The sequence below is a fragment of the Phoca vitulina genome, unplaced genomic scaffold (genome assembly GCF_004348235.1).
Source record: "Phoca vitulina isolate PV1807 unplaced genomic scaffold, GSC_HSeal_1.0 scaffold21, whole genome shotgun sequence".
NCBI lineage: Eukaryota > Metazoa > Chordata > Mammalia > Carnivora > Phocidae > Phoca > Phoca vitulina.
In genome coordinates this window covers 495,659-740,010 of record NW_022589724.1, presented here as the reverse complement: position 1 = coordinate 740,010, position 244,352 = coordinate 495,659, and the positions used below count along the sequence as shown (strand labels likewise).

At 47.7% G+C, this 244,352-nt stretch overlaps 4 protein-coding genes and 1 non-coding gene across 5 annotated transcripts; 2 read left to right on the top strand and 3 right to left on the bottom strand.

Moving 5' to 3' along the window:
• Positions 1 to 10,703: 10,703 nt before the first annotated feature.
• CCDC180 (coiled-coil domain containing 180) lies at positions 10,704 to 74,802 on the bottom strand. Its single transcript, XM_032418971.1, is given in 39 exon segments — positions 10,704 to 13,990; positions 14,857 to 14,992; positions 15,982 to 16,087; positions 17,723 to 17,834; positions 18,358 to 18,495; positions 19,037 to 19,197; positions 22,371 to 22,512; positions 23,323 to 23,389; positions 28,548 to 28,625; positions 30,232 to 30,310; positions 30,429 to 30,484; positions 30,765 to 30,937; positions 32,495 to 32,614; positions 34,622 to 34,720; positions 39,181 to 39,297; positions 39,471 to 39,615; positions 40,262 to 40,408; positions 41,308 to 41,488; positions 42,902 to 43,077; positions 47,593 to 47,822; positions 49,054 to 49,529; positions 49,659 to 49,698; positions 51,377 to 51,503; positions 53,111 to 53,226; positions 54,072 to 54,245; positions 55,354 to 55,476; positions 57,280 to 57,368; positions 59,659 to 59,738; positions 64,351 to 64,470; positions 65,874 to 66,037; positions 67,809 to 67,904; positions 68,028 to 68,138; positions 68,238 to 68,366; positions 69,170 to 69,279; positions 70,263 to 70,351; positions 72,932 to 73,122; positions 74,523 to 74,600; positions 74,603 to 74,693; positions 74,762 to 74,802. Coding segments are annotated over 39 exon segments (5,040 nt in total). The 3' UTR covers positions 10,704 to 13,858.
• Positions 74,803 to 85,071: 10,269 nt separating this feature from the next.
• Positions 85,072 to 133,388, bottom strand: LOC116641162 (stimulated by retinoic acid gene 6 protein-like). The gene is made up of 18 exons (XM_032418703.1): positions 133,254 to 133,388; positions 122,047 to 122,122; positions 120,190 to 120,290; positions 117,381 to 117,511; positions 111,507 to 111,627; positions 109,902 to 109,947; positions 107,351 to 107,479; positions 106,963 to 107,033; positions 105,481 to 105,592; positions 99,922 to 100,075; positions 95,106 to 95,181; positions 91,658 to 91,739; positions 91,290 to 91,338; positions 90,715 to 90,832; positions 89,530 to 89,649; positions 88,141 to 88,304; positions 87,239 to 87,385; positions 85,072 to 86,547 (listed from the first exon to the last, which is right to left on the bottom strand). Exons 1-18 carry the CDS (start codon positions 133,292 to 133,294, stop codon positions 86,399 to 86,401), a joined length of 1,887 nt encoding a protein of 628 aa, XP_032274594.1. The 5' UTR covers positions 133,295 to 133,388; the 3' UTR covers positions 85,072 to 86,398.
• A 10,335-nt stretch (positions 133,389 to 143,723) lies between these two features.
• IGFBPL1 (insulin like growth factor binding protein like 1) lies at positions 143,724 to 161,304 on the top strand. The gene is made up of 5 exons (XM_032418984.1): positions 143,724 to 144,174; positions 152,943 to 153,052; positions 153,726 to 153,842; positions 156,035 to 156,193; positions 158,027 to 161,304. The coding sequence occupies exons 1-4, from the start codon at positions 143,724 to 143,726 to the stop codon at positions 156,182 to 156,184; spliced, it is 828 nt and encodes a 275-aa protein (XP_032274875.1). The 3' UTR covers positions 156,185 to 156,193; positions 158,027 to 161,304.
• On the top strand, positions 154,875 to 154,947 carry TRNAK-CUU. Its single transcript has one exon. It is a non-coding gene; the product is annotated as a tRNA-Lys (tRNA).
• A 6,542-nt stretch (positions 161,305 to 167,846) lies between the features above and the next one.
• Positions 167,847 to 172,907, bottom strand: ALDH1B1 (aldehyde dehydrogenase 1 family member B1). Its single transcript, XM_032418646.1, is given in 4 exon segments — positions 167,847 to 169,453; positions 169,456 to 170,046; positions 170,049 to 170,107; positions 172,451 to 172,907. Coding segments are annotated over 3 exon segments (1,548 nt in total). The 5' UTR covers positions 170,098 to 170,107; positions 172,451 to 172,907; the 3' UTR covers positions 167,847 to 168,545.
• Between the last annotated feature and the right edge of the window lie 71,445 nt (positions 172,908 to 244,352).

Here is a 244,352-nt window from a genome sequence, read left to right as displayed (position 1 = left end):
TAGAATGTATAATTTGATATTTTCACGTATGTCTACAGCTGTGAAACTATCACTGCCATAAAAATAACGAACACATCCATCACCCCCAAAGAGTTTCCCCAAGTCACTTTTATAATCCTCACTTCTTGTGCCTCTCTGTCCCTTGCCCCCTCAACTGCTGATCTGCTTTCTGTCACTATAGTTTGCTTTCTTCCCCAAGGATTTTATTTATCTATATTTATTTTTAGAGAGAGAGAACGAGCGTGAGTGGGGGGAGGGGCAGAGGGAGAGGAAGAGAGAATCCTGAAGCAGACTCCACACGTTGAGCACAGAGCCCAAGGCGGGACTTGATCCCAGGACCCTGAGATCACAACCTGAACTGAAACCAAGAGTCAGATACCGAACCAACTGAGCCACCCCAGTGCCCCTGGTTTGCTTCTTCTAGAGTTTTCTATAAATAGAATCGTACAGTATATGTTGTCTTTTGGTGTGTGTTGGGGGGGTGACCAGCTTTTTTCACTCAACATAAATATGTTGAGATTCATCCATGTTGTTGTGTGTACCAATAGCTCATATCTTTTTATTGCTGAGTAGTATCCCAGTGTATGGATATAATAAACCGACCATATGATCCAGCAATTCCATTCCCAGGATTTACCCAAGAGAAATGAGAGCAATGTCCACACAAAGACCTGGACGGGAATATTCATAGCAGCCTTGTTTATAATAGCCAAAAATAGAAACAACACAAATGTCTATCTCTAGGTGAATGGAAAATCAACTAGTACATATTGAACACCCACTATTATGTAACTTTCATGGAATGCCTACTATGTTAAAGCATAAGCCTACACTTGAGGAGCTTTTTTTTTTTAATTTTTAGTTTTTTTAAGTTAACTCTACATCCAACGTGGGGCTCAAACTTATGACCCCAAGATCAAGAGTCATGTGCTCTACCAACTGAGCCGGCCAGGTGCCCCTTAGGGGCTTTTGGTTCAGTGAAAAGAGATAGCAGGCAATGAAAAGGTAGACTGGAAGTAGACCACGGAAGGCCTGAGAGCCCACGTATGGGAATTTGGGCTTCTCCCCAGAGGCGGTGGGGAACTATTCAAAATCTCCTTTGGATGCTGTTCTCTTTGATACTCCCACATCTAGTCTCTAACTAGATCTGCCCAAATGTCTCTCCTTGGCGCTTCTCTCCATCCCTGCTGCTGTATTTCAATCTGTTTAGGATCTCTCTCCCTTCCAATCTGCTCCAAACGCTGCAGTGGATTTAACAGACCTAAAATATAGCCAGACCCAATTTGGACTCTGCAGTGCTAATAACCTCCTTTGGCTCTACCTTTAATATGGGAAAGATGTAAAAAGCATCTCCCCATTGAAAGAGTGCCAGTTGGAATAGAAAACTAGGAAAAACTCCAGAGTCCAATATACAAGGTACATCATAAAAGCAATGTAATTTGACCTCAAGTCTGAGATTATTTATCTTTGCAAAGGACTTCTCTGTTTGGACTGTCCTATATCTAAAGAAAAATGATGCTAGTTTTTTTTTTTAAATCGGCTTTTTCAATGAATATTTTACATATAATAATATTTTAAATGTACAGTTTAATGAATTTTGACAAATGTATTCAATCACGTGTCCACCCCCACCGTCAAGATGTAGAACAAGTTCATCATTCCAAAAAGATCCCCTGTGCCTCTTGGGGTGTCTGGGTGACTCAGTGGGTCTGACTCTTGATTTCAGCTCAGGCCATGATCTCAGAGTTGTGGGATGGAGCCCTGCGGCAGGCTCTGTGCTTAGCGGGGAGTCTGCTTCTCTCTCTCTCTCTCCCTCCCTCTCCCTTTGTCCCTCCCCCTGCTAGCACTCTCTCTCTCAAATAAATAAATCTTTAAAAAAAAGTTTCCCTTGTGCCTCTTTATAGTTAATTTCTTCCCACTATCTCCAGCCCCAGGCAGGCATTGATCTGCTTTCTGTCACTCTACCTTTGCCATATATATATATATATATATGGAATCATACAGTATGTAGACAGTATGTAGTCTTTTGTGTCCAGCTTTCTTCACTCAGCATAATGTTTTTGAGAGTCACCCACATTGTCACATATATCAGCAGTCTGCTCCTTCTCATCGCATAGTAGCACCATCACAGGTATGGATATGTCACGATTTGTTTATCCATTCACATTTCATACACATTTGTGTTATTTCCAGTTTGGGACTATTATGACCAAACTGCTGTAAACAATCACACACAGGTCTTTGTGTGGTCACACATTTTTCTTGCATAAAGACTTCGGAGTCGAATTGCTGGTTGTAGAATAAGTGTATGTCTAACTCTATAAGAAACTGACAAATTGTTTTCTAAAGTGGCTGCATCATTTTGTTCTCCCTTCCTCCCACCTGCCAGCAATGTATGAGAGTTCCGGTTGCTCCAAATCTTTCCAGTCCTTGGAATTGTCAGTCACTTTAAGTTTAGCCGTTTCAGTGGATATATATAGACATCACATTGAGGTTTTTAATTTGCATTTCCCCATGACTAATGATATTGAGCATCTTTTCATGTGTTCATTGGCCCTTCATATATGTTCCTGGATAGTGTCCATTCTGCAGGCAGATTTTTGGCTAAGACATACCAGGAGGTTCTCAGAAGTCTGTGGATAGCTAACATAGCAAGGAAAGGTTAGGAAGTTTGTTTACTTTCTTTGGAAATGGTCCAAGGCTCAGGGAGTTCAAGAATTAACTCCCATGCTCTGGATGTAATTGGATTTCAGGGGAATCAGATGACACAAACTGGTTGTTCTTCAGACACAATGGCTCTTACCTTTTGTGGGAGAAGGAGGTCAGAATATGTGAAAGCAACACATGGATACAAAATTTGGCATATGATCTCAAAAACGGTTTGGGGGCACCTGAAGTCCCACTAGGAACCTGTGTTAAAAACTGCCTTATATGAATGTATATATCCTGAGGCCAAAGAGCAGAGTTTTCAGAATGAACGAGACTGAGGTGGAAGGTATTCTCTCTCAGCAAAAGCCTAAGCTTATCTTTGGATGACAGGAGTGGGAGCCAAGAGCATCTGTGGTTCTCCTTCAGGGGAGTCAAGCACACCTCCCATCCCCAAGGGCTGTTGAGGGGTTGTGATCTGCTCAGGTGGCATTTGGATATAGGCAAGGTGGATAGGAGGGAGATCGGGAGCAGCGGGCCAGTGGGCAGCAGCCTGGCAGGTAATCTGTGCCCATCCAAATGCCTCACAGAGAGAGAGAGAGAGAGAGAGAGGTTGTCATGGAAACAGAGTGCAAATCAAGGCCCAGGTGTAAGGAAGGAAGATGGATTTGTGGCCACCTTTTCCTAGGCTGAGAAAGGTGGGAATATTTTAAGTGTGAAATGTCCACCTAAAGCCCTTCATGCATTTTTGTCTACACCTGGGAAGCCTGCTTGTTTGGAGAGAGCCACATTAGACACAAACACTGAAGTACCTGCACAAGGCAGACAAGACCAGAGCCATTGGTTGAGGCGCATCTCTGTCCTTCCCTCCTTCCCTTCTCTCAGTCCTGCAAGCCACCATGTAGAAAGAAGGGGAGACAGCAGCTGTGCTCCAAGACCATGTCTATGGCTCACTTCGTTTTTATCTCACCTGATGGAGTGTGTGGTGTGTGCGATACAGTCTAAGGAAGAGACCCTCGTAACCCTCTTCTGAGTCTCTCTGACTTTACTCTGCCTTAGGCAGCTGAGCTCTTCCACTCTCCAAAATTTAGAGTTGCAATTTTAGAGACCTCTAGTTATTCTCATCTTACTTCCCATCTGAGCTCATCTGTTTCTTCTCTATATTGTCTCCAAAGAGAAAACCCAAACCAAAACTCCCATGTCTATCACCTTGCATACAACCAAATGAGCTGTAGGGTTAATTCCTCTCCTGGGAAATCTTCCTTGTAGCCCCACCTGAAGGTGACTGCTCCATTGGTTGAGCTCCTAGAGCACCTTATTTGTCCCGCAAAAATGTTTCAGTAGGGGAGGATGTTCTATGTCTCACTATGTCTCATCTCCCTTATGAACAACTCAAAAAGACTTTAGATTGTATTCATCTTTTTTTTCTCTGAGTGATTAAATTGCAAATAATTTTAGCAATAATAATTTTAAGTCCTTCTTAAAGCTAAACAACAACATGTTCAAAGTTATATATGTAGATTAAGCGCAGCCTCACTGGTATTTTTTGCTTACATAAGGTCAGGAAAAATAGATTCATAACAAAAGGAATCTTTGGACAGATCTATGTTATTTCGATGAATCATTAACATCATGATTGCATCCTCTCCGGTCAGCTATTGCCTCACAAACAAGTGCAGAGGAATTTCTAGACAATTGCATTTGTTTTAACTGAGTAAGGAGAAACAAAACAAAACACTGAAGGGAGAGATTGCTGGGGCCCTGGTAAACCTCAGGATGTGCTGATCAAGCGAAACTCCCTAATCTGCCCACAAAGGCCTCCAAGGTGAGTCAGCTGAAAGGGGCTAATCCCCAGAAGGGACTGATCCCTAAAGCTGTAGAGGCCACACAGCCACCGAACACTGGAAAACAGGGGATAACAAGAGCTTAAAGCCATATTGTGTGGAGCAAGGTCATAGGACCTATGGGGGAGGGTCTTGGCTGTCTAAGAGATGGCTTCTGCCCCTCTGGAGCTGTGGCTCATTCACACAGCCCAGCCTTGGACATGGCCCAGGGAGAAGGAAGACCCCAAGGATGCAGATGTTAAGTTGGCAGCCTGTTAAGGGCCCACTTGTGGGGTAGGGCATGGAGGTGGGGTAACTAATACTCTAAACAAGGCCAGTAACTACAGTATTATGGATTCTGTAACAGTCAAAAAACAGACTGGTACAAAAATTATGCTGCAGTAGATGCTAGGGGTGAGGAGGGGAGGAGGCAATGAGAAGGAACCATGTAAGTATATAGGAGACGCTCAGTATTGGTTAGCTGACTCTGAAATCAAAGGTGCGGACGGTATTAAAAAACGTGGGTTCAGGGGCAACCAACTGACTCAGTCAGTAGAACATGTGCCTCTTGATCTTAGGGTCATGAGTTAGAGCCCCATGCTGGGGGGAGAGATTACATAAAAAAAATAAAATCCTTAAAAAAAATGTGGTTTCAGATTCAAAGTGTACTATTCTGGGAACATCATTGGCCCACTTAAATGTTTGACCTTAAACAAATCAAAGTCTTTTGTTGGATTAGGAGCCCTTTGGGCTCATTCTAGCCTCAGATTTGCATAAGTGGCAATGTTAACCCAGTAAGTAGCAAAGGAGCCTTCACGAGGGGCTGTTTGGTCAATTCCTATTCATCAGTGGTTCTCCATGGGAGCAACATCTCCCCCCTGCCTCCCCAGGGGCACTTTGGACATTCACGAGGTTATTTTAGGTTGTCCCGACGATGGGGGGCACCTCCTGGGATTTAGTGGTCTAGGCTGGATACTTGTTGTCCTGCTGCATAGGGAAGAGCTCCCCCATATCCGAGAAGTTTCCTTTGTCCCAACCAACATCTGAATGTCTTGCCAGTCATTCATGTAGATGAAAAACCTCTGCTTTATTTATAAACACAAATAACATTGTATAGTTTTACTATACAATGAATTTTAGAGGTTATTTTATCTGTGGATTTCATTTCAGGAGAGTAAAAGGAGGGATTACAAAATATTCATTATAGAAGAGGGTGCTGGGTCAGATAGGGATTGAGTGCTGCTTCTAGAAATCCCCCAACAGCTAGTCCTACCCAAAGAGAAGCTGAACAAGATATTCTTGTTTACTCCAACAGACTTAGGGATGAATGCATGTATTTAGCTTTATTAGAATTCTGCATCACCCCACTCCCAAATTACCTGATTCTCCCTAGCACTCACAACCAGCTGAGGAGATTAAAACCACTGTTTTGAGGGTACTTCCTGGAGTTCATTTAGCCCATAAGTAGAAGAGATGGTCTTCCAATTCTCTCTTCATCCTTTTGCACTTAATCTTTTCCATTTAAAACTGGAGCCCCTGCTCTCAGCAGCAACTTCCTTAAAACAGGGTGTTTTATATTTGCAACTAGAAAATTATAACACCTGGAGGCTAGCTATTGGCTAAGAAAGGAGCTAGCAAGCTGTTGGCCAGAGTAAGCCACTAAAGGAGATTTTTCTCTAGGTAAGTGGTTCTTAATCTGAGAGCAACACAGTTTGTCAGTACTGACATAACATTTCAACCTCCTTTTGTGCAGTACATGTTCCCAAAAAGGGGTTTGAAGGTTGATGATAGATAGATAGATAGATATTTTCCCTAATCATGGTGATTGCAGTGTTCTAGTGCTTGGCACATACAGGTTTACAATGAATATTTATTCAGTGTATGAATAAATAGGGAAGGATTTAAGTCCATCCTCTTTCTACAATGCTATGCTGCCTCTATGTGTACCTGATGAATGAAATAAGGGACTGAAGAAGTAAGCAAAGGAAAATGCATAAAAAGTATAAGGACAAAGTAAACTTTTTTTCCCTTAACAAAATCTCTAAGGAAAGCCATAGACCTGTATAATAGAGGTTAACAAATAGCTTGCACCAAATCCAGGTATCAATTTATGGGCTGCCAATTGTTCAGAAAGAGACTTGATCTTTACTTTGCCATTCTATATCCATATAATTTTTCTTTTCATGTCTCCAAATGGTTCCAATAATTTCTTCCGATTTTCTTATCTACACCCTTTTCCTTCCTGGGAAGGCACTCTGTTCACCTCCAAGCCTGGTGGATCCTGGATGGCAAAGTGGAGAACAGGCTGGAGGAGTGTAACCTGATACTTCTCCAGATGCTTGTTGACATCAACATGACTGTCAACTAGACAGACTGCCCTAATGAACTATTTCAAAACATTGTTCCTCTGCATGGACCACTTCTGTATCAGTGGGGAACTTCCCCTTGTGTATGAGCCCTGTCTTTATTGGGCAGGTGGCTCTGGAGGTCAAAGTGCCATTTTAATCTAAAAACTCTCTCTCTAGAGTGTCCACTCATGAGCTTTAGTGTTACCTATTGGCCAAAGAGAAAGAATGGAATCCTCCCTACAGAGGGGAGCTTGTTTGATATTTGGAGAAGGCTGTCACAACCTTCCTAATGTCTTCTCTTGGTTAAATGTCACACTTATCTCCTCTAAGCAAGCTTTACTTAATCCAATTTCTTGAAAGTGGTACCCAGAACAGAGTCCTAAATTCCAGTTGGTCATTTCCTTGCAAATAAACAAGACCCATTTAGAAGGTATTTATAACTCAGATAATGACCAGATGTTCTCAATAGCAGAATTTGTAACTGTTTGGTCAGAATTTTTCCTTGGGGTATTTGGAGTCTATACTGCTAAAGTTGAGAAAAACATTGCTCTGGATGATTCCAAGTCTCAATTGTGATCTTGTAATTTGTCTGGGAAGGTCAAGTGGTCTTTGTTTGAAATTCCAAGACTTGTGGCTAGGGATTATGACATGTTGCATAAACCCTATTGCTGGAAAGCTGATTTTATAACTTATGTGCAATGTTTGCAACATCATCAGCAACCTATTTAGGACTGTGGTGCTGACAAGATAGAAGTGGAGTCTAGGCCAATGTTGTGTAAACTTGTGTCCTTGGACTTATTCTTGGGGGTCTGGAGAGTTCTCAATAAGAATGTAAAATATTTGCCTTTTCATTTGGATGATTATCTAAATAAATACAACCATATTTTGCATCTTCTTGATGACTACAACAAAGCATTGCCATGCTTAGAGATATGTATAAGATCTTTACAGGAAAACTATAACTCTAATGAAAGGGACCAAAGAATTGCTAAGTGGAGAGATAGTCCATGTTCATGGATAGGAAGACCCAATATTGTCAAGATGTCAGTTTTTCCCAACTTGATCTATAGAGACAATGTAATCCCAATCAAAATCCCAGCAAGTCATTTTATGGACATTGACAAATTGATTCTACAATTTACATGGAAAGGTTAAAAAAAAAATAGGACAGCTAACACAGTATTGAAAGAAAAGAACAAAATCGGAGGACTGGCATTACCAGACTTCAAGACTCATTATAAAATAAAGCTACAATAATCAAGATAGTGTGGTAAAGGGGTGTCTGGGTGGTTCAGTTGGTTAAGTGTCCAACTAAGTTCGGCTCAGGTCAGTATCTCAGGGGTGTTGAGATTAAGCATCTGCATCTGGCTCCCTGCTCAGTGGGGAGTCTGCTTCCCTTCTCCCTCTCCCTCTTCCCCTCCCCACTGCTCATACATGCACTCTCTCTCTCTAAATTAAATAAATAAATCTTTAAAACAAATAGTGTGGTATGGATGAAAAAATAGATTAGTGGAACAGAATAAAGAACCCAGAAATAGGGGCGCCTGGGTGGCTCAGTCGTTAAGCGTCTGCTTCAGCTCAGGTCATGATCCCAGAGCCCTGGGATTGAGCCCCGCATCGGGGTCCCTGCTCCGCGGGGAGCCTGCTTCTCCCTCTCCCACTCCCCCTGCTTGTGTTCCCTCTCGCTGTGTCTCTGTCAAATAAATAAATAAAATCTTTAAAAACAAAAAAAGAACCCAGAAATAGACCCACACAAATATTTGCTGGTCTTTAAGGGATGAAAGGGATGAAAAGCAATTCAATGGAGAAATGATAGTTTTTACAACAAATGGTTTTGGAACAACTGGACATCCACATGCAAAAAAAAATGAACCTTGATAAAGAACTGTCACAAAAATTAACTCAGAATGTTCTGATGTAGATTGTAAAACTATAAAACTCCTAGAAGATAACATAGGAGAAAATCTAGGTGACCTTGGATTTGTCAATAACTTTTTAGATAAAATACCAAAAGTTTGATCCATGAAACAAAACATTGATAAGCTGACCTTCATTGAAATTAAAACTTCTACTCTGCAAAAGACACTGCTAAGAGAATGAAAAGACAGGCCACAGACCAGGAGAAAATATTTATAAAACACATTATCTGATAAAGGACTGATATCCAAAATGCATAAAGAACTTTTCAAACTCAACAGGAAGAAAACAAACAATTATCTAATTTAAAAATGGGCAAAAGATCTGAACAGACACCTCAGCAAAGAAGATATAAAGATGGCAAATAAGCATGTCCAAAATACACAAGGAACTTCTAAAACTCAACAATATCTCAACTTGTAAACAAAATCTCAGAAACAAACAAACTCATTAACTCAAGAAAAAATACCTCAAACAAACCATTAAAAAAAAATGGGCAATAAAAAAAAGTATGGGCAATAGATCTGAACAGATATCTCATCAAAGAATTTAAGCAGATGGCAATAAGCATATGGAAAGATGTTCAACAGCATATATCATTAGGGAGCTGCAAATAAAAGCCACAATGAGATACTACCACCCATTAGAAGGGCTAAATGCAAAACACCCCTGATCATATCAAATGCTGACAATGGTGTGGAACAACATTCCTGGAGGGAATGCAAAATAGTACAACCACTTGGGAAGACAATTTGGCAGTTTCTTAAAAAACTAAACATAGTCCTACCATATGATCCAGCAATCACGCTCCTAGATACTTACCCAACAAGAGCTGAAAACATGTCTACACAAAAACCTGCACACAAATATTTAACAATTACTAATAACTGCCCCAAACTGGAAGCAACTGAGAGGTCCTTCAATAGGTAAATGGATAAACTGTGGTACATCCAGATGATGGTATTATTCAGCAATATAAAGAAATGTGCTATCCAGCCGCAAAAAGACATGGACGAACTCTAAATACATATTGCTAAATGAAAGAAGCCAGTCTGAAAAGGCTACATATTTTTTATTCCAACTCTTTGACATTTTGGAAAGGGCAAAACTATAGAGAGGGCAAAAAGATCAGTAGTTGTCAGTGTTTGGGGGAGGAAGAGAGGAAAAGAAGAGGTGGAACATGGGATCTGAGCCTTGTACAACTATTCTGCATGATACTATAATTGTGGATACATGGCACTCTGCATTTGTCAATACTCATAAATTGTATAACAGAAAGAGTGAGACCTACTGTAAACTATGGACTTTAGTTGTTAATAATGTACCAGTATCGGTCCATAAACTTTAACAAATGAACCACATTATCACAAGATGTTAAAAATAGAGTAAACTGTGGGAGAAGGGGGTGAGATATACAGTATTTGGTGCTACTTGCTCAATTTTTCAATAAACCTAAAACTGCTCTAAAATATGAGGTCTATTAAATATTAAAAAGTGAGACAACATTTGAGAAAAAACATATAGTACAGAAAGTCAATTGTAGCTTATCTACTTTTATCATTACTTCACTGCAACTATTTATATCAGGATCCATTATTTTTTTTATGTATATTGGTTTTTGGCCCAGATCATAATTTACTGACTATAGTAAAGTCAGACTATAGATTCTGCTATTATAAATTTTAGGGATTATTATTTTTACCAAGTCATTTTTCTGGGGTGAAATTACACATATCAAAATGTTTTTCAAATATATTTTTTCTTCCATTAATTTTTAGTCAGTGATAATCTTCACCACGAGGAGTTTTAAACCACTATTAGTTTTATTCTGTGTGTATTATTTTTACTAGTATATTCACCATGAGGGTCAAACATGGTGGGGTCAACAGATTCTATTCTTTGATTTACAGAGATATAATTTTGACTCAGCTTTTTAGGTACATGTTTCTTTCTTAAAAGACTTCACCACCCCACCTCTACCCACCCCATTTATGAAATAGAAAAGGTTTTTCTCAGATCTACTTGCAAGGGACAAGCAGATGAACGCCAACACAGTGGATCCCATCATTCTGCTGGAAGCCCAAAGCAGAGGTCCCTCTCACACACTGTGGTTTAGAACCAAGACTCTGTTCTCTCTGTGAACGAGTGAACATCAAGGAAGGAGAGGCTGCAGATGCCCTACGCACCTGAAAATAACCCCCTCTCCTCCTCTTCATCTTGGAGTTCTGGGTAGCAAAGAGCACTGGTAGTTTCCACAGTTTTCATTCCTCCTTTGCTTAAAAACAGACAGTTTTAATTTAGGCAGCAATTCAACAAATGAAAAGACTAAAGTGCCTAACCTCTGTGGCAGCTAAGAGTGACCAGACGAAGTTTAGGCCAATGTCATATGATCAGAGTGTGGTGTGGGACTTCGAGGAGGCTGGCCAGATGGCACAGACACAGCTGGGAGGGCCTCTTTTGCCCTCCTCCTTCCTCTTGCCTACTGTCTCAAGTGCAGATGGGGTGGCTGGTCCAGGCTGGAGCTCCAGCAGCCACCCTGGACCAGTGACAGACTTGATGATGGAAACCACATGCTAAGATGCTGGAGAAGGACAGATGAGCTGGGGTCCTCCATGACGAGCAGTCCAGGATCAGTAAGGACTGCCTGCCTCTAGAGTTTTTGGGGGGCTTGGGAGACTTGTTTTGGTTTTTGTTTTGTTAGCAAATGTCCTCCACCACAGGGAATGTGGGCAAGTTTTATGAATACAGAAAAGGGCAGGTTGGCGAGGACAGCCCATCTCCCTGAACATAAGCCATGTTCTCTGGTTATTGTCAGTAAGTTACAAATAAGTCAGTGCCATTGTCCATTTGCTGGGGGTGGGAGGTCACTGGAGTTGTCCCACAACAGAAAAAGAGTTCTTTTATATGAGAAGGATATAAATCTCTTTCTTGTTTATGCCACATTATTTTGGGTTTTCTACTATATATAGGCAAATCCAAACCTAACCAAAATATGAGCTTTGCCACTGAATCATTGTGTGATCTTGGACAAGACAGGTCCCTTCTTTGGGGACAGCCCCTTGTAGTGGCAGAGACAGGTCGGAGGCAGCTTGCATGATTCTGAGACTTGGGGTGCTTTTGCCTGGCTGACACCCATGTCCTCTTCTGTTGGGAACAGTACATCAGTATTTCTTTGGGGAATTGCCCCTTCCCCACCCTCTGTCCTGGTTAAGTGAGGCTGACACCCCTCCCTGGGTCCAGTGGAGAACACGTGACCCAGGCCCCAGCAGCTGTGGGGTGCACAGAGCTGGCTGAAGGAGACCAACCTCACGTGTGGATCCACTGTTGCAATGCCCAGGTGTACACATCAATTTGAGGGCTCGCGCATATGCACTCTTCTCGGGTCTTCCCCAGGGCCCTTGTGTGCGCCTGGCTATGGACACAAAGCCTGGCTGCCATGTACTGGGTTCCTTTCTGTACCTGTGCTACTCCACCTTCACACCCCAACCTGCTTTGATGGAGCCTGACCTCACTGAGCATCCACGTATGTGCCTCTGTATCTGGTCTCTCATTGCACAATTAGGAAACTGAGGCCTAGAGTGAGTCAGGGACTGGTCTGGGGCTCAGGAGGTGGGCAGAGTCTAAAGGAAAAGGAAGAGCTTTAGGCCAGGGCTCAACACCTCCCGAAGGGGTTTACTTGATATTAAGAGCTTTTAAGATCCTAGGGGGACCCCTGTGTATCCCCTTTCCATATAGGGTCATTTTCTTCTCCACATACTCACATGTGCACAGACACACTCACTCACATTGACTTCTCAGGTGGGGACCATGGAGGTGTGGTCAAGAAAGAGCAGACACAGGGGAACTTACAAGAGGGAGAGTTAGAGAGAGGTTGGAGGCAGCTCTGTCATGGGGCAGGGGCATCCATTTTCCTAACGACCTGCTCAGTAGGGGAATACCTAAGGTCCCAAGGGTAGCTTTGAGGGGACAGGACTGGGGTTTTGCAGTCCACCTCTGTGGGAACCTGGAACCACAATGAGCCCACAGCCCCTAGTGTGGACAGCGGCTACAGAAGACCAGGTCAGGAGACAGGTCAGCAGCAGACCAGGGGACAGGCGATGCAGGGTGGAGGACAGGTGAGGAGGACAGGATGTGCCTGGGTGGGGGGTGGAAGGAGCTGGGAGCAAGGCCAAGGATCCCTCCAGGCTCCCCTTCCCCAGGACCTCACTCGTGCTTCTTGGGATCATCTCCAAAACAAATGACTTGTCCCCAAGTCCTTGTCCACATTTGGGGAACCAGAAACTATGCTGAGGTTCTCTACAGGCTTTGTGCCTTTGAGCAGGTTGTCTCAGCCTTTTGGACTTGAGCTTCCACACCTGTAAAACAGGGACAAAATCCTACCTCACCAAGTCATTAAAAGAGGTTAAAGCATGGGAAAACCCAAACTGATGCAAAATCAAAATGCAAACCAGGTAAAAGAAACAGGAGTTGATGAAGTCAAGGAAGGAAGGTACACAGGCTGTCCAAGTGCCACAGAAAGCTACTGGCCAATGAGACTTGGCATGGTTAGGCCACCTAATCCAGGAAGATAAACTCAACAAGGAAGATGGCACAATGGAGGCTTCCAGAGAGAAGGATCTGAGTCTCACAAGATTAAAGAGGCCCGCAGGAAAATTAAGGAGGCCTGGAAGATATTCCTCAAAATGCTCTAATTTGGTCAGGTAAATTGCCAGACAAATACCCAATCAAGACTGGACTAATTCTCTGTTGGTTTCATGGCTGCAATTATTTTACACTCTTAAATGTAAAATGTATTCATGCCCATACATTTTAATCATTTCGTTTTCCAAGATGAAGGGCCAAGCGTGCCTATTGGAATCATGTTCTCTGAAGTACTGGTCTTTATTTTAAGTGGCCCACTCCTGTGACCCACCATCGCTGCTAACCACATGGAACTCCCCTTTTCACCTCCGCGCTCCTCATTGGAAGTGATCTCCACATGGGCAGAGACCACACCATGTCCTGGTCACTGATGAGGCTACAGTGCTGGGTATAGAGCAGGGATGGATGGGTGGACAGATGGACAGATGGAGAGAGAAGGGTGTCCATTAAAAATGAGCCTTTATGTGGGGTGGGGTGAGGGTGTCACAAGTACAGGCCCTGGATGGTATGCACGGAGCGCTTCCAGCTGTCCTTCCAGCTCTGAGCCTCCTTCACCTGCACCATGTTGTCATCCTGGATCTTCTTCAACTCCTCTTCAAATAGTGCTAGATATTTCTGGGAGCAAAGCAGCAGGGGGAGGCCAGATGAGGAGGGGCTTCTGGACTCTGGGCCCTAACGGAATGCTGTAACCCACTGGCAGGTAGCTTTTAACTTACTCCAGACACTGGCAAGAGCTCCACAAATCATTCTGCATGTAATCTGCCCAAACACCCATCAGGCAGGTCTAGTTGTTTCCCTCATTTTATAGATAGGGAAACTGAGGCTCAAAACCTTGCCTAGGGTCACCCAGCTAGAAAGAAGCTGAGCAGGGACTAGGACCCATCTCCCTGACTCTGGACTCTGCACTCGTTCCTAACTGCCATCCAGTGTGGTGGCCTCCTTGGAGCTCAGGGCTCTCGGCTTCCTTGGAAGGCTGATCCCTCCAGGCCTTGAGCACTTACTGAACTCAGCAGAGTGGTCCCCTCTCCCTGGAGCTTGGCATGGTGGCCAGGGAAGGGCCTGGGCTCTCCCAGTATGGGGATCAGCCTGTCTTGTCCATGTCCACCCACTGCCGCCTACTGCTACCGGGGCCTCTGTGCCTCTGACTAGTCTGGCCCCTCGCTCTAACTCAACCTTTCCTCTGGAAGGTCCTCCTTCATCCCCCAGTCTGGGTGGGGTGTCCCTCAGCACTGGGGCTCATGCCATCAGACCCACGCCCTCACTGGGACTGGACATGACCCGCAGATCTCGTCCTTGGGCCTGAGAATATTAACTGTCTTGAGTGTTGACACCATCCTCCAGGGCACCCTGACGTGGGTCATCTGCTCCATGGGCCAAACCCCGCGGCTCCCTGTGATGGGAAGCTCCCTTCTTCCCAAGGCAGCCAAACAGCTGCCCTGCGCCCTGGGGTCTGCCCAGCCCCACCTGGTCTCTCCACTCACCAGGTAGACGGCATCTCGGGCTTCCACGGCTGCCAGGTGGCCCAGGGTCGTTTTGGTGGTGGTGATGGATGATGTTTTCCGGAGGAGAATCTTATTTTGGATGGTGACTTCGGTGGGTTTGATTCCTGGCCACTTCCTACAAATAAACATGCATGTCAAAGGCGGACAGGCTTGTCATCATCATAGTTCACAGCGCACCTTCCAATCCTGGTGGAAGAGTTTAACAGATCTTTTTTTTTTTTTTTTAAAAAGATCATGTCTGAAACATCTTCATTAAAAGGAAAACCCTACTGAGCATTTAACATTCAGCTTCTTCAAGTTCTTTTTTGTACTTTCACGCTGTTTAAATCCGTGCGCATAGACGGTCTTGGGTTCTGCATGGGGGGGAGGAATGCCACACCTCTGGTTGTCTCCCTTTGCCAGGCCTGTTTCCTCAGCAGGGGGCTGGCCAGGAGGCAGGCACCCATTCCCAGCCCATTTTTCCTACTGGGCTGGGCAAATCACTGCCTTACTTCTTCCAGAGCCACATTCTTGGAGCCCACGGAACAAGCACTTTGACAGCTCACATGCAGTGGTTCACGGTGCCACTGGCAACTTGAGAATGTGCCCCATACTGGGATGGGCCTCCCTTTCTATGCAGGCCCCCCTTTGTGGGTCCTTAGCAAGAGAACTAATAGCTGCTGAGCTCTTACTGTGTGCCAGGGGCACTCTAAGGAAGATCTCGTTAAACTTTCTCTTTATAATACCATGGAAGGTGGGCTGCCATGCCCATTTCACAGGTGAGGAAACTGAGGCTTAGAACATAATGCCTTTCCGGGACACCTGGGTGGCTCAGTCATTAAGTGTCTGCCTTCGGCTCAGGTCATGATCCCAGGGTCCTGGGATCGAGCCCCGCATCGGGCTCCCTGCCCCGTGGGAGGCCTGCTTCTCCCTCTCCCACTCCCCCTGCTTTTGTTCCCTCTCTCACTGTCTTTCTGTCAAATAAATAAATAAATAAAATCTTTAAAAAAAAAAAAAAAAGCATAATGCCTTTCCAAGGCTTCCAGGTGCCCCTAACCATTCCACTGCCCAGTGCTCCAGCAAACACAGCCATGGATGACACTCCTCAATGTTCTCGGCTCTTACCTGCTCCCCCGTTCAATCAGGGGCTTCTCACTTTCTTCCTTCAGGGAAAGCCTAGCGAGTTTCCTCCGTATGAGGATTGATGTTTTCTGTTTGGGGGACTCCATCCCTGACAGGCAAAAGACAGGTTATGACCATGGCCTCACGCACAGTCTAAGATCGAGGGGATTTCCCCCTGACCTTACGTTTGGAGGGATGAGGGCTTGCTCCCCTCCTCCCCACTTGGGAGTCTCCAGAGGGACACGGAACCCGGTCCCACAGAGAAGCTGAAAGCACCAGATCTGTAGGCCTGGGGTGGAGGGGGGGGCTGCTAGTGGCGGCGGGCAGGGGGCCTGGCTGAGTGATGGGAGGTATGGTTTAGGTGTTCTTCCCAGCTCCAAAGCCCAGGGCATGATGCTCTGACCTTCGCACAGCTTCCATGAGCCTCCAGATAACCTTTGGTTTATACTAGCTCAAATGGGTTCTGAACGAAGAACTATCCCTGGGGCAAACACATTCAAAGTCCCTCTGATGTCTGGCTCACTGACCTGTCCTTTGATGTGCTTTCCTGTGGAGTGAAAGCCAGCAGGGAAGGGCAGCCCTGATCTGCCAGGGAGGGCAGGGCCAGGCCACTTGGCTCCGAAGCCTGAGTTACAGCAGGAAAGGCCTCCCTGGGGCTGATACAGGGGGTCTCCCCAGCTCCACGGTTCCTTCCAAGGTACCAAGAGTACCTTCCCTGCTGGCTGCTCTGCCCATTCTCCCTAATCTCTAGCCCCGCTTCCCAAACAAGGCTTGCACTGGCCAGAGAGACCTCCAGTATGGGAAAATAACCAGTGCCTCAACATTCATATACATGTTGACCCAAAAAGTCCACTTCTAGGAACTTATCGCCCCAGAATAGAGATATAAGGACGCAGATGCTCCCTTCAGCACAAGCACAGGAGTGAAAAACTGGAAATGGCCCAACTTTCAACAGCAGGAGACTAATTAATAAAGTATGACACACAGCAAGAGAAAATGCTGAAGAAGATGACTGACCATCTTGGCCAACAGCCACCTGAGGGTGAATTAAGTTATAAAAGAGCACACACCCTATAACAGCCCCCCAAACATACACACACACATACTCAGGCCTGTGCCCAAAAGGAAAGGACTGGAAGGATGAAGAGCAAATAGTAAGGGCACTCTGTTCTGGGTGGAAAGACTGTGTTCTTTACTTCCTTTGTAACTGATAGTGAGTTTTTAATTTTACTATAAAAAATGTAGTGTCCTTGTAATAAAAGCTTTTTAAAATAAAAATATTTTAATTACTCACTAAGTTAGTGATAAATTGATAACATTTAATATATGATTCACATCTTTATATAGTAGCTTGTTAGGAATATCTGTCCAGTTTGTGGTTTGTCTTTCAATTTTTCGACATTTTTCTTTGTTTTTATTTTGGCCACAGAGGAGTGTCAGCCATTTCCTTAATGGCTTCTGGCTCTCATCTCATACTTAGGAAAGCTGCCTTTACCAAGATTATTAAAATATTACTATTAAGGTTTTATTTTTTTACATATAATTTTTGACCCATTTGGGGATTTGCTTAATTAAAAAAAAAAAACACCTTATTTTTAATGAAAACAAAAATCCATCAGTCCTGTCAGTGGAGAATCTGTTTTCATTCTGGTGGAACTGGGGGAAAAGCAGATGCCCCTGGCCCATCACCCTCCACCTCACCAACCCCCTGGGGCCCAGGCAGAAGGCCGGTGGTACGACTTACTTGCAACCTGGACATCGTCGATGGTGACCACTTCATCCAACTGCAGCAGGAACTTCTCAGTGAAGGTGGCCAAGCTGGCTATGAAAAACCGGCCGTACTTCCTGGTGAATTCCTGGGGGAAACATGGGCAGCCTGGTGTTGCAGGGAGAGGAGTCTGCCTCCAAAGGCAGGCTGAGGGAGGACTTGGGGAGCTAGCAGGTGAGATGAGACCAAAGCCATGTGTCGGCTATGTATGTCCAAGGTAAGTGGCATCTGGTCCTCAGCCAAGAGGCCTCTCCCAAGAGCTGACTGGGCTTGAAGATAGGAAATGATTCAGAAGTGGCAAAGGGATGCCCACAAACAATTCACTAAAGAGAAATAAACAGACATGGATGTCGAAAAAAGAAGTTCTCATTAGTAATTTTAGAGTTAATTCATTTAGAAATCAAAAGATGCACATCAAACCAGCCAATAATGATGAACCAGCCCTATAACACCTGCCGACTTTCATGCCCCCCTTCGGCCAGGGTGCCAGGTAGGGGCCATGCTCAGCACTGTTGCTGGACTGTCAGTCGCGGGTGGGGGGGAAGGAGAGGTCTCTCTGGGGGCACTGCAGCCCTCAGCACCCAGACCTGGGAGTCCATGGCACCACTGACCTCGAGCTTCTCTTTGGTTGTCACAATCATAGTGTCTAAATCATCCTGCCTTTTCTCTTCCACTTGACACAGAGACTCCATTTCTTGGAAATGTGCGGGATGTCCGAGATTTGGATGGAGCTTCTGGGCATTTTCATCCTTCAATCAAACAATCCAGAAATCAGTGGGGGTTTTGACCTGGTCTCTAGGTCAGGACCAAAATGCAATTGGCCCACGTCCTCTGCTAATAAAGGCCATGGCCAGAATGATGTGTGCTCTGACCCAGGTGTGTGAAGGGCCATGGATGGGCAGAGGAGAGGCAGAGAAGACAAGATAGGGGCATGGCTGGAGCTGACGCTGAGAGCTAGGGAATGGGAGAGCCGAGCAGCTGCCTCAGCACAACCAGGGCCTTAGTCCAATAAAATCGATGGCATCCATGTCCCATGCCTCCAAGGACCAGGTAGACCATCATTGTTGATGTCAATGACCACACTCCCACAGAAACAGCAAACCCACCAAGTAAATCCAAAAAGAAGTTTATTGAACACCTTCTATGAAAAGGTATTTCTCCAATGCCCCATGCCCCTCGGACCCTATCCAACAGTCCCAGCCTGGCCAGTTCTGCCTATGCCCTGCCTCCATTTCTGAGCTCCCAGGGCCCTTGGTCCTGGAGAGGAAGGGCTGGTCTTGGGGCCCCCACCTTCCTTTTCCCCAGCTTCTCCTGATAATTCCAGAACTGTCCCCGGATCTCTTCGGCAGAGGCGCAGAATCTTTTCCAGTGGTTGTCCTTGAAGTTCTCCATCACCAGCCAGCACACCTGGGGCAGTAGCTCCTCAAATCTCCTCATCTGGGCCCGTAATTCTATAGGAATTGGAAGTGGGGGAACCAGGGGAGGGGACAGAACAAAGCCAAGGTGCTGAAGTGATCGCTCCCAAAAAGTCCCAAAGTAGTGTCCCAAAGAGAAAGACCTGGTCTACAACATGGCAATAGCTATCTCATCAGAAGGGGTCAGGCAGTCAGAGCAGTATAGAAAATACTGGATTAAGCAAATTCAAAAGACTTCTCTTCAACACTCTGCAGGACTTCCCAGCTCATGAAAAGTGCAGTGAATCTGAGTCTGTCTCATCCGTTATCCCTTCAAAGACTGCCTTGACTCTAATCCCCTTCTGTCCCTCCGGACCCCTAAGCACCTCTATGTTAGACTTACCTTCTCATCCATATCCCTTTACCTCTCTCCCAGATTGTCATCGCTTTGTTTTTCTGCTTTGTATTTTGGATATTTTCTTGATAGTAAAGCCATTCATAATTTTAAATCTTCAACTATTTATTTTTCCAATTTAGAAGTTCTATGTGGTTCTCTTTCCTATCTACTTGGTCATTTTAATAACCTCTCACTCCTTACTCATGTTTCCAGTATCCTTTTCTAATTAATTCTAATAAATACATGATTTTATATTCTGTGTCTGATATGTTCAATATCCAAAGTCTTTACTGATCTCATTCTGCTGCCTCACGCTTAAGGGGCCCATTTCCCTTGTGTTTGTGTGTGTGTGTGTGTTGTTTGTCCGTTTTTTACTGTGAGCTTTTATTCTGGGCATTTGATTTGTGAGAATCCTTAGAGGTCTGAACTGAAGGCGGGTTTTTTGTAGAGAGGATTTGTAGTGTCTCTATTGATAAGCATCTGGGCACCACTAACTCAAGATCATTTTAAGCTAAATTATCAGCTGGAAGTCTTTTGGATGATCCACAAAAACAAAGTCAAATTCAAGCACAAAGCCTGTTTTATAGTTATGGATTCTTTTATTTTTTTAAGATAAATTTTATGTATTTATTTGTCAGAGAGAGAGAGTGCACAAGCAGGGGTGAAGGGCAGAGGGAGAAGCAGACTCCCTGCTAAGCAGGGAGTCTGACCCGGGACTCAATCCCAGAACCCTGGGATCACGACCTGAGCCAGAGGCAGCTGTTTAACCAACTGAGCCACCCAGGTGTCTCAATAGTTATGGATTCTTACTGGAGTTTTCCTTCTGCTTTACCTAGTAGCAGGGTTTTTAATAAGACCATTTCCTTCTAGTCGCTGGTGGTGGTAGTGGTGCAGGAGCAGGAAGGGGGACTTGGTTTCTGTCTCATTCGTCCTACTCTGCAGCTGGAGCCCTGTGGGGACCCAGTTTTCTGTGGCTGTGTCCTTCCAGACTTTCTACCTTGGGTGGTCTGGGGCTTTGTCTCCTGTTCCCAAGGCCCTGGAGGCCATGAAAACAAGGCTTACCTGGGAGTCAGCAAAGGCCTTCCGGCAATGTGTTACTGTTCAGTTTCTCTCTTGGAGTTCCTATTTTCACCCAATTTGGGGGCTTTGTGTGTTTCTTACTTTACAGCTAGCTCATCAATACATTTAAAAGACTTTATCACAAAAATATTATATCTGATACTTTTAAATGTTTTCAGTGGGAAGGTTGGTCAGGATACTGGACTCCCACGCTGTAGGAAATGGAAGTCTCCATGTAATGGGAACTGTGACTCTTACAGAGAAGAACATAATCTGCTGCATTTCCCAAACCCATTTGACCACAGAACATTTCTTTTGAGGAAGGTCATAGAGGATGGGATCCCAGAGTTCGTGTGGGGAAATTCTGAGCTAGAGAAACAGTTTGAAGTCCAGTCGCTCTACTGTAACGGCAGTGAGACCCACTGTGGGTGATTTTCCCTGGATGTGGCAGGTCTCTGTGACTGGCTTAATCCTCAGAAAAGCCTTATATGGTGAGTGTTGTCTTAATCTCCAGTGTACACACAAGGAAACTGAGGCTCACAGAAGTGAGGTGACTTGGTCAAGGTCATAAAGCGGGGAGATGGCAGTGCTGGGTCTTGACCCTAGGTCTGGGTGTCCCCTGATCCTCTCCCTCTTCTTCCCATGCTGCCCCTCAACCAACAAGCAGGATGGTGATGGGCCCTCAGGTGTCCTGCCTTAGAAACAGGAATAATTAGGACTTACAACTTCATACAACATGCATGGCTATAAACAAGGATGCGGAGGAATGTGGAGAGATGGGCAAAGGTAGGAGCTGGGTGTGTTTTCACAGCTTCTTTAAGGTCATTACAATAAATGTGAATGGCACGACGTATCCTACCTGCCTGTTTTCGTGTCCCTACTTTCCAGGAGGCTGTTCTGTCGGGGTCATCAGAGCCCAGCACAAGCCAGGCATACAGTAGGCACTTAACAAATACCCATGGAAAGTTTTCTTCAAACGGTCAAATACAGAGTTACCACATGACCCAGCGATTCCACTCCTAGTTATATACATCCAAGAGAAATGAAAATGTACACCCACAACAAAACTCGTGTGTGAATGTGTGTAGCAGCATTATTCACAGCAGCCAAAGGTGGAAACCACCAAATGAATGGATAGACAAACTGTGGTACGTGCACACAGTGGAATGAGAATCGGCCATAAAGAGGAATAAAATAGGTGCCACCTGATACAACGTGGATGAACCGTGAAAACATTATGCAAAATGAAAGAAGCCAGTCACAAAAGACGACACGGTACATGGTTCCATTCATATGCAAGCCCGGAATAGGAAAATCTATAGAGGGAGAAAGTAGCTGAGTGGTGCTGAGGGCTGGGGCAGTGACAGAGGGACAGGGGTTCCACACCTGACAGTGGTGATTATTGCCCAGGTCCGTGAGTATGCTAAAATCCATTGAATTGTACACTTTACATGGGCGAATAGTATGGCATGTGAGTGTCTCAATAAAGCTCTCAAAATCATCTGGGCAATGAACAAAACATTCTTAGCGATGCACATCACCAGATTTCTCAAGAAAAGTGATCTTCTTCAGCATTGTTGTTTCTCCCAGTTAAATCCGATCAACGCTTTTACCTCATGCTAAGATGTCGGCTTTTCACAGGGAGGCTCCTGTGCCTCCCCTGGTGACCTCCAGGTCAGGAAGGCGTCCTCTGGGCTTTGAGCTCCAGGCTCTGCTCAGTCGGTGGCACGTGCCACGCCCCTGACCTGCCCACCCGCCTGCCGCCCGCACCTACCTATGAGGCAGGAGTTATGGTACTCGTCTGTCTGCATGTGGTAGTCCAGGATCTTCTTGCAGATGTTCTCGGCGCACTGGTCAAAGTTTTCGTACGTGCAGTCAGGCCTGGTGATGGAGCGCTTCTCTCTGCGGTAGAACTCCTGCAGGAGAGGCTGACCATCACCACGGGGCTCTGGAGCATCACCATGCTCCTACAACCTCCACCCTGTTCTGCACGCTGCCTAGCCCTTTCTCCTGATGGCACCTCTGCCAGCCACACTCTTCCGACCCAACTGCCCTTTTCACCACTGTCATTATCCCAGTCACAAGGCATACGTGACCGAATGGCAAAACTCTATTGGTCCTTCAAGACCCAAATGGAATCTTATTTCAATGACTGGGTTGAGAACTTTCTATGATGCTTTCTATGAAGTGCCAAGCCGGGTACTAGGCCAAGGGCCACAAATATGGAAGACTCAGAGCCCCTGTTGTGAAGGATTTGCAGCCCAGTGGGAGGCTGACAGGAACATGCACAGACAGCCCTGTGTGGGGTGTGCTGGAACTGGGCACTGGGTAGCTCCCATTGGAGGCCCCCCAGGTGCCTGCTCCAGCAGCCTCACCCAGCTCCCTTGAGGCCACCATGTCTGTCACCCGTCTGCAGGACGCTGGCCTCCCAGGGACAGAGACTGGGCTTGTTGCTCTTGGCCCACCCAGTATCTGACCCACAGTGTCCAAGAAATGTGTGGTGGCTCAATAAATGGATATATGAATGAATGAGGTTTAATTTTTAGGAAAACACCACATGAGGTGACAGAAGCCGGGTAGCCGTGGCCGTGGGAGCTGGAATCCCCTTTCCTCAATTTTACCCATAAGGCCATTATCAGCAGAACAGAAGAGGCAGAGGCAGCTGCCGATGTGGGGCCAGCAGCCAGTCAAGGGACAGGCGGAGGACTGTGGCTAGCGGCCCTCACCTCTACAACGTTCAACAGATGCTCATTGCTCTCCCAGAGGAGGGTCAGGATGATCCCTTTAAAATCCCTGCAATACACAAAAGACAGATCTCTGAGGGGCCTTATCTAATCACACGAAATGGTGTGGACAAGACCAAATGGACAGAACATTCTGAGTGCACAGTGGCCCAGCCAGAATTGGACAGCTCATGTGATGCCCAGGTGTATTCTCATCCGATATTTCTATTTGTCTAGTTTAATGCCTCTCCTATGTGACAATCTGGGTGTTTGGCCCCTTCCAAGAGTCTATTCTCTCTTGGCCTCATCACTCCTTGTAGCTACTTGCTCCTGCCCCAGGACCTTTGCACACTGATTCCTCCCCCTGAGAACACTGCTAACTTTCCTGTTGGTCACATTTGCTACTGCTCTTCCTCAGATCCCAGCTTGGTGGCAATTCTCGACCATCCTATTCCCATGCTCTCAGAGTGGTTCTCAGCCCTACAACACTCCCCACAGGGGGGAATTGGGATTGACTTGTGTGACTGGCTGATTAACCTCTATCTCTCCCAGAAAAAATGGTAAAGTTCACCTGGACACAGACTGTTGTATCTATTTTTGCTTACCATGGAACCCCCAGTGCCACTGCAGTATCTGCCCCTGTCAGTGCCTCGGGATCGGTTGAAAGAAGAAAGAACAATTTCTTATAAATGTTAATCAAATGAGCAAGAAGACTTCCTGTAGGACCAAACATCCTCCTTCTGGCACCTCTGGCCAGTAGGCTGACTGTGTGCACACCAGGGGTCTATTAAACAGATCTGCACAGATGCACTGGATATTCCTGTCCAGCTAGGTCAACCTTCTCTATAGTAGGAGTGAAATAAGGGACAGGTGTCTTAGAACTGCACATAGTTGTGGGACACTTAATTTTTCACAATTTCTGTTAAGTGATTCAGCGACTGCTGTACACACATGTTGTTGGCCAATTTCTAAAATATATGCATATCGGTCACTTGATGTTTCATTTGAAAATTCACTCATCATAATTAAAGAAAATTAGAAATAGAGTGAAAAGCAAAGGAAAAAAATGAAGGCCAACATTTTATGGTATTTCCTTCTGCTGCTTTTAAAATCAGTTTGGAATTCGGTTCATGTATATTTTACATTCTGTTCACTTGTTAAGTGTTCCCCCACATTAAGATATCTTTTTAAATGGCTGTGTAACACCACTGAGTATGGAAGCACCATGGTTTGCAATCTCTTATTTTTGGAATGTTAGGTTTTCCCATTTTTAACCAGGACAAAAAGTATTGCATGGTGTAGCTTTGTGCGAGTTCTCTCTTCTTGATAGGATGGCTTCCTCGCGAGAAACACCCAAGGCGGTGCACAACAGACATAATTTTATGCCCTTTACTACCTTCCCAAACTGCCTTCTGGAAAGACCTTTTGCTGTTGGCCATGACAAAAACTCTTTTTGGCCAGCATTAGACAGACTCCTTTGTATGTTTTCACTATCCCTTCCTAAACAGTCCGCTGTGTGATTCATACCACTGGCATGATTTGACTAAGCATAACGTGGAACCTCACTGGCTTCTCTGGGAAACTTCACGTCTCCCCAGACTGGCCCATCTAAGCCCTCTGACTTCCCCTCACCTCTGCTCCTTGACTTCCTCCTCTCACCACCTCCATCTCCTCGTCAATTTCCTGGTACCCTTCGACACACCCCCCTGCAAAGCCCTACCTCCGTCCACCCTGCAGGACATTTCTCTTCCCATTCCCACCCTCAGCTCCCACAATCCCTTGAACTCTAGGCCTCCCATCCCTCTCGGGGCTCTCAGGGGAACGGGGAACCCTAAAAACAAATGCCTGAGACTGAAAAGGAAAAAGGGCTAGTTGGAAATAGGTTGAGCATTTTAGCCACTCATATACACCTCAGAATTCGAAAACTCTTATCGAGTATACCTGTTTTCATGGCAATACAACTATTCACAGTTCAGTAAGAATCCATCTTCCTTATAATGGGACATAACTGGAAGTACTGCTATATAAGCAAGGCTCTGACTGGAATATCATATGGAGAAGGACATATAGAATCAGATACGACCAGACAATTTTAAGGAACTAAGGTCAACTGCATGGAGTCAATGCTTTTTACAAAGCCCTCTTGGGAAAAGCAGCCTGTACCTGGCTTACAGGGTTCCCAGCCTTACAGGTGAGGAAGGAAGACCCCTTTCTGGCAAGCCCAGGAGCCTAGGATACTGTGGGGGCCTCAAGAAGAGAGGGTTTCACCTAAATCTAGAGGGATTGCAGGTGAACTCTGGCCTGGCTTCCTAGCCTCAAGGGGCTTTTGAAAGTCTAATCTGAAATTCTTTATGAGGAGTTCCAGCAACACAAACTTAAAGAGATCTATGCGATCAATTACCATTCTTACTGCACCTACATAAAGAATCAGGTCAAATCTAAAGAGATCAGGCTTGTTTTGTAGGCAAGCATCAGAAAGAGGGGTGATAGAAGTTTTATGCCTCAATGGAAAACTACAGCACACTCTTGTGGGTTAGAAGATTCTAGTCCTATTCACTGTCTTTGAGATTTCATTACCTACCTGTAAACTGGACTGGGATCTTGCCATCTTGCACAGTTTGTCAGTCCTCACCAAACTCTCAGTTCTTCTAGTTTCCTTCAATATCTGGCTACAACTCCTCCAGTTAATGTTTCCAAATTCTCTCCCACCCTGCTGACTTGAAGCCACTGAGAACTAAGCCTGGCTGCCTGGACCCTTATTGGGACTTTCTGTTGTTTATAGCTGGCTTTCCCTCCAAAATCTAACAAAGTCCAGCAAGCTGATGCTAGACGAGGGGCCACCGTAATGCCTGGAGCTGCTCCTGTGTGGGCCACTCAGGATGCTTCAGGCCCAACATCTAGAAAGCTTGACCGGCTACCTTACTACTGAGTCTCAACAGACGGTTCAGCTGGTCTTCAAGGAACAAAAGCTGACTGAACGAGAAATGAACTTATACTGGTCAAAGGAAAGAAGAATGTCTCTTCTTTCCTTGAATAAGAGGAGGGACTGACCATGACTCTCTGTTTGACCAAACTTTAGAGAGGCTCTTCTGAGCCTACTTCTTGACTGGGCCTCATCCTTGGGCACGGTCTTTGGCCTGCTGGGTCCTATGTGAGCAAGATACTGTTGATTCAGTTTAGACACAACCTTCCCCCGTCATGTGGATCACCTTCACTATCCGATCACCACAGCCTGCCTGCAGCAAAAAGCCTGCTAAGTAGGTTTAGCAAGAATCCCACTACCCTTGAATTTTCCGTCCACTGCTCCCTCACTCTGCACATTAGCTATAGATCTTCTCTTGTCCTGAATGTATTCTGAGTTGAGCCCCATCTCCCCCTACTGGAACAGTCTTGACGCCTATTGCAATGGTCCTGCATGAAGTCTTCCTCACTGTTTTAACAAGGATCAGAATAATTTTTCCCTTAACACCTCACACTGGCAGTGCTGGGAGGGACCATCTGCACCCTCCCATGATAAACTGGGAACTTCCTCTAAAATCTATTTACATATTGGTTAATCTTAGGCAAAATATGCAATGGGTTTCTTCCCCTTTCATTTGTTTGCATTCTAGTGAGAATTTGCGTTTTCTCCAAATGTTTGTTCCTAATTTTATTTCCTCCTTGCATGTGGTCTCTTCCAATTCTCCCCGTACCCTACTAAGTGCTGGAAAGTTCCTTAACAATTTGCTGGGGGAAGGTGGGCAGGGAGAGGAGCCAATTTTTGCTTTGTTGGCCTTATTTGCCACTATTGTGTCTTTGCTGGTTGTTACTAACTTTTAATTGCAGTTTACCTCAGAGGGGTTTAAAAATTTATTTGCCAAAATTTTCCATCTTTTTCCTTGTGATTTCATCTAGTGTTTCTTGGGGTGACAATCCTGTATACTCAAGGGAGGCCTGTGGGTGACTTGCTGGCTCCTCCCCACAGCTCCAAGAAGAGGATCCTCTTCTACCCACAGTGCAGAGAAGATGAAGGCTTGAGGAGAAGTCACTTAGCCAGAGTCCCATTGTGGGGGGCAAAACATCATCAGTCTGATTCCATTTTCTGACCAATTCACCACTGAGCTAGGCCAGGAAAGTCTCTCCCCTTTCAGAGATTTCATAAATGCTTGATCTATTCATTATTTTTTCTGTTTAGCCTGTGATTTTTTTTTCACCACAAAAATACCGTGGGGCATCCATACGGTGGCTAACTATTTAGCAATACAAAGGGATGAACTATTGATACGTGCAACAACTGGGGTGGATCTCAAGGGCATTATGTTGAGTGCAAAAAGCCATTCTGAAAAGGTCATACACTGTATAAGACCATTTATATGAAATTCTTGAAGTGACAAAATGATAGGCATAGAAAATGGATTAGTGGCTGCTCAGGGTTAGGGGTGGTGAGGGAGGGGGTAGGTATGGCTATGAAAGGATAGCATGAGTGACTGAATGGTAGGTGGTGATGGCACAGTTCTGTTTCTTGATTAGGGTGATGGTTATGTGAATATACACATGTGATAAAATGACAGAACTATACAAAATGAAAGAGACAGTCAAGGTTTTAATGATAAGGAATGTCTTTTTGTGTGGGGGACAAGGGAGCATCTAGCTGCTGACTTAGACCCAACTTCTAGGCCACCTGAAGTGAAAGCCACCCTTTTTTTGCAAAGTTCACAAAACCCCAGAGATAAGACCAGTGGGGCAAAAAAGACTGATAAGTAGGGGTGCTGTGATGGTGAGTTCCCTGATTAAGGCTGTGTGTGTGTGCATCCATTGTAGACTTCTACTTTCTCTGAGGGCCCCCAATTTTCTGAGGTTGAAATCTTGCTTGTTTGCTTGAAATGTAGCCATATTAAGTGGAACAGAGTTTGTTTTAATCAATGAAATTAAAATAAAGGGAAAGCGGAATGGGGGAGGCGAAGCATTAAAAAATTGAAAAAAAAAAACCAACACCCACAAAAAAACCCCAAACCTAAAAGGGGTATGCTGTCTGACTACCCCAAAAAGCTTAGCTTGGAAAATGAGAAATTTTGGTGAAAATGACTTGCAATGAATTTAGGTGAACTGGGATGAGACACATTGACCTTGACCTTTACCTATTCCCTTCACCCACCTCGCCTTATTTTCCCCCCAGCTGTGTCTGGTTTAGCCACCCGCTGACTGAGACAATGGGTTAAAATAGAGTTAAAGGATAAGGTACCACTTACTCAGCTGGAGGCGGTGGCTTCTCCCCGAGCACCTGGTACTTTCTGTCCATTCGGTTGGGCTTGGAGTATCGTGTGATGCTGTGAGACACAGGTGAGTCAGCACTCTGGAGGCTGGGGTAGGCGCACAGCTCTTCTGTGGCTGGAGCCTCCAGGCCCGCCTGTGGGACACCGTGACTCCCGTGTCTGGGGCGGAATCCTTCAAGACACTTCCCTACTCCCCATCTGCTATGGAGACAACCTTATTGTGGGGGTGAAGTCCTTATCGCTAAAACCCACCCCAGGACCCTGAGAGGGAGGGAAGGGCCAGAAATTGTGCATCCTTGCTTCCTTGTGGTGAGGACCCAAAGAAAAACAGGTTGAGATGCTTTTCAAATAAAAGGACACTATGCCCAGTTAAACTTGAATTTCATCAAAGCAGTGAATAATGTTTAGTGTAAGTATGTCCCATGCAACATCAGACAACCCTAAGCAACATGGACTACATTTTGTAACCACTGAGAGATTGACTATACAAATGGACAATAGCTGGACTCTACATAAATACAGAACTCTGACCCAGACCCTGTAGCAACCTGCCCAGGAAACCAACTCCTCGTCTACCATAAACAACTCAGGAAGCCAGCCTGATACAGGTCAGACTTGCAGGAAGCCATATTGTTACCTCTTGCGGCAATCCAAAATGCTAAACAATAACTCCTGTAACAATAACTCCAGCTCCAAAAGGCTAGGACTTGATTACTAACTGACAGCTTCCCTAAATTTTATCCCTGCTTCCAACTTAGGACCAACCAGAGAAAGCCAAATACGCAGCCCTAAGTGATGACATCGAATGCCTGCTGCTAGCTGGTCTGCCTCCAGCTTCCCCATGTCAACAGCCTCCGTAAAGGCACACCTAAAGCCCTCCCCTTCTCCACCATACAGCCTCTTCACTCCCTTGCCTGACTTTGAGTCTCTGCTAAAACCTAAGTGATGATGGCTGACCCCCTTGCTGTACCACGCTCCGAATAAATAGGCTTTGCTTTTCTCATTTGGTTGGTCTTAGGTTTATTTCTATGTTGCAGATGGCGTTCATGTTCAAAAGGACCTCTCAGAGGTATGCAAAGCAGGAATTTCCTCACTACCACTTCCTCAGAACCCAGAATTAAACCATATAAATGACGGCTCACAGAGAATCCAGAAGTCAGTTCAGCCACTGGCTCCGTTACCCGCCTTCTATAAAATCAGTGTCGGGGGACAGTGGGGCCCACACTCACTGAGCCATGAGTCTAATGACCCCAATGGGAGCATGGTGGGCAGAGTGCATGGCCAGGATGCAGAGGTCTAGGATTCCTCCTGCAAGGGAAGCCATCTCCAACGTCCCTCTTTTTTTACCAGGATGATGGGTATGGGAGGAGGGCTGGGATCCAGCAGTTGTCACCATGGAAAGCCACAGAACATCCAGATGGGTTCTCAAGGTGGGAGGCCCGTGTGAGCCACATCGCTCAGCAGGAAAGTGCACAGACCTGACTAGAGCCAGCTTTAGAACCAACCTCTCAGTGGGTCCCTTGGGGTCTCAGAGCTGTGAGCACAGGGGGTACATTCTGAGGGCAGTCTGGTGAAGCAACAGGGTGGTCTCTGGCCTATGTCTGGGGGGCGAGGGAAGGCATGTGGGAAGGGGAGATCCTGGGCAGCCCGGCCTCCCTACCTTCCTGTTGAAGCTGCACTGGCACTGGACAAGGCTTTCCTCACGAGGTGCTCCCCCCGGTTCTGGTGTCGCTTCAGGCCTTTGGGTGATGAGTGCCCAGGACAAGAACAGAGAATCCGAGGTGAGGATGGGCCAGGTGGTAACACCGGCCCCCCCACTGCCAGTGTCCTGAGACCCACAGGCCGGTGTGCCCCTACCTGTCTGGGAGCGGTCTTTGTCACACTGCTGGGTTGAGCATTTTTCGTCGGGAAGTCTGAAACCAAAGGAAAGGAGATGAGCTTTTCCCCCGTGACCACGAGGACAGCTCAGGCCAGGCACTCATCCCAGTTAGCCCACAATACCATGTGTATCAGTTCTATTATGAGCCCCATTTCAGAGGAGGAAACTGAGGCTCAAGAAGAAAAGCCCCTATACAAAGTCACAGGCTGTCAGGGGTGGGAACCTCATGTGTGGGACCCCACAGATGGTCCCTGAAGGCTCAGGGCCATAAGCTATGGTGGCAGGGCCCTGTTGTACACCCCATGGCCACTCACTTCAGGATCTTCTTGACCACTTCTACAGCTGGGTCTTCAATCATGGGCTTCCCCATGCGGCTCGGCTGGGCGAAGGACTCGGGGGTGACCAAGTCTATCTTGGCCTCCTCTTCAAGGGCTTCTGAAGACATCATGATGTCACTCTCCACCTCTAGGTCGGTCATGACATTGTCCTACAGGCCCAAGAGAAGGACCTGAGTTGGTGGGCCCAGCCTCAGTGCCAGGGATGCAGGTGGCCTGGGTTCATGTTCCCAGGGCCTGCTGCTGGAGGCCAGCTGCCTGATTCTCTGAGCCTCGATTTTCCTTCTAAAAAATGGTAATGGTCATATCTCCTTCAGAGTGTCATTCATGCATGCATGCATGCATTTTAGTGTGCATGTTGGCTTTCAAAATGTTTCCTGAGTACCTGCATTCAGCAAGGTGCTGGGACACAGTGTAGAGAGGTAACATGTGACCCCTGTGTTTACGGGGTGTACAGTCTGGTCAGAGAGACAAACATTTAATATGTGCTTCTACAAATAAATGTTTGGTCAAGACTGGGACCAGTGCTGTGAAGAAGTTCCAGAGTCATGGACTTACAAGACCGGCCTGTAGATATGCCCAGGCACTGTTCTCAAAAGGGAGGAGTGAATGAAAGTGTCCACAGGTGAGTGGCCAACACCCCCCACAAGTTGGATCTTAGAGAAAGGGTAGGAGCGGTGGCCCACAGTGAGTGCTTAGTTAGGCTGATTCCTGTCTTATCGAGTCTCGTCTCAACAGGGGGCTGTAAGAGGGCAGGACCCCAGCTGGACTCCTGGGTTCCGTCTGGAAGGGCTCAGTGCCAGTGGTGTGATGGAGGCTTAGTATTGGTGGTGAAGAGACTCCCCGTAGAAGGAAGCACTGGTGGCAGTAAGGTGGCCAGAACAGAACTTGTGGGGGGTCCATTTATGCCCACACTGGGTCTATGACACTCCCCCCGTGGAAGTTGGTTGAGTTCCTCAGGCATTCAAAGCCTGGTGTGAGAGGCTGAGTATGGGGTGAGGGTGACACAAGCTCTGCCCTTTTGGGGCACACAATCCAGAGAGACAGCCCTTACAATGGAGACCTCACTCTGGGGTCTGTGAGAGAAGGCTCAGGGGTAAGCCATGTCTTTGGGGTGGGAGTGAGGGCGAGAAACGAAGAGGCCATGGAGGGCGGACCGAGGAGGCTGCTGTGAAGGCCCAGTCCAAGGGTCTGGATTTCACCCTGAAGGCAGAAGAGTGACATAGTCAGACTGACCTTCTCCAATGTTCGGTCTGGCTGCAGCTCAGGGAGTAGAGCATGAGGGGCAGTGAGAGGGAAAGGGACCATAGGTGGGCAAGTAAAGGGGGTGAGGGCGGGGTGGGGAGAAGCCAGTGGTTGCTCATGGGTGTGGGTAGGAGAAGAGGCTGGAAGGTAAGGTTGCCTGAGAGCCAGCTGGTGGGGCAAGCTGAAGGTCCTGGTGGGGATGAGGAGGGGGTGTCAAGAAGTGAGGGGTCTTCTAAAGAGACCACGGCGGGGAAGTGGCCTATCTGGGATTTGAACCCAGATCTGACTGCATAGCCTATAGTCTTTCCAAGGCATCCTAGTAGGCTTGGTGTCCAATAGGAGCCTGGGAGCCTCCTATTCCCTTAGGCTCTGATGAGCCCTGTGTGTCTCCTAGGAGCCTAGACCTGATGGCTCCTCCACCCTCCCCCATTGCTCAGTCCCTTCCTTTACTGTCCGTTCCTTACGGTAAAGACCACTCGAGTCACGGACACTGTCCCCAGCCTGCAATTGAGGTACTGAATCCTCTGGCCCAGTTTTTCTTTCCAAGTCTGGACAAAGCCAAGGAGGTCTTCCGAGGTCACCATCTAGGGGAAGAAAGCCACAGGAAGTAGGCTGAACGACGGCCAGTTGCCTCATCTGAACTGCAGACCTCTTGGTGCTATGGAGGCCCCTCACTTTCAGGGAGGGCTCCGAGAGAGTGGGAGATGCTGGCCAGCTCTTCTGGGCAGTTGCACTGGGGCAGCAAATCCTTCAATGTTGGGGCATCAGGAATTCTAGTCCTGGTTTTATGGGTTCATTCTGGGCAAATGATTTAAATTTGCTCAACTTGGTTTCCTCATCTATATGGTGGGGACCCAGAATGTTCCCTGGGATCTCTTCTAGCTCTGACACTCTTAGAAGGAAATGTTTGGCCCGAGATGGCCAGGTTGTGTAGGAGTGAAATGACCACAGCCTTTCTGGAAGGTGACCTAATAAGGTCAGATACACATCGCCTTCTAGCAGCAAACCCCCACCCATGCCCTGAAGTGTGCAGGGAAGCACCTGTAAGGATGTTCAGTTTCACCGTGCATTCCACACATCACTTGGCAGTCCTCACACTTGTTCCCTTGAATCGTTCACTGACCTATGTAGACAACCCAGGCCAGGAGGTGCCTTGGCCTCTTCTGCCTTCCTTCACTTCCAGTGCACTCTGAGTCCTAACCATTCCCCTGCCACTCAACTCTGGAATCAGATGTCTCCGCTGGCAACCTGTCCAGGCCACTATTCTCTCTGCCTCAGTCACGACACCCTGCCTCCCTCCTCCCTCCTCCCCTGCCTTTCCGCACACAGCAGCCAGGAGGCCCTCTTCACGCGTGGCACGGAGCACGTGACCCCGGCCACATCCATCCCTGGTCCCCACTGCCTTCACCACGAATCCCATTGTTCCCGTCTCCTGATCACTGCTTTGCAGAAATAGCCAACCAGTCTCCTCCATCAACACACAATTGCCTGCCCAGCCAAGTTCACGCTCCCCTGCCCTGGCCAGGAGGCTCTGCAAGCCCCAGGCACCCTGTCCAACACCTTATACCACCAGGAGGGGACAGTGAGGGGGTTGGGGAGGTGAGGAAATGTGGAAGAGCAAATGTTTCTGCTCTGGAAGAGGCAGAGCTGTCCCTAGAGGGTCTGTTGAAGGGGTCACTTCAGATTAACCTACTTTCCCTGTGTTCCCAGGGATGTGCTGAAATTACTGCATGAAAATACAGAGGTCACCGGGGGCCCTGCAAAAAATGAGAATAAGATGAGGGACATGTATTCACTCTGTGCTTTGTGGATGTTTGAACTTTCTTCAAGAAGCATGTGTTACTATGCAAGAAAAAGCAATAAAGATAGAAACTAAATGTCCTCTCAGTGTTGACAAAAAAAACACCTCAACTCAGTCACTGAAATGGAAGAGAAAAGACAGAGCTGTTGAGGAAGGAGCATCCCACTCAAGAAACCTCCAGCTGAGACATCTGGTTCTCAAGTGCCTGGTTGAGCTGCTGAGAAAACACTGCTCAGGGAGGCCAGGACGAATGTTGAACAGGACACAGAGATGTGTGCTCATGGGGGAGAACAAGCAAGTAAACAACATAAACATGCAGAGACCTGCTACGCTGATCTATATTGCTCTCATTTGGACTCTTTACAGCTTATACGTAGAAAACAGAAGTCACCAGTGTATGTGCAATGATCAAAAAACCAAGCAAATGAAAAATCAAACAAAAAAGTGGTTGTTCAGAGGGTAGAGTCCTACTTCTATTTTTCATCTAGGGCTGAGTTCCAATCACAGGGAGGGATGCCTGGTGACATCAGAAGGGGAATGAGGTCAGACGGAAGCCCCACACTCACTGGACTCTACAAGCCTGCCTGGGAGGGGCTGGGGGCTGGAGGAGGTGGCTGTGTTTTCTTTTCTTCCTTAATTCCACTGAATAAAGCAGGGGTTAAGTAGGAAGGCTCAGAGGCCCCTCTGGAGCTGGAGAAATCTTGATGAGAGATGTAAGTTTACTTCCAGTTTATAATTCTTGTGTAATGCATCTTTACTATTCATAGCTTAGCAAATACCGAATACTTACTTTTTTATCTCCCTTTGAGTTTTGACACATTTCTACTTTCCTTTGGAGCTGTTCCAGAGAAGAATTTAATCCATCTGTTTGCAAATTGGATTTTGCGACCTAGAAAAACCAGAGGTTCCATGAGTTGTTTCTAGTTTCTATTTTGATCAGGAAAATGTTCAGCAAAATATATTATCTGAGAGATGAAGTCAATATTGAAAAAATGAAATGAGGGGGAATGCACAATGTTATCAGAAACTAGATCAATGCAAATGTAAAAGCATTTTTTGTTTTGTTTTGTTTTTTACTCTCAAACAGATAAGGTTTAAAAATAAAATCAACAACCCACAGTAGTGGTTGAGGGCATTGTCCCACTGGTGAGGATTGTCTGCATAAGCCACCTGGAAAACATGAGGAGCCTTAAAACATTCATGCTCTGCCCTAGTAATTTCAGCTCTGGGAGATACCCTATGGACATAATCAGAGTTTCCTGTGCAAGGGTGTTTGGTATAATAATAAGTGAAATCCACCAAATTTTCCTCCAAAAAGGAATGGCTAAGTAAAAATGGCAACACATTCAGGAGAGGGAAGCAATCACAGTAGTGTTTTTGAAAGAATCTTTAAAGATTTTATAGCTTAAAAAATTGTATAAGTAGCAAGAGGCAGTTTTGTTCTTTGTGCATATATACATATATGTATTATATATTATATATGTACACATATATAATATATATGAAATCTTTCCATACAGAAAAAAGCTTAAAAATAAGTCAAAGCCATTCCTGGCTTTATTGAGATATTATTGACATATAACATTATGTAAGTTTAAGGTATACAAATGTGTTGATTTGATACACTTATATATTGCAAAATAATTACCACCATAATGTTAACTGATACCTCCACCACATCAAATAATTACCATTTCTTTCTTGTGATGAAAACATTTAAGATCTACTCTCTTTGCAAATTTCAAGTATACAACATAGTATTAATAACTATAATACCATGCTGTACATTAGATCCCCAGGACCTATTTGTCTTATAACTGAGTTTTTACCCACTGACCCTCATCTCCGCATTTCCCATACCCCTCAGTCCGCATTTCCCATACCCCTCAGTCCGCATTTCCCATACCCCTCAGTCACCATTCTACTCTCTGTTTCTATGAGTTTGGCTTTTTTAGATTCCACAAAAAAGTGAGATTGTACGGTATTTGTCTTTCTCTCTCTGACTTATTTCACTATGCATAATGCCCTCAGGGTCCATACATGTTATCACAAATGGTAGGATTTCCTTCCTTTTCATGGTCAAATAATGTTCCGTTGCATATATATATACACCTTCCTTATCCATTTGTTGGTTGACAGACACTCTGCCTGTTTCCACATCTGTTTCCACACCTCAGCTAGTGTGAATAATGCTGCATTGAACATGGGAGTGCAGATATCTCTTCAAGACCATATTTTCCTTTCCTTTGGATATATACCCCCCAAAATGGGATTGATGGATCATATGGTGGTTCCATCTTTAGATTTTTTGAGGAAACTCCATAGTGTTTTCCACCGTGGCCGCACCAGTTTGCATTCCCCCAAACACTGCACAAGGGTTCTTTTTTCTCCACACCCTTGCCATCAGTTACTATCTCTTGTCTCTTTGATGACAGCCATTCTAACAAGTGTGAGTTGATACCTCATTGTCATCGTGATTTGTCTTTCCCTGATGATGCGTGATTTTGAGCACCTTTTCACTTACCTGTTGGCCATTTGTATGTCTTTTTTTGGAAAATGTCTATTCAGTTCCTCTGCCCATTTTTAAATCATATTGTTTGCTTCTTTTGCTATTGAGTTATATGAGTTCTTTATATATTTTGGATATTAACCTCTTATCAGATATATTATTTGCAAATATTTTCTCCTATTCCATAGGTTATCTTTTCATTTTGTTCTTTTTTTTAAAAAAGATTTTACTTATTTATTTGACAGAGAGAGAGATAGCGAGAGCAGGAACACACGCAGGGGGAGTGGGAGAGGGAGAAGCAGGCTTCCTGCCGAGCAGGGAGCCCGATGCGGGGCTCGATCCCAGGACCCTGGGATCATGACCTGAGCTGAAGGCAGATGCTGAACGAAAGAGCCACCCAGGCGCCCCTATTTTGTTCTTTCTTTTGCTGTGCAGAAGCTATTCAATGTGATGCAGCCCCACTAGTTAATTTTTGCTTTTGTTGCTTGTGCTTTTGGTGTTACATCCACAAAATCATTGCCAAGACTAATTAACGTCAAAGAGTTTTTCCCCATGTTTTCTTCCCAGAGTTTTATGGTTTGGGGTCTTACGTTTAGGACTTTAATCCATTTTGAGTTAATTTTTGTGTGTGGTGTAAGATAGGGGTTCAATTTCATTCTTCTGCATGTGGTGATGCAGTTTTCCCAACACCATTTATTCAAGAGACTATCCTTTCCCCCATTGAGTACTCTTAACTTCCTTGTCAAATATTAGTTGACTATATATGTGAGAGTTCATTTCTGAACTTTTGATTTTGTTTCATTGGTCTAGATGTCTATTTTTATACCTGTACCATACTATTTTGGTTATTATAGCTTTGTAGTATAGTTTGAAATAAGGAATTGTGATGCTTTGCTCTTCGTTTTCAGGATTGCTTTGGCTATTCATAATCTATTGCAGTTCCATAGAAGTTTTAGGATGGATTTTCCTATTCCTGTGAAAAATTCCAATGGGATTTTGATAGGGATTGCACTGAATCTATAGATAGGCTTGGGTAGTATGGACATTTTAACAATATTAATTCTTCTGATCCATTAACATGGGATATCTTTCCATTTGTTTGTCTTCTTCAATTTCTTTTATCAGATTCTCGTGTAGTTTTCAGTGTATAGAACTTTCATCCCCTCTGTTAAATTTATTCCTAAGTGTTTTATTGTTTTTGATGCTAATGTGAATGAGATTGTTTTCTTTCTTTTTTAGATGTTTTGCTGTTAGTATATGCAAATACAACTGATTTCTTGATGTTGATTTTGTATTCTACAACTTTGCTGAATTTGTTGATCAGTTCTAACAGTTTTTTGGTGGATTTTCTATATATAAGATCATATGTTCTGTAAACAGAGATGATCTTACTTATTCCTTCTCTTTTGAATGCTTTTTATTTCTTTTTCTTGCCTGATCATTCGGGCTAGGATTTCCAGTACTATGTTGAATAGGTGTGGTGAAAGGGGGCACCCTTGTCTTGTTCCTGATCTTAGATAAAACACTTCCAACCATTCATTGTTGAGTATGATATTAGCTGTGGGCTTGTCACATATGGCCTTTATTATACTTAGATATGTTCCTCCTTTATCTAATTTATTTAACAAATTTATCAAGAAAAGATGTTGTACATCATCAAATGCTTTTTTTTGCATCTATTGTGATGATTAAACGATTTTTATCTTTTATTCTATTAATATGGTGTCATATTGATTGATTTGTATATATAGAACCATCCTTGCATCCCAGAGATAAATGACACTTGATCATAGTATTATATAACGTGCTGTTGAATTTGGTGTGCTAATATTTTGTTGAGGATTTTTGCATCTATATCCATCAGGGATATTGGTCTGTAGTTTTCTTATCGTGTTATCTGTCTTTGGTATCAGGGTAATGCTGACTTTGTAAAATGAATTTGGGAGTATTCACTCCTATACTATTTTTTTGGAAGAGTTTGAGAAGAATTAGTGCTAAGGTTTCTTTAAATGTTTGGTAGAATTCACCCATGAAATCATAAGGTCCTGAGTTTTCTTTTTTGGGAGGTTTTTGATTACTGATTCTATCTCCTTACTCATTATTGGTCTCTTCAGGTTTCCTATTTGTTCATGATTCAGTCTTGGTAGCTTTGTTTCTAGAACTTTTTCCATTTCTTCTAGGTTATCCAATTTGTTGGCATATAGTTAGTCATAGTAGTCTTAAGATTCTTGTATTTCTGCAGTATCAGTTGCACTGTCTTCTCTTTCATTTCTGATTTTATTCGAGTCTTGTCTCTTTTTTCTTAGTCTAGCTAAAGGTTAGTTGATTTTGTTTATTGTTGAAAACCATCTCTAGTTTCACTGATCCTTTCTATTGTTTTTCTGGTCTCTGTTTCATTTATTTCTGATCTGATCTTTGTGATTTCCTTCATTCTGCTAACTTTGGGTTTAATTTTTTTTTTACTAGTTCCTTGAGGTGTACAGTTAGGTTGTTTATTTAAGATCATTGACTTCAGTTCACATTTTGGTTTCACATTCAAGAGTTCTGTGCTCTTGTCTAAGTCACTTAATTACTCTCTGCCTCAGTTTCTTTGTCTCTAAAATAGGGGAAAAAAACAATACTTGCTTCATACAGTTCTTCGGAGGACTAACACAGCTGATCAAAATAAGTCAGTTAGCAGGATATATGGTGCATAATAACGCAATGAATCCTAGAGGCTATTATGATTTAATATCTGTCTCCCTGGCTAGAGTTCAAGTCCCATGGGGCAGAGCCCACAGTCGTATCCCCAGCACTTGGGACAGTGTCTATCATGCAGGTGAAGAATGAATCTGTCCTACCTCACACTTGATGTTCACTTGCAGATTTGTCAGCAACCGCTGGATTTTCTCTATGAAAATAAGGTCCACAGACAGATTATGGAATTTGCTTTCAAACTTGTTGATGACATCATTGGCCTGTAAAGATATATAAAAAGTAAAGAAGGGGGATTTAGTTTGGAACTTACAGACTTTGGAACCAGAGGGGGACGGGCTCAATTTTTTGGAAAAGGGGGCTTGGCAGACCCATCAGGCAATGAGCAAGGGTGACCTGGGAACCTGGCTGGAGGTCAGGGGCAGGACTCCCTGACCTGGTCCAGGTATTCACTCTCCATCTTCTCCATGTTGATCATGATTAAACTTTCAACAAACTCTATTCGGGAAGCTTCCTTCTCCAGTCGATGACACAGTAAGTCAATCTCTTCAGAAGAAAAGTTGCCTCCCTCAGAAAACAATCTGAAAATAGTTTGAGAGAAATACAAACCACTGATCAGACCTGAAACTTCCCACCCATCCCAAAACCTGTGGTTGACAAAGCTTTAGAAACTATAAGATCACAGAAAAATGAATACAGGTGATTCAAAGATAGAAGCAGTGAAATAACCCAAATGTCCTTCAAGGGAGGAACAGAGAAACAACACGTGGTGTTTACACACAATGGAGTAGTACCCAGCCTTAAGGAGGAATGACATTCTGACATATGCTATATGATGACTCTTGAAGATATTATGTTAAGTGAAATAAGCCAGACACACAAAAGGACAAACACTGTATGATTTCACTTATATGAGGCACCTACGATAGTCAAATTCACAGAGACAAAAAATGGAATTATGACTATGAGGGGCTGGGGGAGGAGAGTGGGAGTTAGTGTTTAATGCATTCAGAGTTTCAGTTTATGAAGATGAAAAATTTTGGAGATGGATAGTGCACAACAATGTGAATGTACTTAATGCTACTGAACTAACTGTCCACCTGAAAAATGGTTAAAATGCACAGTTTTAGTCATATATTTTGTCACAATAAAAAAGTAAGGAAAACAAGACCACTTCTCGAGAGAGAAAGCCCAGTGCCCACAGGGGCCCCGGATGCGGGCTCCCACCTGCAGTGCTTGATGAACTCAATGTTGGTTAAGCGAAGCTTGCCCATGCTCTCCTCCAAGTACTGGCGGAAGCTGCGCAGGGACACCTGGATGACATCAACATAGCTAAGCAGCTCCCGGTGCAGCGTGCTGCTGAGACTAACCAGCCTGTGGGACACAGGAGGGCAGGGTGGTGACCCGGGTGTGGAAGGGCAGCCTCGGGGCTGCCTGAGCTCCACTGCTGTGCCCAGCTGTGGAGCCACAGAACCACGGCCATGTTCCTCTGGGTAGAAAAAGAGGCTAAAAGGAAATTCAAAATGCCAGTGTGTGCAGGACACAGTGTGGAACTCTCCATGTGCTGTAGCAGAGGACATCCCTCTCCTCTCTCTAGCCCTTGCCACCAAATTACTAAAGGAATCCCCAGGTCCCACTGGATCTTCAGCCTCCCTGCAGTGATCTGTCTTTCTCTAACCCCCAGCAATGTGGCTCCTGGGGCTGGTGCTCTCCCGAAGGAGCACCCTGCAAGTTTCCTCTTTACCTTTAAGTCCACCCTAACCAGCAGCCTCTTGTGTACCGGACACCTGTGAGGGCTCCTCACCTGTTACCTGAATGAGGCCTCCATCTCAAATCCCTGAATGGCCTCCTTGGAACCCCTCACTCTGCCGTGAGCACATCCTCACCTCAAGCTGGGCCAGTGCTCCTTCCTGAGGGGAAAATTCTGTCTCCTCTTCACCTTCCTCCATCCCAGGCCGGGGGGAGTGGGCGGCCTCCTGCAGGAAGCTCTTCCTGATCCCCCTTGATGGAAGTGGGCTTTCCCCACATGGACATTTCAAGGCAGGTTAGTAGCATCCCTGCATCCTGACCATGTGCGACCTTTTTTCTCTCCCTGGCTGTTCACCCGGTCCCCAGCTCCCCACCAGACGGTTCACACAGTTAAGACTCTGACTTGTGTGAAGAGGTGAGCTGAAAAGAGAAGGTTGCTGTGGGGCTTGGACAACTGACTCGTATCCACCAGGATAGAGCAGCCAAAGGCTGACATCTTGTGTCTGGGATTCCAGGCATCTCACCTCTGGCTCTTTGTGGCATTCAAGAAGATGTGCTCCATGTCGTAAATCTTGCGGCGGAAGTTTTTGCTCTTTATGTTTTGCTCTTCTTGGAACTGGCGGAACATCAGCCTCTCCTTCCTTAGCGTCTCAGTCACCCCAGCACAGTGGCTGTCCAGCCGCTCTTGATGAAGCAAGAGCTCAGCTGAAAAAGGATGAGGGGGAGCTGAGGCCCTCTGGGATCTCAGGTCACCTCAGGACGTTCCTCTCCTGGATGGTGACCGCTGTCCTCGCCAGGGCTTGGCTTGGGAATGGGTGCAGATCTGAGAGAAGCCAATCTGAGACTGCCCCAGGGTCTCTAACTGGAGAGGAGGCTGTCCAGGCTGTGAGCAGGGGGGGTCCCTGCATGTGAAGACACCCAGGAGCAGGTGGGTTGGGTGGAGGGTGTTGGGAAAGGTGGGGATTGTGGTGAGAGAGTCTGGAGAAAACAGCCAGCACAGACACTGGGCAAGGTGGTCAGAGTTTGTTCCTGTCTATCAGTGGCTACTCTTTCCAGGGAGCTTGAATTCCAAAGGACTTCTAGGGTGGAGTAAATGAAACGAGGATTTGGCTTCAAGGGCTCCATCAGAGGCCTTTAGAGCTGGCAGATAGCCCCAGGTCAGCCACCCTATCTTCCTACTGCCTGCAGGTGAAAGTGCGGTCATCCCAGCTCTGCCAAAAATGAGTGCAGGGACTCTGGGACCTTGTTTCTCTGACCTCAATCTCCCCATTGTGCGCTGGGGCAGGGAGCCAGGGAAGGGGCAGGAAATCAGCCTTCATAGAGCATCTCAATTTATATTTATATTTAATGCACACATTTTCCAGATGAACACAATGAGGTTCCAAAGCTAAGCAGGGCTCCCCAGGCCACAAGCACAGGGACTCCAGGCCAGGCTGTCTGATTCCATAACTCTGTCACTGTTCCAGGCAGGAGGAGTTTGGTTGGGACCATGTGGGGTCACTCTGGGAGCTCAAAGGGTCTATGAAAAAGTTTGAAGTGTGACCCAACTGAAAACCCAACAGGGTCATCGAGGATCCAACTAAAAGTATGACACCCTCTAATGGAGCCCTCTGCCTAAGAGAGAAATGGCACCTCTTTTTAAGTTATAAATTGTAAGCTTAAATTAATGGGTACCACTTGCTCATGATTCCTCACTGTACCCTTTCAGAAAGAGTTAATTACCACCAAACAATATCCCCTTCTACAAGTAAGGGAGGGATCAGAGAGGTCAGGTAACATGTCCAGAGTCACACAGCTAGAGAGGCCGATCCTAATAGCTCTGATTCCTGAGCTACAAGCTTGCCTCTAGAGCACCTGCTATGCAGGTATGTATCCGATAGGTGTGTGAGCAGATCTGGTATTCACACAGCTAGAACAGGACAGTACTCTTCATTCTAGTATCTAAAGTCCTGTTTAAAAAAATTTTTTTTTAATTTCAAATGTGGGTTCTGAGTACTGCCTTGTCTGCCAGCCTGAGGGGTGGAACCCTCACACAGGGGCACCTAATGAATGTAGAACCGTGGTGGCATAGACTCCAGGTGTGTGGGGCAGGGCAGCCTTCCCAGGCGGGGTCTCTACCTGCCCTGACATTATGGATGTCCTTTTCAATGCGCTTGGCTCTTGGCTCATGCAGATGCTGACGCAGCTCCAATTCTGATTCCAGCTCATTGATCTTGGTGGTCACCATGACCCGGGTTTTGAGGACACATTGGTCAAACCACTTCTCTAGGTGGTCGAAAAAGCCAGCTCGAAGTCTGAGGGAGAGACCAGTGAGGGTCAGCTCTGCCAGCTGGAGAGAGCTTTCCATATCGATACAGAAAGTTCTTCCCCCTTTCACTTCTTCCTTATTTTATTTCCCAACTATGTTATATTCCTTTGTCTGGATGGACCACCATGAATTTAACCAGACTCCTGCTGGGGACACTGGATGGTTTCCAACCATCTGTTCTTCAAAAAAGGCTGCAACGTCAAGTGTAAAATTTCTATGGGATACATTCCCTGAACTGGAATTGTTGAATCAAAGGCTAGAATACATGTGTGGTTCTTGAAGATATGACTGACCTGCTTTCATGGCAAGGCAGCCGGAACTGCCATCTGCAATAACAGTTCCCATTTCTCCACAGCCTCAGAGCAGATTGCCAAGCTTTTGAATTTGTCAATTTCATCATGGTTTGACCGAAACTGAGCATACTGGCATGTGTTTAAGCCTATTTAATTTCTTTTTCTACATACTATCCATTAATATCTTTTGCCCATTTCTCCATTGTGTAGATGCTGTTTTTCTTATCAATTTCTTTATATGGGCACTCCTTATATATTGGGAACATGAGGTCATTTGATTGTGATGTGAGCTGTAAATATTTTTCCCAACTCATCACTTCTTCCTTATCAAAATTTATGAATTGTTAAGATGGTTATGTATTGTTAAAGTGTTGGTTTTCCCCCAAATTTATCGATAGATTCAATTCAATAAAATTTATCTATAGATTCAATGCAATCAGGACACCTGGGTGGCTCAGTTGGTTAAGCATCTGACTCTTGGTTTCAGCTCAGGTCATGATCTCATGGGTCATGAGATCAAACCCCACGTTGGGCTCCAAGCTCAGTGGGGAGTCTACTTGAAAATTCTCTCCCTCTGCCCCTCCCCACCTTGCGTGCACACACACTGTCTAAAATAAATGAGTAAATCTTTTTTAAAAAACTAAATAAAAATAAAAAGCTCAGCAGATGTCTTCTTCCAGAAACTGATAAGCTGATCTCAAGTTTATGCAGAAATGCAAATGGCCAAGGATAGTTGAGGAGAAGGCCAAAGTTGGAGAACTTACACTACCAGTTATTAGGACTTACTATAAAGCTACAGTAATCAGGCAGGGTGAGGCAGCAATGCAAGCATAGATACACAGAGAAACAGAAAGGAAGTGCGGCAGAGCAGTGGGGAGAGGAGAGTCTTCTGGGGTCAAGTGGTTATCCATTTAGAAAGAAATGAATCTGACTCCTATCTCACACATAAACAAAATTAAATCCAGGTGGATTTTACATCTATATGTGGAAATTTAAAACAATAACATTTGTAGTAAATACCATAGGAGGATACTTTCACGACCTTAGGGCAAGCAAAGATTTCTTAGATAAGACAGAAAGTACACTAACCCTAATGAAAAAATGTTGATGAATAGGACCTTATTACAAATAAGAATTTCTTTTCATCAAAAGATGCCTTTAGGTGAGTAAAAAAAAAAAAGGCAAGCACAGAGAGGGATAAACATTTGCCACGTATTTACCTAACAACAACCTCATATCTAGGATAGGTAACTTACTCACATAAATTAATAAGAAAAAAGATTGACAATCCACCAGGAAAAAATGGGCAAAGGATTTGACTAGGCATTTCAGAAAAGATAACCAAATGGTCAACAAGTATATGAAAAGGTACACATCATTACTCTTCAGGAAAATGAAATTAAAACCACAATGAAACACCACTACATGTACACTGGAATGGCTAAAACAAAAACTGTTGGCAATACCAAGTGTTGATGAAGATGTGGAACAAATGGAACTCTCACACACTGTTGGAAACTGTTAAAACAAAATCACTTTTGAAAACTCTTTGGTAGTATCTTTTGGTTGTATCTTCTCAAGAGGGACATACATATAACCCTATGTCCCAACAATTCCACTCAGTTATATATCCAACAGAAATGGAGACATATGTTCACCAAAAGACTTGTACAAGAATATTTAACCCATGGAATGGGAGAAGATATTTGCAAATGACATATTAGATAAAGGGCTGGTATCCAAGATCTATAAAGAACTCATCAAACTTAACACCCAAAAAACAAATAATCCAGTCAAGAAATGGGCAGAAGACATGAACAGACACCTTCTCCAAAGACAACATAAAAATGGCTAACAGACGCATGAAAAAATGCTCCACATTACTAGCCATCAGGGAAATACAAATCAAAACCACAATGAAATACCACCTTACACCAGTTAGAATGGCTAAAATTAACAAGACAGGGAACAACAATGTTGGCGAGGATGTGGAGAAAGGGGAACCCTCTTACACTGTTGGCGGGAATGCAAACTGGTACAGCCACTCTGGAAAACAGTATAGAGGTTCCTCAAGACATTAAAAATAGAGCTACCCTATGACCCAGTAATTGCACTACTGGGTATTTACCCCAAAGATACAGATGTAGTGAAAAGAAGGGGCACATGCATCCAATGTTCATAGCAGCAATATTCACAATAGCCGAACTGGAAGGAGCCAACATGTGCTTCATCTGATGAATGGATAAAGAAGATGTGGTTCACATATACAATGGAATATTACTCAGCCATCAGAAAGGATGAATACCTATCATTTGCATCGACATGGATGGAACTGGAGGGTATTATGCTAAGTGAAATAAGTCAAGCAGAGAAGGACATTTATCATATGGTTTCACTCATATGTGGAATATAAGGAATAGCACAGAGGACTATAGGGGAAGGGAGGGAAAACTGAATGGGAAGAAATCAGTGAGGGAGACAAACCATGGGAGACTCTAGACTCCGGGAAACAACTGAGGGTTGCAGAAGGGGATTGGAGGAATGGGGTAACCAAGTGATGGGTATTAAGGAGGGCACATGATGTGATGAGCACTGGGTGTAACACGCAACTTATGAATCACTGAACACTATATCAGAAACTAATGACGTACTATATGTTGGCTGATTGAACTTAAAAAAAAAAAAAGAAGAAGAATGTTCAGGGTGGCATTGTTCCATTCCCCAATAAAAAACAATCCAAACATGCCTCAGTAGTAGAATGGATAAAGAAAATGGGTTATGTATTTTTATAATGGAATACCATACAGAAATAAAAATGAGCTGAAACCACATTCAAAAATACATATGAATCTCACAAATATAATGAAAGAATTCCAACATAAAAGAGTACATTTTCTATGATTCCATTTAAATAAAGTTCAAAAACAAGCAAAAGAAGTTAGAATATTTGCTATCCTTAAGGAAGAGAGGGCAGTGCCTAGAGATGAATACATGAAGGGGCTCCTGGAGAGTTGGTCAGGTTCTATTTGGGGGAGGGGGTACTGGTTACCAGGTGTGTTCCCTTTGGATGATTCATTAATGCATGATTTCCATACTTTTCAGTATTGTATCCTTCAACATGCAAATCCAATTAGTTTAACACAGAACTTTTTCTGGTTAATTCCAAGGCCAGATGGCAGAGTGTTTGGTTCAAGACTCTGGAATCACATGGTCTAGATTCATATCCTAGATCCAACTACTTCCTAGCTCAGAGATCTTATCCAAATTACTAACTCCCTGAGCTTCAGTTTCTTTGTAACATAGGCTAATTATAGTACCTCTTTCATAGTTATTGAGAGCATTAAATCCTCTCAATAAATATTAGCTCTTGTGGTGGTCCTTGCTTTTCTTCTTTAAGGAGAAGACAGACAATGGCCTGTGACAGAGGAAGGAGAAAGGATGAGTTTCAAGTCAAGAGACATTTTCAAGGTGAGATGATGCTGAGGTGAAAGAGAAGAGTCCAAAAGCCTGACTTAACTCCTTCTACTCCCTGCCCATGTCTACACATAGGAGGTAGACTAATCAGGTGATCTCTAGCTGGTTAGTCCTAGCTATGACATTGTAGAGTCAGGAGTGCAATGGAAACGCTATCCTAAAGCCAACTGCAAATTTCCACATTGGGTCCAAATTCAAACACAGAGGCCCAGAAACTTGGGATTTAGGGGAGATAAATTCTCAGTGGTAGAATCATGGGTCATTTTTATATTCTTCATTGTATTTTTTTCAATTTTCTAATTTTCGGCAATTAATGTGTCATATAACCAGAGCCAAACACTATGCTGATATAAACTCATACCTAGGGTCTATAGCTACATAATTATTAAAAAAAAAAAAAAAAAAAGGGAAGGAAAGAAGAAAGGGAAACCGCAAGATTCCACATGTGCCAGGGGTTCTAAAATCTTGCAGGGAAAACACTATTTCTTATGTACAAGGCCCAGGCCAGCAAGGCATCCTGGGACAGGCAGAACGGGTTACTCTCACAGAAGATATCTGTGACTACAAATAATTCCTGGAAATTTACTATTTTTTTTATTGTTTCTCACCTCAACCCTCAGTTGCCTACATATTTTCTTTTTCCAGCTGAAACTAGTCCAATCTTTTATTATAATACCTCACCTTGTTAATAAACTTAGGACAGGAGAATGAGAATAAAATGGGTTTCTACTCACCGTTTCTTAATTTGTAAAACTAGTCTGGATGGAATGATCACTTGTTCTAGGAAGTTGGCACTGGAAATGTCACTGATGAGAATGGTAGAAAGGTTGGAATGGGGCTTCTTGCAACTCTCTTCTTTTTGTTCCAGGGTTAGGAAGACAAAATAAGTGTGTCCGCTGGAGGTTGTGAAGGACTCCATGTCCTCATCGGAGATCTTCCCCAGACTCTCTTCCTGGGCTTCAGCCTATGCAGAAGAGGAGACTTTAGACTTGACGTCATCAGACAGACCTGGGGATCCAACCACAGGATCCTTGATATCAAGGTTGTAAACCTGTGGGCTGAATCTTGCCTGTAATTATTTTTTGCCCAACATAGTGCTTTCAAAATCAGGAAATTCTAAAGAATTTGGATTTTGGATTTCTCTTAAAAATCAGAAAATCTGGCAATTCTGAGTCTCCATTCCCACATGGCATTATTGGCTGGAGCTGAGTAATGAGTGCACAGGTGCCTTAGACTAAATGGTAGGTGCTCTCCGAAATTCATATCCCCAGTGTGTTGCTATTTGGAGGTGGGCTTTTAGGAGGTGATTAGGTCAGGAGGGAAAAGCCCTCATGAATGGGGTTAGTACCCTTATAAAAGAGTTGGCTCTTTCCACCATATGAAGACACAGTGAGAATATGGCTGTCTACGAACCAGGAAGTGGGACCTCACCACACACCAAATCTGCCGGCACCCTGATCTTGGGCTTCCCAGTCTCCAGAACAGTGAGAAATAAATTTCTGTTGTTTATAAGCTGCCCAGTCTATGGTATTCTGTTATAGCAGTCCCAACAGACTAAGACAATCGTCTTCACCTCTTGTCACTATTTTACAATTGGTCTCCAGACCTCTTTTCTATTACATGGCTGTGGGCATTTGAATTTGGGATCCCTGCTCAAAAACAAGTCTCCTAAGCCAATTCTTCTACAGCAATGTAGGAAGAGAGTCTTGCAATTTCATGATTATGGAATTCAAGTTACTGGTCTATGAATTGGAATGTGTTTTGAGGACAAATTTATTAATATGAGAGTAAATTCCCTGCACTCCAAGGAGAGCTCTGTCTGCCAACTTGGATATGGGTCTTTTCTACTTCACAAGAAAATAGGAAGAGAGAGGGAATGGAGAGACTAGGTTGGTCTATACAGGAAAGAAGAGCTGGGAAAGAGATGACCAGGGAAGGACAAGGAAAGCCATACAGTTAAGGGGTGACTTCAGAGTAAGTTGCAGTATAAGATGTTAGGAGAAAAAAAAGTGAATTTTAAAAAGCATTGTTGTAAGATAAGAATTGGATTCCTGTTGACAAAATAAAAGATGTGCATACATTTATAAATCCCAATGGAGACTGCACCACTGGGGACCCCAGCTTGTATTAGGGATATGCAGAGTCAGCCTAGCACGCTTTCCCCATACCCAAGAATGGATCCATTGCTGGCCTACCTCATCCATAAATAAATTCTCATGTTCTTCCTCCTCCTCCTCTTTCTCCTCCTCCTTCTTCTTCTTTTTCTTCTTCCTCTTCTCCTTCTCCTCCCTCTCCTCCACCTTTGCCTTCTCTTCCTCCTCCTCCTCCTTTTTCTCCTCCTCCATCTCCTCTTCTTGAACCATCACATTTTCCTGGTTCAGGGATGATTTTAAGGAGCTGTCTCTTTCAACTTGCATTTTTTCTGATTCCTGAACAGATTCCTCACTGGACTCATCCATCTTGTCACTCAGTACAGACTGTTCCTGCTGGCTCACTGCCATCTCTTCAGTTAAGGAAGACTCAAATTCTTGGTCATCTTCTCTCTCTTCTGCTGGCCTGGAGGGACTTGTCCCGCTACTTTCACCTTCCTCACTTTTGCTCATTTCCACTTTAGCCCTCTGCTTGCTTCTCCATTTTCTCATACTCTCCTGGAAGTGCTTTTCGTGTGCTTCTGTTGATGACCAACCCCAAAGCACAAGGAAAAACAGGTTACCAAGGTAGCCTGGATTGGGCCCACCCAGCCCACAAATGTACAAGAGTGAAGTCAGAGAGGATTAGACTTGAATTATAATAGTGTTACCTGGTTCCCTGAATTTGAAAATGACTTCCCCATCCAAGGTCTACAAAGAAAAACCACAGGGCACTGAGTGAGCAGCACCGCCTTTCTCCAGAGTGCCATATCTAAGGGCATCTCTTCTCATTTAAGTAGAAGCACCCACCCCTCCCCTTCAACATCTGATGTGGGCCTTGACTACTTATTTTCCTGGGGGTAATCAGAGTGTTCCCAAACCAGGGAATCAGTTTGCCTTAATCCCAGGCAGGCTAGCAAATCTTTCTATCACATAATAGGCATGAGTAAATAAACTCTCATTCTCACATTTTTGTAGTGATCCAGGGCAAAGAGCAAGAAAGTATAAATTGAAGGATGCAGACAAAGGGGCAGAAATCTGCTGCTCCCAATGCTGAATGTGAACATACAGAATGAACATGATTTATGTGACCTGGGAGCCCCTTCATTAACCCTACAAATTCCGTTTCACAGACTCTAGATGTAGTCATGAATATACTGTGCCATGGATAATAGTGTGGGCTGTAGAGTTTGCAGGTCTGGATTTGAATCCCAGCTCCTTTCAAGCTGCATGACCTTGGCCAAGCTCCTTAAGCCCTATGGGGCTCAATGTCCTCCCTTGTGCCATGGAGATCATAATAGCACCTCAACTTGAACCCAGGTAACCAGACGATCTCAAAGTGCAGATGGTGAGCTCCCCCTCCTATAGCTTGAGTGCCACCTCAACCTAGGTGCCAGAGGAAGCATTTATCAACAATGAAACAGAGATCCCTCCTCTCTGGGGGGATTCTCTGAGGAGCTGGGGACCCCCGTATACATGAGAAAGCCTCAGCTAGGTTCAGTGATAACCGCAAGCAGTGTCAGGTCTGGCCACGCGGGACTCTGGCTGGCTGTGTGGGAAAGAGACAAACTCTAGGAGGGTCAGACCAGGACATTCCAGGTAGTCGTGCATTTACCCAGGGAGCATTCACTGTGTCTGAATCACATGGAAGACACTGTGTGAAGGGTAAGTGAAGCTGAATCAAAATTAGTGAGACATACCTGTCCTTCAGGAAACACCTACTCTGGATGTTCTGCACTCCTGTCTTTGCCGGCAACCAACATACAAGCACACCCAGAGAGAGGAGAGTGGACAGGGGGTGAGGAACGTGAGTGGCCGGGACACTTGTCCCTGGTAGTGGAAGGCTGGCAGGCTCTGGGAGGTGTGAAGAAAGAGGAGCAGGCTGAGGGGGCAGGGGGCATAGGCAGGAAGAGTGGAGAGCTTGCTGAAGCAGGGAGGGGCAAGGTGGGAACCAGACGTGGGGGCCTCTGTGGTCATCTAGGACTGTGAGTTGGGTTTGGCAGGGGCGGCAGAGTTGGTGGGGCGGTGGGGGGGGGGGGGGGGGTACTTCTGAGCCGGAGAGAGGGCAGGTCTGAGCGGTATTTTAGGAGGGTTATGTGGCAGTGGTGGGGAGGATGAATGGAACTCAGAGTCCTAGAAAATAGTCTTTTCATCGTAATTCCATACAAGCCTGAGGCCTGAATTTGGAGCCCTTCAAACTCTTTTAATCTAAGAAGGAGATGGTCTCTTTTAGAAACGCCTTCAGCTTCTTACCCCTTGCTGTTCTCACAGAGTCTAACTCAGCAGGGGTTCGTGAAGGCTTACAAAGTGAAGGCAGATCAGAGCTAGAAGATATCCTTTCCACTTTGCTTCCCGGGGAGTGCCTGGGTGTTTGCACCGCTTTCCATACCTGTTCAAAGATCTCGCGAACGTAGAAGTGTCGGCTCAGGGTGGAGCTGTAGGAGTTCAGTTCTTTCAGTATGATCACGGGGTACTCCATCACCTCCTTTGTCAGGAGCTTGTGGAAACACTCATACCTGGGAGGGGGGGTAGGCGAGACCACTGTCTAAGCGGGGGCCGCTCCACCAAGTGTGGGAGACCCTGACCAAGAGCCCCGCCCCAGGCCGCTCGGAGATGGGCTGGGGGCCGCAGTTCGCTCCACACAGAGCCACTGTCTGTGCTTCCTTTCACTCTGGCAATCCTTGGTTTGTTTTGCTCTTTTTCTGATCCTACAAGGAATACACACTCTTCGTAGAACATTTGGAAAACACACACCAGGAGAGTTCTCTGTTGGGACATGGGTTCCCATTTCCTGTCCACAGTCCTAACCCTGTCCTTGAACTTTACCTACATCATCCCACCAAACACTCCAGTGCCCAAGGGATCAGGCCTTTATCTGTTTCCCAGGTAAGGAGACAAGCCTTGGGGGGTAGGGGGAGGAGATATTGCCTCAAGATACACTTCTGAAAACTAAGTACTGAAGCTAAGTATTGCAATCATTTGGCAGCGCAATTTCATTTCTATGAATGGTCCCTATAAAATTAGTTGTACAATGGCACAAAGATACAAGACAGTTCACAGAGTACTGTTTTTAACATTGAGAAATTGGAACCAATCCTAAAAAGCTAAACAACTGGGAGGGGCGCCTGGGTGGCTCAGTCGTTAAGCGTCTGCCTTTGGCTCAGGTCATGATCCCAGGGTCCTGGGGTCGAGCCCCGCATCGGGCTCTCTGCTCGGCCGGGAGCCTGCTTCTCCCTCTCCCACTCCCCCTGCTTGTGTTCCCTCTCTAGCTGTCTCCCTCTCTCTCTGTCAAATAAATAAAATAAAATCTTTAAAAAAAAAAAAAAAAAAGCTAAACAACTGGGAGATGGTTAGACCATTATGAAGCACCCATATTGATGAATTCTGCATGGTCATTAGAAAATGGACATCTATCTGCAGTTAGAGATCTATTTGCATTGCATTGCATAATCCAAACTTTATTTAAAAAACACTGTATATGGGGGTGCCTGGGTGGCTCAGTCGTTAAGCGTCTGCCTTCGGCTCAGGTCATGATCCCAGGGTCCTGGGATCGAGCCCCGCGTCGGGCTCTCTGCTCCGCGGGAAGCCTGCTTCTCCCTCTCCCACTCCCCCTGCTTGTGTTCCCTCTCTCACTATGTCTCTGTCTGTCAAATAAATAAATAAAATCTTTAAAAAAAAAAACCAAAAAAAAACCCAAAAAAAACCACTGTATATGTGTTTATATCCACATAAATAAAGGTATATGCCCATGAAAAGGAAGAGGTGGACAGGAATGAGGGGGAAATTTCTACATGTTTGGATTAGTTAACTTTTTTTTCTTTAACAAAGAGCACCTATGTTTTAAAATCTGAAAAGGTAGTGGGAGGGCCCATGCTCTTGACCTTTAAACTACAAGGCCTTGAAATCTCCCTCCATAAACTTTTTAGATCAAAGTTCTTCTGGAAGCTTCTGTGTTGGCTGAGAGCAGAGCTGCAAAGGACCACTAGGAATTCTCCAAAGCTAGAGGCAACATTTTAACCTTGAGCTTGCTGAGCACACCCTGGGCTCCTAAGCAGGCAACCTCTGATCTTGAATATGAATTTTAGGCCATTCCCTTCTGTCTTTTGGGATCTGGTCTGCCTACCTGTATTTCATATTCTTCAGGAAATCTTTGGCCTTTTCCAGGTGAATCTTCAGTGTTTCCTCGTGGCTTTGCTGCCTCAGTTGGTCCAAGAGCTTATCAAGGTGGGCCTCCTGGGCCTGGCAGCCACACCCAAAATAGGAGGAAGCAGATGTGAGTTACCAAACTCAAAACTCGCAGAGTGCCTGTGAGTGACATGCAGAGACCCCACCACCAGAATGGAGGGGCAGGTACCTCAGAGCAAACGCAGGACTTTTCCTACAAAAGGGGGCACCAAATGTGCCACCACACTTACCCTCAATGCCCTGGGCTCTTCTCTCTGTCGATAATGTTCTTCTCTGTCTACTTTACATCCCTGGAGACCCAGCTCAGATGGGACTCCTCAGGGACATGTCCCTTATACCCACCCCACCTGGGCAGGCCCCAGCTACACCTTCCCAAGGCGCCTGTCCCATGCTCTCCTCGACACCAATTGTATTTAAAATCACATGCTGGGTGTGCCCCTCCACTCCCTAGACTGTGTGAAGGCAGGTGGGGTTGGGGCCCAGCTCATTTCCTGTGGGCACGGCTTGACTGCCATAGGTAGATGCTCTGCACACCCCCGCCCCCCCACCTAGTCTGTCTGTCTCTCATGCACACTCTCTTACAGACACATTTGAGTCCAAGGACCCATCACTAGCCCAGACCTGACAGGCATATTTCTTCCACTCCCATCCAGCCCATGACCAAGGCGAGCCTTGATTTCTCCATCTGTGTAAGTTTTATAGCTGGAGGTTTTACATTTCAGTCTCAGATAAGTTTGGGGTTAATTTTTATTTATGATACCATAAATATGGTGGGATTTTTTTTTTTTTAATCTGAATGCCGGCTGAGGTTATAGGCCACCAAGCAGAGCAGCTGACCGTCTGGGTGTGGCCCTCTCTTCTGTCCCCGCCGGGGCTCCCCGGGGCACTCGGAGCCACACCTGCTCCTCCAGGCTGTGCTTGTGCCGCTGTTGCTCCATCCTCTTCTCCAGCTCCAGATCCCGTGCCGACAGCATGCTCTCATGTGCCTCCCACAGCTGCACGGCCTCCTGGAAGTAGCTGAAGAGATCCGAGCTCTGCCATTCTGTCTGCTTTGCCAGGCCCTCAAAGGATTTCTGCAGCGGCAGAACCCAGAGAAGGGGACTTGAAGGCCACCTGGCCCAGGGTGAGGAGAAGGCCCCCCTCACAGGGCTCCCTCGCCAGCCAGTAGAGGCCCCACCTCTCTAAGGACTGACCGTCGCTGCCTGGGCACCATCCCTCGGGGTCATCTTCCTGGGTCACACTTTGGCTCATAGCCCTCCCTCCTCTGGGACAGCTTCTGGTCTGCCCAAAGCCATGCCCTCAGTCTGGCTGACCCCGAAGTCCCATCTCTAGACCTGTCCCATATCCACTGAAGTCACTCGTGGGAAGAAGGAGAAGTGTGGGGCCTCAAAGAAAGCAGGAGCCGCCCCAGACACCAGCCTGGGCAGCTTTCCTTCTTTGGAGCTCCCTGATTCTTAGCATCTGAGCCAAACACCACACTCTGCTGTTAAATCCTCACCTCTCCCCATTTTATGGATGTATTTTATGCTCTCATTGGTGCCAGGGGTCAACAAACTTAGCCTAGGAACTAAATTTGGCCCTCTACCTTTTTTTGTGGCCCTGAGAGCTAAGCAGAGATTTTACATGTTTTAACGGCTGAAAAAAAAAAAAAAAGAATCCACGAAGATACTGAATTATATGAAATTCAAATTTCAGTGTTCACAAATAAAATTGTCTTGAAGCGCAGCCACACCCATCCGTCCCGGCGTTGCCCACTGTGGCTTTTGTGTGACAAGAGCAGAGTGAGAAGTTACTGCAGAGACCTGACAGCCCACAGAGAAATGAAGTATTTACTCTCTGGCGCCTAGCAGAAAATGTTTCTCCACCCAGCTCCAGATTCTAAGCATCTTGGGCAGGCCCTTATTGCTCCTTGTGGCCCTTGGATGCGCAGGCTCAGCAAGGGCTCCGAGGAGCACCGCTACCCCAGCCCCGGGGCGGCACGGCCGTAGGAGGGCAGCTGGGGGGTCGCGGGGCAGCCGGGGGCACTCGGTACGGAGAACCGCCCCAGGGGGCGGCCAGGACCAGGGAGATGGACTCACTGGTGACAAGAAAGCTGGGGGCCCCCAGACTCCAGTCTTCTCATAGCCTGGCACTCCAGGTGCCCCCCCCCCCCACCAGCTGTGCGGGTCCCCAGCTACGCACATCCCAGAGCTCCAGCTTCTCCTCCACCTCACTCTGCAGCACTCCCACCGTCTGGAAGAAGTACGGGCTCACCAGGCTCTCTGCCTCCTCCTCGGTGAAGGCTTTCCAGTCCAGCAGCTGCTTCTGGAGGAGAACAGGGCAGAGCCTGGCTTAGGACCGGGGAGGGCTTCACCTCGGGGCCTGGCCCTGCCTCCCTGAGGTCTGCCTCTCACCCAGCCTCAGGGGAAACCCTCACAGCAGTGGGGATGGTCCACCTTCTCGGTCCGCCCACCGAGTCCAGGCGCTGTGTACTATCCCTGCTGTCTCTCTGAATCCCCTGAAGGCATTCTCATCAGCCCTGTTTGACAGATGAGGAAACCAAGGCTCAGAGAAGTGGAGGAACTTGCTGGAGGCCACACATCTGGCAAGTGGGGGGCTGGGATCTGAACTCAGAACTGTCGTCCTGCAGACCCCAGAGACATAATCAGCCATGCTACGGCCTCAGTGTGGCTGCAAGTCAGACGGGGCTCCTACTTCCTATAACTGAATTCCTATTATGCCGACTGGAAAGCAGTCTCTTCGTATTCATAAAGCCTTGGTTTATGCACAAACTCTAATATCTCCCACAAATAAAAAGTGTCTATAGGGGCGCCTGCGTGGCTCAGTCGTTAAGCGTCTGCCTTCGGCTCAGGTCATGATCCCAGGGTCCTGGGACCGAGCCCCGCATCGGGCTCCCTGCTCCGCGGGAGGCCTGCTTCTCCCTCTCCCACTCCCCCTGCTTGTGTTCCCTCTCTCGCTGTGTCTCTCTCTGTCAAATAAATAAATAAAACCTTTAAAAAAGAAAAAAGTGTCTATAGCTGTATACTTCCAATGCTGCTGAATAGGAATACCAAGCGCCCTTCCTCTGTCAGGCCTAAGACGCTCTTGGGGCGTGTGCTGACTTCAACTTATTCCCCTGCTGTGCCTGACAAAGGGAAGTGAGAATGGGCATGAGGGTCAGCACTGAGGGCCCCTGGGCTCTTGGGAGGTCTTAGGCTGCCCCCCTGGATGAGGGGAGGAAACTGTCAGGGGCATGGTGCTGGGAAGGCTCTCCTCGGGCAAAGGCTTCCCTCCCTCCTCTCCCTCCAGGCTTTACTTCTGAGGCTTGACACCCTGAAAAAGCTGACTGAGAGGCACGTGGCTGGCCTGAAGGCCACAGAGCAAATGGGCAGCCCCTGCGCCTTTTGCAAACTTGGTCTTCTCATCATCAGACGGGGCTGGTGACGCCCACCCTGCAGGACCTCGTGGATTCAAGGTGAGCCTGTGCGAGCAGGTGGCGCAACCCCCAGGGACACAGCACCGGACCCTGCCCGGAACCCTGAAGCACTCTGCTCCCCGTGAATTCTGCTCACCTCACAGTCTCGGCGGCAGAACAAAAGCTCTACAGACTCATGAGGGGAGGAGGAGCAGGAACTTGTTGGAGCCGGGAGGCAGGGAGAGGGCATTTTAACCAAATATCTCCTTGTACCCCAGAAAAGCAGGCACTGTCATTGAAGTGCTTTGCGAGGGACCCACGGTCTCACCGTCTGACAGGGGCCAGTGGGGTGGACAGGAGGGCTGGGAGTGACAGCAGTGGCCGCACTATCTTACAAAAGCGAAGCCCTGGAAATAACCCCCCTGATCCGAGCTGCCCTGAATCAATAATGTCAAGTGCTAGAAGGGGTACAGGCTGTCAAGGCTGAAGCCTGACGTGATCAGAGAGTGTATCACTTCATCCGTGGGGTCAGGGAAGTCTTCCTGGAGAAGGAAGGGCTGGGCTCCACCTTGAGTGACAGGTGGGAAGGGCTGGGGAGGAGGGGTCCAGGCGGAGGGATGCCCAGAGGCCAGGGAAGGCCTGGGACGCGTGAGGAAGGAAAGCAGGGGATCCAGGCTGGAGGGGGGCAGGGGCGGGCCAGGAGGGGCGCCCACCTTGCACTTCTGCACATGGGCCAGGCACTCCTGCCACGTCTTCTCGTACTGCAGGCGGATCCGCATCATGCAGTCCATGTGGTAGGTATCTCCGCGGGCAGAAAGAAAACATGTCAGCTGCTCTTCCAGAAGGAAGAGAGGAGATTAGAAAGAGTTTCCCCTCCGCAAGGGAGGCAGCTTCTCTCTTTAGCGAAGATAACCGAGGTGAGATCCATGGTCCCGATTCTGAGCAGGGGCTGGGATCTCCTTCCTCACAAAGTCCCCAACACCCCAAGATAAGGGCCTTGAATGAGGAGTTGCCTTTATCTGTTCTGAATCTATTCTAACCCTGATTCTTGACTCCGTTTCAAGACTAATGGAATTCCAGATGGTTGCACCGAATCATAAAACAATAACAAGGGTGCAAATTAACGAGAGTTTACTGATTACGTCTGTGCTTAGTTCCTTAAGAAGTGAATAGGCCAGCAAAACACTCAGAAGCTGGCTGATTGGTTTTCTCTCCTCCCCGTCTACTGTTTCCCACTTTCTAATAAACTCGGTGTGACTCTTGGTGTCTGAGACAAGCAGCTGAAATTTAATGTCCCTGGCAGTTCTAGAAACTGAAACACAGCGCAAAGATTCTGCGGCAGTCGTTTTTGGATGAGGGCTGAGGAGGAGGACAGGGTGGATGGAAGCTGGGTAGATGGAGGACACAGGGGCGGGGGGCGGGGGGAGTGTGTGTGGAAGATATGCAATGGAACTGACGAGGAGCAGCTCTGAAGCTGGTTTCTCCAGCCCCAGGGCGGCTTCCTAGGCCAGCACATCCCCACCCATCCCATGAAGTCACTGTGATCTGTGCTTCCACTGCTGTACCCCTCTGATCTCTTCCCACTCTGACCTCCTCACTCCCAGCTCAGAACTTTGCCCTGGGTTCCCACTTCCACCGGAGAAAGCCCAGCCTCCCCCACATGGCCCCCCGGCCAGCACAGTCTGGCCCCCCCCCCCCCGGCATCTTCCAGCCTCCCCCACCATGTTCTCCTTTCCCCAAAGGCCCCAGCTCTGTCTTGACCCTGGGCCTCCTCACATGCTATTCTTCCTGCCGGAAAAGCTCCCCTTATCCCTGGGTTTGGCTAACTCTTGCCTTGCAGTTCTTGACTGGATGAACACTTCCCTGGCAAGGTCTCATATGACCCTTAACCAAGCTGTGTCCCCAGAAACATGCTGGTCACCTGTCTGCTCTTTGCTGTAACATCCTGCATGGCCTGACTTTTGCCCTGGATGGGAAACACCCAAGGGGCAATCACCCTACTGGGTATCAGGGCCCAGCCCCGCACCCGTCCCCAGGAGGTGCCTGGTAAATGGCAGTTATTGCTATTATTTAGGGTCTTGGAGCTCTTACCCTTGGTATTATAATTATAATACCTCTGTAGTTTTAAACCTGAGAGCCCTGGGAGCAATGATGGATACTCTTAACCAAAGTACCCAGGTCAAGTGCAGGTGTGACTTCATTAGCTGTGTGACCATGGGCGTAGAGGATACCTCTCCTCTCTATGCCTCTGAGTCCTTCTCTATCACAGGGGGACAATGACACTACTGACCTTACCAGGTTGCTGTAAGCCTCAAAGGAGATGGAAATATCCTATATCTTCTAGAGCAAGGCTTGGCAAACATTTTCTATAAAGGGCTAGATAGTAGATACTGCCAGCTTTGCCAGCCATAAAGTTTCTGTTGCAACTACTCTTTTAAAAAAAATTATTTATTTGAGAGAGAGAACAAGAGCATAAGCAGGGGAGGGACAGAAGCAGGCTCCCCGCTGGGCAGAGAGTCAACATGGGGCTTGATCCCAGGACCCTAGGGTCATGACCCGAGCCAAAGGCAGACACTTATCGACTGAGCCTCCTTTATTATTCCTCTTGGGATCCCTATTTTATTGAGGAGCAGTTTGAGGCCAAGAGAAGTCATGCCTTCCCCAAGGTCACACAGTTGGGACAGCACAGAGCTGAGGGTCAAACCCATGTCTCTCTGACTATAAGACCACCTGCTTGGCATCTCCTATGCCCAGTACCTGGCCCCCAACCTGTCCCCACAGGAGTTCATCAGAGCCATCTCTCTGGCTCCTTGCTGGGGTCAAGGTTCAGGGATCAGAGTATGTGGCTGGCATAGCTGCCAGCTGGGCAGTGACCAGGAAGCTGTGGGAGGGAGGAAAAGGGCTCTACCAGGCAAGGTATGGGGAGATCCTATATGAACCCTCAGAGCTCACTCTTCCATCTGCATTCCCTCTCTCCTCCAGGGGGACATGCCCCACTCCTGAGTTTATAATAGACTCTCACATAAATGACTGGCTACTACATGAACAGGGTTCTGAAGAGACCCAAGTGGCATCCCACAAACCTCACTTACCAAGGTGCTTATTTAGGGAGTTGAGAGAAGACTGCCATTCAGTCAGCTGAGCTTTGCTGTAATTGGGGGGCAGAAGGTCACTGGGGAAGGAAGATATGACAAGGAAGCCATGCTTGAATAAAATATTCGCTTACCAGAACAGGCAGCATCTTTAAGGCACATAGCCCCATAGTATAGTATCTATGTAAGTATCAAAGAAACAGTTGACTTGCTGGGGATTTCCTGGTGCCAAAAATATAACTCATAAGAGGTCTATTACCCAAAGATACAAAAGTAGGGATCCGAAGGGATACATGCACCCCAATGTTTATAGCAGCAATGTCCACAATAGCCTAACTGTGGAAAGAGCCAAGATGTCCATCGATCGATGAATGGATAAAGAAGATGTGGTATATATACACAATGGAATATTATGCAGCCATCAAAAGGAATGAAATCTTGCCATTTGCAATGATGTGGATGGAACTGGAGGGTGTTAGGCTGAGCGAAATAAGTCAATCAGAGAAAGACATGTATCATAGGACCTCACTGATATGAGGAATTCTTAATCTCAGGAAACAAACTGAGGGTTGCTAGAGTGGGGGGTGGGAGGGATGGGGTGGCTGGGTGATAGACACTGGGGAGGGTATGTGCTATGGTGAGCGCTGTGAATTGTGCAAGACTGTTGAATCACAGATCTGTACCTCTGAAACAAATAATATATTACATGTTAAAAAAAAGAAGAAGAAGAAGAAGATAGCAGGAGGAGAAGAATGAAGGGGGGGAAATCGGATGGGAGATGAACCATGAGAGACGATGGACTCTGAAAAACAAACTGAGGGTTCTAGAGGGGAGGCGGGTGGGAGGATGGGTTAGCCTGGTGATGGGTATTAAAGAGGGCACGTTCTGCATGGAGCACGGGGTGTTATACGCAAATAATGAATCATGGAACACTACATCAAAAACTAATGATGTAATATATGGTGATTAACATAACATAATAATTAAAAAAAAATAAGAGGTCTATTAATATTAACAAGTCTGTTACTTAGAAAATAATACCGAGAACACCTGGGTGGCTCAGTTGGTTAAGTCTCTGACTCTTGATTTCACCTCAGGTCATGATCTCAGGGTGGTGAGATGGAGCTGGCCTAGAGTGGGCTTCCTATTCTCTCTCTCCCTCTACCCCCTCCATTCCCCTGCCTTACACGCATGCGCTCTCTCTTTCTCTCTAAAAAAAAAAGAAAGAAAGAAAGAAAAGAAAACTGAATTTCCATAATGGAAAAAAACAAATGGTTCATATCACTTGACAAAGACTACTCGCCTACTTCTAGGAACCGAATCCGAGATAATAATATAAATGCATACAAAGTTTATGCATTAAAACAGATGCTTAACAGTAGTGTTTATAAGCACTCAAAAAATCATCAACAAACTTCATATCCAACAATAGGGTTCTGTCTAAATAAAGTACAGTGAATTCTCTTCTGAAGTCACTAAAGATAGTGCGACAGATTGAAAAACCGGCCAATGTCCTTAGGGGCTCCCCTCAGTCTATTTCTCTACCCCTGGGCTGGGCCGGGCGACGTGATTTGCTTTAGCCAATGAGACGTTAGCAAAACGAGACCGCGTGTTGGAAAGGCTTGTGTGCTTTCCTTTGCCACCGCCACCAGAGAAGCCCCAGCTGTCCCAGCCCAGGCTCCAGGCATGGGAGTGAGGCCATTCTAGACCATCTAGCCTCAGCCCGACCAGCCCAGACCAAGGGAAACACCCTGTGGCAAACAACCCACAGAATCCTGAGAAACAAGAAATGCTTGTTGTTTTAAGCCACTAAATTTTGGGTGGTGTTTAATGGTATGGAAATATGCATATGGTAAGGAGGACCATATAACTTATTGTCCAAACCAGGACATTTTTGACAATGAAGAGAGGGATTCTATTAATGATTGTACCAGGACAAGATGTGTAACCCAGGATGGTCTTGGGCACCCTACTTATGGTGGGACAGTAAAGAGCAAAAGATAACTACAGGACTGCACACAGCATAATCTCCAGTCTAAACATTATACTAAGTGCAATATTGTGTCCTGGATTGGGTCCTAGGACAGAAAAAGGGCAATGTAGAAAAACTGGTGAAATCTGAAAATGTCTGGTGTCTAGTTAATGGGAATGCATGAAAGTAAATTTCTTAGTTTTGTATGTAAGATAACGATATTAGGGGAAAGTGGGTAAGGAGTGTACAGGAATTCTGTGTGCTATCTTTGTAAGTTTTCTGTAAATCTAACATTACTCCAAAATAAAAATTGAATTTAAAAATTATTTTAAAATCATATGCATATATGTTTATTGGATCCAAGAAAATCCATGGGAATTCTCCCAGGACTTTGGAAAACTCTCTCTTGGGGGCCCTAGGAATCTTTTTTTTTTTTTAAGATTTTATTTATTTGAGAGAGAGAGAACAAGAGTACGCAGGGGAGGGGCAGAAGCAGGCTCTCCGCTGAGCAGGGAGTCCAACACGGGGTTGGATCCCAGGACCCTGGGATCATGACCTGAGCCGAAGGCAGGTGCATAACCCCCTGAGCCACCCAGGCGCCCCTGCAACTTCCTCGTTTCTGCTGCTGTAGAGTAGAAGAAGCCTTAGACAATATGTGAACAAATGAGCACAGCTGTGTTCCAATGAAACTTACTTGCAAACAAGCAGGGGCCCAAGGGTGGGAGTTTGAGGACCCTTGATAGCTCTATATCAGAGACAGAGAAGCAAGGTCCGGGGCTCTGGGGTTTCAGGAGTAAGGCCTGGAGCTCTGCGTCAGGTTGGGGTATGGAACCCCATATGAGGCAGTTCCTTGGGACAGCTACTTGGGCTTGATTATAAGGCTCCCTGGCTCCTTCGCGGGTTAAGACGACACAGGTGGGTGTCTACACAGTGTGCTCTGTGAGTGCTGCCAAGACCTCCTTGCACAAACCACAAACCCAAACCTTCACTCTTGATGTTCACTGGAATTCTATGCTCAAGGCTTTGCAACTTTAAGTTGCACATTCAAACTTGTGTTTGCAGTACACACTTCAGACACAGATCATGTCCTGGCTTCCCCTCTTTCTATACTCTCACTGCAAAGAGCTGCTGGGTCCTGCACATGCACACTCTTGCCTCTGATTTCAGAGAGTTGCCCCCAACTTCCTCAGCTCAGGTCAAGTCACCCACCAGCTCCATGCTCTGCCCGCAGGCACTCTGCCGTTACATAGAGTTTCCCAGCAGGGGCCACAAGCGCCAGGGAATGCACTTTCCTGTCTTTGGCCCTGTCACTCCCCTTCACTCAGGCAGGTAGCCAGCCGGCCCCAGTGTTCACAGCTGGTGTGAGGGATGTGGCAGGGTAGAAAAGAGAGCAGCCTAGAAATCTTTCTGGATTTTGTTCTCAAAATCTAAGTTTTCAGGAGAGCCTAGAGCACTGGGGAGGGGAAGCCTTGGCGGGAGTGGGCCGGGAGCCCTGGGGAGGGAAGCTGGGCTGGCAGCTGAGAGTGGAGGACCAGGGCTCTCTCCTCACCCAGCAGAAGGGAGCTGGGGGCAGGGGCGGACAGAGAGGACTGCGGTTGCCTGGCAGTGGGAACCTGGGTCCTCCTTCCTGGTCGAAGGCCCGGGGTTGGGGGGGCAGGTGTAAGAGCCAGGTACCCAGAGCGAAACAGCTGCCTGGGTGTGAGGCCACAGGGGTGCAGAGTAGCCTCCTCAAGGTTGCTGCAGCAGCTGCCCCAGGGCATGTGGGTGGATCAAATACAGAGGAACAGACCCCTTCACCGGGCCTGTGATGGATGGGGATTCACGGCTTCACCTCAATGGATACAACCCCAAGAAAGACTGAGTTTGGCCCAGTTTAGTAAACAGGGACTCAGTCGGAAAAAGTGGAGTTACAGAAAACAAGAAAAGCACTTTATCTTACGTTGAGATTTTTATCCACCTTGTTAATTTTGCACCTGTATGAAAAAGTGCCTGCCCTGGGGGAGATTGTGTGGGGTTCTAATTGTCATTGGTATCCTAGGAGAACTTAGGCTCTGTGGTGGGGAGACAAGCAGGTAAGCCTGGGTTACCAGGGTTAGGGGTGGGAGGAACCAAGGTACACCGGAAGAGGAGGAGCATCTCCCAGCACGTGAAGCTTCTCCACTTTCAGGACCACCCAGGCTCCGTCCTGCTGCTCAGAGTGGATGCTATAGGATCCCCAGGCAGTGGGCTTCCAGGGTCTAGGACATTCACTGTGCGCCTCACCAAACAGCTTACTATGGGATCAGAGCTGGGTGAGCCCAGGGTTGAGGGGAGCGTGCACAGCCTCTAACAGGTTCCCTGTCTGATGGCAGCAGCCCCCTCACTGACCTCCAGGCTCCAGCCTCAGACCCTCCAGCTCGCCCTCCAAACTGCAAGGCTGATGGAGCCACTCTGCTCCCCACCAGCTCTCGGGAAAAAGTGCAACCCCTGAACCTGGCCCCTCCTCCCCCGCTCACCCTGCCCCCCTTTGCCAACGCCTCCTTCCAAGTTTTTTGGCACAGTCATGTTCTTTGTTGTCATTGGGGCTGGAATGCCCCAGAACGTGGGCCCAGGTGGATGGCACAGGACTAGGGAACAAGGAGCTGGCTCGGCCTGGAGGATGCCCCAGGAGAATGGTCAATGCTGAGGACTGTGCCTGCCTCCCCCATAGCATCCCTCGCTGGAGCCCCCTCCCAGCATACCAGATGGTGCGGAGATGCTCCAGCCGCTTTTGCTGCAGGGCTTTCTGGTTCTTCAGCATGCTCTCTATCTCCTTCTTCACAGCTGGAGGAGTCCGGATCCTCTCACTGGCCATGAACTCACTGGGTATCCAGATGCGTTGGCACCACAGAGAGGAGAGGAGGGGCAGGGCAGGTGGGAGAGAGGGGATGAGACTCATGGTAAGAACATTCAGAACCTAAGCACCCTTACACCACTCCAGCTGCTTCCTCCCCATCGGGGGCCACTGGGACAATGATGAGAGGAGGGAGGGTGCGAGGCGGGAGAGAAGAACCACAGGGCTGCCAGTGAGGCTCTGGCTAAGAGCATGGGACCAACAGGCAGAGATCTCGGTGTGGGTCCCGACTCCTGCCTGCCAGCTGTATGACCTTGGGCAAGTCACTCCCCTCCTGTGAATCTGTTTCCTTGTCTGTAATCGAGCTAATGAAGAGTACCTTCCTTACCTGGTACCTATAAGGACCCAGTAAGATACTGCAAGCAAAGCCCCTAGCACCAAGCCTGGCGCAGGGGAAATGCCCCGTAAATGTCAGCTCCTGACATCACTGTTGGTGATCATTGACATTTGTAACAACCTCCAGGCCCAGGCCCCGACCAGTCACTTTCCACATAGCATCTTGATCATCACTGAAACCCTAATGCTGGCCCATCATCGTGCCTGCTCTGCATAAGGAAAGAAAAGCTCCACTATGTTCAAGTGCTTGATCAAGGTCACAGGAAAGTACAGGTGGAGCTAGGTCTCAGTACACTTCTCTTCCAGCCCCGGTGTCAGACTCTGGTGTTCTCATCTGGAAATTCAGGTGTTCAGATGGGCCTCCCATCCGCAGAGCCACAGCGCAGATGGACAGACATTCTTAGGCATCCTCAGACATCTCTGCCCAGCAAGCAAAAGAAAGCCTTGCTTGTTGGCCAGGAGCTGCAGGATCCTTGTGTCAGTATTAACCAAAGGGTCACCTGGCGGAGGCAGCACGGAGATGGGCCTTCTCCCTCCCTCCCCGAGGTGAACCTCGATACCAGAGGGCAGGAGGTATCAAAGCCTGAGGGACTCCCATTCTCCTTGGCCCAGTGACACAGGGTTATGTGTAGCAGTAGAGTGGAAACTGGGCAGATAATCAGCCTGATGTTTTCAAACAATTTGTACTGGGCTCAGAAAATGCTTACGTGATAATGTTTATGAAGAAAATTAAGATACAAGGCGACATATGCAGTGTGGGTCTAAAAAAGCTTGGGAGGAAATATACCAAAATATCAGCTGTGCTTCTCCCTACGGCGAGAGATTACTGGTGATTTTAAATTTCTTCTTTATACTTTGATCTACTGTGACTTGGAAAAAAAAAAGAGGAAGAAGAAGAAGCACATATTTTTACCCCCAGAAGAAGAGCAGCACTCTGGAGTCCTGACAATAAGGGAGGGCGGGGCCCCCGGCCTGCTGAGCCGGCCTCCCAGTGGGTCTGGGGAAGAGCTGTGGGCAGGGCGGGCAGCCACGGACCTGAAACTCCGCACCAGGGCCTGCTTCTTGAGAGCCTTCCAGGCGTCCACCAGGCCCTGCCAGCGGCGGCGGCTCTCCAGCTCCTGCTGCAGCGTGGCCTCCGTGAGGTTGATGAACAGCTGGGCGATGGCCCTCCGGTTGCCCAGTAGGGCTTGGTTTATGACCTGTGGTACAGGCAGGCGGGCTCTGCACGAGGCAGGGGCTCGCCAAGCTCAGAGCGAGGCTCAGCTGGAGAGGGAGAGCGGGAAGGGGGGCCAGGTGAGGGGCAGGCAGAGGGCCTGGGGTGCAGCGGGGCCGAGTAGGGCAGAGGCAGCATCTGAGGGGCACTGAGGGGTCACTGGGCACTCAATGCAGTTGCCTGGGGCTGAGCGGCCATGGACAGTGACAGGGGTCTTTCCTGAAGGCTTACCTATGACCCCTGACTTAACCATGTACCTTCAACCCAGCCCCAAGACCATATCAGATCGTTAAAGTAGCCGATTTTAGTTCACTGGAGATGAGCACTCTCGTGGGCTCTTACTCTTTAACTGTTTGTTCTTTTTTTTTTTTTTTTTAATAAATTTGTTCCAAAAGCAGAGCGCTCATGCCATCAGGGATCAGTTACATATGGTTGTGATGAGAAGACCCAATTACCAAATGAGGCCAGAGCTAGGACATTCTTCCTCAGTCCTCCCAGTGACCCTCCCCTGGGCATCCTTGGCATGGCAGTGGGGACAATTCTTCATTGTGTGGCACTGTCCTGCTACTTGGTAGCCTGCCCCCTTTATGAGAGCAGTCTCTCCCATGCCCCCGAGGCGTGCAACAGCCAAACGTCTCCACAGCTGCCCAAAGCCCTCGAGGCGCCACCCTGGCGCAAGGGTGAGAACAAAGCTCAACTGGCAGAAATTCCAGTAACAATTTTCACTGGAACCTGAGGGGTGTTGCCAGCTATACTTCCTAGCTGGGGGGGCACCGGCAGGTTTTTCCTCAACCTCCAATTCTGCAGCCATAATACGAAGATAATGTTATTGGCAGCCTAGGGATTTTGTGAAATTAAATGAGATAAATGCACATGGAGTAAGGAGCGAGTGCCAATTGTTATAATGAGTATAATAAGGGTGTGGAAGTCAAACAATGAAACATCCCCAGGTCGCTGCTAACTCTGACCACCCCCCAAATAGAGCAAATGGATAAAAGTTAGGGACTCTTGCTTGTCTCAAACAACTGCGGCCACTGCTGAGCCGTCTTTTACCCCCCTCCCCCCAATAAGTATTGGTGTTTAAGGATTGTGATCCCCATTTTATGGACAGGGAGTTCCAGGTGCCGGAGCAGAGTGACGTCGGAAGCTTGTGTGTCTGGGCAGTGGAGAGGGAGGTCTGTGCCCGCTCCCTGTCTGTGCTTTGTCCAGGACTCCAAGGTGCAGAACCTTGAATTTCTTGTTTTCTACACCCAAAGAAAGCAGCTGGGCAAGGGTGGGGTGTGGACAGGGAAGCAGTGGGGAAGAGCCAGGAGGAAGAGCATGCTTTAACAACATACACTGGCAGCCAGCAGGAAGGCAGACAAGAACCACTAGAAAAACAGAGCAGGCTGGGGTCACTTAGGAGGGCACAAAGCACCCGGAGAGCAGGACAGCCCCATCATCTAGCACCCACTGCACTGCACATGGTAAGCTGAGACAGGACCCAGGCATGCTCGTAAAATACATCCGTGCTCAAACCAGGGACGCTGTGCTAGGTCACTGGGATTAAGACAGCAGGGATGGGTGCCATGTAATTTGGAAAGATTTCTATTGAAAATACTTAACAAAAACTCTGGTTCAGAACCCAAGTGACCAACCTGAGTTACCTGGAAATGTGACCCAGGAGAAAACATTCGTTCCTGTGACACCAGGCTCTGGGGCATCCTCAGGTCCTGCTCTATCTGGGGGCTGATCCCTGGCACATGCAAACCACTCACCATGGCTTCCTTATTTATCAGCCTGTACACTTCGGGCTGCATGAGGTAGGAAGTTTTCTCTATGATTTCCACATATTTCTTCAACACGCCTTTGAGCTAGAAACAACAAGTTGCCATTGTTAGCGACTCTCTTTTCCTAGAAACCGAAAAGGACACAGACGATGCCTCACAAATCCCACAGGTGAAAATCACCACAAGCCCACGTGCAGGCCAACTCACTTTATCTACCCGGGAGAACTCGGCCTCGTACAGGGCCTCATCCAGCTCCTTGATCCCCTGCTTCTGGAACTGGAACTTCTCAGCCACCTGATCCCACAGCTCCAGCAGGGTCTATGCCAAGAAGCCTGGGTCAGGCTGGGAGGACAGATGGGCTGCGAGGGGAGGAGCAGGACCCGGGTGGGGCAGGCCTGGCCACAAGGGAACCCGTACTTGGATGGTGTAGTCTTCGAGGTTGGTGTCGCTTTCCACCTTTTTGAAGAGCCGGTCAATGTCTTCATCCGACTCGGCCAGCTTTTTTAAAAGAAGAGCTCCTGGCTCCAAGATGAAAGGTTCCATTTCCTAAAACGGGCCAGTAGGGCAACGGCCACGGTAGCAACGCCACCAGAGAGCCCGGCCCTTCCTCCCACCCCGGGCCTGTGATGGGGAAGTGCCTGCTGTCGTCCTGCCTTGAAACTGATCACCATTCCCTAGAACTAAGGCGCTAGGATTCACGAATTCGTTCACAGCCAGAGCACAAGGGCAGGCCCCATTCCATCGGTCACGGGCCACGTGCTGGGCACTGCACTCCGGGCTGAGCCCTCGTCCTCAGACTCTCTTGGTCTGGAGTAGGTACTGACCTCGGGCCTGGTCCCTGGTTGGGGCTCAGCAAATGTTCATGAACGAAGTGCCCAGTGAAAGAATTCCGAGTTTACTTCCGATGAGGAAACTGAGGCTCAGTTATGCTGCGTGACCACAGCCACAGAGCCACGGGCGAAAGTAGAGGGACGGATGAGTGAGGTGACGACTGGCAGGGGGTGGGAAGACCAGCACGCCCCAGCAGGACTGAGCAGGGAGCTCAAGGTCTGGGCTTTGGCATCAGCCCTGGAGTCCGGTTCCCACCTGGCCCCCTACGTGCCAAGTCAGGCAAGACTTTTTGGGCCTCACCTGCAGAGTAGGAGTAATAATGGTACCTGACTTAGAAGCTGTGCTCATCTCGAGCACTCATAATGGACACTCAAACATGGCTACTCTGATTCCGTCTACACCACTGGTGAGCCACTCAGGACCTCTGAGCCGGGGCGGGCGGGGGGGGGGGGGGTGCGGTGACAAGCCTGGCTTGAGAATGGCCCAGGAACAGAAGGGGAGAGAGGGAGGACTCTCACCATCCCAATCTGAGCAATCTCCTCCTTAAAGCTCCCCAGAGCACTCTCGTAGCCCCGCCTCTTGGAGTCCATTCCCATGGCGCCTCCCACGGTGCAGGGCCTCTGGGGAACTGAGGGAGAACAACAGAGGTGAGGGGGCTGTCCTCAGAGCTTCAAAGCAAGGGCAGAGCACCCAGAAAAAGTCAGCAAGGCAGAAAGTGCCTTGGCTCAGGAGACGGACCCCAAAACCAGGCCACAGTGTCACAGACTTAAGGAAAAAGAGAAAAGACAGAGGTGATCCCTAAGTGCTATAAGGAATGAAGTCTCGCATCTACAGTTAAATGCCAGAAAGTATCCAAATGGGACATATAGAATGGGACTAGTTATGTTTTTAAAAAAGTTTTATAGAAGCACATATACATACAAATATGAATAACCAACACTTATATAGCACTTACCATGTACCAGGCATTGTTCTAACTCAATCACCACTCCTGAAGAGGCCGAGAGGCGGGTTCTATTTCATCAGCCCCATTTTACAAGTGAGGACGCTCAGGCATGGCCTGAGCAGGGGTTTGGATGTGGGCCGTCTGCTCTAGGGTCTGCGTTCCTGCCCTGTGCTCTGCTGTCCCCTGAATCTATGTGGGAACCTAGATATTGTACGTCCCATGTGGTTTCACGGTAGGGGCCATTCTCGGGAGGAGGCAGTGCTATTGTGAAGGGAGACTTTTTACTTTCTGCTTATCTCCTTCCTTTGTTTTTCCACAGTAAGTGTATATTAGGGGGTGCCTGTTGTAAGTTTGAACCCACGTTGGGTGTAGGGATTACTTAGAGTAAGCATGTATTATTTTTTTAATCATAAAGAAAAAGCGCCTTCCTCCACAGTATGAAGGAAGACAATGTAGACTGAAATCCTCTTGTGAAACTGCAGTAAAAAAACATCCGTTCCCAACTGATTTTCATCAGTAAATGCTGAGTGTGCAGAGCCCCTTGCCCCCTCCCCAGCTCCCTGTTGAGGAGAAGGCCCAGGGCTGGAGGCTCAGGGGAGGAGGCTGAGGGAAGGAGGCCGAGGGGAGAGAGCCGGGCCTGCCCTCACGGTTGAACAGAGGCTCACCGATGGTGTCCATGAGGCCCCGGACCTCTCGGGCGGCAATGGTGCTCTCACTTTCTTGAGCTTTTTTCTTCTTGATTATTTCCTTTTCCCTGAGGCACAAGCAGAAGAAACAGTAAACCCCCAGCAGCCCACTCCCCCACACCAGGGCAGCTCTGGCACACAAGGGAGTCCTCAGAGGGACCCTGGGTATTGGTGATAACCCAGGCCCACTCCATCCCGACAGCCCCAAGGCCGTGCCAGTCTCCCAACAGCCATCTGCTGCCGGCAGGCACGATGGTCCCTAGACAAGGAATCAGGGTCTGCTTCTGCTCTGGCTGCAAACCACATGTGGGTAGTAGGCAAGAGCCACTTCCACATGGGGACACTGAGGACTGGAAGGGGCATAACCAGCCTGGGAAAGCCAGGCCGGTGCTAAGCACTCAGCATTTACTCCTTCAGCAACCCATCCTGTGAGGCATTTGGGGTAACCCCACTGTCCAGGACAGGGGAAGGGGCTTAGAGAAGTCACTGTACAAAGCAGAGCTGAGACTCCCAGACCCACATGTGTGAGGCCAAGGTCCATGGTCCATGGAGTTTGGGGGTGGGAGGAGAAAGCTGAAACCCCAGGACAAACTATCTCAGCGGGAGGAGCAGGGTGGGTGAGCACGACCTTAGCTTTGGAATAAAAATCCCTGAATGCACTGTCCACAGGACAAAGCAGCACAGAAATGCAACAGGTCTCAATGACACCTGCCATTCCTCAGGGCCCCCACACGTGTGGTGCTTTGTAGTCATTTCTCATGCAGTCCTCACTGCAGCCTTACCAGCCTGGGCTGACCCTGCAGAGGTGGGTCTTTCAACCCCGTCAATCAGATGCCCATGGAAGTCCGGGTGCTCTGACTATAGGAATGCCGATGGCTCGGCCACTTGACCCAAGGACTTGGTTTACATTGGTGCTGATCTATCCCTACACTGGGCTCCTCTTCCACTCACCCAGAGGCCCTGCCCTGGCTGAAGGAACACACAAATTGGCTGGCTTTGGCTGGCTGAATTTTCAAGAAGGGGACAAGAGAGACGCCAATGCTGAGTTAGTGACCCTAGTCATCTGAGGGTGGCAGAGCTTAGCAGGTTGTCCTCTGGATCTCTGTCCAGGGCAGACCTAGCTTTGTCTGTCTGTCCCAGGAAGCAAGCACAGCACAAGGCCAGCACCCTCCATGAGAAGTGCCTTTCCTAAAACACTGTCCTGTAGGGGCTAAGAGCTCCTGACTGACCTGGTTATCGGGATAGTGAGTGGCTAAACCCTGGGGAAGAGGGGACCCTTGGGAGGCACAGGTGACTCTCAGGTCAGCTGAGAGGGGGCTTAGACCCTGCTGCAAGACCATCCTCCTGGGAAGTAGGGGTAGCATCGACCGGCCCCTGCCATCTGTGCCTCTGGACCCCTGCACTGGGCATAAGCACAGGGGCTAGAGAACACTGACCTCCAGTCTGGGCTTGGGTGGCCAGTGGGTTTACCCCTCTGGAGGCAGTTAAGGGTGCTGAGGGTCAGAAGCCTCAGGGGAGGGGCGCTTGGGTGGCTCGGTCGGTTTGGTGTCTGCCTTCGGCTCAGGTCATGATCCCAGGGTCCTGGGATTGAGCCTGGCATTGGGCTCCCTGCTCCGCGGGAAGCCTGCTTTTCCCTCACCCTCCGCTGCTCCCCCTGCTCGTGCTCTCTCTCTCTCACTATCTCTCTTTCTCTCAAATAAAATCTTAAAAAAAAAAAAAGAAAGAAAGAAAGAAGGAAAAAAGAAAAAGAAGCCTCAGGGGAGATTTCCCTGGGAAAAGTCAAAGGTAGGTTGGGGCAGAGCCCTTTACCCAGCGTTGGGTCAATCTCTGCCCGAAAGCAGGTGAAAGGGAAAACAAGGGCAGGTCGAGAAAGGCTGACTTCCCCTTCAGAGTCCCAGACCAGAGAAGGGTTTGTGGCTTGTGTTGAGCTTGCAGAGCCAAGGGACGCTCAGCTCCTGCTACATTCTCCCCGGCGCCCCGGTGAGGTAGATGCAGCCTCTCCTTGTCCCTTTCTTTCCTTTTTCCCTGCTTGAGGAGTCTGAGCTCAGGGAGCTGAAATGGCATACTCCCCACATTCCGCACACAGCAGCCAGAAGGCCTTCAAAAGGCAAATCAGTTGCTCACTTCAGTAGTCCAAAATCCTGACTGTGGTCAGCAGGCCTCTCCTAGCCTCATCTCCCGCCCCTCTCCCCCAGGCCCACTGACTTCTTCGGCCTTCTGGAGGGGACCAAGCCCTTCCTGCCTCAGAGCCTTGCCCCATGCCTCCCTCCCCTCATCCTCTGGTCTCAGGTGCTGCCCTTCATCTGGGGCTTTCCTGACTTCTGCACCATCGCTCATCCTCTGGGTCAGAGTCTTCCCACCTTTGGGGGGACTTGCTTATTTATTTACTATCAAGGCTTCAAGTTCTGGGAGGGTGGGATCCCAAACCCAGTACCTGACCCTAGGCACTCAATCAATCATTACTGGGGGGGGGGGGGAGGAGGAAGGAAGGGAGCAGCACAGAGTCCTGCAAAGTACCTCTTTCAGAGGAGGTACCTGGGACTTCATTCCTACCTGGCACTCATTTTGTGTGAGATCGTCTGAGTTTTTGAAGACTCTGACATATCACGCCCAGTGTGTGGCAGTGCGGTGGGGACCGCAGGACCTACCTGTAGAGAACAGGGTTTTCTGTGACCCAGTCATTGGGTAGGCTGTGTGCCCACTTCTGCTGCCGGGCAGACATCATCTCTCCTTCAGGAATATCCGTCTTCTTCATCAAGGGCTTCCTGCCATTCTTGGGGGTCATAGACCTGTCCAAGGCACGCTTCCTGGAGGCTACCAGAGAGCGGACCAGCTGTGCCTGAATCCACAAAAGATCCCAGTGTGGGGTCAGAGCTGCAGGCTCCCCAGCACCCTGGCCTGACCCTGCAGTCTTATAAGGTCACGGGGGAACTTGCCAGCAGGAAGGCACATTGCAGGGAGGCCTTAAACCCCAGGGTATGAACCATGCACTCCCCCAAAACATTCAGCCATCTAGAAAGGTATCTCTTAAGAAATTTTGATGAGGGCCAAGGTGCTTATCCCAGCATCTTTTGTAATCACAAGGAATTAGAAAAATGGGCCTGTCCAATTATAGAGGACTGGTTGAGTAAACTCGGTATGTCCCTTCAATGGAATGTTAGGCATTTATTGAGGATGAGACTTACAAAGGATTTTTTTTTTTTTTAAGATTTTATCCATTTACTTGACACAGAGAGACACAGCAAGAGAGGGAACACAAGCAGGGGGAGTGGGAGAGGGAGAAGCCGGCTTCCCGCAGAGCAGGGAGCCTGATGTGGGGCTCGATCCCACGACCCTGGGACCATGACCTGAGCTGAAGGCAGATGCTTAACGCCTGAGCCACCCAGGCGCCCCGACTTACAAAGGATTTTTTATGACACAGGGAAACGCTTATGATAGACCATAAACATATCAATAAAAAGCATAAATCAAAAATTATAACCAAAATTATACAATAGGATCTCAAATTTTTAAACTCATAGAAAAATGACCCGGAGAAAGTGTGCTAACTGTTAAGAATGGTGTGTTGCTTCCAGGCAGCTGGATCACGTGAGTCACTTGTTTCTTTGGTTTCCTTATACTTGTATAATTTCCAAGCCTTCTACAGAGAGCATTATTCAGAGCTCAAAGTAGGAATGAAAATCCCTTTTAAATAAGCAGTACAGTAAGATATTGTTCTTGTCTGTGCAGTTTTTTATAGACATCAAAGCAATTCCAGCAACCTATATGGTTGTCAAGAGGGTATTACTTTAATACATGATGGGAAGTCCGAGATTAACAACTAGGCAGGACATGAATGTCCCTTGACACGGGGAAGGTCCTTGTGATACCATTAACAGGGAAAAAGCAGGTTTCAAGACACTGGTATAGAATCAAGCCCATTTTTAAATTGAAAAAATTAGAAATCCTTCTGTGCATAGAAGAAGGTCCCAAGACATCCATTGGTTAATTCTGGCTATTTCTGAATAATTTAAGTTTGAATTAAATTTAATTAAATTAAAATTTTAATGTAATTTTTTTTAATTTTTAAAAATAGACATTCCAATTTTGTATTCCTATGTTTTAAGAACCAATAAGAATTATTTTTAAAATCGAAGGAATTTCAAAGCCTTATTTCATTGGATTCCCAAGCAAAAAAGCCTTCAGAGGGAGGGAAGTTTGGGGAGGAGAGGGAAGGGGGTGACAGAGGGACAGACCTACCTCAGCCTCGAAGATCTGCTGGTAGAGTTTCCCGCTGGGAACCTGGGTCACCTTCCCCACTGAGGACATCTTGGCTTGACCGCCGGCTGAACGACCCTGTTGGGAATTCATTGTCCAGGAATCCTGTCTGGGGTTTGGTCTCCATTCCGACCGAGGTTGAGAAACTGATGCCTGCACCCCCAGGACAAGTCCTCCGCCTAGGACAAGGCCCACCCAGCAACCCCCACCCCCACCCCCACCCTACTGCTCTGAGAGAAAGCATGGGGCTCGTCTCAGGCATCAGGGTTTTCATTTTAAACAAAAAAGAGGAGAGGGGCAAAGAAGCAAAAAGGAAACAAACCTCAGGCAAGAACAGAACTCACAGAGAAGGCTGGCTCTTCCAGCCAAGCAGGGTGCAAATCCGAAAGGGACTTGAGGGGGTAAAGAATAATAATAAATGGTTATTGTTTTGTGTTTCACGCTCCCAAGCTCTCCTGGGAAAGTCAACGTGCCCAAGGTGTCAGTTCGGATTTCAAGCTGGCCTTGAACCCCCAACCTGGAGCTGAACATGGTTCAAGGACCGCTGACTACCCCCTCCGCTACTCCCCGCCACGAGTGGACAGAGAGGGGGTAGTGGAGGGAGGGAGCAGGCTGACTCTGGCCATGCTAATTAGGCACCTACTGTATGCTGAGAAGACGCAGCAGGCTCCTCTCGTGCCACCAGCCCCGCCAGCCTACAGAGGAAAGGGTGGTGGGGGCAGTCCCCGGCCCTCCCCTCTAAGCCCGGGCGATGGAGGTAGGCCCGGCGCCCCACCTGCAAGAAGGCACCACCACTCAGGTCGGCCAGGGCCCTTCCAGGCTCCACTGCAACGGGACGCGCTTGGTCTCCAGGGCAACGCAGAGGGGCGGGAGCCCCGCTAGCCCCGCCCTCACTTCCTCTCGGAGGTGGGAGGAGATAGCCCGTAGCAACCGGAGCGCCCCACCCGCAGCAGTGAAACTGTTCGGAACCCATTCCCTCCCTGCCAGTGCAAGGGGGCGCCTCAGGGCTGTCAGGAGCGTCCAGAGCAGCGCACTAATTGTTCTGAAAACTGAAGGAGACAGATGTAACTCCGAGCCATGGTAGTCAAGAAAATCCATCCCCTCTTCTTTGCTTGGTTAAAACCAACCTCTGCGGGCAATATCAACACAGCGCTTGGCTCTAAGTAGGAAGTTGAACGCGTCTCTAAAGAAGACCATCTGTTTCTCAGATTACATGGTTGAAGGGCTCCGAATTCAGGCCTCAGGCTTGTACGGAATTATGATGAAAAGACTATTTTCTAGGACTCTGAGTTCCATTCATCCTCCCCACCACTGCCACATAACCCTCCTAAAATACCGCTCAGACCTGCCCTCTCTCTGGCTCAGAAGTCCCCCCCCCCCCCGCCACCGCCCCGCCAACTCTGCCGCCCCTGCCAAACCCAACTCACAGTCCTAGATGACCACAGAGGCCCCCACGTCTGGTTCCCACCTTGCCCCTCCCTGCTTCAGCAAGCTCTCCACTCTTCCTGCCTATGCCCCCTGCCCCCTCAGCCTGCTCCTCTTTCTTCACACCTCCCAGAGCCTGCCAGCCTTCCACTACCAGGGACAAGTGTCCCAGCCACTCACGTTCCTCACCCCCTGTCCACTCTCCTCTTTCTGGGTGTGCTTGTATGTTGGTTTACCGGCAAAGATGGGAGTGCAGAACATCCAGAGTAGGTGTTTCCTGAAGGACAGGTAGGTCTCACTAATTTTGATTCAGCTTCACTTGCCCCTCACACAGTGTCTTGCACGTGATTCAGCCACAGTGAATGCTCCCTGGGTAAATGCACGACTACCTAGAATGTCCTGGTCTGACCCTCCTAGAGTTTGTCTCTTTCCCACACAGCCAGCCAGAGTCCTGCGTGGCCAGACCTGACACTGAGGTTATCACTGAACCTGACTTGAGGGTTTCCTATATTTTGTGAGGTACCCAACTCCCCAGAAAATCCCTCCCTCGGCAGAGATCCCTGTTCCAGTTGCTAGTAAATGCACCCTTGGACAACTTCCTACAACAAGTGATCATTCCATCCAGACTAGTTTCAGAAGTTAAGAAACAGTGAATAGAAAACCCTTTTATTCCCCTTCTTTGGCACTGGGTTTTATTAACAAGGTCAAATATTGTAACAGAAGGTTGGACTAATTTTAGCAGGAAAGAGAAAAAAGTGTAGATAACCGAGGGAAGGGGTGAAAAACACAGTAAAAACTAGGAAATGTGGGAGCATCTGGGTGGCTCAGTCGGTTAAACATCTGACTCTTGATTTCGGCTGGGGTCATGATCTCAGGGTCGTGGAATCGAGCCCCGTGTTGGGCTCCGAGACGGGCATGGAGCCTGCTTAGGATTCTCTCTCTCCCTCTCCCCCCACCCACCCACCCCTAAAATAGGAAATGTGCAGGAATGATTTGCAGTCACCCATACTCTGTCTTGTCCCAGGACCCCCTGTTGGCTTGGCCCTTGCACATCAGAAACAGTGTTTTCCCTGTCCAGATGTTGTCTAGATTCTAGTTTCTGGCACATCTATAATCTGGGGGTTCTTTATTTTTTTATATATATGGATATAAATATGTAGGCATGGATATATCATGTACAGTGTTTTGTTCTGACACACTTATTGTAGAAAATAGAAAAATATTCCAGGGAGAATGTAAAAATAACCCATAGTCTTACCACTGAGAATTTACCTCCCTTAACTCCTGAGTCTGGGCCTTTGGGTTTGAGTTTGGATTAAACATGGGAATTTGTGTTTGGCTTTTGGATGCCATTTGCATTGCCCTTCCAACTCTGCAATGTGATATCCAGAAGATTAACCAGCCAGAGGTCACCTGGTTAGTCCCTGTCCCATGTTAGAGGTGGGCAGGAGGCGAGAGACAGGGAATGGTCCTTAGTGGAGCCAAGTCTTTGGACTCTATTTCTGTACCTTACCATGATATCTTCCTCCTCAGTCTTCACCTTGAAAATATCTTTCTTTTTTTTTAAGATTTTATTTTTAAACAATCTCTATACACAACATGGGGCTCAAACTCACAACCCTGAGATCAAGAGTCACACGCTCTACTGACTGATTCAGCCATGCACACCAAAAATGTCTCTTGAGTAGAGTCTCATCTTTTCCTTCCTCTTCCACTGGTCATTGTCCATCTTCTCCACAGTCCACAGAATGAAGACCAACAAGGACCAACAAGAGCTAATATTTATTGAGAGGATTTAATTCCCTTAATAACTATACTCAGGGTAGCATAATAAGCCTATTTTACAGATGAAGAAACTGAAGCTCAGAGAGTGAATAACTTGGCCAAGATCTCCAAGATAGGAAGTGGCTAGATCCAGGATATGAATAGAGGTCATGTAATTCCAGAGTCTTGAATGAAATGCTATGCCACCTGGCCTTGGTACTAACCAGAAAAAAATTCTGGATCAAACTGATTGGATTTGCATGTGGAAGCATAGCATACATACCAAAAAGTATAAGGGTATACAGTTTAATAAATTACCCAAAAGGAACACACCTGGTAACCAGTACCCCCAAGAAATAGAACATTACCAACTCTCCAGGAGCCCCTTCATCTACCCATCCCAAGTCATTGCCCTCTCTTCCCCAAGGATAACAAATATTCTAACTTCTGAATTAGTTTTGCTTGTTTTTGAACTTCATTTAAATGGAATCATACAGAACATACTCCTTTATGTCAGACTTCTTTCATTATGTTTGTAAAGTTTCAAACATTTTTGGATGTGGCTGTAAGTTCATTTTTACTTCTGTATAGCATCCCATCATTTTAAAAATGCCCCGTTTTATTTATCTTTTCTATTATTGATGCACATTTGGTTTGTTTCTAGTTTAGAAAATTACCAAATCAGGATGCTCTGACCATTCTTTAGCATGGTGAACATATGTAGGCATTTCTACTGGGTATTTACCAGACAGTGGAATTTTGGGGTCAAAGAATATGTGTAAGTCCATCTTTAGCAGACACTACCACAGTTTTTGAAAGTGGTTGTGTGCGTTTACACCTCAGCAGTGTATAAAGTTCCAGTTGCTCCACATCCTCATTGACATTTGGCCTTGTCAGTGTTTTTTATTTTAGCCATTCTGGTGTATGTGTAGCAGTGTTTCATTGTGGTTTTAATTTGAATTTTCCTGGTGAGTAATGATGTCGTGTAAACTTTTATATACTTTTTGGCCATTTGGTTGTATTTCTGTGAAATATCTGGTCAAATCTTTTGCCCATTTTTTCTGGTGGATTTTGTCTTATTAATTCATAGGAGTCAATTACATATCCTATCTGATGCTTTTTCCCAGATAAATATATGACAAGTGCTTATTCCCATTCTGTTCTAGCCTTCTAACTCTCTGGAAGGTAAAGAGAAATTCTTAATCAGGTCCAATTTATTAATTTTTGTCTTTATAGTTAGTGTAGTTTATGTCCTAAGAAATCTTTGCCTGCCCCCAGGTCATGAAAATATTCTCCTAAATTATCTACTACAAATGTTACTGTTTTAAGCTTACACATTTAGATTTAAAACCCACCTGGCATTGATTTTGTTTATGATGGGGGGAGGGTAGGAGTCAAGATTAATTTTGCTCCCATATGGATAACCAATGACCCTGGGCCGTTTACTGAGAAGACCATCTTCTCTCCATCGTTCTGTGTGTTTCTTTTGTCATACACAAAATGTTCGTAAGTATGGGTCTCGCTGGACTCTGTCTATTGTTCCTTGCACTATTATAGCGCACTGCCCTGATTACTGTTGCTGTATACTAAGGCTTACCATCTGGTAGTGTAAGCCCTCCAAGTTGGATCTTCTTTAAGACTGTCTTGACTATTCTTGGCCACTTGTATTTCTATGGAAAATTGGAAAGCATATAGTTAATGTCCACCAGATATCTGCTGACATACTTTTACTGTGGCTGTATGAATCTATACATCAGTTTGGGGAGAAATGACATCTTAATGATACATAGCAAAACAAGCAAACACACACAAAAAAAACAAACACACCACCAAACTGACCAAAAAAATCCTAATAAAAGAGAAAGAAATGATAAACTGGGAAGAAATATTTGCAATTCATATTACAAAGGGGCTCACATCCCTCATACCTAAAGAGTTCCTAGAAATCGATAAGAAAAAGAACAGACACACTATGGGAAATTTGGCAAAAGACATGAATCCACAGTTCATAGAAAAAGAAATATAAACAGCCTTAAATATATGAAAATAGGCTCAGGCTTAGTAAAATTGTGAAGTTTAAAAGTTTGACAATACATTCTAAAGCTAAAGAGGGAAAATAGAAAAGTAATTCTTTCCTCCCCAGGGTCTCCAGGCCCACCAGGTCCAGCACCCTGCGGACCCACCTGATTGCATGGGGGGCGCCCATGGGGCCCCAGAGGACTTGGGAGAGCTCAGAGGTGGCAGGTGGAGGGATTACAAAGAACTCACCTGAGCAGAGCCGTTGGTCCAGTGAGCAGGTGTGCACAGTGAGGCAGGGTCAGCTATAGAAAGCAGAGCTTCCCCTCACAGCTCATTCTCCCCCCTTTTCCAGGAGAGCTGGATCCTCAGGAACTTCTCACTGCATGCCATTCGCTGTCTGAAGAAGACATGGGGAGAAGTTTCCAGGTGGGGGCCTCTCTCCATAGGAGCAGGGTGGATGAGGAATCTCCCACAGGGCTGGCATTGCCCCTTCTTTCAGCTGGGACCTCCTGGGAGGCAGCCAACCTTGGGGACAGGGATTGAACTGGGAGTGGAGCCTCTAAGCCTCCCTGGAACCTTAGGCCACCAGTTCTGCTTCAGGAATCCGTTCCATTCAACGTCAGAGATTGGGCTGAGCCAAACTGGACATTTTCAAGTGTTTACTTTATAGCAACAAATTCTATGTCCAATTGGAATCAAAACCAGTCAAAAATAATGCTGCTCAGGGGCGCCTGGGTGGTTTAGTCATTAAGCAACTGCCTTCGGCTCAGGTCATGGTCCCAGGGTCCTGGGATCAAGCCCCGCATCGGGCTCCCTGCTCGGTGGGAAGCCTGCTTCTCCCTCTCCCACTCCCCCCTGCTTGTGTTCCCTCTCTCACTGTGTCTCTGTCAAATAAATAAATAAAATCTTTAAAAAAAAATAATGCTGCTTGGAAGAAATGAGAATGGAGCCCCAGCATGAAGACCAGTATGAAGTCTCCCCTCCCCAGGCCCATGGAGCCCTTTGAGCTCAGAGGAAACCAGTGGAAATCCTCATCCAGACAGTTTTGATCTTTTGGGTTCTCAAATAAAAATCATTGACACTCACACCCTTCCCATCTTTCCCCCAATTTTCCCTCCTTCTTTTCTTTCTCTTCCCCTCAGGAAGAGCTCCCGAAAATTTCAAAAGCTTTGTGGCAAAGACAATGCACTGGGCAGGTGGAGTGGAGGCTGGAGGTCTAGAATGACAGAAGGAGGTGGGGAGGGGGACCAGGCAGGGTGTGGTTTTATTTCTCACTTGAAGTATCTGAAAAATTCCAGTCTTGCCTACATTAACAGAAAGAAGGACCTGTTTGGTCTAGAGCAGGTGGGGGGCACTCCGCAGGGCAGAAGGCCCTGGTCACGGGACAGAGTGGGGGCAGCTGAGCTGTTCCAGGAGGGGTTGCTGAGATGGCAGAATTACCAGGTGAGTCAGGCTTCCATGCTGGTCCATCCTGCTGGCACTCAGCTTCCTCCAGGCTATTGGGGGTCAGTGGGGTTTCTTTCTTCCCTAAATAAGCCCAGCCTGTCCTCGGGAAGCCAGGCCCCTGTTGCTCCTCCAGGATTCACTCCATCTCCACGAGGAGGGCACTCTACCTGCGCCAGGGTGGGAGCTGCTGGGGAATGCCATGGGCCAGGTGCTCAAATGGCTGCCTAGGCTTGGGTGCGGATGGCCGGACCAGGGACAGAGAGGTGTGCATTCTGTGACTTCCTACTTTGCCCCTCAAGCATACTGCCAATCAGTCACAGTCAGGAATCTCATCTGGGTGTCCAGCTGACCATGATATATGTCCCAGATACCTTCTAAGAGTCTGGGGGGACTGATGGCTTCTTAGTGGATCCTTCCTGAATGGAAGTAAGAAGCTTCAAAAAGAGGAAGCAAGGTGTTCCCACCCTGTGCCCTGGTCAGTCAGAGATGGCACCCCAGCAGCCCCCTTCTGAGTGGATGAAGGAAGGCTGCTGTGCAGGACAATGTCCTGAGGGGTACCTTGGAGAGGTGAAGACTTTGGCATGGCCACAGGCCCAGCCTGGGTGGCAGAAACTCCGGTGGGCTTGGGCAGGCAGGGACCACTCAGCCAGGCTCCCAAGACCCCTGTCCCTCTTCATCCATGGCTCGACCAGGCTGGGGGCCTGGACTCACATTGAGAGCCCAAAGGACAGGACTCTGGTCAGTGGTGGGGCCAGGCTGGGGCAAGGGCAGCTAGGGCGCAGCCTCTCCTCTGTAGGCCTCTGAGCAAATCACTGCCTCTCTTTGGGGCTCTGTCTCCTCATCTGGAAAATGGAAAGTAATGATCCTGTGGTGCAGGCCTCACAGGACAGGGTTGTGATAAGGTTGAAGGGAGGAAAGGAATGTGCTAGGGTGTGAGAGGAGAACAATGATGACAGTAATATGATACTGAGTCCTTGGAGACCCTGGGAGGTAGGTGGAGCTCTCCTCACACTCTTCAGATGAGGAAACAGGCCCAGGGAGGCCAGGCCACAGGCCCAAGGCCACATATTGGGTGAGTATTGGAGCCAGGATTGTTCTAGAATCAGAGCACACTAGAAGACAGAGTAGCACTGGTAGCAATGGACTTAGGTCAGTTGTCCAGGGTGTGAGGTTAGGGAACCTTGGGAGAAATGGGGTGAGGTGACAATGGCCTCACTGACCTTGTCCTTGACCCTGGCAGGAGAGGATCTCCAAGTTGGCCACCTTGGAGATGACCCCCCAGGAAGCCCAGAAGAGGCAATGGCAGGTGAGGATGCCTGTGGGGAAGGGGCCCCAGGGTCAGCGGAGAGGGGGGCTCTTCCCTCCTAAACAAAGGTCTCCACACCAAGAGGGGAGGGGCTTTCCCCCTGCAGCTCTGCCCCCCATTGCCACAGTGCCAGAAATCCCCCATTAGAAGTGACCAGGACCTGGGGCCACATACCCTGGGATTGCCAGAAGCAGGCCCTGGGAGGTGATTAGCAGGAGTCTGGTGTTCTTGGAGGGCGACAGGAGAAGAACTGAAGGAGATGCACATGGGAACCCTGGGGTAGAGGCCGAGGGTGAGGAGTTTTCAGGGGACGGTCCCTGAGGGCACCTGAGAGCCAGAGCTCATCCCCACTCCCACCCCGAAGGCACAGGGTGTGTTCTTCGCCTTCCTTGGCATGTTCCTCACTGCCCTGGGGATGCCGGACCCTGCAATGCAAGATTATCTGGAGGTGAGAGAAACCTGGGGCAGGGCAGTAGGGTTTGGGAGAAGAGAGCCCCCTACTGAGTCCTGAGGTCACAGCAGCTGGCAGGCATCTCCGGAGTTGGGGTGTCATGCTCCTCTTAGGGATGACTGAGTGGAGGCACCACATAAGCTGCATGTCCTGGTTCCCCGAGCTGCCAGACTGCAAAGCTGCAGGAGTGGGACTCAGCCTCTCCTTCAGGAGATGCCCAAGGAGGGGAGAGAGATGTCAGGTTCCTCCAAGTCAGGCAACACAGAAGTGGCTGGGCAGTCACTACCTGCCTGAGACCTTAGTCTCCCTGTCTGTCATCAGAGTGGGTTGTGCTAGCCTGTCCCTGAGCTTCAGCTCTCAAGTCCCCCGTTGTCTGGAGCCCAGAGCCTGGCCTGGGTCCCAGTCCTGCTTTCTGTGCATGCCCTGCCCCCTGGAGGGCCTCGGCAGTAGTACAACATGAGAAGGGGTGGGGAAGGGAGGCTAGTTATGGGCTGGGGGCCTCTTTCTGATGGACCCTGGCTGTCTGCCTCCCAGGGGAATCCCAGATCAACCTCCAGAAAAGGAATGGGGTGAACATCTGTGGCAGTCACTGCAGGAGGAGCATTGCGGGGGGTGGGGGAATCAGAGCCCCCCCACCCCGCCCCCAGGCAGGACACACCCGGGAGTTCGATAACAGAGAAGTGGGAGACCCATCAATTTGGTGGGTGGGATAAGTCCAACTTCCTGAGGAGGAGTTATTTACACCCATCTCTGAGAATAGGTATGACCTGGAGGGAATTGGAGGGTTTCCATGTGTACAAAGACCCAGGACTGGCCTCCCGGCTCTCTCCTCCCCCCCACAATGCCCTGCTCAGGCCCTGTCTGCATCTGTCCTTCCCTCTGGCCCCAGGAATACAAAGTAATGAGGGAGATCCAGCGGCTCCACGTGGCTGCAAATCATCACGACCTTGAGCCCGAGGAGCAGGCTGAGGCCGGATTCCAGGATTCGGAGTGGCTCAGGGAGGATGAGAGGTGAGCCCAGGAAGTAGTTGAGTAAGAGCGGATACAGACTCTCCCTGGTGGCTGGTCCAGAGAGTCTTTGGCCATGACTCTCCCGGCTGACCGAAGCCTCACTGCATGGTGACCGCTGGGACAACTGGACTCCGGCTGCTGGGCAGGCACTGGGACGGACACCGGAGGTGTGGCTCCTGGTGGGCTCCTGGGTGCCACTCCATCCTGTAGCTATGCTTGGTCCTGCCATGGGAGCTCCAGTCCTATTTGGCCAGCAGAACATTCAAGGCCAAAAAGAACTGGCCATCAAGAAGCTCAGGGCTGAGTGCGTGTCCAGGCTTGGCAGTAGCTGAACCCTCGGCCTGAAGGTAAAACTTCAGACTAAGCATAGTCCTGGGGAGTGAAATTCCAGCTCCACCACTGACCAGTCCTGCATCTGGGACTTGTAGTTGCATCAGCACTAAGTAGAGGAATAAATGTCAAGCGATCAAACCTTGCATGTGGGAAGGACAAGACCAGAGGAAGATAATTTGCAAATGGACAAAGTCCCAAGACTTTCCAGCCTCAGTCTCCCTCTAGGGGCTCTGTGTGTCCTCTTGACCTATGTTAGAATCCTCCTGGGAGCCTCGCCCATGACCCCCATGCTCCTTTTCCTACTTGCTTCTTGTGCAGGGCAAAGATTTGTGAGGTCCCTTTCAAGGGGACAGCTGGGCCTTGTTCCACAAACATTTATGCTACTATGCACGAGGATCTCCAGCTTTCCTCCACCTCCTCATACAATTCTTTTCAAGACAGACATTCCCTAGAGGCCCCAGCCTGAGAGATCACGGATGGCTTCTGCTTTGCCAGGCTTAGGGTCCATATACTTAGCCATGGGCAGACCCCTACACTCTCCCTTGCTGGCCAAGATGACTTCTGGGGCAGAGTCTACTAGTAGGTCTAGAAGCAAATAGGGCTGGTGAGTGTAGGTCCTGAGGAAAATCAGCCATGATTTGCAAGGCAACTAGCTGAGGGGAGACCATCCTTGGCTCCTTTCTCCCAGCTGAGAGCATCCTGAGAGGTAAACAGACAATCAGATCACCACAAAGTATCAACATTGCAAATAAAAATAACTGATCTTTATTGAGTGTAGGACGTAGCAGGCACTAGCTTAGGAGTGTGTGTGTATTAGCTCATTTTATCCTCAAAATAATTTGGGGTGTTGTAGGCATTACCCTTTTTATTTGTAAGGAAAAAACAGCACAGAAAGACAGAGTCATTTAGCTGGTGTTCCGTAGCTACAAGTGGTAGTGCGGGGACCCCAACACTCTAGTCCCAGTTGTCTCAGTTTCTGAAAGCAGAATGACAAAGTTTGGAGGTTGCAAAGGTTAAATTAAAAGAGATAAGTCTGGCAAACACATCTAGCCACAGGACTAGGTTTACAGTAGATGCTCAATAATGATTACTGAATTTCAGTGGCTCTGGGATTTGTGAGGTGGATGGGGAATTTCCTCACCCTGTTGGTAGGTCCTCCTGGCACTGCACAGGCTTCACGAGTGACTCTGGTCACTTTGCACGAGTCCCGGGCCATCAGGGACCTTATGCGTGGGTGTGAAGACTCAGGGTAAGTACTGGGCTCTCTGCACAAAGAGAAATGTCCAGGCTTCCCAGCCTGGCATCTGGGCCTCTGTGGGTGGTCTAACCAGCCCCCAATACCCTGCCCTGCAAATACCAGAGGCCTCTCCTCCTCAAACATGCCTGAGGCTCTCCTGCTCCCACACCTTTGCTCTTGGCCCCCAACTAGAATGCCTGCCCACTCCCATCTCTGCCTCCACAGATAGGCAGCCTTCCCAGGGGATACCCTCCTTGTCAGATCTGTAGATCTTCTTTGTGACCAAGGCCCAGATCAGTTCTGATCTGCTCCTCATCCCAGTGGCAATGGCAGGGACAGCCCAACGTGTGCCTGCTCACCCTACCAGATTAGCGGCTGGGGACATGGATTTCCTTCTCTCCCACCACCAGAAGGCCTGGAAAGGGGGAAGCAACAAGGATCCCGTTGGATTAAAGCCATACTTTCTTCCAGAGAAAAACTATGTCTAACAGTTAAGCTCTCCTGGTGTACATTTTACCACCTTCTTCAGTGACGCGAAGATCTATCCTGTGGTCAAACTAAGAGCTTGTCCACACGGAACTCCCCAGTGCTACCTCCTAACATGGATAGTGGAAATTGTTACTGAGAAAAGATTGTTCAACAGAAATTCTTTTTAGTTCTTGATCTTTTTACCAAGGGAGTGGATTATTAGACCTGAGACTTCATGGTTCAGCTCAGGTGCCATCCCATGAGCGCCCGGTGCTGTGTGCAGTAGACGGGGACTGCGTCCCCTCTCACACTGCAGGGGACAGCAGCTGGGTAGCCTGGGCCTTGTCACAGGGGCAGTCGTCCTGGAATGGCCTTGTAGCTGTGTTGGGAGGTTACCATCAGCTGTCTGAGCATGTCAACAGGATCTGGGTAAAGTCCCGGGAGCCATGACCTGATCTTGATTTTCTGAGCATGACTAGTCTGGGATTGTTGACCAGGGTGTGTAACAGGAGCCACCTCGTCCTGGACCTTGTTGAGATTCGGGGACCTAGAAGTGAACCAGAGCAGACAGACTTGGGGGATGGGGCAGTTTGTCTCTATCCTCAGAAGCTCTAGGAGAAGCAGACTGGTAGGTGTGAGGTGCAGGAGAAGGAGCTGGACTGGGACTTCTGGGGACATGAGGGCGGCTGGAGGGATCTGAGTTTGTCCCAGAGCCAGATGTCTGCAGTTGGGAACAGTGATGAACATAGTCCAGACTGGTGCTCACAAGATATGGCTAACTGGTGGGCTTCCCAGCAGAAGGCAGAACAGAGTAATAAGGGTGGGAGGGGTGGAGTAGACAGTACAGATCCTTGAGGGGGCAGGAGATGGTAGCCAGAAGAGCTTGTGGTAAGCAAAACCAAGCCCCATCTTGGAGGGCATCTGGCCTGAAGCCTGGGATATGGGTGGGGTCTCAAACAAAGGGACTAGAGGACTCAGCAGAACTAGAGCTCATTTCTGGGAACATGGGGGGAGCCCATTTAGAAGGACAAGGACACCACGCCTCAGGGGTCCCCTGGCCAGGTTGGCTGTGGACTAAGCCTCCTGCTCTCCTTGGTAGAAGGTTCCCCAGGGCACGGAGTATGGAGGAAGAGGGGCAGGGAAGGGGGAAGCTGGGACATCTCAAGGCTCCCGGAGAAGCCTTAGGGTCCTTGTTGCCTATTGTCCAAGCCCAGCATAGGTTCAGACAGGAGGCTTACCTGCTGACTGATTTAGGTACCAGTATTTGATGGCCCGCTGCAGCCTCCTCTCCCTGTGCCCTGTGATCAGGATGTTACAAAAGCTGACGAGCACAGGGTTGGTATGATAATGATCCACATAGAGCATTCCAATCCAGGCACTGAACCCTGAAACGCAGAAGGCAAGTCAGGCCAGGCAGCATGCCCTCTGTCCCAGGACGCTCGAGCCTGTGCTTTTGATGACATAACTGTTGTGCCACTTTGTTCCTAAACGGTGCCCCTGTTTTCACTGAGAATCTAGAAAATTAGGTATGAAGAGCAAGAAGGTTCTCAAGATGGCATTCTAATCCATCCCTTTTGCGGAGAGCTTGAAGCCGAAAGTGGGAGGAGCACTGTGCTCATACAGAGAGGCTGCCAGGCGTACAAGGAATGGGTGAGTGAATGAATGGACACAGGTCAGAAAGAAAACCCAAACGATTTTTGCTTTACAGAAACGGCTTGATTTGGGAGTCTTTCTTAACTGAACAGACCATTTTCTTAACTAAGTTTCCAGCTAATGACACCAATAATTCTGAGATGTGTTCTTTCTCAACATTTTCAGAGCTGTGCATTCATAAATTAATTACCTTCTAACTGTTCAGATGGAATTCTAGTACTTCTTACTGCTCTCCACGATACCTCGAAGGTCTGTCAAATATGCAGCCGTTTACTAGCCTGAATTGTCTTCTGACCATTAGGCTGAATGTTTTTTTTCTGCTCAGCGTTATAGCCTCCATAAGAAGCTGAGCTCTGAGCAGAAGGAGGAGTGTGAAGTCCAGGCCTCTGGTACCCGACCGGCAAGCAGCTTCCAGAAAGCTGCCAGACCAGCCCCGCCACCCCCCACCCCTGACTCAATGTGCAGCCACCAGGGACCAGCCACTCACCCATGTCCGCCCCCTCATAGCCATTCTGCATGATGGTCCTGTCGATGCGTGCGATCAGCCACGTGCCCAGGATGCAGCTGATGAGCAGCCTAGAGAGACAGGCGCCCAGGCCCAGCAGCACGTTGTAGAAGAACAGAAAGTAGCTGAAGTTGTGGAACACTTTCCTGCAAACAGAAGCAGGCAGAGGGGCAGCACCCTTTCAGGAGGAGGAGGTGGCTAGGCAGGCTGGCTCCGGGCCCCGTCCTGCAGCTCCCATCTCCTAGCCCTGTGACCTTGACGGTCCCCGCCACGCAGCAGCGGTATGGGACTGGCTCATACAGTGCAGAAGGTGCTGGACCCAGCACGGCGGGATTGTCAGCGGTGGCTGTGATGTTTCATGGGATCCCTGGGTTTTGAGGTTTCCTGTATGACAAGAAATCTCATGTGGCTACAGCTGGCTTTGTGGTTACAGCAGAGGTTGTGGCTTTCCCACTGTCTGTTGTCACAATGACCTGCCCCCCGCTGGAACTGCTCCAAGTCCTCCAAAGGAAACTTCCCAGATGACCACTGGATTGTGTGGTTTCCTGTTGCCTATGGGTGGGATGAGGCCCAAACTCGGCATCCTGGACTTCTGGGCCATCCCTGAGAGGGGCCTTTCTGGGGCCGACACTCTGTGCCCCCTCCCTGCCCCTCACCATCCAAGGCCACTACATGGCCACCATATTGGATTCTCACTGTTCTCTCAAGACGTCTTGCCCTTTCTCGGCTGCCTGCCTCCATCTGTGCCCTGAGGGCTGCCAACCACACCCTCTCCTCAGCGAGACCTGCAGGACAGCCGACCGAGCTCAGCTCAAACGTCCCACCTGCAGCTGAATGAACCATTCCTGCCTCTTTCTCCATTACCCGCGTTGCTCTTGTGAGGCTGTCACCCCCTCTGGAGTTGACTGTCGCCATGTGTCTGCCGGCCCCTGTGGACCGTGAGCTGCCGCAAGCAGGTCAGGTAGGGATAGCTCTGTATCCTTAATGCCTGCGCTGTTTCCTCCCTGAGTGAAGGGCTTTGAATGAGTGAACTACAAAGGAAAACCTCGGACCAGGCACTATTGTTCTAAGTTCATATTTTAACACACTTTATGCTCCGAATACCTCTCTGAGGTGAGCAATTATTTGTAAAATGAGGAAACTGCAGTTCGTGGGTGTTCAGGAATGTCACATATGGTCCCATAGCCCATAAGGGGTGGAGGCAGGATCTGGACCCAGGCAGTTCGGCTCCAGAGCCCACTCCCGGACCACGGCCCCTCGCCCTCTCAGGGAGGGTACGGTCCTCGCAGGAACCTGCCAAGGGGGAAGAGGAAGGAACGAGGGGCTGCTGAAGCCAAAGCCTCTAATCCCCATTCTCTTCGTTACCCTTACCTGTTGTTGAGAGCCAAGGGTTTCTGCCTGTCAGCCGCACTCATCTTTGGCTGTAGGAAGAAGGTGGCGGCGATCCACACCTGCAGGATCATGAGACCCAGGACGATGGATATGGTGAGGCTGAAACACAGGGCGAGACGGTCCTGAGGGGGCCTTGTCCAAGCCCTTCTCCAATGCCCAGTGACAGAGAGGACAGAGACGGGACAGCCTGCTGGGACAACAGTAGCTCTGGCTCTGTGCTTTATGCCTCCAGAGTATTCTCACACCCACTGTCTGATGAGAAAATGGAGGCTCACGAAGGGCAGATGACTTTCTCAAAGCCACATAGTCAGGTTTTTTGACTCCAGACCAGAACTCCAGGATTTAATTATATGTGGCAGCCGAGCTGCGTGTTTAACAGCATGGAAATCAAAGAAAAGCATGGAGTTTTTCAAGAGTTCATGAAGGCCCTGAGAGCGGACGGGCAGGCTCTGCCCAGCCTCCCACGTGGCTCTAGGGGAGGATGGAACCAAGGAGCTCAGAGCAGGGAGTTCCCAGAGAGGGCCACATGCTGGGTTTGCATCCCCCAAGCGGCCGTGTGGGCGGCAGTTAAATGGGGCCTTGGCTTCAGATTGCTAGCTCCCAACCCTGCCTCTTGCCCTCCTTGGACAAACTGGTGAGCCCTCAGTGCGTCTGTTTCCTTGTCTGAAAAACGGGCCTCAGTATGAGACCCAACCTTCCAAGGGTTCTCAAGAGAAAAGATGCATAGTGAATTCTCAGTAATGTCGGCCTTCACTTTTATCTTCCATATGGGTAAACTGAGGCTCAGAGAAGCAATTTACCCAAGGTCACACAGCTTCTCTAGAACCTAAGCTCAGATTTCCTTTCTCCTTCTACTATACTGCCCTGACTCCCATGTCACCTCCCCAAACTTCAATCTTCCCAGCTATAAAATGGACACATGTGTATCCCCCACAGACACAACTGTGAGCACCCCACTGAACAGCAAGAATGGAAACATTTTGTCAACTGTAAGGTTCCCACTGTGATGAGTTGCTCTTTTGGCCCATCCCTGGGTCAGAACTGAGAGTGTGGGTCCAGGAATTAGTGAGATCCCAACAGGGAAGGGGCATTTTGAACAGCAGCTTTGAGGGTCTGCCAGTTCCTAGGCCCCGGGCAATGACAGGGAGCCCACCCAGCACTTACGTCCCGATGCCCAGTCCTTGGAGCATCTCCAGGCCCTGGTTGTGGATGACAGGCAGCACCAGGCTGTACATGATCAGCATGCCACACAGGCTCTGCACCACGTGGATGATGAGGTAGCCTGTGGGCCAAGGGAACCCAGGGTCACTCGAGGCCCTTCGTGACCTGGTCATACATGTCCCTCCCTGAAGTCCCCCCTCTATCCTCCTCCCACCAAAGGTCCTGGCATTTTTGCTTGTGCTGTTTCTTCTGCCTGGCATGACCATCCTCCTGCTGCCTTCTGCTCGCCCTGCCAGATGCGACTCAAACGTCAACCCCACTAGAAAGCATTCGTGTCCTGCCCTGGATGTGGAGAGTCACTTCCTCCTCTCTGTCACCACTGCCTTTAGCATTTCCAGCCCACGGGCTTAGGACAGGAGGTAACGATAGCTATGTGAGTGTGGGATTCTCCCTCCCTCCTGAAGGAGAGAGAACAAGGGCTGCTTTGCCTCGCCTCTCTTCTCTCTATGCACAGCCAGGACTCCGCGGGCGCCCGAGGAATGGGTGTTGAATTGAATAGGTCACGTGAGGACACTTACCCCACAGAATATAGGCTATTTGCCAGCCAGAGTACCTTGCAATGGCCACCTGGGATTTAAAAAGAAAAAGGGGTCTCAGAGGGGAGAAAACACCGATCACCTCTAACACATGGGTCCAGCATCCCCGCCTCATCTGAGGTTCACCCACCAACACACCAAGGCAGGTGTCATGATTGTCATCATTTCACAGATGAGGAAACCAAGGGCCAGATGGGTCACCCAGCAGCAGAGCATACTAGAAGTGAGGCCTATGGACTCCCCATCCAGGGCTCTTCCTCCCCCAGGCTGCTACCCTGTCCCAGCTGCAGGAGAGCAGGATTCAGCCAATCACTCAGTCTCAGAACAGAGAGAGGCCTCAGAGGACTTACCACACTCTCCGCCGAGGAAGGATTATGGAACTTCAAAGGGAGGAAGTGTTTATTTCCTGCCCACAACCTCTTCATGTGCTTTCTAGAGAAAAAGTGGGAAATTAGGAATGTTCATAACCACGGCTCCTTATGTACTTAGAGCTCAACAGATATAGACAGAAAAGCCTGTGGAGGGAGATGGTGGCTGGCTCGGCTTCCCTATATTGACCACAGCTCGTGGGACGGTTCTCATTAGCCTTAAAAATATTTTCAAAATACTTTTAAATTGAGATATAATTGACACATAACATTATATTAGTTTCAGGCATACAACATAATGATTTGATATATATGTATATTGCAAAACGGTCACCACTATGAGTCTGGTTAACATCCATCATCTTGCACAGTTACAAGCTTTTTTTTCTTGCAATGAGAGCTTTTAAGATCTATACTCCCCAACTTTTAAATATGCAGTTCAGTACTATTGCGAGAGTCACCATGCTGTATTTACATCCCCATGACATTTATTTTATAACTGGAAGCTCATGCCTTTTGACTCCCTTCACCCACACCCGCCTCCGACAACCTCAAATCTGTTCTTTGTATCTGTTAGCTTGTTTTTTTTGTTTTGTTTTAGATTCCACATATAAGTGAGATCATACAGTATTTGTCTTTCTCTGTTGGACTTACTTCACTAAGCATAACACCTTTTAAGGTCCATCCATGTTCTGCAAATGGCAAGATTTCATTTGTTTTTGTGGCTCATAGTATTTCACTGTGTGTGTGTGTGTGTGTGTGTGTGTGTATCACATCTTCTTTGCCCCTTCATCCATCAATGGACTCGTAGGTTATTTTCATATCTTGAATATTGTAAATAACATGGCAATAAACATGGGGGTGCAAACATTTTTTCGAAATAGTGTTTTTGTTTTCTTCTCATAAATACCCAGAAATGAAGTTGCTGGATCATAGGATAGCTCTATTTTTACTTTTTTGAGGAAGTTCCATACTGTTTTCCACAGTGGCTGCACAATTTACATCCCCAGCAACAGTGCATGAAGGTTTCTTTTTCTCCACATCCTCGCCCACACTGGTTACTTCTTGTGGTTTGGGTACTAGTCATTCAAACAGATGTGAGGTGATGCCTCATTGTGGTCTTAACATGGTCATACATTTCCCTGATGATTTAAAAATCTTAATATAGTTTGAAAAAGTAGTATGTAGTTACCTAGTCTTGATGGTGGCTGAATGTGATAGTTGAGACTCTGCGTGTGGCTTTTATTTTCTTCAATTTGCTCTATTTTCTTATTTGTTCTGTGATGAATATGTATTACTTATGTAATAATATTTCAAAACAGGTAATAATGGAAAACCATTTTTAATGATAGATCCACCTTATTACAACATAAATGAAACTGAAAAAGGGACCACAGCCCCTCATGCTCCCAGCACCTGCACAAACCTTTGCATGCCTTCCCCATGTGCTGGTCTCGGCCTGGCCCTTTGCATAAAAGATTAGGTCGGCGATGGTTATGTTCATGGTCCACATTCACATGTGTCTTGCTTTTTCCCCCACATCCTATCTCCAGCATTTTTCAGGATGTTTTGCAATTTTATGACCACTAAATTGGGAAGACTTAGTATGAAATAAGGAATGTAAATATCCCATTGGTAGCTTGTATATTTATTATATGATGAAATGATGGTTTGAGGTTATGTTGCGCTAAATAAAATATATTATTAAATTATTCTCACCTCCTTTTTTAACTTTTTACTAGTGTCTATTAGAAAATTCAAAATTGTGTCTGTGATTTTCACTGTTTCAGCTCGGCAGCACTGGAATAGAGCATATGCCACCAGGAATGCAAACACACAAACACACATATATGTGCGCGAGGCATAGACAATTTCTGGGAGGATACAGAAAATGAATAATGTTTAGCTCTGGGGCAACAAATTGGGGTCTGAATGGGAGGAAGACTTTATACTAAATATTTTTATAACTTTTTTTTAAAAAGAGGCTGCATATAGATAGGAATAATTCTAAGAAAAATAAAAATACTAGCACAGTGCTAGTGCTGTCCAGTTGTAGGGGTTTCTTATCCACTTTTTCCTTTGCTCCATGGTCCTGTAAAGCACACAGGGCAGGGATCATCGGTCCTCAGTGACAGGTATGGGAGGGAGGGGCCAGCCTGGACAAGGATAAGGCCTCCCTGCCACAGGCACCTTCTCTTCCCTGTGCCCTCCCCCCATGTCAATGCAGCCAACTCTAAAAGGTGATTGTTACTGGTTGTGGTCCAATGTCTCACTGATCATCTCCCAGGCACTTGCAGTCCACTGAAGGAAGGAGCAGGTATATCCCCACATCAAGGGGGGCAGGGGAGAGCAGTGGTGTCCAGTCCACCCAGAGGGTCCAGGGACAAGAAAGCAGAGAGAAGGAGCAAGCTAGGGCTGTGATAGAGAGCTGAGGCCTCTTTGCACCAGGAGAGTCCTTATTTGGATGCCATCTGCAAGAGACCCACCCTTCGGGCAGCCAGATGGGGAGGGTATAAAGGCAGGATGCTTCGGAGGGGTAGGAGATGGCCCTGGGCCTCCTGTGACTGCATGTGAGTTAGAGACTGAGGTGGGGGGAAGGAAGAGCTGAGACACAGAGAGAGACTGAGAGACAGACAGACAGACAGAGGAGGGAGGGCAGATACCTAAAATTCAACTGCTATCTGCAGTGAAATGCTCACTACATATTGAAGTCCATCCCCTCCTCCTGCTCTGCTCTTCTAGAGACTGATGCCCCCGGTGCCCTTGACCCGATCTCCTTTGATAACTCCTAGAGCCGGAGCACCTGCTGGGAACCCAGTGTGGTTAGTATTGGAGAGCAGGGCAGGTCTGACCCCTAACAGAGATGCCGAGTGTACAAGAATCAATAAGGCCTCTCAGGGCAGAAGACATGGCCAACTGCTAATGGCGTGGGTGAGTTATTTTGTTAAGTCTCAGCCTTCTCAGCTGTAAAAACAGAGATGAAAGTGCCTCTCAGGGTTGTGGTGAAAATCAAAAGATTCTTTTTTTAAAAATATTTATTTATTTATTTGAGAAAGAGAGAGCATGCGTGCCAGGGGAGGGGCAGAGGGAGAGGGAGAAGGAAAGAAGCAGACTCCCCGCTGAGCGGGGCTCAGTCCCAGGACCCTGAGATCATGACCTGGGCCAAAACCAAGAGGTGGCTCCTTAATCAACTGAGATCCCCAGGCTCCCCTAAAAATCAAAAGATTCTAAGCACAATGTCAAGCTTATAGTAGAAGCTCAAATCAATTAGTTTTTTGGTTTGGGGTTTTCTGTGTTACAACCAATAGATGTGGCTCTTCCTGGATGGCATATACATTCATGGTTCCAATTTGGGCACTGCTGTCACCACTCAGGAATTTTTAGAAAATTCTGGCTGAAGACAAAGAAATGACTCCCAGAGCCCTCTCACCTGTAACAGGCCAATATGTGGAACAGATAGCTCACACACGTGAGGGAGGCGGACAAGATGGTCACCAGCCAGACTCCTGAAATAGAAGAAGTCACAGGAGAGGCCTGAGAAGATGAGCCAGGAACGGTATTTTCAAATTGCGGATGCTCACATCAGAAAGGGCTGGGCAAATACATTTTACTTCCTTTAACATATTTCTTGTGTAAATGAAGTTTTGCTTCTATTTCTGTCTCATTTCAGACACACACATCCTTGCTATACTTTACTTCTTGCACAAGCCTCTCCTTGGACATTAAGATTTTCCATTTACAGTGAGTAATAGGTAGAGAAAATGAGGGCGTATACACATGTAGTTACCTTCCGTCCTCATAAAACAATTAATTTGCCACCCCCAGTAAAGAACAACCATGCGTAAGGATAACTGGAATCAAGAGGTCTTGACTATTCTTTCATCCCTCTTTTGGCAAGTTTTTAATATGTTGTATCTAATCTGCTTTCACGTGATCCTGTGTGCTTGTGAGAAAGGGAGGGAGAAACAGGGAAGGGGGATGATGTGTACGTATAAAAGCTTCTGGACAAGCTGTTTATCAGTTGGTCCACAAAAACCATTTTAAAAAAATCCAACACCTCTTCATAATTAAAAACACTCCATAGTGTAGAAACAGAAGAAAACGTCCTCAACCTGATAAAAAGCATCTGCAAAAAACCCATAGCTAACATCAAGCTTAACAGCAAAAGACTGATTGCTTTCCCCCTAAGTTCAGGAATAAGGAAATCAATGTCCACTCTTGCCAATTCTATCCAACATTGTACTGGAGGGCCTAGCCAGGGAAATTAGGCAAGAAAATGCAGCCAGGCTGCAAAGGAACAAATAAAACTACCTGTTCATCAGTGACATGTTCTTATATTTAAAAATTTCTAAGGAACAGCAACAACAAAAAAGAAACAAACAAAAAAAAAGAGATTCAAACTCATTAATAAATGAGTTCAGCAAGCTTGCAGGATACAAGACAAATATATAAAAATTAACTGTATTTCTGGACACTGGCAATGAACAATCTGAAAATGAAGAAAACAACTGTGTTTGCATTAGTATAAAAAAGAATAAAATACTTAAGAATAAATGGAAGAAGTACGCAACTCGTACACTGAAAACTACAGAAGATTGTTGAAAGAAATTAAAGATTTAGATTAATGGAAAGACATGCTGTGTTCATGTATAGGATGTTCTTTGTTAACATGGCAAAACTCCCTAAATTGATCTAAAAATTCAACCCAATCCCTATCAAAATTCCAATGCCATTTTTGCATAAATTTCATATGAAAATGAAGGGACCTAGAACAGACAATATAATCTTGAAAAGGAAGAAGAAAATTGCAGGCCTCACATTTCTTGATTTCCAATTTACTACAAAGCTACGGTAATGAAGATAGTGTGGTACTGCCATAAGGATAGATAAATAGATCAATGTAATAAATTGAGAATCCAGAAGTAAATCCTCATCATCAGTGTATTTTCAACAAAGATGAAAAAGACAATTCAATGGGGAAAGAATATGCTTTTCAACAAATAGCACTGGGGTAACTGATATTCACATGCAAAACAATGAGTTAGAACCTTACCTCACAGCATATACAAAAATTAACTCAGAAAGGGATCATAGATTTAAATGAAAAGCTAAAATTATAGAAGTGTCAGAAGGCAATATGAGAATAAACCTTTGTGACCTCAAGTTAGGCAATGTTTTCTTAGATACACACATGTGATAAAAGAAAAATTAATATGCTGGACTCCAACAAAGTTAAAAACATCTGTGTTTCAAAGGACACCATCAAAAAAGTGAAAAAGCAACCAACGGAATGGGAGAAAATATTTGCAAATTATCTCTCTTGAGGGATTTATGTGTAATATAAAGAATTCTTACAGCTCAATAATAATTTAAAAATAGGCAAAGAATCTCCATGGACATTATTCACAGAAGATGTACAAATGGCCAATAAGGACATGAAAAGATTCTCAACATCATTAGACTTCAGGGAAATGAAAATCAAAACCACAATAAGCTGCCATTTCACACTTACTAGATAGCTATTATTAAAAAACAAAAAACATACCAACATGTGTTGGTGAAGATATGGAGAAACTGGACCCCTGATACACTGCTGGTGGGAATACACAGTGATGCAGTTGCTTTTGAAAACAGTCTGGCAATTCCTTGAAAGGTTAAATATAGTTACCATATGATCCAGAATTCCACTCCTAGGTATACACCCAAGATATATGAAAATATATGAAAAACTTGGAGATGAATGTTCATAGCAGTATTACTCATAATAACCAGAAGGTTGAAACAACCCAGATTTCCATCAACTGATGAGTGGATAAATACAATGTGGTATATTCATACAACAGAATAAATTCCAGCAATAAAAAATAATGAAGTTCAGTCACATGCTATGACATAGATGAACTTTGTAAACATTTGCTATGTGAGAGAAGCCAATCAAAAAAGACCACGTATTGTGTGATTCCATTTATATAAGAAGTCCAGAAGAGCCACATCCATAGTGCCAGCAAACAGTGGTAATCTAGGGCTGGGAATGTTGCGGGGAAATGGGGAGTGACTGCAAATGATTATGATTTCTTTTAAAGTGATGAAAATGTTCCAAATTTGATTGTGGTGATGGTGATTGTTGAGAATATACTAAAACCACTGAATTGTTCTTTAAGTGGATGAATTTTAAGGTATGTGAATTGTATCTTTGAAAAGTTGTCTTAGGGGCGCCTGTGTGGCTCAGTCATTAAACGTCTGCCTTCAGCTCAGGTCATGGTCCCAAGGTCCTGGGATTGAGCCCCATATTGGGCTCCCTGCTTGGCGGGAAGCCTGCTTCTCCCTCTCCCACTCCCCCTGCTTGTGCTCCCTCTCTCGCTATGTCTCTGTCAAATAAATAAAATCTTAAAAAAAAAACAAAAGTTGTCTTAACAAGAAGGAAAAAGAAAAGCGATCTCCAATTCTTCCAAGTTTTCTATGTGTCTCTGTCCCAGCATCACCAGGATTAGGCAATTACTATATCCCAAACCTCAACCATCACAAAGGATGCAGGTAAACCACATAAATCTCACCCCTGGGGGGCACAGGGAGCCTGAAGGAAAGGCTGGGAGGAGTCTGGCCACAAGCAGGGTGAGCGCAGACTTAGACCAGCCAGGAGCAAGAGCACGACTGACTGCACACTTTTAATTTAGTGCCTTTATCTTCCCAAAGATGAAGCATGTTCAGCTTAAAAGTCTCTCTTGGCCAGAGGGCAGCCGTGTTAAAGCTGAAAAAGATCAAGATGGAGTGAAAATTTTATGTTTTGACTCTCAAAATATCTAAACATGCGAGAAATACATGGAAGAGGGGGTAAAACATAAGTGAATACAGTGATATATTTACTCCGGTTCACCCAGAGCAAGTAACTGAGGTTGGCATTAAAAACTTGCCTAGAAGAGGGGGGAAATGTAAACTTTAAAAACTATGGCTTAAAATTAGTATGATTGAAATTAAAGATTAGACTATGCTTGCTGAGTGTTGTACTCAGGGACTTGTCGGGCTGAGCATAAATCTACATCAGAGATGAATACGAATGTTCAAGGGCAACAATAAAGTATGTTGGTATGGAGCTGGTGCCCCAGTGCTCACATAAAAGTAACTTTCCATGTCACATGTATGAAAGAGAATTTCCCTCAAATAATTCACAGGAGATCTATTTCCTTCTGGTTGCAGTACTCTACCAGATTATGAGTCTTATGTAAAAATATCATTTGCAACACCGTTTCATGACTTATGGACCATTTGGTAATTTATGGCCATTAAATGTTGGTGCTACAAAGGCTGTTGGAAACCACTTCACTCCCCGTTCCAAGACCTCATTTAAAGATGAGGAAGCTGAGAACAAGAGAGAGGAAGGACCTGACTTGTCTGACGACACGGAGTTTACCTGACATCTAGTCCACAGCTTTTCGCAGCAGGAAAGAGGGAAGAACTCTCCTCCCTCCATGGGCAACAGACACAGCATTAGAATGTCGTTTTCAAAGAAAGCTGGTATCTTAAGGGAAAGTGACTGCTACGGACAGATTCATATGTCAAAACCCTAACCCCCAGTATGATGGTATTTAGAGATGTGGCTTTTGGGATTAGTGCCATTATAAGAAGAGACAGGAGACAGACATCCTGCTTCCTCTCCCTACTCTCTAGCACTGAGGATACAAAGAGATGGCCGTCTGGAAATCAGGAAGCAGGGTCTCACCAGACACCAGATCTGCCGGCACCTTGAACTCCCCAGTCTCCAGAACTAGGAAATAAGTAAGTGTTCGTTGTTTCTACTACCCAGTCTATGGCAATTTGTTATAGCAGCCCAAACTAAGCAGAAATTAAATTTGAACAGCATAAAAAAATTTTCCATATAACCCTAAAGAAAAGCCATGACTTGCTGTTTTATTTTTTCCAAAGTGAAAAAGAGATGATGATTTTAGTTGTTTCCACTGGCATCAAAACAAAATAGGCTATTTAAAATGAGAGAATTCTCAGGGCATGTTCAATTCGGCCCCAAACAGGTTTTAACAAAATGGCCCGGATCCCGACCCCATTGGCCTTCTAGTCACCCAGGGAGGCATATATCAGTTGTAACCCACTTGTCTCCCAAACCAGGTACCTCATGCAGATAATAGCAATGCTACAGCAATAATTATCCCAGGTGTGTACCTGTCACCAGTTAATTATAAGTCCTTCTCCCAGTTTCCCACACTTCCCCAACAAAGGTGGTGGAATGGTTGTACCTTTGGTGACGCTCATCAGCTCTTTCACCTGCAGGATGACTGGGGTCAGGGTTCCCGTCTGGTTCACGGAGGTGATATAGCTCTCCAGCTCCCCTTCAAACACATCCAGCTCATCTCTCACATACACGAACATGCAGAACTCAATGACAACGAACTGATACAAAGAGCAAACATATCAATGTCACACCTGAGTCCAGCCTAGTAGGTGAATAACATATGGATCACTCTTTGGTTTTGAGATCAAAACTCTTTGAAGTTCAAAACAAATCTGAAATAGACTCTGGACAGTGGCTATCCCAAGATGAGTGAGACTGTGACTTCTCTGAAGACTTTTTTGGAGTCACCTCAAACTCTTTTCTTCACCCAGTAGCATACGAGACTAGGTCCTATGAGGGCTCAAGGAACTCTTCAAATATTAATTACATCCAAGTGAAATGACTGCCTAACTATGACTAAGGAGTGACCTTGGGGACAATTCCAGCCGTACCTCTCACCGCTGTCCATCTGGCGTCTTGGTGGTAACCACGTTAGAGAAGGTGCTGTTTCCTGTACTCGTGTCACATGTGCTCACTCCCATCATCCTGTCATCATGGCTCCATGCCGCCTACCATCACACCAAAGCTTCTAGAGTTCCTACTACCATTTTACTTCATCAACCAAATTTTGTTTGTCTTTGAATGTGCAGCTCCAAATGTTACCATCTTCAGGCAGTGTCTCAATCTAGGATAATTCACTAAACTTTCAGAGCACTTTCACCTTTTTCCTCTCTTTAGATGGCAGGTACTTCATACCACATTGTATCCCCTTCTCTTAAGCCATGGGTCTCTCCCAAACCAAGACTCTGCTGAATCAGCTGTCTTCTCTCTTCCACGTCTTAGCATGGTGCTTGGCATTCAGATAACCACCCAAGACTTAAGGAACACAATAACTCCAAGTCAGTTATTCACGTTGCAGAGAACTCCAGTTGTCTGTTAAAATCCATTCTCCCCTTCTTTGGGCGCAAAGCTGGACTACCTTTCCCAGCCTCCATTGAGTTAGATGTGGCCACATGACATGGTTCTTGCCCATGGAAGAGGAGTGGAAGGAATGTGTGCTATTCCACACAAGCCTTTGAAAACCTTCTACATGCATTTCTCCATGCACCTCCCCCTTCTGCTGACTGGATGCAGAGGGTGAGGGTTCTTAGGGATAATGAGGCACATGATGAAAGATCTGGGTTATGGAGTAACACACGGAGGACTGCTGCCCCCAAAACCTGAACACCCACTTGACATTGTTACATGGCAAAAATATATATAGTGTTAAGTCACTGAAATTTAGGGGTTTATGTGGTACTTCAGCATTACCTAACTAATACATTCGTTTAAAACTCAATCACAGGATTAATTTACATAGGTATCATCCAGAAGACAATTTGGTCTTGCCATTTCTATCTCTCCATGTTGACCCTACCTTTGACTCAGACATTTTACCCCAAGAAATTCTGACCACATGAAATGTTTTGATCCCATGCTTAATAAAATATTAAAGTCAGAATTATGCCAACATTAAAATTTTTTTTTTGTTGAGAAAACAAACTTAAATAATGCACCTATGATGAAACATGATTATCACCCAAACTCCATAGTTCACACTAGGGTACGCTCTAGGTGTTGCACATTCTATGGATTTGGACAAACATCTAATGACATGTATCTACCATAATAGTATCATACAAAGTATTTTCACTGCCCCAAAAATCTTCTGTGTTCTGCCTATTCATCCCTCCCTCTTCCCAACCCCTGGAAACCACTGATCTTTTACTGTCTCCATAATTTTGCCTTTCAAAATATCACACAGTTGGAATCATACATTGTGTAACCTTTTCAAATTGGCATCTTTCACTTACTAATATGCATCTAAGTTTCTTCCATGTCTTTTCATTGCCTGATAGTTCATTTCATTTTAGTGCTGAATTGTATCCCATTGTCTGGATGTACCAAAGATTATTTATCCATTCACCTACTGAAGGGCTCTTGGTCACTTCCGTATTTTAGCAATTATGTATAAAGCTGCTATAAATATCCACGTGCAGGTTTTTGTGTGGACATAAGTTTTTAGTGCATGTGGGTAAATACCAAGGAAGGTGATTGCTGGATCACATGGTAAGAGTACATTTAGTTTTGTCAGAACCCACCCAAGTATCTTACAAAGTGGCCGTACCATTTTCATTTCCACCAGCAATGAATGAGAGTTCCTGTTGCTCCACATCCTTATCTGCATTTGATGTTGTCAGTGTCCTGAATTTTGGCCATTCTAATAGGTGTGTAGTAGTATCTCATTTTTGTTTTAACTTGCATTTTCCTGATGACATATGCTGTAGAGCATGTTTTTGGGTTTTTTTGTTTTTTATTTTATTTTATTATGTTATGTTAGTTACCGTACATTACATCATTAGTTTTTGATGTAGTGTTCCATGATTCATTGCTTGCGTATAAAACCCAGTGCTCCATGCAATACGTGCCCTCTTTAATACCCATCACCAGGCTAACCCATCCCCCCACCCCTCCCCTCTAAAACACTCAGTTTGTTTCTCAGAGTCCATAGTCTCTCATGGTTCGTCTCCCCCTCCGATTTCCCCCCGATTTCATTTTTCCCTTCCTACTATCTTCTTCTTCTTTTTTTTTTTTAAAGATTTTATTTATTTATTTGACAGAGAGAGACACAGCGAGAGAGGGAACACAAGCGGGGGAGTGAGAGGGGGAGAAGCAGGCTTCCCGCTGAGCAGGGAGCCAGATGCGGGGCTCGATCCCAGGACCCTGGGATCATGACCTGAGCCAAAGGCAGACGCTTAACGACTGAGCCACCCAGGCGCCCCTCTTCTTTTTTTTTTTTAACATATAATGTATTATTTGTTTCAGAGGTACAGGTCTGTGATTTATCAGTCTTACACAATTCACAGCACTCACCATAGCACATACCCTTCCCAATGTCCATCACCCAGCCACCCCATCCCTCCTACCCCCCACCACTCCAGCAACCCTCAGTTTGTTTCCTGAGATTAAGAGTTTCTTATGGTCTGTCTCCCTTTGTGGTTTCATCTTGTTTCATTTTTCGGTAGAGCATGTCTTCAAAAGCTTATTTGCCATCTATCTTCTCTGTGAGGTGACTATTAAGGTCTTTGGTCCATTTTTCAATCTGGTTATTTATTTTCTTCTTATTGAATTTTAAGCGCTCATTGTATATTTTGAATAACAGACTTTATCAGATGTGTCTTTTGCAAATATCTTCTCCCAATGTGGCTTGTCTTTTTGCTCTCTTGACACTGTCTTTTGCAGAAGAAAATGTTTTTATTTTAATGAAGCCCAGCTTATCAACCTTTCATGGATTGTCTTTGGTGTCATATCTAAAAAATCATCACCACTTCAATGTAGAGAACAAACTGATATTTACCGGAGGGGAGGTGGGTGGAGGGATGGGTGAAATAGGTGAAGGGGAATAAGGAGTGCACTTGTTGTGATGAGCACTGGGTGATGTATAGAATAGTTGAATCACTATATTGTACACCTGAAATAATATGTTAACTATACTGGAATTAATAAAAATAAATACATACATACATAAATACATAAATTATTCACACTTACCAGCCCCTTAAATAAATGCTCGATAATGCCAAAAATAGTAACAATAATAAATTTAATTTAATTAAAAAAATTAAAAGTCATCACCAAACCCCCAAGGTCACCTAAATTTTCTCCTATTTTACCTTCTAGGAGTTTTATAGTTTTGCATTTGATGTTTAGGTCTGTGATCCATTTTAAGTTAATATTTATGAAGGTCTGCGTCTAGATTCATTTTTTTTTTGCATGTGGATGTCCAGTTGTTCCAGCATCATTTATTAAAAAGAAAATCTTCACTCCATTGTATTACCTTTGCCCTTTTGTCAAAGATAAGCTGACTATATTTCTGTTGGTCTATTTCTTAGCTCTCTATTCTGTCCATTGATTCATTTGTCTATTCTTTTGCCAACACCACACTGTCATGATTAGTGCAGCTTTGCAGTAAGCCTTGAAATTGAGTAGTGTCAGTCCTTCAACTTTCTTCTTCTCCTTCAAAACAGTGTTGTCTACTATGAGTCTTTTGCCTCTCCCTGAAAACTTTAGAACCAGTTTGTCAATATCCACAAAGTAACTCCCTGGGATTTTGATTGAGATTTCTTTGAATTCCAATATAGATCAATCCCAATATATGTAAATCAAGTTGGGAAGTACTGATATCTTGACAATATTGAGTCTTTCCATCCACGAATATAGGATATTTCTCCATGTATTTAGTTGATTTGATTCCTTTCAACACAGGTTTGTAATTTTCCTCATATAGATCTTATACATATTTTATTAGATTTACACTTAAGTATTCCTTTTGGGGGGATGCTAATGTAAATGATATTGTATTTTTAATTTCAAATTCCCCTTGTTCAATGTTAATATATAAAAGAGCAATTGACTTTTGTATGTTAACCTTGTACCCTGCAACCTTGCTATAACTGCTTATTAGTTCCAGAAGTTGGGGTTTTTTTAAGACTTTAAGTAATCTCTGCACCCAGCATGGGGCTCGAACTTACAACCCTGAGATCAAGAGTCACACACTCTACTGACTGAGCCAACCAGGCGCCCCTTCAGGAGTTTTTTCGTTGATTCTTTTGGATTTTCTACATACACAATCATGTCATCTGTGAACAAAGACATTTTTACTTCTTCCTTCCCAATCAGTATACTTTTTATTTCCTTTTCTTGTCTTATTACTTAGCTAGAATCTCCTAAGTAAATGTTGAGTGGTGAGGGGGAACAGTCTTGCCTTCTTCCTGATCTTAGTGGGAAAGCTTCTAATTTCTCACCATAAAGTAGGATGTTAGTTGTAGATTTTTTTGTTGATATTCTTTATCAGATTGAAGGAGTTCTCCTCTATGCCTAGGTTGCTGAAAAATTTTCTCATGAACTCGTGTTGGATTTTGTTAAATGTTTTTCCTACATCTATTGATATGATCATGTGATTTTTCTTCTTTCAGTTACTGATGTGATTGATTACATTAATTTTTAATTCTGTACCAGGCTTGCATATCTGAGATAAATCCCACTTGGTTGTGGTGTATAATTCCTTTCATATATTGCTAGATTTTATTTGTTCCATTCTATTGTGGTTCTCCTATCCACCTGTCTGTCTCCAATTTTAGGGACAACGGTTTGCACCATGACTTCTCTTTTTTTATGCATCTAAGAAGAACTGTTGATTTTTCAGTTTGTTCAGATTTTTACTTGTTGTTAGGATGGAGTAGCTTCTTGCAAGCTGTTTACATAGAATTGATTTAACTGGAAGTCTCCATAAATAATTCAATTATATTTATTAGTAATATTCGCCATGTGGGTGAAAGTGTCCTTGGAGTAAAAATGATAGGGGTCAAAAAATTGTACTTCTTTGATTTACAGAGATTCAGTTTTGACCTAGCTTTTAAAGAATAACCTGTCTTAACCCCACCCCATTTATGAAACAGAAAAGGATTTGTTCCAATCTACTTACAAGATACAGGCATATGAAAGCCAACACGGTGGTTCCAATCATTCTGCTTGGGAACTGAAAGCAGGGGTCCCACTCATAGATTCTGGTTTGGAACCAGGACTTTTTAGTCTCCCTGTGAATGAATAAATAACAAGAAAAGAGAGGCTGTGGTTGGTAAACAAATGTCTGATTCTTCTGAAAATAACCTCATTGTCTCTGCTTCATCTTAGAATGTAGTGAAGAGAAAGAATACCGGTAGATTCCAGTTTTCATTTTCCCCTCATTCTTAAGAACAGAGACTCAGTTTTACTCAATACAGCAATTCAGCAAACTAAAGGGCTATCGCTCCCGACTTTCTTACAGCTAAGAGTGAAAGAGTAAGCACAGGCCAATCAGATGTGACCACAGTGTGGTATGGCACTTTGGGGGAAGGTGCTGAGGTAGAATTGACACAGCTGGGAGGGACCCCACTGCCCTTCCTTCTTTTCTCCTGCCCGCTGTCTAAAATGCCGACACAGTGGCTGGTCTAACCTGGAGCCCACCCAGCATCTATCTTGGACGTGGACAGCCTTCATGATGACAATCACTAAGAATGGCAGCAGAAAGACAGATGATCAGCAAACTTCCATGGTGGGCAGTCCAGAGTCAGTATGAACTGCCTGCCTCCAGAATTCTTCTACATGAGAAAGAAAGAAATCTCCCTCTTGTGTGTCCCACTGTTATTTTGCCTTTTCAGCTACATGTAGGCAAATGTAGTTCTAACCAAAGTATGAGCTTTGCCACTGTATGACCTTGGACTAGCCACGTCCTTTCTTTGGGGTATATCCCCTTGGTACATGGTGGCAGTAGCAGGAATAGGTCACTGAAGACCAGTGCTTTTGCTTGGCCATGAGCTATGTCTTCTTGTATTGGTAACAGCACAACGGTCTTTCTCTGGGAACCTGCTCCCTCCCATCAGTCCTAGCGGTTAAGTGAGGCTGAACCACTTCCTAGTTCCAACGATGAATATGTGACAGGCTTAATAATCCATTTACTCTAATCGCCTAGCCACAGTAATTGGTTTTGGGAAGACACGTGGTCCAATGTGATCCAATGAATCACAATGGGAGTTTGGTTTGAATTATTAGAAAATAAAATTTCTTTTTCCTGTGAGCTTAAACCAGGAGGGTATAAGCTTAGAGATTCCGGGGGCCACCACGGGAAGGAAGCCCACCTCACTACAAGGCTAACACACATCAAAGCAGAGCTAAGAGAAAATGAGGGAACTCGCCCTGGTTCTGATATCAGTGAAGCCCCTGGATCCATCTGCTTCTGAGCTGACCACCTCTAGACTTTCTTGTTAAGGAAGGCCGCACATTTCCTTGTTCTCTTTAATCTAGTTTGATTTGAGTTTCTGTCATTAGCCAACAAGAGTCCTGACTACTCTGCGCCTTTCCAGTTGTCTCAGGGCTCGTCCACATGGGTGCAAACACAGAGGGGCGAATGAGGCACCCCGGGGCTTACTGCAAAGGGGGCTTCCTCAGGAGACGTTTGACATGCTGTGCCTGGTGAACTTCCAGGAAAGGCTTTTCTTCCTGTGAGAAAAGAGACAGGTGTATGCTGGGGCTCACAAATCCTTGTGACAGGCTCTGTCACAGAGGCCAGGAATTTGGGGAAAGCCACTCTTCTGGATGGAGCAGAGGTTAAGAGAGAGCTTCAACAACTGAGCTCTCTGGTTGCAGTTCCCGCTCTGCTCCAGACCAGCGACATGACCTTAGGCGATACAACCCACCTCCCCGGGGCCATGTTTCCTCACGCAGAATGGGAGCAGTAAACGTAGTGCCTCCCTCCCAGGGCAGCTGCGCAGACCAGCCCTGCGGGGACACACACGGGGCTCCCACTCGGGACTCACCATCTGCAGCTCCCAGCCCAGGTGGACCCTCAGAGACTTGACAAACATATGCAGGAAGCGGCCCAGCAGGAAGGCCAGGCACAGCAGTGAGGGCCAGTAGAACAGGACCGTCTCGTACCTCCCCAGAAACTGCAACCGAAGCAGAGCATGGGGTGCGGGCTGTCGCTGGGCCAGGGCCGGGCCACCGGTGAAGCTGTGGATGCAGATCTGCCTGCCCCAGCCCACGCCCAGAGCTGGGTGGCCAGGGGTCCATCTCAGCTCCCCCAGTCCCACACCATGGGACCAGCCGTGGCCCACAGTCCAGCAGCCCTGGGTGTGAGTCCTAATACCCCCATTTTATTTTATACAAAGGGCTTTCATGGCTTCATTTGATCAGGGATTAAATATTGCTACTTTTGGAAAATACACACAACAGAGAGGGAGAGAGAAATAGGGGTAAGGAGAGGAAACAGGGAGGGGAGCACCAAAGAGGAGAAAGAGGGAGAGAGTAGAGAGAGAAGGAGAAACAAAAAGAGAAGGAAGAAAAAAAGAAGGAAGGAAGAAGGGAGGGAGGGGAGGGGAGGTTGGCAGCAACACAAGTGTCCAAAAGCACAAGTCTCTTGAGATGGTGCTCATAGTTTTTCTGTGATTTTACTTTCATTTTAATGAAAGAAAAAAAACAACACACACACACACAAAGAACTTTTGTCACTGTTTTAGGACAAATAATATTGTGACTTATCTTTCATAATTTAGTGGTGTGGTTTTGTGGGATTTATTTTTTTAAGATTTATTTATTTATTTATTTCAGAAACAGAGAGAGTGTGTGTGTGAGCAAGGGGAGGGGCAGAGAGAGAGGGAGAGGGAGAGAATCTCAAGCAGACTCGCTGCCCAGTGCATAGCCAGACGCGGGGCTCGATCCCATGACCCCAAGATCACGACCTGAGCCGAAATCAAGAGTCAGACGCTCAACCGACTGAACCACCCAGGTGCCCCAGTTTCATGTTTTTTTATTTCCAGAGCAATTGCCCCCATGGGGAGTCGGGTTTTGATGTTGTGCCGTTCCGGGGCAGGACAGAGCATGCTGAGATGCAGGGGCTCACGTCTCCCCTTCATCCTCCTCTCCAATGTCTGCTCACCACTTGGACATCAGACGTCACCACTGCCAGTATTCCAGCGCCTTTCCTCTGTATCTATCCTGACATCTGTATCTACTATAAATTGATATTATACCAAGTGCAGAGGCCTGTACACATCACAGTCAGCTCCCCACATGCTTACAAATTATTTGCATCTGTCACTTTCAATGCTGCATAATAGTGCATTGTTTAGATGAACCAATTTTATTTAAAGTTTCTCCTAATATTTGACATTTTAGACTCTTCCAATGTCTCATTTTTATACATAATGTTTCCATGAACACATTTGAGAACATGAGATGAAATCTTTATAATTACCTTAGTCTGAATTTCAGTCCCTTGGTTTTGAACTTGTAAGTCCCATTAGCCCCTGAGCCTCACTTTCGTGTCAGTGAGCTGGGGACGGCACTAACACACAGCCTTCAAAGTGCCTTGAAGCACCCTGAACTATGCAACAGTTGATCTGGGGGGCTGAGCCTCGAACAACACCTAGCATATAGCAGTTCTTAACGTTAGTGATTCTGAGCATAGAGGTAAGACCCTGCCCTCTCCCTTAATTAACCACGAATATTTCAAATTTCAGAAGAACCTCAGGAAGACCGGAAGCTCTCCAAGGTACCAAAGAAAATGCCTGTGATCTAGACTCTCTGGCACCATGAGCAGAGTGGAGGGCATCTTTCTGGGCAGAGGTATGCTAGAACGTTCTTAATCCCAGCACAGAGATGCAGAGGGAAAGCCCAGCCCCCAAACTCATTTTCCAATCCAGTTCCTCCAGACTCTCTTCATCACACCCTGTAGTCTCCACAGTGAGTGAAGCCCAGGAGAGACTTTGGAAGGCTCCCATCGGCTCCTAACCCCAGAGGCCCACTGGTGCTCCCCCCACCTGCCTAGTAACTCTTCTAGATGCAGTGTGACATGCTCTTTCATCTTGCTCCTTTTCGTCGCATACAAGGCCAAAAGATGAACCAGTTCCCCCCAATTCCAAGAAGGACAATGCATGGCAAAGCTGGAGGGTTCATCCAGTCCTAGTCTCCCATTTTATAGACAGAGAAAGTAAGGCTACATGAAGGAATGGAAAGAAATGAGCTTTGGAGTCAGCCAGACCTGGTCTCAACTCTCGAATCTGCTACTTCTGAAGAGTTACTTAATACACTTGGCCTCCGTTTCTTCACCTGTGAAATAGGTCTGCTGAGAGGTTCCCCACCTTGAGGGACTGCTGTGAACATCAACTGAGAGAACATATGTCTGTGAATGAGCACCTTGATGAACATAAGGTGCTGTACAAATGGAAGCATCATGAATGGCTCCAACTCTCCTGTTCACACGAGGGAACTGAGGCCCAGAAAAGTGGCAGGGGTTTGTCCAATGTCACACAGCAAATTGGTCACGGTGACAGGACTGAATACACTACACATAGATCAGCGGGGACTCACCTGCCCATGGGGACACTCTGTGATGTAAAGGACAGTGACAGCAAACCTGCAGGACAAAAACAGGGTTTGGGGTACTGTGACCGCTCCCAGCATGGTCCCTGTAAAGAAGCCCAGATCCCATCAGCCTGGAGCTACCTCCCCTTTCCTTCCTCCTCGGGAGGGCTGGTGCCCAGGCCTCCACGTACCTCCCTCCCAGATCAGGCACCCTGCTTATGCTAAAGTACGTGCACCAAATTCATCTCACATGCCCTCGGATAGGACACAAACCCGGGATCCACACAGCAGAGCACAAGTCCATGAGGGAGCTCCTTCTCCCTGCCAGCGGAACAAGCTGAAGCCCGTAGAGGGAAAGGAATCTGTCCAGAGTCACACCTGGAGCCAGGACTGAGGCCCAGGTCTCCCAACTCTGGTGTCCACGCTCCTTCTGCCCATCCTGGCGTCGTCTGGAAACGGTGCCCTGAGGAACGAGCCTCAAGGCTTTAGCCCCCGACACGGTCCTGGTCACCTTCCAGCCCGATTCATCTCCCAGGGAGTGCAGGCCGCTGAGTGAGTCCCCCCACCATCTCCTCCCCGGGGCGAAGGTTTGTCAGAGGGCAACAAGATGGTACTATGACTCCACGTCTAACCCCAGATACACTCTCTTTTCATTTTATAAAGCGAGCCGTCTACAGACTTAGGATTGTAGTCACTGGTGCGTCAGCTGCTTGTGAGCCCCCGCAGTGGCCTGCACGTGGGCCTCAGGACCCCTGCGTCCCAGAAAGTGCTGCAGGGGGGAAGCCGGCTCAGTGAGGGGGACAGAGGCGCGAAAGCAGAATGCTCGTGGGATTATTCAGGCAGCAAGGACTCCTGGGGCTGGTCCCGTGCCAGTGCTGAGGGCACAGAAATCAACAGGAGGGTTAGGAAGTTCTCCATCTGTGGGGTTGGCAATCCCTGAAGGATGAGCCTGTGTCTACCACCGGATCGAGTCGGGGAAGGTAATCCACAGGGGGAACAGCAAAATAGAGACAAAGAGGCCAGAAAGCATGACCCACAGGGGCTGTCTTGTTCTCTAGCGTGTTCCCTGGCTCAGAGCGAGGAGATAATAGCATGTCTGCCGAGTAAGTGGGTGGATGAAGGAACGCAGGTGTCTAGTGTGACCAGAGGGTGTGTGCTGGAGACTGGGGGGGATAGAGAGACAGGGGAGGCCGCACCGCAGTGGCCCTGAACGTCAAGCTGAGGTGCATGGACTTTCCCCTGGGCTCCTGGGGGAGACATGCCAGCACAGAAGAGAAGCATCCAAATGGGACTCCTGCATCCCCCAACTGGGACCCTGGGCAGTTTACAGAAATGAAGTTTGCTACATCGCTGACTTCGGGGAATATTCTAATCACAAGTGGCTGTGAAGCAGAAAGCACGCTGGCCTGACCTTCTGCAGCCTAAAGTGCAGTCCCACAGAGAGGCCACAGTGGGACCTGGGACCAGTCACCCCACCTGCCCATCGTGAGCCTCAGGTCTGGGCAAAGAAGCCCTCCATGGGGAGCTCGCAGGTCACCCCCAGCCCTTTGTCCAGAGGTCAGCCATGGCCGAAGGAGTCACAGGAAGGCAGGCAGGCAGCGTCCGTCTTACCAGATCAGAGAGTAGCTGAAGCCGAAGATGGAGCTGAGCAGCTGGAACTCCGACGAGAGGCAGGCAAAGAAGGGGAAGTGGGACAGGCCGACTTCCATGCCTCCGATCAGCAGCACAAAGGCTGGGAGAGACAGGGCCAGAGATGCCATGAATCCTCTTCCACGGGCTCCGGGCACCCCAAGGAAGCTATGGGGCTTTACACCGACTTCCAGTCGCAGGCCTCAGGACCCAAAGAGATGAGAGGACAAGCCCCAGCTCAGCAAGGAGGAATGCGGGAATGCCTTTCACTCTTGCAACGGACCCTTCCTGGGACCTCTTCCATGCCAGGCACTGGCTAAGTATTGGGATGAGGAAGACCTGGTCCCTGCCTTTGGGCAGCTCACACTATGAGGTGCAGGCAGGCCACATACCTGAACAAACAGCAACCACCAAGAGTACAGCACTGCGAGTGCACCACGGCAACACAAAGCGTGGTGATGTGTGTGCGCAAGACCTCTCGTAACCATCCTGTCCTTTCTACACAAGGCAATGATAATAGTCATTCTGCCACTGACTAGCTCTTAGAGAATCTAACAGGATCCAGGAAAATCTAATCGTGCAACACGACCTTCACAAAGTATCTGCTTTGAGCTGGCTCCAGAGCCAGACACTAAGGCTACAGGAGGAATGAACAAGCTTCTTGCTTTGAGATGCTTGCAGTCCAATAGAGAAGACAGGGAGGAAGGTGAGTGGTGTGTTAACAGAGGCACAGTCGATCTGCTGTGGGGACAAGAAGTGGAAGCCCCAGACTTCACCTAGGGTCTGGATCAGGGAAGGCTTCCTGGAGGTGGTGACATTTAACAAGGCCAGGAAATACAAGCAGGGGTTTGTAAGACAGAGAGGAGAAGGGAAGGAAGGGCATTCCTCACTCAGATGGCAGGTGGTCGGCTGGGGCTGGTCAGTATTTACATGCATGTGAATGGTGGGCTGCTGGCAGGACAGGACCCTATATACAAGGAAGAATTTCTGTGAGGACAGAAGCCACAAGAGCATAATTTTGCAATCTACCTGTCACAGAAGCGGACAGAGTAACTAAGATGGCAAAACCAAACCCGCAGACAACATCTACCAGAAATCTAGGTCTCGAGACCATTTGGTTTCGACATCTGAGTAAGAGGAAGCAGAGGAAGGCAGTGGGATGTCTGAAGGCCTGAGAACAGAACCTCAACCTGCCAGCAGACACAAGACACTGAAGCTGAAATCCCAGCTGAAAGTGGGCAAGGTGCTGAAGGCCGCGATTCACGGCTGAGGAAAAGCCGGCGGCCGTGACCTTGCTCTGCTGACTACCTCAGGCCCCTCCCACGACACAGCCCCCCATGGAGGCGGCCTGCAGACCCGTCAGACTCCAAAGTGAGAGGGAGAGGAACGTCAGGAGCTGGGAAACAGTGGGTCCAGATGCCAGTGGGGGGAAGAGGGTGACTGGGAAAGGCTGAGGGTGTTAGGGGGATACACCTCTATAATCACTTTGTGAAAACAGAAGAGAGGAATCTCGAGCCACGAAGCAGGAAATGATGTTCTGACCCTGCCAGGTGCCCTACAGCATTAGTCTTCAGGGACCTGCAAATCCAGGCAGCAATTAGATACTATGTCACATGTGCCGAGATGGCTGCCATTGTTTTAAAAATAGAAAATACTGTTGGGGAGGATGTGGAGAGATTGGAGCCCTCATGTGCTGCAGATCAATGGAAAAGAGCAGAGTCCAGAAACAGATGCATACGTATGCAGCCAATTGTTGCGGACAAAGGTCCAAAGGCAATTTTGTGGGCAAAGGACAGGTTTTTGAAATACATAGTATTGGAAAAAATGGATAACCAAAGGCAAAAAAAAAAAAAAGGAACTTCAATCCGTACCTCACACTACTACTCAAAATGTATCATAGACCTAAATGTAAAATATCATGACTATAAAGCTTCCAGAAAAAACACAGGAGAAAATCTAAATGACCTTAGATTAGGTAAAGATTCCTTTTCTGACACCATAAGCATGATCCATAAAAGAAAATGAATAGGGGCGCCTGGGTGGCTCAGGCGTTAAGCGTCTGCCTTCGGCTCGGGTCATGATCCCAGGGTCCTGGGATCAAGCCCCGCATCGGGCTCCCTGCTCCGCAGGAAGCCTGCTTCTCCCTCTCCCACTCCCCCTGCTTGTGTTCCCTCTCTCGCTGTGTCTCTCTCTGTCAAATAAATAAATAAAATCTTTAAAAAAAAAAAAAGAAAATGAATAAATTAGATTTCATCAAAATTTTAAGACAGCTTTTCAGAAGAAATTGTTGGTAGAATGAAAACAAAAGCCACAGACTAGGAGCAAATGTAATTCAGACATCTGATAAAGGACTTATATACAGAACTAGATATAGAACTATCAAAACTCAATATGAAGAAAACAAAAACCCTAACTTTTATAAATAAGGAAAGCGATTTGGACCCTTCACTAAAGAAGCTATAGGGATAGCCAATGAGCACATGAAAATATGCTCAACATCATCAGTCATTATGAAAATGCAAATTAAAACCACATTAAGACAGCATTACACGCTTCTTAGAATGGCTAAAATTAAAAAGACTTTGTTTATTCATTTGTTTTTTATTTTTATTTTTTTAAAGATTTTATTTGTTTATTTGACAGAGAGAGACACAGTGAGAGAGGGAACACAAGCAGGGTGAGCGGGAGAGGGAGAAGCAGGCCTCCTGCGGAGCAGGGAGCCTGATGCGGGGCTCCATCCCAGGACCCTGGGATCATGACCTGAGCCGAAGGCAGACGCCCAACGACTGAGCCACCCAGGCGCACCTATTCATTTATTTTTTAGATTCTACATATGAGTAAAATCATATGGTATTTGTCTTTCTCAGTCTGACTTGCTTCACTTAGCATTATGCCCCCTAGATCCATCCATGTTGTTGCAAATGGCAAGATCTCATCCTTTTTATGGCTGAGTAATATTCCTGTGTGTGTGTGTGTGTGTGTGTGTGTACCACATCTTCTTTATCCATTTATCGATGGGCACTTAGGTTGCTTCCATATCTTGGCTATTGTAAATAATGCTGCAATAAACACTGGGTGCTTATATCTTTTCAACTTAGTGCTGTCATTTTCTTTGGGTAAATACCCAGTAGTGGAATTACTGGATCATATAGTAATTCTATTTTTAATTTTCTAGGACTCTCCATACTGTTTTCCACAGTAGCCGTACCAATTTACATTCCCACCAACAGTGCGTGAAGGTTCTTTTTTCTCTACATCCTCACCAACATTTGTTATTTCATAAACAAACAAACAAAAGCAGAATCAGATCTATATTTACGGAGAACAAACTGATGATTGCCAGAGAGGGGGTGCAAAATGGGTGAAGGGGACTTAGAGGTTGCCGGTTATGAAATGAATGTCACAAGAATAAAGTCAGATGAGGGAATACAGTCAATGATATTATAATAGCGTTGTATGGTGACAGATGGTAGCTACATTTGCGGTGAGCAGAGCATAACATACAGAGATGGTGAATCATTATGTTGTACACCTGAAACTAATGCAATTAAAATATATTTTTTTAAGATTTTATTTATTTATCAGAGAGAGAGAGAGAGACAGAGGCAGGCAGAGGGAGAAGCAGGCTCCTTGCTGAGCAAGGAGCCCGATGTGGGACTCGATCCCAGGATCCTGGGATCATGACCTGAGCCGAAGGCAGATGCTTAACCAACTGAGCCACTCAGGTGTCCCTGAAACTAATGCAATTAAATTTAAAAATTTTTTGAGAGAGACAGTGCATGCATGAGTGGGGGTGGGAGAGAGGGGCAGAGGAGGGAGAGAGAGAATCTTTTTTTTAACATTTATTTATTTATTTGAGAGAGAGAGTGCGGTGGTATGGTGGGGAGGGGCAGAGAGAGAATCTTTTTTTTTTTTTTAAGATTTAATTTTTTATATTTGTCAAAGAGAAAGAGAGACAGAGATAGCGAGGGAGAGCACAAACGGGGAGTGGCAGGCAGAGGGAGAAGCAGGCTTCCTGCTGAGCAGGGAGCCCAATGCGACTCTCGATCCCAGTACCCTGGGATCATGACCTGAGCTAAAATCAAGAATCAGGTGCTTAGCTGACTGAGCCACCTAGGTGCCCCAAAAATTATTTTAAAAAGAGATTGACCCCAGGAAACAAACTGAGGGTTACAGAAGGGAGTGGGGTGGGGGGATGGGGTAACCCGGTGATGGGTATTAAGGAGGTTGTGTTGTGATGAGCACTGGGTGTTATACACAGCTAATGAATCATTGAACACTACATCAAAAACTAATGATGTACTATATGTTGGCTAATTGAACATAATAAATAAAAAAATAAAATAAAATAAAAACTAAGAAAGGGGAAAAAATAAATAAAAAGAAACTGACAAGAACAGTATAAATAAAAAATAAAAAGACTGACCATGTGCTGCCAAGGATATAGAGAAACTGGAAGTCTCACATACTGATGGTGGTAATCTAAAATGGAACAATCACTTTGGAAAACAGTTTGACAATTTCTTTAAAAAGTATGATCTACTACATGAAGTGTATGATCCAGCCATTCCACTCACAGGTATTTACCTAGGAAAAATGGAAGCAGAGGTACACAAAAAGATTTGTACACAAATGTTCATAGCAGCTTGATTTGCAATAGCTAAAGATGCAAATAAATCAAATGTCCATCAAGAGGTGAATGGGCGGGCACCTGGGTGGTATGGCTGGTTACAAGGCTGACTTTTGGTTTTGGTTCAGGTCATGGTCTCAGGGTCATGGAATTGAGCCCCAGGTTGGGTTCCACACTTAGCGCAGAGCCAGCTTGAGACTCTCCCTCCCTCTCCTTCTCCCATCCCCACCCCTGCCACCGCCCCAGGGGCATGCTCACTTTCTCTCATGAATAAATAAACCTTGTAAAAAAAAAAAAAAAAAAAAAAAGGTGAATGGGCACACAAACTGTTTTCTCCATATAATGGAACACCACCTGGCAATAAGAAAGAATGAATTTCTGGCACATGTTACATGTGTATGAATCTCAAAATAACTATGCTGTATGAAAGAAGCTACACCAAAAATAAAAAGTACATTCTGTATAATTCCATTTATATAAAATTCTGGAAAAAGATCAGTGATGAGGGCAGTGATGGAATAAGGTGGGAAGGAGAGATTACAAAAGGCGACAAGGAAACTTATGGAGTTCATTGTCTTGATTGTGGTCATGATTTCATGGATGTTAACGTTTGTCAAAACTTATCAGACAGTACACCTCAAAGAGATGTGTGGTGGTTTATCATGTCAGTTTTAATTTGCATTTCCCTAAAGACTAATGAGATGCCGGTACGCATTTGCTCTTACAGGCCGGGAGGCCCTGAGAGAGAACTGGGCTGGACAGAGAGGTTTGGAGTCATTGTATTGGAATGGCTGACTATGTAAATTAAAGTTGATCCTTCAGGGAGAACGTGAGGCATGGGGAACGAAGAGGCCTCAGACCAATGGCCAAAGAAGTAAGCATTGCTCTGTGAGGAGGAATCCCAGGGCTTGCTGATATCAAGAAGGCAGAGATGGCTAGGACTCAGGACTGAAATTTTTGGGGTAGGTGATGGTGAACCTACTTTTTGAGCCTTTGTTCTATGTCTATAGGAGCTCTGAATCTCCCTGAGAGAAAGCCCCACAAACAAGCTTTGACCTGGCAGGGGAGGCATTTTTCTTGGGCAAGTTACAGGCGGGGAAGAACGCGGACTACTCATAACGTTTATTTTTTTTTTATCCCCTGATCCCAGGGAACCCCTGCCACGCGATCTCTGAGAGCAAGACTTGCCATCGCAAAATTCCCAGTGGGTATGAGGCAGTCCTTACCTTGGGCCCACTGCGGGATCTGCAAGGGCTGGTAGCCTTCCGAGAACAAGAACATGACCTTATTGGCTGTGGCCCCAAAGGCGATTCCATAGGACCATCGGTTACTAAAGGTGCCCACCAAGTCCAGAGGTCTGTGAACGAGAGAAACAGCTCATGAGGCCAGACCGTGGCTCATTCCCACAGTTCACCTCCAAAGTATCAATCCTACCCTGAGGAGGGATTATGGGGTGAATTATTCACTTCAACTGACATTTTCTGAGGCCCTCCAGGCTAATTCTGGGGGTAAGCATGGATTCAGGGTACTGAAGTGAGGAAGACCAAAATCTTTGCCCTTGAGGAGCTCCAAGGCTCGGGGGAGGGGAGTGAAGGGAGGGACACAAGCAAGGACACTAATAACCATGACAACAAACAACATAGGATGAGTTTCATCTATGAGAGACACAGGCAGTATGACTCAGGAGACCATAACAAGGAGTATGTACTCGACAGGCTTGGGGGAGCCTGCCCTGTGCCCAGCGACTAGGAGAGCCCCAACATCCCTGGGAGGGTCTGGGTAGCATTGGCCATGCTGGTTCCTCGCCAGCATACCTTCCCGGCCACAGCTGATTGGACCAGGGGGGGACCACCTGACTCTGGATGGGCCAATCAGATGCCTGGTCTTGGATTTTGGCTTTCTGACCCTGAGGACAGGAGCCAGTCAGCTGTTAAAATTCTATTAAAATTCTATTCTGGAAAGTCATGCCAAGTTGGGATCAGAGTTGGTGCTAGAGGTAAGTAGAGGTTTTAGGGAAGCAAAGATCCTAAATCAGATGATAATGTCAGACAGCAGAGAGGACAGTAGTAAAATGGTGCTGAGGGGCTCCTGTGACGCAGGGAGGCTGGAATAGAATTAGTCACCCAACAATGCCCATCTCAAGAGACCCAGTGGCCATGAGGCCGGCCTTGCCAGTTCCTGGGAAATCTCTGTAACTTTATAAAAATCCTTTCTTTTCCTTTTACAAAAACAAGCTTTACAGGATATCTGTTTCTTCTAACCAAAATGGCTCTGTCTAGATCAAAGTAAAAAACCGCATCTGGAAAAAAAAGAGATTTTCTTGTTGAAGTGGCATCTGAAGCGACCTTTGATGAAAACTCTGGGGGGCAATGGGAGCAGTGCATGGAGGCAGGGACCTGGGGCCAGGATCTGGATCTCACCTCCTGCCCCCTTAGTCTTTCTCAGATTCCCCTTCAAGTCTCAGCTCAAGGAGCACCTCTTCCGGGAAGCCCCCACCACCATCACCCCGACCACTCCCAGCAGGCCCACCCAGTTGCTGCCTTGTCTGGGTCCCCTCAGCCCTAAGGGCATGTCCGTGTTGCAGCACACCTCTCTGCATTATTGTTTGTCTAGGAAATGATACGCTCCAAGGAGTGAGTACCTAGCACAGGATCTTGAAAAGAGTAGGTACTCACTGTACGTTCACCAACACGTATTTTGTGGACGTGAACCGAATTCAGTCAGTCCCACCTGTGGTACCTCAGAGATATGTGAGACTGTTTCCATATCTTTCAGACAGATGGCAGCCCCCACTCTGCTCATGTCAGAGACACCATGGGCGGCAAATGAAGAACTGCTTGACAAACTGTGGTGTGCCACACACATGTGAGGGGCTTCTGATGCGTGAAGACGGTGGGCCAGAGCTCCTCAGAAAAGTGGGGGTTTTGATGGGAAAGTGGCCAGGGAGTAAGCAAGGTGTGCCGTTACCAATCGAATTCAAAGCAGTTCCACATGACCCATACAGTGCTCCTACTTCTTAAGAAGTCCCGCACCAGGCCCCGCATGTCAGATGCCCAGGGCAGAGTCTACCTCTGCGTCCCAACCAGGGTGGCTCAGGCCTGGCAGTTTGGGAAGGGCTGACCCCTCCAGTGGGGGCTAGCCAGAATGAGTCTGCTCCTCAGAGCTGGTACAGGGGCTCCCTTTGTCACCCTGAATCCGTAGGTCACCGCTAGCCTTGGTCTCAACACCCTGGCTTCCTCTCCCTTCTCCAGAATCCAAGGTGGAGACCTTAGCATGTTTACATGCTTGAGCCTGCTTAGGCTATGATGTCGGGGGGAATCAGAGCAAATATCAACCAGACCTCGGTGAAAGCTCTTGTCACTTGTTAGCTGTGTGGACTTGGGCAAGTCACTTAACCTCTCTGAGCCTGAGTTTACTCATCCATTACATGAGGATAAGAACCTCCAGCCTGCTAGGTCGGCAAGAGGGTTCGTCCAAGTAATGTTGGCAAAGCAAAAGGTTCAGTGCCTGGGTCACGGTCACTGTGCAGTAACTGTTACCTGCTTCCTTATCATTATTATTATGAATTATTAAAGGATGATGCGGCAGAGATACGAACGATTAGAGCTTAAGGAAAAATGTGATAAGGGGTGCAGAGACTCAGGATGGCAGAGCCAGCAAGGGCTCTCCTGGTGCGTGACTCCTGGCGCCTCCCAGCATGGATGCTTGCTGCTGCCTGTGGGCGACTGAGAGCTCTCTTCCTCCTGCTTCCCGAGGCCGCCATAGTGCTGGGTGTGGGAAGGCCTCTCCCATAGTGAGCAGAGTCTCCTTGAGACGTTTTCATCACACCTGGGCAGCCCTGGGTGCTGAGGCCGCCCTGGCTTGGAGGCCAATTCTGAACTCGGGAGCCGGGCTGGGGTGGGGCAGGGAGGGGAAGGGGGGTGGTGAGGAGGCAAGGCTGGAGAGCTAACGGGGAGTTGTCCTGGCCTGACAACAGGTATTGACCCCAAACACAGGCTTCCCCAAGCTGTAGCGATCAGCCCTAGCTCCACTCACATGATGATTTCAAAGCGGTTCCCCAGGAGGTGAGAAGTGTCATCTCTCTGTTTACGGTGCTCTCGCCTTTGGAGAAAGGACAAGACCAAAATGATGAAGAGCTACGGGAAGAGAAGATGAGAGTGTCAGTGGGAACATTCATCCTCAGTGTGGCCCTGGAGCCTTCCCTGGAAGAGAAGGTGAGGGTGAGCAGAGGGCGCAGAGTGTCTGTGACCCCCCCGAGTCTGGGAGCTGGCTGCACGCACCCTTGAGCTTCCAGAAAGCTCAGTTTTGTACTGAGCTTTCCTCTGTGTTGCCCTGAACAGGTTCAAATCTCGTCTCCCCTACAGACTGACTGGAAGAGAGACCTAACTTCCCTGAATCTCTGTTTCCTCACCTGTAAAAAGAGGATAATACCTGTCAGGTTGCAAATCCTTCTTTGCTCGCTCCCCACCCCCAACCCCCACTCCCGCCACTGTGGATTCAATCATATTCTCAATCCTTGATGCCCTTTGTCTCTCCCCTCTTACTAGAAACCTTTTGACAACTGTCTACTCTCGCAGTCTTCATTTCCTCACCTCTCACTTGCTCTTCAACTCCCTAACCTGGCTTCACCCCCATCCATGGAAAGAGCTCTGGCCAAAATCACAAATTACCAAATTACCAAATCCAGTGGAAACTTGAGGCCCAAATCTGGCTTGATCTCTCAGCTGCATTCCACAGTGTTGACCACTTCCTCCTCTTAGAAACACCCTCTTCCCTAGGCTTCCATCAACTGTGCTTTTCTGGGTGTTCTCCATTACCTCTCAGCCTCCTCTGCTGGATTATTCTTTCCTCAACCACTAAAGTCGGGAGCTCCTCCTAGCTCAGTCCAAGGACCCCTCCTCTTATTACTGGATCCTCTCACCCACATCCATGCTGACAATGGCCACCAATGCCCAAAAGACTCACACACTTGACTCTTCAGCCCAGACCTTATCCATGAGCTCCGTAACTGTTCACTGAACTACAGAGTTGGCATTTCTTTTTGACGTGTTGAAAGCTTCTTAAATTCAGTATGTCTTAAATGGAATTCATGATTTGCCTCCCTGCCCTGTTCCTTCAACCACCCCAAACCCTGATCTCTTCTGATTCTCCTTAACTAGTGAATGGCAGATACCACCATTCTTCTGGCTGTGCAAGCTACGAAAACCACGTCATCCTCAACTCTTCCTCTCCCTAACTTCTCTATCCTACACATTACCCAGTCCTATCGCCTTACCTCCCAAACATCTTGAGCTGACCACCACCATCCAGGATGAGCTAAAATCTGCAACCATCTCCTCTCTGGCCCACCTCCAACCTGATCCCCTCAATGTGACCAGAAAGTTCATTTCAAAACAGAAATCTGATCACACCAGTTCACACTGGAAACACTCCAGTTACTTCCCACTGCACTTAGAATGCGGACACCACTCCTTCACACAGAGCCCCACAGGGCTCCACCTGACCCAGGCCCAGACACCTCCACCTCAGCTCCCCACTCCAGTCATACCAGCCCTCTCAGGTCCTCACACTCTCCATTCCCCTCCTCCACAGGGCCTTTGCATGTGTTCCCCCCCTGCTTGAGAGGCTCTTTACCACATCTCCCAATAGACTTGGCTGTCATTGCTTCCTTAGAAGAGCCTTTTTTAACTCCCCTAAAAACCAGTGTCCTTGACTCACTGGCCCTTAAAAACCTTCTTCTGCCTGCTTTTTTGGTGCATAATGCAAGAGAGAAAGTCGAGGAAATTCAACTGATGTCTCTGCTGACCTTTTCAGGCCTCTTCGGGAGTCTGTATATGGGAGTGACCCAATTCCCCTCCCCTCCGCTCCATGCTTTCCCCTGCCTTTACTTACTGATGGGATGAGGGAGTAATGGAGGAAGAGCTCCAAGTCCACTGAGCTGACACAGGTGCCATTCAGCTGCCTGGTTCTGAAAGACAGTCAAAACCACATTCACACCATCAGTCACTGCTGTAATCACTGACCCATCAGCCTTGAGCATCACTGGCAGGAGCTTGGCTTGTACCACACTAAGATCATCTGATCTTTTTTAACTTTGCTTCCTCAGGGCCAGCACTGCCTACCTGCAATGTGTCTTCCCTACGTGAATTCATCTTCATCCATATTTCTTTCTCCAGCCTGATGATCTACCCAACTGTCCTGCTAACCAGATCTAACTCCTTTCATTCTTTTTTTCAAATTAATTAACTTATTTTTTAAGTAATCTCTACACCCAGCATGGGACTTAAACTCACGACCCCAAGACGAAGAGTCGTACGCTCCACTGAGCCAGCCAGGTGCCCCTAGCTCCTTCCTTTCTTGATGACACAGTTGGGGACAGACTCAGGCTCTGTGAGGCCCAAAGCTTATCTAATTTGGACATCCTTTTCAAATAAAACTATGAAATCCTCTTACTTTTCGTATTTTCCAGAAAACATACAGCCATGTGAACACTTAACTAAGGTGCCCACCCCTCCCTGCCGAGCCTTGGAAGGGCCTCCCTGTGCAGGGAGGTTGGAGCTTCACTAACTTCACAGGAACGCCACGGGCATCTGGACCACCGGCGATGGACTGTGTCCTCTCCCCAGGCTGCAGGAGTGGGATGCTGGGGCCTTGGGTCTAAAACACAACACGGCAGTTCTATGACTTCTCTTGACAGGGACCCTCTCCTTTCTGGGCTCCCCCATATTTTGCGCTTACTGCTCGGACTCCACTCCATGCCCTCTGCGCCCTCATGGCCACTCGCAGATCTGCACGGACTCTGTCTCCCTCCACCTCGACTCCAGGCTTCCTTCCCCCCCAACTCCTGCCCTTCCCTCAGAGGTCTCAGGGGAGAGCACTCCTTGGGGAAACCCGTGAGCAGGGCACCTTCCCCTGCAGTTCTTTAAAACCCTGATATTCCCCAGGTATGTGTAGCCACGGGTCTGAAAGATCCTAGAAGTGGTGGGGAAGGTGAGGGAACCCAGAAATGTGATAGAACCGTAAAGATCACACTTCTGCTCTCAGGAAGCACACAGAGCATGTACATCAGTCTGCCCATCCCACACGAAACCCTCAAAGTGACAAAGATGTTATTTTTTGAAAAAAAAAGAAAGAAAGAAAACAGAGATATTTGAAAGCAAGAAGGAGATCTATCAGGGACAGAAACTACTAGAAGACCCTGAATGATGGAGAGCAATTAGGATTACAGCAAAGAAGGGCGCCTGGGTGGTTCAGTCAGTTAAGCGTCTGCCTTCAGCTCAGGTCATGATCCCAGGGTCCTGGGATTGAGCCCCACGTCAGGCTCCCTGCTCTGCAGGGAGTCTGCTTCTCCCTCTCCCTCTGCCCCTCCCCCTGCTTGTGCGCGCACGCGCGCGCGCTCTCTCTCTCTCTCTCTGTCAAATCAATAACAGCAAAGAGAAAAAGCATAAGCCAACAAGGCTACGCACTGTGGAGCCACACAAAGGGCTCTACACCCATAATGCAAGACGGGAAGCAGGACAGGGTTGCCAACAGCCCACCGAATGATGAACTGGGGTCTCACAGAGACCCAGCTATCCTCCCCTCTCTGCTGACAGCCAGGGGCAATGGGGGTTGTCCCCAGGATTAGCGTATATGGGTCACAGAGAGAAAGAGAGGCAGTGCTCTGGATCACAGGGACCAGGAGCTTCACCTCCCAGATGGCCAGCCCCGGAGGTACTCCACCTAGTGGTGCCTCCCCTCCCCCAACCCACTGCCCTGACAGCAGCCTTAGGACTAGCCATCTTCCAGAAAGCAGGCACCCCAGCGGCCACTCAGTCACAAAGATGAGCACACAATCAAGAGCCATCAAACATTTGAGGGAAGATTACACCACAAAAGGGAGCCAAAAACTTAAGAAGGGGCAACTTGCTCTTAAGGAGACAAAGTTAAGTCGGAACCTCTCTGAGCTCATTACTACAGGAAATCCTTTATAAGAAGCATAAATCTAGGAGGAAATAGAGGGGCGCAAAGAGGAACAGCAGGCAAAAAAAATTGGCAGAATTTACTGTTAAGCCCCAGCACAGGATTTTAAGAAAATATACATTTAAATAAATACATACATATATAAATATATATAAGACATTTATAAAGATATATCTATCTAGATCTATCTATAGATATATCTTTACATATAGATAACATTCTTAGAAACACAAGGTTGCAAAAAACCGTCTGGAAAAAAAAAGTGGAAGAAATTCTCAAGAAATAAGAAAGAGGATTCTAGGAAGAAGCAATACCTAACAGAGAAATGAGTAAAATATATTGTTAAATATCAGGGCACCTGGGTGGCTCAGTCAGTTAAGCATCCAACTCTTGATTTTGGCTCAGGTCATGATCTCAGGGCTGTGGAATCGAGCCCCACGTCCAGCTCTGAGCTCAGCACAGTCTGCTGGGGATTGTCTCCCTCTTCCTCTGCTGCCTAACCCCCCCCCACCCCCTGCTCATGCTTTCTCTAAATAAATAAATATCTCGGTGAGTAGTTATTGTGACACATAATATGTGAAATGCTAAATTGGAGGTAAAATACCAGGTGATATCCCATAGCGGGGAGGGGAGGGGTGGGAACAAGTGTGGACACAGAGGGAAGAACAGCACCATCACATTCTCTTGCTTAGCAGGATGATGGAGAAAACTGTTTTCTTTCTGGGCATTATAAGAAAAATGCAGTTCTAAGTAAGTATGTTAAAAATTCATAGGTAATTCCTGGAAGAATACAAATACAGTGTAAACCTGTATATTAAAAAATATCTATGGAAGAAAGAAAATTCAATCACTCCAACAAACTACAGGAAGAGAAAAAAATAAAATCAAGATTAGAAGAGAAATTAAGATAAAATGCTATCTTATCTATTAAATTGGGAATTATTGAAAATACTACCCAGTATTACTGAAGGTTAAGACAAGTTAGTATCCATTTACTGGTAGTAAGAGTGTTAACTGGTATAAACATTCTGTGAATTAATTTTGCAATATATACACCAAGAACCTTCCAAATACAGCAATTCCACTTCTAGGAATTCTACTTCTGAAAAATACAAGCTAAGGAAATACTCAAAAAGGTGCCTAAAGATAGGCTCAGATTCTCTCTGTCTCTCTATCCCTCACTCTGTCAATCTCTCTGTCACATGTATATAACATTTGAAATGTAATATATGCTCATTGCAAAACACTCAAAATATGTACAAATGTATAAAGTAATAAATAAAAGCCCTTTCTCCTTCCATAACTATGCATATTTATAACCTCTATAGCGTTAAGCAAAAATGGGATCTGACGAAACTTGATTTCTTCATTTAACCAAGGAAAGAAAATGCATTTACTAAGGAAAGGAAATTTCTCGTGTCAATATATATGGACCCATCAGACTCTTCTGGATGGGTGGCTGCCCACACAGATTCACCAGCAGGCTGTCTCCTGCTCGAAGGGCTAAGCCGAGAACTGGTCTGGCAGTAGCTGGAAACAGGTGAGCTCAGGGAGGGTGGACAGAGCAGCTCTCTAGCTAACGGGTCCACAGCTGAGGCGTCTGGTGCCCCTGGGCTCCACACCCTCTCCGGCAGCCACCGCCATGAACATATGACGCCTACTGCGGGCAACCCAAGCTCGAAAGCCGCTGAGACCCCTTCCTGGCAGGCCCAGGGCTGGTGGGGCAGGTGTGCTGAAGGGCGACCGTCCACAGGGCTGCAGCAAAACAACAGCCCCAAATGTAGAAGACCCGCTCTCCACGGATGAAGCCTTGGAAATGTGTGGATGCCTTGGACTGTTAAGTGAAAGAAAATTCCTGCTTGATCCCAAGTTGTGAAGAGTGCTCATCTCTGGGTAGTGGGATTTGAGGTCACTCTACTGCCTTCTCGTGACTTTTTTCCGAAGTGCGGTACCCAGAGATACGCCGCTTGACAGCTGTGTCCATCTATCCGAGTGCTAAGAACAGTGTCTGCACTAAGCAGAGGCAATAAACACGTGTTGAATGAATGAATGGGTTGCTCTGTGATCAGGGAAAAAACTAATGGTTGTCCCTAAGCCATACAACAGCATTCTGAAGTGAAGACGTGTGTGAAATCAGCATAAAGGCAAAACATGCAAGGTTTGTGGTGGCACAAATTACAAATCTTTAATTAAACAATTCTTAATAAAATGCTATGAGGGCCAATATGAGGCATGCTATATAGCTGGTGCATCTAGAGCTGGTCCCAATTCCCAGCTCCTTGCTCCAACACCCCCTCGCCCGCTGATCCCATGTCAGTGGGAGGTGGGGTCTCTGTGCTCCCACAATCCTTCTGCTTCCTTTGGCCCTAACATTATCACTATGGAAATAAGTTACGGTATGATATATGATAACAACTTTCCTTAATGGATGTGTCACTTAATTATGTGTCGCTATGGCCTCGGCGTTCTGCTATTTTGGATTATCTAATCTTTGCAGGAATCTTGCGGGGGGGGGGGGGGGGGGGGGGGGGGTGGTGTGTTGTTTGGGGACAGGCTGTGTTATCTCCTTTTAAAAATGAGGAACTGAAGCCAGGAGAGGCTTCACACCCCGCCCGGAAGAAGGTGAGGCTGCACGTGACCATCCTCCCAGCCCCAGCTGCCAGCTCACGGGCCTCCTTGGAGCTGCTAGAGGTGCCTGGGCTCCCAGCCTGCGGCAGACTCAGCCCTGATTCCCGCGGTCAGCCCAGCTCCCGGCACGGAGAGGCTCAGCAATGTCTGTTAAATTTAAGAAACAAAACAGAGGATCATAGAGGAAGGGAGGGAAAAATAAAACAAGATGAAATCAGAGAGGGAGACAAACCATAAGAGACTCTTTTTTTTTTTTTTTTTTTGACAGAGAGAGACACAGCGAGAGAGGGAACACAAGCAGGGGGAGTGGGAGAGGGAGAAGCAGGCTTCCCGCTGAGCAGGGAGCCCGATGCGGGGCTCGATCCCAGGACCCTGAGATCATGACCTGAGCCGAAGGCAGACGCTTAACAACTGAGCCACCCAGGCGCCCCCATAAGAGACTCTTAACCACAGGAAACAAACCGAGGGTTGCTGGAGGGGGGTGGGTGGGGGAATGGCTGATGGACATTAAAGAGGGCACGTGATGTAATGAGCACTGGGTATAAGACTGATGAATCTCTACCTCTGAAACCAATAATATACTATATGTTAATTGAATTTAAATTTAAAAAATAAAATAAATATGAAGAAAAAAAAGAATTGTCAGGGGGGAATGTTGGGTCTATGCATTTGGTCGAGGTCAACTCCCTCTGAGCTGGTTAAGCAGAAGAGTGCCTTCTTCATGTTCCAACTATCAAGTTTTCAAGAGTAAGTAAATACTTTAGAGAAAAAAAAAGAATCCAAGGGAACTTCTCTCAGGAATCTGAGGCCCAGAGCGGGCCAGTGAGCAGACAAAGTCAGGATGCCCAGGACTATCTGAGGCATACTCAGTGAGTTCCAGCACTGGCCTCCTCGTGGGTGGGCAGCAGCAGAGCTGCTCAGTGCAGAGAAGGATTAGGGAAGGAGGAAGAGGTGGGTGTGTGTGGGTGTGTGTGTGCACGCTCGTGTGCATGTATCTAGGTACCTACGTGTGCAGGTGCCTGCCTGTCCACGTGATGCCTACAGCAATGCAGTAGTCTGTGTGTTGGGGTGTCTGATTCTGGGCCAGCCCTGACCCACCTCCGTGAACCCATCAGTCCCCTCACGCACAGCCTCCCTGCGATCCTGCCAGAGTTCGCGGCAGATGTAAGAGTGTGCTCAGGCTGGCTTGTACCAGCTTGGGACCCTCACATTATCAGGAATTTTGCCAGCCAGTTGTTCAACACCACCACCGTTAAAAAATAAACTATATAAACTTATCATTAAATAAGTTGTATTAAAAAGAAAGGTAATAAAGACTCAAAACCCATCACTTTCTAATGATGTTACTGTCATCTATGCTCTTGAGGTTATTTACATCTATTGTATCCGCATGATGGAAACTAAGTGACAGCATGCCACTGAGCATCTCTTCCCACACTCAAAGTTCAGCAACATCAAGTTGGGAATATTTATATCATGTTGGGAATATTTACACCATGGAAACTGGCAAACCTACAAATCAGGGCTTGCTTTACTGTTTTGTAGAGTGTCTGTGAAGCGGCAGAGAAAATGTTAATAATGCAGATTACATTTAAACGTATGTTTGTAGCCATGACACTGTGAATAGCCAAAAAAAAAAAAAAAAAAATTGAGGAAATATTCTTCCAGAATTCGATCATAGAGGAAGGGAGGGAAAAATAAAACAAGATGAAATCAGAGAGGGAGACAAACCATAAGAGACTCTTTTTTTTTTTCTATTTGACAGAGAGAGACACAGCGAGAGGAGGAACACATTCATCTTAGAGAAATAGTTTCCGTCAATTGATGAACAAGTGAAGTTCTGACCTAACCCTTGTCTTCATTGTTTCACATTTGTCTTACTCATTAATGTAAATAAAATGATCAAATAACATTCATGTCAAAACGATGCCTATTCATCAACTGCAGGTTGGCTACAGATAAAAGAGTTCAGCAAAAACCAATGAAAGCATTCCATGAGAATTAATTGGCTGTATGGAATCTGTAATAAAGAGCATTGTATATTTCATTATTTGTAAGTTGTTTGATACATCTGTTATGTCAGTACAACTTAAGTTAAATATATATTTTTTTTTTCCAGAGAGCCAATTGTTACACATTCCCTGGCCCACCACTGGGCAGACGTGGCCCTGGCTCTGGGCATGGGCATGGGCAAGAATAATGAGGATGTTCGGGGCGCCTGGGTGGCTCAGTCATTGGGCGTCTGCCTTCAGCTCAGGTCATGATCCCACATCAGGCTCCCTGCTCAGCGGGAAGCCTGCTTCTCCCTCCCCCACTCCCCCTGCTTGTGTTCCCTCTCTCACTATATCTCTCTCTGTCAAATAAATAAATGAAATCTTTAAAAAAAAAAAAAAAGAAAGAATAATGAGGATGTTTGAGTCTGGAAACTGATGTCAATATAAATTATGCTTTGGGAGAAAGAGAAGTTTAGAGGAAAAAACACAGGAGGGGGCCAGAGCCCCAACCTAACCTCTTCTCCCATGAGGAGAAAATGAGGAGATCGGATCAGTTCAGTGTTTTTAAGTTTTTTGACTCCAACTCATAGCTGTGGCCAAGTACACACGATAGCCATGACCCAGTTCACAGGCGTGTGTATGCGTGTGTACCCACGTAAAACAAATTTTCACAACAAAATACCCTTCATATGCACGGTGTCCTCTAGTATTTTTAATTTGATTTAATTCTCTTCATTTTGTTCTGGCCCATTCTATTTTGTAAAATGCTGGTCATAACCACTAAATTAATTTTACAGCCCATTAATGCTTCTCAATCAGTTGCTTGAAAAAAAAAAAACCCTGACTAGGAGGTGATCACGAGGGCAGGGGGCCCCCCATCCCTGAAGGCCTCTGACTCACGGCACCCTCCACAAGCATTTGTCCTTGCACCAAGGGGTTCCCAAACACCAGGCCTTGGAGGTGAGATCATCTGGAAACTCTAGCTCAGGCCCTTATCAGCCTGCCCTTTGGGACACTGAACCAGCCTCCCGGCCCTGGTTCATCTCCCTGGTGCCAGAGTCCGTCCCTCGGCGCTCCCCTGGGAAAGGACTCTCCGCAGCTCCGCAGCCACACGGCTCCCTGGCGCTCATCACCTCCTGCTGCAGGTGCCGTCTTCAGGTCTGAGCTCTCACTCTTAGCCTGGGCCTTTCCAAAGCAAGAAACGCTTCACTCAGCTTTAAACTCCAACCATCTGCCATCTCAGCCCTACTCCTACCTAGCTTCTGACTTGGGACAGGTACATAACAAATCCAGGTGGGTGCTGAATGAATGAATGAAAAAGGAAGGAAGGAAGGGGGAGGAGGGGAGAGGGAGAATGAGAAACACGCAGCACTGGGTGTGGTGGGCTTGCATGTGGCGCAGCTGTGTCCTGTCCACCCCCGGCGGAAAATGCTCTCATCCACCCAGTCATGGAACCACAGACTCCCGCCCCGTCACCAGAAGGCTCTGGAATCCAACCCCCTCAGATGCTTGAACGCCTTCTAGGACCCTCCCCGCCACACCCATACCCAAGCAGCCAAGATGTCTCCTTTGGGCACTTCCGGCAGGGGGGCATCCTCTCCCTCACAAAGCCCACCCTTCCATCTCACCGAGTCAGCGGGGTCTGGAGGGAACTGAAGCCAGACAGACCTGAGAGCCAGCCCAGTCAAATACCTTGCAACCTGGGGTCAATCATTTCTCCTCCTGCAGCCTCAGTTGCCTGTCTGTGGAATGGGTTGAATGCCAGCCCGATGTCTAGCACATGATAAACCTTCAACAAATGCTACCTATTATTATTGTTGTCTTATTAAGTGAGAAGAAATGAAAATGTACATTGCTTTATTGGACAGTTAGGAATGGTTGGGAGTAGAAAAATGGGCTTCTGTCTTCTTCAATCACCAATTTTTTTCATGGTAACCCTCTCTGAACTTTCCAGACATGGGTGAAAACACCCCCATACACACCCACCCGGGCTGGCCATTCCTAGCTGTGCAGAAACCTCAAAGGAATGGGCGAGGTGAAAGCAAAGGAGAATAAAGATAAGTTATTATCTTACTGAATCTTTCACAACCTGTGCAGCATGGACTCCTATTCCCACTTCATGGGTGGGAAAACTGAGGCTTTAGAGAGATGAAGTAAATGCCCAAAGCCACTCAGCTAGTGAGTGGGAGAGCTGGAATGTAAACACTTCTTCTATTTTCTAAACAGGAAACAGACTCAAACATTAAAATTACACTAAGGTCCGGGATGCCTGGGTGGCTCAGTCGGTTAAGCGTCTGCCTTCAGCTCAGGTCATGATCCGAGGGTCCTGGGATCGAGCCCCGCATCGGGCTCCCTGCTCAGCGGAGAGCCTGCTTCTCCCTCTCCCTCTGCCTGCCACTCCCCCTGCTTGTGCTCTCTCTCTCTCTCTCTCTCTCTGACAAATAAATAAATAAAATCTTTAAAATTACACTAAGACATTGATAATGGCTCCATGTCAGGGGTCCTCAGAGAAAACAGTGATGCCTACTCTTCTGGAATGGACAACACACTCAGGCCTGAGCCCTGCCCTGTGCGAAGGGCCTGACTAGCCAGCCTGGGTGCAGGGCCATGACCATGATAAAGAGGAGGTCCTGGGAGGGACACCTGGAGGCCGTGGGGGACACGGGGCTGACTTCAAAAGAATGTCAGGGGCCCAGAGGGCACAACAGCCCCATGGGGTGAGTCACGTTCTCTGGGTGCAGTCCAGACTTTTACTCTAAGTCCAGACCATACAGCCAATTGCCTGCCTCCTGGTCATCTCATTTTGGATATCCCACAGCACTCCAGTCCTGCGTGTCCCAACCAAACACTCCTGCCAACCTGCTCCTCCTCAGGGGTCCTCATGTCAGGAATGGCACCGCCGTCCCCCCATTCAGCCAAGCCAGAGACCCAGAGGCACGCTCTCCAATATACCCCCAGATCAAGTCCAGTCAGGTGGACTCTCCAATCCCTGCTGAATCCAGACACGTCTCTGCCCCCCACCCCCAGCCTCAGTCTAGGCTACCCTCTCCCTCACCCTCACCTGGATTCAGGGTAGAATTCCTGCCACATCTCACGCCTCCTGCACTGCCCCCCACCCCGTCCGTCCTCTACCCTGTGACCAGGGGGACCTTCCTGAAGTCCACCTCCAACCACACCACCCTGCTCCCTCTCAGCCCAAGGAGCCCAGCAGGACAGAGGAGAAAGAGACGGGTGCCCTCCGGCTTCCTGGTTCCCGTCCCCCAGCACTCCGCTGACTCCCCTCTTTGTCCACCTGTCCTCCAGGCCACCCTCCAGTCTGTTTCTTGCCCCACGTCCTTCTTCACCCCCTGTCCTCAGGCTCCTGCCCTCAGGCTCCCGCCCTCGCTCCCCGTGCCTGGGGCTCCAGGGACAGCTACGCCCCTGCTTTTCCAAAGTTCACATTACGCCACTTCCCTTTTACAGAAGTCCTACATGAGTCCCTGGTTCCACTAGCCAAAAGAAATCCACGGGGGAGTTTCCCCTTTACAAAAAAAGGCCAAAAGCAAAAACAGTGTCCAGCGTTTGTTTCACAGCAAGCCGGGAGAGAAGCAGCAGGGACCCTGGGAGCGAGAGGGACCCCCGTCACGCCCCTTCCCCGGGAGACACCCCGGGAGACACATGTCCACCAAGCGCCAGCACTTTGAACTGCGTCCGTGAGCCCTGGTGCTTTATCTCCATTTAGTTTGTGCATCTGTTAGCAAGTTGTGTCTTAGGGTAACAGAAAAGCCTGAGAGCAGTTATTTTGGGGTCTGGGAGCACTCAAAAGTTCTTCCACATAATGGCTTTACAGCATTCTGGCTTCTGAAAGGTTTCGTAGTGGACAGTGGGGAAGCCTGTATCTGCTTTCCCAAGTGACCCCCGGCATGTCTGTCTGTCCACGACTCCTCTCCTGCCTCTCACCCTCCACGGCACCCCCTCGACAACCTAACCAGACACACTAGGACACCAGAAAGTAACAGTTCTACTTTCTCTCATATTTTGGGCTAGTCTTTTCCGTTCTTAGATCATTTAAGATGAAATATTTAAGTTCCAATGATTTTGAGTGAGAATTCTTAATGGCTGGCATTTGGACCGGACTGTCAGGTCTCAAAGTCCCTTCACATTCTCTCCTCATGTGATCTTCCCAAAGCTGGGGGTTAGGTGGGTCAGGGTTATTACACCTGATTTATAAATGAGGAAACTGAGGCACTCAGATTTTCCAGAAACTAAAGGGCCAGGAGTCCTACCCAGCTCCTCCAACACCATACCTGGGCTCTTCCAATTCCACTCTGGCTCTGAACTGGAGATAAACAGAAATCTGTTCACTGACCCAGGAACCCATCCGTGGTTCCTGTCCACCTAGCCAGCCTACCTACAAGTCAGCTAACCCGATGCCTTTCTGCCAGTTTCCACGAGTCGCCAACATCAAAGAAGACAGTTGCCAAGAACATGCAGTTGTCCAGCAGGCTCGTCTTCAGTCTGACCCCAATAACTCACCTCGAGGTTGTGGAAAGCATCTCAGCGGGGAAGCGGTGCATGTGGCCCCAGTGAGCAATCTGCTTCTCGGGGCTGTGCTTCGAGCTTCTCCAGCCTCTTGGTTATTGACTGCTTCTGATATTCTGGTGTTCTGCCCAGTTCTCTTCACAGCACCCAAAAACCCCAGAGAAAAGGCAAACATCCAGTCAAATATTTACCAGAGAATCGAAAGCGGGCAGGTGGCCGTCTTCCTTGTTTCAGAAGACAACTGGCTATTTTTCTGCTCTTCTTCCCCTTCTCCTGTTTTCTCATTTGCAAGGCAGGAACTACCTCCTCGTTCCTCTCTCCTGGACACTGGCTATCTGTGTTAGCCCCCTGGGGTGGGCACGGGGCCCCCTGAGCTATCAGAACTTTGCCCGGCAGCTAAGGCCTCTTGGGCTAGCTATAAAAATTTTTACAGGCAATAAAGTAGGACTCTGCCTCGAGGCAATAAACTAGGAAACTAAGACCACCGGCCTCAAGATTCTTTTTGGAGAAGGCCACCCATTGCCAGGAGAAGAGGCTGGAGACAAGTTCAAAACTGAACCCCACCCACAGAGCAGAACCGGCTAGCTGTCCACCAGGATTCCTGATCCCTTTCCAGAAAGTGAGGATGCTGCTAGGAAGGATCAGGCCCTGGCCTCTAGGAACAGACTTGGGGCTGAGGCTCACCAATGAATGTGAGCAGAGGTGAGAGTGGTTACTTCTGGGCCTAGACAGTTAAGAAGCAAGTGTGTCTTTTCCACCTTCCCCTTCCCCATCTGCTGGCTTAGGACTCCAAGGCCCTAAAGAAATGGGATGGGAGGAGCCTGTGTCCCTGAATCACTCTGTAGGGGAATCTGTTCTCTGCACTAACTGTCCTCTCACACACTAGTCTGTGAGCAAGAAATAAAGTTCTGTCCTAAGCCAGTCAAGTACGGGCCTCCTTTTACAGAGAATGTTGCCCCAGCGGACGCGGCACAGAATGTGGAGGACCTGTAAGCATCATGCGGCCCGAGTCCTTTATGTCAAGGGTAAGAAAACTAAGGTTTAGGGAAGGGACGTGTACTAATAGGACTGGCCAAGCCTCAGAAAGCCCGCCGTGCCCGCGGAGCGGTGCCAAGGACGTGAGCGGCCACCCTGATGCCACAGGACTCTGCCCCAGGGGACCACTGATGGGACCAAATGCCCGGCCCAAGACAGCCGGTCCTAAACTACGTCAACCCATTATCTGTGATGGACGCTCTGCCCCGCAGACCACCTATCTCGGGAGTCTGGCCTCGAGACACAGAGCAAGAGCCGAGCGCTCGTCAGCGGAGAACCAAATAACACACAGACAGACGCGGGACCTGAGGAGTGGTCGCGTCCTGATCAGGCCCGAACACTCCTCTCTTGCTGCTGAGAACCAGTTAAGATTTCCCGGGCACCACCATGGCCACGGATTCCAAAAGGTCTTCCGGGCCGAATGGGAACGAGACCCCAGGCCTCCCTGTCTGTCGGGTCACCGCCCGCCTCAGCAGCTCGGCCAGGCGACAGCAGCACCACGCTCCCCTCCCCTGCTCTCACTCCATTCGCTCTGCCACCGGCCCTTCTCACGCACCCCTTCACCTGTGTGTGGGGGCGCGCGCTTCCTCCTTTCCCTCCCGCCAGCCTGGAGGCGGCATCACAGTGGTGCAGCCACAACAGGGAAGGAGCCGGGGCCCCTGCAGCAACACTGGGAGACAGACGGGAAACAGCTGCTTCCAGGCTCCTCTGGATCTTCAGGGAGCAAGGAACAGGCACGCACTCCAAGTGCCTGGGGCTAACGGGGTTTCCTGTTACTCCCCTGCAGGAGCTGGGGCCCAGCCTGCGAAGGCGCTGGAAACTCAAACTGCTCTTGGGAATGGTTCCTCCACCCCCGTGGCCGAGGGCTCGCTCATTCTCTTGTCTCTCTCTCTTTGGGTATTCTTTTGCTTCAGTCTCTCTATGGTGCAGTCCCTTTGCTTTTTTATAGTTTCTGCTCTCTCATGGCTTCGACTCAGCACTGTCCTGACGAGTATCCTTTCAGCTTCTCCCCCCACAGTTCACCCCCTCCTTTGCAGGGTTCCCGCAGTTCTAACTGCTAAGAGCAAAGCTCTGTCCCGGTTTATCTTTACAGGTGCATAGGTCATAGTTCAGTCTTCGTTCTTCTGTCTTGGGCTCAGTCATACAGCCCTTGTCTTCCTTTGCTAGGGCGGCCATACTAAATACCAAATACCACGTACGGCGGGGGCTTAAACAACAGAATTTATTCTTTCGCAGTTCTGGAAGCTGGAAGTCCAAGATCAAGGTGTGAGCAGGGCTGGTTTCTACTGAGGCTCCTCCCTTGGGCTTGCAGAGCAGTGCCCTTCAATGTCTCCACGCGGCCTCCCCGCTGCGCATGTGCATCCCCAGTGTCTCTCTCTCTCTCTGTGTCTTAATCTCCCCTTCTTAGGAGGACACGAATCAGATTGGATTGGAGCCCACCCTGATGGCCTCATTTTAACTTAACTATTTCTTTAGAAGGCCTGTCTCCAAATACAGTCACAGCCTAAAACACCCGCGGTTAGGGCTTCAAGGTATGTGTTTGCCGGGGGACATAATTCAGTCCGTAACACCCCTGGTCCAATCAGCTCTGGCGGAGCAGGAGAGGGCCCCACGGGCAGCTAACAGAACCATAACTGACAGATTCAGGCCATTTGTGTTTGATCCCTTTACTCCTACAAAGAACACCTTCTCCCCCTTCTGCTTATCACCCCTGTTCTTGTTCAGCAAGTCCTACCTCAAGCATAATATCTGGCATGAAGTGTCTCCGGGCCACTACGGTGTAATCTTGCTTCTCCTGGCATGGCCTGAATCTCTCATGGCATGTATTAGGCCTTCTTTATGTGCTCCGTGACACATATGTATGGAGAAGCAGTCTGGGGCAGTGGTTCAGTGTGTGGACTTTGGGGCCTACTCCACTGTGAACTAGCTGTCTAATTTTGACCAAATCACTGCTACCCTCTCTGATCTTCGGTTTAATCTGAGATAAGGTGTACGTGCTACATGGTCACCTGAGGTTGAAATGAGCCAATACGCACAAAGTGTTTTAGGAGGGTGCCCAACACACAGGAAGCACTCGATGAACATTAGCCATTTGGGGGCGCCCACTCTCTGCCGGGTACCGATGGAGTAGACAGTCACATCCCAGTTCGTCATGTCTAAGTCCCAGCTCCCCTCGTAGATCACGGTGACTTGGAAGCCACGACCAGATCCGGTTCAACTCAATGTCTGGAATACAGGGGAGGCCTTGTAAATGCTTATTCTCAAAACTGAAAATGATGAAAGGAAAATGAGAAAGAGACATAGGAGGGTCAGGTCCAATGTAACTCTGTTACTGGCTGTCTGGAAACAAAGAAACACTGTAAATGTGTTTCCTCCAAAACCAGGCCCTCTCCTTCCCTGGAAGAAGCAGTTCTTGGTGCATCCAGGCTACACAGTTCAGAGAAAATAACTGCAAAGCTCTTCTCCCTCCAGACACGTGGAGATGCTATCTCTTCCGGGAGGTTCCATCTGCCAGGTGCTTCCTGACTCCATTGCCCAGGCTTCAAACGGCTATTTTAAATTCTTGGATTATAATGGTGGTTTCCCTCAATTCTACAATTCCTCTCTTCACACCATTAAGGAAAGGTAATTGTTGAATTGCCACCGACTGCCCTGGGGAGGCTGGGAAGGCAGCCACCTTAAAGTGGGAAGAAAGCTAAATTGCCTGACCTAAAATGCTCGAGCTCAGCAAAATTTCATCCACAGTAATAAGGACCCGTTCCTGAGTGGCTACGATGCTCCAGACATGGCCCCTCTGAACCTGGAGGCAGCCCTGTGTGATAGACTTCATTTTCTCTCTTTCAAGCTTTCTCACTTTAGTGTTGAATCTAAACAAAGAACTTGATGTGCATTTATAGAACATTTCAACATTTGATTTCTCTCTACCATTCTAACTTATGCAAACCGTTCTGAAATTTGCTTCTTCTATCCAATGCACATTAATCCTTCTTGAAGTTGTGAGACATTTGAATACTTGTGCTGAGTTCATCCACATAACCAATAAAAGCACTGAATAGAGCCCTATAGCACTCCGCTAGAGACCTCTTTCCAGGAGCTGTGCAATGAGAGAGTGAGGAAAGAGATGAATAACTACACCAGAACCCAGGCTAGGCAGGCTTACTGTCTTGCAGGTGGGTATTTAGCAGGGTTCAGAGTTTGGTGACAGGCCAGAAGGGAATTCAGCAGTGCATCACAAAGACCCTGCTTCCTTCTTGAGCATTGGGAGCTTATCACAGGACAGCCTCTGTTTATTCCAAAGACATATGGCTGGCTTAATTATTAAATTTAGAAACAAAAGAACCCAGATATCCAGATGATCTAGTGCAATTTCTTTACTAGGTAGCAATGACAGCTTTCTGGAGCAGGTATGCCCCTTAACTAGAGACAATTTTTCTCACTTCAAAAAAGAATGAAATGAACCTATATTCCAATCCTGCCCCTTCTCTATCACAAACAAGCCTGGCTCCCCCTGCTGGCAGAATGAAGACAAACTCAATGGGGCCCTGTCCCGGTTTATCTTCCCAGACTAGACACAACTCTGGGTAAGTCAGCAGGAGATCTGGACTCACCTCTCAGGCGCCATCCACTTCCCCTGCCCTCACCCATTCGTTCTTGTCACAAATATTTCCAAAGTACCTGTATGCCAAGAAGTATGCCAGTCCCCGAGGATAGGTACTCTAGGGACACACCTTGGGCCCTCATCCCATGTTGGGCTAAGCTCCTGGCTTAGGCACAGTGTCCTCCCTGGGGAGGGTTTTGGTGCTTTGCAATTGCTCACAGATGGAATGCAGAGAATGAGATTACCACACCAGAAGGCAGACTGGGACAAATTGCTGGGTTGGGGTTGCGCAGGGACAGACCGGAGCAGCAGATCTGACCCTGCAAAGGCCATTTCTGGAGCACCAGGAGGGGGACCCATTTAAACCAAAGGCCAACCATGTACTGGAAAAGGAGTTCTGTGCTGGGACACCCAGAGGCCTGGGTCCTTCCCTCAGCTCTGCCCTACAGGGCTCTGCAACTTTGAGCAAGTTTCTTCCCATTCTTCCCATTCTCACCCTCTGTAAAGTGAGGATGTTGGAGGTGGTCTCTAAAGACCCTTTCTCCTTACCTGACCCCACTTGGATGTCACCTCTGTGAAGCCTTCCCTGATTTCCTTCAAGAACCCCATTGCTTCAGACAGACTCATACCTCTGAGCACACAGTGATTATCTGTACCCATTTCTGTTCTCGTCTCCTAACCGAGAGTGCTTTGTGCCAGCGCGTTGGATCATTCGAATTATCAGGAATGATTGAACTAATGAATGAGGAACAAGGTCATTTCTAGATCTGTAATCCCTAAATTGTCCACAAGGTGGCAGTGTGCACAGGTGGCCGCCACACAAACCTTGCATTTGGTGGAAGCGCTGGGAAAGATGCTGAAGGGAAAAACAGAACCAGGGACTTTCCTCAAAGACTTATCCTCTGGCTCCCCAGTGCGTATGTACTATCCCTTTCCTCCCCACCTTTAAGGTGTCAGTCTGTCAGACAGCAACACAGACCCGAGCGATGGGGCTCAGGCCTGGATTCCATGTTTCCAAGCACCTACTGACTCCTCAAGGATCAGTTTAGAGAGCACTTTTTTCAGAAGGTGGACTCTTTTCCCCCAGCACTTTTCTGTAGTCACGTTTATTGCACTGAAATTGCTTCCAATCTGCCTTCCTGAGGCCACCCTCTTGTGCACACAGCGCCCGGCTTACTCATCTAACCCCCTGGTGCCCTGCACAGGCCTGGTAAGCAGTACCAGGCCCTCCGAGAGCTTTGCTGAATGAAGAATGAATCAATGAATCTACAAATTAGGGACGTGATGGAGCAAGATGAACAGAGAACCATCTCCCCTCCAACAGAGAGACACCTGAGAATAAGAAAAAAAACAACTACAGTTGACCCTTGAACAATGTGGAAGGGGGTAGCACTGACCATCTGCATTGCTGAAAATCTGCACATAACTTTTGACTCCCCGAAACGTAACTGCTAATAGCATACTGTTGATCAGAAGCCTTACCGATAACGCAGTTGACCATACATATTTTATATGTCCTATGTATTGAATACTGAATTCTTACAATAAAGTAAGCTAGAGAAAAAAAATGTTATTAAGAAAAATCACAAGGAAAACACATTTATGGGACTGTACTATAAAAGAAATCTGCAGGGCGCTTGGGTGGCTCAGTCGGTTAAGCGTCTGCCTTCGGCTCAGGTCATGATCTCGGGGTCCTGGGATCGAGCCCCGCATCGGGCTCCCTGCTTCTTCGGAGCTTGCTTCTCCCTCTGCCTCTCTCTCTCTCTCTCATGAATAAATAAATAAAATCTTAAAAAAAAAAAGAAATCTGCATATAGGTGGGTCTGCACAGCTGAAATCTGTGTTGTTTGAGGGTCAGCTGTACACGTTTATGTTGACACCAGCTCAGGAAGAGACCAAATACTCCTTGGCACAATAATGACACACTGTTACTTGGAAAGGAGTAGAGCCAAGGGCATGTTAAAGGGAGGCAAATGCTTTCCTCAAGTGAGACTAGGCTAGGCTGCCTTCTAAGAAAATGAATCGTCTCCATGGCAAAGTGACTTCTCTTTCAATTATTTATGAGGAAACTGATGGCAGCTGATAACTCTCCTGGTAAAAAAGGAAAGTTCCAGGGGCTTCCACGTGACCCTGCCTCTTACAATAGCCCTTCCTCCATGTGTCACCGAACTGATGTTGGGATTCTGCCAGTTGCCAAATGTGTATATTCACTGTGAATTTTTTGATAAAGATTTATTTATTTATTTATTTGACAGAGAGAGAGAGCAGGGGGAAGGGCAGAGGGAGAGGGACAGAGAGAATCCCAAGCTGACTCCCTGCTAAATGCAGAGCCTGACACGGGACTCGATCTCACAACCCCAAGATCATGACCTGAGCTGAAATCAAGAGTCAGATGCTTAACTGACGGCACCACCCAGGGGTCCCATGGTTCGCTGTGATCTGATCGTGGGCCCTGAGCGCTGCAAGCCCCCCTTTAACTGTGGGCTACAGTGAGCCATTCTAGTAAAGGGTCAGAGGTCCTTCTGGGAAGGCCTTAGAGGAGGATTTATAGAATCTGTTTAACATCCTTCTTTAAGGGGACCTGGCCTCTCCTAATTAAGTCTGAAAATTGGATAAGAGAACCTGGTGATTCAAATCAACTTTTGGACACCAGACCTGGAGTTTTTCTCCATTGTACACAGCAAGTAACATTTTAGTAGGATGCTCACTATTTCATTCCTAGGGACATTAGGACAACCAGACAATGCCAAAGACCCCTGTGAGTCAAAACTAGGAGGTCCACTCCATCCTACTGTCTATCATGGTAACTACACCCTGCTGTCTTTGGCAGTTAAGTGCTACCACCTGGCCTCTGGTCTTCTGCAATCTCACCATCCCCAGAGGACTCAGGGCGCTCCTTTCAATGGGGGCAGCTCTCATCATCGTATGTGGCCAACACGGGAGAGCACCCACAGAGCTTTTCAGGGATAGCAGTGCTCCCCTCGCTAATGAATTTCCCAATGTCACAGGGAAGGAGATGGCCTCTGGACCCCCGTGGGGAATGTAGTGGGTGGTTGGTTGTGCAGGCTGTCCATAATAAATCTATTTCAACATCTCCCCTAAGCCTTTTTTTTAGATTTTATTTATTTATTTGGCAGAGAGAGAGAGCACAAGCAGGGGGAGCAGCAGGCAGAGGGAGAGGGAAAAGCAGGCTCCCCGTTGAGCAGGGAGCCCGATGTGGGGCTCGATCCCAGGACCTTGGGATCATGACCTGAGCCGAATGCAGACACAACCGACTGAGCCACCCAAGCGCCCCTACTCCTAAGCTTTTTTATTTCTTCCTTTGCAACACACTAGGGAGTACTGGCATCTCAAATTAACTAAATGCGGATAATCATTAAGCCTCAGTTTCACCTAAACAGCTAAGTAAAGTGCAGGCACTTCCAGCTACACAAACCAACACATTGAAAACCAACACACGGAATCTCAGGTAAGTACACTCATATCAACTCAATAAAAAGTTATATTCTGTTCTCTTTGGTCTTCCATCCTCAGAATCCATTCTTGCACGTAATCCCCAAGTTGCTGCAATGTAATTTAGCAAAATCTTGACATTCTCGTGGTATAGAAGCTATATTTTCTCAGATTAGACTTTGTACTTGCCCTGCTCAAGTATATGGAACTCTAAGGCCGGTTGTGAGTCCAGTGGCGACAAGAGGCAGGTGGGGTGGGTCTTGAAGAGAAAAGGTATGCCTTGCAAGGGAACAGCCCTTAGCAGGGTCCTTAAACAAGGGAAAGTGGATCCTCTCAGACATAATCTGTAAACTGCTTCCACTGGGGGTGGGGGAAGCTCAGAATAACTCAGAGGCTCAAGATTCTCAACTTCATCTGCTTCACCTGAGTCCACCCAAATATCCCCATTCCAAGTCCAGTACCTACACACGGTTGTTGTATTAATTTGTGTGGGTTTTATAGTTGTTTACAGCAAGAGGGTAAACCTTCTATCATATCTTGGCTGCTCAGCATCTAAATTTCCATCTTTACAGAGCTCCGTATCTTGCAGTGTTCCCTCTTATGCAGTATTTAATTGAAATCTGTCCCTCCATAACTACCACCCCTCATGCATGAAAACCCACCCCTCTCTCTGCTCTGGAACGTTCCACCAGAGACCTGAAGTCAGGGATTTTGTTTTCTCTCAGCCTGGATTAGGGCCTTCTATGAATGGCCTGACTGTTAAGCTTGAGATTCAAGACTATGGCGCGTTTATGGAGAAACCTCTCCTCACCTTACCTACTCAGACTGGGACATTCATACCCACTTCAACAGCTGCTGAGTGCATGCGCCCACCCTAAGTGCTGTATAAGCTAGCCTCCCATGTGTGCCAGCAGTGAGCAGGGGAAGTAGAACATCATGGGAACTCACTACCTATCAGACAACAGAGGTGCCTCATCCCCCTTCCCTGCCAGGAGAACTCATCTTTTTTTTTCCCCCCTATAATCTTAAGGGGCTGACAGATGTTGCCCACAGTGTTAACTGGCACTCTGGGAACCAGAGTTCATTGGGCTACTTCCGTTAAAGGAAATGGACACCAATCCAAGAAGCTTCTCCATCTCTAAGGAATCAGAAAAGGAAGAAAACTCCCCAGGGCAAATGAGAGTTAAGGAGTGACCGGGAAAAGCCATCCGTACAGCTGGGTCAGCAAGTCCCTCCCTCCATCCCATGCCTTCACTTGGCCACACATCCAACTCCAGCAATCAGGAACCCCTGGAGGTTCCTGTGTGGGTCCCCTGCCAGGGCTGGGCCAGGGATAGGATACACAGAGCCTGACTGCTGGCAGGGGCCACATGCATAAATAACTGACTGCATGCTACCATGTCTTTCCAACACCCACTAACCGCAGATGTGCGTCAGGACATTCATCACAGCGCTACTTGTACTAACAAAAGGACTCAAAACAACTGGCTAAATGATTGCAGTTTTTGTGCAATTAAACGCTGTGCAAAGTTTAAAAGTCTGAGGCCAATCCAAAATAGATTGCCAGATCTCATCACAACCAAAGTCCGTTTTGACTGAGAAATAAACCATGGCTTCAGTAGCATTCAGGGGAGAAAAACAATTAAACAATGCTCCATTGTTTGTACAAGTCCGATTTCAGAAATGATAAGAGGTAGGGAAACTATGGGAAATACCATAAATGGAAAAACCAAGTGCCGAGTAATGTGCAGGGCACGCTACCGTGTGTGTGTGTGTGTGTGTGTTTAAAGGGAGGAGCTATACAATCATACATGCTTTAATGGACATACAAAATTTCTGCAAAGACACAAGACTGATAATGAGCGGCCTCTTGAGGCTGGGTTGGGACACTGGGTCACAGGGTGGAACGGAAACTCTTTTCATCATTACATCCATTTGTAACCTCTGAAATTTTAAACCATATATTCTCTTTTTAAAATAAAACTTTGAAAACTACTAAACGCAAAATAAAATTACGAAGCTCATCCTTCTGGGAGGATCAAGGCACATAATATTTGGAGCTAGCCTTGGATCTGAACACCGTACAGCCCGTCACGGCGCTACCACAGCGACCTCGGGCAAGTTCCCGCCCCGAGTGGGTCTGTTTCCCCAAGAGCCCACTGGGTCTAGGAGAGCAGGTCTCGGGACATCCCTCCAGCTCTGAACCGGGGCGGCCGGGAGCCCACCCCGCCGCGCGGGTCCCGGACCCCGGCAGCCGGCTGCGGCGCCCCGCGGCGGAGGCCCGGCCAATCAGCGGCCGAGAGGCGGGCGGGGTGGCGGCGCGGCGCGCGCGAAGCGCAGCGCGAAGCAGAGGCGCCGCTGCCGTCCCGAAGCAGACCATGCCACGCTCACCCTCGCTCTTCCCGCTGCTGCTGCTCCTGCTGCCGCCGCCGCTGGCCCCAGGCCTCGGGCTCCGCGCCACCGGCGGCCGGCGCCCCGAGTGCGGTCCGTGCCGGCCAGAGCGCTGCCCGGCGCCCGCGCCCTGCCCCGCGCCCGGGATCGCGGCGCGCGACGAGTGCGGCTGCTGCGTGCGCTGCCTGGGCGCCGAGGGCGCGAGCTGCGGGGGGCGGGCGGGCGCGCGCTGTGGCCCCGGCCTGGTGTGCGCCAGCCGCGCCGCGGGGGCGGCGCCCGAGGGCACCGGGCTCTGTGTGTGCGCGCAGCGCGGCGCCGTCTGCGGCTCCGACGGCCGCTCCTACCCCAGCGTCTGCGCGCTGCGCCTGCACGCCCGGCACGCGCCCCGCCCGCACCCTGGCCACCTGCACAAGGCGCGCGACGGCCCCTGCGAATTTGGTGAGTCCGGCTTCTGCCCCGCGGTGCTGGGGCAGGAGGAGAAAGAGGGACCCCAGCCCTCTGGAATGTGGGGCAGAGGATCCCTGCATGCACCGTGATCGACAGCCTCAGTTTTCCCGTCGGAAGCAGTTTTTCTTACCTGGCCAGGTACTCAAGGAGACTGGGACAGAAATCCACATCCTCCACCCTTCCTTACCAAGCTCATGGAGATACAAGCCCTTGAGCTGGTCAGAATTTTGGTGAACCTACTGTCTCTTTTGGTACTTAACTACCAAAAGGCCTTCAGTTACGTGCAGGCCTGCCATGTAGGCCTCCACCAGACTGGGAGTTGGGGGGGGGCGTGTCCTACTGAGTGTAAGTCCCCTGGGACCAGCAGCGGGCCAGGCCAGGTGGGGTTTTTGAATGGAGAGGGAGGGAAGGTGAAGATGCTGGAGGAAGAGGAGCTCCAGACAGGGACTCAGGAATCACTGGGCGAGAACCCCAGGGTTGGGAACCTGCTGGGATTCCCACCCAGGAGAGGGATCTCCCACCCAGGACAGGTAAGACATTTGAAGACCTAAGTTCTGTAAAGATGATGGTGCCATCAGGGCCAGACCTGGGTTTTGCGGGTCTAAGCCTCATATGATTCGGCAGGTAAAGGAACGGAAATATATTCATTGCTCGGTACCTAGAAACTTAAGGTTCATTAACATCCCAGGAACGTCATGTTTGGATGCCATGTTTGCCCACCTCTTTGTGTAATTTTTAAAACTCAAACAAAAACAGACCAAAAACATTGGTAGGGGATGGCCAGTGGAGCACCCTGATGGCCCATTAGGTTTTGGAGAGCTGCCCCCATCCACACTGCCTGGAGGGAGCAGTGGAGAGTTGAGGGTGAGTGAGCTTGTGGCCGGCAAGGTCCAAGGAGCCTGGCTTGGGGTTCTGGCCTAGGCCTGGAGACCCAAGTCTAGACCTAAATGCCTACATCGGTGTAATGAATTTAGCTCCAACAGGGAAGCCTTGGGGTGGGAGACAACCTTTTCCAGGCCTTGGGTAATTTCTCGTATTATTTCCCCCCCAAGCATTCCACGTATGTGCAGCAGACCCAGCGGGTTGTTGGGGATGGGGCAGGAAGGCTCCTGTCCTGGGCAACACGAAACCAATGTGCTGCCCATTGAGGGGGCTGAAGCAGCCCCAGAGCACGGGAAGGTCACCATTGGCTATTCCTGGCTGGGGCTTCCAATGGAGGAAAGAGCTGGTGGGTGCTTCCCAAGCTGCTACTGGTCCCCTGAGTGATCTTGGGCAGGTCCCTGCCCTTCTCTGGGCCCCGTCAGCCCTGTGGAGCCACAGTTGAGGTCCCTTCCATTTTGAACTTTTGTTTCTGCCCTGTGGCATTTCAACAGTCCTGCCTCCTTCCTTCTGGTTCCTATCACTCCTTTTTATAATCTGCTTTCTTTAGCAGTTAATTCACAGGCAGTTCTCTTTGTCTCCAGACAAGTCACACTTACACTCCACACGCTGGAGACGCCAAGAAATGCTGACCAAGTCCCCAGAATCTAACCGGTGCGGATAGTCTCAGATGATTTCTCCCTGGAGTGATATTCTGTTCCTAAGACCGAGCCACCTTGAAGACACATGGACTAAATCTGCCATTGTGCAGAGGAGACTGAGACCCAGGGGGGCAGGGGACACAGGCAGGGTGATCAGTAAAGCCTGACCAGCACCCAGGACCCCGACGCCCTCTGTAGTGCTCTTTCAGGACAGGACTTGAGAGTGTTAAGTCAGGCAGGTGGTGGTTGCCATGGTTACCAGAGTGCGGCCAGATGGCAGATGGCAACCCCATACCCCTAATTCACTGAAAATTACCAAATGACAAGTAAACATGACAGCCCCTCCACTCTGATCTATGGGCTCTGAGGCCCACCCCAGGCACAGGCCCCGCGAGTAAAGATGTTCAAGGGGCCAAAAGGAAGGAAAGTCAGAAACTGCTTTTAATGATCCCGTTAGTGACAGGCAGCAGGCCTCCCTACGATTCAGCTCTCCTTCCCCACCCACAATTGTGTCATCTGCAGCAGCCCCGGGCACTGTGGTCCCCTGTCTTTGTGTCCTGAAATGTTTGGGTGGCCCCTGCGCTGGTGTCCTGGTGAAGCACGGAGGTGTGGACAGGGGCATCTTTCCTAGCCCAGGTGGCACCTCATTCTGTGCTGCCCCAAAGCCATCCTTTATTCAGAGGATGAAGCAGGGGTACTTTTTAACAATGCCCCCAGGGACCCTGGTGGGAGGGAAACGGCTGAGTCCTAGCAGCAGCTGTTCTGCTTCAATATTGTTAATAAAATCACCCCTTGCCAGCTCTCACCTACCCTTCAGTAAGCGAGCACCTGACTTAGACTGAATGAGACCTCCGTAAATATCAGGTTCCACACAGGGTGGGAAGTGTTCTCTGAAACCATTTTCGGGCTTAAATTCTGACCTTTTCCTATGCTCTGAAATTCCCCCCAAACGCCTAATAATGAGGGCAATCCTTTGATTAACACATTGAATGAAGACTCGCCCTGTTTCCACGTATGAATCATTCTTTACTGTTGGAAATCGCCCTTGCATCCCATCTTCTTACTCAATTTTCACAACTACCCTGGCCAGATCTCACTCCCATTTAATAGAAGGGAAAACTGAGGTACACAGAAGGGAATTCCCTGGAGCTGCGTTCCTAGCTCCTAGCTGAGGTGGGGCCCCAGCCTGGGTTTGCCTGGCCCTTTTTAGACGGAGCCATGCACCTCTAGCCCGATGGCCACCTGATTAGGAAGAGGCTGCAAACTGGCCACCCTTGAATCCTGAGGGTTTCTCCGTCCGGATCCACCTTCCTGTTTTCCCCCCAAGGCTTGTTGCTGGCCCCCCTGCTTGGCACTGGGGGATGGCTCCTGAGAGGAACGGGGATGGCTTCACAGAAGGGAAAATATCTGAGCGGAACCTTTAAGGACTTGTAGAAAATTCTTGGGGAGAAAGGGGGATGGGGAGGTAAGAGCAGGTAGGGGAGATCCTGTGGTGGGTGTGACCCTGGGCTGCTGGGCAGCTCCCCAGGGGGATGGTTGGGGAAGGGGGCGAGGCCCAGAGCGGCTTGGGGCAGGGCCGTGGCCAGCCTCGAGCGCCAGGCTGAGGGATGCAGCTTCGCTCGGTACTAAGTTATTGGTTTCTTTTCTTTGCTGTAAGGTGGCATGGCGTTCTTGTTGCTGCTGTCATTATTTTAAGAGGCTGTGTTGTTCCGTGCGTGCCCCCTGACCGGTGGCTAACGTGGGGAGGGGGCTGGGATCCTGCAGGCAGCAGGTTGAGAGCGTGTTTTGAATGCTAGATTAGGTAGGAACAGGGTCCCGGGCCAATACCCACCAGGGCCCCGGGCCCCCCCAAAGCCTCAGTGAGCTCTTGAGATCCTGAATCTTAGAAAATTCACCTCCCTCCGTTGACATTCCAGCTCCACCGCAGTCTGTGCGAGGCGCGTGTTACCAGGTAACCAGGAGAGGCTGCGAGCGCCACTTTGTGAGAGGGACAAAGAAGGGGGGGGCCTCGTGCTCAAAAGCCTTTCATGCCGAGGGAGGGGCTGTGAGGCACGGGCTGCAGGGAGCCGGATTAAGCTGTTTCTCCTTCCACATCGGAACATGACTATTAGCATAAATTATCAGGGCTGCTCAATGCGTTGGTGATTAAACTCTTTGGTTGTGCACTTCTTTGTACAAGCAGATGGAGTCCTGGGGGATGACTTTTGATATTCTTTCTTTCCTGGGTACCATTAACTTGAAAGAAACCTCAGAGGCATTTGGGAAGATCTTTCATTCTGGGCGTCAAGGACATATCTAGTTGATGGTGTGTGTATGGGGGGGGGGTTGGGGACAGATCACCGCACACTATAATAATGCTGTCGGCCCCTCCCACTCGTACAGACCCGCACTGTCAGTAATTCAGTCACATTCATCCTCAGCAGTCACTGTCTTCATTTGCAGACCAGGAGGAAATGGTTAACGGCTTGCCCAGGCTCCCGTGGTTGGCACCGGGACCCCAGCGCTACCTCTGTGGGTGCACACGTGGGTGACCGTTCTGTTACCTGCTGGGTGGATCGGTGCCCTCCCAGCTTTTCTTGAGCTGTTGCTGGCATGGACAGAAGGAAACAAAGTATTTAGCAAGGCAGAGCTAGAGAGACCACAGACTGGGCCCACCAGGCACCATCCTCCCTCTTGAAATCCACGTTGCTCTTGTCACACGCAGGTAGAAAAGAAAGTGTGGCAGTTCGGGCAGTAGTGAGGCGAGAGGCTGTGCCCCGGGCTCGCCAGAATGAGGGCTGCGGGCGTGGCTCTGGAGGAGGCCGGGCACTTCCAGGAGATTCCCCGTGGGGTAGCACAGCCTGCCAGGTCCTCGGGTCTCTCTGTGGGAGAGAGAGTTTGACTCAGCTGTGATTTTTTACAGTTTGCAAGGGGTCTTGCTCTGTTTTACAGTTTGCAAGGGTCTGTAAACCCCTTGCAAACTGTAAAACTGTGGAAGAGCCGTTTGACTCACAGCTGTGATTTATTACAGTGACAGGAGACAAAGCAAACAGCAAAGGGAAAAGCAGCTCATGGGGTAAAGACAGGGAAAACCAGGCGCGAACTTGCCCGCGCCTCTCCCAGCGGATCACACGGGACACCCTGAGTCCCCCAGCAGTGCCTGGTGACAACACGTGTGAGTGTTGCAAGGGGTCTTGTAGCTCTTCCTCCCAATAGCCTATGGAGAGGGGAGGGGTGAGGAAAAAGAACAGATGCCCGTGCCCATTTTAAAGAAGAAGAAACTGAGACCGCGTCACAGCATTGGTGTGGCAGAGACAGGATTTGAACCTGGGTCCGTCCTGCCCGTGGTAGTCATGACGTTGAGTACCCCAGCACCACATTCAAATGAGCCCTTGGGGACAGCAGGATTGGGAATGTCCTGCAAGTATAAACAATGTATCACCCATTTAATAGTGTCTTCAGGAGAACTGCTCCTTGGGGGGTGATGTTTGGAGGGTTTTTTCCTGTGTAGAAGAGTAAACAGAGCAGGCCTGAGACTCTGTCCTTAGAAGGGCCTGCTGGCCAGATTGACCCTTGGCTGGTGTCTGGGAACTTGGATTCGGGGACAGTTCCCACCGTCCCCTCAGTGATAAGAGTGACTCTTGGCCTGAGCTGTTTGGGCCAACACCACGGTTTATGCTGCACGCCTGCTTTCCTTCCGGGACCCTGGAATTTTGGTACGTGCTGAGCAGAGGGGGCCCAGGTGACCTGCCCCCAACAAAAATCCCGGGCTCGAAGTCTCCAGTGAGCCTCCCTCGGATGGCGTCTCACACGTGTTGTCACCAGACACTGCTGGGGGACTCAGGGTGTCCCGTGTGATCCGCTGGGAGAGGCGCGGGGAAGTTCGCGCCTGGTTTTCCCTGTCTTTACCCCATGAGCCGCTTTTCCCTTTGCTGTTTGCTTTGTCTCCTGTCACTGTAATAAATCACAGCTGTGAGTCAAACTGCTGAGGCCTGTGAGTCCTCCTAGCAAATCACTGAACCTGGGGATTGTCTTGGGGCTCCCCAACACAGTCCCTAAAGAACTCTTTCTTGTTCTGGAATGGAGTCCATACAGACAACAAATATTTCACTTTAAAACTCAGTGAAGTGTTGATGGAATCAGGGTCCCTGGGTTTGAGTCCCTGCTCCTCCAGGCACTTCACCTTTCCGAGCCTTGGTTTTCTCGTCTGTAAAATGGGGATAAAAGCACCTGCTTAGCAGGGTAGGTATAAGGACGAAAGGAGCAGTGTACATGGAATTGTCATCTAAGTAGAAAGCAAGACTCTTTGGGACAAACAAAGCTCAGAGCCAGAGCCTGGGCTCAAAGCCTTGCCCAACCATCTAAACCCGAGTAACCCTGACCAGCTGCACCGCTGGTGAAATTGCTGGAAAGATGGAATGGGTTAATCCCTGTGAGCAGACTAGAGTGCCTAGCACACAGCGAGCTCTCAGAATTAGGTGGTGGCATTTATTACCATTATTACCGTGATGATCATGATGGCTGATTATGAAGAGCTATTATGGATAAAAATATTTTAAATTTAAAAGCGGATATGTTAACATTAAAACCAGATTACTATGACAAAGAGAAGCATGAAGAAATTTTTTGAGATGAACTGGACTCTTCTAGATCTTGGTTGTGGCGGTGGTTACATGACCGTAGGCATTTGTCAAAACTCAAGAGCTGCGCTCCACAAGGAGTAAATGTGCTGTATGTCAATTTTAAAATAAATAAAAATCTGAATGTTACTTTGTCACCGAAAGCTGCGGGCTCTTTTGTCAAAGAAGTAATATTTTCTGCCACAAGATCAGTAGCAAAGACAGCATTTCCAAGACAGTCTTTAAAAGAGGGAGAGGGAAATTCTAGGAGAGAGAATGTTGAAATGTGATTTACTGGTTTATTCATTTAGGCCTGAAAGGGATTGATGAAATCTCATTTAAAATTTATGACTTTACATGAATGAAAGTAAAACATGTTGATCGAGTGTCCCTCTGGAATCCATTGAGGGCTTTGGAATAAGATACAGTTCTGATTGTTTCCCCAGCGAGCCATTTGAGGACTGCTGGGCTCCGGGGGAGTGGATGTTGGCGGGAGGGTGTGGATAAATTAGACTCTTTGTCATGTTGCAGATGGGGCCCCTGCTGGAGAGCAGGGGTGTTGTGGTTCTTTGTGGCAGTTTGCAGGTGGCGGGGATGCTTTGGGCAATGTTAGAAGCCTTAGGACCTTGGTTCAGTAGAGGGCTTTGGCTACACTCAGTGTTGTGGGTATGTGGAGCCATGTGCTTGGGGGGCAATCAAATGGGCACAACTGAAGGAGTGGGCTGATCAGGCTGAGGGGGAAGAGAGCAGCCTGGGGGTAGGGAGCATAGTGTCTGTATTCAGTGGAGGCCAATGGGGCACCCAGGGGGCCGCAGGGCTCCAGTGAGGTGGCCCTGGGATCAACATGTGGGGGTTACAGGAAGGTAGGTTTTAGCTCCAGATGAAGGAAGACAAGCTTCCTTACTAGCAGAGCTCTCCTAGGATGGAAAGACCTGGCTCTGTAGGTAGTAAGCTCTCTGTCAGTGGAGGCATGCAAGTGGATGCTAGCTGAACACATCAGATGGTCAGGCACAGGATCTTGGGGATTTGGTCCCCTCCGGTTTGAGACTCTGGTTCTAAGACAATTTTCCAGAGATCTTTTTTGGCACCAGCTTGACAAGGTCTGTCTGGAGGGGCCAGACCAGTCTTATTTCTGTGCCCTTTCACTCCTGTCCCTATCCCTCCTCCTGCAGCCTTCTCCCTCCCTCCCTTTGCTCTCTTTTTTTTATTGCAGCTGGACCCAGGCAGGCAAAGGCCCCTTCCCTCTCCAGGGCCATCCATGAGTCACATGGCAAAGTCCCAAGAGTGTAGACCCTGCAGTTTGATGGCTGGAGAAGGAATGTGTTTGCTCCTTATTTGCCATGTGTTTCTTCATCTAGTCATCTGTTTAGCAGACATGCTTCTGGGGCCCACTTACATGTCCTGTTAACTTAAACCATTGCGCTCACACTCATCACATGGTAAGATCAGCTCAACAGCCCAGCAAGCAGGGGGTATTATCCCCATCTTACAGATGAGCAAACCCAAGCAGGGAGGACCCCCCCGCCCCGAGGCCTCCCCACTGCATCTTGTCCAAGACACTGCTGGACTAGATGCAGGGATGGGCCCTGCTGCTGTCTGGTCCAGCGGAGGCTGGCGGGCACACCTGGGCTGCCAGCAAGCTGTCCTCCAGCAGCTCACACGGGCGCAGACGCCCTGGTCCTGGACTAGGACACATACCCTAACCCTCCAGGTCCTGCAGGAGGGGGAGCATCCCCTGTGGGGTTGGGGGGGGTGCCTTCCATGCGGTGCAGGCAGGTCCACTGAGGGACCAGGTGGAGGGCCTGAACGCCGAGGTGGCCGGACTTGATTCTTGGAGCGCCAGCGTGAGCAGAGCAAGTGGGGGGCACCGGGAGGAGGGCGGTGTGGGGTGTCAGCTAAGCACTTCTAACTCAGATGCCTGCAAGGTCGCCGTCCCAGCCAGCCCACACCCTCCCTCGCCTTTCTGTAATGTGCTGGCAGCCTCCAGCCGCCCTGCTTGGGGACGGCCATCCCGGGAGCGACCCCTCTCTCCGGTGTCCTCGGACCCAGTGCTGGCTTGCGGGGGGGCGGTGGAGGGGAGGCCGCTTGGAGCCTGCAGGTCTGTGATATGCAAACGAGCGTCTGGCCCGGCCGCGGAGGGGGGCGTCTGGGCGGTGTGCCGGCAGCTGTTCTGCGGGGCCTGTTCTTTGAACCGCCCCGCGTGCGAGGAGGAAAGCCCATCTGTTCGAAGACTTGGCGTTGGTGAGGTGACACCAGCCCCTCCTGAGCCACTCCGTGTCTCGAGGAGCTGAGCTGCAAGCAGATGGCCCCCGGGGTCCTGGGCGGGAGTGTGACGAGACCCAGGCTCTGCCACAGACGTGGCGGGTGGTTCGGGAAGCCGCCTTGCCCCTCCAGATCGCAGCTTTCCTGTTCGTAGAACAAAGGCGATGGATGAGGAAGCATGGAGGCATCCCTCCGGGTCTGAGGGAAACATGATTCGCCGCCTCCGCGTGTGCTCTTTGTGCGTGGAGAGCTTTCCTCTGCTGCGGCCCCCCTCACGGGGGACCGTGCCCGCAGGCTCTCTGCAGGCCGGGGATTTTAGACGTGGGGTGCTTGGGACCTGGCAGGGTAAAGGTTGTGACCCCCTGTCTTCCTCCTCCAGCTCCTCTGGTCGTCACGCCACCCCGGAGTGTTCACAACGTCCCCGGGGCCCAGGTGAACCTGTCCTGTGAGGTGAGGGCTGTGCCCACCCCTGTCGTCACGTGGAGGAAGGTATTTACGTCCAAGAATTCCGTGTGCGTGCGTGGGTGCATGCACGTGTGAGAGAGAGAGGTGTTTCTTGTGTGTTTATGTGTGTGTTATATGTGGCGCAGAGGGTTTTAAAAAGAGATCTTACAAGTCACTCTTCTTCCTTCAGGTTTATGCCTCAAAACTTTTACCCCAAAGCTCTGCCCAGAGCAGGGGAGTCGCCATCCTTCTTTGTGCCATTTGCTCCCTCAGCCACTTAGCTGTCCAGAAAGTTCATCTATTTATCTAGCCTGGATCCACTGGAACGAAGTTAGAGCCTACTTCACGGGATCTGGGTTTTAGAAAGACTATCCAAATCCGATTCCAAAATTAGATCTTCCTGCAGATCAATTTTTGAGAGACTGGCGTGGATCACAGCATATGTTGTCCACCTATGTCCGCAGCCCCCAGAAGGGCGGGGAAACTCTGAACCGCCTCTGAGATGGTGGTGGTGTCTACATCATTACTGTCCAGCAGGGGGTGCTGTCTGCACGGACATTTAGGTTTATGAAGCCACTGACGTTTTAATAGGAATAAGAGGTGCCAGGGCTTGGCCTTTGAGTCAGTAGGAAGATGAAGACAGCAAGGATGTCTGTGGTGTGGTTCTCACCCAGAGATGCTTTTTCTAAACCACTCCTGGTTGTTGTGTCCTCTGTAGGTCACACAGTCTCCTGAGGGTACCCAGGTGCTGGAGGACCTGCCTGGGGACCACGTCAATATCGCTGTCCAGGTGCAAGGGGGCCCTTCTGACCACGAGGCCACAGCCTGGGTTTTGGTGGGTATCTCATTTGTTTAGGATTAGTGGCTGTTATTGACTGGCCGTTACAAAGCACCCTTTATATTTCTATAGCACATTACACATTTCAAAGCTGTTCTTATCTCTTTTTGGTTGGACCCTACACTAACTGTGAGGGAAGTTTAACCCCCGAGAGCATAAGTGATCCTTAGTGGTGGTCAGAATTATGGCCCCAGAAAGATGTCCATGTCCTAATCCCTGGAATCTGTGGATATGTTATATGCAAGAGGGGATTAAGGTTGCAGATGGAGCTAAGGGTGCTCATCAGCTGACTTTAATAAGGAACTTATCTTGGATTATCTGGGTGGGTCCAGTATAATCACAAGAGTCCTTTAAATGCTGAAGAGGGAGGGATGGGGTGGCTGGGTGATAGACATTGGGGAGGGTATGTGCTATGGTGAGCGCTGTGAATTGTGCAAGACTGTTGAATCACAGAAATGTACCTCTGAAACAAATAATGCAGTGTATGTTAAGAAAAAAAAAAGAGGATAGCAGGGGGGGAAGAATGGGGGGGGAGTAGGTGGCGATTACAGACAATTTGAGAAGTAGATTTGGCTAAAGGAGCATGAGGGTTCTGGAGGGGAGGGGGGTGGGAGGATGGGTTAGCCTGGTGATGGGTATTAAGGAGGGCACGTTCTGCATAGAGCACTGGGTGTTATGCACAAACAATGAATCATGGAACACTACATAAAAAACTAATGATGTAATGTATGGTGATTAACATAATAAAAAAAATTTCTCAAAAAAAAAGTCATAAATGCTGAAGAGGGAGGCAGGAGGGAAGGAGCCAGAGAGATGGCCGCATGGGAAAGACACGAGCCACCATCTCCGGCTTTGAAGATGGAGGAAGAGGACCACGAGCCCAAGAATGCAGGCAGCCTCTAGAATGGGAAAGGCAAGAAATGGATTTTCCCCTGGGGCCCCTAGGAAGAAGGCAGCTGGGCTGATAGCTTCATTTTAGCCCCCTGATTCCCACTGGGACTTCTGACCTCGAGAACTAAATATAGGGGCGCCTGGCTGGCTCAGTCGGTAGAGCGTGTGACTCTTGTTCTCGAGGTTGTGAGTTCGAGCCTCACGTTGGGCATAGAGATTGCTTAAAAATAAAATATTTGATAAGTTTTTTTTTAAAAAGGCACCAAATATAATAAATGTGTGTTGTTTTAAGCCATGAAGTGGTAATGAGTTATAGCAGCCCTAGGAGACCACTACGCTCGCCCCCAAGACCACGGGGCTGAGAAAGAGGGAAGACAGCACACTGGTGTCCCCCCTCGGGGCTCTGCTGTGCCACTTGCAGCAGCTTAACTAAGTCACGGGAATGCCATGTGTTTGAAAGAGGGAGGGAGGGACGGGGGTCCACGTTGGGCTAGTCACTCTGCCTCTTGAGCTTCAGTGTCCCCAGTCGGAGGAGGAGGGCCTTGGACTGCACATGGTCCGAGGGCCCTGTCACCCAACAGTCTGTGACTCACTGCCAGTCTCCTGTAATATCAGGGTAACGGCGCTCCCCATGGCCCGCAGTCGGCGTGAGTTCCACACGATCGTGTGCATACCCCCTGCCCAGGCTGCACGGTGGACAGAGGTCATCATGCCGAGGAGAGGAGGGAGCTGGTGTGGGTGTGGTTGCGCTCTGCAGGGCCATGAGGACAGGCTGCTCGAGGACGGCCGGTCGGTGTCCGCCTCACTTCACTCCCGTCTATGCCAGGGTTGGTGACTTCTCCGCCCAGCTCGGAGCCTTGGAATGCAGCCGGGTCCGTGTGGCTTTTTCCAAATCAAGCACCTTCCCCTCTTGATTACAAGAAGGCGTAGGGGGAAATGTTCTCTCTGGTGTTATTTTGTAAGGCTGTCTCCATTGGGAGCACTTGTGGGCCATTCCTTGGTCAGTCGATTTTTGCTCGTTTAACTTGCAGTATTTTCCTTGTGAGGTGTACCTGTCACCGTCAATAAAAGGACCAGGTAGCTCACAGTGAAAGGTAGGGATGCAAAGGAAACATTAAAATGAGATCCACCGTAGAGAGGGTACAGAGAAGAAAATTTAACTCTTTCTTGGCAACCAAGGCAAGAAGAGAAATAGTGAGCCCTATCTTATTTTGAAAAATAAGTGTTCAGACGTATCTTAGGAACTAAATAAGGAAGTGATTTTGCCTTGCCATAAACTTGCCTATTTTTACTTCTAGATCAAGCCTCTGAGAAAGGAAGATGAGGGAGTGTACCTGTGTCATTCAACCAACGCAGTTGGGGAGGCTCAGTCCCACGGCACGGTGACGGTTCTAGATCTGAGTAAATACACAGCCCCCCACCTCCCAGCTCCAGACGACCACATGTGATGGAGTCAGGTACATATTATATATTTATACACCTGTGTCACAAGAGATTGAGGTGGCTTATAAGATGTATAGTAACAAAGAAGAAAAATACATCAATCAAAACCAGAGGAATACCAAACAGGAGTTAGGAACGTACTACACTTAGCAGGTGGAATCTCTAGTATGTTCAACACTCATACCACTCCGGGCCTCCCACCTGGCGTGCAAACACAGGAGCTGGGAACGTTGTGGGTGTCCATAGGTAGGAAAGACCAGTTGTCTCTTTCTGTTTCTGAAGCTGAACAGAATATTTCCTTCAAGCCCTAGAGGGGGCAGAGAGAGAGCAGACGTCACTGTGACAGCACCCGTGTGAGAAGGAGACAGTCTGAGCTCCATTTGCTGTCCCCAGGTTTGTCCTCGTTGGCAGCTCTGCTGTCTCCAGGCCTCGCCTCCCTGTCCTCAGCACCGCACGTGCTTAGCAGCGTGTCCGGGAGAATCTGCATCTCCCCTGGCCCCTCGGCTCTTATAGCGCCCCCTACCCGGGTGAGAGCTGGGGTTGCATCTGTCCCCTGCCCACAGGTCGGCCATGAACCTAGGAAACGAGCCCCTTAATTAGCCAGCTTGGGCTGCGTCACAACCCCTGGAGCTGGCTGGTGCACAGCCACCAACATTTGTCTTGCTCACATTCCTTGTCACGTGGCCGGTCGGCTGGCTGTGTGTCTGCTCCACGTGTCCTGTCACACGGACCCAGCTGGAGGAGCAATCCCAGTGTGCAGAAGGTCCATTCTTGTGGCGGAGGGGATGAGCGAGACACTGAGCCAGGTACACAGTCTCATTTAAAGATTCTGCTCCAGGGGCGCCTGGGTGGCTCAGCTGGTTAGGTGGCCAACTCTTGATTTCGGCTCAGGTCACGATCCCAAGGTCGTGGGATCAAGTCACATATCAGGCTTCCTGCTCAGCGGGGAGTCTGCTTCTCCCTCTGCCCCCCACCCCCGCTTGTGCTCACACATGTTTTCTCTCTCGCAAAAATAAATAAATCTTAAAAAAAAAAAATACAAGAAGTGCAGTGTTAAGGAAGCGAGGGGCGTGTGCGAGTTTGAGGGGAGAGAAGTGGCTTAGAAGTGGGGAAAGCAAGGGAGATGTCGCTGAGGAAGTGGCATGGTGGATGAAGTAGTTAGAGCTCCTGGACGCAGGCACGGAAATAGGTGGGAAATCCTCAAGTAGGAGTGCAGGTAGGAGATGGTTCTTTAAGTTGCCCTCCTGATACTCTTTGCTTTTTATAGTTGTTATATCATGTACCAGGACTTTTGTTCTGCACACTTGTGTGCGTATATATGTATGTACCTATGTATGTGTGTCTGTATACATATTTCATGTTTTAAATATGTATACATTTTTTAAGTATATATATAATTTAAAAACACACACACACAATGATACCAGGCTATGAATGTAGTCTGTTATAGAGGAGTTTTCAAAAGAGAGCCACAAAGAATCATGAAATTTTAAGACCATTGCCACATAGGTCTTCAGTTCCCCCTACAACATGCAGTACTGGCCAGCTCTTGCTTGCTTACCTCCAGTGTTGTGGAGCTCACTACCACCAGACATCCATCTTTGGGTTTTCCAGTAGTTGAAAGTTCTTCCTTGTATTAAGCTGGATGCTGCCTCCGTGAAATGTGCACCCAGCGGTCCCACATGAACTTCATGGACACCCCAGGGCCCCTCTGCTCCTCACCAGCACTACCCCTGGCCAGGAAGATTTAGGGTTAAGGATCATTTCCCCCACCCTCCATTTACCACATAGTTGATTGTGACAGAGCAGGCTTCTTTCCTCTCATCCTTTTCTCTCTTTCCTTCTAGGGTCTTAGAAACGTTGATGACAGGATGTTGGAAGAGTCAAGTCACACATCGTTTTCCTTGTGAAGAGTTGGAGAAACTGTGTTTATAGATGACCCCTTTTGTATGTTTTTCAAATTAGATGCAAACTAGATTCCTATGCAGATGTAGTTTTTAGCAGGGCAAGCATTGGGAAACCAGACTGCATGTGGCTTTTTTATACTTTTGAAAGGAATTGCTCTGTGAGAATTCTTTTTTAACCTAACCTCTCCCAGGAAAGGTCACCTGATGGTATGTTTGTAATTCTAAAGGGCTGGAACAAGAAGGCCTGTGTCAGCCATGAGTCTTTACCTCGTTTCTCTGTGACTGATCAGTGTGTGTTGTAGGAGGAGGGGGTAGGGCCACGCCGTCCTCTGCCTGCTGACTTGCTGTGTGTCCCCTCTCTGGGCCTTTGTCTCCTCACCTGGGAATGCGGCGTTTGGACTAGAGGTTACCCGTGTCCTGTTGAGCCCTGCCATCCTAGAGTAAGATGGCCCTGTGGGAAAAATAGGGGAGGTATAGTCTTAGCATCCCTTTTAAGTTCCCTCCAAAACAGTTGCCGTGGCTTCATGCTAGGCTGTGGAGCTGGCCATAGCTCTTCCTTCCCTGCCATTTTCCCACCTTAAAGAGATGGAGTCCTTGGCTGGGTGTTTGGGGACCAAGATGTCCACTTGTCAGCAAGCTCAGTGTTCTCTAACCAGGTGGGCAGTGGACCCCTGGCTTCTGGGCATCAAACTGAGGAAAGGGGGTCAGAGGCTTCTTTCTCTGGGCTGTGGGATTAGAGTGTAGTAGAATACCTTTTACTTGGAGAGGTTTTGACCTTACCCAGGAATAAGGCTTTCTTTTCTTTTTTCTTTTTCTTTCTTTTTCTCTTTCTCTCTCTCTCTTTTTCTCTTTCTTTCTTTCTCTCTTTCTCTTTCTTTTCTTTCTGTCTCTCTCTCTTTCTTTCTTTCTTTCTTTCAAGAAGAGTACTTAATATTTGGTGAAAAAATAGACCCCCTAGGTGATTCAAATTTGTTTTTAAGTCAGAATTGGAATCTCATTTGTGTCTTGTCCTTCAAGTTCATGAAGCGCTTTTCCATCTGTGGTCACTCCCAACTCCAGGATGGCAGGCAGGGCGAGCATAGATGTCCCTCCCCCTTTGCAGAGGAAGAAACCAGGCTCTGAGAGGGAGGCGCCGAGAAGGACGGGAACTCAGGGCACCTGGCCCTGGTTGGCACCCTTCCCACGCTGCTGCTCGGGTAATCTCCTAGCTGTGGAAAGGAACGTCCTGCCTGTTCCAGAGGCCCTGGGGATCTTACCAAGGTCCCGCTCAGCTTCTACAGCACACTCCCAGGCCGCTCCCACTGAGCATGACATTCTGGAATCCTTTTTGGAATTAAATTTTCTGCCTTTGAGCCTGGCCATTACATATCTGAAATAGTGCGGTGGTATCACCCTCATGTACTACATGGCAGGAGCATGGCCTGGGAATCTGGAAACATGAGGTCCATTTGGGAATTCATCCCTGGCTTGCTGCCTGACTCCGAGCAAGTCCCCTTCACCTTCTGGACCACAGTTTTCCTCATCTGAATAAGGGAACGAAACTAGATGGGTGGTTTGCAAACTAAAACATCGGGTCCCCTTTCTTTGAATAAGATCAGAGCTGAAACTGGTTGACTGGAAACTGTGCTTGTCTGTTGGAGGTTGGGGCTGCAGGGGACCCGCTCACACCCCCCCTACTCAGCACCCCCGACGCCCTCCCCACTCTGCCCCCTGCCCTACCACGGGGGTTTCTGTATCCAGGGTCTGCAGCTAAGTCTTCTGGGATGTGAATAGTTAGGAGAAGACTTGCTTGGTAAGGCACTTAGTGAAACTGTCAGGAGAAGCAGGGATGTTACGGCCTTGGAGAAGGTACTAGAACAATCCTGCATCTGCTGATAGGCACATTCAGCGAAAATCACTTGACCCACCTCACATGTGCCCAGTCACAGTTGGAGAGCTGGGTCTAGACGCAGAGAGCAGGGCAGATGGAGCGCTTGGGTGCCAGAGCTGAACATCGAAACCACGGGAGGCTGGGTTCGCAGGGTAAGGATGTGCAAAATAATAATAATAATCATGAATGCTCTCCAAAATTTTCACCAAAACCAAAAAGGCAGAAAAACAGAATTGTTCCAACCTCATGACTTTTCAACCAGGGGAGCCCCAGACCCCTCCAGGGGCTGAGAGCACTGTGCTCTGGTTTTTGCCCTTCAGAAACATGGTGCCCCCAGAGCCTGTGTTTTCTGCCCTATTGTCATAAATGTGATGATGTCACATGACCCCTGCATCTGAAAATAAATGTTTTTAAAGACAGTCTTCGTGGTTTCGTGGTCTCTCTGTCCTTGGAACACTGCTGTGGGTGGGAGCAGGGCCCACCAATATGTCTCCAGCACCCCTGACACATCTTGCCCTTTTCTTGCCCATCTCAGCTACTTCAGCCCAATGCTCCTTCCCCCCTCACACCTGGGTTCTGGTCACAGCCCCACCTGGACACCTGACTCACAATTTTTAACTAATCCTTATTGCCTCCTGCTGGCCTGATCCTTCTAACTCCCTCAGAACTTGTGTCTCCCACTGGATACACATCCCAGTATTTCACTGACTCAGAGAACTGCGCCCTCTGTCATTTCCCACATGCACACGGAGGCCAGAAGGGTTTAGAAATCAATACAAAGGAGGGTGAGACTCAAGTGGGGAGGAGTGGGATGAGGTTGCAGTCCTGCCAGGCAGCACAAGGTGATCAGAGCAGGGGGAAATCTGAGAAGACTTCCTGGAAGAGGAGGCATCTGAACTGGGGATTGGAGTGGGTAGGGGGGATTCTGGGCTAGGGAAACAGCATGCGGAAGGAGCAGGGAAGGAGAGGTGCAGGGTAGCTTGTGAAGGGGAGTCGTGACCTGTGGTGGTTGCCAGGAGCTGTAGTGGTGGGTGGGGGAGAGTGGTTTTAGGCCACACCCCTAAATGCCATCAGAGGAGGTTAGACCTGATGCTGCAGGGGGTGAGCAGCTGAATCTCAGTCTTCTGTTGTCAACTGAGTTATAACTGGCCTTAAAGGAGATCATTTGAAAGCCAGTGTTCAATCCCAAATGTACCCCTTTCCCAAAAAAGTCTGATTTTTAGTCAAAATGGATTTTTTTCCTTCAGATTTTGTGGTAAAATTAACCCTATATCTTGAAAAAACATTGCCCTCCCCTCTCCCCCAGGGCTGGATGACACAGGAAAAATTAATAAGAATGCACAAATCAATCGAGAGTGAACTGTCCCCTCTAATGAATGTCCTCGTTCCCAGCCTTTGCCAGGGCCTCCTGAATGTTAAATCAGAGAATGATTCTTATGTAATATTTTAATTAAGGGAAGCTAACGTGGCTTGGTGTCTGCAGCTGAATAATGAATTCAGAATGTGGGAGCCCCCATCAGCCAGGGCAGAAGCGGAGAGGGTGGCTGCCCGCACTTGGCTGGGTGGGACTGGCCTCGGTCCCCTGGAGTGTGGGGCTACCTCAGTTCAGCCACGGCTGCATCCAGGGGCTCGGGGGTCTGCAGCCAGGCGACAGGCTGTGCCCCCTTTCACTCTGCTGTCTCTCTCGTGCCTAAATCTCCCCATGGTATTAGGGGCCTGGTTGGCTGTCGAGGGAAGAGGAAAAAATCATTGTTGGGGCTGGGGGCGGTGCAAAGAAGCTTCTCTTACCTCGGCTCATAAACCCACGCACACCCACATCTGCAGAGCACCAACTCTGCTCCGTGCTGAGGGCCTGTGGCCGCTCACAGCCCTCACAGCTGCCGGTGGCATCGAGCCAGGATCTGGCTCTGTGCTGCCAGAGGTACGGCGGCGTCCCCGGGGCAGAATGGGCCTCAGCTCTGGACTTGAAGACTCGGAGCCAAGGTCAAGCTGCGCCACAGTCCGGAGTCCGGGCCACTTCCTCTACTCTCAGAGCCTGCATTTCCTCATCAGCCCTGCGGTCCTGAGCCTGCCGTGAATGAGTGGACACGCACTGGCCACCCTGGAAGGGATGCTGAAGGCTGTGTGGCAGGGGCACGGGACGACAGAGCAGACATGCTGGGGGTCTGTGGAAGACACAATCCAGTGCAACATAAAATCAGATCCAGGGGCGCCTGAGTGGTTCAGTCGGTTAAGCGGTTAAGTGTCTGCCTTCGACTCAGGTCATGATCTCAGGGTCCTGGGATCGAGCCCCAGGTCGGGCTCCCTGCTCAGTGGAGAGCCTGCTTCTCCCTCTCCTCCCCGCTCACGCTCTCTCTCGCTAACTCTGTCTCTCTGAAATAAATAAAATCTTAAAAAAAAAAAAATCAGACCCATTTCATTATATGCTAACAAAAAGAAGCCGTCACAGAACAAGACTAAATGAAGGGTGGGCATTATGAGCTCAAAGGGACCAGAGACAGCATCCTGGAGGAGACGGACCCTCAGCGGGGCTCTGAGAAATTGGGCAGAACTTGGAGGGGAGAGAAGAAAGGAGGAAGGAATAGCATGAGCATGGTTGGAAGGTAGGGAGTAAATGGTCCATGGGAGGATTAAACCCTAAAAATATCTGTGAGAAGCACTGCAATCATTGGGCACACCATGTCAGAGCTGGGCCGAGCTGTCTGCTGACCGCAGCGGACCTCCCCACAGTGTCACTGTCCCTGTAACTACATCTCCCAGCCTCCCCTGGCACCATCGGCTGGGTCAGGTCATTTTGGCCAGTGGACTGAATGGAAGCCAGAGCTTTATAGAAGTAGGTGGGGGGCGCCTGGGTGGCTCGGTCGGCTAAGCATCCGGCTCTTGATTTCGGCTCAGGTCATGGTCTCAGGGTCATGAGATCGAGCCCCATGGTGGGTTCCTCACTCAGCGGGGAGTCTGCTTGAGCTTCTCTTTCTCCCTCTCTCTCTGCTCTTCACCTGGTGCTTACACACTCTCTCTCTTTCTAAAAAATTTTTTAAAAAGTAGGTGGGCCTATTTCACACTCTCGTCCCCATCTACCAACTGACAGGGAGGTCTCTAAGGACCCATGCAGGGGTTTTCACTTGGGTCTGTGGACCCCTAGGGATTCTGTTGATAGATTCATGGGGCCTATGAGCCTCTTGAAAGTGTGCAAAATTTTGTGTGGATGGGCATGTGTGCAGTTTTTTCTAGTAGCTTTCATTAGCTTCTTAAAGGAATGCAGAACAAAAATGGTTAAGAACCATTGCTGATAGTGGAGTCACAAGATGGAAGGAACCTGGGCTTCTGAATCTCCATGTGGAAGACAGGTGCCAGTTAACCAGACACCTGCATTAGATTATTATAAGAAATTAACCATCGTTATTCTTTAACCATTGGTTAACCATTGGTTAATTGCTTAACCAAGATTAAGCAAGAAATAAACGGTTATTGTGTTGACCCCTCAACTTGGGGGTTCGTTTGTGGTGGCACTAACCTTATGCTGATACACTTGGGAAGCTACTTGGCTGGGGGCCAGGAGACCTATACTCCAGGCCACGCTCCTGCACCACAGAGCCCTGTGGCCTTGGACTGCTACTCGGTCCACCCCTCTGCTTAAGTGAGTGGGGAGACCAGAGGCTCTCCGAGTTCCTCATAATGTGCCTTCTTGCTTTCCTCCCAAGGTCTTTCAACTCTAGGATCAATATACAGACCCCTGGAGCTTGGGGGGATTAAGTGGTGCTCTCAACCTACGGTGGTCTGGCTTCCGTCCCTACCCATCTGCACAAACTGCCCTTACCAAGTTTCCAGGGACCCCATGGCTTCAGCCAGGGGACACTTCTCAGTCCTCTTACCTGACTTCTTGGAAGCACTTGACTCTGCCGATGGCTCCTTCCTTTGCAAACTTCTGCCTGCCTTGGCTTCTTGACTCCTCCCTCTCAGGTCTTCGTCCTTCTCAGCTGCTTCTCCTTAGTGTCCTTATAGAATTCTCATTCTCCACTCACCTTTGATGTTGGCATTATCAGGATCAAGCTCTCCTTGTTTTCCCTGCAATCTGTGGTCAACACAGCACCTCCAGTGATCCTTTTAAAACATGTCAGATCATATCACTGCTCTGTTCAAAACCCCCCAGTGGCTTCTTCATCATTCACAGTAAAGGCCCCAATTGACCTTCAAAGCTCTATGTGCCCCTACCCCAGACCCTCTACCTCTCTACCTCCATCTCTAGCCCTTTCTCACTCTACTCTGGCTCCTTGGCCTCCTTGTGCTCCCTGAACCCCCAGATGTGCTCCAGCCTCAGGGCCTTTGCACCTGCCATTTCCATACCTCTTTCAGTCCTTCGTCATCTCTTCAGTGAAACCATCTCTGAGCACCTTATTGAAAACTACAATTCCTACCCCACCACAGCCATGTTCCCGATTCTCCTTTCCAGTGGGACTTTTCTCCATAATAACCTTATCCACCTGATGGACTAAATGCTTCCCTTATTTTACTTGTGGTCAGCCTCCCCCAACAGGGAGCATGTGCAAGACTCATGTTTGGTTCCCTGCCATGTCCCCAGCACCTGGAATAGTTCTTAGCACATGGTCAGCACTCAATATTTATTCACTGAATAAACGAATAAATAAATAACCTCGCCACCTCTTCCCCAAATCTGCTCCTCCAACTGGGTTCCCTTTCAGAGCTAGCACGACTGCCACTTTGTCCTCAGCCAGGAGCATGGGTCGCCCTAACTTCATACTCCTCTTGCAGCAATCTGTCACCACACCCGGAAGCCCACCTCTGGGCTGCCAGGCTCCGCCACTGATCCTCACACCTGGCTCAGATCAGCATCACGTTGGCTTTGGCAATAGTGTCCAGCTCCAGGTCGACCCCTCAACCCATCCTCCCACTGAAGCATAACCAGCCTTACAAACCAAAATAAGGGGGCGCCTGGGTGGCTTAGCTGGTTAAGGGTCTGCCTTTGGCTCAGGTCATGATCCCGAGGTCCTGGGATCGAGCCCTGTGTCGGGCTCCCTGCTTCTCCTCCCTCTGCTCCTCCCTGCCCTGCTTGTGTGTGCTCTCTCTCTCTCTCTAATAAATAAATAAAAATCTTTAAAAAAAAAAACCCAAATAGAATCCTCTCACTCTCCTTGGGAAGCCCTCATGGCTTCCCATTGCTAGACAGCCCGTGGACTTCCTTGCAGGGCCGCCAGCCCCCTCACAACCCAGCCCCTGCCTCCTCCGGGGCCTTTCTTCGCAGGTTTCTCCCTTCCTCCCTCCATTCCTCACACCCTCCGCGCCTGCTCATAAACTCCAGGCCCTTCTTCCAGGAACACACTTCCTGTGTCTCTGGTTTCCTCCTCCTCACCCAGCAGATCCCGCGCCCCTGCCTCCGGGCCTCTCCCTCGGGCCCAGCCAGGTGCAGCCAAGAGTCAGGAGACCTGAGTTGGAATCCCGGCTCCACTCCCAAGCTGAACACCTCTGGGCCTCCACATTTATTTAGCGAGTGGAATGCTAATCATAAGTACCATGAAGGAGGTTAGAAACATTAAATGAGATCATATATATTGTAGGTGCCTTATAAATATTGTGTGGGCTTAACGTTATTTCTTTCCTCCTGTGATCTCATGGCCTCTGTGCTTCTACTTCTCAGACTTTTCACCTCTTCTGGAATGGTCTCCCTGGTAGCCTGTGAGCCCCTGCAGGGAGCTCCTGCCTCATTCAATTCTGCTTCCCCACAACATGCCCATAACCCGTCCCTGAGCCTTTTTTTTTTTTAATCAGTGAATAATTTGAGCAAATGAACTAACAAGGTGGCCACCAGAGGTCAGGCTCACACCCAGAATAGAGCCAACCCAAACTAGAGTTCTTTTAAAAGGCCCGGGATCCGGGATCTGATCAGAAGCCTTGGTGGGTCCAGCAGAGAAGCAGGGTGTAGGGGCTTGTCCTGCAGCACTGCTGTGGGCTCTCGAGGCTTCTTGAAGTGTGATTAGATGCTCTCCCCTTGCTGGCCCCTCGTGTATGCATATGAAAAACTGAGTCCAAATGGGCTACGTGCTAATCCTCTCAGCTTCCACTTCCTCATCTAAAAAGAGGGTCACCCCACTGCCTACTTTATGGGATTATGAGGCTTCAGTGGCGTGTAAAGACAACTGGCAGAGATCATGCTCCACAGAGTAAGCCCTTGGTGTAAGCTTGCCCCAGGTCAACCTCCTGCTCACACCTCCCGCAGTGAGAGCAACGAAGGAGGACAGAGGGGTCTCCAGGCTCAGCTGACTAGGAATCTGACCTATCTGACTCATCAGTCTCAGAATTTTAGGGACCGAAGCGAGGGACCTAGACGATTGTCTTTTTGTAGTCCCACCCACACTGAGCCTTTAAAAGGTCCTCTTGGTTTAGAAGTACTGAGAAGCAGATGAGGAATGGAGCTGTGAATACACCGGGATGTTGCTTGTTAGTGGTCAGAGACCCCACCCACACAGCTGCCCGCTCCCTCCCACCTCCACCCCTCCCCAGGCTGTTGGGGAGAAACTTGCCTACTATGCAAAGGTGCCAAGAGCCTCCAAGAGAAAGGGATAAAAGATGCCCTTTGGCATGTAATGGTACAAAAAGGAGGGCCTAGGAAGGGGAGATGACGGTCCCAAATAGACCCCAAGTCCTCAGGAAGCAGTTTCGGGTCCACTCCTGAAGATACAGAACAAAATCATCCTGATGCCTCGGTGAGATAACAGGACATTAAAGAGATGACCAAGGCTGTGCATTCCCAAGACTGAGTGGACCGAGAAGTGTGGTGATTCGTGAGCAACATGGTCTAGAAAGATGGAAGACAAGGAGAGAGAGGATCAGCCTTATTTCTGTACCGTGGTCTGGCTGGCTTGGATTTACTCCCTTCAGATGGGGAATGAAGTCAGGAGACTAGCAGTGAATACACTGAACTCTGAGGTTTAAAATTCTGGAAACTGGGGCATCTGGGTGGCTGTGGGTTGAGCATCCAACTCTTGATTTCGGCTCAGGTCATGATCTCAGGGTCCTGAGATCAGCCTGTGTCAGGCTCTGTGCTCAGCAGGGAGTCTGCTTCACTCTCTCTCTCCACCTCTCCTGCAACCCCCCACCCCCCAGTCCGCTTACATGAACAAGTACACGTGCCCTCTTTCTCTCAAATAAATCTTTAAAAAATAAAAACAAATAAATAAAATTCTGGAAACCCCTAGCATGTCAGAATGGCCCCGATGCTGGGCTCTGCTTGAGGGGTGGTGTGTTTGGGTAGGGGCTGGGGGACAGTGTGGAAGGTCCGAAATGGGAACTCAGATGGACTTGCTCTAGGCAGGAACCAAGGCTTTTCTCTGTGGGCCTTAAAGTTGCACTTTGTCACCCAGCTGAGAGAAAACAAAAATGCAACTAGAAATATATTGGGGAGAGGACTTTTGCACCTGACTAGATGACTACCTGGGTCCCTTCCATCCCCAAGACTCTAAAATTTTCAGTTGTAAGAGAATATTGATTAAAAAAATTGGACTGATGTTCCAAAATTCTTAGTTAATTTTTAACTGAAATTAATTCACACACCATAAAATTCACCCTTTTATGTGAATCACTGTGCAATTCAGTACTTTTCAGTATATTCACAAAGTTGTGCAATCATCACTACTATCCAATTTCAGAACCCTTTGAAACCTCCCCAAAAGAAATCCTATACCCATTAGCAGTTACTCCTCATTCCCTCCTCCCCCAACACCTGGCAACCGCCAATGTACTTTCTGTCTCTGGATTTGCCTATTCTGGACATTTCATATAAATGGAATCATACAATATGTGCCCTTGTATGTATGTCTGGCTTCTTTCACTCAGCCTAATGGTTTCAAGGTTCATCCATACTGTAGCACGTGTCAGTACTTCATTCCTTTTTTATGGCTGACTAGCACAAGGCATATTCCATGGAAACATTTTATTTACCCACTCACTAGCTAATGGACACTCGGGTTGTTTGAGTTTATTTTAAAGGAGTGGTTATATAACTGCATTCTTTGCCCACTTTTTCCCTCAAAGTAATGATAATCAGTAGCAAAATGCAGGGTAAGCAAGCAAAACAGCTGGCAACTGGTACTTAAAAAAGGAGAAGCATCCTTGATTTTTGGGTTAAGTCATTGAAGAATGGGGCCAAGATTTGGCATCCACCTAGTTTGAAACTCCTGATGCCTCCCGATCCTATGTCTGAACTGAGTCCATCTACTAAGCCATTAGATTAATACATGGGGAAGTCCTCGGATCAGAAGGAAGAACTAAAAGCCACTGTCCAGATCAGTGGTTTTTATTCTATTTTCCAGAGACTCCCAAGATTTCATGGAAGTAACTCAGGGCCACCAAGGGGGCTGGGGCTGAGGCACAGGTGGATAGGACTTTTGAGTCCAGTCCCCAGTCCTGCTTTAACAAGAGCAGTTCTCATTTTAATTGCTTTATTTGCTGAGCTTCCCTCTAAGAGTTCATTTGGAACAAATAAAGTAGGGTCCGAGGCTAAAAAACTATTTGGCAACCATGGTCTAGGTGATTATGGAAACTCTGGACTGGAGTGGGTCCCTGTGGCAGCCATTCTTATGAGTTCTTCTGAGGAATCTTGATGGTAATGGTCTTCACCTCCGTGTAGGCCTTAAGCCCATCCTCCCCCAGCTCCCTCCCATTGCCAGATTCCTTAAACCCTCCGAAGGGCGTGTGGCAGGTGACAATGTTGTAGGTGTTTACCCACACTGTGCCGGCCTGGAGCACCTGCGTGAAGTACATGGCCTTGTCCAGGTCCCGGGTGAACACGGCAGCAGCCAAGACATACCTGGTGTTGTTGGCCCTCTCGATCACCTCCTCCATCTTCTTGAATTTAAATAAGGGCTGCACAGGCCCGAAGATCTCCTCTCTGGCGATCCTCATGTCATCCTGCATGCCACCAAAGACCGTGGGCTTGATGAAGAAACTGCGCTCCCCAAAACGCTCCCCGCCGCAGAGAAGTTTTGCCCCCTCCTTCTGGCCAAGCCGGATGTAGCTCAGGATTCATTCAAACTGCTCTTTGTCCACCTGGGGCCCCTGCTGGGTGTCCAGCTCAAAGGGGTTCCCGACCCTTCTCTGCTTAGCCTTCTCCACGGTTCTCTCAAGAAACTCATCATAGATGGATCCTTCGACGAAGGTCCGGGAGCCCGCACAGCAGCACTGGCCCATGTTAAAGAACAGCGCTTCGTGGCACTGCTCCACGGCGTGGTCCATGTCCGCGTCGGCCAGCACGATGCTGGGGCTCTTCCCACCCAGCTCCAAGGTGACTCTCTTCAGGATGGAATCGCCGGCCGCCTTCTGGATCAGGTGGCCCACCTCAGTAGAGCCGGTGAAGGCAACTTTGTCGACATCCATGTGCTGGGCGATGGCTGCGCCCATTGTTGGGCCGTAGCCAGTGATGATGTTCACCACCCCCGGGGGAAAGCCCGCCTCTTTGATGAGGGAGGCCAAGTACAGGGCAGACAGGGGGTCTGCTCTGCCACCTTCATGACCACAGTGTTGCCGGTGGCCAGCGCTGGGGTGAGCTTCCAGCCCTGCATGACCAAGGGGAAGTTCCATGGGATTATCTGGCCGCAGACGCCAACAGGCTCATGGCGGGTGAAGCAGAAATGCTCGCCATCCATGGGGATGGTCTTGCCGTGCCACTTGTCAGCCCAGCCAGCAAAGTACCAGTATACTTTGATGACTTCATCCAGGTCCAAGGCATAAGACTCCTGGAAAGGCTTCCCATTGTCCAAAGTCTCCAGGGAGGCCAGGTAGACACGATCCTGCTCCACCAGGTCGGCCAGGCGGTTCAGCAGGCGGCCGCGCTCTGAGGCATGCATCCGGCGCCATGGAGACCCCAGGCGGAAGGCCTCGCGGGCTGCCTTCACTGCCCGATCCACGTCAGCCTGGTCCCCCTCAGCCACATGGCCAATGACCTCTCCCGTGGCGGGGTTGACTGTCGGGAAGGTCTTCTTGCTGGCTGCATCTTGCCACTCATTGTTGATGAACAGCTGGTTGTAGCGGATGTCTGGGTTCGGGATGGGGTTCGGAAGGGCCGCTGCAGAAGAGTAGGGGCGGTCCTGCCATGGAGGCAAAGCAACCGGGGCACCAGGAAGCGCAGCATATTTACGACTCTGGAGGGGGACAGGAGGAACCAGAGTGAACAGGTGAGAGCGGGCCAAGTGGTCCCCCAAAGGCCCGCCAGCTCAGACGTTCCAAGATGCTAGCGTAAAGGGGTGCCACCTCTAACAATGTGGATTGTAAGCAGTACAAAGGCATGGGTGCGTCAGGGCTGGGGGTAGGGGGCAATGGCCCTAAAGAACTCTATGGTTCCAACTCCCTCATGTCCCATCTACCCTCCAGCTCACTCCCTCACCTCTTCTGGGTCTTGGATCAAATGTCACCTGCTCAGCAAGGCCTTCCCTGACTGCCCTTTAAAAAAATTACAGAACTGCAACTTTTCTCACTGCCAGCACACTGTCCCCCATTCCTGTGATTTATTTCTCCCCATCTGACACACCAGAGAGTATATTTACACACGTATTTGTTTGTCTGCCTCTCCCCAATTAAACATCCACTTTAGACGGTAGGCATTTTTTTTTCCTGGTTCGTTCATTGCTGTGTCCCTGATGCCCCGAAGTATGCCTGCGACAGAGTTACTCGGTTGTATTCAGTGACATACATTGAAACTTCCACAAACACTGTTCACAATTTGACCTCACAATGGAGTAGAAACCAAAGGGACTGAGAGACAGAGTTGTCTCTGAGACAAGGGTTTGCTTCACTTCCCCTCTGTGCCTCAGTTTCCTCTTATGTGAAAGGCCTCACAGGGTTACACTGAATGGGGCCGTGCACTTAAAAGCCTGGAGACTGTCCGCCCAGCCCATCAGAACTGGCTCGCCCTCAGAAACCAGCCTAGCCCGGCCCCCGGGGACATAGGTCTCAGCTTCCCAGGAGCGCAGCAAGTCTGGAAGCCACTGGAAAGAAGGGCCTGTTTATTCTTCCCTACGACTCTGAAACAGTGCAGACTTTATTAAAACAACAATTATAAAATTTAAACAGTATATAAAATGTATTCAATGAAATGTAAATGGTGTCTTAAATTCCTAGATTCATTGAAACTCTTACTCTTCAGCCAGGACATTAATCCCTCCATCTTTTCTGTCTCACTTGAGTCTTGACCCACCCAGAAGCCAAAAGTAATTGCACCTGGCTTCTCCACCCCCCACCCTCTGCCACTGGGCATCCTGGAAAGCAAAGCCCCAGCCAGGTCCCCCAGCTTCATACAAATCAGTGCTGCCCAAGAAAACCCTACCTTGGAGGGTAGTTGAGCCAGCAGACCTGTCAGGGGTGCACTCAGTTTCCATTCTGCTCAGAGCTCTGTCCCATGCTGGGACAGAAGCAGCTTTGGGTCCAAAGGCCTGGATCTGAGGAGGGAGGGATCCCAGGGGAGGTTAAGTGGGGGTAACCAATCCATGGAGAGGTGGGGGATGGAGGGGCTAAACAGGTGAGAGAGATAGTCATAGACCAAGGCTGGCAAATCTTTCACGCTTAGCCAAGGCTGTTCCTCTTCTAGGGGCTTAAAAGGGGTCTGTGCTTGGAGCCTTCACTTGTATTTGTAAGATCACAGCACACCACACTTTACAGTTTGCAGGCCATTTTCTTAGCAGTTAAGTCATGGAGATTCCCAGTAACCCCTGGGGTAGATGATCATGACCCCCATTCTGGAAGAAGGCTGGGAATCAGAGAGGTTTGTGGACTCACAGAGGACACACAGCAAGTAAAAATAAGAGCCTCAACCCGGATTCCCATAGCCCTAGCTCTAGCTTTGAGTTTTCTCCTGACCATGGCAATTTCTTTTTTTTTTTTTTTTAAAGATTTTATTTATTTATATGACAGAGAGAGAGATAGCGAGAGAGGGAACACAAGCAGGGGGAGTGGGAGAGGGAGAAGCAGGCCTCCCGCGGAGCGGGGAGCCCAATGTGGGACTCGATCCCAGGACCCTGGGATCATGACCTGAGCCGAAGGCAGACGCTTAACGACTGAGCCACCCAGGCGCCATCGGCAATTTCTTATGGATCCCAGTATTAGTGTCCACTGTGCCAAGAACCGGACCTTCGGAATCATCCAGTATGAATGGCACCAACCTCACCCTTTCTGCAGGGAGGTGACACGTGTCTTGGCCTCTCAGCTACAGTCAGGGGCTCTCTGCTGGAGTGGGCTGGATGGGCAGGGGCGATGAGGTCGAGCTAAGGGGGTAAGGTTTCAGGGGGGTCTGCGTCCTCTGAGCCCAACAGGAGCCACCCAGGCTCCCGGGTGCAGGCGCAAGGCTGTTAGCCTGGAGAGGGTCCCACAGCGCACGCCCGGCTGAAGGGCCAATCCCCAGATGGGAAAGCGGAGACCCAGAGAGGTAGCCTCCATCGCAGGGAGGGGAGCCGCGGCCTGCCTGGGGGCCGAGGGAGAAGGGCGCTAATTACCTGCGGCGGGCTCGAGCACCCGTGCAGCTTCAGGCTCTCGCAGCTCTAGCCCCAACTCCCGCCACTTGCTCGCCGCAAGTCCCGCCTCCGCGTAGCGGCTCAGCCGCCGAGAGGCTCCACCTGCGTCCTGGGCGTCGCCTATCTGCGGCCCGAGGCCAAGGCCGCTCCTCCCCCCAGGCGCGGGCGCGTCGGAGCTGGGGGTGGGGAGCAGTGTCCCCCCGGCCCGCGCTTCCCGGGTCCCAGCCACCCCCCCTCCCCCCGGCGCCGGATCTCCCGGCGCGCTGGAGCGCCTTTTTTGCTCCGCCGCTCAAGCTGCGGTCCTAAGGCGCTCGTTTGGGGGCGGAAACAAAGACCCAGAATGGGGCAGGCCTTCCCGGGTCACAGAGTTAGCGCTCCAGTTAGTTTGCACTTCTCCCACAAGCTGCACCTTGTTAGGGCCTCATCCTGGAGCCTCTCCTTGACCCCTCTGTGCCTCCCCTCTGTCTTCCACCTTCGCTGCTCTTCGCGCCCCGCCCCCTCCCCTGCACCTTTAAGATTTTGTGTGATTTTTTTTAAAATGCGGTTTTTTGGTCCTAGGACAAAAAGAATATATGCACAACGTAGGAAGCTTGGAAAACACGGAAAAGTTTGCAAGGATTTTTCAAATACCTTCAATCCAGTTTTTCTGTCAATTTCTGAGAAAAATGTTAAAATCTGTGACGATTGTGGATCTACTTCTTCTTTTAATTCCATCAGTCTCTGCTTCATGTATCAGGTACATAAATATTTATGATTATTATGACATATGTATTGACCTTACATCATTATGAAATTATACTTTTGACCTTTAGGGAAAAAAAATACCTTCACTCCTTTCACCCAAAAGTTGTCATTTATCTTGCCGGTATTTTTAACTTCGTATTTTTCAAAAATTCATTTAATCAAAAAGAAATTATATGGTGACCTCTATTTTGCTGCCTGCTTTTTTTTCTTTTTCTTTTTTAACTTAGTGATTTATTATGAACCTTTTCTCATGTCATGTTGATTAAAAGGCAACATCATCCTCTCCGAAGTGGTAGGGTAGACCGTGGGTGTACATTTAGATTGTGTCCATTTCATTGCCATAAAGCATGCTAACCACACATCTCCGACTCACCCCGCCTCCACTGCACCTTCCTTCTGCTTGGAGACCATGGGAAGCTAAGAGCTGTTTCCCACCTTGTTTGCAGCTAGAGCTCTGGAGTGAACTAGGTGCTTCTGATTAGCAGTACCCCTGTCAGATGTGGAGGGCGGAGGGTATTGTCGTGCCCCTTTGGGGGCATCACTGACAGGATGGTGGATTGTGAGGATTTCCTGCATTCCTGTTCCTCGTCTCTTCTCTAGCTTCCTGGAAATGGGGTGGCAGCTCGGGCTGCCACTGCTACACTCTGACCACCTGCTTTTTGAATCATGGCTGCAGGGGTGTGTCTGCAGCTAACTAGCTCCAGAGGTGGCCTCAGACAGTAAGGAGACTGATGGGTCATGTCCATCTTGTGCTGGGAATCTGTCCTGCTTCTCCCTCCAGCCCTTCCAGCAATTCTGTCAGCACCTGATTCTCCATATTAAATCCCTACCTCTGCACATTTTTTAGTGTTCACGTTTTCCTGCTTGAACCTGGCTGATGGACATTGTTGTTTCCTTAAGCTACATCTCTTTGGAATCTGTTGTGACCATGTCATCCTTAGGATGTTTACAGTCCCTGCTGCAAAATAGAGTTGTCCACTAAAAGCAGTGCGTTTCGTGTCTTGCCACGGCTATGTTTGTGTTTTCCTCTGGCTCCCCCCACAACCGTGTAGCCCCTTGCAAAGTCCCTTCTGCCTCTCCCACAGCACATGGCCAACCTAGCACCCTTTGGGCACTTGGCACTCCGTGATGGACTGACTTAATACTTATTCAGTCAATTATTAACAGCCTCATTGGTAGAAGCAGTGAGTCCACGACAAAAGGAGTATCAGTTTTCACGACCCCTTGGAAAGCTGTGGCAGGTGTGAGAGGCCAGTGGCAGACAGGAAGTAGCCCTGTAGGGAGAGGTTGAAGGCTGTGTCCTGGGAGGAACGGCTGAAGGAACTGGGGTGTCCACTCCTTAGAACTCATGGGACAAGTTTGTGCCCTCCAAATCTCCAAAGGACAAAGACAGGCATCTGTGGAGTCCAGGGGAAGTTACAGGGGGCAGAGAAAGAACTTCCTGACAAAGCAGAGCTGGCTAAGGAAGGATAGGAGGGGCTGCTCTGAAAGGCAGTGAGTCCCCCATCCCTAGAGGAGTACAAGAAGGGATAGACAACCATTTGGCAAAATCCTGTAGAGGGGAGTACCAAAAAAAGGACTGAATAAGACAAGGGGCTTCCAGACATAGATGTGCATCAGAACTGCCTGAAAAGTATATATATATATATATATATATATATATATATATATATATATATATAAACAAACCCCACAATCTCTCTGGGTCTTACCTTCAGAGATTCTAAATTTTTAGATGTTGGTTGAGACCCAGGAATTTTTTTAAGTTCTCCACATTCTCCAGACATGCAGCTATATGTGGGGAGAACCGACCTAAGTGGTCTTTGGGGATTCTATGACTCTACCATGGATGGTTCTCAGAAAGGGACTAATCCAGCGAATGCTTTGTCTCTATCTAGATTCCATTCGGCACGCCCACCCTTGACATTTCACAAGCTGTGGCTGTCATCAGAACTCACCAAAGTAATCCCATCGCAAGGCATTTGTAAAAGCATCCCAAAAATTAGAAAGTAAAAACCTTCCACAATGCTTGACATTTACAGTTTGGAGAGAAGCACAAATAGGCAGCGGCTCAGGGTAAAATGCATTCGTTATTTTTGCAGAGAGTTGACAACTGTTCAGGAATGTTTTGGATTCAGCTTTTAAATTGGCAAAAAAGATCCAGGCCTCTAGAACGGATGTCGGGCCTGGAGCCACTGTGTGTTTGGACTAAAAGGATTGAAGGGGAAATCGTGAGATAACACAAGCCATAGCCAGGTCATTGTCAGCAAGGAATGTCACCCAGGGATGTGTTTACACTGGCTGGTAGGGGAAGAGAGGTTATTTCTATCCTCTGGCCTTTTGGAGCCTTATATGTCTAGGAAGTTCCTAGAGAAGATTCCTGCCTCTGAGACAATGAACGGATCAGACAGATTCCAAACCAAAAGCCACGCAAGCGGCCCTGGGCTTTTATTCTACACCGAGCACAACAGGTGCCTCCGCTCTCTGCCTTTGAACTGGAGATGGAAACTGGGTCAAGACAGTGAGGGAGTTCAGGGAATGAAAATTTAAAAATAACAATGCATGTAAAAGCAAACCCAAATATACCCTTTCCCCCCTCCTTTTCTCCGGAGTGAGCCTCTACACTCTGTGACGTTTACACTGTGGGAACATGACCAAAGTCAGAACGTTGTCAAACCAACCCTGAGTACTGACCACAAACTCCGTTTCCCTCCCACCTGCCTGGCTTCCTTTCCCTTTCCCTCCCTCTGCGCCTCAGTTTATAGGTGAGTCAGCTGAGAGCCAGAAAGGGAGAGGGACTTGCCAAGGACACACAGGAGGTGCGTGGCCTGAGTTCAGGCTAGATGCCGGCTCGTGCACAAGCACACGAATCACACCGACTTGGAAGCGGAGCGTGAGGCGGCGTAGGACATCTGGAGTTACGGATCTTGAGGCAGGGAGATTATCCTGGATGAGATGGGTGGGGGGAGTGCAATGTAATCTCAGGGGTCCTTACCAAAGAGGGACAGGGATGTCAGCCTCAGAGGACACATGATAGAGGCGGAGGGTGGAGTCATGCAGCCAGAAGCCAAAGAATGCAAGCAGCTGGAAAAGGCAAGGAAACACTTTTCCCTCAGTGTCTCCAGAAGGAACACAGCTCTGCCAACACCTCGATTTCAGCCCAGTGACAACCATTTCAGAGCCCACAGAACTGCAAGATACTAAGTTTGTGTTGTGTTAAGCCATCAGGTTTGTGATAATATATAACAGCTAACAAATGGAAAACAAAGGGGCGCCTGGGTGGCTCAGTCTTAAGCGTCTGCCTTCGGCTCAGGTCATGATCCCAGAGTCCTGGGATCGAGTCCCACATCAGGCTCCCTGCTTGGCGGGAAGCCTGCTTCTCCTTCTCTCACACCCCCTGCTTGTGTTCCTGCTCTTGCTGTCTCTGTCTCTGTCAAATAAATAAATAAAATCTTAAAAAAAAAAAAAAAAAAAAAGGAAAGCAAATACATTGACTCACTCATTTCTAGCCCTTGTGGGCATTGGAGTTCACGGCCTCTGGCCCAGCCAGAGCGGGCCTGGTGGTCAACGGTCTTCCACTGTGTAGACGCCATCATTATGGTGGACATTTTTTTGTTGTTGTTCACCCAGCATTCCTCTGTTCTGAAAAGGGACCCTCACCTGCCTCCACCCCCATCATATTTTTGAGTCGGAACTACCCATCATAGCATTCTCCACATTCTGGAGACCTCGTTAATCCCTGTTAACTACAAATGCCTTATATTCTGCATTTCTAACAAGTTACCCGGTGATGCCAATGCCAAGGCCAGGCTTCACACAGCAAAGGTAGAGGGGGAAGGACAAGCAAGGGCTAAATGAAGAGGCAGGTGAAAGTTGCAGGTAACAGGGACGGGCGTATGCATAGGCCTTGAGATGGGAGGGGTCAAGTGCATTCAAGGACTGGGGAGAAGACAACCAGGATGAGTGAAGGGGCCAATAGTTCTGAAAGAGGCTGGAGGGGTGGGCACAGGCCAGACCATGCAGGGTTCTGGAGGCCCAGGTAAGAACTCTGACCCCTGGGCCAGGCCCCGTGGATCAATCTAACGGTGGTCCCACCCCGGAGGAGCTCAGAGGACAGTGGGAGCCTGACCCAACCACACTAATGCCATAAACTACCACACTCCTCTGGCAGAGCGTGGCACCAAGCTCTGTGGAAGCACAGAGGAGGGGGCCCCACGTTCCTCCCGCCGGGGGCCTCTCAGGAGATGACTTTTCAGTGTTAGAACGAGTTCAGACACGGATCATTAAACAGTGCTTCTCAACCGTGGCCACATGAGAGCATCACCTGGACAGCTTTCTACACCATCGGTGCCTGAGCGGCACTTCGGATCCCCCGTCAGAATCCTTTGGTGTTGTACAGGGTTATCTAATTTTCCTTGTTGTTGTTTGGTTTTATTTCTCAGCGCCTCTACTGACTCCAATATGTAGCTTTTTGTGGACTCCTGACATCAGAGAGAACCCCAAATAAAAGTGGCTTAAACAAGAGAGAAGCGTACTTTTCCTGTCACTTCAAGGAAGTGCAGAGATGGGCTATCTGGGGTGGGGTGGAAGCGCAGAGATGGGCTGCGTGGGGTGGGGTGGAAGCGCAGAGATGGGCTGCGTGGGGTGGGGTGGAAGCGCAGAGATGGGCTGTGTGGGGTGGTGTGGGGCTCTGCTTTGCCTCCCTTTCTACGGCACAGAAGCCCACTAGAGTTTTGAGGAAGGAGGTGAGTTGACATGATCCAGTTTGCAATTTGAAGATTATTCTGGTTGTAATGTGTCTCCTCTAGTCTCCTGGGGGAAGAGATAATTCCAAGTTATTTTACCCAAAACAACAGGTGTCAAGAACTACTTAAGCCAGCTGCTGATGGGCACAGGGGGGTTGTTATATTCTATTTCTGCATATCCTTAAACTGGTTCATAATAAAAAACCAAAAAAATATGAAAAGATTTATGTTACCAAATCATTAGAAGGTGCCCTCCCAGGTCAAAGGCTCTGTAATGGATCTGTCCCTTCGTGCCCCTCGTGATTGGGCCTGAGGGGTCTATGTCTTCATCTAAATGCACAGTTAATTGTTGGACAGCAATCACAGAACAGGGCAAGAGTGGCACAAAGGGCAAGGGGCTCGGTGTCAGGGCCTGGTGTGTGTGACCTTGGGCAACTTCTTTCTCTCCACCTCAGTCTCCCCCACTGTTGAAGGAGGGGCTATGAGATGCACCAAAGGGCTGTTAGAGGATCAGGGCCCCAGAAGGTTACGGTTAGGCTGTTAAACAATGTTCATTGTTAGCAGAGTCCTTGGACCACAAACTTTGGCCCCACACACATGCTATTTGTGAAACCATCAGTTGACTCTCCCATCCTGTTATCGTTGCTGGTTATGGGCTATAATGAGGCAATGACTGAAGTACAAAGTGTTGGCAGAGGCCAAGTGTATCTTTACACACTTGCTGATTGAGTGAGCTTGAGATGCTGCCCCACCGTTAATGACACTTGGTGCAGATTTGCCAACGAATGCACAAGGGCCTCTTAGATCCAGGAATATCTGACCAGAGCAGGGATGAGCCGCTGCTCAGGATGCCCTTGCCTTTCACCTCTGTCTCCAGTCAGCTTCCAAGACTACTCCACACTAACAAGCATCTGCCTTCTGTCTTTCCTCCCTTCACTCAGCTCCTCTTATGGATGGCCCCGTGGCAGAGGCCCTCGCAGAGCAGAGATGAACCGGGCATTCTCCCCGTCCTCAGTCCGCAGACTGGGGAGGCAGACAGACAGGAAAACTGGTGTGTTGCTCTCACACAGTATGAGAAAGCCCCATGGTGCCAACAGAGCAAAGTGAAACAAGAAATGGAACACAACAAAGCCTGGGAAGGTCTTAGGAGACTTCCTGGAGGAGGTAATACTTGATCTGAATATAGAAAGCCGAAGAGGGCCAGTGGAGAGATGGCATTTCTGGGAAGCAGAGTTAGAAGTGCAAAAGACCAGAAACGAGGGGTGGCCTGGTGGCGTGGGGAGCTGTGAATAGCTCCTGCTGGCTGGGGCCTGGGGTGTGTTGGGCAAGGTGGGGTGCAGTGAGAGAGCCAAGGCTGGAGTGGGAAGGGGGGGACATATCATGAAGGGCCTGAGGTACCAGGCTAAGGAATGTCAATGTTATCCTGAGGAGGCAGAGAAGGACTTTAAGGCAGGGGGTGTGATTTGGTTAGGGGAGAACCATTTCATTTCGTCAGATCCCATGGCAGTGAGTGAGGATTAGGTTTGACTCTGAGAAACGGAGACTCCAGTAGCAGTGGCTTATATAAAATGGGAGTTGATTTCTCTAAATAAGGAAAATAAGCCCAGAGGTAAGCAGCGCAGGGAGTTGATAAATGATCCTCAAGTATACATAGCCCTCCAACTCACCATTTGGTCACCCTTAGCAGTAAGCATTGTCTTTGTGGTTCAAAATAGCAACTACCACATCCACATTTCAGGTGGCAGGATGGAGGGAGGGATGGGGACAAAGAGGCAAAGTATGTATGTCCACTGCTTTTAAAGAAGGGTCCCCAAAGCTGCCACCAAACCCCTCCATTTGCATTCCTTTGGCCAGAACTTAGTTACATGGTACAGCTAACTACAAGGGAGGCTGGGACCCGCAATCTCTATGTTGGGTGGTCATTTTGAGAGATCCCATTTCTGTGATTCTGCGGGAAGACAGACACTGGGGAATATCTAGGAGGCTCTGCCACAAACCCTCCTAACTCTGCTTCGAAGACAAGTGTCACCAGCTTCGGTTGACAGATAAGGACACTGAGGCTCAGAGAGTGAAAATGATTCACTCGTTAGTGGTGCACCTGAATTGCAAAGATTGGCTTTGACTGCCACACTCTTAAGCACTAGGCAAGCTACTGGAAGTGCCTGACCTGGGCTGAGCCTCCCTTCTCCAAATCTGGTTCCAAAGATCCTGCCATGACTGCCTCAGTGGGTCATCCGGGAGGAGCAGCCTCTACCTCAGAGGATTCCCATGATGGCTAATCCTACCCTTGGCCTTACAGAATCAGGGACAGAGCAGGGAGCAAGGGGGCCCTTAGAGCATCTGGTCCAATGTTGCCATTGTACAGATGGGGAGACTGAGGCCCAGAGAGGCAAAAGGACTTCTCCAGGTCCTTCAGGGAGTCCATGGTGGGGGAGGGGGCTTGGACTAGCATCCGTAACAAGAACTCACACATGTCACAGTCTTATTTATTATTCACCTGGTATCTAGTGTGGTGTTTAAACAACCTTTTCAGATAGGCTGCATCCTGGTTAAGGCCACAGCTGCAGGTTGGTGAAATTGCCCCAGGGTTGGCATAAGAAAGGTGTTTCCCATTGCACATCTATTCATAAGAATTATGGGCCATGGAATATTCCTTCCCCAGAACACAGTAATATGTTTGCAATGGCAGGGAGGATGGAACCACAGAGGAGAGAGGACATGAGATGTAGTGGGCAGAGCCCTGGGCTGGGGGCCCGAGGCTTGGGTCCCAGGCTGCCTGCCTTATTATGTGCCCTCTGGGCCTAATTGTCCATACAGTGAGGGGACTGGGCTAGATTGCAGACCCAAATGAAATCTTACACAGAAGGTCAATGTCAATCCAGGTGAAAAGGAGCTGCTTTGCTGGACCTCCCTACCCCCGGGGACCCCTGAGGCAGCTCCAGGGGTCTCTGTGGCTCTGTTGTCTTTCTCATGGACTGAGGTATCTAGGGATGCTCACAAGGAGGGACAGCATAAAGCGACTCAGGGGCAGGAACCAGGGAGTGTGGCCTCCCCCTGGCCTGGTGAGAGTCCTTCACAGGGTCTGGAGGACAGCTGGCCAGGTCTGTCCTCCCAGGGCCAACTTTTTGGACCAAATGACGTGCTAGAAAGGAGGGTGGGTGGACAGATCAGGGGTCCCTTGCTGGGCAATGGCTTCCCAGCACTCTGAGTTTGTCCACAAGCTGGGCCCCACTCCAGTGGATAAAGGGTGGCAGAGGTTCCTCAGAGAAACAGTATCAGACCGGGAAGTGCTTAAGCCTATGGAGGGGCTAGGCATGCTATTCAAAACCTGAACACCAGAAATCCGCACTCACTAGCGAACATAGGGCCTGCTGTCATTCTTCTATGCCTGGTCTTTGTGTTCCCCTTGCTGGGCCAGGCCTGACTCCTTCGGATGCCAAGTCACGAGGAGGTTTTGGGGGTCCCAGGGCAGTGGCTGGGCGTAGATACAGGTAGGCTCATGGGGGCTCAGACATTGGCTGCTTACAAATTGGTAGGTGATCATTTCCTATGAAAGCACCCATAGGCAGTACTAGTGTTTTTCAGCTGGGAGAATGAGTCCTGCGCTGTCATTTATGACTTAAGCCAAAGGGGTTTATCACTGTGACGGGAAGAACATGAACGAAGAGCACTGTTACCCTGATTGTACAGGAAAGAAGACTGAATCCCAAGCAGGGACAGGGGCTTGCCCCAGGCCAGGCAGAGAGACCCTGGCAGGGCAGAGCATGGCTGAGGAGACCCCCAAGTCTCTGGCTCTGCACCCGGAAGCCACTCCATCGGTGGCCTCGGAGGTGCAATGCCTGCCTGCTGGGGACAGATCAGGGCCTTTACCAGGCATGTTTATGTAAAGGGCTTCCGGACTCTCAACACCCCGAAGGAAAGAAGAGATAATTCGATCTTGTTTTCCCTTTCTTTCTTTCTTTCTTTCTTTCTTTCTTTCTTTCTTTGACAGAGAGAGACACAGCGAGAGAGGGAACACAAGCAGGGGGAGTGGGAGAGGGAGAAGCAGGCTTCCCGCCAAGCAGGGAGCCCGATGCGGGGCTCGATCCCAGGACCCTGGGATCATGACCTGAGCCGAAGGCAGACGCTTAATGACTGAGCCACCCAGGCGCCCTCGATCTTGTTTTCAAGCAAAAAGAAAATGAAACAGGAGGGGTAACGAGGGGGCAGAATCATCCTCCAGCTGAGGAGGCCAGAATCTCAGACTGCTTTCCACTAAAGCCATCTCTGTGACAGGGACAAAGGAGCTGCTGTACTGAGTGGGGCTGTTTATTCACCAAACCATGTTTGCAGACCTGTTTAATCATTGTCTTCTAATCAGCGCCACCATTCTGTGCTTCACAGAGCAGCGAGAGGGGGCAGACAGGGTCCTCCTGCCCCAGATGTAGGGGCTTCCGGCCCCGCCCAGCCTGGATCCCCGCCCCAGCCCGACTTGTTGCCTTGATTCCAGCTCCAAGGGCTTGCAGCCCCGGGGCTCCATTCCAAAGCTCTCGAGCTAGGAAACTGTTTCTGCCTCCAGCTGAAGAGCATTGAGGAGCATAGAGGAGGAAAAGCAATTATTTTTAAAAACTCAAGGTCATCCCTTCAGGGAGCCCTTGAGTCCAGAGTAAACCAAACTCCTGGTTCTAACACCTGAAGGATTTTTACAATCCTCGTCTGCCTTCCAGACAGGCTCTTCCCTTCCTGAATATGTGTAAATGGGTAATTTCTTGCAACCTTAAGACATGCTGGGAGCAAGACATTCACCTCAGTGACACTGAACCAGGTGCTTGTCCTGGGCTTTGAGTGGGACAGGAATTCCATGAAGCCGGAGAGATGTCTGATTAGATCCTGTCTTATGTCCCCCTGGAGTCTGAAATGCTTGATTTAAGTGTACCTGAAAATGTCACCATGTTAGTGATCTACTGAACCTTCCTATTTATCCTGAAAATTTTAAAAGTGGGTAGAGTAAGGGGTGCTGAAAGATGATCCATCTGTCTGGATTGAAGTATGACACTAATTAACATTTATTGAGGGATTGCTATGTGCTGAGCACTTTGCACGGATTACCTGTTTAAGGCTCATCACACCCATGGGATAGGTAACCGAACTATGATTTCTATTTCCAAGAACAGATTTAGAGAGGCATTGCTCAGCCGGGCTGCACGTCAGAATCACCAGGGGGCTTATAAAAACACTGATGCTCAAGCCCCTACCCCAGACCACCCGAATCAATCTTCAGGAATGGGGCCTGGCCATGGGTATGATTTGAAGTGTTCTGGGTGATTCTAATGTATACTCAGAGCCGAGAAGATGTGGTTGTATAATCTGCTCATGGTCATGCAGCTAATGGGTGGTGGATTCTAACCCAGCATTTCTAACTCACCAGGCCTCATTTGAACATGCCGGAAATCAGTATCATTGGTTACCCTCCCAAAGGAACTGGGGCTTTGGTGTGAAGGTCCTTCTCCCCTTAACAACAAAGGCACGTATGAGCCTGAAACCTCCAGCACTTGCAGCTCTGGAACCAGAGGTGTTCGTTTGCTCTAAGTTTTCCTGATTGTCCCAAATGAACATGACATATGGTATTAGTTTGCTATTGCCCCTGATACAAATGACCACAAACTTAGGGTTGGAAAAATGCACACTTATTCTCTGACAGCTCTGAAAGTCAAAAGTCCGAAATCAGTTTCACCGACCAAAATCAAGGTGTCGGGGCCGTACTCCCTCGGTTCTCCCTCTAAGGGAGAATCCACCCTCTTGCTGTTTTCAGTTTCTAAAACTGCTTTTCTTGTGCTCCTTGGCTCATGGCCCCTTTTTTGATCTTCAAAGCCAGCAGCGTGGGTATCTGCTTCTCTTTTACAAGGACCCTTGTGATTGCCTTAGGGCCTACCTGGATAATCCAAAAAGTCTCCCCATTTTAAGATCTTTAGCTTCATCACATGTGCAAAGACCTTCTTCCATGTTACAGCCAGCCCCAGGGGGTACACGACTTTAATCTGTCCTCCCCTCTGTGGTTAATCAGCCCATTGCTTCGGTAGCCACTATGGTGGCTGACTTAAGTGAGACCAGAAGAATCCATCATGAGGGAAAGAGATGGTTTGAAAAGCAGGGAAAAACAAAGCATCCCGCTGACAATAAAATGGCGGAAAGGGGGCCCATCAAGGTCTCTCACATACAACTATGGCAAGATCTAATATTATCTGGGACCTCGAGAGAAAATAGAGACAAGCTCCCCAAGTCAGTCTTGCTAAGTAAGCCTAATGAAGGCGCTGCTTCAGGGAAAGCAGGTTATTCCTTTGAAGGAAGGCTCAGAAAAGTCAGGTGTGTTGTCAAGTGCCCTTCTGCTAACAGAGGAATTTGAGGGGTGGATCCCCCCCACCTCTAGAGACTAGGGGTTAGGCTAACATTGCCCTCGAGTGTGTATAATAGGGGGCAATCAGAGGCCCCATGTTGAACTAACCATTTAGTGGTCTTGCACTAACAAATAGACTGTACTAGCTCTGACAGACACTGGAGCTGAATGCACACTTATCTATGGAAAACTCTTGAAATCTGGGGGAGAAATAAAGGCTACTGATGGTAAATTTCAGGCAAAGACCCTTTTCCATCTAAGGTAATCCTCACAGGGAGATATCCTCATTCGTACTTCCATTCAGGTTCAAAGCCATCTGTGATCTGGCTGAAGGCAACTGGAGTGAAACCATGTTGGTTGATATTAGTTTGGTCCAAATGAAAATTTGGTTAAGAAAAAAAAAAAATGCTATAGCTAGAACCCAAGAGAGCCCCCGACAAGCCCCGGCTCCTGGCACTCACACCCTGCCCACATTGTGTAGACCCCTTCCACACTGTGCTTGGAGGGTTGGTCTATGTGACCAGTGGTGAATGCTATGTCACACCCGAGATTCGATTATGAAAGACGGAGGCCTCCGTCTTGGGCTTTTTCTCTCTGATCTCTCACTCTAGGGAAGCAAGCTGCCACGTGAGCTTTGGAGACATGCACCTCAGTCGAACTGTGACCTCCTTTCAGGCTGCCAACATCCCATAAGTGCACTTGGAAGTGGATCCACCAGCCTAGGCAAGTCATCAGGGGGCTGCCAATGGCTTGGTCACAACCCCCTGAGAGACTTGGAGCCAGAACCAGCCAGCTAAACCGTTCCTGGATTCCAGACCCTCAGGAACTTGTTTAAAAGTGCTAAGTTTGGGGGCAATCTGTTATGCAACGATAGATAATGAATACAGCCTCTGTTCTGTCTCAGTTCTGGAACTGGCAATTTTTAGTTCCTCCAATGGGGCATTTTGCAAACTTTCAGGTAACTTGAAGCATTTTGTCCATTTTCCAGAAGTGTGCAGTAATTGATGTTTCTCTTTTTATAGATGTTCAGCCATTGACCACTGTGTTCCCAGGTTTTAATATGAAAAAAGGCAAAGAGAAGATGACTTGGAATGATCTAATATCTAAAAATGGCGATTGGCTGGGACAAGGCACACAGCTCATCATTGCTGGTGCTTCCCTGACACGGGGGCTGTGGGAAGTGCCTGGGACCTCTTTTATCAGGACAGACCATTATATCCCAGGTAGCCCATGGCCCCTTTCAGAATGACCGTCTCTTTCTGAAAACCTCCATCTTCCCCTCCACCCCCCACCCCCCACCTTGCCTTTGCCTTTACCTTCACCAGGGGCTTTTGGTGAGAAGAACTTTCTGTAGTGTTGGGAACCACCTTTTCTAATCCTGAACTGGGGCCTCGCTCTATCTTCTTTCCTAACCTGGCTGCTGGGGATTTCTCTTCCTTCTCTTGACCTCGTTTTCCTAACTGCACGCTGACTACAGTGAAGTGACCCTGACTCTCTTTCCTTAACAACATTTCCACCTCCTCCATGCAAGGGAGCCTCAGCTAGAGATCAGAATCAGAAGGAAAGCAAAGGGATTGGAGTAATTCACACCAGGGGGTGAAAGGCTGATAGCTCCATAACTATAACACCCACCCCCATTACTTATATTAGCCTTAAAAACAAAAACAAACAACCAAATGAGTAAGAGTGAATCATCCTAGTGGCATTTCACATGGACTGAAGAAGAAAAGGGAACTACTCTGGTACTGAGAAAGATAAAGGGACCAGAAAGCTTCTCCACAACCTGAGGCCGGACTTCAGGCTCTGGGATCAGAGCTGAGGCTGAATCAGCTCTGCCACTGACAGGCTTTGTGGCCTTGGCAAGTTAGCAAGCTCTCTGAGCCTCAGTTCTCACATCTGTAAAAGGCTGTGATAACCTCTGCCTCTGACTTGTAATAAGCTATAAGCAAGCCAGCACAGGTGAGGTGCCCAGCCAAGTGGGTGACCCTCTTTCTTCTTTCCCTCTTTCCACTGCTGAATGTGGACCTCCTCCCACTGCCGGCCCTGGCCCCAGGATCTCGTGTGTTGGCCGTGAGCAGAGTGGACTGTGGGAGGAAAGCCAGGTCAGCCCTGGCCATCAGGTTGGGAGGATGGTGGTGACCTTCTTCCCAGAAGCCCCTGGCCCCACATTCCCTAACTGGTCCAGATGGTGGAAGCTGAGGGTTGGCTGCGGGACAGGCGTGGCAGCAGGCTCCCAGGTGCCAGGCTTGGTGGAGGGGGGAAACAGCTTTCCTTTAAGGCAAGTTGGCTCAGCCCACTGCTTTGTTTAGTTTCAAACATTCAACTTCTCATTTCTATTTGAAAACCTGCATGTGATGTGATGGCCTGGCAGCTGGTGAGAAATGTGGGGAGCTGCATCTGTGTGTGTGTGTCGGCCCAGTCTTCTCTGTGCCTGGGATCACACTCAATCACTCATTCAGCAAATATCCAGTAGGTGCTTACTATCTGTGCGAAATGCTGGGATCCAACCAGTGAGCAAGACAAACATGGTCCCAGCCCTCAGAGTGCAGGTGCAGGTAGGCACGGGGCCGTCAGCGGCTCGTTAGCCAAACAGCACACAGGTTGGTGTAAAGTTGAGGCCCAGGATGAGTGTCCTCAAGGACTGGACTATGCTACCATCAAGGTGGGTAATGGGCCTTAACCAGGTAGAAGGGGCTGCTGAATTTAAGTGTTTCTGCTAATCCATTCATCCAACAATTATTTACAGCTACTCTGCCCCAGGCACGTGCTAAGGCCTCAGGGGAACCGTCGTCTTGCCTACCAGGAGTTCCTTGAGGGACATACAGAGGTGTGATCATTCTCCTCTGGACACTCCATGCTAGACCCAGGCTTGATTATGCCATAGGGACTCAGTGAGACTGGGATGGAAAGTCATGCAGAAAAGCAGAGAATCCTTCCTGGCTGAACAGGGATCTGAGGGAGGAGGAGGGCCCAGATTATCACTAGCATTACTGTGAACACAAGAGACCTGAGAGACTCAAGAGCTGTGTGACTTCAGGCAAGCCCTCTCCCTCTCTGGTCTTCAGTTTCCCCTACTGTACAAGAAAGGTCAACATGAGGGTCCAAGCTACAGAGCCCAGGACAACCTCTGGGGCAGAGCAGGAACAACTATGTCATTTGTCAGAGAGACCAGATGCAGCCAGAGTTGGAGATGTGAGTAGTGCTTATGATAAACAGTACGAATTTGTAACACTCTCATCCTCCCTGTTCATAATCAGGGTTGTTTTGTAATCTGAGGAACACAGCATAGTATGTTTATAGTGATTCTCAGATCATTGGGTCTGACAGGTAAATTTCCTTTTATTTTTTATTTTTATTTTTTTTAGATTTTATTTATTTTTTTATTTGAGAGAGAGAGAATGAGAGAGAGCGAGTACATGAGAGGGGGGAGGGTCAGAGGGAGAAGCAGACTCCCCGCCGAGCAGGGAGCCCGAGGCGGGACTCGATCCAGGGACTCCAGGATCATGACCTGAGCCGAAGGCAGTCGCTTAACCAACTGAGCCACCCAGGCGCCCCAGGTAAATTTCCTTTTAAAGCTTGATGTTAAATGTATTTTAAAGTGATCATAATTCATTGATTTTTTTAAAAAAGAACAATTATAGTATGATGATAGGTTCTGGGACACATAAAATAGGATTCCAGACTCTCTGTCTTTGCTTCCAAAGACTGGAATGTGGAAAGGAAAAAATAGTAACTTTCCAGCAGAGACACCTGGCAAATACCACCTCAACCGAGTGATTAGGGAGAATGTCACCAGCGATCACAGGTGTCACTGGTACGTCGTGATCTGTGGTATTCTTCCCATAAATATATAACCCCAGTCTAAGCATGAGAATAACATTAGCCAAGCCCAGAGGAGATGACATTCTCTAGGATACCAAGCCGGAACTTCTCAAGACTATCAGGCTCATGAAAAATAGGAAGAGACTGAGGAACTGTCCTAGCCCAGAGGGGACCATGAGGAGACATGACCACTAAGTGTAATATGGTGCCCCACATTGGATCATGTTGCAGAAAGAGGACATTAATGGAAAAACTGGTGAAATCCAAATGAAGTCCGGCGCTTACTTACTAGGCCTGTACCAATACCAAATGTCCTGGTTTTGACACATGCACCACAGTAACATGAGATGTTCACAAGGTGTTCACATTTTAACCCTAAAATAAAAGCATTTGGTGAAAAAAGAGAGAAGGATGATTAGCAGACAAACTAAATACTTTCCTTCTTAGAAAATGCCATAGAATAATTTGTTTTGTCCTAGTTGATGGGGTTGGGGTTTTTGATAGTTAACAAAATTCCTAAGGAAACTAAGCCAAACTATGAGGATTTAGGTAAGGTGCTGCCTTATAACCTCATGCTTCAGCTTGGTGCTAATCCAGAGGGCTGCACAAGACGTGCTAAAAGCACAGGAGGCATCAATACCTCTGGAAGAGTTGCAGAAGACTTCCTGGAGGAGGGGGCATTTTGAATAGAATCTTAAAGGATGTATAGGAGTTATCAAGCTAACCAGAAGGAGTAAGGATAGGAATCTCTATAACTATATTTAATAAATATTGGTTACCTAGAAAGTGCCAGCCACTAGGCTAGGCTCTGGGGGTATAGCTAGAAACAAAACCAAGAAATGCTCTCTGTCCTCATGGTGTTTTGCTTCCTGTTACCTTCTGCAACCTATGTAATTACATAGCTGTAATTATGGAGTGGATGTGCATATTTAGGGATGTGTGTTCTAGAAATATCCACTACTGGGCCTGCTTTGTCACCATCCTGGCTTCTATGGGAGACCACTCCATGTTAGGCTCTGTTACCCAGGCCACCAGGTTTTTACCAGACTGGTTTGCCAGGTATGTGATCTGTGCAATTGCATGGGACACGTGTGTGTGTGTGTGTGTGTGTGTGTGTGTGTGTTTCTGCTGTCATCACCTTGAAATGCTGAATAATTTTACCTCTGAACTTGCGTTTTGTAAGTGAAGTCTAAGGAGACAATGGAGCATGCATGTTAGCGGAGGAGCTATACCAGGTGGCAGGGCTTGCTCATGTGGGCTTGGCCCCACGGGGACCGTGAGCAGTGCACACAGCAAGCAGATGGCCTGGCCACTGGGTGTGCATGCGCAGTCCACCTGGGGTGGTCTCAGGTAACTGTAGGACCCGGCAGGCGCAGCCAGGGCCGGGACATGAGCTCAGGTTGATGGTAGCAGCAACCGCAGGAGCAGCAGTGCTGGTGACAGCCAAGGCCTCAGGAGAAAGGAGCCTTCAAAGCTGAGCTATTAGTCCTTGGCTTGATTGGTCCTTGCATTTATTGAGGGGCTGCTAAGTGTCAGGTTCTGTGTTTGATAGGAACTCTAGTTATGCCCCGTGAGAGGTGGAAGGAAATGCAGGGTTTTTTCCTTTATTTTTTTTTGTCTCATTAAGAAATATTATATAGCAAATTTGGAAGGAATAAAAAAGAAGAAAAAAAAAAAAGACTCCATAGACTCAAAATCTCAATAAATAACGACTACCATTTTGGTGTATTTTTTCCTAGACTTTGCTATGCACATTTTTACAGTGTTTAAATGATATATAATACATATTTTTATCAAGTGAATATACCACATTAACTTTCTTTGACATTTATGTGGTTTCCAATTTTTTGATAAGACTTTGCTTTACATCTTTGTGCATAATTGTACTTTTCAATAAACTCACTCATTTCAAAAGAGCATAAAGTTCTTCATGAATTTCAGCTTATTTCCTGACCCAGAATTTCTGTCCTTTGTTGGCTATGGTCACTTTAGGTGAGTCATTCACTTGTGTGTTTGGTTATTTCAGCGCTGACTTGTCCCCAGCTTTATAACAATACATTTAATAACTCCGATGAGATGGACAAATCCCTCGGAAGACACAACTACCAAAGCTTCACTCAGGAAGGACTAGATAATGAGAATGGCGCTGTGTCTGTTAAACAAATTGAATTCATAATTGAAAACCTTCCAACAAAGGAAACTCCAGACGCAGATGGCTTCACTGGTGAATCTGAATACCAACTTATTTAAGGAAGGAAGAATACCAACTCTGCACAAATTCTTACAGAAACCAGAAGAGGAGGAAACACTTCCCAATAATTTTATAAGGCCAACAGTTCCCTGACACCAAAAGCAGACAAAGACATCCCCCCGCCGAAAAAAAAAAAGAAAAAGAAAAAACTATAGTCCAAGATTCCTTCTGAATATAAATGCACACAGCTTCAACAAAATGTTATCAAAGCAAATCCAGCAGAACATAAAAGAATACTTCATAACTGCCACATGGGGAAATAACCTACATGTCTTTCAACTGGTGAGTGGATAAATATGCTTAGGTACCTTCATTCCATAGAATATAGCTCAGCAAGTAAAGATATGATCTATGGATAACACAACATGGATAGATGTCAAATGCATTATGGTTAGTGAGAGAAGATTCACTCAGAAGCTATATATATTAGGATTCTATTTACATGACTTCCTGGAAAAGACAAAATTATAGGAACATAAAACAGATCATTGCTTGGGGGGACATGGGGACAGCATGGGGACAAAGGGTGACCACAGAAGCACAACATGGGGGAATTTTTTGGGATGGGAGAATAACTCTGTGTCTTGATTGTGGTGGTGGTCACAGGACCATGTGTTTTTGGTCAAAACTGATGGATTTCTCTGCCAAAAAGTATATATTTTACTCCATGTAAATAATACTCCAACTAAAAAAGAATAAAAAGGCCAATCTCTGCTTCCATTTATGACATTCTGGAAAATGCAAAAACTATAGGGACATAAAACAGATCAGTGGTTGCGGGGCTGGGATGGAAGGAGGGATTTGACCACAAAGAGGCATAAGGTGACACAGAGGGTCATGGAAATATGCTATTTCTTGATTGTGGTGGTGGTTGTAAGACCATATACATTTGTCAAATTCACAGAACTGTAAGCTTAAAATGGGTACATCTGACTATATGTAAAATATACTTCTATACACCTAACTTTTAAAAAATCTCTATGCCCTGGATTGCCCATGATTGCTTGGTTCATCTACAGCAGCAGTCCTTAAAAGGACATGTTTATCTATTTTTCTTAAGGCATTGATTTATGTCAAATTCTTGTCAAATGCCCTGCTTCCAGATTTCAGCTCTCTCATCTATAGCATGACATTTTTTTTTTTAAAGATTTTATTTATTTATTTGACAGAGAGAGAGCGAGAGAGGGAACACAAGCAGGGGGAGTGGGAGAGGGAGAAGCAGGCCTCCTGCGGAGCAGGGAGCCCGATATGGGACTTGATCCCAGGATCCTGGGATCACGACCTGAGCCGAAGGCAGACGCTTAATGACTGAGCCACCCAGGCGCCCCTATAGCATGACATTTTAATGAAATGTTTGGAATGGTAAAGAATGTGGTTTTGAAGTTGAACAATTCTGGGAGCAAAATCTTTCTCCACTTCCCAGCTGTGTGACTTTGGGCAAGTTTCTTAGTCTTGCTAGGCCTCAGTTATAGTTATAATAACTTACCTCATAGGAATATTGGAAGGATCAAATGAGATGGTCCATAAAGAGTGTGGCACAATGTCAGACCCAGGGCCAACATTCCACAAATGGCACCTGTATGCTCAAGTCCTATCCGTGCTGACCTACACAGAACTGTACAGGGAGATGAAGGGTTTTGGGGTGGGCACCTGTAACAGGATGAATAATGGGTCCCCAAAGATGTCTGGGTATTAGGAATACCCAGAACCTGTGAATGTTACCTTCTATGGCCAAAGAGACCTTACAGATGTGACTAGGATCTTGAAACAGAAAGATTATTCTGGAATATCCGGGTGGACCCAGTATAATCACTAGAGTCCAGAAAAGAGGGAGGCAGGAGAGTCAGAGAAAGAGACAGAGATGTGACAACAGAAGCAGACGTTGGAGTGATGTGGGGCCACAAGCCAAGGAATGCGGACAGCCTCTAGAAGCTGAAAAATGCGAGGGAACAGATTCTCCCCTAGAGCCTCCAGAAGGAATGTAATCCTGCCCTCCCGCTTAGACATCTGACTTCCAGCACTCTAAGAATACATTTTGGTTTTTTTAAGCCCCCAAATTTGAAGTAATTTGTTACAACAGCAAGAGGAAACAGCATCTCAGGTAAAAGGACCCTATTTCCCAGACCACTGGGAGGGACTTAGCGTGATACATGAAGGGCATGTTACTGAACATGTTCTTATAATTGGGCCTGGCTAGGGCAATGGAGAATGCAGGGCCCCAGCAAATGTGGAAGCTTGGAGTAAGGTTTCTCCCCACCATGCTCTGATCCTGCACAGGCTGCCTCCCTCCTGGCCCATGAACCCACCAAGTGGAAGCTCAGTGACCTTGCCTCCATACCAGAGGATAAGTCCTTTCACCCCACGCTATGAAGCTGCTGCCTATGGGCCAGACCCTGCACAGAGTTCCCTGCCAAGTAGATCCCTGCCCTTTCCTGCCCTCTCCGAGACCATCCTGGAAACTTTGCCCTATATGTCGCCATGGGACCAGTCTGGAACTGGAGGGGATCCAGATTCTGCTTTCTTTGAGGGAGTCTTGGGGTGCTTTCTGTTGATGTCCACTAGAGGGTACTGTGTACATGTGTATAGGAGACTCTGAACACAAATTTAGGCGTCTTCCCCTGTAAACATTCAAGCAGAGAAACCTGGACAAAGACATCCCCTCACATGTGCCTAGAACCAGACACATGGACATACAAACCCACAAATCATCACACACTCATAGCACTCACTCACACACATGGATAGATATGTATATACACACCACAGCATCACACGGAAGTATACACTCATGCATGTAGTCACACGGCCACAATGTACATATCCACATACATTCAGATTCATACAGATTCATCTATACACACGCACACACGATCAACCTAGACATCCATGTAGCTGATTATACATTGGCAGGCGACACACAGCCACGTGTACAGTGTCAAAAATATACATTCAGACAAACAGATATAAGCACGAAAACATAACATGCATATACATCTAAACAACACACATGCACACCTAGTCCGGGCCTTTGTTATCTTAGTTTTGTGGAAAATTAAGTCCCTTGAGGGATGATTAACGTTGTGGTGTTTTCTAAGGAAAACAGTGAAAATGTCAACTTCACAATCCCGATGGAACTGTTTTATTCGTTAAATGTTAATGAACGGCAGTTCAGATAATACACTCAGTTTTTAAACTGAGACACCCTAAATCAAATGCTGGTTTAAAAGAAAAAAATTGCCAGAGAAATTTCAATAGAAAAATCAGGATACACCGAAATATCATGTTAAGACAAATAAGCCCAAACAAGTCCTTCCTTCTCAGAAAGGGTAGTAAGGAAGCAAGGAGCCTTTGCCAATGATTATCAGATGGCCAGGCCTGGAAATTTGCCTTCAATAAAACAAAGACATTAAAATAAAGGAAAAGATAAAAGAAGGAGAAAGGGGGAAAAGCCTATAAAAATAGCTGATTTGATAACGACGCTGTAAAGCTGAGAGAAGTCAGCTGTCAGAAATGCACAGCACTCCGGCAGCCCAGCCCCGGCACCAAACAGGTGAATGTTCTCCGGGTTCTCTGGGCGATGGGCAGAGGACCAAGTGGAGGCATGAATGGCTTTGCACACACGTGCACTGTCCATTGCTGTGTCTTTTCCCACAGAAACCTTGTAAGCAGGGGCGAGAGGCTCAGCTTCTAGGTCAGGACACCCAGGCCAAATCCTGTTCTGCCACCACCCTGTCCTATGATACTAGCAGGTCCAGCCCATCCCTCGGCCTCGGTGTCCCCAGGCGCACAGTGAAGAAGTTGAGATTAGCTTCTCTAATCTCTGAAGTTCCTTCCTTCTCTGACACTTTATCATTAGAAGTCCCCGACGCTATCTTTCTGAGACTCCACCGCATCCCATGGCCAGAATCTTTGCAAGTAGCTCAATTTGTGCATTTAACAAAGTGCCCGTTTCAGCCCATCAGTGCGATCCCAGTGAACAATAGCTCAGGAATAGATAAAAGGCATTCATCAGGCAGCCAGGCCCAATTATCATGTCACACTGAATGAATGTATTTTAAAATCTTTTCTGACAAGAAAATGTTCCAAGTAGATACCTTCAAATTAGCTGGAAAATCCAGAAAATTCGCTATTAGGCCTTCTTTGAAGAATCTTTATTCCCCCCTACTGTTCCAGAGGAATTCCTTGGATATTATTAATTCCCTTTAAGAGTATGACCCTGTGCCCCCTGCTGGGACTGAAAGACTTGGTCTGTCGGCCTGACTCCCCTGGAGCCACGGCAGAGATGATACACACCACAGCCCTAACAGGGGATCACCTGTCCATCAATTTCAAGTGTCAGGTGGGCTCTAGTAGAAATTCAGTTCAATTCAATTCAATTCCACCAACATTTACGGAGCATCTTTTCTGCATCTGTGAGCCCTGTGATGAGAGCTGAGTCCACCCAGCTCTTGTCCTTGAGGGGACACTCTGCTCACAGAGACATGCTCATAAACAGACTGGTGTCGGGAGGAGGGAGGTCGTGTAGCTCAGTCAAGTCAAGACAGACAGCCTACATTTTGAAGCTTGATTCAGCTACTGGCTGTGTGACCTTGGGCAGGTGACCTCACCTCTCTGAGCCTTGCTTTCCTCACCTCTAAAAATGGGGGAAATGATACCTAACTCCTGTTAGGCTGTTGCTCCGTTTCATGGGACATTGACTGTCCCTCCCTCTAACTATGGTCAGGACCCGGTGTTCCAATGTCATCCCTGGTTCCCAGGGTTGAGGGGTCCCCTGACCTCTTCTTCACCACACATGGCTGCTTTATTTTCCACTTCACATTGCAGATGGCTCCATTTGGCTGTGGTCCGGGAGAAGAGATCTCTCTAGCTTAATGAGAAATTGCATCAAAGGCAGTAGTACCTGGAACTTACAGCTCTGATGTGGAGCTCTGGAAAGGCAACAGTGGCATTTGGAGGAGAAGAGACTGATTCAGGAATTCATTTCCAAATGAATATAGAACAACCTGCTTTGGCTTCTTCATAGCACGGGTTTATGCAGGAGCAGATTGCTAACAAGGAGAGATTTGTCATTGACCCTCAAAATTTCAGGACTAGAGAGGGACTCAAGACCACCTAGTTCTTATTTTATGGGTAAGGAAACTGAGGCCTAGAGAGGGGAAGGGACTTGCCCAAAAGCACACAGTGAACCTGTGGCAGAATTAGGTCTAGATCCCAGAGGCCCTGAGTCCTCACCTCTGTCCCTCCTTTTATCTCACTGTGTCACAGATCACCACCAGGAGGACTGGAAATGGCCCCTCTCTCCAGCTTCTCTTCCCTGCTTCTGAGCCCCTGGCCTGGGACCCCCCTGGCTCTGCCCTGCCCCATGCCTAAAGACCCTTCCTGTTCTCAGCTGGGGTTATCCAAGTCTCCTGAGGGCCTTAGAACCTGCCTCCAGCAGCTCTGTGGACCTCCAGGCCATGGGAAGAGTTCAACCACCATCCCTTCTGTGGGATTACGCCCGATGATTATGAGTAAGGCCTGGTGGGGTGAGAAGAGTCACTGAGGAAGGCTATGCAGTGATAGCTTTTGTCCAGGGGAACAGAACTCAGATGCCGCCGGGTACCTGGGAACTTCTACGGGGCTTACTTCACTTCACAGTCTACAAAGCACTTCCACATCCATGAATGGGTGGGCTCAGCCATCCCATTTCATAGATGAGGCTCTGAGAGTGCAAGGGTGTCACCTAAGGCCCCTCAATGACAGAGCTGTGGAGTTAAGATTTGACCCCAAGTAAGCCCTCTAGAGAAGAGAGGAGCTTGGTGTCAACAACAGAGGTTGTTTGCATTTATTTTCTCATTCACCCTAGTCAGAGGGTCAATGCATCTGCTGGGCCTAGGGAAGAGCAAGACACCTACCTGCATTCTCAGTCGTTACTTCACTGGTAGTGTGTTGCCTGATACCTTTCCCGAACACGTCTTGTTCATTTTACTTTGACCAGGGATGTACAGACAAACAGTCAAACACACTGCCTCCAGGACTGCTTCAACACCCAGGGAAGTGGAGAATGCTCCAGAGGGCATGCCTGCCCTCTCTTCTGGCAGGGAGGACGAGGAGTCAGAGGACAAGCAGCAAAGGGTGGAGGAAGGGCATGCCAGCCATGGGGGCGCATGGGCAAAGGCCTGGAGGAAAGAAGGCACATGTTTGGGAACAAGAGCTTTGATCTGGTTCAGCATGGAACGTGTGAGTAGGAGAGACGAGGTTGGCACAGGGGATTGTAGTGAGTGGTCTTGACCACGAGGATAAGGAACGTAATAAGATCTAGGAGATGGGGAGCAGCAGGATTAAGAAATGCTCTGATCTCTAGGTGAGCTGACGGTTGGATGGACAAGGGCAGAGGTGAGATGAAATCCATCCATCAAACAACCACTCAGTGGGCAGCAAGTCTAGACCTGGTCCCGAGCCACGGTCTGCTGGCCCCACCGAGATGGAATGCCTTAAGGAAGAAGCCCACACCCACGGCTCCGGGCCAGGCTCACGCTGCCGGAGTTTGGATGTCTCCACCTCAGACTGTATCTTTTGAGGCAACACCTTCCTAAGGCAGCCTCAGAGGCCCACAGCTGCCAGCTTCCTCCTTATCTCTCTTGTAAACACAGATGTTCTACTACCTTGTCAAAGGACCGTTCTTACAGCTTGCCTTGGGGAAAACAGAAATTTCAACCCCTTCAGCCTCCTGAAAAAGTGCCATTGTGAGGTCTCTGGCTCGCATGCAAAATTGTGCAAATCTCTTCTCTGAAAGCAATGGAGGGCCTCCCCGCTCTCCAGGCCTCAGCTCCTTCATGTGGTATCGTTGTAGAAAGCCTCCTCCTTCTGTTTACTGGCCTATCTCCCCACTAGCCTGAAGCCCCCGAGGGTGAGGCTCCACCAGGGCCCACCCACGGGGGAATGCCCGACACCTACCTACCGTGGGCGTGGCTGCTCAAGTAATGTTTGTGAGTGAATGAACGAATGAGCAAATAAGTGAGGATGACTTCTTGACGTGTGGTCCTGGGATTTCCAAGTGATCTGTGAGACACAACTTGAGGCTGTAGCCGTCTGCTTTCGGCATAGCCTCGACTCCACTAGAGCAAGAATTTGCTGGCTGCTCCAGGGTTTAGGGCTCATCTCTTTGCCACCATGCTTAGGGGTGGACATGGATTTCCCATTAGTCACCTCAGATCACGGGACAGAAAGGCCTGGGAGTCACTCCCAGAGGACACACATTTCTTAAGGACAATTGAGTCACTCAATTCACATGACAGCTGTTGTCTGGTTAAATGCCCACCTCCTTTCACATTCCGGATAATGATCCAGAAGACCCTGTTCCCGGGACTGACGATGAATGACTGCCAAGGTCAGAGGGTAACTTCCACTTGGCCTCTTCATGGCTGCCTCGGAAAGGCAGTGGGGGTGTGGGAGAGAGAGAATTGGACATTGTGCCAGATGGACTTGGGTCTCTCCAGCCCCACACTCAGTAGCTCCGTGATACAGGCAAATTCCTTGACCCCCTTGTGCCTCAGCTTCCTCTTTTGTACGAAAGGAGAAATAATGCCTGGGTCTGGGGGACTGTTGTTGGCCCAGGTGGTAAGACATGCTCAGGTAAGTTGGTTCCTGTCCTGGGTTCCAGCTTTGCCTCCAGCTTCTGAGCCACTTCAGCAGAGCCTCCCACTGGTAACCTGTAGCACAGGTCGGATATCCACCTCAGGAGTCTGGTGAGGGTTAAATGAGATAATTTACAGGAAGACGCTTCTAAACTGAGAATGGGTGGGTACTGCAACAGGACTCGTATTCTGTTTTTTTCAAATTTTTCAAACCAGATGCTCTGCCAAATGTGAAGCGCCTCGGCCTCAGGACTGCGGTTTGAGCCCAGTCACCTTCTCTGAGCAGTCACTGGCTGGAGCTTAGGGTGTGTGACAGTAGGGGGAATCTGGGGTGGGGATGATTAGGGGTGTGGTGATAGAAGCTGATGCTAAAAAAAGTACGAACGAATGACTGATTTCAGGTTTTATCCAGTGGGCAATGGGAAGCACATAAGTTCTTTGAGCAGGAATAAGGCAGGATCAGATCTGTAAATGAGAAAAAACATTCTGATAGCCTGTGTGGCTTGGGGAGGGTGGCTTGGGGAGGCTGAACTTGGAGGAGGGAAACTTGCTAGGCCTCATCTAGCAATGCATAGTTGTCCCAAGACCCAGGTGAGGGAGGGCCAGGCCAGAACAAGAACTATGTGACTCCAAGGTCTAGGTCCACGGCCACAGCACTTTGGTGCCTCACTCATTAATTAGAAATATGAGGGAAGACCTTTTGCTAAGAGCAAGGCTGAAGATAAGAGCATTAACCTTTTGTAGGAGGGGTTAAACATCATAAGCAGGAGGCAAGAAGTGGTTGAACATGGCCTCACCCTGAGCCTCTCAAATGGCCAATCTTTGGCTTGGTAACGATTTCTCTGAAGTCATTAAACAGGCAGAAAAAAAAAAAAAAAAGAGTCCCATGAACAGATTTGTACTTTGCTGTACTTGTTTGAGTGAATGTTTTTATGGAGGCCTTTATTTTTAAGGCCACTTTCTTTCATTTAAGAGGGACAACTATCTAGGTAATGGAGTGGCATTTGCCCACATGAAAATCCTGCAGGTGTATGGCCAGGTCTCAGCCCGGGATGGTTTGAGTAAGGGAGCAGCAAGATGATGCCCGTGGAGGCCAAGATTGACCCCAGCCTCATTTCTGTCAATATATTCCCCCTGGTGTCCTCAGCCTTGGTGCTACGATGACTTGAGTCGATATCTGCTGTAATGTGTTTTGGTCTCATTAACATGGACTGGATTAAGTAGCCGCATGGGCTTTTCAATTAGGAAGACAAGTTTCTGACAGTGTTTACAAAGGGATTAGATCCCTGCTTAGCATGTGGCAATCCTTGCCTCTCCTTCCTCTTACCTTTCTTCCCTCCCTCCCTTCCTTACTTCCCTCCTATCCGCTGCCTTCCTTCCTTCCTCATTCCCTCCCTCCCTCTTCTTCCTGCTTTCTCTCCCTGTTTCTTTCCCTGTGTTCCATGAACAAATGGGGTTTGCCCTGTTTCTCTTGGGGATATTTAGCCAGATGTGCTGGTAAGAGTAGGTGTATGATTGTTTAACCATCCTAGGTGACATCTAATCCAGCTGTCTGCCCACACTTGATTCCACTCCCACCTTTGCTTACACACCTCCCACCCCTGGGAGCTCACTACCTCAGGAGCCAGCCCATGTCGCTGTTCGAAGGCTCTGACCACAAGAAGAGTCTTCCCAGATCTGAGCTGTCAGCAGCCCTGGGAATGAGCTTCCCCTCACACCGCAGGCCTGCTTTTCAAGTCCACAAAAGCCCAGCAGCAGCTGCTGGGATGACCTTTGTGACGGAGATTCAGAAATCTCAGGCTGCAGGGCAGTCTCCCTCTGTGTGAACATCCCACTGCTCTCAACGGTTCCTCCTTTGCATGAAGGCAGTTCCCGCCTCACACAGGCACATGTGCATATAGTTTCAATCATACTGTAAATAGCCTTTTGTTCTCTTTTTTTAAATTAAAAATATATCATAAACATTATTCCGTATGGTATGCCCACTGTTCAAAACGTAACTACCCTTTTAGGCATTTCAGAGTATTTCATGTGGAAGCATTATGGCTTGATTCACCATTTACCATTAATGGATGCATACCCTGCTTTTTCACATTTTTTCACAGCATCTTTGTTCATTTGGCTTTGCCCTCCTATTGAATGATTTCCTCAGGAGAAATACACATTAGTGAGATTCCTGGATCATTTGTCTTGATTTGATTTTTGGTACATGTGGTTAGATTGCCTTATAAAACGTCCATGCCAGCGCAGGTCGCCACTCCACAGCTGGTGTTTGCACTTTTGCTAGAAACCTCGCCTGGATCAGGTATCCTCTTCTTAGTACTTTTCCTATTTTTATGGAAATAAAGCCATCTTGAGGTTGTTTTAACTTGATGTCTTTTACTACTGATTAAAGAAGAAAAGAAAACCGAGGAAAAGACATCTTTCCTTGGGTTTGATTGCTATTTGTCTGGTGGGAAGGGTCTATTTGTACCATTTGCTCATTTACGAATTGGGGTGTTGATATTTTTCTTTGAAAGTCTCATGAGCTCTTAGATTGTGAAGACATTAACCCTTAGTCTGTCCTCGTCAGACCTCCCCCCAGCACTTTCATGTTTACTTTAATAACGTTGTTCTTGTTTTCTGCCTGGAGGAGCTCACTCCTGGGGACTGGGCGATAACTCTGGGCACTGCTGCCCAACCCCCACAAATGGCATCTCTGAGATGCAAAATAATAATAATAATAATAATAATAATATTAACAAAAGCACGGTACTAGGTGTTCTGAGGATATCTTCTCTAATCCTCAAAGCAACCCTGCAGATCTTATGCCTATTTTATAGGTGAGACAGCAGAGGCTCAGAGAGGTGAAGTGCCCCTTTCCAGGTGACACAGCATGGACACACGTAGGAGCTAGTGAAGGTCAGCATTGTCTGCGAGTCTGCCTGTCCCTTTCCATAATACCAGCAGCCTGCAGAGAAGTAAGAAAACATCTGCTGCCAACATCTCCAGGTTTGTGACTTCAAACTCCCCTGGCAGAGGAGAGAATTACCATATTTGGGGACGATTCACATCAAATTACCATGCACCAGCCAACAGCTGCCGCCTGGAGCAGGAGGTCGGCTGCACCGATACGATCACATTTGTACACACGATAATGAAAACCCACGCTTGGGCCTCCACATTCTCCCATAAATATGGTCATTATGATCTTGTTGGCGTTGCTTGTTGAATTCCATCTTGCAAATTGTTTCCTGGTTGCCTGGGGGAGCTGACTTGGGCTCTTCTCGTTCTCCTTTTCTCGAAGATGCGACACTGCTTGGGCTCGCCCACTCTCCTCAAACTGTCCTCTGCCACAAGACTGAGAATTCTCAGGATGGCTTCTGCCCAAACTTATGAGTGTTCGTCAAGCGCCTGCTGTGCGCATGGTGTATGTGTGCGGGGTGACAGGGCTCTCCGGGCAGGCCCTCTCCTTCGTTGTACTTCCCGTCAAGAGCTGCCCAGAGAGGTTGAGAGACAGGAGTGGGGTTAAATCCAAGATAAAAATGGATGCTCTGTGTTCCCTGCCCTGGACCCTGAAGCGGGGGCACCTGGACCTCCCCATAGCGCCTGGATGGGGATGGGCAGGCCTTGGGGCTGAGTGCTACAATGCTCCATTTTTTAATAGTTAAGCCTTCCTAATTGTAAATAATAGAAATCCTCTTTGGCTAGCTGAAGCATGGGGGTGGGAGGAAGGGGATTCTGTGCAAGGACACAGGAATCTCATAAAATCCAAGGGGTAGATCAGGTCACATCCCGGAAGGACTAGAAACAGGAAGTGGAGAGCTAATAGGAACCCAGGATGCCCTGTTTCTCCAGCTCTTGTCTGCTTCTCTCTGCAGAGGATCTGATCTCTCAGCCTGCAAATGCACATCCCTTGCTCCTCTGTCCAGGTGGTAGAACACGACACCCAAAGTGCACTGTTAAATGTTACAAGTCCAGCCATCCAGAGGTCCCAGGTCTCTCTGGTGTTCTAAATTGTCCCAAAGAAGGAGGAGTGCCTGTAATGATCTCAGTGCAGGCCCGAAGCCCCTCCTGGCTCAGTTACCTGCAGCCAAGAGGGTGAGCTCACTTCATAACAGAGGGCTGCTGAGAGCCCACTGAGTGCCCTACCCTCAGTCTAGCACTTAAAAAAAAAAAAAAGGATTTATTTATTTATTTAAGGGGGGAGAGAGAGAGTGGGGGGGGTAGAAGGAAAGGGAGAATCTCAAACAGACTCCCCACTGAGGGCAGAGCCCGATGCAGGGCTTGATCTCAGGACTCTGAGATCAAGACCTGAGCCAGAACCAAGAGTCAGACTCTTAACTGACTGAGCCACCCAGGTGACCCAAGCACTTTTTAATTAATTGAAATTTGTATTGAAATAATTGTAGATTCACATGCAGTTATAAGGAACAATGCAGAAGAAGCTCTTATGCACTTTACCCTGTTTGCAAACTATAGTATATTAGTGCAACCAGAATATTGACATTGATACAACCTACCAATTTTACTCAGACTTCACCAGTTTTTACTTGTACTCAGTTGTGTTTGTGTGTGTTATGTTTTATACAGTTTTACCCCAGGTAGGTCCATGTATCCAACACCACAGGATCCCTTGTGTTGCCCTTTGAGGCAGGCTAAATAATGCCCTCAGCACCCCTCTCCTGCAAAGATACCCGCATCTTATCCCTGGAAACTGTGAATGTTACCTTGTATGTAACATCGGCAAAAGGGACTTTGCAGGCATGAAGGAACTCGAGATGGGGCGATTATCTTGGATTATCCAAGTGGGCCCTATATGTGGTCACAAGAGTTCTTGTAAGACAGAGGGGGGAAAGTCAAAGGAAGAAGCAGAAAACATAATGATGGACGTGAGAGTTTGGAGTGATGCTAAGGAGGGGTCACGTGTCAAAGTGTGCAGGTAGCCTCCTGAAGCCTGAGAGAAGGTGAGGAACGCAGTGTCCCCTAGGGCCTCCAGAAGGAATATAGCCCTGTCACCACAGTGTCTTTAGCCCAGTGAAGGTGATTTTGGACTTCTGGTCTCCAGAACTGTGGGAGAATAAACTTGTGTTGTCTTAAGCCACTACAATTTCTGGCAATTTATGAACAGCAGTAATGGGAAACTAATATATCCTTTTACAACTATACCCACCTCTGTTCTAGCACCCTTGTCCCCATCAGCAACCACTCATCTGTCCTCCATTTCTAAATTGTGTCATCTCAATAATGTTATATAGATGGAATCATACAGTATGTAATTTTGGGAATTGGCTCCCCCATCCCTATCCCCTCCACTCAGCATAATTCCTTGGATATACTTCCAAGTTGCTGCATGTGTCAACTAAAAAAAGTTCATTCTTTTTTATTGCTGAGTAGTATTCCGTAGCATGGATGTAAGTCTAGCACTCGTTAATGCCTGTGTGTTTTATCTTTAGTACAAGCTCTAATTAGGGATATTTTGATAATAGTCTCTAGAGGCAGGATGTAGGAAGGAAACTTAAAAATCATTCTGTTCTCCCTACTACTGTACCGGATATCTGAGTCCCCTCTAGAGCCTGCCCACCAAGTGCCCACCAGCTTCTGCTTGCCTACCTTCCCTGACCAGCCACTCACTACCTCCTGACACTGCCTATTATATAGTTGTGCAGCTGTACCAGAAGCTCTGGTCTGGAGCTCAGCAAGGGGCCTCTCTTAAGGGGAATGTGTTAAGAGGGGGATGGTGTCAGACCCAGAGAACGCCCTCGAATGAGAGCAACTTCAGCTGGAAAGGGACCTGGAAAGGAGTCATCTGGGCACTAACCTGGACTCCATCCACACATCCACTAACCTGGACATCTCCCTGTCCCATTCCAGCTCTTCTTCCTAGGACCCTCGTGCCTAGTGGCCCACAGCCAGGAGTCCCTACTCCATGAAATCCTCCTCCTCCCCATGTGGCTCCTTCCTCCTCTGTCTTCTTCCCTGCCTCCATGGGGAAGGAAACACCATCCCGTCAGCTGTTTGAAGAGAAGGAGCCAGCCCAAGAGGGAGAGGCCCAAGACTCAGGGCAGAGAGATGGGGCAGACCTGAAGGAGCAGGAATCAGAACCTGCCCCACACCCAGGCGATGCACTGTAACAAAAGGGCTTCTTCTAGGCTCTTCCCTTTTCTCAGCTGCCCTCTTGAAGGAGGGAAGCTGGCTCCTCCCAGTCCTAGGCCCCCACTCTGAATTGTCCCCACCCCCACCCCCTTGCCTGGTGAGAAGCACCCTGGGGATTCTGAACAAAGACATCAGGGAACTAGAATGAGAGCGAATCATAAACCACCCTTTGCTCTGCCAAGCCCCCCCCCCCCCTTCCCATCCACACACCCCTGGGCTCCCGCAAACACTTCCTGGCTCAGGCCCAGCACTGGGCCTTCTGGTGAGAACCCCTCCCTGGGAGTGCTGCCTTCTGGGCAGCTTTCTTCTCTGGGACTGAGCTGTCAAGGAGCCTCCCAGAGATTTCAAGATGGCTCCCCTCCCCCAAGGGATGCCTTTGTCTTTGTCTTACAGAGGAGGTAGCAGCAGGGGTTTGGAAGAGAGGGGAATGAGGCTGGTCCTTACCCCCAAGGAGCTCATGTTTGGAGGTGAGGGGTGGCAAGACAAGGGTGCCTTTTATATCTTTACTGCAAGGGGAGCTTTGGGAGCTCAGGGTACTGAGAGTTCACTGCCTTCTGAAAGGTGGTCAGAGACGGCTTCGTGGAGGAGGCAGTCTTCAGGCTGTCCTCGAAAGACAGTGGGGTTAGATGGATGAGGTGGGAAAGCACCCGGAGTACCGGGGAACAGGAGGTGGTCCAGGGTGCAGGCCGCTGGGGGGAGTGTGCTGACAGATAAGGCCAGAGAAGCCCCCTGGGCAGCCAGATTGTGGAAGACCTGCATGCTGGAGAGGTGAGGGCCATTGTTCAGGCAATGGGGAGCCGCTGAAAGTTTTTGAACAAGAGAGTGACTTGACAGGAATGATGGCTCTGGTCACCTGAGTGAAGGATAGATAAGTAGGGTGAGGTAGAGGCAGGGAGAGCAAGGAGGGGATCCTTGGTGGCCTGGACAGAGCAAGGGCAGTTAGGATGGAGAGAAAGGCATGCATGTGAAGAGTACTTTCAACAGAAGGTAGAACTTATGGAATGTGGGGCTGATTGGAGGAAGGTCAAGGAAGAAACAGCAATCAGGGATGACTCCCTTGCAGAAGCGACTGGGTTAAGTGGAGAACGGGAGGGCATGGGGTGGCATCTTCTTTTTTTTTTTTAAAGATTATTTATTTATTTATTTGACAGACAGTGAGAGAGAGAGAGAGCACAAGCAGAGGGAACGGGAGAGGGAGAAGCAGACTCCCTGCTGAACAGGGAGCCCGATGCAGGACTCCATCCCAGGACCCTGGGATCATGACCTGAGCTGAAGGCAGAGGCTTAACAAACTGAGCCACCCAGGCACCCCGGGGTGGCATCTTCTGAGCACAAATGTCTGTGTCCCTCTGGATGTCTGTGGCCCCACATATGTGTTTGGAAAGGTGGCTTTGCCCTGGGCAAGACTTTGTTGCCTTAGGCTCCCACCCATGGTCTCCCAAACACATGTGGAAGCTAGAATAGGTCCTTGGAGCATAGGGTATGAGGCAGGCCCGGTGTGCTGTACCCAGGCAGGTGGGAGACTCATGGATGAGGAAAGGAGCAGGTGTCCTGACCACCCATGGAATATGTGAAGGGAGAGCCCTATTTTTCTTTCCACTGAAAGGTGATGCTGACTTTGACTTTTCCATCATTTTAACATTGACCGAGCACCTCCCGTGTGCCAGATAGTGATAAGACCGTGGTGGGTCCCGGCCCTAGCCCTTACCCTTAAGGAAGTTTCAGTCTAAGCAGACAGGCTGGAGTGGACATAATGGACTCCAATACTAAGGCCCACGGTGCTCAGTGCCACGAGCAAGGAACAGAGAGTGACAAGTCAGGGAAGGAGACCTCAAGGGGGCTTCATCACAGGGGCGTGGGACAAAGGGCAATTCCAGGAGAGGACATAGCTTGAACAAAGGCATGGAGATAGGAGTCTCTCTGCATGGACTGGCACCCAGAGGATTTGAGGTGGGTGAGGGGAGAGGGGAGGACAATGGAAGCAATTCTAGAAAGGCAGGTTGAGGCAGATGCAGGGGACCTGGGTGCTGACTGGAGGTGGGAGGCTACAGTGCAGGCAGTGGCAAGGGGCGGTGGGGGTAGGCAGAGAGAAGGATGATGGAAGAGTTTCATAAAGGCGGAGGCTATGATGGTTGCTGGGCCTGAGAGGTCACTGGACCCCAGCTGCCCGCCTGCCTCCCTAGGACCTCTCAGTTTACATTACTATCTGGGTCCCGACTCCTTTATGTTACATTTTTGGATCACCCACTCATAAATCCTCATCCTGCCTGGGGCTGGGAGCCCTTGAACAGAGAGCAACTTTGATTTAAAGACAGAGAGGGCAGTGAAGGGGGAGCAAAACTATCCAGAGAAAAGCACAGGCTTCCCCTCAGGGCAAAAATGTAATTAAAATGGGGCCGGCTCTCTTCCTGGGTTGGAGAAGTCTGGCCCTGCTCTGTGTGGCTCTGAGAACCTCCCTAGAGCACTAACAAGGGAAGATCACCACGTGCCACCTCTGTCCACTGTGCCAGCACACTTCCAGATCCAGGAAGAAGGGCCAAACTCAGAGCAGCACAGCTCCCTGCTGTGGTAAGCAGACTTCTAAGACAGCCTCCAATACTTCCCACCTGCTAGTAGTCATGTCTTTGTGTAATTCCCTCCCCTAGAGTGGGATTCTGGAGTGACCTAATGACTTTTTCTGATGGATAGAATGCAGCCAACGTGTGGGTTGTCATTTCCATGATTAGGGTATAAGACCATGATTTCCTTCTTGCTAGCAGATTTTATTGCTTTCTTGCACACTTTGAAAAAGCAAGCTGCCATACTGAAGGGGCCCCCGTGACAAGGAACTGAAGGTGGTTTTCTGTCCACAGCCAGTGAGGAAATTAAGCCCTCAGTCAGACAGCACACAAAGAATTGAATCCTGCCAACAACCACATAAATGAAATTGGAAGAAGACCCTTCTTCCCCAGTTGAGCCTCAGATGAGACCACACATTCTGGGCTGACACCTTGATTATAGCCTCATGGGAGACCATGAAGCAGAAGTTACAGTTAAGCCCTGCCTGGATCCCTGATCCACAGAAACTGTGAGATAATACTGTGTACTGTTTTAAGCTGACAGATGTGTTCACAGCAGTAGATCACTCATGCACACACTGATTTAAGCCGGTTAATTCCTTGCTCTAGATCTCGATGTTCTCCTCTGAATAAATGGGCTGATGATACTCAAGCCAAGGGGTTGTTGCAGAGATCAGAGACAATGGCAGACGGGAAAGAGCTCTGTAGACTCTAAAATGCTGTGTACATGGAATGCATTTTTGTGAATATGATTATCTCAGTGAAGGGTTAGGGAGAATATGGTTCTTGTCTCAGCTTCTCGACTTACATGCTAGGTAACCTTGTGTAAGTCAGTTAACCTCTCTGTCCTCAGTTTCCTCACTGTAAAATGGGGTTGCTGGGAGGATGTTGCTGTCCTGAGGCTTCAGGGTGCTAATGGGAGATAAAGGAGAGGAGGGAGTCCTGGAGACAATGTGCATCTTGGTTAACCAACACCGTTTCTCATCTCTATTGGGTATTGGATTCTGACTGGGTGGCCTTTAGCCTTCTCAGGGCCTACAGGTAAGGGGCTCTCTATACCCTCCTGGGCCACAGTCAGCTGGGCAAAGCAGAGCCATTGGCCCAGAGAGACAATGACCTACTTGCTCAGGATCACACAGCCAGTTGGTGAAGGAGTAGGGAGCAGGAAGTGGGTCTGCCTGACCTCAAAGCCCATGCCAGAGCTGAGGTTCTAAGGCTGGACTCATTATTGTTCCTTGAAAAGAGAGGATAAAATTGCAGAGTTTAGCACATTTTAATCCTGAAGATTTTAGTCCAAAGGATGATCTTCCTGCCATGTCAGAGCCTGAGTGTATTCTGTCCTATGTGATGACAGAGATGATGATGTAGATGCTAAAGAAGTCAGGTTCTGGGAGAGAAAATGATGTGAGAGGCCTAATTGGGATAGGTGGGAGGTATAAGAGAAGACTTCTCTGAAAACAGCTGAGATCTAAAGGATGAGTAGGAATCAGCCAGGGAAGAGTGAGAAAAGAGAGTCATAGGAAGAGGAAATAGCATGTGCCAAGGCCCTGAGGCAGAAAGGCACATAATGGGTTCATATGATGGAAAGGAGGCCAGGCTTCCTGAAGCTCAGTGAATAATGGGATGGTAACTTGACCAGAGTGTATAGTATCTTAGAGGCCTTAATAAGAAGTTTGGATTTTATTCTGAGTGATCCAGTTGTCATTATAAACAGGCAAGACCTCTGGGTATGAGGTGGTGGGGTGATGGAGAGTGATAGCAGGGGTTTGCTTGGAGATGGTGCTGTGTCCTGAGATTGGATGAGCAGTCGGTCTGGGAGGTAGATGAGGAGATGAATAAGGTGAGGAAGCACCAAATGCCTTTGAACAGGGCAGCCTCAGTTTTCCTGGGCAGCTTGGCACTAGGGAGCTTGCTCCAGGTTGTACAGGCTCAACTGTCAGAAGCCATGGCCCCCCATCCATGAGCTCTCCAAGGTCCTGTGGGACTGTGTCCCAAGACAGAGGCTGCTGAAGCCCTGGCACATCTGGCCCAGGCCTGATACACCTACTCTGCCAAGTGACTGACTGTTGGGTTCTGGGGGCGGGATTCTTCTTTTTGTCCCTGCGATAGGTAAAATAATGCCCGTCCAAAGAGGTCTGCGTCCTAATCTCTGGAGCCTGTAAATATGTTAGGTTACATGGCAAAGGGGAATTAAGATTGCAGATGGAATTCAAGTTGATAAACAGCTGATCTAAAGAGGGTGAGGATCCTGGATGATGCAGGTGGGCCCAGCATAATCACAAGGGTCCTTAAGAGTAGAAGCAGGGGCAGGAGAAGAGATCAGAGAGATGCGATGTGAGAAGAACTTGACCGGCCCTCTTTGCTGGTGTTGAAGATGCAGGAAGGGGTCTTGAGCCAAGGAACACAGGTGGCCTGTAGAAGCTGGAAAAGGCAAGAAATGGATTGTATCCTAGAGCCTCCAGAAAGGAGCGCAGCCCTGCTGACACCTTGACTTTAGCCTAGAGAGACCTGTGTCACACTTCTATCCTGCAGGACTATATGATAACCATACATTTGCATTATTTGAGCCACTGAGTGTGTGGTAATTTGTTAGCGGCAAAAGGAAACTAACACAGTCCCCTGTTCCCCCAAGGGCAACCCTGAGGCTTGTGGGCACCACCTCTGTGCAGATAGACAGCTTGTTGTCAAATAAATAAGACCATCTTCCCCAAACTGGGGCACAATGGGAAGAGCACTGACCTGGAGTCTGGGAACTTGGGCTGTCACTGTGGCTTTGCCATCTAGATGTGAAACCATGGGCTGGCCCCTTCCTTTCTCTGGCCTCAGTCTGGAATGGGGCTAATACCTGTCCCCCCCTTTTCATCTTGCAGAGGGGACAGCACCCTGTGAACCATAAGGTGGTGCACTTGTGTAAAGGATGTTCATTAGGGTGCAGGAATGAGTGAGTTCATAGTCCTAGAAGAGCAGACATTTCAATGAGGAGAGAAGAGACATGGACACAAGTCAAGATAAAGTAGAAAAGCCACTGGGAGCTGTGACTGGAAGGCACCAAAGCTAACACTGGAGGCTGGACAACCTTGAGTGTGTTCAGGGAATGGTGAGTTGCCTGATTGCACCCAAGCATGGGACATGTGAGGGAGGGATGGACACGAGGCTGGAGCCTGGCTTTGCAGGGCCTTGAGTGACAGGTAGGGCAGCCCAGACTTCATCCTGAAAACTGACCCTGGGGAGCCCTACTGGGGACCCAGTAACTTACTGGAAGGCCACACAGGGGCTGGGGCACAGGACCACCTATGCACCTAGAAGATTGATACCAGAATCCTGGCTTTGGGCAGGTGTCCATGGATGTGTGGATGCCCCATTTTGCTTTTCCTCACTCCCAACTCTGCCCTCACTGGCTGGGAGATCTTGGCCAAATCCTTGCCTTCTATAATCTCAGTCTTCCCTCTCATAAAATGGGGCTGACTTTGCTAACCCCTTTAAAGCGTTATGAGGTTCTATGGTCAACTAATCTTCAACAAAGCAGGAAAGAATAGCCAATAGAAAAAAGACAGTCTCTTCAACAAATGGTGTTGGGAAAATTGGACAGCCACATGCAGAAGAATGAAACTGGACCATTTCCTTACACCATACACAAAAATAAACTCAAAATGGATGAAAGACCTAAATGTGAGATAAGAATCCATCAAAATTCTAGAGGAGAACACAGGCAGCAACCTCTTTGACCTTGGCCATAGCAACTTCTTGCTAGATACACCTCCAGAGGCAAGAGAAACAAAGGCAAAAATGAACTATTGGGACTTCATCAAGATAAAAAGCTTTTGCACAGCAAAGGAAACAGTTGACAAAACCAAAAGACAACCAACAGAATGGGAGAAGACATTTGCAAGTGTCTTATCAGATAAAGGGCTAGTATCCAAAAGAACTTATTAAACTCAATACCCAAAGAACAAATAATCCAATCAAGAAATGGGCAGACATTTCTCCAAATAAGACAGACAAATAGCCAACAGACACATGAATAAATGCTCAACATCACTCAGCATCAGGGAAATACAGATTAAAACCACAATGAGATACTCCTCACACCAGTCAGAATAGCTAAAATTAACAAGCAGGAAACGACAGATGTTGGCGAGGATGCAGAGAAAGGGGAACCCTCCTACACTGTTGGTGGGAATGCAAGCTGGTGCAGCCACTCTGAAAAACAGTATGGAGGTTCTTCAAAAAGTTGAAAATAGAGCTACCCTATGACCCAGCAATTGCACTACTACCCCAAAGATACAAATGTAGTGATCCGAAGGGGCACCTGCACCCTAATGTTTATAGCAGCAATGTTGACAATAGCCAAACTATGGAAAGAGCCCAGATGTCCATCAAAAGATGAATGGATAAAGAAGATGTGGTATATATATACAATGGAATACTACTCACCATAAAAAAAAATGAAATCTTGCCATTTGCAATGACGTGGATGGAACTAGAGGGTATTATGCTAAGCAAAATAAGTCAATCGGAAAAAGACAATTATCATATGATCTCACTCATATGTGGAATTTAAGAGAAAAGCCAGAGGATCATAGGGGAAGAGAAGAAAAAATAATAAAAAGATGAAATCAGAGAGGGAGACAAACCGTGAGATTCTTAATCATAGGAAACAAACTGAGGTTTGCTGGAGGGGAGGTAGGTGGGGGGATGAGGTTACTGGGTGATGGACATTAAGGAGGGCACGTGATGTAATGAGCATTGGGTGTTATATAAGACTGATGAATCACTGAACTCTGTGAAACTAATAATACATTTTATGTTAATTGAATTTAAATAAAAAATTAAAAATAAAAAAAAGCATTGTGAGGATCACATAAGAAAACATGTAAAACACTTGCTATGAACTCCCTAAATGCTACCCAAACCACCAGGTTCCCTTCTCCCTAACCAGCGACTTCCACACCATTCAAGTGGACATTTTGCACCCCTTCCTTTCCCCAACAAAAGCAACTTTTCCTTTCATTTAATCTGTATATCCTTTCCCAGCAAGGGTTTCTGATATCTGCACAGAGCACCCCCACATTCTTCAAAAGATGTGTTTGGAAACAAGAAATTGCTAGAGAGATGATTCAGTCTTTGGCCTCAGATTGTGTGTGGACATAAGCAGGCCCATCTGCAGAGCCTACACTGCCAAATTCTGTCACTCTTACTCCATATGGTCTGTGCTCCCCCCATCTTCCCTCTCAGAAGCCGCAGTCTGTGCCTGTCTCTCACTCCACTTTGGTTGCTACACAGAAAATTCAGCAAGGGGTGTCTTGACTCCAGTGGGTGGGGCATCTCAGCTCCCCTCCTGTTTTGCCTGGGGCTGTTAAGGGACCAAAACCAGTTGGTGGTGGGGTGGGTATTGCTGGGCTCCTTTGGCCCCCCTCACTTCTTGTCCACATAGGGCCACAGTGTAGAGTCCTAGAGCTGAGAGGGACTGAGGGAGGCTGTCCTGCTTCAGAGGCAGAGATCTCTCCTGCAGCAAAGTAATGTTCCTAAAATGTTCACCAGCCCCATCCCCTTGTCCCAAAGCAGAATGATGTTCCACGGCCTCTTTCAACCACATTCTTGCCTGCGGGCAGCTTGACGTGGCATTGGAAGACCCCAATTCATGTCAAGCTGTGTGACCTTGGACGTTGGTTAACCTGAGTCCCCCTTTCTTCATTTGTGACCTGTGAGTAGTGATTCCTGCCCTTTACACGTCATAAGTTGGTTGTTGGGGTCTAATAAGATACCAGTTGGGAAAGAGCTTTGTAAACTGAGATCTGTAACAGATCTCAAAGTGTTGTCCCAGGACATCAGCTGCAGCATCGCCTGGGAACTCATTAGGAATGCAAATTCTTGGCCCCATGGCCAACCTACTGACCCCGAAGCTCTGGAAGTGGGCCCAGCAGTGCGGACTTCCGCAAGCTCTCCCAGTGACAAGCTTGGGGATCGCCTTGTGGGAAGATAGGCACGGGGACAAGACTGTCCCCACGCCATCATCAGTGTAGCTCAGGCAGTCCCCTCAAGTGTATGAGGGCCTGTGTGCCACGTTGGGCTGCGCAGATATTTCATCACAAATGGTTTACAGTTTCAAGATCTGCATGATCTCTCATGCAGGCAAATCCATTTCAAAATAAATTCATGATGTTCACGGTCAGATTGAAAAAGCAACTTCCCAGGGAGATTTAAACCCTGGATGACAAACTAAAAGCCTTCAGGAGCTAAGCAGGGCCGTGAATGAGGAAGAGGCTGGGTGGGAGAGGACGAGGCAGAACCTGGCCAGGCTGCAGAGCTCAGGCCCTACCTAAAGCCATTGAAAAAAATAAACCCCTGTACTGGGCCAAACAAAACACATATGTTAGACAGATCTGGTTCAATGCCTGCCAGTTTGTAACTGGTATAGATGTTGAAAAAAGAAAAGAAAAGATCTGGTCTTAACCAAGCTATGCATTGGCCACAGGCTTAATTGCCCCAGAAAAGAGTGTTTGGCACACGGTTATAATTCCTAGGTTCAGCCTGGGCTAAACATGGTATGATTTCATTAAGTCACTCATGTATTCATTCTAAAAACACTATCTGCTAGGTCCTGTGCTGAGGCTTATCTACCCAAAGCTGAATCAGACACTATCTCTATCCTCCAGGGAAGCTGGACATAGCTGTGAATGGCTCCATGGCATCGTTTTCCAGCATTCTGTGGAATACTACTCAATGAGATAGTGAGTGTTCCCCGAGAAAAGTGGTGTGGGGTTAGTTCATGGCAAGTACCAAGTTAAACAAAGTTGAACCTATTACTTCACTACAGGACTTCTCAGAGCTTTTACCCTGCCCATTAAATGACCTCCAAACATCCGGGTTTGTCCGGGGTCCATAATGGGCCTAGATGTCCTGACCTATATTGGGGGCTGGTGAATGAGCAGATGTGCCTGAGTCAGGGGCCCGGTTGCACTTAAGCCTGGGAGGCCTCCTTCCGTAGGCCTCCTGATGAGGAGTGGGCTGAGGCCCTCCCTTCAGGGTACTGCAGTGCATTGCTGAGGGGGCAGTCCTCGGGGGTGGACTTCACTTTCTGTGGCAGAAGGTTGAATCCAGGGGCCCCTGGTCCCACTGCATTTGAGAAATAGGACTGTGCTATGCTGGGGAGGAGGGATCCACAGCAGAGAAGGGAGAACAGTCAGTGTCCCATGCAACAGGAATGCTAAAGCCTACTCCCATGGCAGTTTCTGGTTTTTATTACCAAGAAAGGGGGAGAAAGCAATTTCGTGTATACAGACAGGGCTTGATCTTCCTGCTACAGTGTAAGCTGCTGCTCTGCCCAGGAGAATAAGGAATCCTCAGACAGAGTCTACAGTTACATCAACTGCTGCTTTTCAACCAAGGTGGCTCTGGCTTCTATGAATAAAATTGAGAGGTTCAGGACAGATCTGAAAACCAATCTGCCCCTTTCTCTTCTCAACCCTCCCTACTCATTGTCTGGCTCTCTCTCTCTCTTTCCCTCTGCAATATATGAAGTCATTCCAGTTTGGGACTCAATACCACTTTTGTTCTGGAAATCCCCATAGTGAAGGTAGAATGAATTGCACTTGGTCAGGAATAATCTTTCACAGAATTAAGATGGAAGCACACTCACGGAAAAACACCAAACAAAACAACAAAAAACCCAAACTCTCCTGAAAGCATAATTCATGGAGATCATCTCCAAGAATTAACTTCTCAAACCAATAAAGATTGAGTCTAAAGGTGTCTGTTATGACTCCCTTTATATTTTCACTTTCAGGTGCCCAAAGCAGAAGGGTGAGAAAATCCCACTTTGTTGGTAAGTCAAGTCCTATTTAAGGACTTGGGGTAGGAAAGTTCACTCTGGCAGAATCAGAAAAAGCTGGAAGCCAGGAAGAGGAGACATAGAAACACACACACACACTTACTTCCTTACTTTATTTATTTCTTTATTTTACCCCGAGTGTGCTCAACACTCTACTGGTCATTTCCACGTGGTTCTCTCACTCCTAGTGTCTTCCCAATGACCCATGTTCTCTGCGCTCCAGGGTCAAAGGGACTTTCTCAAGGCCAGATGGGCAATAAAGGACAGCTCTCAGAGTTGCAATCTATTGGTTTTACAGCCAGTCTGCTCTGTGCCTGGGATGGACCTCAAAAGATCTAGGTATTTGGGGGATGGCAAGAGAGAGAGGTTTCCACTTGAAAGAACAGCAGGAAGTGCCTTCTGCTGCTTGTCTTTGCGACAGAAGGGAGAGGGATTCTCCCCGCAGACGGGCCTGGGGATTTCTTTCCCTTGCTTTGTCCTCAGTCCCTCTCCTTGGCAGCCCCTGGACTGTCAGTTTGTGGGGGATATGCCAGCCCGCCATCTAGAGTTGTGCTCCCAGACCAGGGAAAACTGAACTAGACCCTTCTTCCCAAACAGTGTGCAGGACATGCACCCCAGACTTCATGGGAATCTGCTCGTGCAGAGGCCCCCTCAGCAGGGACAGACGTGACTCAAGAGCGGGGCTTGCATTTCTCAGACAGTTGGAGGAGGTTATAACCCACAGAGAGCTCTGGCTTCCATCTGGCCAAGACTACAGAGAGCATCTCTTTCCCAGCTTACGTGGACGTCTCTTGATTTAATTCTTGTCCCGCCGTTGGTCTGTGTGTTGAAAGCAGGTCTGAACTTGTGGGAGCTTCCAACAGGCAGACAAAGGAAATGGACTGTTTTTGTAGACATCAGAACATTGGGTTTAGAATGAAGGAGGTCATGGTCCCACCTTGGCCACAGCTAGGACATCAGGATCCAAGTACAACTAGCACCAGGTAAGTCCTCATGGCTGGTGGGTGACTGTGTAAACAGGAGTGATGCTGCCAAAACACCTGTTCAACTCAGCAGTTTCCAAGGTCACAGCCACTATTTTTGCTATTGCTTAGCTAGTCAAACATTTTCCAAAGCATCTTTCCCTATGCCATGTTAATAGGTGCCAAATGGGGGAAAAGGAGGTTTTCTGTGGGAAAATAAGTTTGGGGGGAAAACTGAATTAAAGAAAATTAATTAGATTTCTTTAACTGGAAGACTTCTCAGAGCCTTTATCACGCTAATGTGCTTTATGAATCTCTGAGAGGCAAGTAGTTGGTAGCATTCCCCAAATTTATTGACCATAGATTCATTTTTCCTTCCAGAGTGCCCAGGGGATGAGTGTTCCATGGAGCACACTGTTGGCAAGGTGGTTTTCATGTTACACTTTGCCTACTTTTGTAGGGACTGACATTAACCAGAGCCTGGAAAAGGAAGACATCACAGAAGGAGCCGAAAGGGAGCATGGAGTGTGGACACCCCCAGGATGCTGAGAGGTTTCTAAAGGCCAAGGCAGAAAGGGAGACACTGGGCTACTGTACAGCTATTGTTTCCTGTTTCCTGGGATGTTTTCTTCCCAGCCCCTTCCGTCCGTTGACGCTCTCTCTCCAGCCTGAGTTTTGTATCATTTAGGATTAAATTTGGTTGCAAATAACAAAGACTCCACGGTAGTGGCTTAAACAAGACAGAAGTATATTTTTCTCTCACATAAAAATGTAAAGAGAAGGCAGCTCAAGGCTGGTAGGGCAGAGACATGGGATCAGGGACCCAGGCTCTTTCTGTCTTGCTCCTCTGCCAGAGGTAGCTTCTATTCCATTCTTCATGATGTGGGGTAGCTGCTGGAGCTCTAGCCATTGCTTCCACATTCCAAGCAATAGGAAGGAGAAAAGAGGGCCACATGGGTGGCTCAGTCGGTTTAGCGTCTGACTGTGGCTTGGGGCATGATCTCAGGGTCCTGGGATGAAGCCCTGCGTTGGGTTCCCCATTTAGTGGGGAGCCTGCTTGTCCCTCTCCCTCTGCCCCTCTCTCTGCTTGTGCTCTCTCTGTCCTTTTCTCAAATAAATAAGTTTTATTTATTTATTTGGTCAGAGAGAGAGAGAGAGAGAGAGCACACAAGCAGGGAGAGCAGCAGGCAGAGGGAGAAGCAGGCTCCCCGCTGAGCAGACAGCCTGACACAGGTCTCGATTCTAGAACCCTGGGATCATGACATAAGCCGAAGGCAGACACTTAACTGACTGAGCCACCCAGGCGTCCCTAAATAAATAAAAATCTTAAAAAAAAAAAAAAAAAAAAAGAAGAAGAAGAAAAAAAGGGAGGAGAAAAGGACAGCCTCTCCCTTTTAAGAGCTTCCAGAAATACCTCAGAATACTTCTGTTTATATCTCATTGATCAGAAGCTGGACACATGGCCATACCTAATTGCAAGGGAGACGGGCAAAAGTATTAACTGGGCAGCAATATGCCCAGCTCAAAAATGGAGGTTCCAGCACAAGGGGAGAATGGATATTGGGAGAAAGTGCTCTGCCACGCTTCAAATATTATTCCCCTGGCTAGAAAATTTTGGTCAAGCTGACCAGTCTGAGCTTCGCCCCAGGATGTTTTAGTTTGAAGCTAGAGGGTAAGATTCTTTTTCTTCTATGGTTACCGAGCTGAAGAGAGTCTGCAGGTTTGAAGCGCTGCTCCCTAGCTTGTGAAGAAAGCAGGTGCAGATGGAGAGGACAAAGCCAACATGCAGAGACTGGGGAGGAGCCTGGAAGATGTGTCAACTGATTGATGGACCCCCAGGTCCAGCCATCCCTGAGGCCAGCCTCTCCCTGCCTCTCCTGGTTACATGATCCAATAAATCCCCCCTTTAGACTTAAAGTGTTTCAACTTGGGTTTCCATCACTTGCAATAAAAGAATGCTGGCTACTAAAGTTATCACCTTTCATTGCTGAGAGCAGGGACCACAGGGATATCTCTTTTGGCAGGGAAAGCTTTGTCCTGGAAGTAAATCACAGGACTTTATTGCCTGATTTCATATTGAAGGACATCGAGTAACGTAATTACACCCCCGCACATCTGCGCCGCTCTTTACAGTTTACACATCTCTTTCACACCCATTAGCTCATCTGAATTGCATGGTCTCTCTGAGACGTAGGCATTATTTCCCCTGTTCTAGAGATGAGGACCCTGCCGCTCGGGGAGATAATCTGGTCCATCTGCTTGGTTGGTCAGCAGTGGTAGCACTCACCGCTCAAGCAGTGCTTCGTGTGCAACCCTCTGTAAAGACGAGGAGAGGGTGACCCTGTCACAGCATGGAGGAAAACACAGAATGTGGGGTGGAGGAGCAAAGAAAACCTGGCCCACCTACCTAACTCAGGGCCAGACCTCCGAGAGAAAGATTGGAGAGTGGGCACGACCATGAGACTGACTCAAGTATCGGTTGAAATAAAATCATTTTCAGATCAATACTGAGGTTTACCACCAACAGACCCTTTCTGGGGTTAAATCTAAATGTTCACTGAATGTATAAAATACTGCTAATAATCTGGAAAATATGAAAGTAAGGTGGGACTAAAATACTGGGCAACAATAAGACATGAGGGCTATGATGAAATCCAAGGTTTGCTAAGGTCCTTGCATTGTTTGGGAAGAAGGTACAGATAGTGATTAACTGGACCCTGTCCACTATGCATATTAAAAAAAAATCAAGGGCGGGGCACCTGGGTGGCTCAGTTGGTTAAGCGTCTGCCTTCAGCTCGGGTCATGATCAGGGTCCTGGGATGGAGCCCCCGAGTCCAGCTCCTTGCTCAGCAGGGAGCCTGCTTCTCTCTCCCTCTGCCCCTCCCCCGTGCTCATGCTCTCTCTCTCTCACTCTCTCTCTCAAATAAATAAATAAAATCTTTTAAAAAAATAAAAATAAAAAATCAAGGGCAACCAATAAAAGAAGAAATAGTATGTATCATCTCATGAAGACTGGAGGGGAAGCGTGTAACGAAGATTCAATCACCCTGACAGAAGGCCAAAAAAAAAAAAAAAAAAGCATTGTATGTAAATAGACCAAAGTCTCTGATAAAAGAATAGAAATTCTCAGACCAAAATTCTTATAAAAAGCCATATACTATGTATTCTGGGCAAATACTGACCAAAATTAAGGTGGTATAGATATTTGGATCAAACAGACATTAGTATCAAAAGTATTTTTAGGGATAAAGATGGTCATTACATAATAATAAAAGGAACAATTGATAAGCAATACATAAATTCTTAAATCACATAAAAACCCTAAGGCAAGGACAAGTTTGGTGAATTGAAGGGACAGAAAGATGGCCAGTGTAGCTCTAAACTCTCCCCATCTTCTTTCACTCTATAACCTCTCTAAATCTCATCTATCCAGTTTGAACTTTATAATCACCTACAAGCAAGGACTACCAAGAGCTCTTCCCCATACTTCAGACTGTCTGCTGACCATTTCCATCAGGGTCCCCAGGCAGCTCACATCCAACATGCCCAAAGCCACACCCCTCATCCCCATCTCCTCCACAAATATACTCTTCTTCCCGTGCTCCCCATCTTTGTGAGGCTATCATAACCAACTCATCACCCAAGCTAGAAAACCAGAAGTCTTCAAGTGGCCCATAGTCCAATGTCCACAGGCCTTTGCATGGCAAATCAACGTGGCAAGCCAAATGGCATTTGGGAAGAGGCCTGGAAGACAGGAACCAGCAGGAAGAGTTAGATCATATTCCTTTACATTTTTGTTAGTTTTTCTAATTGCAAATAATCCAAACAAAAAGAAGTAGATCTTAAAAGTCATTCAAGATCCCCGTTTCTCAAAGACAGTCATTCTAATAGTATACTTCCTGTCAGACCTTTAAACGCATATATAGGGGCGCCTGGGTGGCTCAGTCGGTTAAGTGTCTGCCTTCGGCTCAGGTCATGGTCCCAGGGTCCTGGGATCGAGCCCCACATCGGGCTCCCTGCTCAGCGGGAAGCCTGCTTCTCCCTCTCCCACTCCCCCTGCTTGTGTTCCCTCTCTTGCTGTGTCTCTCTCTGTCAAATAAATAAATAAAATCTTTAAAAATAAATAAATAAATAAATAAATGCATATATATCTATAGGTATATGTATATTTTGGATTTTTGTCAATTGTGAATGTATTAATTGTCTAGTTTCTTGCTTCTTTCATTTTTAATATATTTTGAAGTCTTTTCATATCATTTTTTTAAACATGTGCATAATATTACATTATCTGATTATGTCATTTCATTTAACAAATATCCTAATGGACATAAAAATGTTTCAAACTTATCACTTGTACAAGCAACTTAAGTGAACCACCTTGGACATGTATCTTTGTACATTTGAGTGAGGAAATCTGCAGAATAAATTTCTAGAAATGGAACGTCTAGGTCAATAGATATTCACATTTTAATCTTTGATAGATTCTGCCAAATTGCCTTTAAAACGCTCTCTCAATTTACCCCCTTCCCAACGGGGAATGCATTTCCCTACCATCTCACTAACATCAAGCATTATCCATCTTTAAAAGTGTTTTGCCAATCTGATAGGTGAAAATATATTTTTGCTGTTTTAATCTGTATTTCTTTGTTAGTTTGAGCACTGTGGGTTTTTTTTTTCTATTTCTTTTTAAGTGACTTTCTAATTCAAATCTGCACATTTATTGTCCTGTTGTTTTTCTTTTTTTATTGAGTTGTAGGAAGTTCTTTATATATTAACACTATTAACCTTTACTATGTAATAAATGTTGAACATGTTTTTCCTCAATCTGTCAATTATACTTTCATTTTATTTATAGTGTCATTTGCCTTACAGAAATTTTAAATATTTATGTAGCTAAATGTTTTCTGTCATGATTTCTGGCCTTATTTTCATTTTACCTGCCTTGTTTTTAATGATTTTACTCTCTAGTTAATCATGAGTTCTTTGAAGGCAGAGGCTATCTCTTACTCATATTGGTAGATCTCTACTTTAGAAATCACTCAACCCTCAGCCTTGGCTATGATAAGTATTCAATAAATAAACACATCTCAAATTTTTATTGAGTTGACAGAGTTCCATGTGCTATAAAATATGCAGGCATGGAAAGTTTAATTCCAAGATTGAGGTTGAGAGAAAAGCTCTAAGGTAAGTTGGCCTACAAACTCAAATGCATGGTGAGTTAGAAAGTGTAATTTCAATCAATATGTGGAATAAGATCAGGGTTCAATTCAGCTGGTAATAGAAGATTATTAAAAAGATCACAAGAAATGTGCTCTATATTTGTTTCATTTTAAAAGCTTGTTTTTGTCACTGAATTATCTGCTTTCAGAATCAGAGTTTAATATGAAAGAGTTATAGTTTAATATAAAAAGTCACAGTTTAATACAAAAAGCCAGAATTTAATATAAAAATAATAAAGTAGGGAGTACAAACGATAATCTGGATCTTATGCAAACCATATACCTGATGAACCACTCTAACCATGTTAACGACCCTGTGTCTACCCCTAGCTGGTGGCAGCATACACTAATTGTTGGACACATAGGGAAGAGAGCAAAAGGCAGAATCTTAAGTGCAAGGACTGCACACCTCAAGGTATAAAAGGCTGTGGTTTGTATTCTTAATGCCACTTCAGCAAAACTTGGGAAAGCCATGCAACATTGGGGGAAATCCCCTGGCCTCAGTTTGGCTATTTTAAAAACAAAGAGGTCACCGGGTGATCTGGCAGCTCCTTCCAAAACGGAGGTCCTCAGAGTCTATGAACATCTTTCTGTAAAACGGTTTCCAGGGCCCTGCCTTCGTGGGATTCCCTTGCGATTTAATCAGAGGTGTGAAGGCAAACCCATCGCAGCTGTTACCAGCTGTTCTGTGAGGCTGCTCTGGGAGCCCCCAAGAGTGTCAACACCGATGTCTGTATGAGTTAAATTAAATTTCAGGGTCTGGTGTGAAGCTGGAATGGGCCTTGATGTTGTTATCTGTCTGCTGCTGGGTCCCTGCAGGGCCCGTTGCTTCAGCTGAGATAGCATGAGAGAAGGGGAATGGAGCAGAAGGGGCAGTCTTCTCTCTTTTTTATTTGTGCATGGTTCATACTCATTTTATTACATAAATTAGACCCTGGTCACTTCCTAAAAAGACTCAGGATGATTCATTAATTCACTTGAATAGCAGGTAGTCTGTGCCTGCTCTGTGCTGGACCCAATGCTAGGGGCTGGAGGAGTCAGAAACACATGGAAAAAATGAATATTGTCTCTTCCATAGTAGGACAGAGGCCCTGGATATACAAAGACTATGAGGACAGAAGAAGGAGTAAGCAATTTTGATAGCCCAGATGTGAATATGGTGAGGAACAGAGATGGGAAAGGGAATGAGTGCCTTCTAGGAGGCAATATGGCATAATGATTAAAAGCCTGAGCTCTGGAGCCACGGTTCAACCTCTCTAAACCTCAGTTTCCTTATCTGGAGTATATATCTGCAAAATAGAATAGTAGAACTTCCTTTCCTGAATTGTTGGGAAAATAAATGAAAAAAGCATATAAAGCACTTAGCACTATGTTGAGCACATGGCAAGCATGTAATCCATAAGTGCTATTCCTATTATTATTCTGTGATCAGTCACTAAGATGGGCTTTATCATCAAATATTGCATTATACTCATTTTACAGATGAAAGGGAGGTTCAGAGAGCTTATGTAATTTTCCTAAGGCCACACAGCTTGGAAGCAAAATTCGAACTAACTTCAAAGCCCATTTTCTTTCCAATGCTGTGATGCCTCAAGGTTTCCCAGAAGACCTGGTATTTGAAGTGAGTGTTAAAGAATGAAAAGAAGTCCCTCTGTGGAGGTCAGGAAGGAGGAGGAAATGCCAGACAAAGGAAACAGCACGTGCCACTAGAGCACACAGGCAAAGGTAGAACGAGCTGTCTGGGGTTGGGGCGGCGGGGAGAAGCTGGTGAAGCTCTGGGTTTCTGAAGTTTCCTCCAGTAGAGGATGGGTTGGAGGACATGAAGATGGACCAGATAGAACATTCAGTGACTCTGTCTTGTCCTCTGCCCACCCTGAAGTTGAACCCTCACAGCAGGTGGGAATCGGAACCATTCCTGTCCCATCTTCTGACCTTCAGGGTACATGGCCTGATGGCCCTTGTGAGTCCCTGGTTCCCAGCTGACCAACATTATGGTCATTGCTGGAGCCTCTGCACATCCCTTCCTCCACTGTACCCTACTCCCAAGCCCAAGAGGTGTTTGTTTGTTAGTGGGTATTCTGTTTTTAAACCAGCAAAAGGGAGAATCAAGATAGGGAGGAAAACCTGTCACACTCTGACACCAAACTACTCACCAGGACTTGCTTTATGGGCTGTCAATTAGGAGAGTTTTAGAATCCTCATAATCTCTACCAGCCCCTTCCCATTCTCTGATGCTTTTTGAATTTTTGAAAATTGTGTTAAAGTATTTTTGGTTAGGTAAAATCATCTGGGATAGCCAGGATTCTAAGATGACCCTCAATGACCCTCGTTCTTATTTAAATCCTTCCCCTTTGAGTGTGGGTGGCACCTGTAAATATGATATCACTCCTGTGATTATGTTATGTTATGTGGCAAAAGGGATATTATTCTGGGTGGTCCTAACTTCATCAGGACATCCCTTTAAAAGCAGAGCAGAGCACTTTCTCTGGGTGGTCACAGAGGAAGAAACCAGACATGTTCCTGCTGGCCTGGAAGAAAGCAAACTGCTGTGTTGTGAATTGCCAGGGAGAGAAGTGGTCTCCGGTTGCTGACAGCAGGCCCCAGATGATGGCTAGAGAGAAAACAGGGATCTCAGTCTTACAGTCTCAAAGGGCTGAATTTGGCCAACAACCTGAATGAGCTCCGAAGTGATTCTTCCCCCAGAGCCTCCAGAAAGGAATGCAGCCTGGCTGACACCTTGATTCCAGCAGACCCTGAGCAGAGAATCCAGCCATCCTCTGTGCGGACTTCTTAACTACAGAAACTGTGAGCTCAACAGATGCGGGCAATTTGTGACACACCAACAGAAAACGAATACAATGCTCCTCATACAGATATAAAAGGAACAAGTGTCAAATACTTTCTCTAACTCACTAGTTCATGAGGTACTCTGTAAACAGTTACAACCTGTTCAAAGGAGGAGTCATGTAGACAGTCAGGAATGTTGAAATAGATGCAAAAATAGTCAATATCCACAGAGCAATAATCATTACAACTCCAATGGACAAAATTCATTTGCATTTCTAGGGGCAGGAATCACCACATTGTTATCAGTTTTCTACAATTTATAAAGTTGTAAAATAGCTCGAAAACAATGACAGGAGAAGATAAACCGAAAGAAAGGGTCATCTAGGAGGACTAGATAAGAATTACCTAGAAGTTAAAAAAAAAAAAAAAAAAGAATTATCTAGAAGTTACTAGAAGGACAACCAGTAATCTTTATTGCCCAATTTAAAGGACTTTCACAATCTTTCCTTATTAAGTGGTATGGAAATGCAGCTTCAAGATAGGCCACCACTGTCACACATATCCCTCCCCAAATATTGCCACTTTAATTCTGCCACACAGAGTTTGTGGAGTGGCCATGGACTGGGATTGAGTAAGGCCAAGGGCTGGATGAGTCTTCACATCCGTGATCTGACTCATAATTCTGTCTTCTCACAAGACTCAGGTGGGTAGGGTAGAACCAGTAACAGTTACCCCCATGATGTTGCTTGGCCCAGAGAGGAGGGGTCACACTGAGTCAGTGGCAGGTGTGACCCTTGATCTTCTTCCTTCCCATTCAGGGCTTGTCTTCTCCATGCACCACCCTCCTTATCCTCAGGTGGGTGAACTTTCTGCCTCCCTTTCCCTCCCCTCCTTTGCGCTGGACCAACCTCCCATCCACACTGCAGGGCTTGGCACCTGACGTGGGGATTGGCTAAGGCCTCAGATGCCCCGTGTCCCGTCTGCAGAGAGCAATCCCAGGCCTCTGCAGAGCCTGCCTGACCCAACACCTCCCAGACTTCCAACCACCCTTTGTGCCCTGAACACATTTATGCCTATGTTCCCTTCTTTCGCTCTAGCATCCCAACAGCCCCCAGAATAGCACTCAGATGTGACTTGCCCAAACCTGCTGTGCCAGGGCCACCTGCTCTGCCTCTCCGGCTGCCCACCCCAGCCACCCTCCTCTGTTGGCTTCTCACTGGCCCTTGGGCTGGGAAGTCGTCTGGGAGGCCAGGCATGCCAGTCTGCCGGATCCTCTTCCCAAACCCTCCTCTTGACTGGTGCCAAGCACTAGTGCAGGACAAGCCACTCACTGATGCCAGGTCGGGCAGCTGGCTGGCAAACTGGCCACCTGCTCAGCCCACAGAGCGTAAAGTTTTTGTTTTGCTTGCTTTTTGAATCCTGGAGCTGAGACTCAGAGCTGAGAGGGTTTGAAGAGAGGCTAGTCCAGCCCTACACCGTTCAGACACGGTCACTGCAGCCCAGAGAGGAGATGGGTGCTGTGAGGGCTGTTCTCATTGGCTGGGCGTCTGATCTATCGATAGGTCAGGTGGGTTTAGTACTGAATGCCCTATCTGTTCCTTGGGGACCCCTGTGGGTGCAGATCACAGGGGAGTGGGGTGTAGCTTGATCAGGACTTTTGGATTTGCTGAAGAGGCAGAATAGCTGGAGCTGGAACCAAGCATCGGCTCAGTTGTGTGACCTCAGTGTCTTCGGTTTCCTTGCTTCTCACCCCCTTCTCTATCTCTCTCTCTCTATGCCTCATGCTCCAGCCCTGTGAAGGAACCACATGCTATTTCCCAGACATAGCATGTTCTTCAACACCACTGGGGCTTCCACCGTGCTCCTGCTGCCTGAGCTGCCCTTTCCTGACTCCTGCCTGTTTCAAAATTCAGGGCAAGCTCCATGGGGATCTCTGCCCCTTCTGTCCCTGCTTCATTCCTGTTCCCTGCCAGAGGAATTCACCTGTCTCTGTTTGCAACCCTTTGCCCTCTTTTCAGCACCTGCAATACCAGGTTCCTCCTTCTTTGCATCTGTTTGTACCCCCTCCAGCTTGTGAGCCTCTTGGAGGTGGCAGCCGAGTCTTACTCGCCTCCATAACCACACACACACACACACACACACACACACACACAGTCTGCCAGATGTTTGCTGGATATGGGTACACTTAGAAAACAAAAAGGGACAAATATCTTCAGTGATATTTACTAAGGCTTTTGGAAAGCATCAAATGTATTTAATTATGGAGAACCATATGGAAATAATATAACTAAACTTAGAAATTTACCTTGGTTAAAAATATCACAATATAGAAATGATCTTAAAGACAATTTAATGAATTACTGATCTGAAAATGGAATCACATTTTTAAATATTTTAAATACATCCTATTTATTGAAATGGTAATAACTTTTTAAAAGGTCCAGATGACTTGGGCAATGCTTGAGCATGAATATTTTTGAAATGTGTTAAACTTTTTTTAATAAAGAGAGGAAGAAGTAAAGAAAGGGAAGGAAGAAAGGAAAAAGTTGCCAGAAAACAGCCCTTTGATCTCCTTCATGAGGCTCATCATACTCATTATGCCATCAGGGCAAATGATGCCACCTCTCTGGGTCTCAGCTCCTTCATCAAAAGCCAGAGCTGGACGTGGTAGTGAGAGACGTGCTGGGTGTTGGTGGAGGGTCATTGCATTGTCTTGCAATTACCATGGACCCAGCAGTAGAGAGAAAACTCTTTTTTGGGGGACAGGAGGAGAATGAAGTTACTAGCAATGAGAGAAATGTAAGACAAGAATTATGTTCTAGAAGGGCTTTTGATGTCAAGCTGGTCTGAAGTTGGGAAGCCTTTGGACATTTGAAGCCAAGTCTCTCTCTTCTCTGAACTTCAGTTTCCAAAATGAGAAAGTTGGACCCAGTGAGTCTAAGCTCATTTCCCGCTTCCACAGTCTGTGAACCCACCTCTGGCAGGCTAATTATGAAAAAGCAAAATGATCCTGTCAGGGCTGGAGAAAGTTCCAGTGCCCATGCTTTATAAGAGACATCTCCCTCTTTCTCACAATTTTCCCCAAGCTACAGAGCCAAATCATTCAGCCAGCTGCTGGGGACCTCCAATTTTGGATCTTTTTTGTCCTTTGTGCCTGAAAATCATTCAGCTTATCTTCGACCTGCTGGTATGTTCCTCATATGTCAAAACAGCTGTTGGAAAGTGAAATGGTTGGATCTAAGCAACTGGGGAAGAGTTGTTTGTTTCAAGGCTGGAGACCCAAGAAATGCACATGGCTCCTTTTGTGGGTTATATTACAGTGCATCTGCAGGGCCTTGTTATTTCTAATTATAAAGTAGTTTCATAGTGTCTGTTGTGCAAAGGGTGGGTAGAGACGGCCAGAAGTCCTGAATTCATGTTATGGCATGGCTGGAAAAGGAAAGGATGCTTATGCATGAGCACGTGAATGTCCAGACTGATCGCTGGCGGAGCCAAGATTCACAGACCCAAGCTTTGAGAATGTCATGGGTGGCACCACTCACTATCCCCACACCCTGTGGCTGAGTCATATCCCTCAGTCTTTTCACACACGTTTCTGCTCAACTCCACATCCCCGTCCTGGGTGTGAGGTGTTTGTGAGGTAGCTTGGACCAAGCATGCTAAGCAGGACTGTGACAAATGCAGAAACAGTGAAGCAAAGACCATGCTAAGAGGAGTTGTCACAAGACTGATGTTTCAATAAGCTTGGTGTGTAAATACAAGCAGGACTCCTGAGGACCCAGGTGACTTTTCCCTATTTGTGTCCAGGAGGCAAGGGGACCAAATATCCCATAGACTGGTATTTGAGACCCATAACCTTTCGGGTGGCAGAGGGGAAACTGAAGCATGAGCCGTGACTTGCCTCAGGTCCCACAGCTGGTCAGAGGCAAAGTGAGGGTGGCAGCCCTGGGTCTGGCCTGACCTGCTCCTCTCCTTGCCCTGCCAGGTGGCCTCCTGGGGCTTCCTCTTCAAGCCTCAAGGCAGACCAGGGCTCACAGGAGCAGAGAGCTCATGAAACATTCAGAGGGAATGTACTGTTACCTTCAGAGGCCTAGAATCTTGGGTCATTTAGGAGGAGCTAAGGAATAGGAGACGCCTTCTCCTCTTGGGTCAAGAAACAGACAAAGCAGATGCTAGTCCATGGGTGGGCAGGGATGCCACATATCTTGGATCAAGGCACATTTGATGTGATCTCTGCCACCTACTACTTGGCAAATGTTGACACTGGCAAGGTGCACAGTGCCAGGCAGAGGAAGGAGCTCTGGCCTGTGGTTGGGGGACCAGTGTGCCTGGTGTGGTTCTCTCTCTGCCTCACAGCCTCTGCCCATTTAGTGCTGAGTGCCTACTGCATGCCAAGTGGCTTCAATAGATGTTGTCTCATTAGATCCTAGAGCTGTGGGCTGCTGTGAGTCCAGGCTGTGGACACGTGCAATGGAGTCCTCCTTAAAGTCCCTCTCATTATATCCACAAAACTGCCCTGTCACGTAGGGGTTGGCTATCTACTTTGAGATCAGGCAGCTGAGGCCCAGACAGAAGAGTGTAACCACACACATTCCAAGGGCTGCGGCCAGGATTCAAACCCAGGTCTGTTGGACTCTTGACCCATGCCCTTTCACCCCAGCACTCTGCCTCTCAAGGAGAAACACCAGAAGGTCAGGCCTCTTCTTACTGTCTATTCTCTCTCTGAGAGCACTTAACAACATTTATGGCTTTGATGGCCAGAGGCTGAGTGAGGTCAGACACCAGAGAGGAGCTGGTCCCTGTGGACCGCAAGACAGATGGTGGAGGGACAGGGGTCAGTAGGGAGAGGATACCTAGAGAACCGCCCCACCCCAGGGTGCTGTAGGCAGGAGCAGGGCCCTTCTTACTCTGAGGGAGCCCGTGTTGATGGTGCTGAATGAAGTGGACGAGGTCAGACTCTCCTGTGCACACCCACCAGTGGAGTCAGCTAGTCAACCCCAATTATAAGTCAAGGTGCTGCCATGACAGCTGTCAAGCCTAGAACGCTGAGATGCAGGCAGAAACAGAGTGAGTGCAGGACATCAGGGTGTCGAGCCAAGTGGACGGAGCAGCCCTCTGCCTGCTCACCCCTCTGAGGGCATGACCCATTGTCACTCTGGCCCTCAGCCCCAGGAGGACCTCTCCTGGAGCTGCATTCTGCAGACAACTTGACTACTTGACTAGTCCCTCCCTCCCAGCGGAGCAGTGAGCCACCCAGACTCCTGCCCAGCATGGCAAAGGAGAAAGCAACTTCAGTGAATGGGAGCTGGAGGGGCACTGCCAGGGGGCCGACCTGAGGGCAGCTGAGCAGAGGCTGCTGGTCGGGCTGCCCAGAGTGGGGGTTGCTGGAACCCCCCCCCCCAAAAAAAAGCTCAGGCTGCGCCTAGGAGCCAGGGACTCTCACATGACATCGACAGGAGGAAGGAGACAGGGAGGTGTTAGAAGACTCCAGAACAAGACATGGGAGCCCAGGAGGTACCTAGAGGATGGCTTTGAAGGGTATGATTCCTCATCTTGAAGTCGGTCTCTGGCATTTGAGATTCTGGAGCCTGGAGATCAACAAGGTCCCAGGTCAGGTTCCCCTAAAAAGCCCCATGGTCCACTGACTGCACCCACTATCCTGCTGCAGGAGTGGGGGGTGGGTAGAAGCACAGAGGACAGCTGTGACTCATCAGGAACCCTCAGATTGGTGGAGCAGATCAAAGAAACCCTGTGCAACTAGGACTTGTGCTTCTGGGCATGGTGAGCCATGGCGTGGGCGCTGCGAGCCAGGGAAGTCAGTGGCCAAGCTGGGCAACAGGGCTCACGGGGGAGCTGTGGAATAGGAGGAGAGGGGAAGGAAGAGAAAGGGAGCAGGCAGAGAGGGTGGGGGACAGGAGAGGTTGTGGTTGTAGGTGGGACAGTCACTTCTTGGCAGACCTTGGTGATGGGGAAGCTGTGGTAAACAGGAGGGGAGGTAGAAACGAGCAGTCCTTGAGCAGAAAAGCTCAACTGGTTCTGGCATTCTCACTTCCCTAAGCCCAGGGACATAGAGGGAGAGAGGAGAGAGGCCAGGAAGACTCCAGAACATGGCTTAGCCCTGCTCATGCTTCATCCCTATCCAGTGTGCTCTGGAGGGGCTTTGCAAGGACCTCTCTGTGCATATCCATGCCCTGGATCCTAGAGAGGACTGACGGCAGGGCAGGAGGAAGAGAGGGGCAACAACAGCAGAGAGGCCACCCTCTCTCACTCGGTTAGACTCAGGAAGGACTTAGATCACAGATGAACTGGAGGCAGCAGGGAGCAGAGGCAAGGACCCCATTCCTCTTGTCTGGCCAAAAAAGCCCCTGCAAAGGGCTGCTCTTCAGCCACAGAGGACCTGACAGAGATGCCCAGTGATCTGGGCTGAGCTCAGCCTGACACAGGGCCCCTCTCCTGATGAGCCAGATGAGGTGGAGGGGACCCAAACATGTGTCCCCATGTCACTGCTACCTTAGGAATCCCCTAGTGTGTGGGGGAGTCTGCCCTAGGTAGCTAGGTATTGCTTGGTGTGAAGATTTCTAACCAGCTGGAGCAGGATCTGATATCAGAACCACATATTGTGCTTTTGCTTCAGCCTAACCAAATCCTATCCAGATTGTGGACAAAAGCTTTCTAGAGATTTTGGAAAGAAAACAGAAGGAAAAAAAAAAAGGACAAATATAAGAGAATAAAACCCGGTGTTGGCTTTGACCAAAGTGAGCAGAGACCATCTAAACCATTGCTTTCTGCCTTTTGAGGCTGTAGGTAGCGGAGGGAAGCACATGTATTCTGACCTTAGACATGCCTAATATGGTGCAATTATGGAAGAAACTGGTAATTACAGAGATTGCATCATTTTCTGTATTACTAAGTTGTTACCGAATGTCCTACTAAGTAGATTCCACTCACCCAGGGGATATATAACTAAGTTTTTGGCTTGCGAAAGGTAAAGCCAAGAGCATTTTTTGGAATGAAAATGTTGAGACTGAGGGAACACAATTTCTCCATATTAGAAAGCAACAGGGGACGCCTGGGTGGCAGTTCATTAAGTGTCTGCTTTCGGCTCAGGTCGTGATCCCAGGGTCCTGGGATCGAGTCCCGCATCGGGCTCCCTGCTCAGCAGGGAGCCTGCTTCTCCCTCTGCCTGCCGCTCCCCCTGCTTGTGCGCATGCACGCTCTTTCTTTCTCTCTCTCTCTGACAAATAAATAAAATTTTTTTAAAAAAGAAGGCAATAGGAATTTCCAATTTATTGAGAGTGTGGAGAGGAGGGAAGGACTCAGTAGGGAGAAGTGGGTCCCACCAACAGGGTGGTGTGTAGAAGCCAAGGAGACAGATGTCTTGAAAGGGCCTCTCTGTGACAGGGATGATCAATGAACTTGAGCACCAGTAACATCTGGCAGGTAATTTTAAGTTGTTTCTTGTTATGTGATGTTATTTCAGGCTTTGTGTTAGTGGTGCTTTAGGGAATGACAGAGATGGGGTACAGGGACTGGAGTTGTCCAAAGAGTGCTAGAATATGATGGAGACATGGTGTGATGGTTGACTTTATGTGTCAACTTGGGTGGGCCACAGTACTTAGATCGAACATGTTGCTGTGAAGGGATTTTGTAAATGAGGTTAACAGTAGACTTTGAGCGGAACAGATTACCCTCCATAATATGGGTGGGCCTCATCGAATCAGTTGAAGATCTTTAAAAAAAAAAAAAAAAAGACTGACTTCTCTGAGAGAAGGGGGAATTCTGCCAGGAGACTCCTCCAGATTCAAATTACGACACATCCCTGGATCTTCAGCTTGCCGGCTTACCTTGCAGATTTTGAAACCTCTCTCTCTACACACACATAAACACACACACACACACACACACACACACCATTGGTTCTGACATAGTAAAGATGTAACCAGAGGTGGGCAAGTGGAAGCTATTATGGAAGTCTAGAACCAGAGATGGTAGGCAAAGGCAAGGATATGTAAATTCCCTACCCCCCATACAAAAATCTTGAGAGATATTCAGGAGGGGACCAAATTTCCTATCAAAATCAGGCTAGAGGCATGTGAAGCAGCTTCTGTGTAGGGAACAGGGCCACTCCAGGCAATGTGGGCAGGGAGGGATTTGCCCCAGGGCACGGGGTGCTTACCCAGTCAATGGCAGGGTTGCAGGAGTAGGCTCCAGGCTGGCCTCCAGGAAGAACGCTCAGGACAACACAGAACACAACACAGAACTGAACCCCCGGGGTTACAAATGCCTCCCAGAACACCACTGGGGCTCTGCTTGCAGAAAAAAAGCCGAAACTACCACTGTTGCTGCGGCCGCTGCAAAGGCTCTAGAAATGAGACAACAGGGGAACAGGCAGGGAACGTGGCTACAGGGAGACGGTGTGTTTCCAGGTTGCTGGCCAGCGGGAACAGCAAGCAGCAGGTAGGAAAATGGATCTTCCTCACTCCAGCTTCCAAAACTCACACAAGTGCACCAAAAGGATGGCACCTGCCTCACACCCGCAGCTCTCACCACGACAGGGTCTGGGAAATGTGGTCTTGAGCTGTCCAACCTCTCTGGCTAAGAGGGTGGACTGGAGGATGATCCCGGGAAATGTCCTGGGGCACATGGGAGGCTCTGGAAGCACACACACAGAGGAGTGAGGCCCACAGCGACAAGAGTCCTCTCTACGAGCACACGGCAATCAGAGACAGGGTGATAAGTCACGACTCAACCATGCCTGCCTTCCTAGGTGTGGGGCGTGAAAGAACACAGCTGCTGGGAGCAAGAAAACGTTCTCTGCTCTCGTGTGGAAGATGGAGAGCATTAGCGGGAGATGGGGCATTTCACTCCAAATGCAGTTGAGATCATATCTTGGCTTTGTTCCCTGAATCCGCACAGTTATTTGTATTCCAGCATAAAATTCTAACTCCCAGGACCTGGTTAACAAAGGCGGCGCGCGACGCACGCCCCCAGAGGCCAGCCAGATGGAAAGCCCAACGGAATTTCACTTTGAAGTGTTCTGTGTTATCTGACTCATTTGCAAAAGAAATGAGCTTTATGGGGTGTTCAAATGTTTCCAGACATAACCAGTTGCCCCCAAGCCAGAATAAAGTTATAATCTCTCCTTCACCTTACACACACGCATGGGCACAAATGTACACAGGCGGTTAGAATCAGATTTTGTCTCCTCCCCAGGCTCTGCAGGGGGTAAGCAGGAGGAGGAATCAAAACAAAAACACCTCAGATCAAGAAATGATGGATTTGTTTTTCCTCCACTTTGACAGTAGAATCAGAATAACTGTATGGCTGGTCTAATGAATTACACACTCATTTGTCATCAGGATAATGCAAAATAGGTGACGAAATATGCTCAGTCAGCCTCCAAGTCTCCATGGTGTCAGGGACCAGCACATATAGATTTGGGCTTAAATCTCAGCCCTGCTGATTTCCAGCTGTCTGACCCTACAGAAGTACCTTCTGCCCTCTGAGCCTCGGTCTCCTTTCCTGTGAAATGAGCATAAAAATGTTGATCTCACAGTATGGTTTAGAGGAGGGCATGAAAGGGCTTCAGAAACCACAAAGGGCTGCTCACACATTAAGATCCCTCCCTCTAAACACCTAGTGATCCTGTTACCCCAAACCACCTTGCCTTCCCTGAATTCAAGGAGCAATCCCTCCCTCTCCCCCCCCACACCGCCCGCTGTGTCCTTGTTCCAGCTCTTCCCTCTGCTTAGAAAGCCTTCTCCTGCCTACTTCTCCACATCCTTGCCAATATCCCCTTTTGGGGTGGGGGCTGCCCATTGCTGATTTGGGAGGTGGGAAATGGTGTGAGGCTTGGTTCTCTTCACTTCTCAGTAACTCGGCATCCCAGGGCCCCCAGAACATTAGAACCAAAGGGCCTTGGAGACCATCCAGTCCAACTCCTCACTGATGACATAGGGAAACAGAGGCCCAAGAGGCCGACGTGGACGCTCCACATGTGCCAGGCACCTCAAGGAGCCCTGTGGCACCCAGGCCACTTGGCAGTGCTTACAGTGGTAAGTTCTTGGGCCTCTTGTTTTCCTCTTTGTAGAAGTCAGGGTTCTCCAGAGACACAGAATCAATAGGATGGATATGAGGGAGACTGGCAAGTCTGAAGTCTGCAGAGCCGATGTCCCAGTTTGAATTCCAAGGCCAGCTCACTGCTGCAGAACCCGGATTAGCTGATATTCCGGTTCAAAGGCCCTCAGACAGAATTCTCTTTTGCTCAGGGAAGGGTCAGCCTTTTATTCTATCCAGACCTTCAGCTCATTGGGTGAGGCCCACCACCACAGGAAGAGCAATCTGCTTTACTCAGTCTAGTGATTTATTTATTTATTTTTCTACACCTTTATTTATTTATTCTTCAGTAAGTTTAAATCCTTGAGGGGTACAGCATCACATAGATTCTATGGTCAATGGCTTCAGCAGGAAGGCTGCTTCAGAATTTGGCATGAATCATGCCACTGTTTCCATGAGCTTGAATTACCTTTCCCCCAGATTACTCTAGTTTGGTTTGCCACCAGGACTCACGTGCTAGTCTTTGCTTTGTATCCATAAGCACAGCTCTCGCCTAGATAGAACTCAGTTGCAACTCAAGCATGAACACCTTCAATTTTAAGAAGAGTTATGTGCTCCCTCTGGTTCGGAGACCCCACTTATAGCCAGCAAAAATGGCCTTGGACCACAGCCTTCAAGACATATTTGTTGTTTTAGGAGTCCTGTTCCCAGCAGGCCTCCATAGGCTCCAAGATGGTGGAAAAAGAAAGACCAGTCTAGTGATTTAAATGTTAATCTCATCAAAAAACACCATCTCAGAAATAGCCAGCATGATGTTTGGCCAAATATCTGGGCATCCCATGGCCCAGTCATGTTGATGCATAAAATTAACCATCCTACTCATGAAAGTCGAAAATCTTTCAGGAGTTAAACAAGTAGGAGTGTGTCTATGAGATGGATATTTAAAACACAATGGAGGGGAGCCTGGGTGGCTCAGTCGTTAAGCGTCTGTCTGCCTTCGGCTCAGGTCATGATCCCAGGTCCTGGGATTGAGCCCCACATCGGGCTCCCTGCTCCGCAGGAAGCCTTCTTCTCCCTCTCCCACTTCCCCTGCTCGTGTTCCCTCTCTCGCTGTGTATCTGTCAAATAAATAAATAAAATCTTTTAAAAAAATAAAAAATAAAAAATAAAACAATGGAATTTGGAGAGAGGTGATTTGGACTTTTTTTTTAATTTAAATATTTCTAAGTAAGATTTCTGTTTAAAATGGCATTTGGTTGGTACTTCCCCCTTCCCATCCTCCCCCCCATATTGTTGGTAATACAATGATGAAGACTATTGTTGGTAATACAAATTCGCAAAGACTAAGATGGACAGAGACTTACTTCCCAAATCTGAGAGGACACTTGATGAATGATAAGACAAGTAAAGTAGAGAAAAACCTTCTCAGGTTCATCTCAGGAAACACAGAGTTACTTAAAACAGACAAGAAGTCCCTCCAAACCTCCTCCACCACTCAACCTTGAAAAACCTACAGTCACACAAGAAGAGTGAAGGCTGCTTTTGGGGGTGGCCACAATTTCAGCATCCACTCTACAAATACCATCTTCCTACTTAATTCATGCCCAGAGTCTCAAAGAAAACAGTCTTGTAAATCTCAGGGGAGATTAAAGCAAAGTGAGATACCATTCACACCCACCAGATTAGGGAGAAAAGCCTGAAAATCCCAGGTATTGGGGGAGCATATGACCTCACCAATAACCTTCACACCTTGAAAGCTAATGGTAAATTCCCTGTCAGCTTCCATTACTTACCAATGGTACTTGAATGTTTCCTCCTCTTGGAAAGATTTTCTTTATCTGGCTTTGGGGAAACCACACATCCAGGTTTCCCCTGCTGGATGCCACTTCCCTGTCTTCTTTTCTGGCTCCTCTCCCCTGACTTGTTACCACTGACATGCCCCGGGGCCCACCACTTGGATACTTTTTCCTCACTATCCACACTGAGTTGATCTCCTTGGTCTCAGATTTAACACCATCTAGTTGCTAACAATTCCCAAATTTATATCCACACCCAAACTTTCCCCCAGCTCCCCTAGCTTGGATTTCCCATGGCCAATTCAACATCTCCACCTAGATACCTAAGAGTTGTCTTAAACTTCCAGTGTCCAAAATGGATGTGTCAATTATCCCCCAGACTGCGCTACCCACAACCCTCCCTCTCTCAATAAATGGCAAATCCATCTTCCAGTGGCTCAGGCCAGAGACCTCGGACTCCACTTGCACTCCTCGTAGCAAATCTGGTTGGCTCCCCTTCCCAGATCTGATTTCTTCTCTCTACCTTCGTTGTGACCACTCAGGTCCAAGCTGCCATCTTCTCTTGCTTGGAACATTGCCACAACCTGCAATCTAGTCTCCTTCCTTCTACCCTGGTCTCCCTACAGTCTGTCAGCCACACACTCCCCGAGTGGTCCTCCTAAAATGTAAGTCAGATCATGGCACATTGTTGCTCAAAGCCCGCCATGCTTGTCATTTTTCACTCAAAGCCAAAGTCAAGGTCAATCACCCACAAGGTCACTGCAACTGGCTCTGTTACCTCTCTAACCTTACCTCCTACTTCTCTCTTTCCCTCCCTCCCTCCCTCACCACACTGGCACCTCCGCTATACTCTGAAGCCTCCAGTCACTCCCATTCCACGACCTTTACTCCTGCAGGCCCCCAGATACCCATGTGGCACACTCTCTTACCTCCTTCAAGTCTTAGCTCAGCATCACCTTCTCAATGGGGTCCCGACCACACTACCCCACCTCCTCACTCTCCTTACTCTGCCTTCTTTACAGCATTTCACACTTTCAAATGTACTATGTAATTTATTTATTTATCACATTTGTTGTCTCTCTCCCCCACTGACATTGTCGGGAAGAAATTCAATCAGGATTGGAACACAGATAAGGAAAAGGAAGACCAAGCAGAAGCCAGGATTTCAGCTGCAAGATGAGGCTGGTGGAGGCCCCACAGCTACCACCACTGAACCCCAGATATGCCATTTGTGCAGTTGACAATAGGCCTTGGCCACTGCTGCTGGCCCTACTGGATGTGGAAACAGTGTGGCCACCACTCATGGCTAGAAGTAGATTTTTCAAGGCTCCTACTTCTTTATCTCAATAGACCCTATCCAAGGCAGCTGCACTGACTTGGCTGCGCCTGGGCCCTAGCAGCAAGGGAGGCTGAGAAAGCAGGTATTAGGCATACTCACTGCCAAACATAGAAATGGGTTCAGACACTGAGCAGCCAAGAAAAATATCTGCCACATTGGGGCATACCAAGGCCATGAAAGAAGCCCGAAAATTCCAGGAAGTTGGGATTGTACAGGCCATCTTCTCTTATCATAATCTAGTAAATCACAGCTGTTTGGTTGAAACAGACCAAATTCAATAGGATACAAGCAGAAAAGAACTTGATTCTTTCTTCCTGCTGTTCCTTCAAACTGGTTCTGTACAGATTATTTCTTCTCCAGTCCTTGCATGAAATCTCGGGTGTGTCCCACCATGTTTCCAGTCATCTTGGATAAAACAAACAAGCCAAGAAAACCTCTACCTTTAGTCACAAAAACTGTCTTGCCTTTCTCAGTAAGGAAAATGTGTCCTATCTTCAGTTAAATCTTCTCCCCTTCCCTGCTCTGGCTAGTCGGGGCTGGGAAGCCTGTGGTAGGGGAGGTGGCATGGAGCACCTCTGTCACACTTCTCCTCCTCCAGCCTCTTCCACTCAGCCTCTCAACCCAAAGCTCCCGACCCCTTCAGGTGGGACCCAGAGGCAGCGAATGTCAGGGGTAACTGCACAATCTGATGTGGCTGGTGCTGCTAGGGTCAGTGTTGGTGTTCTCTGGCACTTTTGTGGGTTTCACAGAAATCTCCCCACCTGGGACCCTGCGATTACAATCTCCAGGACAGGATCAAGCTTGTCTCTGTCTGGTAGCTTACATCTCCAACTGATTCCAACTGACTCCAACCCTGAACCCTGGGCGGTCTGTGGTCCATCTTCCCCACATTATCTTTGTTGGGTCCATCAACCCTCCAAGGGGACTTCTGGGGCAAAGTCCTTATGAAGATGGCCCTAGGTCCAGTCTCCCCATGAGACCCACAGTAGGTCCATGAGAAAATGTATGCATCTTTGATCCCTTCTGTTGACAGAAGTATGACTCATTCTCTATGCGGCCTTCTTTGTTCCAGCCCCTCAGGTGGATGGCCTTGGTCTCAGGCCTTTGAATTTTCGAGGAGTCAGTCCTTCCCAGTCCACTGCTCCTAGACTCTAAGGGACACACATATGGAAATGAGAGGGAAGCATTCCAAGCCTCCCCAAGGTGAGGGGAAGGTAAATGTCTCCAACAACTTTCTCAGAGAACTGCTCTCCCCCAGACTCTTCACTCTCAACCCTTTCGTATACTTGAGGTGGATATTGGGCTAAGGTGGTAAAACTCAGTTTCCAGATGCTTCCTTAGCAAGACCTGTAGAGATGGTCTGGCTTCTCACTTGAGGATGTGGGGGTTTTATTCCCAGATTTGGGGGCTTCCGCCAAAGTGAGAGGGAGTCCCTAGTACAAAGAATTTATTTTAATAATAAAATTTTAAATAGGAAAAAATTTGGAAATAAAAATATATTCCATATAAGAAAATAAGAAAATATTATATATTAAAAATTACAGTTAATTATGTTGCCCAGAGAAAATTTCATCGAATATTTTAAAAAGAAACAATAAAAATTAGTCATCTAAGCATTTAACTCAAGAAGTTAGAAAAAAAAATCAGCAAAATAAACGTGTGAAAAATAGTAAGAAGAAAGCAATAAAGATTATAATAAAACTGAACATATTCAGTAACAAGAACCCAGTAGAGGGATTAATAAAATCAAGAGAAGTTTCTTCCAAAAGTCCAATAAATTATACATACTTCAGGAAAAGGTAATCAAGATGGAAAAGGGAAAACAGAAAATGTGGCATTAAAATTAAGAAGGGTGACAGAACCAGATACTGATGAGATTTTACAGTTATAAGAGGATATTATGTATGTCTCTATGCTAAATACCTTTAAAACTGGGAGAAATCGGTAATTTTGTAAGAAAATATAAGTTGGCAAAGTTAACGAAAGAAAGAAAATAAAATACTATGGAAGGAAACAACACAATTATTAAGGAACCATTACCAAATAAGGCTAAAAGCTTGCACTGTTTTATGAGCAAATTTCTCTAAACCTTTGAGAAACAAGTAATTCCCATGCTATTTAAACAGTTCTAGACCAAAGAAAAATATGGAAATCTTCCCAACTCCTTCTACAAACCCAGAATATCCCTGGTTCTCAAGCCTAATGGGAGTGTCACAATACAGAATGCTTGCCTACAGATTTTTTAAAATCACAATAAAGCAATAGCAAATAAGATTCAGAAGTACATTAAAATGATAATACATGCTAAATAAGGTTTATTTCAAGACGGTAAGAATGGTTTGATATAAATCTATTGGTATGGTTCCTTATATTAATAGGTTAAACGAGAAATACCATATGATTATCTTGAAAATGCAACAAAAGAACACAATTCAACCTATATTTCCAAATTCTGAACACTCTTAGTAAACTTAGAATAGAAATATATTTCCTTAACTGAAAGGAGTATTTCCTACCAAAAGCTGCTATCACACCCAGAATGAAATGTCAGACACATCCCTGTTGTGGGCAGGAACAAGACATGAATGCCTGTGATTACCACTCTCATTTAACAGAGGACAGCTGATTGATTCTTAAACAAAGGATAGGAATAGCACAAAGAAGGAATCAAAGATAATATCTGCAGATGATATAATTTTCTAGCTTGAAAATCCAAAGTTATCAACTAAAAAATTCTACTACTATTCATTCTACATGAATGAGAATATTCAGTAAGGTGATCAGTTACAAAAAAAAAAAAAAAAAGAAGAAGAATCAATCACTCTCAATACATTAGCAATAAAATGGGAGAAAATCCAGAGGATAAAAAGAGCCCATTCACAATAGTAGCAAAATACAAATGATCCAGAAATTAATGTAACAAGAAGTCTATGTGACAAAGACTATAATGCTTTACTGAGACATGTAAAGACAATCTGAATAAATGGAAAGGTATATCTACAGCTTCTGTCTATGGCCAGACAGGCTGAACACTCCACAACTCCAGTGTGAATGGCGCCCCCTGGGGTTGTGCAATGGCACCCCCTGGGGCTGGGCAATGTGGTGGCCTTGGACATATCATGTTCCTGGGTGGAAAGATTCAGTAATGTGAACTTACCAGTTTTCCCCAAATGAATTTGTAAATTTAATAAGATACCAGTTAAAATCCAGCAGGACATTTGAGAACTTAGCAAAATAATATTGAAGTTCATAAATGTGCAAGGATAGTCAAGAACATTTTGAAAAGAAATAGTAAATGAGGAGACTTACACTGCCAAGGCATTAAAACATATGCCAAAGTCAGGGCGCACTGGTGGCTTAGTCAGTTAAGCGTCCAACTCTTGATCTCAGCTCAGGTCTTGATCTCAAGGTCATGAGTTCAAGCCTTGCACTGGGCTTCACACTGGGCGTGGAGCCTACTTAAAAAGAAAAAGAAAAACATATTCCAAAGTCACAATAAAGAAAACAGGGAGGTACCGATAAAGAAAGTTGGTATATTCAGCTCAATGGAACAGAGCAGAGTCCACAAACAGATGCAAATTGAGGTGCCAAATTAGTATATGATAAAGGTAACTATTTATACATGTATGTTGGGATTTGGGGGAAATAGATCACACCAAAGTGATGTCAGGACTACCAGCTAACCATTTAGAAAAATAGAAACTTTTTTTTTATATAGCAGAGACCATAATAAATTGCATTTGTAAACTAGATCTAGATGGAAAACATGAAATGACAAAATATAGGTGGACATTTATATTTTCCTAGGGGTAGTTTAGGACTCTTATTCAAGACAATATCCTCATTAGTTTAGGGATGAGCAAATCATCAATCATTTTTGCTGTGTATTATGAAAAAACATACAAAACTCCTAAATATTCCTAATTTATAATTTTCCACACAAATGGAGCAAAAGTCTCACTGAAGCTCTCATGAAAGAGCAGGTTATAAAGAGAAATGTAATTTTATTTTAGAGGGCCATATAGAACTTTTAAAACATAGCTTCAGGGGTGCCTGGGTGGCTCAGTCGGTTAAGCATCTGCCTTCAGCTCAGGTCATGATCCCAGGGTCCTGGGATTGAGCCCCATGTCGGGCTCCCTGCTTGGTGGAGAGCCTGCTTCTCCCTCTCCCTCTGCCTGCTGCTCTGCCTGCTTGTGCTCTCTATCTCTCTGTCAAATAAATAAATAAAATCTTAAAAAAATAAAAATAAAATAAAATAAAACATAGCTTCATTGGGGAATAATTTACTACAATAAGTTAGCAATTTTATTTGTAGTTTTTAATTGAAATATTTATTGAGATAATCATAGATTCATATGTAGTTGTAACAAATATTACAGAGAAACTTTACCCAGTTTCCCCCAATGGTAATAACTTATAACACTGCAGTACAACATCACAGCCTAGATATTGACATTGATAGCATCCACTGATCTTATTCACTTTTACTTGTACTCACATGTGCATATATTTAGTTCTATATAATGTTGTCCCATGTGTAGGTTGGTGTATCTACCACCACAATCAAGATACTGAGCAGTTCCAACACTGCAAATATCCCCCATATTGCCCTTTTATAACTACACCCATATCTCCCCCTCCACACACACATAGCTTAATAAGTGTTGACAAATAAATACAGCCCTGTAATCATTTCCACAATTAGAAAACATTTCTATCATCCCCAAATGTTCTCTCTTGCCTTTTTGCAGTCAATTCCTTCCCCTCATTCCTCACCCTTGCCAACCATTGATCTGCTTTCTATTCCTGTAGTTTTACCTTTTCTAGAATTTCATAGATATGTAATCAGCGTAATGTTTTTGAGAGTCATCCATGTTGTTGAAAGTATCAGTAGTTCATTCCTTTTATTGCCACATAGTATCCCTTTGTATGGATATGTCATATTTTGTTTATCCTTCCATCCATCTATAGACATTTGGGTTGTTTCCAGTTCTTTATTATTATGAACAAAGCATTGAATATTCAAGTTTTCATCTGAGTGTTTTCATTTCTCTTGGGTGGATACCTAAGAGTGTGATTGCTGGATCATATGGTAAGCATATGTTTTATTTTGGATAGTTTCTAAAGCTATAGTTTTCCTTCTTCAAAGTCTAATCTGGTATTAATAGCATCCCATGTGTTTTTGCATTTCAGATACCATATTTCCCGTTTCTAGAAATTCCATTTGGATCTAAAATTTTTTAAACTTCCATTTTTTTCCTCATCATGGTCACATTTTCCTCACCTTCTCAAACATATGGATCATGATAGCTATTTTAATACTCTTTGCTAAATCCACCATTCTCTATCATTTCTTGGTTTGTTTCTAGTGATTAGTTTTCCATCTGGTGATGAGCCACATTTTCCTACTTCTTTGCTTGCTTGGTAATTTTTTATTAGATGCTGGACATTATAAATTTTACATTGTTGATTGCTGGATTTTGTTGTATTCCTTTAAATACCATTGGATTTTGTTCTGGAGCACAAATCAGTCAGATCCTTTTGAGACTTACAGAGAAGCCTTTAGTCTAGGGTTAATTTTGCCTCACTATTCAGGCAATACCCCTTTGAAGATTCTGTTCAATGCCTCGTGTGTAAGGATGTCTATCCTCTCTGGCTGGTGGGAACGTGAAGAATTCCCAGCCCCATGTGAGCTCTGGGAACTATTCTGCCTACTCCTTGCCTGGAAACAGACATCTTCACTTAGGACTTTAAAGCATAACATTAAAGGCAGAAACTGTTAAGGAAAAGAGTTATAGATTTGACAACATAAAAATTTTAAGCCTCTCTCTTTGGTTTCCTCTTAAATTCACTTCAAGTCAGCTGTTGTTTCTCAGTAATTTGAATGCCAGTTGGTAGAGGGAGATTATCAATGGGCCCTGGGTCTGGAGCCAGCTCTGCCACTCACCGTGCAACCACAGGGGAAATTCTCCTTTCTGGGCCTCCTTTCTGATCTGGAAAAGGGTGGGGTGCTCCCTGAGGCACTTCAGCCCCAATACCATGCCCTCTGGCCAGATAGTACCAGCTTCTTGTTCATTTCTCTGCCTCCATAATAACTGATGCTCGGGGCCTCCAGCTCCACCTCAAAGCAGCCTTCTTATTTCTATTTCCCTTTTTAAATATAATTTAGTTTTTATTTGATTTATGGACTTGGTCCCAGTCACTGAACTTCATTTGGCTTAGACGGCTTATTGATTTTCAATAATGGTGGAGCAGAAGAATAAAGAGATGACAGCAGCACTTGGCTACAGACCCAGGGCCGGCTGAGAGAGGCAGGAATTAGTCATCTCCGGGGTGATCACTCAGGCTGTCCCTGGCAGGACAGTGACCCAGGGAGCTTGGCCAATGTGGGACAGCGCAGCAAGCCACATGGTGATTGTCTGCGTCTGATAACATGAGCACACCAGACTTCTCTGCCTGAGTTCTAATTCTAGCATTACCCAATGTGAGTCAATTACCCATCCGGCATCCTCATCTCCACCGAGGGGACGCTGAAAGAGCTCCTGAGGCTAGCTAGAGGGAGGCTGCGCCATTTGGATCAACAGGGAGGAGAAGATGATTATGTACAAACGTGCCAACATTAAATAAATGAATGGAAAGATAAATAGATGGTGAAAGGTGAAGGAGATGCAGATGTGCCGGGTATGCTTGTTGATTTTGGCGTGGCTTCTCCTGGTTGCCTGTAGCAGCTGAAAACAGCAAGTCTGATCTATTTTTACTTCCCTAAAGAAATGGAAGAAAAAAAAGCTTTCTTTGTCTCTGGTCCTTTGCATATGCTGTTTTCTTTTTTTTTTTTAAAGATTTTATTTATTTGCGAGAGAGAGAATGAGAGACAGAGAGCATGAGAGGGAGGAGGGTCAGAGGGAGAAGCAGACTCCCTGCTGAGCAGGGAACCCGATGTGGGACTCAATCCCGGGACTCCAGGATCATGACCTGAGCCGAAGGCAGTCGCTTAACCAACTGAGCCACCCAGGCGCCCGCATATGCTGTTTTCTGCACAATGTTCCAGCCCTCTCTTTGTGTGGCCAATCCTGCTTCTCCCTCAGGTCTCAGCTTAGTTGCTGCCTCCTCTGGGAAGCCTCTCCTGATCTCCTCCCCCCGTCCCGACACTCTCAACCCCTTTCCTCGTTCCCCCACCCCTGGTGGCCCCTACCTCATGCTCCCCCAGATTCTGTGTTGACCCTGCTACCCTGTTAGGACATTCACCACACTGTATTACAACAGTTATATCGACAGTGTTGTAGTTCACTGTTACAGCAATAGCAATGGTCTGTTTTCTTAACTTTAGCTCCTACTAACTCCTAACTCTGGGAAGGCAGGGACTGTGCCTATTTATTCACCCAGTGTCCTGGTATATAAGAAATAATAAATATTTGCTGAATGAATGAAAGCTAAAAAGAATGATTTTCAAAGTTACACATTCAAAGAATATTTACTGACAGTTAATTAAATACTAACATTGTGGGTAGGTGTTAAAACCTATTAATTCCTTTACTTAATCCTCTCTACAACTCTTTAATTATATGCATAATAAAACACTCAGAGAGGTAAGGTGACCAGACCAAGGCCACGCAGCCAGACTCTGGCTAGGCCAATTTAGAACCTGGGTCCC

Bases quoted from the DNA above. Each gene is read 5' to 3' on its own strand.
- LOC116641162 (XM_032418703.1), bottom strand. From the start codon at position 133,294: ATGCACCGCTTCCCCGCTGAGATGCTTTCCACAACCTCGAG. The intron at 91,740-95,105 runs GTGAGAGGGCTC...CTTTTTCTCTAG, and splicing joins CACATATTGGCCTGTTACAG to AAAGCACATGAAGAGGTTGT. The intron at 89,650-90,714 runs GTAAGTGCTGGG...CCTGTGTTTCAG, and splicing joins CAAGGACTGGGCATCGGGAC to CCTCACCATATCCATCGTCC.
- IGFBPL1 (XM_032418984.1), top strand. From the start codon at position 143,724: ATGCCACGCTCACCCTCGCTCTTCCCGCTGCTGCTGCTCCTGCTGCCG. The intron at 153,053-153,725 runs GTATTTACGTCC...TGTCCTCTGTAG, and splicing joins CTGTCGTCACGTGGAGGAAG to GTCACACAGTCTCCTGAGGG. The intron at 153,843-156,034 runs GTGGGTATCTCA...TTTTACTTCTAG, and splicing joins AGGCCACAGCCTGGGTTTTG to ATCAAGCCTCTGAGAAAGGA.